General features: G+C 43.1%; 4 protein-coding genes and 1 long non-coding RNA gene across 10 annotated transcripts; 2 read left to right on the forward strand and 3 right to left on the reverse strand.

The window, feature by feature from the left end:
* Positions 1-6,858: 6,858 nt before the first annotated feature.
* On the reverse strand, positions 6,859-17,370 carry ERI1 (exoribonuclease 1). Of its 5 annotated transcripts, none has more exons than XM_072334988.1 (7): positions 17,218-17,370; positions 16,432-16,607; positions 14,701-14,911; positions 14,116-14,199; positions 12,743-12,852; positions 10,883-10,997; positions 6,859-9,468 (listed from the first exon to the last, which is right to left on the reverse strand). In XM_072334988.1, the coding sequence occupies exons 1-7, from the start codon at positions 17,260-17,262 to the stop codon at positions 9,226-9,228; spliced, it is 984 nt and encodes a 327-aa protein (XP_072191089.1). In that variant the 5' UTR covers positions 17,263-17,370; the 3' UTR covers positions 6,859-9,225. The 5 variants fall into 5 exon arrangements, with proteins under 5 accessions (XP_072191089.1, XP_072191090.1, XP_072191093.1 ...); XM_072334989.1 differs by lacking the exon at positions 17,218-17,370 and adding an exon at positions 16,990-17,096 and having other exon boundaries at positions 8,144-9,468; XM_072334992.1 differs by lacking the exon at positions 17,218-17,370 and adding an exon at positions 17,071-17,089 and having other exon boundaries at positions 8,144-9,468.
* A 762-nt stretch (positions 17,371-18,132) lies between these two features.
* On the reverse strand, positions 18,133-41,841 carry MFHAS1 (multifunctional ROCO family signaling regulator 1). 2 transcript variants are annotated; one of them, XM_072335769.1, is made up of 4 exons: positions 38,620-41,840; positions 22,505-22,631; positions 21,062-21,491; positions 18,133-20,255 (listed from the first exon to the last, which is right to left on the reverse strand). In XM_072335769.1, the coding sequence occupies exons 1-3, from the start codon at positions 41,723-41,725 to the stop codon at positions 21,488-21,490; spliced, it is 3,237 nt and encodes a 1,078-aa protein (XP_072191870.1). In that variant the 5' UTR covers positions 41,726-41,840; the 3' UTR covers positions 18,133-20,255; positions 21,062-21,487. The 2 variants fall into 2 exon arrangements, with proteins under 2 accessions (XP_072191870.1, XP_072191871.1); XM_072335770.1 differs by lacking the exons at positions 18,133-20,255; positions 21,062-21,491 and having other exon boundaries at positions 22,501-22,631; positions 38,620-41,841.
* A 2,179-nt stretch (positions 41,842-44,020) lies between these two features.
* On the forward strand, positions 44,021-151,243 carry TNKS (tankyrase). The gene is made up of 27 exons (XM_072334226.1): positions 44,021-44,541; positions 52,586-52,810; positions 68,269-68,364; positions 97,712-97,748; positions 98,615-98,690; positions 116,016-116,110; positions 118,283-118,349; positions 118,731-118,917; positions 120,880-121,001; positions 121,495-121,586; positions 121,664-121,742; positions 126,792-126,963; positions 128,328-128,407; positions 129,364-129,509; positions 130,561-130,726; positions 133,322-133,541; positions 133,787-133,896; positions 136,165-136,353; positions 137,481-137,718; positions 138,387-138,469; positions 141,054-141,174; positions 141,773-141,870; positions 143,261-143,335; positions 144,017-144,122; positions 144,975-145,161; positions 145,871-146,027; positions 146,777-151,243. Exons 1-27 carry the CDS (start codon positions 44,049-44,051, stop codon positions 146,861-146,863), a joined length of 3,804 nt encoding a protein of 1,267 aa, XP_072190327.1. The 5' UTR covers positions 44,021-44,048; the 3' UTR covers positions 146,864-151,243.
* Positions 151,244-151,484: 241 nt separating this feature from the next.
* On the reverse strand, positions 151,485-156,918 carry DUSP4 (dual specificity phosphatase 4). Its single transcript, XM_072334980.1, has 4 exons — positions 156,394-156,918; positions 153,712-153,848; positions 153,384-153,603; positions 151,485-153,071 (listed from the first exon to the last, which is right to left on the reverse strand). Exons 1-4 carry the CDS (start codon positions 156,776-156,778, stop codon positions 152,686-152,688), a joined length of 1,128 nt encoding a protein of 375 aa, XP_072191081.1. The 5' UTR covers positions 156,779-156,918; the 3' UTR covers positions 151,485-152,685.
* A 41,857-nt stretch (positions 156,919-198,775) lies between these two features.
* On the forward strand, positions 198,776-202,013 carry LOC140251914 (uncharacterized). Its single transcript, XR_011903490.1, has 3 exons — positions 198,776-198,849; positions 199,070-200,221; positions 200,729-202,013. It is a non-coding gene; the product is annotated as an uncharacterized lncRNA (long non-coding RNA).
* The last annotated feature ends 23,117 nt before the right edge of the window (positions 202,014-225,130 follow it).

A 225,130-nucleotide genomic window follows, 5' to 3' on the forward strand; every position in this document is an offset into this window, starting at 1 on the left:
ACAGCTAGAAAAAGAACATCTAAAAACATCCTCTCCATGATGGAGGGTCTCATCTTCAGAAAGGTCGTTGCAAAATACAAACAGTAGTGAACAGGGAACGCTCACTTGAGCATGTGGAAATCTATCCTCAGCTGCTTCTTATAAAGTAAATAATCTACAGCACAAAGCCTCTGCAGGACCAGTACATCTCAGGGACTGCAAATACCTGCAAATTGGAATAACATGTTGAGTAAACATGACTTTGACACTTTCTTATATCTTCTCAGCTAGACATCAAGATTTTCTATATATGAATAAATCAAGGAATCACAAGGATTCAGTAGTCACCGGACAGATCAAGAGCCTGTTATACCAAACATCGACAGGTTTAGAATAGAACCTGGGGCTGGGGAGAAAAAACAAACAAACAAACACAAACACACACACACACACAAACCCAAACAGCCCAACCTTGGGAAGAATTCTGGTACTTTTTCTTAGGAGCCTCAGTAATGGCTGAAAGTTAAAACTGGCTTGAGCATCTCAGGTAATGCATCTGGCTATGCATAGCCTCCTGCTTTTTTACAGGGATGGCTTTCAGCAGTGGCCATTACTTGGTAGGTGTTTGTCCCTTTCATCCTTGCCTGCTGGAATGACCTTAGAAATGGCTCCTGGGATCACTTTGAACCCTTAAAAGAGGGCTGGCTATGGGCACTAAGCAAATCTGCTAAGTTCAATGCCTTGCCTTGACCCTTCCCTCAGTAGTTCTTCTCTCTGAGCATGTTCAGACTCTCCCTGCCTGACGTGACATTTTTGCAGGTGTAAAGATCTCAGGAGCACCTTGAGTAACTAATGGGAGCAGCACTATTTCCCCACACCCTGCCTCTCCCCTGCAGTCATGGCTCAAGAGAAAGGCACGTATCCATCCATCACACGTACACCGTGTCTAATAGAAACCAACCCGTCCAAGGGTTATTCCCGCTGTGCTGGAGTGTGGTTTTTTGCCAACTTACTATTTTCTGGGCCTATTTACATGTAATTTCTGCTTGACTCATTCCGTATTTCTTTGTTTGTTTGTATAGAATCATAGAATCACCAAGGTTGGAAAAGACCCACAGGACCTTTTCTGTTTTTTTGACATCTTCTTTCTGATGGCCCACAAAGACAAACTGGAATGAGACCTATGGCTCTGTGAAGAGGGGGTGCCCTGTAGCCATCAGAAAAGGCAGAGAGGGGATGTGTGATGCACAGAAATCTTAGGAGGTTTCATGGTCCAAGAATTGAGCTCTCTGCACCCTGACTGAAAACCACCACCAATAGTAGGATGGTACTGGGGGCAGAGAGAGCTGAAATGCTGGGATTTGGGAAAGAGACTCAGGTGGTTGCATCCCCCCAGCTCTATCTGCAGTCTTTTCTAGAGTAAGGTCGGCTACTTTACAATTTTCCCCAGTTTTGTTCCTCATGTGGCAGGGAGATGAGGGTTGGTGTGCCATGATGCTGTCACACAAGGTCAGAGCCTCCTGTGAAATAGTGCCAGCCCCAGGCCAAACACGGAGACAAAGCCACAATAGCACTAACTGCTAAACCCAGAAAGCCTTTGACTGCTGCTTTATTACCTAAATTTAAGGGTAGCAGGTCTGACTGAATTATTCATTGCAAGCAAACTCTCTGGCAAACCTCCTCCATGCTAGCTGTTAGCAGACTGTGGGCAAACTGCCTTTCTGTTTACAGAGCTGCTCATGCCAAGCACAGCACAGCCCAGAAGCTGTCTGCCTGCCCTTGGCTTCATAAGCCCCACTCGAGCTGTGCTGTGTCCCAAGGCAGCGTGGTACCCACAGAGCAGTGCAACCCAGAGAGGAAGACTCTGCCTGTGAATTGTGTGGGTAGATTCCACTGCCCTTTTTATTGTGGATGCTTATGCATGTCTTTGCTTCAATCCATTTTCCACTCTTCTTTTCCACTGGCAGGTTATCCTCTTTTCCCAATGAGGTTTTTTGCCTGTCTGGGGCAGCAGACTGAGCGCGCTGCGAGATTAGTTCCCCTAACCATTGCCCTTCTAATCACAGTGCTCCATTCCTTTCTGTCTTCAACAGTCTTGCAACCATTTCCAAGTCTCTTGGAAGAACAGTGTATTCTCACAACTTTCCCCCTTCCCTTCTGTTGGCATCTTTCTTTTTGCAGCAAGCAGGCAGGTTTTTCACCGCCCCTTTCACCTACGCTCAGCTATGGCAGTACCCTGCAAGGCCAGGTTCAGTGGCCAGCTGTGAATCTGCTCGAGACTAAGGGTCAAAGGCTAAGCACCCTAATCTGCCACTGAAGACCTTGGTAAGTAAGCGATTGGCCACAAAGATCAGCTCCTCTACCACCCCCAGGCAAACAGGAAACATAGCAGGTGATCCCCTCCTTAACAATGTTATAGCAGCTGTCACTATTCTTTTTCACTTAAGGGCAGAAAAAGAAATCAAATAACGCTGAAGAAACAAACCTACAACTAAAGAGAGGTCCAGCTGTCTTCCTCCCATGCTTTTTGGGAAGGATAGTGAGTGAACAAACCTGAATAACGGCCCCGTGGCCAAAGTCTTTTGTGAGATAATGCCCAGGCTTCAATATTCCATACTCCTCTGGGCTACTTAAAATCCCCATCTCTTTTGCAAAGGGCTTTTGGAAGCTGGCATGCTACACTAGTGAACAGCACAGCCTCTCCCTTGCAGCTAAGCTATATTAAGAGGCAGCAAAGGCCAATGGGAAAAGTGCTTGAGAAGGCACTAGTCTCTGGCACTTAGGCTGTGTGGGCAGCGGGCTTGCTCCAGGGGCATCATTGCAGTGCCCACACACAGCTCTGAGCGCTGGTGCTGCTGGAGATATCTCAGGTCTCCAGTCTGGCCTCCAGCTGTTCCTTCAGAAGGCAGAAGGGCTCCTGCAGGTCCCATGTGGGATGTGCAAGCTTTGTGGAGACAGCTAAGATTCCAGGCACCAGACAGCTATGTTTAGATAACTGCATCTTTCCTATAGCAAGCCCTACAGGTCTAATGCTGAAGATAGGGTGAGTTGTGGTGTTTGTGCCAAGTTCTTGAGGTAGGAAGAAATAGAGTGGAATTGGAAGCAGGACTGGAGCCAAAACAAGCAATCTATGATAAACCCAGAAAGGAGGAACCATTTCTAATCAAGATGCAACTTTGTTTCCTTGAAAAAATTACCTCCTAGTTGTCTTAATTTGCTCATTAAACTCTGCCCCCAAATACACACTTGATCATGCTTCCTTGAGATATTCTGTAGACTATGTCTGGAAAGATTCACAGTCTCCTTTTCCACCCCAAGACCTGCCATTTGAGGTTGCAGCCTGCAAAGTGGATCACCGAGCCTATTCTGTAGTGAGACATTGTAGACGCCCTGCCTAGACTCCTTTGAGCTTGCTCTTGTACTTGTAGAGCCTGGAAGGATGGCTCTAGCACAGCCACATTGCCCTCCATGTCAGCTGGGATCCCAACAGGCTCATAGGTCGCTGTTGCTTTAGCAGTGTGATAAGTGGCCAAAGTAAAACCCAACAGCGTTTATCAGCAGAGAATTCTCATGAATTGCTGAAACCATTGACAACTATCAGCTCCTAGGAGGCATTCAAAGTAAGACTGCTTGTCACAAAAAACCAGAGTAGAGAACAGCATCAGATCTTGCTTTTGAAGTGGCAAAATGAAGACACAACCAAAAGAAGAGACAGCTGGAGATGACTCGCAAAGGTGATATTTCCCTAAAGACATTGAACGAAGGAAGAACACTTTGCACTCCATAACTGCCTATGCACCGATATACCTTTGTAGCAACAACTGCAGCAAAGAACAAGGTAAGACTATAGAAATAAAGTGATTTTATCTAAAACCATACAGACAAACATCTCACATGTTTATACTCACATACCCATAATCATAAGTACTACGACAAGCCTCCACATGGTCAGTCCAGAGGACATGCCCCAGAGGCCCATGCTCTTGCCTGGATTCCTTACTCCCATCATCCTTGACTCTCAGGTATTTAAACTTAGCATGGTTTGGATGTATTTTGTGTAACCATAGGAGCTGGCAATCATTAGGATCTTTTGCCTTTCCATCATGCCTTCTCTTAAAGATATACTCACCATCTTCATTCTTATCTCAGTGACTAATGTCTCCACTTCCATACTTATTCATTCCATTCCCATCTTCAAACAGCTGCCTTTCCATACCACGAGACTTTAATTATATCTTGCTTTAAGACTACCCCTTCTTCATTCTGTGTAGGTACTCTAAGGAGCAAACACAGATGTGCTTTGATTTTGATTACCTGCTAACACACCACCTCCATGTTAAAAGCTGCACTACTGCTGAGTCCTCCACATCTCCTCTGAGCTGCACTCAGATGCTAACTGGTGGTTTTCCTGTACACACAGCTTTCACACCAATGTCTTGCTCCCAGCTCAGCCCATGTTTGCCATATGCTGATGTATTCTGTCAGAAAGAAGAGCACTTGAGTGGGCACCGAACCTGCTCAAGTGTTCCTCTTCCCCTCACTTCACTGTCAAAACATCTTCATCCTTGCCACATTTATTTCCAGCGGTGGCATCAACCCCAGAGATGTGCGTGTGATGGCAATCAAGAATGAAAGCACCATTAAACCACATGAATTTGCAGCAAGTTTTTACCACGACTGTGAAGGAAGATAAGGGATTCTCCATTTGTTTATACTGTCTTTGCCACTGTTGGCATCTGTTGTGCATCTGCAGCCCACGGGAACCGCATCATTGTGCTGGAGAAGGCAACAGCTGCTAATCTGATAAGGTTCTGTAAGACCTGCTGGTAACAGCACAGACAAGAGTCCAGCACACAGTACAGCTGCTTCCAGACGTGGGTCGTTAGAAAATCCATCCAGGCAGGGTCAGGGAAGGGCTTCTCCATGTGAGCAAAACAACCAGGAACAGAGTGAGCCTGTAAATTCCAAAGAAACCGCCCCCAAACTGCACACTGGAAGAGCTGAAGAAGGGTCTGGAGGAGTAACCTGCCAGCGTGGCCCTGCAGATTAACAGGGGAAACAAAGCAACGTGCAGCTGAGAGAAAACACTCCCCAAGGCCTCAGGCTGTGCGGGCACCAAAGGGATGCCCCAGGACACAGCACCAGGCTGCTGGGTTTCTCATTGGGCATTTCCAGACCTCTGTCTGCAGGTCTGGCAGCTGCACTGACCTGCTCTGGGGATTGTTTCAGCAGGGCACGGCCTGGCTTTCCAGTTAGGCACAACTCTATCAATATTGAGCAATGGAGTTCTCTCATGAGAAAAGCCAGCCTGACAGCTTTCTGTGGCCAGAAATACGCGGAAAATTGTTTGTTAACTAAGTTACAGCTGCTATAACACCCTCTTACATATGGCACGAGGCCTGTTCTCAAAGTCCACCAGCTACATTAAATGCTCAGGTGCCAGAGAGAGGAATGGGCACACACCAGGCTCACCCTGCCCAGATCAGCTAGGACGCATCACCGCTCCCTTCTTTTTAGCTCTCTGCCATCTTACTCCACATCTGCATGAATATGAAGGGCTACAAAGATGGTGAAGTGTCTATAGGGAAAGATGTATGAGGAGTGGCAGGTGCTGATCTCTGCTCTCTTACCACCTTAAATAATGAATTATTATAAAATAAAGGGACATTCCACAGCAGGGAGACCTTCAAATCATACTGATTGCAGTCAATTAAAACAAGCAGGGCCCAAGCAGGGCACTCTGCTCAGCACTGAGCTGTAAAGGTGCAAAAATCATTACTACCATTCACTTCGGTTTGCAACAAAAATGATTAGAAAGAACTTAAGAGAGTTTCAAGAACACACAATACACCTGCAAAAGGCATGACAAGATTCACAAGTACCATGTGCAGTCACTGCTATTTTCCTTCACGCTTCAGATTGAGTGAAGTTGGGACATTTGTGAAAGGCTGATGTGAAAGAGCAGAGCCCAGAGCTGTTTGGGAAGGGATGTTCTGCTGCTGCTCAGCAATCCATGCTGATGCTTTCACAGGGAAACGCAGCAGACAAGAGCTTAAGGACAAGCCTGCAGTAAAACACCAGGAGGTCTCTGAGGGAGCAAGAGCAGCGGCTCAAGCTGAGCTGGAGCTTTTATCTGGTTGCACTGCTGGGAGCAGCCCCCTGCTCACTGCTATGTTCATTAGCAACAAGATGTGGAAACACAGCTGGCATCTTCCTGTGCTGTGGACAAGTGGCTGGCTCTGCCATGTCCCTGCAGCCACACTTGGTTGGAAGGTTCACAGGAGGTTACAAATCATGCGGCCTCTTCCTCTACATGCAGCTAGCAATGTTTACCCAGACTGCATTGATTGGACAGAGAGAGGTTATTACTCTTTAACCTTTCTGAGAAATCTTCTTCCCTCTCTAACACAGCCCAACAACACTGGACATCCTGCTCACATTCATATAAACGTGTATTAAGAAATCCACTTGAAAGCGTGCCCATGTTGAAATGTCTGTGGCTGCTGCTGTGTTTAGGGATGTTTGCTGCTCTGTAGTAGCAGCAGAGTTGTTGCTCAAGAGCAGCTCCTGAAATGTGAAATGAAGGAACTTACAAACAAACAAAGAAAAAACGAGGCCTCACGCTACTATCAGCAGGATAACACCTGCACCATTTTCTCCCCCCTCTGCATAAAACTGAGTTTGTTTCTTACATTGTCATCAATGAATTTTGCCAACATTGGAGGACTCCTCTAACAGAAGCATTTGCTACAGCAAAGATATACCCAGCATGGTTCTCCTCTGGACAAACAAATAAAACCTAAAAACTTGAAGTGTTTGTCTGCAACACAAGCATCAGCATTAAAAACCACAGTACCTCTCTCTGTTGTTATGTTTGTTATAATTTACTCAAGCCATAAGATCACAGAATATCCCGTGTTGGAAGGGGCCACAAGGACCATCGAGTCCAACCCGTCTCCACACAGCACCACCCAAAAATCACACCCTATGTCTGAGAGTGTTGTCCTTCACCATCAGCATGGAAACATCCAGGAAAATGCATCCTTCTGCACCAAGCAGTGCAGAATTACAGCAGAGAAGCCTGATGGGGGCTGTACTGAGACACAGGCCCCCACTCTGAGGAAATCACACTTTACAGAATGGATCGCTACATTTTGGTTTTAAAAGATAGCAACTCATTAAAATAACAGTTTCCATTTCAAGTAACGGAAACAAGCATTCTATGATTCTGGGGAAATAATTACAGTTAAAGTCTGATATTAGTTCAATAAAGTGTCTGGAACGACTCTGATTCCTGCAACCTCCTGAATAAAAAGCTACTCCAGCAGCAAACAGACAGCCACCATGAATATTTAAGCCTTATCTCAAACATATCATTCTGAAGTTCTTTTATATAATAAACGACTCCGTACCTGAATGATGTGAAACGACAACAGTTCTTCACTTTTGAAACCTATACCATAATCTGTAAAAATCACCTTTTCTTTGGGCCATGAGCCTGGTTACAGACCTGTAAATAAGATCAGTGACAAAGTCTATGACACCGTCAGTATCCTGAAGGGAAATGTGCTGAGCTGGACTCCGTTTTATCATCAAAACCTTCACCATGGCAATTCAGAGACAAAAGAAGTTACCATAGCGTTCTGTCTTCTGGAATCACATGAAGAACCAGCTGTATGCTGAAAAGCAAACAGAAAATTAACAATTTGGACAAAACACAGGATGACAAGGAAGCGGTACCGTGAGACTAAGCGTATCACAGCTCTACCTTTATGAAGATACATTTATAGTACTGCTGAAAGGGGGAAAAGAATGTACATATTGATAACAGGCTCCGAGTAGAACAAATATTTACTGTCAGAATAAAACAAACATCATCCTAAAGCAGCTGTCCCACGCGGTGCCTGTGTCTGTGGCTGGAAAGAAAACTGCTTTCTTCCTACAAATGAAGCAACGGAGACTTGATCAGCATTTCTCTTTCTTGTCAGAATTTAAAATAAAAGATTGCAGGTGCTGCTGAACCAATTCAGAAGAGAAAGAGGTGCTAAGAGGAGCTTGGTTAGCCTCCTAGTGAATGCTCTTAATAAACTAAGTTCCTTCTGAATTATCAGTCTTGTTTCCCGCATGTCAATGGGTAGAAATAACAAACGGACTCATAATACAGGGATACTAAACTCACTTTTTTCTTTTTATTATTAAGAGCAATCAAAATACACCACTTAGTAAGAGACAAAGTAAATGAACGCTTTGGAAAGCAGAAGTTGTTGTTAGATGTGGCCTTCACTGGTAATGACAACATTCATTGTTCAGATAGAGGCATGGTTTCATTGTAACAGAGGTAGGAGAAGGTACCAAAAATAGTCGAGCAAGTTTCTGAAGTATCTAAAACAAAACAAGCTTCTATTTCTTAACAACACGACATAGAATTTTCAATCTGTTTTGAGCATTTTATTTCACTTTTAAATCAAAATAGCCGACAGATGTTGAAATAGGCCGTCCCACTTGAGCGTAGCAGGCACAGGAGATATGATTCTCAAAGTTCAGTCCCAAAGCATCCCCTCTTTCTAAATACAAGTTTAAAAACTTACTACCAAACTGTATGAACGAGACAGCTCTTTCAATTTGATGGGGATGCAGAAAAGCAGGTCCCTTAAATATGAAATAAAAATAACAGGTGCAGTATTAATTTACTGCTCTTGGACTGATGAACATGTTTCTATTTCTCTCAGACTTGTTAAAAAAAGAAATACATTTGTCAGCAGGAACCCCAATGAGAATGCCTTACCAGGAGAGGCCAGCCCAGACAATCTGCGTTTCAGTTCTTCCAACAACGTCTAAGTTTGTATGCAATGAATAATCAGGTGCTAGATATCACTATAGTATGGTATAATGAATAAATACCACCCACAGGCTGGTGAGGACAGTAGCACCCAGACCCAGCCAACCTGTGCATACGTTTAAATTACTTGTCCTTAAAAATTACCACTTTGCCTGGATTCCATATATCAATCTTACTGCTAGGAAAGGTGCAAACAAGACCATCGGGACATGTTCAAAAGAAAGATGTAAAATGAGGTTTAAAGAGCAAAAACCTTCCACGCTCCTCTATATCTCAGCAGAGACTGTTGGTTAAGGTGCTTTCAGATTCTGCACTGCAGACAGGTTTGCAGAGGTGGCCATTTGATAAGCTGTTCACAGTTCGTAGCGGGTATCAGCAAGGGGTTCCTAGAGCTGAACCCTGAGCTGTTAGTTTCTGTAGCGGGGCATCTGTGGAGCTGGGGCTCCCTCTAAGGGAGCAGCAGAGGAGACTGTCATAAGCTGTCCTGCGTGCATTTTCTCATTCACCCGCAGCTGGCAGCCATCCTGCAGCATCCTTATAGCGATCCTTGCAATGTTTTTAGAGTCATCGAGTCCACTGTGAGGTCTCCCATCATAGCTCATCCCCAGCTTTTCAAGCATGATCATCAGCTTGGTCTGGTTTCTGGGAACCTGACGGAAAAAGTGAACCATATTTAAGAATTAGGTTCTGTAACGCACTGCAAGATAAAAAGACGCAGATTTAAAGTACTACATGCTGCTTTCGTGTTGCCCGTTGTTGGATCATTAATGTTTTAACTTCAAAGCAACTCACTGAGGCAGGCATTCATTTTTTCGAGCTTGTCTAGACTCAGGACCATTCAAGAGCCTCTCACCATCCTCAGCTCAGGAGATGCCAGCACTGGTCATGGTCCAGCTATGCTTAATATCCCCTATAAAAAACGAATGACCAAAGTGGCACAGCAGGGGGAATCAGGCTTTCTTTCTTTCTTTCTTCTTTTTCTTTTCAGTGCTAAGGGTTTAAGAAGTATCAGGATCCTGATTTTTGCTGGCATCAAGTTGATGAATGTCTCCGAATGCCACAGGAAACATTGGCAATGCCGACAGCTGCCCATGTCTGCATAGACAAGGAGGCTTAGCTGACTTAGCCATGCAAAGTGCTACACCAGGAAATGCCCAGCTCCTCATTAGCTATTAAATATGCATTTGTCCTCCAGAAAGGTCAAAGAAAAGAGATATCAAAACTTCAGTTTGCTCTCTTGGTGGTGGCATCTGGAGTGCAGGAGAGGGCTGATGTGTGGAGTCAGGAGTTGGGCTCAATAATCCTTACAGGTCCCTTCCAACCTAGGATTATGACTACATGAGCATGGGACACTAATAGTTTCCAGATCTTGCACAATATTACTACTACATTTAACAGCTAGGCAGAACAGAGACAACACAGTTAACAAAACCCAGCAACACACAACTGCTGTCGTAACACCCACAAACTGGACAGGGGAGACACACCTGTAAATGGTGGGGTACTGCACAGAGTCTTTGGTGTAGTAATAGAGAACTGAATAACCATGTCATATTTACCCAGCACAAAGTAAAGATATTATTAAATGTCAATTTCTCTTCTTTTTTCTTTTTTTTTCAAGTTTACATTTTATACCACAATTGTCAGCCAGGTCCAAATCATATTCAAACCAATGGTTTAGCTACACTAACTAGCAATTCACTAGAATCTGCAATTACTTATTTTACAGCTACTTGACAGTGCAAGAAAGCAGCGATAAGGCCCAGAGCTGAAGAAGGTATTACTTCTCTCTTGAGAATTTGATGCAACTAGATATGTCCTCATCTTTTCCTGTTCCCATCACTGTGGAGATAACTGAGTGCAGTGATGTGTTACTTGAGTACAGGAAGCAATAACTGCAAAATCAATACAGATTATTTCAGCTAAGCTAAGATTTGTTCTAAGAGCACCAACATGATACTTTTAGACAGTAATTTCATATGATGCAGGTAACGATCACAGGTACAAGGAGACAAGTGAGACAAACTGTATCTTCCTGCGAGAGAAACAAGAACCGATCCATACCTTATAGAAGTTGCCGTATGATTTGCGAATATTGATCCACTTTTTGGCAAACGAAGGGTGTTTGATACGGCTGACACGGCACTGGATGTTCAAGAATTTACTCATATCCCATGACCTTCACATGTTATAGAGAAAAGAAAGAACATTAATAATGATGAATTCATATGCTCTCAATTTTAACTGCTGCGCAGCTGAAGCACAAGAAGATGTCTTTCTTTGGTGTCAGTAGGAGCAAATCAGCTCAGATTAGGAAAAGCTGCCTAGGGACACAGAGTTTTTTAGTACTACATTGTTAATGACAGGGAAAATAAATAGAAGAAACATTTTTACTATGATGATTTCAGATCCAGTATAGTTGAAATGAAAAAGTAGCCTGCCAACTTCCCAGCCTACACATCAACCCTAACACAGCCCAAGTCTCATACACCAGAGGCATATACAGCCCTTGCAGAGAAAATGACACCTTAAACATCCCCGATCACTCGGTATGCATATATCTCTCTCCTTAACTAATGTTACTGAAACAAGACTGAGCCTAGTTTTAGGAGAGCCAGACACCACGCACTTCCATCCTTCATGAAGGGATCCACTCCAACAGGTTTGAAAGCTTCAAGCTAAAGTAGAGCCATTTTGCTCCCTCCTGCAGCTGTCTATATGATCTCACTGCACCTATTTTCCTTGAGGAGCATCACTGCAGGGATTTCCCTGGAGAATTCCAGACATATTTTAAGCTCACTAGTACAACTAGTTTTATACCGGCTTTGTCTTAGTACTGTCTTTTTAAAGATCTTTTATTGCTTTCAAAGATACAAACCCAGTCACAGGGAAAAGTCAGTCAAATAGAATCATCTGTCAATTATCCAGGTCATACTAATGCAATTCAATCTTTAATTCACCCCTTAGTTTTAAGGAGTGCACAGAACTCCACTGTAAAAATCAAGTCTCATGTGACAGCTTCCAGACAGCCTCACTGCTCATGCTGGGCACAACCACATTTCAGCAGTAAAGGCTCTTCACCAGAAGAGGTGTGTGATTTATAGACATTGCCCAAACCCTAAAGAATTCTAAGGAAAAAAACAGGCCAGCAGCCAAAGGCATTTTCCCACTGGTAAACTGGATTAACTAGGGGTTTTGTTATGCATTAATTCACCTGCTGTGATACTACTGTGATACTATGCACTGGAACAGGCTGTGGATGCCCCATCCCTGGAGGCACTCAAGGCCAGGCTGATGTGGCTCCAGACAGCCTGGTGTGGTGGTTGGCGACCCTGCACACAACGGGAGGTTGAAACTGGATGATCTTAAAAGTCCTTTTTAAACCAAGCCATTCTATGATACTTTTCAAACTCTCATGCCATGGGCTGGAGCATTAATCTGTGTTTTACCTGAGAATAGCCTTAGGGAACTATAGTAAAACTCCTCCCTGTGCTCTTTTTTTAATAAACTGGTCTTCTTCCAGGGTTTATCCATCTGTAGTTCAGCACAGCATTGTGTTTTACTAACCCAGTCACGTGCTAACGCACACAGGGTGCAACCCAATCACATCACCTCGTTCAGGAGAGCATGGCACCTAGTTAGAACTAAGTGCAGAATGAAAGGCAGATGGAAACAGAGAATTACAAGTCTAAAGGACAAGGAGTCTACTGAACACGATCTAGTTGCATGCAAAAACTTGGAAAGGAAACAGTGCCACCTAATGGACTTGAAGCATCATTTCAAACTGTTCAGCTTTCCTGACCAATTTAAAACTGGAATAAAGGCAAAATAACAGTGTGGTGGTCCATCTTCAACAATTTTGTTACAAAGATCGAACATTATTTTGAAGCTTTAGAGCATGCTGGAAGTTACATAAGGACGTACCCATCCGTCAACATGCAATAGCTATACTTTGTTCCCAGTTCTCGCTGTCTCATCCAGTCTACAACATTCTGCAGAACTTGAGGGAATGTATCAGCTTTATCAACAATGTCCTATGAGAACAAGAAAAGGAAAAGTGAGGAACACTTATTTTCAGGAAAACACAGTGTGAAGGATAAGAACCACTGGGAGGGAGTGTTGATCTACCAGTGGGAAGAAGGATAATACAGAGGGACCTGGATAGACTGGATCAACAGGCCAAGGTTAATGGCATGAGTTTCAATAGGACCAAGTGTCAGGTCCTGCATTTTGGTCACAACAGCCCCAGGCAACCCTACAGGCTTGGGGACATGTGGCTGGAAAGCTGCCTGATGGAAAGGGACCTTGGTGTGCTGATGGACAGTCAGCTGAATATGAGCCAGCAGTGTGTCCAGGTGGCCAAGAAGGCCAGTGGCATCCTAGCTTGTATCAGGGATGGTGTGGTGAGCAGAACTAGGGAAGTCATCCTGCCCCTGTACTTGGCATTGGTGAGGCCTCACCTCGAGTACTGTGTTCAGTTTTGGGCACCTCAGTACAAAAAGGACATGGAGGTACTGGAGCAGGTCCAGAGAAGGGCAACGAGGCTTGTGAAGGGCTTGGAAAATCAGCCCTATGAGGAGAGACTGAATGAGCTAGGGCTGTTTAGTCTGGGGAAAAGGAGGCTGAGGGGAGATCTTACTGCCCTCTTCCAGTACCTGAAAGGTGCTTGCAGTGAGAGTGGGGCAAAACTGGTGACAAGTGACAGGACAAGGGGAAATGGCCTCAAGTTGCGCCAGGGCAAGTTTAGGTTGGATATTAGGAAACGCTTCTTTACACAATAACTAGAAACAGACTACACATAAAAATAAGCAGGAAAGTGGACAGATTATTCTAAACTCAAAAAAAAGCATCACAAAACCACCACTAAAAAGCCACACCCCAAACGGTATCTATAAAAGTAACCACGTTGGTCACCCAGTGAACTCGGATTAAAGTCTTTGAGCTTGTATCTCAGGCTCCTGCTCATGTTACTTGATTGTAAGTTACTGCTATCTTAGGACTCCTTGAACTCTTGCAAGGTCTCAGAAAAGGAACCACTGTGATTCAAAAGATGCGTTCCTACACTAATGCCAACATTTCTACATGTCATTAGGAAAGGAATATTTTTCCCGACAGCTCCTAAATATGCTTGGATGACCAACTTAGTAAATTCACTATCAGTTCTGGGGAAGCAGATGAAAGTAAAACAAGGGCTACAAAAAAATTCTTCCAGAAGACTTGCAAAGCAAGCTGGAAAACATCAACAGCACATCTCATTTTCCTCAGCTTTTCCCCAAAGAAAAATGAGCACAAATTACCTGAGTGATCCCTGTCAGACCAACACAAAATTCAGAAAGCTTGGGATTGATCTCTGGCTTCACGTATTGCTGGAACGTATCCTCCTGCGGTGAGAGAATCAGTCAGAAGCAGCGTGCTATGGAGACTGCAAGGCAACTTCTTCTGCTTGCCCACAGCTCAAAAAATTATTAGTGGCTACAGTTTCATGTAGAATCACAGATTGCTGGAAATTCCCCAGTTAAAACTTCCAGGTACTTAATTATACCATCAGTCAGAGGGATCTGCAATTTCAGTGTCTCATGATTTCAGTTAGATAGCAGGTAAGTTTCTCCTACATGCAAGATGTGCAGGAACACAGCACTTAGGACAGCAAAACCTCTATGAAATAGTTTTAAAACCAGGTTAGACAGCTGTCAGTCTGTAAGGTACACTGGAGAGATGGCCTCATCCACTGAGAAGCAGAGCTTCTCTGAACCCCCCTCCTTCTAGAACCACACTGTATTTTTTAATGAAGTTCAATGCCTATCTAGGAAATAATCTAGACTTTCTGAAGCAAAGAAGTTATAACAAAAAACAACATACTGACTCATTATTAGCTCACTTACTATTTCCAAGGTACGCGTGTTTAATAAGACAACAGGAAACTCAATTATTTCATGTATAAATTCAGGTGGGTTTCCTTCTTCACATGTTGCTTCAAAATCAACAACACAGATGTAGTCATAGTAGCCGTCTCCATTAATAGGTTCCTTCTGCATCAGCTTCTGTTTCTTATAATAGTTCTTCAGTCTCTTCTTCAGCACATCCTTCACTCCTCTAAAGAGATAAGGAAAGTAACTAGGGTTACACTCTCATTTAATCAATTACAGCACTCTTGTACAACCACAGCTACACTCAGCATTCAAATGCTTATCATTTATAACCCTATTCTGAGCATTAGCACTTACGAAGACTGAATTCAATATCATAGCGTTAACACTCAATTCTCTGTGATAATGTAAAGGCTGCAATATCCCAGACAACCGATGTGCCTAGATACTATCAGTATTCTGAGAGAGGCTCAGAAGCACAGTGCAGACACCCAGTATCTTTGCAGAGCCACCTCCACTTCAGCAAACCTCAGCAGTCTCTGCTATTGTGCAGCCCAAGTCTTAATAAATTGCTCATTAGTAACATCTGGCCCAGGAAGCTTCATTACTTCTTCCCACGTCCCCTGCCTGAAGGGCCTTGCATTTCAGGTATTGCAGTACCAGTGGCACAGCTGATTCAGAATCCAGCTGGAATGCCCACGTTATAAATATGCGTCACTTTAAATATTAAAATTGGATCAACTTGATTGAAATACCCTACAAGTCACTTCAGTCGTCAAAAAAACCTTCTGGTTTCAGGTTTGTGACTAACATTCACTCTGACAACTGAATGCAGTGACTGCTTCTTCTTAACACCGGTTCTGTAATACCCGAGTACAGGTGCCAGAATTGCTACATGTGGAACCAGAGCTGAACAGACAAGAGCAAATTATTTCTGGAAGTTATTTCTGAAGCCACATATTGCAAATGAAATTAAATGAAACAGCTACTTGTAGCAAGTGATACTGTCAGAAAAGCAGCCCATTGATTTACAAAGAAAAAATGGAACTGGACTATTAAGCCTGATTTTGAGAACATCGGCCTCTCCTACAAACATTGGTCTGTTCTTCTGGTTTATTTCAATGATAGTAAGAGATGTGACAGAGGGGAAGAATGCTTTTCTTCCCTAGCCAACTTATAAAGGAAGTTGAAAGAGGAGATATTCTGTCATTGAAACAGTCTCAGAGGAAAGGACGGCATGTGGCTATCAGCTCGATTTCCTGCATCACAGATGACGTGCCTTTGCTTACATGCAAGACTTATTCTGATCAACTTAATTAGTTGAATATGACAAATCCACATTAAGTCCACTAAAAGCTGAATAAAACAGAAGATTAATAACCTCGGAGGAAGTCACAAATACATCATTTGCTGTTTGATTTCTGCTTAAATTTAAGGCAGAACAGCTGCTGGATAGCTGTAAAAATCGCGGTTAAACAGGTTGCATTTGCATCAGCTGGGGGTAACTTTCATTTGTTTGCAGCACCCATTGAGCCAGCTCACATTTCTGAAGCTACAACAAAAACTCCAACAAGACTGCACATAAAGCAAACAGCGTGAGATGGCACGCCTCCTTTTCACTCTGTGCTGCGTGTTTAAGCCTTAAAACAACCATCCCTTCTGGCTCTACCATTGTCACGGGTTAACCTACAGAACCATGACAACCATGCTCAAAGACAATTGTGAAGGTCCACAGCTCAGCCAAACCTGGTGTCGAGCTTGAACTCCGCGAGTTTATTTCTAAGCTCATCTCTGGTCATTCTGTTGATGTAGCCGTTGGTCATAGCAATTTCTTTGTAAACGGGATCGCTGAAGTCATTTGGATTGGAAGCTGTGTTTTTCCCATTGGTTTCTTGATCGCTGACCCTGCACTGCAGCTTACCCTGCAAGGAAGAAAAGCTTGAAGGTCAAGACGTTAGCAAGATTGCTAACATTTATGCACAGTTTTGGTGCCCAAACACATTAAAACCTCACACCGTTGTACTTGTGGTCAGACTGTGTGAGTTCCCTTAGGGACGGGAAGTAAACTCAGCATCCAAGCCTGCTTAAAGCAGCACCGGCCTGCACGCTTTCAATGAAAAACAAGGAGCAGAATCCGAAAGGGACGGGAGTACGTGCCCGAAGTTACGTCAAATCTAAGGGACGAAACCAAACAGGCAGCCCGAGTTTAAGAGAAAAACTCGTTTCTCGGCTATGAGCTACCAAAACCTGGATGGAAGCGGGGGAGCCCTCTCATCATCTTCATTAAGCCCTGTCCATACTAACTGCTTTCCCCGCGCAGCCGGATGCGCAACGCGAGGAGAGCATCACGAGATCCCGCGAAGGCCCGGGGCCTCCCCCGCCCACCCCGGCCCGGCGCTGGGGACGCTCCGGAGGTCGGGAGCGTCCGGTCGCTTCGCAGCCGGACGGGCCCGCGCAGCGGGTAAGGGCTCCGGCGGCCCAGGCCGGGGCAGGCCCGGGGCGGGCGCCGCTCGGCGCATGCCCGGCACTCACCGGCGGGCGGGCGGCCTGCGGGCGGTTCTCCTTCTGCTCCTCCATGGCCGCGGCGCGAACGGCGGCCCGCGGGAGGCGGGGAGAGCGAAGGGCCAGCCTCGGGGCCGGGCGGAGCTCAGCGCCTCCTCCCGTCGGGCCGTTGGTGACGGCCGGGGAGGGCCGTGTGCGCCTGCGCGGGCGGGGCCGGAAGGGATGGGCGTGGAACGGTGCCGGCCGTCAGGCTGCTCCGGTCCGGGTACGGACACCTTCGGTACCTCGGCAGCGTCCGTACATCCCTTTGCCATTAGCCCCATTTCAAAGCACACTCGGTAACTCCCAGGGAAACTTAAGCATTGCAGAAGTGAGGCATCAGGCTGGTGGGTGCAGATGTTGGCCAGACTCTGTGCACAGGTCCACCCTATTGGAACCAGGGACTCCGACAGGCACAAAAGACGTCTTCAAAGCCTGGTTAGCTGTCACCTTTCAAGGGGAATCCCAGGGTCATAGGGAGGGCATGCTGGGCGGCATCTTGTCCCCCCACTTCTGACTGAAACCTACAAAAGAACGTGAAATAGGGAGGAAAAGCCACTTCCCCAGCTCTAAGGAAAGCCACCCAGGTAGAAAATCCCACCCAGGAGGTTGCTCTGCATGAGCCACCAGTGCAAGTAGCGACATCATTTCTTGGGAGCTCCAGCCGGGCCCCACCTCAGGCAGGCCTGGGCACATTCACCCAGGAAGCCAATTGCTCCTAAACACTGTTCGCAGCCAGAAGAGAGCACAGCAATAGCTCCTGGGTGCTCCCTCCTCCCTGTAAAAGCCCATGCCAGCACTCTCACCAGCAGCTCCATTTCACCTTCGAAAAAAAAGCAAGGCTGCAATTATTCCCAGAGCGCCCCAGAGGCAGGACCCAAGAACTGGAACACAAACCAAAGAGCTAAGCTGCTCCTTGAGATTCAGAATCGCTTTTATTTTGTTGTTTTGGTGAGGACGTGTCGGTGCGGTGCGTGTACGTCTGGGCATGCGTGTGTGTGTGTGTGCGCGCAGAATCCTGCCCAGGTACGCAGATTAAGTGAATACCTGCAATTACAGTTCATGAGCTGAGCCACGAAGCGCGTGGTGAGTGCTACACTGAGGCCTTGACTCTTCTTGTGCTTACTGCGGTGCAGCATCTCCAACTCCCCACACTGCCTTTCCAAGGATGGCGGCTCAAGATCCCAACCAAAGATTGGAGCTGAGCTCCAGCATCTGGCTCTGTAGGAGCGAGCTGGAGGGTTTCCACATCACTTAGTGAACTCCTAAATAACATCTGCAGTTCCCTTTAACAAAGCCACATCTGCCTTTCACAGCAAGGGACTCCTGCTGCTCTGACAAACTTTAACTAGATCAGAAGACCAAAGGAGAAATGGGAAAGGGACAGGGACCCAACATAAGCTCTAGTGCTACGGCACAGCCGAGCACACCTGAGGATGCTGCAAGGGAGAGAACGCGTACTTCCACAGTCCCCAGTCTCATCCTTTTGATTTCAGAGGCGGCAAGGCAGGATAACCCCCAATCTGATGTCTTTGTCTGTTCCGCATTAAAGTCGAATCTCCCAAACTCAGAGCACAGACAAAATGCAGAAAGGACACTAGTCAAATCCATCTTGGCAGTGTAGCAGGCTGAACCCGTCTTACTTCTATGACCTTGTTGCCTTCAGCAGAGTTAAAACAGAGTGATCCCACCCCTTAGGTTCCCCTGCAGTTGTCAGAAGCCTCCAAGAATTCCTGCAAGCCCTAAGATGAGCTAGATATACCACATTACCCTTTGGGCTCTACCTTAACATATCTGGATGCTGCTTTAGGACATGCAGTTTCTTCAGTGTTACACAGACTCAGCAGAAGGCAAGGTTGCTATTGCAAGAGTTTCATTTGGACGGATGCATGTTTGAAACCCACGTTTTGCTTCCAAGTAACACAAAATACTCCAGTATGAGCTCCAGGTGCTGAAAGCCCTACAGGTCTGCTTCCAAGTCCATGTGCACCAGTTTGAACACAAAATCAACTGGTTAGCAAGCAAGAGGTCTGCAAACCAATGAGCAAAACCAGCACAAGGCCCTCTTGAGTGAAGTGAGGATCAAGTGTCAGGAGATTCCTCTCCTCTTCCAAAGGGGTTACAGTCACCATCAGTTCCACAGGGAGACAACTGATGCCCCAGTCCTATTTGCCCTCTTTCTTCATTGTACGCTTGCTGTAAAGTCTGCAGGGTGCTCTGCAGAGGCCTCGGCCCTTTTCTAACAGTTTGATTACTCTCAAAGCGAGGACAAGAGCAGAGTAGGAATGCATGCTCTGAACTGGATAATCTCTGCTCTTAGAACATCTTCAAGCCTTCTTTCCTTTAGGCTTGACTCAAGAAAAATGAAAGTCCCTTCAAACATACAGGGCACTAATCCCTGGGGCTCAGTGATGCTGCATGGAGTCTAAGAGACAGGAGCTCAGCAAAGGGATGCCGTGTGCAGAGGATTCCAGGATACATCCTTAAAAGAGAGAAGCAGCAAAACCAAAAGGGCTAGAAGCCACTTGGCACGGTTTTTCTGCACAGATCTCTCACTTGGCAGTTGCAAAAGGGAGACATTTCTGAGCTGCATAGAAAATTAAATGGCTTTAGCACATTAAAAAAAACAAAACAAACAAACAAATAAAAACAGATGAAAACAGTTACACCAGTTGCTAAACAGTGGGCGGATGAGTGATCCCAATTTCACATTAAGTAACTCGACTGATCTCCACACTGCCATTCTCCCAGCATTATGGCTTCAGTACATGGAACAGGCTGGGTGCCTGCTGCCTGCAAAGGCCAGGTAACGCTGAGCTCCTGATGAAGTGGCAGCAGGGCTGCAGTCCCATGGAGCAGGCTGTAAGGTGTCTGCTTTGTCCTCTTGCTCCTTTAGCACTCCTGAATCCCACAGCAGCAGCTGGGCGCACAGGGAAGATGACCTCCTGTCTGGAGAAGGATTCCAGTGGGCGATATCTTTGCAATGTGGACTTCACGCAACAGCTCAGCAATAAATCACTATTTTCTTCCTACAGAGGATGGAAAGAGAGGTGAGTAGCAGCCGAGACAGGAAGAGAAACCCTCCCAGCATAGGAGGTGACTGCAGACAATGCTCTAACATAGTTTCTAACTATATTGGACTCTCCACGTTTCACAGGCAGCAAAACTTGGGATGTGGAAGTTTTCTAGAACTATTCTGAGCACCATTTGGAAAGATCTCACCTCCCTCCTGCCACCAGAGGCAATTCCTAGTGAGTTTAGCTGTAGCAGTAAAGAAGCACAACCATTAATGCTTCTTACTGGTATGAGAAATGTTTAAAAGCCCATTGCCAGAGGTTGCAGGTCGACACTTGAAGGCTGAGCCTAGGCTCCCTCCTGGCTGGAATGACACTCCAAAAAGACAGCAAGTTGACTGAGCTTTTATTTGGCTGCTTTCCATGTTGAAGTTAGAAACAATGGTTTTCTTCTTTATACCTGGGCCCCACAATTTCCTACTAGAACAGATTCTGCTCTGCATTCCCCAATGTTAAGCTCCTGACAAAGGGACTATTTACAGCCAGGCTGATATTTTAAGGACCACAATTCAGGAGAATGTCACAGCAGGTCCCAACTTGTCTGCTCCTCCAACACATCCTTACCACTGTGTAGTAGAGCATACGCGACTGCATAAGGCAGGAAACATTTCCTAGGATGCTTTTCCCCCTGCACTGCAGGCCATGACCTGAGCCTGCTGTGTGGGACACAGCCCAGGGTTTTGCATTGAAACAATTTCATAGGCTTCTCAGAACCAACCCCCCTTCCCCACAATGCCTTGGCCAACTGCCACAAAACTCACTTGTCCAGGAACATATCCGGGGAATTCTGCTACAGCTCATGTCAAGAGATTTTCCTCCAAGCAGGTCTGAAGTAAATGGTACCAAGAACAATTTTACATTCATCATGAGATCCCAATGAGTTTCAATACGCAATCAATGGGTCCACAGAATCCTTTCCCTGGTGCTTTTCTTCAGGCCGGCAGCCCTGCCATCTGCAGCAATTGCTTTGCTCCATGTCTCGTTGTCATCCCCAGCTTGCAGGTGACCATGTCCACTCCAGCCATGAAGCCTGAACCTGCGAACTGCCCCTGCCCTGTGGCATCTCAGAGTCCCAAATTACCACCGATCCCTGTCAGCATGCAATTCTACAACTGGAGATGGGAGCACTGTAGAGCATCAGCCACATTCCTCTCCGGTGGAAAACCTTTGGCACCAGTACTGATGATTTATCTGGAGAAGGAAAGGAGAGAGAAATGGTGGTGAAGCAAGAGCAGCAGGGTTCATAATCCTTGTGATTAATAACTTAAGATACAGAATTTTCTCTAGGCTGCTAAATAAGGAGGGAAAGCACTTTTAATAAAAATAAGACCAGCCTTTTTGAGAACGTTTCCTGCCAACAGACTGACTGAAAGTAGGACATGGCTGTTAAGACACTATGGAGGATGGGGGGACAAGTACACAGGCACAAAGGTGACAGCACAGTATAACAAACGCTGTAACCTGGGGTTAGAAAGATGCTGTGCCAAGCACACACACAGGAAGACTAGCAGCAGGAGCTGCTGCAGCCTGTGACTCAGGATCAGAGCAGCTACCTTCTTTCCAGCTTCAAGCGGGCACTGAAGGGTTCCTTAACACCGAGTTCAACAGTCATCTATCACCCAAGCTGCTCTCAAGCTCCTCAGTGCTACCTGCCAAATTCCCTTGCACACAAAGGACAAGTGCATAGTGCTGCACCTAAACAGGCAGCCCCATGCACCACCACAAGCTCGTGGCCACCTAGCTTTGACATGTTCTCCACCAGATTCCAACACAAGCACATCTTCATCATGGTAAGAGGCTAGCTGAAATAGAGGGAACTGATGGGACAGAAGGAATAAACTCTACCCAAAGAGAACAGCACAACACAATCTCACCCATACAAGATCCTGAGCAACATGACCCAGCTGTGAGGGTGGCTCTGCTTGGAGCACAGGGTGGGATAGAGAACTCCATAGATTTCTTTCTACCTAAACTTATGCATGATGATATGATCTCCTTATCTGTCACAACACAGCTCAGGGAACACCTCGACCCACTTTACTTTGACTCTCCTCCTTTGAGCAGTCTGCCTACAACCACACATAATTAGAACCGTCCCTGAGCTGTGGTACTGCTACCTTCCAGAAAACACTTAGCAAGGACATTGTTTTACATAGGCTTTCTGGTGTGTACTGAGAGGAGTGGGGGCTGCTTTCAGGGCTCACTTGGAACAAGGGCTGATCACAGTAGGAGTGGGGGGGTAAACCAAGGCAACATTAACTCGCTCGCTGCCGTTCTTAGGACAGATGATCTCCGTCAGTCCCTCTGGTCTTGGCTGACTCAGCAGTTCTCCTGTGAATAAAGGAAGAGAATAAGAACAAGGCAAGTATTTGCTAGACATCTTTTTAGCATGCCCTTCCCCCCAAGCAAACATCCACAGTCAATGCAAGTAAGCACTATATGAGGGCTCCCTGCTCCTGCAACCCCAGCACGTCTCAAACACGTAACCATGGTGAATGTCCTGATGATTACAGCCTGCAGATATACTGCTCCTCAGAAAAGTAACATCTGCCATGTTTCCCGTGTCTGCTTTAAATCACTACACAGATCTGAGAGCTCCTTGGGGATTCATAGCATCTACATGGGGCCTAATGAGAGGGAGGTTTTTGGGAGTAGGAGTTTTAATTAGGCTTTGGGGGCAGACGGGATCCAGAAGTCTACCTTCAAGCTGCAAGCAAGGGAAGGAGCTGACCTGTAGCATCAGCAGGATAATTAGTAGACAGATGAAGCTACAGATACAAGTCTTATTGTTCATCTCTGCATACTACAACCATCCACACCCACAAAAAAGCATCTGTCCCTCAGTTCAAGCAGAAGGTTGCTACAAGGACCATGCCAAGACCACCTTCTATGGTGCAAGCCAGAAAGCAGATGTCTTGGGAGCACCCACAGACATTGATTTTGCATTGCTTTGGTATTTCACCTCTAATAAATTCTAAGGGGGATCTCAAACCAGCATGCTTGACCTTTTTTTAGACCCTTATATATCTCCTGTTTTAATCCAAAACAACCCTAGACACCGTGACTACCCAATTGTTGGCTCCAGTACTGCGAATTCTGAGCTGTTCCTCTTGGAGCTACCCAGAAGCTGGAGAGATCCTGCTGTCCTGCCATGGTTGAGCAGCCACAGCGTACCTCTGGCAGCTGCCAGAATAATATTTAAAAGCAAAGTCAAAATAGGCAACAGGATTCCCTTCTCCCTGGGAACAGCTGCTGTCGGACTGCTATTGCTTCCTGCCAGGGCTCTGGGCCACCCCATACCCTGCTGAGCATGCAAATCCCAACTCCAAGCTGTCAGCTGCTCCCTCATGGAGACGATACCAGCCCCGCGAGTCAGGAACAGCAGGGGTTCCTTACAGCACGTGTTAATCCTTTGCTGAATGATCTGCATCAGCTCTGCTGTCCTTGTGCCAAGCTGGCACCCTCGCAGCATGTAGTCCAGGGCAGAACACAGATCCTTGGACTTCCCTACTGTAAAATGCATTTTCAACTAATCCTTCTGCTGTTATACAAGGAACAACAGAAAAATGGCTCCAAGTGTCTAGCCTTGCTTGCCTGGCATCTCAAGAAAAACAGAAGAAAAGTCAGGCTCCCAAGAACAACAGCCCAGTCTGTGCAGGGTAGCACACTAGCAATCAGCCCCACTATTCCTGAAGCCCCCCCCAGATGCCACTCTCTCCTTTCCTTCTCACACTGGTTCTCTTCCTGCTTTTGTGAAAAAGCAGATCTGAAAAACTTCATTTTTCCCAGCAGGTTCAGAAGACATTGTCTGGTATCATCAAAACAGCAGGGAGGGTTTGGCAGGGAACAAACACAGCTCCTCCAGAAGGAGAGCCCACCTTTGGGACCAGCAGATCCAGTTTAACCCCCAGTCTGGAAGCTGAAACCACATTTGATTTGACTGCCTACCCTCCTCTCACACCCACACTCAAACCTGAAGTGGCAGAGCAGCTTTTAAGCCACCAAGACAGATGAATCGTGACAGTATTTGCAATTCAAAGTTGAACCTACAAGGCAGCGTCCTCAATTATGTGAGCTGTCACATGTTGAAAGCAGTGATGTGTCTCAGCAAGTATGCACACCACAGGGCTCTGTGTCCCAGTGCCTCCCAGATTTCCAGCCCCAGGTAGACTTTCCAGATGCAATTTTGCTAACAGTACAGAAAACACCAGTTCTAAACATGAGTCATGACATTGGCACACCACTACGTGCTGTAAATGTATGGCTAATATCCTTTAGATCTTAAACCAGAAGAGTGAAATAAGACTGCCTGCTTAGGCCTTTGCTCCCATTTTTGTCTCTCCACTTCAAGAATCCTTAAGGGGAAAATTCTCATGCAGAAGAGGTTGCTTCAGGGTAAAATAGATGCCTGGTTTGCATGCAATCATCTTTCCATAGCTCTTCAAGCAAGTGTCCTCTTCATCACAGCCTCACCTTCCCCTGTAGATTGCCACTGAGGCCACTGTGAACATGAGTGCTCGGCTTCGTGCTCTCACAAACTTCAGCAGTGAGCCTGAGGAGACCCAATGAAGTACCACACTGATACAAAGGAAAAAGCTAAATCCTTGGCATGTGGTGGTGATTATTTGGTTTAAGTTATGTACAACTGTACCTAGAGCAGCCCATGCCTGCAGGCATGCTCTGCCCCTACATGAAGACCAGCCAGTCTGTATTCTGATTGCACACTCCTCCATAAACATGTCACAAAAAAAAACATCAGTTCTGCCTCTCTGCTCTGAAATGCAGTCCTGCAACACCACAGACACAAACTTGTGCTGGATACCTGGGCCAGGCCAATGTCTGCAGAGAGGTGAGGATAACTGCCTGCACCAGAGAGCAGTTGTGTATCGCCACACAAGGAAGATACTCTTATGGCCATATTTCCTTCCTGTGTTCCTGGTGTACAGCTTTTGGTCAGATGCAGATGCAGGTCCATTATTCCTTCTGTTATTGAGTTGTGATTTGGGTTGAGATGACTTCTTCAGAGTCCTTGCCAACAATCAGATCATGCAAGTTTCAAAGCACACTTTGCTGACCTATAGAAAATACCCATGAAATGCCAGATACCCATGACGGATCAGATGGTTCAGAGGAACACTGATAGTAAGAAAGGAAAGCACTTGCAACAGTGTTCAGTTGCTCTGTGCTGGCAGACAGACAAGCCCAGCTGTAAGTCTACTTGGCTTTCTAACAGACAGAAGGGTTTTGCACGAAGAAAGGAAAATCTCACCCAGGCCTTTTGCTTTCTGCTGCATTTTCTACACAGCTTCCACTGCCACAGGTATGCTAGGTGGCACAAGGTTCCCTGTCCATGTGTCAATGATCTACAGCAAGGGCATAGGGCTGAGAGATTTTGCTGCAGCCTGCCAGGCCATCTCCTTTCTCTTGGAGCTGTCAGGAGGATACATTTGCACAGTACCAGCCCAATGGCATTTATATGGTGTCAGTAAGGATCTGGGACAACAAGCAAACAGTGGACAAGCAGGATCTAAGCCCTGGCTGCATGCTGCTGCTCACAGCCTTCTCTCTTGGGATCTTGATATATCAGCCATGCTTCACAACACGAAAACAGAACTTATTCCTACATCCTGCCCTGCCTCATCACTGCCCCCTCACTCCATCCCATACCCCCAAACTTGCTTTTGTAGCTTTACTGCTCTTTTGCTTTCATACCCCAAGTCCCTTCTCTGTGCTGTGTCTCACAACAAGCCTGCTTCTATTCCATGTCATTTAAATCTTATCTTCACCACTCTTGGCTTGGATGAAACAAAAAAGCTGCATCCTGCAAATGCTGCTGTGCAGCACGCATAAACTTAATTCTCAAGGATTGCACTCCAAAAAAGCACTACTCTCTGTTGGTATGAATTTTTAATTGTGTCTTAAAGCACTGTCTACATCTGAAGCACAAAAATAGAAAATTACAACCCTGCACTATCCTTCATTTATTTCCTGAGCAACCTTATTTATCTGTAGGGTTGGCCCTGCTCATAGCAAGGGGGTTGCATAGAGACCTCCGATCGAGGACTTAATTATCTTCTCCCTTGCTTTCCAGCCAGGGCTGCTGGGATGCAGAACCACTGCACACCAGGCCAGAGAACCTCAGGTCAACTGCAGAGGCTGTGCCCTGCTCAGCACAGGCCCCAACAGTGCCCTTGTTGACATCACCCACACTGCCCTTCAACCCAAGGAGCCCTGAGACCATCACCCTAGGGGCAGGTGTTCTGCAAAGCCTCCCTGAAAGCCACCCTGGTGAGATACATGGAGAGATGTCCTCCCTGGATACTGCAGCCTCCAAGTTTGGCCATAAAGTTGATCACACAAATACCAGCTTGGTCACAGGAACACCAAACACCCCCCCTCCTTTCCCAGTTCATGACAGTCAGTTAGCACTTGACCTCTCATTGTCACAGCAGAAGAGAACACTGTCACAACTCAATGGTTGCAAAAGCTCCAGGGAAGCTCCTGCCACTGGACTGAGCGTACCTCTAGGTGAACTTGGGTAGAAGGCATTTCAGATGCTCAGCTCAGCAGCTAAAGGAGGGCAATTATTCAAAATGCAAATCTGCATCTCATTTTACGTCTCAGTGGTTTCTCTGAGCTCACCCCTACTAATGCTAATAACATTTGGAAAACATTATGTTTGTCTCAAAACATCATTTTAAAACATTTTTCTCAGGGCCACATAATTATAGCTGGAACTGAAACTCAATAAAAACAAAAAAAGCAGCATTTCCAAAACCAGACAATATCAATCTTCCCATCTCCATACTCACAAACCAGAACAGAGACAGCAGAAGCAAATAATCAAAATAACTCCATCAAGATGCAGGTCTCAGGAGAAGTCGTGAAGGTTTGAGCCCTTCTATCTTGTTCTGACGATATGAAACAAGCAGCTCAGAAATTCCTAATGCCTAAGCCAGCACAGGTTGCTATCAGTGTGTCTCCATGACACAGCAACACCTCTCTCCTCTTTCTGCAGCTCACAGAGAGGTTTCATGCAGTTGCACTGCCATCTCAGTGACAGATGGGCCAGAAGGAGAGGAGACTGATTTTTGACATGAATGTGATGCCTTTTCTCTGATTTGTCCTCCATCTATTTCAGATAGTATTTCAGCATAAGTAGCCCCTCTTGTCCAGCTTTGCTGTCCCCTGTCCTGTCAGGCACTCGTCCTTTGTGTTTCCTACTGCAGGGGGGCATGTGGAAGCAAACAGCCCCAGCTCGTGAGAGCCGACAATGGAGAAAGGAGGCAGTCACAGGGGACAAGTATATAGGACAGGAAAATGAGAGTGGGTGCCGGGGAAAAGCTGAAACAGAAAATGAGAAATCCTCCAAATCACTGAGTATTTCATCACCCTTCTAATATCTGCCCTAAAAAGCATCCTGGAATCAGCAGGCTGCAACACAGCTCTTTCAGATGACTGCAATACAAAGCCATGAAAAATTGATTTGCTTCATTAACATTTTAGGACCTTATTAGCTGGAACGAAATTGACTGTCAAGGCATTTTAAGGGCGAGTCACAGTATAACAAGCTCAGTGCAAATTATCTTCATCCCAAAATAGAAAGAGGTCTGTTACTGAGTAACCAAGCCCAGAATCTACCTTTTGGTTATTTTTAATTCCACCCCTTTGACCATAGCTGGGCACTTTCTCATCCTGGCAAGGCAGGGACCAGCTGGAAAGAAAGCTGCCAACTGCACTAGTCTGGCTGCTCTCATCCAGTAACAGCAGGGCTGCACACAAGAGCAGCCACCTGCATATCAGACACTGCAGCTTCAGCCAGTACAAACGGATAGTTCCCACCAGCCTACCTTTCAAAAGAAGTAAGCCCAAAGCTATTACACTCAGCACAGAAGAGATGTTGAGCTTTCTCCTCCATCTAGAAAATCAGAATGTGGCAGGTCCCACTGGAGGGAAAAATGGAGTCTAAAAAAAGCTCTCAAAGCCATTACTTTGACGAACAAAGCGAACAGGCAATGTTCTCCCATGTCTGCAGGGAGTGACTAGGACTGGTCAAACTGGCATTTTGCTAGCACCAGCTCCCTGGATTTGGGTTACAACATGTTAAAAGCTGGCAACGCGAAAAGTCAGCTCCTGGAAGGGACCAAAGAGATGAGAAGCTTACCAGATTCTGTCCTATGGACTGTTAGCTAGTCATAAGGCAGGAGCAAGTCTCAGTCTGACCACCTGCTAAACACAGAGGAGAATGAGGCAAGCACATAAGACACTTTCTTTGGGCAGAAGCTAGCCAGGGGTTGGGAGAAATAGAAAAAATCAAATCAAAACACACACAGAAGACGTGTACATACCTGTGCTTCCCAACAGTTTTTCTGGAGATTAAATAAACTTTTCCCAGATAAAAGCAACTTAACTCCATTGGTTGTTCTTCTTACCTTAAAGCCATTCCAACGCTACAGTTTTAACAGTAAAATGAATTGGAGGAGGGAGCTGTTTTTTCACACCTGCATGGCAAGTACTCCCAGATCACTTAAGGTGAGAAGCACACACAAAACTCCAAACCCTCTGCATACCATTCTTCAGAAAAAAACAGGGAGTCAATTATGCAAAAGAGTGAATTCCTTCACCAGCACTCATGTGGTTTAAGGAGCACAGTCTAATCAGCTTAGCTCCCATTTAGGCTTACATCAAAAGGGTATTTTACCTGTTAATTGAACCAACTCATACTCATCCCTTAAAGACCAAAGGGAAGCCCCATTTCAATCTATTAAGAAGCCAGTGTACTTTGGAATTTGATCTGTGCACGTACATCGCAGGATTTATTCTACACGTGTGCTCAATTTGAGCAAAACGTTTTCTTGCTGCTTTTTCTACAGTCACCCAGTTTCTCCTGGTTAATAAATAACACCACACTGCAAACAGAGGGCAGGTATGGCTTCAGCTGAGTAGTTACCATTTGATTTAAAGTACTTCTATTATTAACAAAGTTGCTGGTTTTGAAGTACAAGTAAGCTGCTGGATTTGCACTGCTCAGTGGTCAAGAACAAAGCTCTGTCTGTCCCTTTACTAGTAAGAGCTTTCCAAAACCTTTTCTTCTTGTCCTCTTTTCCAGAAGAGATGAGGATTAATCTTTTAAATCTATTTTTCCTCTTTATTTTTTTTTTTTCAGTGAAACCCTGGTATTTCCAATCATTTGACCACTTTTCTTTGAACCTTCTTGTTCCCTAAGACCCAAATGAGTGACAACTAAGAGTTATAAATCAAGGCAATAACTCACTTTTGCTTGCAAACATATTTTGCCTATGGGAAACTGCTTATTTATGGACAACACTGTAGACTGTTTTACTACCTTTGCTGAAAGCAACTCTTATCCCTTCTATTCTGCCACTGGAACGCTTTCCAAAATGAGAAGTCACGTGAGTTCAGAAACAATAGTTTTGCTGCTTAACTCCTGCAGAGTTCATCACCTGCTAAATGCCATCTGGTCTTGAGTTTTTACTGCCCCCAAATAAAGTGCAGCACCCTTCTCTGCTGCTTAAAAAGCACTTCTCCCATTGCAGCCACATTTGCCACTGAACCAGGAGGGAGCTTTGGGGGCTGTAAGGAACTCATAGGTCTCCCAGGGAAACATTTAATTCCTCCAGCATCTCCACTATCATCCTGCACCTCCCCAGGGGTTGCATGCTCTGCAGTGGGACTTCAGGATAGGGCTTCAGCAAGCTTCAGGGCTGCTCAGAAGCCACGAGTTACCTTAGAGCGCTTTCCACAAAGCAGTAGCACAGCCAAGGATGCAAATCTACCACATACCAACTCACATAACGTACTGTTCTAAGAAAAACAAGGAGCAACTGCTCTTGGCTCAAGCCAAGGGAGAACACAAGCCAGACAACAACCAGCACAATCTTCCCCTCCACTAAGCAAAAAAAGTGTGCTCCGTAAGTTAAAAAAAAAAAAAAAAAAAAAAGCAAACAAAATACAGTCACACTGGATGCTCCTGTTTACATACCTAAAGATTTTTTGAGCTTAGTGCTAAAGGAAACGTGCCCTGTGTTTTTGGGCTTCTCCAGCACGTTTCTGGCAGCCAGAGGTGCCTGTGCTCCTTCTCCATGAACTTCTTGTTCCCGTCCATCTCTCAGTCTCCTGCATTTTGCTTAAACATACAAGAGGAGAACAGCCCTTCGAGCGAGGCAAGGCTTTATTGAAGATGACTGCTGAATAAAAAAATCAGTCTTAAATCCTTTTGTAACGATGACCGGATTAACTGCATCACGCTGTGTTATGCAATGGGGGAATCAAACAGTACATGAGCAAGCAGCAGAAGTGCCGCAGCTCTCACTCAGCTCCCAGCCCAGCACTCACCTGCACTACTTGGATGGCCACAGGAACAGAATCACATGCAAGGCTCACAGTCAAGAGGCTATTTTGTGACACAACTTTCTACTAGAGGTGCTGTTTCAGAGCAGTACTGCAGCTTTTGAATGGGTGCACATCTCAGTATATGCAAGGTGCAGTGCCAAAAATGCCAGCCTTGCACTCACAGCCAGCCCATCATGGTATCCAAAGGTATCAGGGACCTGTTCTCAGTGCACCTGGTTCAGCCCAAAGGTTTTTACTGTTTAAAAATTAGCTCCCTGTGTGAATCACGAACTAGCAGCATTGCCTTGCCTTGTTTGGCAACCTTTTCTTAACGTTGTGTTTAGCTTCACTGCAGGCACTCCAAAACGCGCATGTGTGCATGAACATTATGCGCTAGGCTGTCTTCTTGCTGGAGATGAAAGACGTGATTTATTTAAAAGGAGTAAATGGAACGAGTTAAAAATAACAAGCAGCTTCAAAAGCTTCATAGTAGCTTTCTGCTACAAAAAGAAGCAAGAGAGAACTACTTTCTTCAAAACCCAAAGGAAGGCTCTCACATTCCTTTCATCCAGAAAACGCTTTGGCTATGATTCTGAAGGACTAAGTTCAACCTGGAGAAGAAAAGGTTCCATGAAGGTCTGATGACAGCCTTTAAGCTTCTGTAAGAGGCTATGAAAGAGAGGAACACACTCTTTAGCAGGGTCTGTTGTAATAGGACAAGGGGAAAAGTTTTTGTTGCCCACACAGAGGTGGTGGATTCCCCATCCCTGGAGGCACTCAAGGTCAGGCTAGATGAGGCTCTGAGCAACCTGACGTAGCCTTAGCTGGCCCTGCTCACTGCAGAAGAGTTGGACTAGGTGGCCTTTTAGCGTCCCTTCCAACTCAAATGATTCTTTGATTCTACCATTTATTTCAGCATCTTTTTCTAGGAGGCTCCAAGCTGACCACAGCAGCCATTTGCCTCCACAACTATCAGTGAAAATCTTCCTAAAATCTAATAATGATCACCTCAGAGTCTGAAGGACTCCCTTGGGGTGCATGCACATTCCACTGGGAAATGACAAGCTCCTCACTTACTATAAGCTGGAATAAAAAATGCCATTAATGCAAGATCACAAGCTTCACCAACACAAGTGAGACCCCTTGTCCAATGCTCACAAATTCACGTGCAAAGAACTGACTGGAGCTGCCAATGACGTCAAAGCACACAAGTTTAATCCCCCATGCAATACTCTCACGTGGTCAAAGAATTGGGATGCCTGAAGTACTAGAGGGAGGCTGGTATCAACTCTGTTTACACTCACCGAATATTCTGCACAGCAGGCTACTAGAAGCTTAGAAGAACTACAAAGACTTGACACTGCAGCACACCTGTGTTACTTTACAGGGATGGATTTCTTTTAAGTCACCACCTTTGTGCCCAATCAAAGCAGATGTAAGCAGTTCCACAGTAAAAATAACAGTGACTGAAAAACGTAATGTCAGATCACAAGAAGGGGAAGCTCTTTTTGATCAATTTCCTAAATTTAGCCACTTTGATAATCCCGAGTCATTTGGCCACAAGAGTTTTTCACATCCAGCAGGCACGTCATTATCTGAAACAAGGGTGTCAAAACCTCAAAGAAAATCTATTCAAGAGAAAGGTCCAGAGAAATGCAGAGGGAGCCGAAGCTCTCCTGGTTGTGTAACATGGTGAAGTAGGGCTGGTGCTGGCTGCAGGCTCCCTTTTCTGGAAACATGCCACAAAGCATCCTCTGCTTTGGCACACGCAGCCTTGTCCAGTACAAAATTGCTCTTTAAAGCCAGTTTGAGTCTAGGAACAATTCCCTGTTGAGCAACGGCAGCACACAGCTTTTGCTCAATCTGAAACCAGGTTGTCTGGATGCACAATTCCCCAGGCCTGTTGGCAACTCCTGGGTGAGTCTGCCAACTGCAAGGTACCTTCTACCCCACAGATCCATACCTGTCAACAGCTCTGTAGGCTCCTCAGTATCTCATCTGCACTGGTTCCTCTGGGCCCAGCCACAACTAAAGGCCCCTGCTAAGGGAGGGATTCTGATTGCCACTCTCCACTTCACAGACAGAAAAGAGGATGAGGAATTACCAAAGGAAGGGGACACATCATTATTTTCACTGCCCTAAGTCCCATTCAGACAAACTCCCATCTGCTCAGCCCTTTTTATGTAAAAACAAATGCCTTGGACATCAATACCTCAAATCATTCCCTACTATAGTCTGCAGTAAGTACAGCTACATTTCACCGTTGAGGACATAATCCCGCAATGTTTAGCAGACAGACAGTGAAGCCCTTTTTCCCTGTAATGGAGTAGAGGAGGAAGATGTGCATAGGAACTAGTGAGCTATACACAGCATTTAAAGACATGAGGACAGCGTGGAGGGCAGAAAGACATGAACATCAGGATGGTCAAAATGCGGCGCCTGCTTTACCAAACAAATCACTGTTCCTAGCTAGAGGATCAGCGATAACAAAGCTCCTTCCTGAACCATGCAAGCATCACCACCAAGTCACCAAGTGGAAAAAACAGATGGGTCAGAACAGGGTCCGAAATAAAGTTATGCTTGCTCTGGGGGTTACTTGCCCCTCCAATACCTGTGGGAAGAAACTAGGGAAAAAAATAATCTGCAGTTAGGGTTATGCATTAAACAACATACAGCACAAACAGTTTAGTGCAATCCTGCCTCTATCCACTGGCCACGAGCAAGTTGCCCTTGACCAGGGTGCCTGTGAGCGTGCATCGATGCCACCAGCAGCTTTGGCATGACCAGATCACAGAGGTCTGAGCTGCGGCCAGGAAAATACAAGTACAGCATGACCTCAGCTGGCTGCAGCAGAACCTCAAAGTCACCGCAGCTGAACATCCCAAATTAAATTCAATTGCTGCTGCTGGCTTCTGCAAGCAGGACGCCTGGGTTTCTACTTTTGGTAATTCTGCGCTTGACACTGAGCTTTTCATTAAGTACATTTTCTCTCATGACAAACTGCTTTTAAGAGCCAAACAACTAACATGTGCTACCATTAACTGATCGCTGATTAGTGAGTAGCATGTGAGGCTGCTGCCCACTGCTACTTGCTCAATACTGCAAATACAACAAGTCACAGCACTGTGCAGAATTAACTACCAAACAGATTCTTCCATATTCCACATTTAAACTGATGCTCGTTGTTTGTTTGTTTGTTTTCAGAACGCTATCCCAACAACAAGTAAGGTGCACAACACCAAGCAACAAAGATTCAACACGGCACGGCAGTCTCCCACCACATTCTCCTGGGAGGTGAAATGACCTTGCAACATACTTGCACATTCAAGCTTTCCTCTCAAAGATGCACTGACTTCCTGTAGCTTCTTAAATATGGGAAGCTGACATCAGCAGGAGGATTCCTGTCACAAGACAGAGTATAGCCTTTCATAAACGTATTATGTTCTGCAGCATTTTTCTCACATGTGAAACACACACATGACAGGACATGACCAAATTCCCATGGGACAAGTTCCCACTTCTAAGTGTTTTGTTTCCACCAAAAGTGCATGCAGATAGCAGGAACTAAAGCATGTTTCAGGATGTGTGCATGGAACACAAACCGGTTGACACTGGAAAGGAGAAAACCCGCACTAGTATTTGTTCTGAGCAACCACTAATGCTTGCAAGTCAGTCATTTTCGAGCAGCTCTCTTGCAATGGCACAGAAAATCATTGGGTATTAAGCAGGTCTCTTACAGGTCACTTCCTGCAAAGTGAAATTTGAGCAACTGGGGAAAAAAAAGAAAAAAGAAAAAAAAGTGGAAAAAAAAAAACCAAAACAAACAGTTATGCATTGAAGGCCAAAACATTTGCATTTCTTCACTAACCAAACCAAAGATGCACACACCCAGACCTAGCATTTCCCTGGGTAACCGATGGAAGTCCCAAGTCCAAGTCCAGAGGTGACTCTCCACGTGGAATGAAGTAGGACCAGATGAGCAGCTAAGGAACAAACAGCAAAGCTTCCCCCCAAGCTAAGTGAGACGCCCATTTGAACCACCAACCCATTTCTCCAGGCTTTGAGAGCAGGAGATACAAATTAGATCTGGCCAATACGCACATCATTACTGTAACAACACAACAACCCAACTGTAGCTTGTAAGCTTGTTTCCTTCATTACAGGCCCGTTCTCATCCTGACTCTTGTGTGGCGCTGATCAGCATTCTCCTTCCACCCAGACAACTGGTGCCAAGTACTCACACCATGCTGGGCACTTATAGGGGTTGTAAGAGCCCCAAAATAATGAAGCACCTACGTTGAAAATAAGGGGGGGGGGGGGGGGGGGAGGGAAAGACTCCACCCTCAAACAGGGATGAGAAAACACTGCTACATGCTAACATTATGTAGTGAAGCGGTATTGCTCCACCTGGCAAACAAGCCAACTGCCTACAATTTAATTAAAAGAACAGTGAGACACCTAACGTGAGTCTTTCATTTGGAGGCTGCTCAAACTTGGGAGCAGCTTCTGACCCTTTCTGTGAAAACCAGTCCTACCTGTTCCCTTCCCATTTTACGCAGGACTCTACAGCATGACAAAGTCTCATGACTCCACCTCAGCCACCATGGGAATTCATGCTTCCCTTCAACTCTGAAGCAAAGATGGTGGAATAGAGACTCGTGATCTCCCAGGCCTAGGGACAAGCTGGGAGCATGAGATGGAAGTATCTCTCCAGAAAAGATCCGGGGTTCTGGAAGACACCACCCTGGATGCAAGACAGTAATGTGCCCCATCACTCAGAAGGCTGACAGTGCACTAGGTTGCCCAAGGCAAAGCATTACCAGCAGGACAGGATCCCTCCCCTCTGCTCAGCACTAGTGAGGCCGCACCTGGATTACTGGGTCCAGTCTGGGCACCCAGTACAAGAGAGATGTGGGTGCACTGGAGGGTGTACAACAAAGGCCTACAAACATGATAAGGGGATTGAAGCATCTCTCCTGTTATGACAGGCTGAGAGCATCACACACAGTCTATCTTTCCACTTGTTGGCATTTGTGAAAATGATTCTGTTCTGTTTGAAACAGTATCTTTCTAAAGCAGACACAACTCTTGGCTTTCTTTTACCTACATTCATACAGGCAACTCCACAGACAGGAAAAAAAGCAAGTCACTGAACAAACAGAATTGCATCCCCACCCTAACAAGCCACATAAGGCATAAGGATGACTTGTGTGCTGGGAAGAACCTGAGGTAAGGTCCCACAGTCCATACTTTGTTTCTACCACCACCTACCACCCAAAAGCCCTTTGCTCCAGGAACATCAAATCATGCACAAAATCATAACGTTTCACAGCATCTGTGACAATCCAACCAAGGTCTCACCTTCTTGACATGGCAAGAATTTATTTTCTTCAGCCTGGAAAAGATCCTTTTATTTCCATGTAGTGCAAACATAAAGGGGAAAAAAAGCTACCCAAACATTCAACACAGCACTTACTGGTCGAGCAGATGACTGCAGCCTCCAAGCACACAGATTCCAACTCGGATGCCAATTCGGTTACTGATTCACCCAACTACAAAGCCGTTGCAAACAAGAAAGCTTCCTTAAAAGGATTCCGTTGGGTCCTTTTTAGATGTTTTTTATTCATCGTTTGTTTGCAATGAACGTTTAAGAAGACCAAATCCAGAATCTCAATTCTTATTAACCATTTCTGTGCACACTAGATTGTACTTGGATTTCTGTGTATTAAACAATGAATACATGCACAAGCAGGTCCGGAGCAGAAGCAAGGATTAACCCTCAACTATTGAACAGGCGAATCCACCCCTTGGAAGGGGATTCCAACAAAAATGTTGGATGGTCCAAAAATGTGCCACTGATTTCACAAATGACGACACAGATTGCACAAGCAGACACAGCCAGACTACATTTCCAATTTTGAGCACAAATTTGGCAATGTCTTCTCAGAAATATTTCCCTTATTAAGGTCAACAGACTGCAAAGCAGTTTTTCAGTGAAGCCCTAAAAAGACCACAGCCCTACTTCAGAATTAGCAGCGCTGTAATCGCCAGGATTTCCACTGCAAGAGCTTGGAAAGAAACACAGACATCTCTATTGCTGCATGTTTTATTAACACTGGAACCATCTCCTTCCCACAAGCTGTCACAAGTGACACCAACCATGACACACTCACATGAGAGCACTACCACTTTAAATATTCACACCTCCTGTTCAACAAAACTGGGGGGAAAAAAGCCCCTTTGCTTCATGATTCCCACAGAGATGCTGAGCACTCTCTTATTCACTGAGCACATCTACAGCAAAGATTGTTTTGGATCAAATACAGGCATGCAGGCTATACCCTTCCAAATGGTTGGGGGTTGCACTTTTCACTCAACACAAGTCTTAGCCAGGCTCCATTTAAATGACACCCAAGCAGACGAGCAGGTTTCTCATTTAACCCAGCTCCATGGGGTCAGAAAAGATCAGTGGCGAAACACACACGCATGTAAATGATGCATGACGGCAGGTCTGGTTTCATCAGAAGCTGAATCTTCAATATCCATGCTAATGCCCAAACGCACTGTTTGCTATCTTAGCTATTTTTTTTAATTATTTTTTTTTTTATTATTTTTCTGAAAGCAGGTCACATTGCCCTGAGCATGTCAGCAGCAAGATCATGGGAGTACCACAGCCAGGGTTCCCCTCACACTAAGACCAATGCTCCTTACCAAAGAGAGCACATTTAGGAGACGAAATCAGCTACCAGAACAAATACAAATATCTAAACACACCCTACTATCCCGATGTAGCTCTGGGTGTCCCTGTTCATTATAGGGGAGTTGGACTAGGTGACCTTTAAAGGCCGATTCCAACTCAAATGATTCAGTGACTCTATGATTCACATTGTCTAGGAAGCCATCCAGCTTCACTGCTTGCTTTAACTTAGCACACACCCCAGTTCCTTCACAATTTCAGGTTACCTGTAAATAAAGAATGCTTCAACACACTTCCAGCATGGGGTTGGAGGTGAGGGGGAGGGGGGGCGTATAATGGAGCATTGCTTACAGCTCAGAGTAGATATTCATTTCAAGCAGACATACATATCAGTTAACCCCAAAGCAAAACCAGAGGAGCAGGAGGACGCATGTGAGAAGGCATACACACAAAATAAAACAGATGCAGCTGAGAAACAGTGCTCATAAAATAATGCATTTATAGGCAAAAGATTTAAAAAGAACCATGGATATTCATGTGTCAGAGATTATGATTTTTTCATTAGAAGAAGGGAGAGAGTGGAAGGAAAAAAAAAAAATATATATATATATATATATTTATTAAGGAATATTAGCTCCCAAATGCAGAGTCTGGGAAATGCTGCCAGGTGAGAGACCTAAACAAAGAAGATGGAGCACCTTTCTCTTTGCAGGGAAGAATGCCTCCTGCTAGAGTCAGAGGCTCTCCTAAAAAAAGAGGGCATAACAGGGGGCTACAAAGATCAGTGTAGCCACTGTGTACCAGCAGGAGCTTTCCTGCACTCAGAGGAATGCTTTTGGGTGGGAGTGGGGGACACCAGGGTGATGTCAGGCATCTCTGTGTTTACAAACAGCTCCAAAGAAGGTGAAGCTGCAGGATAAAGGACTTAGGAAAAAATGTCAAGCCGTTCAAGGCAATCGGTATCAGCACAGGATTGGGCCTCCCCAATGATGGATGACCACTGCTTAGGACAAGAACCCAAAAAGCAGAGAAAAATGGCCTGGGCAAAGGGGCACATAACATTCCCCTATCTCAGAATAGTGTTATTTTAAGCCTATCTCCTTGGAGCTACCCTAATATTTTCTTCTATGACTCAAGTCATCAGGAAAGGGAGACAGATGGGGGAGGGTGGGATAAGTAAAGGTCAAGCTCTCATAAACATGGCAGAATCCCCTCAAAGAAGGCACAAAGCCCCAGAAGGGGTGATAGGCAAGTTAGATTGTGCCTTACCTGGAAAACTGTGTGGGTTGGGTGACCCTCTTTTAAGGCATTTTGAACAGAGGACGTGCACAGTGTAGTACAGGCCCGGCCATTCCTGGAGCAGGACATTCAGTTCTTCCACTAAGGGAGTAATAGCTTGCCAAGCTGTCCAGATATTTGGTAGGGATGCGTGGCTAGCAATAGACAACGTGTCTGGCTGCAGGGCTCCCCGGGCAGGCCGATAGCTCACCACCACCGGCACTTTTCCCCGGTAGGCATAGATCTGGTATTTGCCATCCGAGCGCTGAACCACGTGGCTGTTGATCTGGACGCTGTAGCGTGCAAACAAGCCGGGTGGGAAAATGAAGGGAAAGCTGTACTCAACCTGCAACTGCTCCACCACAAACGACTGCCCGCTCAGATTGGCACCATTGATCCACGCCTCTGCATGGGGCACCTCATTCTTCACGTAGCAGGGAAACTTGTACCAAGCGGCTGCCCCATTTAGAGGCTTGGATTTGGGTTTGTTGACACAGTAACAGAGCCCCATCTTCTCCAGCAGCTCCAGGATGAGCTGCAGGTCCTCCCGGCTCTGGATATGGGGCTTGAGGAGGAGATGGATAACATGGGCAGGGAGAAGGCCATGCAGCAAGAAGCCTTCCACATAATGATGGAGCTGAGTGGCCCTCAGCTCATCAACGTGGGTATCACTCAGAAGTTTCTGGAGCAGCACAGTGGCATCCCGCTGGCAGAAGACATTGAGGATGTCGATGAGTTGTGGCAGGTTGTGGAACACATACTCCCGCAGTGTGAGGTGCTCCTCAAAGTAGAGCAGCTTCCCACTCTCGTGCAGGTAAGACAGGGCACTCTGGAGCCTGTCCTCTGTCAGGCCCGCCTGCAAGCCCAGCCGGGCAGAGTCCCACCAGCTCAGCCACAGCTGCTGAGCCTGTGGTTGGAAGTGCAGCTCCTCCAGCACTTGCCAGGATTTGGGCAACACCCGGTGCAGGTTTGGAAAGATATCACGGTGCTCAGCCACCGAGAGGAGTTTGTCCCGCAGGCGACGCACCTGGCAGTGGTCCCAGCAGCTGAAAGGCAGCACAGGAGAGAGGATCTGAGGCCGGTGGTTGAGAAGATACTGAAACTGGGCTTTTTTTCGTCTCAAGTTCTTGTCTGAGACTCCATAAAAGGCAGTGTGAGGGCTGGAGCAGCGCAGGTCAAAGTCCTGTCCCAGAGCCTCGTCTACCTGCTGAACAAGGCTCTGGAGGTCCTCAGCATCCCTCTTTTCCTGCTGGGCAATCTGGTGATGAATGTCCAGGCACTTCTCTTCCAACTCCCGCTCAGCGCAGAGGTCAGCATGGGTTCCCACCATGCACACCACAGCGTGGGGCACCTTGGAACCCAGCCAGTGCAAGAAATAGCCCACAGAGGGGTAGAAATGCTGAGGGACATAGGCACTCAGATTCACCACCAGCACATAGAGCGCCCCGGGAGAAAGAAAGAAGGACTGGACCACATAATAGGTCGGGTCCCCTGCCAGCTCATACACAATGAATGTCAGGCCCCTTTCCACATCTGCAGTCCAGTCCGTCACCTCAATGCCCTTGCTGCCCGAAAGTCGCAGTCTTGATGAAACCTGGAAGGCATCCGGAGGCAGTGAGGGCGCAGGGCACGGCCTTTCTCCTTTCCCTTGGTGGGATGGCACGTGAGAACATTTTTTCTGCTGCTCGGAAGCATCCTCAGGGATGGAGCAGCACCTTGCTGCTCTGCCACTGTCCTGCTGTTGCCCAGGGCACCCTCGGGGCTGGGCATTCCCTGCTTCCAGGCTTCCTGCATCCTCCTTCTGCCCATCCTCCTCCATCAGGCATCGTCTCAGCAAGGTCTTGCCAGCGTCCTTCAAACCCATGAGGACCAGTTTGAGACGGGGTTTGAGGGCAGGCTGGGATTGGGCCAACTCCTGTTGGTAGGCTGCAATGTAGGGGATGCCTTTCATGCAGACCTCGTAGGGGGGCTGGATGAGGGGGTTATCTTTGATCTTCCACAGGGTGACGCGGGAGAGCTGTCCGAAGCCCTCGGGCAGGATGGCGATCTGGTTGCCTTGCAGGACCAACTCCTCCAGGCTGTGTAGGAGCACGATGGAGTCGGGCAGGTAGCGGATGCGGTTGTTGTCCAGCCAGAGGGTGCGCAACTGGCGGAGCTGGCAGAGGCGAGGAGGCAGCACAGCCAGCTGGTTGCGGCTCAGGTAGAGCTCCTCCAGCCCTGGCAGCGCCAGTATGGCGGCAGGGAACTCACTCAGCAGATTGGAGGAGAGGTTCAGCATCTTGAGCCGCTGCAAGCCACTGAAGCCGGTGGGTAGAGTCCGCAGCTGGTTGCCATCCAGCATGAGGCTCTCCAGGGCACCCAGCTGGCAGAGGCCCTCGGGCAGGGCTGTCAGCCCCGTGCCGCTCAGCCAGAGGATCTTGAGGCGGCGCAGGGCAGAGATACCCTCGGGCAGGGCCCCCAGGTGCCGGTTGCCGGAGCAGTCAAGCTCCTCCAGGGCGGCAAGCTCCAGCAGCGGGGCAGGGAAGCAGGGCAGCAGGTTGTGATCGATGTCGAGGGCACGGAGGTGCCGCAGGCAGCCCAGGCCCTCGGGCAGGCGGCGCAGGCGGTTGAAGCTGAGGTCGAGCTCCTCGAGGCAGGCCAGCTCGGCCAGGCGGGGCGGCAGGCCGGGGCTCTCGGCGCCCAGCTCGTTGTGGCTGAGGCTCAGCTTGCGCAGGCCCCGCAGCCCCGCCAGCGCCCTGCCGTCGCCGATGCCCCGCAGCCGGTTGTGGCTGAGGTCCAGCTCCGCCAGGCGGCCCAGGTGCCGCAGGGCGGCGGCGGGCAGGCGGCACAGCCGGTTGCGCCTCAGGCTGAGCACCCGCAGCCCGCTCAGGGCGGCGCCCACCTCCTCGGGCAGCTCCTCCAGCCCCCTCCCGCTCAGGTTCAGCGCCTCCAGCTCTCCCAGCGGCGGGCGGCGGGCCGCGGGCGGCGGCGGCGGGCCCCCCGGAGGCCCCTCGTCCGGCTCCGGCTCGGGCTCGTCGGGGCCGTCCCGCAGCTTCCGAGCGCGCAGGGCGGCGTCGCGCCACAGCCGCGCCGCCTTCGGGGGCTCCGTCAGCGCCATGGCCGGGGAGCGGGCCCCGCGCCGCCCGCCCTACCTGCCGCCGCCGCCGCTGCTGCTCGCCATGGGCGCGGCCGGGGCTCGGGGCGAACCGCGGCTCCGCGCCGACACCGCCAGCCGCGCCGCCCCGCGCACGTAGCCGCCGCCGCCCCGCCGGGGGCGGGACACGGGCACGGCCCGCCTGTAGGGCAGCCCCCGCCGAGAGCGGCGCCGAGGAGGGCCGCGTGTGCCGCCTCCTCCCGGGGGGCGGCGGTAGGGCTGCGCCTTGTGCTGCGCGTCACCCCCGCGGCGAGCACGGGGCGGCCGGAGTGAACCTGCCCTGTCGTTAACGTGCAGCGCTGCGGTTACTCAGAGCGACTCCGCCACCTTCCTGCCGGGCTTTGTTCCTTTCCTCCGCCGCCCGCATCTGGCCAGATCCTCAGCACCGCATTAAATCACCGCGTGCACCCATTGCTAGATCTGCGCATCGCAAAGCTGGGGGCTCGGTGGCCATCTTTCTTTCCCATCAGCGACAAGCTGGAGCAAAGCCCTTTCCTCAGGTGCTCTGAGCCCTAGCAAACCTTCCCCGTGTTTCAGTTCAACGCTGCATGAAGTCATCCCTGAGAAGGGAAAATCGGTGGGGTTGTCTGGCAAAGCCAAACACAGGATACAAGGTGGGAGGAAAGTCCCTGGGGGCACAGGGAGGAAGTGTGGATGCAGGCAGGTAAAACTCAGCACCAGGCTGGGTTCAGGAGCTGCCCAAAGCATCAGAGGCAGTCCTGGGTGCTTTTTGTCTCTGGGACTGCTACTTGCCTCTGGAGCAATAGCTCTGCACGTATACTATGATCTGGGAGGCCCTTCCCGTCCTTCCTGGTTGGCTGGTATCAGATCCTGTTGCTGAGAAACACAGGTACTTTGTGGCCTCTCACTGCATTGTCCCTGTCAGAGCTGTTTTCCAGGCCTGTGCTTGTTTATTTTCAGAGCATCCTTAAATCCCGACAGTGTATTTTTATCTGGGCTAACTCAGATTTTGTCTCTTTGCTTTTTTTTAAGACCACTGAGGGAACACCCCCTGTGCACACCAGGAGCTGCTTCCCACATCAGAAATAGCACATTCAGTTCCTCCTGAAAAGAGAATAATCCATCACCTTGCCCAACTGTTCTTGTGATACCATGCCCGTGACTTTGTTTCCTGCTATCAAAATAACACGTTTCGATTAAGATGATGCTTCTTAGGAAGTGAGATCTCTGCGTGGAAAATCATTGCTGCCATCAAATCTGTATTGTTTCTTTTGTTTTTCATTATGCACCTGAGGACAGAGGAAGTAGCATCATTACTGGGGGCAGCCACCCACACGGGCACTGCAGGTCTGCTCTGAAACCAGGTCAGGCTCCTGTGACCCGCAGCAGGTGTGACCCAGAAGGATGCCTGTCTGCATCCTCTCGCTTCCCCTAAGGACAGCTGGACAGTGCCCTCTGCCAGGAATGCTTCAAGCAGCTGATGGCTCAGCCAGATAGGAAACACCAGGGTGAGAAGCACCTATCTCTTTTTGCCTGCTACTAGAAACATGCCGGAGGTCCATTAAACATAAGCACCAACACGCTAGGTACAGGTTTGGGTGTTGTTTCCTATTCCTTAAAGCTTAAAAACAGTCAGAAAGCATTCCAAGACCCTCTCCTAGCTGTCACCAGCCGGGACTGAGGGGCACGTGGCTGTAAAGTGGCAAGCAGTGCTTTGAAGCATCTTATTAAGCCCAACTCCGGGCTTTGCTGATAAATAAAGGCTATGGGAAGAAGGTGCTCCTCCTGCTGGCGGAGCGATGAGCAGGCCTCGGGCTGAGAAAACGGGAGCTCGGGAGCAATGAGGCCCCGTTCCCTGCTACTGAGCGCTTCTCCCTCAGGGACAGGAGGCAGACCTGGCACCAACCCCAGCACCGCGAGAAGCGATGCACAGAGACCATTTCTGGCGCTGGGGGAGCGCGACAGGCATCAGTCAGCCACCGCTTCGCCGCTACGCCTCCGTCGGGCCCACCCTCCACGGCCGTACCTGCGGCTCCGCTGCCGCTCGCGGAGCCATCCTGCTCTCGGGCGGGCGGTGCTTCCAAAGGGGCGGGGCGGGGCCTCCCAGCGGGCGGGGCCGCACAAGATCCCGCCAGGGGGCAGGAGCGAGCCGCTGCCCGGCGGAGGGCGGGACGCGATGCGGACACGCCCCCTCCGCCTTCCCCGCCCCCCCGCCGCGAGACGTCCGGCCGCCGCGCCCCACTATTGGCCAGAGGCGGGCGGAAGCTGCTGCCGTTGCCGCAGTGACGGGAGCGGAGAGGGAGGCGGGGGAGGGAGGAGGGTGAAGATGGCGGCGCCTCTGCGCCGCTCCCAGCACCACCACCATCATCACGGGCTCCCGCCGCCCCCCGGGCCGGCCTCGCCGCCCGCCGCCGCCTCTCCGCCGCGCAGCCCCAGCCTTGCGCCGGCCGAGCTCGGCCCGGCCGCGCAGCGCCACAGCCTGGCCGGGCCCGAGGGCGAGGCTCCCCCCGACGCCGAGCGGCCTCCGGCCCCGGAGTGCTCGGAGGGCGCCGCGTCGGGCCCGCCGCCGGGCTCGGTCAGCAGCTCCGGCAGCTCTGCCTCTTCCTCCTCCTCCTCCTCCTCGTCCACGTCATCGTCGGTAGCGTCGAGCCCGGCAGCGGAGAGCCCCGAGGCGGCGGGCCCGAGCGGGGCCTTCCGCGAGCTGCTGGAAGCTTGCCGTAATGGAGACGTGACGCGCGTCAAGCGCCTGGTGGACGCTGGCAACGTCAACGCCAAGGATATGGCTGGCCGCAAGTCCACGCCGCTCCACTTCGCTGCTGGTGAGTGCCGGGAGAGGGGCGGGGGCAGCTCCTTATGGAACTTGATGGCCGGGGCTCGGAAGGTGCTGGGGGATGTGAGCTACCTGAGCTCCGTATTTCTCATGCCAAGGCAGCGCATAGCTTTTGTAAGTGACAAAAAGGTACTGACAGATTTCTCTGCGTTCCTCACGTGGCCTTCAAACTTTACCTTGTTTGCTTTGGAAGTGAGAAGGGAATTCGGGATGGAGTTTTGTTGGAGTGAGGGATTTCGCTTCTTTTCTGATAGCTCTTGAAAGCTAAAGACACTTGTAACAAGCCTTGCAACTTTTCTTTTCTAGTTGGTCTTTCCACTCTCACTCAGACCAGGTGCCCAGTGATGAAGTGGAACAATTGAACATGGTTAGAAAGTCCCACGTGCTGAGGAGATCACAGAATCACAGAATCACAGAATTATAGGGGTTGGAAGGGACCTCTAGAGATCATCGAGTCCAACCCCCCTGCCAAAGCAGGCTCCCTACACCACGTCGCACAGGTAGGCGTCCAGGCGAGTCTTGAATATCTCCAGAGAAGGAGACTCCACCACCTCCCTGGGCAGCCTGTTCCAGTGCTCCGTCACCCTCACTGTAAAGAAGTTCTTGCGCACATTCGTGCGGAACTTCCTATGCTGGAGTTTCAGCCCATTGCCCCTAGTCCTGTCCCCACGCACTACTGAAAAGAGACCAGCCTCGCCACTATAGCTCCCACACCTCAGGTATTTATAAACCTGGATCAAGTCCCCTCTCAGCCTTCTTTTCTCAAGGCTAAACAGACCCAGTTCCCTAAGTCTCTCCTCGTAGGGGAGATGGTCCAGGCCCTTCACCATCTTTGTGGCCCTCCGCTGGACTCTTTCCAAGAGATCCCTGTCTTTTTTGTACTGGGGAGCCCAGAACTGGACACAGTATTCCAGATGAGGCCTCACCAGGGCAGAGTAGAGGGGGAGGATCACCTCCCTTGACCTGCTGGCTACGCTCTTTTTAATGCACCCCAGAATGCCATTGGCCTTTTTGGCTACAAGGGCACACTGCTGGCTCATGGCCAACCTGTCGTCCACCAGGACGCCCAGGTCCCTCTCAGCAGAGCTCCTCTCCAGCAGGTCTTCCCCCAACCTGTACTGGTGTATGCAATTATTTCTACCGAGATGCAAGACTCTACACTTGCTTATGTTAAACCTCATTCGGTTTCTTACTGCCCAGCTCTCCAGTCTGTCCAGGTCTCTCTGAATGGCTGCACAGCCTTCAGGCGTGTCAGCCAATCCTCCCAGCTTCGTGTCATCAGCAAACTTGCTGAGGGTGGCCACTATCCCCTCATCAAGGTCGTTGATGAAGATGTTGAACAAGACTGGACCCAGCACAGACCCCTGGGGGACACCACTAGTCACAGGCCTCCAGCCAGACACCGCACCGCCAACGACAACCCTCTGCACTCTGCCAGTCAGCCAATTCTCGATCCACTTCACCGTCCACTCATCTATCCCATACTTCCTCAGCTTTGTTATAAGGATGTCATGGGGGACCGTATCAAAAGCCTTAAATGCTGTGCATCAATGCAGGGAAGAGATAGCACATCAAAATTTATATTGCGAAACAAACTGACAGTGAGATTCAACAGGTGACCTTAACAAGAAGTAACCTCCAGTCCCTGGAGGTGCTGACGGCCAGGCTGCATGGAGCCCCTGGGCAGCCTCCATCTGGTGGGGTAGAACCAGCTTACGACAGGGGTTGGGACTGGGTGGGCTTTAAGATCCCTTCCAACCCAAGCTGTTCTATAATGATTCTATGATTGCCACTTAGCAAGCACAACTGTCATAAGTAAGTGTAGTTTATAATGAGAACAAATGTTACAGGGACTAGCCTTCATGGGAGTGGGGCGCGAGGTGAATTAATTCCATGATAGAAATAAAATGGGAGATACTAGATCTGTGGTTGGACGGAGCTTTCTGATGTGTGCCTTAGTGTTAATACCTTGTCTGCGCTTTAAGTGGTGCTCTATTATGCACAAATAAAGTAATTAACAGGACTGCTGAGTGGTCAGTATTTATGTGGTAGTGTATGGCTTTAAAGCAGCACTTTAAAACTTTTAACAAAAATGAATGTTTTCTTGGCAGTGTTGCTCAGAACTTTGAGATGATGTTCAGCTGTCATTCAGATACTGCTCTGAGCTTATGTAGGTTTATTGTGCTTTCTGAAGTCCTAGTGGTGTTTCCTGATGCCTACTAAGGAATCCTTTGGCCCTGAGCTCTTTCCTTTTCGTTCTGTAGTCCTTGAGGGAAGCATGACTTCATACGAGTTGAATTGTAAAGGGTGAACTCAAGTGTAAAGACAGACTTTTGTGGACGCTGGGATGTAATGCTGACACAACCACACTTGTGCATGTGAGGTGCTTGATGTTTTCAAGACGAATCTTGAGTCTGCACTGCTAATTTTGGATTCAGACTTATAATAAAACCTCGGTATGTCCCTTTAAACTTCAGGATCTCAGGTTGTAACTTCAGGGCTAGTGTAGAGTGTGGTGCTAAAGTTGCAGTGGTAGTTTCTACTTTGATTAGAAAGAAAGCAGGCAAAACTTTAGACAGGCTTTGAAAGGTGATGGTATCCGTGGGGTGTTACTGTAACAGTAATGAAAGATACTTCCTTACAACATGAGGAAAACAGTGAGTCAAGTTCTTATATCTGGCGGACATCTGTTGTCTCTGTCTCTGGATTTGGTGATCGTCTGTGGCTGTGGTACATATTTCCCATCAAATAAATGAGTATATCTGATTCAAAAGGATTTGGCATGTAGGAAGCGTTAGGGAGGTTTCTTAGTATTGATATTTTGAGGTCTCTTGTTTTGGAAAAGTCTGCATGCATGTTGTTAAATGCAGCTTGTCTCGGGCAGTACATATTTGCTCGTGATGCAGTGTTGATTGGATTTCCCATGGCCTTATAAGCACAAGAGTCTGCTGTGTATATTAAGCTACGTTGTGAATAATAGTTCTTGTTTTAGGGGACATATCTAAATAGAAATTACATGGCATTTATAGGGGGATAGGAGTTAAACAGTGCTGTATCCTTCTTCCAAAGCTCTTGAAGCTAAACTCTTAAGACAAAAATAGAGTTTCACTTCTGTTTCTGTGGGTTGTGGCAGAAGAATTATTTTAGTAGCTGGTAAACCTTCATTTTTCCTGTTTGTTGGTGTTGTTGTTTGTGTCTTTTTAGAGCGTCTGGGTTCTTCTTTGTTATTATTATTTATTATTATTTTTTCCTGGGAACTTAACTAGGGGGAAGTCTTGGTTTCTCAGACACCCTTTTTGGCAACAATCAGAGGCAGCTAAGTTGTCTTTTCTGTTAGAGCGTCCTCTGCTACTTTAGTTCTAGTTTAGTGCTGTTTGTTAAGGTTTCCTTAAACTTTCGGAGGGTTCTGTTTTCTGAATCACTCCTATCATCTTTCTCATGGCAGGAGGAAGGTAGAAGGGGTGGTTCTGAGAACATTTAGGGTTCTTAGCACATGCATAATAAACTTAGGAAAAAGTGAGAACTCCAATTTCTGTAGTCACTTACTTTAAAAAATATCAAAACCAGACAAAAAAGCAACTAGGAATAGTCATAAAACTGGTTTGAGAAGTTGGAGCTATCCATCTGTTTTCTATGTATGGATAAAACGTGCATGGTCAAACCAAGTTAAAGAAAATCTGGGTGATGCTACAGCTTCATCTGGGAATGTCTTGATTTGTTAGTTGATCTGAATGCTGGGGAATGAGTTCTTGAACTTAGTGCTGAAACGTTTAGCTTGACAATTAAGGCTGCCTTGCTTTGGACTTAATTTTGAGGCTATATCAAGGTGATTTGAAAAAAAGGTTTTTTTGTTGTGTTTTTTTCCCGTCCTCTGGCTGGAGCACAGCCTGCCTTGAAATTGTGAGCCTCTTTCAGGAGGTGAGCTTAGAGATGAGGGCTGGATAATGAATGAAAAACAAATACTAAAGACTTGCAAATGATTGACTTAAAAATAGAAAAAAGAGGTGAAGTGGAAGTGTAAATTGATTTGTATGTTTCTTTTATTCATTTATTTTCCAATGCAAACTACCAAAAAAACAAGTTAAAAGAAGCAACTGCGCTAAGCCATAACAAAGGTTTGTTTGGCTTAAGGCTCTATCTGTACTGTTGGCTAAAAGCAGATGTCTAGGTGAGAGTTACATGCTTGCCCTGTTAATACCTGTTATTGTCTAAACTGGGTGCCTATTTACACTCAGCTGCAAAGTTGCAGAGTTTGAGACTGTCTTTGTTCAGTGCATCAGGGGAGGGAGGAGGGAGTGGAAAAGGGGGGAGAAAGGGAAAGAGAGATGATGAGAGCAGCATGTTGTTCAATTTACAAGTTAGCAAACTTTATTTGTGCTGTGATTCTGATATGTGCTGTCTTTAGAACTGAAGTATATTGTACATACTGCCGCTCATCCAGAAAAATGAGTTTCACTTGTGTGGGAGCTGACATTCCAGTTATGTAGTTGTAGAATCAGAAGGCAAGGATTCCCATAAACCGTCATCTGGCTGTTTGGGACTTCCTTTCTCAGTATCTAATGGCTTGTTAGGTAAAACTCAGCCATTACCATCTATTTCTCCATGTGGTCTGTTTCTCAGTTTGACAAAGGCCTTGTCTTGTGGAGCAGTAAAATAGCAGATTCAGCTAGCTTTAGGAGTGGTTTTGAGATAACAAAATTCATGGCAAATCTCAGGGTTGGCAAGAATAGTCATGAGTCTTCTTGGTATTGGACTTGCTTCTTCCCACATGGAAAGATATTAGCCTTACAAAAGAAAATGCGTGCATTTGTTTAGGTCTTGTTCTTGGTGGTTTGTCATCAGGAATAGCAGTGCTCTCAGCAGTGACTGGGTGGATGAACCTGATGGAAAGAAGCTGAGTCCTTGCTAGCTTCCACATACAGCCAGTCATAAGCTTGTCCAGATTATTCCTTGATCACTTGATAAGGAGTGACATCAGTGATATTCCTTGTTTTCTTTCAGTTTTGGTCTGTAGTAATGGCAAGAATAGCTTGTGTGAGGAAAGGAGTTTTCCATAAGCATGCTGACTGCTAGTAATAACTGATGGAAGTCCAGTCTTTTTGTGAAGTCTACCAGATGTCACTGTTCTTTGGAAGATTTCCGGAGTGAACAATTAATGCTGAAGGATTTTTTTTGTCAGCTAGCAAGCTGTTAATTGTAAGAGCACAATCTGCTTTGACTGGTGGAAGACAGCTAAGGAATGGAGAAGGCAGATGTAATATAATTAGCTGCTGGGTGTTGCTTGCAAGAGAGAGACAGAAAATGGCAAGAAGCAGTCAGTGATCTGTTACACACCACCACTCTATGCAGAGATACCTGGGTTGATCACTCCACCTGTGGGACAAGGTAAAAGAGGCTACCTTAATTTCCTCTGGAAAGCCTTGCTTTTCTGTGATTTTGGATATCTTCCTAGAATCCTTAGGGTTGGAAGGGACCTTTAAAGGTTATCTAGTCCAACTCCCCTGCAATAAACATGCGTATTCATAAACTACTCTTACGGATTTTGTTGCAGTTGTCAGGGATATCTGTGCCACAGAAGAGATTTCTCTGCCCTTACTCAGACAGGTGTTTGTAAAGCTGAGTCACTGATTAATTCTGTCTTGTGCAATCTAAAGTGTGGCTAATGACTATCAGCAGCTGGATTCATGCAGGTGGTGCTGATCAGTAAAGATTGTGTTGTTAAGAAATCTGGCAGCCTTAAAGGCTCAGGGCCTGCGGAACTAGGACTCTTGCTTGTAAAAGGAAGTGTTCATCAATCACTAGGTGACTGGAACTTTCCTTTATGCTTTTGTTGTATTTGTATTATGTGAAATGTTTGCTTATTGATTTCTAGGAAGTTTCTGTTTGACTTGTAACTTGTTGTAAGGCCTAAAGATCACTAGTGGAAATTCATTGAAGGGATTTACAGGAGAATACAAATACAAAGCCTCATATGTCCAGCAGTACTGAAGCAGGTACCCTTTTCCACAGCTCGAAGGCTCTTCAACTTGCTTAGTTAAATCTGTTTAAATTTGTTCTCCACAGTGAACTGGTAGAAGTGCTCTTGGGTTCCAGAAGAGCTGTACCTTGGAGAAAAATCTGGCCCCAGGATGTGTGGTACTGAAGCAAAGTTGTAGTGGCTTAGCTGGAACTTCTTTATCCACCCTTTGATTATAGTTTAAAATAATTCTCAAAAGGCAGCGTGTCTCTAAGATGTGTGCTTTTCTACTTCAAGGGCTTGTGTTCTAATATGAGCCATGTTTAGTGCTCTAAAAAGTGGAGTCATTTAATGAGAGCTGCTTTGCCTAATGTCACAGTGAGACCCGCAGGTATGCGTTACCTGTTGTCATATTCTTTCTTACACTTGAAATCCTTTTGGAATCTGCATTCTTAAGAGCAAGTGGGTGAAAGGAGGAGGAAAATGCCAGGTGAAAGTGGAAATCTTCCTCGTGATGAATTAAACTCTGTACATAACAGCAGCTTTGCAAAGGATAGAACTAGCATTTGGAGGAGTTGATGCTGTGCTGTGATCGAGTGACATAAATTGGGCAGCAGGTGAAACAGTACACTTGCACTTAGCAGTTCAGGCTGCCTATTTGATGTGTTGTGCTCACCAGGGAAGGCACTGTTCTACTTCTAGTGGGAAATACATATATTTAGTTATTTCTTTCTTACCAAGCATTTTGAAAATGAGTTCTGATGATGGACAGGAGATGAGTCCTTAGTACTTTAGAAGCTGGTAGGTGAATTTCATCAGAGCAGGCTTGTATGCATGGGCCTCCGGAAGAGATTCTCTTCTACAGTCAGCCTTTATTATTGAATGTTTTCTGCACAAACATTTGTTGGATTTCTTTGAAGGCTTCTAATTTAAGGTACTTCTTTGTGAGCTCTTTTCCTTTGTACCTGGAACTTTCACTGGTAACACACAGAAGATTTTTAAAGCTATCTTCAGTGAAATCGCATTGGTTTCTTCAGTTTAAACTGAATTGTGTCAAAGATGATCTAATCTGTCAAAAAATGATATGACAAGCATCTGTCTTTTTTTGTTTTAATTGTAACTTCTGTGTCAGATTTGTGAAGGCTAAAAGTTGATTTGGCTGTTTAGTAGTAGGCATCCCTTTCTAATTCCTATCTTGCCCAATTTTTATCTGCTATGAAGATAAACAATATAAATACGGCAAGCTTGAGGGCTTGTTTCTTGGTATTTATGCTCTCAGGTCTGCTAGTTTTGCTGCGGGACCAGGCACTCTTTATTTGCCACTTTACCTATTTAAGCCGCAGTGAAAACTTGCATGTGGTGTTTCTTAATTGTCTTTTAGATCTGGCCCTTTGTCTTAACCATAGTCCTGGCTAACTCCTAGGAAACTTCTCCAAGGAAGTGTATTGAAGGGCTGCAGTGTGGAGACGGTACAAATCCCTGCAGAGTAGCCAGTCTGCAGCTTGGCTGAAGGCCCAGTGTCATGTCATAGTATTAACCATAAGTGATTAAGCCAGTGAGGATGCAAGCAGCTGTGTCTGGTCCAGACATCTTGCCATATGGACTGGGGCAGGGGTAAAGCATGTTAATTCTGCATTGGTAGTCTGTGCAGTTGTATCTGGTGTCGTGCTGTGGCTAAAAAGGGGCTGAACACATAGAAATGGAACTGCTGCCAGGAGTTACTTCTCTGAGGTAAGGAAAACATCTGAGAAGTCCTCATACGTGAAGTACTGCCTGTCACAGAGGGTGCTGGCTGCTGGAAATCATTTGTCACCACTTTAGCAGCATGACACTGCAGCTGAGTTGTATGTTCATCTCGGAGAGCTGACAGCTTCTTCCTTGCATCCTTTAAGTGTTATATATAAATTTCTCTTCTGGAAAAGGAATAATGTTGTCTTCTGTATTTAGTCTCTGGCCCGTGCATGGAGTTAATAATGTAATTGGTATTTGTGCCCTGGGGTAAGAGTGAACAGCTTGTTTTAAATATTGTCAATTGTCTTTTTTCAAAGCGTTTTAACAGCAGTATGTTCTCTTACAGGGTTTGGAAGGAAAGATGTTGTAGAGCACTTGCTACAGACAGGAGCCAATGTTCATGCTCGTGATGATGGAGGGCTGATACCCCTTCACAACGCCTGCTCCTTTGGTCATGCGGAAGTGGTTAGCCTGTTACTGTGCCAAGGTGCAGACCCTAATGCTAGAGACAATTGGAACTACACTCCTTTGCACGAGGCTGCTATCAAGGGGAAGATAGATGTGTGTATTGGTAAGTCTCTGTCCCTTACTGTAACTTCACCAGACATGTATTTTATGCACTTACAACTGTTAACATGATGAGATGGAAGGTAGTCTTTGTTTTGTTGTTTGGCCTTTTTTTTTAACCATCATGTAGGTATAGTGGCAGTCATTTAGGACTAACTTTTTCATGTTGTGCAGTTCAACCTTTCCTGAACTTGCATCTGGAAAATGAATATAGAGCAGGTTCGTTTTGTTGTTTGGCCTTTTTTTTTAACCATCATGTAGGTATAGTGGCAGTCATTTAGGACTAACTTTTTCATGTTGTGCAGTTCAACCTTTCCTGAACTTGCATCTGGAAAATGAATATAGAGCAGGTTCGTCAAGTCTCCTGCTAAATTAGGGTCTTCAAAACCTGAATGTGGAAGTCTCCCTGCACTCTGGTAAATGTCTTTGCTTTTCAGGCTGCTCTGTATGTTGTCTTAGTGCTTAGAAAGATGGTTAACCTTTTATTCTGTACAATATGGAGTAATGTTTGTCCTTTGCAGCTTTCAAATACAAGTTGCAGGACACCGCTGCTTACAGTGGTTATATATCTTCAGTGAGTGCTGTAGCCTGGAGCAAAAGCAATTTCAAATAAAATTGAACACTTCAATCATTTTAAATATACCTAGACCATATAAGGGACTTTTCAGCAAGATGTAGTTAACTTTTATGGTGTTTTTTCCCCTCAAAGTATTTAGTGTTACTTCCTTTTTTCATAAAATGGCTTAGGTTGAAAAGGAGCTTAAGACCCATACAGTTCTGACCCCCTGCTTTGGATTAGGCTTCCCAGGGCCCTGTTCATCCTGGCCTTGAATGCCACCAAGGATGGGGTTTCACAGTGTCTCTTGGACAGCTAGTGTCTCACCATCCTCAGAATCTGTTTGTTTACATTTTATATTTAGTGGGTCAACTAGTTGGCATGATCCTGTTTCTTCTTAATGGATGGCTTTATATATTATTTTTATATTAAGGTCTTTAGCCTTTATCTCAAAAGACCCTGTGAAGGAACAGAGTGTGCACAAAGATAATGAACAATGATTGCTTAGGGCACAAATACTAGGAATGAATACTTGAATAGCTTTGTGGAATATGTTGTACAGTAATACTGTTTACACCTGAAATGTAGACTGTTGGAATTGATATAAAGGAGGAAATTGGCCTGTTAAAATCACATTCTTAGTGTTCCTTTTTAAAACAAGTGAGGTATGCTTTTTAAAAAGCCTTTAATTGAAGAATAGTCTCTGGAAATCCCAGTGTAATGTGGAATTTATTGCTGAACTTAAGTATCTGCGTGAAAAGCAGTAGACACCATAGGAATTAATTATCTAACCATATCTTTGTCTATCTCTAGGCACCTTCCAAGTGATGCAGTGGGATAATTTGTGCAATTTATTTTCTCACCTTTACTCTTTCTGTGCCACCTTAGTCTGCATCTGTTCTTTATCATTCCCTAGCATAGAATACTGTTCTCTTGGCCGCTTTTACAGGTCAAAAAAAGGGATAAAGTGATAATTGAATAGAGTGCGGAGCTGTGGCACATTCATGAATAGCAATTCTTTGGAGCAAAAACTCAAGGTTCTGAAGCGGTTGAAAGACCAGCAGAGGCTAGATGATGACTGTGGTAGGACTATAGAATTTGCTTTTGACTATCACTAGCCTTGAAAGAGTATGTATGTGTTTGCGCTGAAAGTACTATTAAACTCAGCTTTACAAGCTGAAATCAGACTGTTGCCTGGGAGCTCTGCCACTTGGAAGCTTGTGTGGTAATGGGAAATGTCATAAACTGGTTAAAACTTGAAGTATGTACAGGCTTCTCTGGAATCTAAACTGGAAGAGAGCAAATGACAGTGATATGTGGTTTCTTGTGCTTCTGGTATTGATTTAATATTAGACTCGTAGAATCATTGAGGTTGGAAAAGACTCTTAAGATCACGAAATCCAACTATCAGCCTAACACTGTCAAGTCCACTACTAAACCATGTCCCTACATGCTATATCCATAGCCATAGGATAGTGATTTTGTTCCTCAGTGTCACATTTACTCACAGCATAGCTGACAAATGGAGAACTTTGCAACGTTTCTCCAAACACTTTTTGCAAAGTAAGGTTAATGACTGTCCTATAGGACAGGTAGGGGAGAAAAGATGATGCACTTCTTCATCTAAAAGTCTGTGCTGGGCTCTTAATGAATGTTCATGCGGCTCGCTTTTCTCCAGTGATGTGTAGCAGATGCTCAGGGACTGTAGCTTGAGTGTGCACTCGTTTCTCACAGTGATCAACATTTTAAGAACTTATAATAGCAGGGACTGAATCCAGATGATTTTGCACAGCCATTGATAGGCAATTTTGGAAAGATGGATCTAATAACTACTTAGTACCGCTAAACTCTAGGCTTCAAAGGTGTTCACTGGCAATGTAATGTTACAGTTTAATTGTTACAGCTAAAAAACCAAAATTGCCTGATTGACATTTATGGCAAACCCTTTCAGACTATTGTGAGAAATGGGAACACTCATTTCTACTTGCCCTCCACATATCTTTCTTGATTTGTATGTTTTCTTTCCTCAGATGTTTCTTTATCCAAGCTGAAACATTTAGCCTTTATCCTGTTGAACAGTCTTGCATTTTTATCTTTTTAATTATTTTTTTTTTAAGAATGAGGAGTTGATGGTACTGGGGCAGGGGAGGTCAGACACTAAAAATACTGCAGAGCTGTAAAAGCTTCTTAGTATGACTTCTAGAGTTGTTCAGTTGGAAGGGACCAACAAAGATATAGTTCAACTGCTTGAGAGCTCTTCAGGGCTAACTAAAAACTGCAGCTTATTACTGAGGGTGTTATCTAAATACCTGTTGAGTTTTGAGTCTGTACGAGTGTTTGACCACCCTCATCATTAAAACGTTTTTCCTCATATTCAATCCTTATCTCCTCTTGTATAGCTTTGTGCCAGTCTTGAACTATGAGGAGCCTTGAAACCAATGGATTGTGGGCAGCAAGTTGATAGTGTCCTGCCACTCAAAGAATCATAGAATTACCCAGGTTGGAAAAGACCTTGAAGATCATCAAGTCCAACCACAGCCTAACCATAGTACCCTAACTCTAACAACCCTCTGCTAATCATATCCCTGAGCACCACATCCAAATGGCTCTTAAACACATCCAGGGATGGCAACTCAACCACCTCCCTGGGGAGCCTATTCCGGTGTTTAACTACCTTTTCTGTAAAGAAGTGTTTCCTAACTCTTAACTTATCTGTGGGTTTTAGACTTCCCCAGTTGGTTTTCTCCATTTTCCTAAAATTCAGGCATCAAGAAAAGGAGTCTCTTCCTCATTTTTCTGCTGGGCATGAGACAATCTATGGAGGACAATAAACCGCTTTACTTATTTTGTGGTACTTCTTTACAAACAATATTTACAGGTAATTGAAGTCTGGTTACTTGCATCAAAGAGTACTGTACAGTAATGTCTGAAACTTATTTTGTATTTGTGGGAAGTAAGGTCTTCTAATGTTAACTTATAGCAAACAGAGGGAAGGAAGGTGGAAGAAAGAAGCAGCTTCATAATACAGGGATCGTTTAATGGAGCAGATGCTGCTCTTGCAGGCACTAACTGCTTGCTTTCAGGTGTCTGCTACCAGCTTTCTAAATATTGTGCAGAAATACTTTGTTTTATGGGATTATACTTCAGATTACTGGAGCAGTCTCTGCTTTTAACTTCTCAGAGGAGCCATGCAGTCTTAATGCAGTTCATATGTGGTTTGAAAACAGTCTCCAGGTAAATGTGTAGCTGTTAAGGTGTAGAAGTGTCCGGGTCTAGCAGAGCTCCTGGATCTCTTCCAAATCTAATGGAAAGCATGGATTAAAGTATGACTACAGAATATAAAGGGTTTTGCTTGTAAAATGTGTGGGCAGTTAAATACTTTTCATATAATAAACAATGGCAGCTGCCTCTCTTTAATGATTTGCTTTTTCCCCAGCATAAAGCAAGTTCCCAAAATGTGTTTTGTGTGATTGAAGCCTACTGAAAATACTGAGTGATTGCCTCCTGTTCTTTGCCTTAGTCTTGCATGCAGTTAATGCTCATGATGACTGTAGATTCCTATACTGCAGTAAATTCTTATTTTTCCACGCTTAAACAAACATACCATGTTTCTTACATAATGCTGTTCGTTTCTGGGAAAGACTGAGGTGTCTGATGTGAATCTTGCTGTTTGTGCTGCTGTGTATTCACTACGGTTTGGTATGATACAGTGTCTAAGCAGGTCTTGATTAGGCAGCATGCCCTTGTCTTCACTGTGATCACTGAGTACTGAACTTCCATCCTCATTATTTAAGATGAGGCTAGTCAGTTGTATTACTGATGTCCTTAAAGTGATCACTCACTGACCCTACAGTTCCTGTATTGCTTTTGCTACTACAAATAGCAAAGCTTAAAAGATAAAATTTCAAATGGTGAGAGAGGAAGCCAAGAGGAAGTGGCTGCAAAAATTTATTTTCTTGGTTGGAGTGATGTAAGGATAGAGGAATCCACTCAGACTGATCTAAATGGATGATTCCTTGCAGTGATATCTACAGTGGCTGTGATGTTTAGGTCATAGGCTGAGGGATTTTGACAGTACAGAGTATTTTGGTGTCTAAGTATCATCCCCAAGTGAAATACTGTTGAAAACTTGGGTGATATCTGTAAAGACATTGCGTATTCTTGCCCTGTTCTTAACATACATTTTACTAGGTATCCTCTTCTAGCTGTTGCTAGAGACAGTACTCCTGCTTTAAAATTGACATTTTGGTTCACACAGTGCAGTCTTTTTCAGTTAATTCACATGAAGTTCTTTGTTGCTCAGTGTGCTTGGTACAAGCACAAGACACTTCCAGCACAAAACTATTTCTTTTGAAGAAGGTTGAGATAGAGCGTTGTGGTTATTCATTAAGCTGTTCTGGAAGGTTTCTTACATTATGCTCATCTTCCAGTTCAGTGCTTGGTAGACTCTGAGTGTCAGGTCCTATTGGCATCACCCTTGGTGGGGTCTGTGGAAAAGGAAATACTCTTGAAGTAAGGTAGCTTATTTTTTTTTCCTTGTGGACTTCACCTCAATGAAAGGTAGGTTTTGAGCTACTGCTAGGATTTGTATCTCTTAAATGTTAAAAAGAAGTTGATTTTGTTTGTGCATGTACCCTTTTTGTTTCACATGATTGTAGTCCAACAGGACAGGTTTGAAGACATTTTTAAACCCAGGAAGCAATGAAGAGGCTTTAACACACTGGGAAGTAATGAATTCTGATAGCCACATAGCTAACTCCGCATGTAGTGTATCAGTTCACTTCCAAGTCTTTTTTTCCTCTCAAAACTTCATGTGATAGAAATGGTTAGCATAAGTAGAAGGAGATTGAAATTAGTCTGTCTTCTCTTAACTCTCCTCTGTTCTTTTTCCTCTTGTGATGCTACTTGTTGGCCTGATTTGCCTTGGTGCTCTTGCTTTTCAAGGACACTGAAAGCAGGGTTCCCAATCTGTCAAGTAGGGTATCAGGATTACAGCTGACATTTATTTGACTCAAACTTGAAGCAGAAAGGTGAATTTGTTCAGAGAAGTGAAATTGGGACCGACCAATGAAGGCCTGTCCTTAAAGTGGCTTTCAGCTTGGTATATTTGTGGGAAAACGAGAAGGACTGTACAGGGCAGCAGCTGTGGAGCAAGATAAAAGAGCATGAGAACCAAGGACACCTCTAGAAGAAGAAAGAACAGCTCGCAGCTCTGATTGGATAAGCGCCCACATGAATGGTTGAAGAGTGTTTGTGGAATGTTCTGTTGACATGTGGGGGCGAATGGGAAAGCTGGGAAAATAGAACCTGTGAAGGTATGTAAGTGATGTGAGAACTTGCGATAAATGATTTGGATCGTTCACATCTTGAGTTCGTGCATCAGATGCAGCAGATATAGATGAAAAGAAAATCAGTTACTCAGCCATTAGGGCAGCTGTTAAGGTTTCTAGCTTTTCATTAAGTATTATACTAAAACAAATGCTTAGAAACAACATAGCTGCAGAAGAGTTGTTCACAAGGAAAGGAGCTTGAACTTTTTTGTGACATACTGAGAGTTCAGCCTGTACCATCAAGTAAATGTTCTAAATGTTTTCAAAGACTGATGAAGAAAAACATATTTTTAAAGGTAATTTAGTTAGTTTTCTATGCCATATTACTTGCTTAGTAACATAAGTGTTTCAAAGGAGTGCACCTGAATGTGGCTTCTAAGCACCATTGTGCAGTGGAACAATATGAAACATAGGAGTATTCTCCTGAATGTATGGAAATACTTTCTAAGTCTAAGGGTGGCCAAGCTCTGGCACGGGTTGCCCAGAGAGGTTATAGTATCTCCATCCTTAAGGGTATTCAGAAGATATCTGGCCATGATCTTGTGCACTTTGCTCTGGGTGTCCCTGATGGTGTGGGAGTTGGACTATATTGACCCAGGGGTCCCTACCAATCTCACTGTTCTGATCCTGTGGAAAAGGAGTGCCTATGTGTGGGTGCAAATAAGCTGGATTAAATAAATAAAAATAAATAAAAGACCGTAAGTGTACATTCTCACATTGCTTGGTTAGATTAAAGATGTATTATCTTCAACATGGAATTCTATGTAGGTTCACCATAATAATCCCAAAGCTTCCTTTACACTACCTAACTTGAATGCTTCAGGGAAGATTACTGGCCTGATGGGGCCATCGTACACGATGCAAAAAATCAGAAACTAGAACAACAGTGAAGCTAAGATTGGTGTCACTATTTAGAAGGCTGTATTCTGCTTAATTTGGTTAGCTGAGATGGGAAATTTTAACTTGCAAAGTGTTCAACCCAAAAAAGGAAATGTGAATATTTACTTTGTTAAGTCCAGGCAGGATCAAGGCTTTGAATTGCTGTTCACGTGGGCTAAGCAATCTCCAGCTCTGGCTCATTCTCTGAGGGCAGAAGGATATTATCAGCCTGCTGTGCTGCCTACAGCCCTTAGAACTTTCTGCTTGTTCTCTCTCTCTATGCATATTTAATCACTCGTAGGTAAAACTTGCATTCCAATGAGCAATTTTGTAGTGCTTCCTACGTACAGAAAACTAATCTGTGTTAATACATGCTTACTTACTGGGAGGCTGCTGTGAGTGTTCGCAGAGGAAACCTTATAAAGGCATCTTCTTTTCCTGCTGGGGGAGCTCTAACTTGCAATTATGACTTGTAGAAAATGTTTTTGTTCTGGTTCACATCCCTTTTCTCCTACCTTACTTTGAAGTGCTAAATCAGATCAATCAGTGTATTCTATTAAAAAAAAACCAAAAACATCTTGTCTCTAGGGCAAGGAATTGTAGAACACACTGGAGTATTTTCTGATGCCCTGGGAGGTGAAGTAGGTGAAGTTTATGGTATACATACAGGCTAGGAGTTGAGCAACTGAAATGGCAGCAAGGAGTTTATAAGTAGTACTGGGGCAAAAAACTGAGAAGGTTGGGACAAACTGTCTTTATGGAAAGTTAGAGCTTACATTAAAAATAGGACCATGTCCTTTTCAAGTGATGCTTTTTAATGTTTTCAGTTTTGTCTAGATCCTTTCTCCTCCTCCCCCCCCCAAAAAAATAAAACAAAACAACAACAACAACAAAAAAAAAAAGCAACCAAAAAACTCTACTGTACTTCCTTCATTTGAAAGCTTACTGTCGCTTAAAATCAGTCATGTAAGACTACGTGTCTATGTATTTTAAAGGTGCATTAGCAACCAACTGGCTTGCAGGATTAATTCCTACATTATCCTGCTAGCAGAAGTCTTGTTTCTGTCCATGTGGTTGAAAAGTACTTTCCTGTTTCTGCTTTCAGCTTTTTGTTTTGGTGATGCAGTGCTGGATGTTGCTTTTGTAAGTGTCTGCTCATCTTTGTACTACTACAGCCTGTGTATTTGTATCTTGCTCTCTCTGACCCCAACAAAGAGCAAAGCTAATAAGGTGCTTCATTGGCTATAGAACCACTGTCTGGGGTACTGGGAAAGTGGGATGCCCTGAGCAAGGGCAGTAAGGAAAGTGAACAGCTGAAAGTGCTTGGAGCCAGCATTGACCCACCATGTCCTTCTCTGGTAACACTGGTTATACACTCTGTAGGAATTGTTGCTAACAATGAAATGATTCTTTTCCACTCCTGTCACTGGCTAATGTTCCACTGTCCTTTCTTTTGCCAACCAAAGTATATCATGTAATTGCAAAATGAAATGGACTGGGCAAGAGATCACTTGATTGCTTTCCTAATATTTCTCTTTGCTAGGCCAAACATTTGCAGCCCCTGAAGGGAGTGTGGGCAGCACAGGGCTGAGGGCAATTGCTGCCAACATAGACTGCATGAAACTGTGACCTGTGATAGTACTGTTTTGCAGGAGTCTGCTTTACAATTTTATATTGTAGAGAGGTGCGACAGGAAATGGTGAAGGCTTTTCTGCCCCTCTCCCCCCCACCCCCACCCCCCCTTCCATCTTGGCATGTTGTTTGTTCTTATCCTGCTACAGATGTACCCTTATACCCCTGCAGCTTGGCATGAGCACCCTACTTTTTCCCTCTCGAATTAAGCACTGCTCTGCACAGCCCATTTGTCCCAGGGTGCTGAGACTGGCTGAATGTAATTTCTCAGTTTAGAAGGTCTATGTCTCAGAGCAGCTCTCAGCCTGGAGAAGTGCATTCCAGCTTGCTGTCTGAGCAGTGAAACCCTGCAAAGCAGCTGTGCTAATGCAGATCTTTGAAGTTTTCAGCAGTTAACTGTTTACAAACTCCTATGTTGCTGGAGATCCAGTCTTATGCAGCTCTTTCTTATTGTCTTACCTGTACCTATGATTACTTTTATTGTATTTCTCTGCAAAATCCATTAGAGGTTTAATTGTTCACCATATCTTAATTCTTCCTTTTTTTGCTTATTCTGAGTCCTTTTTTTTTTTTTTTTTTTTTTTTTTGTTTGCCCTTTTCTTCCCTACCAAATGCATTCCTGTTCTGTCCCCGAATAGTTACCTGCTTTGTGTCTTCTCCTAGCAGAAACCCACTAGCATTACTCCTAGGTATGCCCTTTGCTGTACCCTGACATCTGAGTAAATCCTTCAGCACTCTTAGTGCTTTCTGCTCCACAATCCTCTCTTGATTCAACCTTGATGGCTTTTAGTACAGAGGGATGTTCAGGAGCGTAGGACTGCTTTTCTGTTCCCCTTAGATAAGCTGGCAATGGTGTTCTAGGGTTGTGGGAATAGATAGATCAAGTGGACACTTGTAGCGCTTACCTTTCAAGCCGTATGTAGCCTCTGTAGTGACATTACCTGTCATGTTTTCACCTTGTGGTTCTGATGACTAGTGAATAGTTGCATTTTTATCATGCAGATGAGGCTGGAATTGCTCACAGAAGTAGAAGTTGAGCAGTGATGCAGCTGTGAGGGTGAATATTGTAGTAGGATTATCTTTTGTATCCAACTTTATGTAACTAAGGATGGGGTGTTATGGCTTTAGTTTTGTATTAGGTCATTTTGCAAAAACACTCATATATCTACTAACTCAGCTAAACAGGATTATTAGGTCTGAATCACAGAAATGTAATTTCTAGTCAAGAAATTAATGTTCTTGTAATGTGAAGTTTTGATTTATGTATTGAAGTAGCTGGGGGAGATGAGGCATTTAGCCTTGGTTGTAAGTAATTAATAAATAGGATTCCAGTGTTGTTGTCTAGATATTTTTATAACTTGGTTATAGATGAGGACATTACATTTCTTGTTGTGTATAATTTGGAAGTGTGACCTGTATGGGACTAGTCCCATACATCTTGTTCCTGGGACCTAAGATGAATAAAAAGCTGAGCAACTTGGAGGTATCCTTTTTTTTAGGGAGGTAAGCAATTGTGCATATATTGTGAGACTAAAGGAGGGCTTTTTCTTAAGTCATTTATTTTCTCTGTACCAAGATACTTTGGGAGTAAGTAGATAAAGCTACTGTAATTTAGTTTAGAAAGGATCTTTAAAGGTCTTTTTCAGAAAGTGAAGTTGAAAAGGAAGAAGATAAATGTTAGAGCTCAGGTAGCTGGAAGAGACTGTGAGAACAGCAACAACTGTGGGACGAAGTGGTACAGTGGGAGGGAAGAGACAATGTGAGGCAGGACTAAAGTTTTGTTTGGCAGAAGTGTGAGGAGCTGAAGAGACTGGCAATGCAATGAAAAACACTAGGCAGTTTTAAGTGCAGATGCTTCTAGAAGGTCTGCCTATTCTTTTCCTTTTCATTCCAAGCAGTCAAACAGTTTGGATGTGCCTTTTTTTGTACTTACATGCATCTGATTGGAAACAGAAAGGGAACTTTTGGATCAGTGTTCCAGTGGACATACTCAAGGAATTTTGTGGATGTTGGCCCTGGACAACTGCAACAGAAATATTCCCATCTTTGATCATGCCTGCCATTGGATTTTTTTATTCCTATTCTGTTCCTGCTCTATTTGTGTCCTTGCCTTCAATAAGAAATGTTCTCCTTTGGTGCACTTTTAGCTAAGGCAGTATGAAGGAGGAAGGGCTATCTGATTAAGTAATGTCTTGTGTTTAGACTAGCTCCCTTTTTTGTTTTTCCTTCCTCTTATGAGGCTTACTTCTCCCTTGTTGCTGTATAGCTAGCAACAGAAGCTTTTGCTGTACTTTCCTGGTGAAAATGTGAAGGTTGAAATGGCAATGTTTGTTCTTGGTGGACTTATCATTTGAGACCCAAATGAGGTAATGTCAGTTAGCTTCACGGTTCAAAATAGCTGTGCCAGGAGGCTGGGGGCCAAGCGTGTAATTTTAGGATTCATCCTGCTGTAGCAAGTTGGCAGTATCTGAAATAATTTATGGTTGTAGTTCATGATCTGTGCAATACTGAAAGTATTTTCTTTTTCAGATGGGAAGGTTCTGTCCATTGTCTGCAGTACTGATTGGGAATAATAGTGTAATTAAAGCATCTCAGGTGGTACTGGAAATCAGGAAAAGTATTGTAGCAGTTGTACAATCTATTTTTATCCTCATTATGACACCTATGCGCAGAATTATGTCCTACAGTTAGGCTTGCAGAGCTTTGATATCGATGTATGACATGAAGATTCAATAAATTGAGCAGCTTCTTTATACTGTATTATATGGCTTATAGAAAAGGTAATGATAGCCACAGGTACTGTTACTAAAGGCTCTGCATGCAGTGCAGAAAAACAACAAACCCCATTGCCTCCTCTGTCCAAGGGAAATAAAGCAGCATATCGAAATCTGCTCATTAACAAAGTTCCAGGAGTGAATTTGTGTACATGCAATCCAAATGCTTGCCTGTTAACAGCAAGATCTTGATTCAAACTATTTCCACTTTTCCTTTTAACGCTACTCAGAAAACATCCTCTGAAGGCAGTGTGCAGTATTTGAAGTCCAAAATAGCAACAGTTAGCTAGAATGGCTTGTTCTGTTGTGTTTCATTATAAAGGGAATATTTTTCTCAAACAGGAGATCTATCTTGACATTTTTCTATACAGTGCCGGTGCATTAGAAAGGAGATTTAGAAACACACTGTGTCTAGATCTCAAATATTCTGTGGTTAGAAAGGACTTCATTGGGCTAAAGTACTAAAGGTTTTCTGCAAGCAGGAGAACATTCAATTAAAAGCCACCTGTGGTTTGCCAAGTGTACAAGTACATCTGTTACGCCAATAGGCTAAACATCAAATGCTGCATTTCTTTTGTTAATTCATGTTGATGACAATATTGCTCACTTGGGTTCCTTCTTGTGAGATTATGTACTGAGGAAGTGTGGAAAGGATAAAATCAAATAGCCAGTGTAGGAATAATACTACTTTTGATCCACATTTGCTTTTTGTATTCATCTGTATTTCAGTTTGGTCCTTATTTATATAATTGATTATTTTGTGATGCTGTTTCATTCATTATGTAGGTCTGTGTGTTGGACTGAATAAGGAAGATGTTAGTAGGGCCACACCCTTGGCTGATAGGGAGATTAGAAGGGTTATGACCAACAGGAAAACTGGTTGCAGGAACAGAAGGATAAATCTCATGGTTACTGCAAAGGAGTTGTGTCAAGTTCTTTTTCTGAACTCAGCTTGGCCCTTTCAAGTGCTTGTTCCACAGATAGGGGTTCTGTAGGCATCCAGCTTAAGCACCTCTAGTCAATTTTTAATGTGTTTAGATTTAAAAAAAAAATAAAAAAAAAAGCATTATAAACCTGACATGAAAATGATATGCTGTTAAGCCATACCAAAGCTCTCTGGAGTTCATTAGCATGACCAGACTCTTTAAGTATAGTGCATAATTCTTGGCCATTTGGGCCAAGAGAGTAGCTGAAAGGAGCAGCAAGATACCATGTTTTTGTGCCAGGAGAAGTAGCAGGAAGGTGGCTTGCTCAGGACAAAGAAACTGATAGACTTGCCACTCTGCTTGTTTTAGCATCTGGCTTAGGAAATTGTAGATCCCTTTAACCTTGTTACCTCTCTTTTTGAGGTTGTCATTCTTGTACCTTAAGCTGCCTCAGCTTTGCTTTATATGCCAATCTAAACCTCCAAACTCTGATCAAATTTCAGATGTTCCTCTCTGAAAAGCCTGATGTTCCAACCTTGCTGCTGTGGGCAGGGTTGCTTGGGTCCCCATCCAACCTGGCCTTGAACATCTCTGGGGATGGGTCATCCACAACTTCTCTGGCCGGACGGTGCAGTGCCTCACCACCCTCTGAGTAAAGAGTTTACTTCTAATATCTGATCGAAATTGCCCCTGTTAAATTAAAACCGTTCCCACTTGTCTTATCACTGTCTGCCAATGTAAGAGGTCAGTCTCCCCCACGTGTATAAGTTCTCTTGAAGTACTGGAAGGCTGTAGTGGGGTCTCCCTGAAGCTTTCTCTCTTAAACAAGTCCAGCTCCCTCAGCCCACCTTTTTGGGGGAGATACGCCAGCCCTCTGATCATCTTTGTGGCCATCCTCTGGACCCGCTCCAACAACTCCACATCCCTGTCATACTGGGTGTCCCAAATCTGGGCACAGGTTTGGTTACTGTTGGCCTTCTGGGCTGCAAGCACACATAACTGACCAGCTTTTTGTTCACCAGTGTCTCAAAGTATTTCTTCCTACAGCTGCTCTTAATTTACTCATTACACAGCCTGTATCTGGGATTGCCATGACACAGGTGCAGGACCTTGCCCTTGGCCATGGTGAACTTTGAGGTTCTCGCAGGTGCATCTCTTGAACCTGTCCAGGGTCCTTCTGGATGGCATCCCTTTCCCTCCAGTGTGTTGGCTGGTGTCATTCAGAAACTTGCTGAGGATGCTCTGTCCCGGTCACTGACAGAGATGTTAAATAAACCTGGTCCCAATCCAAACCCCTGAAGAACACCACTAATCTCTACCTGGGTGTTGAGCCACTTACCACAACTTTTAAATGCAACCATCTGGCCAATTCCTTATCCACAGAGTGAATCTTCTGTCACATCCATGTCTTTCCATTTTAGAGACAGTGACATTATTTGGGGCAGTGTCAGATGCTTTGCACAAGTCCAGGTAGATGACATCAATTACTTTTCCCTTATCCACCAATGCTGTAACCCTGTCGTGGAAGAGCACCAAATCTGTCAGGCTCTATTTAGCTTTAGTAAAGCCATGTTGGCTGTCACCAGTCACCTCTCAGCTTTCCATGTGCATGATTTCCAGGAGGATCTGCTCCATGACCTTGCTGGTCACAGAAATAAGATTGGTTTGTAGTTCTCTGGGTTTTCTTTCTTTCTTTTTTCCTTTTTCTGTTTATAAGTTGTGATTCCCTTTTTAACGGGAATTTCGCTGTACTGCCACAACTTCTCACATACGATAGAGAGGGGCTCAGCAACATCTTATTCAGTTATTTTTCTCCCACAGCTCTTTGTTCCACACTCCTTTCCATGTGAATCCTCACATCTTCTCATACAGGCATGCTATTTCATCATTTTGGGCCTCATTGTTCCCCTGATATGCTTTGGGACAGATCTTTCTTCACCTCAGGATTCAAGGGAATAGAGACAGATACTTACCTGTACTTACCTTACTTACCTTCTCTGTTGTCTGTATTTAAGAAAGTCTGGAAAAGGTCCTGTTTCCCACCTCTTACTGGAATGCTTGACTGACTTGTGACACTGGCAGGGAGTCGTTTCTGCCTGTAGGATTTTGAAAGGTGAGGCAACATGTGGCACAGATGGCATTTTCAGAGAACACGGGTGCCAGATGTTAACAAGGTTCTTTGGGCACGTGTATGCTGAACTTTTTCATTTGTGTGTCCTCCTCTCCATGTGGCAAATTTGAACCAAAAAAAAAGACAACAATGAACAAACAAAACAAACCCTTCTAGTAGAAGCCCAATCTGCCTATTTTAATCTTCTTTCACAGCCATGGAGGAATCACAGTTTCTTGGCAAAGCATAAAACAAGTCAGTTAACTTCATTAAAGAACCACAAGTTTTGCAGAAATTCAGCCTAAGGCAAAGTATTTAGCATAGGACCCATTAAACTGAAATATCTGGCATTTGGCAGTGCTATAAGCATTTAGAACTGGAATTGTGTAAGAAGAGAGGTTTGAATAAAGACAATATTGCCAGTTTAGATTTTAATTTGAAAATAAGTCTATTTCTGGTTAAAATTGTGCATGCAATATAGTTCTGTTGCTTTTCTGGATTTCTTTGTCACTTTCATTTTTTTTGGATGAGCTTTTGTAGGTGGTTATTCGCTCTGTTAATACCTTTCTAGACACAGTTGCATATTGTGCTCTGAGTTTTTTAATGTAACTGGGTTTTTGTGTGTTGTAGGTTTAGTGTATGCACAGGGGAAACAATGAGAATAATAGCCTCTAAACATATAGGCTTCAGGTACAAAGACGCATCTTACCTTATTTACTGTGCTTCTTGAGGGCAAGCTGCTATGCTGTGGTTAAGATATTGCACTTAAGTGGTGAGCCCCAAAAAGGCTGGAGCATTGCTGCTGTACGGAGACACAGATATTGCCTTTGGATATTGAGCAGAAAAAGGATCAGGAGCCGGTAACAAGCAGCAGCAGCGGTGCTGAAGGCAGGAGCTGTTTCGCAGTTAGCAGATCTACCAGTGTGAGTCAGGGAACGCGCAGCTTCCCAGCTGACAGGAGGGACCCAGACCTGAGCATTGCGAGAGATTCAGGGTTCATGTTTATCAGGAAGAGTCACATGATCTTACTACATCTTAACTTGCCAACTTAGCCTTACTCTGGAGGAGATTCTTTGCTGCAGTGCTTGGGGGGGCGGGGGGGGAAGGGAGAAAGAGGAAAGAAAAAAAAAAAAAAAAAAGGGGAAATAAAATTGTGCAATGTGTGTTTATGCCTACATCATGCCGAGGAGACACTTAACTGTAAATAATCTGTGTATCCCTGAGGTAAGATACTGTTTCTGCTTTCCCTGCACAGTGCTGCTGCAGCACGGAGCTGATCCAAACATTCGGAACACCGATGGGAAATCGGCGCTGGATCTGGCAGACCCCTCAGCAAAAGCTGTGCTCACGGGTAAGATGCTTACATCCATCCTCAGTGGTGTTCCCTTTTGCATGTGCAAGTTCAGCATCTTAAAAAGCTTCTGCCTTTTTGGATGATCTGTTGTGTTAGTTAATTTTGAAACTGTGCCTTTTACCAGATTTCATTTTGTTGTGACTGTCCTTAATCTGCTGTGCTGCTAAAGGTTTGCTTATTCTACTTATGCTTAAACTGTAATAGCTTGTCATAACATCGTTCGTTATTCACTGTGTTTCTGTGTTACTTTTTGAAATTGCTACCCAATGTCAGACTTGAATAGAAGCCCCCAGCCTATAAAAAATAATAATAATCAGGTCAGTTGTTTTAAAGACCTTCAGTGTTGAGCAAGCAAGGACAATTGTATAACTATAAAAGTACCTGTGATCTGAAAGACAACCTGCTACCGACTGCAGAGACTAACAGTTACCTTGTATTTTGCTGCAGATTCACATGCTACCTCATTTTTCTTCCTCTCCATTAGTTGTTTTTTTGATAGAATTGTTACCCATCTATTTCTTCTCTTCTTGGGGACTGCTAGCTGTCAAACAGTGCTTTCCATGAAAATATTAAATAAGTACAACTTTGTACGCAGCTTTTTTTAATAAATGGACTGTTGTGGCATACTAGTAAGCACTGCAGTTTTAATTTAGTAGCCTGTCAAATAAATATCGAGAAATCCATGCTCCTCTGTGCAGATTTTGACATGTGGGGAATAATGTTTAAAACAAAGTAATCCTCAATTTAAAAATGTGTACAATTAGATTTATAGGAAAAGATTTGGCAGCTAAGCTCCACTTAAAGAAATAGCTGTTTTCCTACCTTTATTTCCCCTATCTCTTTGTCTTTTTTTTTCTTTTTGACAGCATAATTTATAGGTTACGTACTATCCAACACCCAAATTCTTTCTTCAGATGATGTTCCTTTCACTTTGTCAGGAACATTTCTTCATCTTCTCTTTCCAGCACACACTGACTGCTATACATAATTATCTAAAGCTCTGCAGTGATTTGAGAGTGCTTTTGGAACAATGCACTTTAAATACATATGCTTTAGTTTAATTACTCCGTGTCAAATTTAAGCACATTCCTACAGTGTTAATTCCTATGTTAGCTGTATTAAGCAGGTTAATGTGATTTTTTGCTGTTAATAGTGCAGCTGTACAGATGTTGAAGATGGAAAGGGCATCTGGGAGTCAAAGTAACTAGAAGGTGTTAATGGCTTTTTAACACCTGGTTTTGAGAGCTTGGTGTATGTACAGTTTGGGGTGTCTTGCCTTTGATCTATCCTCAGACTACTCGGAGAGAACTTGAGGGCGTAGCAAAAGATGCAAGGTCCATGATGATGACTTCATGACTTCTCCTTTGACTTCTCTAGGCATCGGATCAGCACCTTGTGCTTTAGGTATAGTAGAGGGCAAGGTGTCATTGCAGCCCAGTGAGATGAGTTAGAAGCAGCCCTCTATGTGAATGCAGCATCCATATCCCTAACCCTTGTGTATCGGCGCCCACTAATCAAGCTTCTGAAATGAATGGTTGCAGCCAGGTTGTGCATATCAACACATGCACGTAAATCCAATTCTGCTGCTCTTTAGATATTTAGTGTTAATAAGGTGAGGTAAATTTGAGAGCTTTTATTTTTCCAGGTAAGAAAATCAGTTTTTGGTTTTAATAGCTTTGTCCTCAAGGTGGCTCTTGACTATGCTGGGCCCTCTCTGTGTTGTGCACCTTAGCTCTAGTATGTAAATAGTTTGATTCCTGCTTTAGCTGCTGTATATTTCCAGTATGTTGAAGAAACTGATTTTTGGATGCTATTTAAATGGAAACTTTCTATTAAAAGCTTAGTTCTTCTGGATGCTGCCCTGCTTCTTACTATCCCTGTTAGGCTGCTACTTTCTCATTCATTTTCCATATGTTATCATCTTTATGTCTGTCTTCATCTCTCTGGAAGAAGGAGGCTTAAGGGATTTCTTAGGCTGTATCTGGCTTGGGTTAATCTTTAGCTACAGTGATGCTTTGTAATTAGGTGCATCAAGACTTTAAAGGTATTACTGGATTAAGAACCAGGAGGATGTTAACTTAATTTCCAGTATTTAGTGTTGAATGGTGGGATTTTTAGAGCTTTTAAAGCAGAGTGCTTCTGAAAGCGTGATGTGTACTTGTTACTGTGTGTCTTTAAACAGTATGTGTGCCAGGGCTGTTCTTAAGATGTTATTTTTAGTGCCTTTTCTGTCAAGTGTCTGACCTTAATAGACTTTTCCACACTGCTCTCTATTGATTGTGGGGTAGCAGGGTTCCTTTCATCACTTTTTGGATCAAATTCGTGCATTGATGTTAATCACTTTGTGAATGAAGTATGTTAATGGTCTGTGTTTGACTTGCACTTTAGAAATAAAGTGAAAATTTGCAGATAAACTTGATAAAATCTTTTTTTTCCCCCCAGTTTGACAGAGTTCTGCATGTGTTTTAAAAGGGACGCTCCCTGTGCACAAAGAACATTTCTAGGTGTTCTGACACCAGGTGCTGAATCCACAATGGTGCGGTCTTTTTTGTCTCTCGGTCTAGAAGAATGTACAGTATCTTTTTCTCTCGTTTTACAGAAAGGATATATAATGCACTGGTTTCTGGGATGACTTCCAGCCATTTTCTTAGACTTTTCTCTTAAAATGTATTGAAAAGGTTATGCAACACAAAGGGAAGGCTAATGTTTAGATAGAAATTGACTTAAATTTATTTTCCGTCAAATTCATTCTCGTTTACAATAACTGCCTAGTTCCAGCTTCTTAAAAAAAATATATAGAGAGAGATGGTGAACCTGCATTTTAGTACTTAAGCAAGAAAGCAGTCTTTTTTCCCCTTCTGCAGAATAAGCACCATTTGTGTGAGCCAAGCACTTCGTGATTTAGAGGGCGAAGATTTTTCTTCTCTAGATTCCCTTACTGTTCCTGAACTGGGTTATCAGAAAGAGATTGTAAGCATCTTTTTTCTCTTAGGCTAAAATGCTAGTATAGGCTCTAAAAATATCTCATCTGATAAACAGAGCCATTGCTTCAGATTAATATCCTAGTTAATTTTTGTTCATTTGGAATGTCTGGTTTCTGAGCTGGGGACTCAGCTTTGTGGCTGTGCTTGGCACTGTGGGACTCCCATCCAGAAGAGGGCCTTTGGGAGCTATTGCAGTTCAAGTCCTATTAGTCTTCATTATTCTCTTCAGCTGCTTATTGCCTCTTTAAACATTGATATCCTTTTATATCATTCCAGTGCAGTATATGAAGAGCCAGCAATATTATTAATGAGAATGATTTAGTTTGAATGTTCACATATTGATGCTTTTTTTGCCACCTCCCCATATTGTCTGCTGTCTAGAACTGCCTTTTGTATTTGATCAGTTGTTTCTGTACTTGAGCTGTTAGCAGGGCTGAGGATGCTTAGGCTGGATAATATGTTCTTGTCTGTACCACATCGCTGTTTTGCAAGGTTGGCTTTGATTGGCTTAAAGCATTACATTCTTGAAAGAGGTCCAAATGAAGAAAGCTAAACTGCTGCCTTTCCATCTTGAGGAAAGATTTTTTTGGGAAGGGAGGAAATAATGTCTTGTTTGTTAATAGAATCAATTTTTGAAGTCGAACAAGACTGTGATCTTCCTACTTGCTGTGGAAAAGTCTTTTATAAACAAAGTAATTAGGTGCTATTAAGCTTTTCTCACTCAGGTTTTTTGGATGTGAAGGACTGCTTGAGTGAAAGCACAGTCGAGTTAAGGTTATCAGAAGTGTTAATGAGTATTCATATTTCCATCTCTTTGTCGTGTCAGCTTTTTAATTGAAGTGGGGAGCATAGTCCATGTATTGAAATATATTTGCAGATTTTTTTTTTTAAGTGAGCTGCCTGCCAGGAAGGGGAAGATTTGATGTTTCACTGCAAAAAGTTTATGGAACATTACAGAACAGAAAATGGATGTTAGGCACAACTCATTAATTCTAGAATTACCGGGGTGGGAAGAGGATTATAGTTTTTGTGTGAGTGTCTTTTGTTATTTGACAGTCTTAAATCCTCTAATCTTTCCTTCTGATTTGATAATATTTCTTTTCAGGTACATTTAATGATCTAGAAGGTATTCTGTACTAGATAGATACTAGCATTTCCTTTTGATTTCATTAGAACAATCTTTTCACCTGCAAACTTCCTCCCCCTTTCCTTTTACTGATCTAATTCTCATATGTTGCGTCCTCCAGATTCAAATCATTTGGACAACAGGCAGCTTCTGCCTTTAAAAAATCAGCGTCATAAACAGCACTTAGAGGAACATCTGTAGAGGGAAGGAGGACAGATATTGCTTGAATGGTTTGAGCTCTCCAGTTTTCTAAAATCCACATATTTTCTGACAAGTGACCAGGGTCTGCAGCCTTAAAAACAAGTGTGAGAAATCCAGCAGGTGAGGAATATCCTTGCCTTCTGATGAGCTGCTGGCTTACATCTTGAAGCAAGCAGTGTTAAACATGTGCTGGAAAAGGCCTTTGTACTTGAATAAATCTGTAATTATTTGTTTGGCATTCAGGTAGGTTTGCTGTCTTTGTTTTTGCTAGGAAAGAAAGAGGCTATTTGCATAAATTCACTGCTATGGGTATGATATGCTGCCTGTTCATTTGGAGTCCTTGGCAATACTTTGTTTACTTTCTGGAGATTTATTAAAACCATTGACCTGCCTTCAGGAATGCAGGTGCATTGCTCATCCAGTCTTTAGAATGATGTGAGCAAAATATGCTTGTGGCACCTATGTAACCTGAAGTCTATCATAGAAATAACTCTCATCTGTAAGTTATAAGCAAGAGGATGTAGGATGTGTATATTCTTGAATTAATGCAGGAGCCCCTATTTTTAGAGAATATTATAATTGTGGCTATCATGTTGTATTTGAAAGCGTAGGTTTAAAAAAATCTTTTGTTTCAGTTCCCTCTTTCCTCTTTGAAGGGATTACAGAGCTTAGGAGGAAAAAGTTTTCCTGTTGTAATGTCACCATGTTTCAGTTTAATTTCAAGTTTGTTTTCACTTTAGGAAGGGAGGAGTGAACATTTCTTTTTATCTGCTAGTTGGTATTCATTGTACTTGTTTCCTCCACAAGAAGGAGGAAAGTGGCAGTGTTCAAGAGGCATCTGGATGAGGAGCTATGAGATATGGTTTAGTGGCTAGCTGTAGCAACGGTAATGGGAGGATGGTTGGACTAGATGATCTTGTTAAGTCTTTTTCAACCTTGTGATTATATGATTCTATGAAGAGCAGTCCTTATTTTGTACTGTCTACACATTAAGTTTTACTTTAGCAAAAATGAAGTTTAACATGTGTTATTCCTATCAGTGATTCTTTCTCCACTTTCCAGCACTAAGTTTATCTTTCAGGATGATGTATCTAGAATTGAGCATTATGTTCTGGTATGACATCCAGTTGAATTCTGTAGTGATGATTCAATAGCGTTGGTGGCATTTTTTGTTACAGACTTTATTCAGTAGTTAGTTACGGAATCAGAGGTAATAAAAAATGAAGGATTTCATGAAACTTCTGGAATTCGCAATTTCTCTTTAGTTTATGGGTTAGACTCCCCCTGAGTATAACTCCTGATTATATGATGCATGTAGTGTTTATTGTCTTTATTTCCTGATACTCATTTGTTCTGTACTATTGCTCATTCCTTGAATTTGTTCGAAATCTTTCTAATTTCTTTAGTTTTGTTTGTGTAATTCGGTCATTTAAATGTTTCTTTCTATGTTGTAGATTATTTAACACCAGTTCTAATGTTTTTTTTGTCATAGTGCAAACAAGTAACTCCAGCTTTTAATCATGATTTGAGGTATCTAGTCCTTGGAAGTACTTTTCTTCCCATTCCATGACTTTGTAATTTCTCTAATTTTGTACTGAAGGACTTTGTTCAAGGATTTATGTGAGCCATTGTATATCTTCTGATGCCTGGGTTTTCTGTTTCCACACCTTAATAAGATTAGATTTCTTCCTAGTGTAACTGTATCTCTGGATGATATTTTTGTAGAGTTTAGTTTTAGAATGATGACAGCCTCTCCTTTTTTTCTCTTTGTTCCCTATTTTAGAGGTGAGCACTATCATCCTCATTTTGTGTTTCAGTTCAGTTCTGTGTCTGGAAATGACTTCTTTGGAATGAGGCTATCTGCTTGAATCAGGCAACTTGTTCTTTTTCTGTTCTTCATCTAGGTAAGAAGTTGAAAGTCTGTGGAGCCTGTAGGTGGTCAGATCTGAAGCACTGTGTGATTCAGGATTGGTGCTTTGAAAAGTATAGCTTTGATTCACACCATCCTCTTTTCTAGATTTTTTGCAGTCTTTCAGCAGTCTTTCAGCTTGCTTTTTAACTGTGTTGTTCGTGTAGCACCATTTTAATAAGTGGTCTTAGAGTGGAGTTAAACTCTTAACTTGTTCCTTTGGAAAATTAATTCTTTTAAAGCATTCACAAAGCACCTCATACAGTCTTTTAGTGCTCTGATTCTCAACTCTGATCTTTGCATAGGGTTTTGGATGGTCTGAAAGCTTTCAGAAATCTAATGTACACTAATTTACGTAATCTGTAATACCCAGGAAAACTTAATATCAAAATAAACTTTTCTTCCTAAAATCTGTATGAGATGGGCAGAATAACAAATAAGATTCTCTGACTTGTAAATAAGAGCCTCGAATGTATTTTCCTTGCCCCGGGGAAGATGATTGCAGAAATATGTAAGAAGCATTTCTATTTCTGTAGTGCATCAGAGCACTTGTCTTGTTTGTTTCTTTGCCTTGGGCAATGACCAATCTTATCCTTAAAAGAAGAAAAAAGAGTAAATGTTGATTGTATAATTTTATTTGTTCAGTTTAAGTTACTTCTTGTTCATTTTGAGTCTGTTGTTTTTGTTCTGTAGTCAATGCAGTGAATCTCTACTTATTAGTAGCAACTTCTGGCAATCCTGAAGCCACGTGCGGTTTTGGTCTTAACTACATTTTTCCCGCTATCCATGGGTGGCTTTTTCACACTGCATAGTATTCTTCATGGGACAGTACACCAAGATGGAGTGCTACTGGTTGAGCAGGTGAAGGTGGTGGCATGATAAAACTTTTAATTTGTTCAGTTCTGTTCATAAGTAGGATTGCTATACTGCAATTCTAACTATTTTGATGGATTCTCTTTCTGTGCTGCCTTTGACTTTAAGCAAGCATGAAACTTTCCTGATTGTTCTTTAGCTAGCTGGATTATTCCTACAAACAAAAGCTGCTGTTGCTTTCAATTTCTGTGCTGTAACCTCAGCAGCAGTATGGTGTTTGTGCTGTTTTCTTCTAAAGTGAAGCCACGTTAACATTTTGAAAGAACTGAACACTCATAACCAAAACCTTGGGAATCTGTGTCTGTAAAATATATAAGACGTTTGTTCCAAGCTACATGGATGAATCTGAAAGAATATTTATGTTGTGAAAGGAAAATATTCTGACTAGGAAGTGAGAGAGGCATCTGATTTTACCTTTTTATATATTTATTAGGGTACAGACTTTGCTTATAGGACTGCTGACTGTTCCCCACTGCCTCATTCAGCAGAAATGATAAGGATGGCTTTGCTCTGTGGAGGAATCAAACTTGCAGAGTAAAGTAGAATGTTGTCTGGCTCCCGCTTCATTTGCTGCAGAAGTAGAAAGCAACAGGGAATGGTGTAAGATGGGAAGAAAAGGGTTGCACATATGGTTAAAGCAGCTAAATATTTACTTTGGAAATGTACAGGAAGATCCTACATCCTGTTGTGTCAGCATTGCTGACTGGTCCACATGGTTCTTGTTTCTTCCTCCTGACTTCTAGTCCTGGTTGTCATATAAATGCCTTATCCAATGTATGTGATCTCCTCAGCTTCTCTGTCCAGCTTTCATCCCTTTCTCTTCTCTCCCCTCACCTACATATTCCCAGTTCTCAGTGTGATTTGCATTCTTCTGATCTTGAATTGTCAAAATAACACCTTTAAGAGTCTATAATAAATGTGAAGATACTAAAATAATGCTGCGCAGAGACTGCAGAGCTACAACTGAGGTTGGAGAACCACAACTAAGCAATCTCCCTCTTGTATGCCATGAGCTTCTTTAGCTTTCCCAAGAGCTGTTTGAAATTGGAAAACAGTGCAAATTTAGGAATCATTTGAATGGATTTGTTTCTTCTAAGACATCTTACTTAGCAAGTGGCTGTAGCTTGAAAGGTCCGATTGGAATAATCTGCATAAGAAGCATAGTGATCATATACTACCTGCAATGCTGTAGTCAGTGGCAGTCTGCTGATAAGAGGCTTTGTTAAGCTCAAAAATGTCAGTTGACAAGGTGCTCCTGCTCTGCATGGTTGGCCAGGCATTGGGCTTTGCTTAGAGGTATGTTTGGACCTAGCTTGGTCAGAATCATTTTGCTTTTCATTTTACTACATGTGGTAGAAACAAATTCAAGGACAAGAGTTTAAGAAGTAGTTGATAATACTCTTAAATTTAAAGGGATTTGGGCTCCCGAGTTATATTTTTGTTAATTTAAAAGATCAAGTGTTTTTAGGGTGAAGTATCAAAAGGAGAAATAAAATTGCCTTTTAACTTCCTTTGTTTTCTTATGAGGCAATAAATGTCTACAAGAATTTCTTTTCAAACTTATTTTAAAATGTTTTCACCTACCGATTGTGACTTTTTTTTCTTTGAAAACTGTTACAGAAACTCTCAAGTTAATTTAACTGGCTCATATCAGACATTTTATACTTAAGTCTTTGACAGCCTCCTTTGGGTTTATCTGCAGCTCTTTGAACCTTCAAACTCTCAGTGCTCCTGGTTTTATTCTGCCCTTTTGCTGATGCTGTCATTCTCCTTGCAGGGATTGAAATACAGCATATACATCCACCTCTGATACCCTATTTCACTCTAGGATGCTGGGTCGTAAATGGAATGGGATGTGTGCTGTGGCATTTGCTGCTTCTAACAGTTCTTAGATGCCTTTATATTTATGCAGTAAATAAAGCAGGTGTCCAGCAATAAGATTTAGTTTGTTGTGCAGTCCTCATTGATATGCTGAACACTGGCTATCCTTTGCAGAGGGCAAGTCAGGCATCCCATGGGAAGGAAAGTGGTATGGTCATAGCAGAATGCATGTATGTGCAAACAGAATGTGTATGGGAATAGAGGGTAATGGGATTTAATGTAGATACACCCCAACCAGTACAGTCATTCACTTCAGACTTCCTTCAACATTATTCTTTATTCCTGGGTATAATTTGAGTGGCTCTTTTATCCTTTCCCCCCGCCTCCCCCGTCCAGTCTAATCCAAGCAGCAGTTTTCAGAAATATCCATCTTAGGTGAGGTTGGATTTTTCAAGTTGACCATGCTGGGCATTTCTTCTAACTTTGCATGACCCAGGTATTCTGTCATGCTTTGAGTATCAGAAATATCTAGGTGTTAGTTTCTTCCCAAAGAAGCTCAAAGAGGTTTTGCATCTTCTTAAAGCGTAGAGCATGATGTGTGAGTTTTGTGGATAGCACAAACATTCTTTGTCTACAAGACAAAGGTGCTATTCTTCTTGCATAACATTAAAACTTAGATTGAGGTATGCAATTAGAATTTCAGCCTAAAGGAATCAAACTTGGCAGAATTACAATGGAAGTTAAGTTTTGAATTGCCAGTGTTAAATAAGCTAGAGTTTCCTAGCAGCCACCAGAATTTCTACCAGCTCAATGTACAACTAGGATTTTGTAGAGTCATATATCTTGGATGCAGCTTGTTTTGTTTTCGTGTTCCTCCCAGCTTTTAGACCACCTACCTTGATAGGTCTTTTTGAAATGAATTTCAGGGTGTAGGGGATTTTTATAAATTACGAAATGTGTCATGGAAATTGAGTTAATAGGATTTATTTGATGAGGTGATCTGGGAATGAGCAGGTACAGTTGCGGTTTACATTTCATGTGGCCATGGGTGTGTTCTTTGTGCCCTACAGAATGTTCCAGAGATGACTGAGGAGATGTAAGAAGCTTACATTTAACATCACGTAACCTACAGCATCACTTTGAGTGGCTTGGGCTGCCAGACCAGGGGCAATAGGTTTGGGTGGGTCCAGCTAATACCACTGATAGGAGCACATCTTCCACACCACGACCCCAGCCTGTTGTCCAACCCATTTGCTGAGGTGGAATGATTGAGGGAAGGCAACCTGGAGCAACTGATGTGAACTAATCAAGTAGCCTTTTTAGTGGTGACTAATATAATTATATTACTCTGCAATATGTTGCACAAAGCTATCTAAAAAAAGATGGAAAAGGGGTGTAATTGGGTGGCCTGTCATGACACTCAGTTGGAAGTAGTGTGTATTTGTTGAATGCTATGTCATGAGACAAAAGATTTTCTTAAAAAAGATTCAGTAAGGGAAATTCACTTAAGTTATCACGAGTACTATAACTAATGACTACTAAGATTCAGAACTTCCAGGTTTTGGTCTCATGAGCTTATGCTTCTCTCTTTTTTTTTTTTTTTTTTCATCTTTTCCAGGGGAAAAATACAACCATTTAAAGCATGACATAGCTTAGATGTGCTAAAACACAAACAAACCAAATTGCATATCCTCCCAGGAGGCTGAAGTAAGGAAGGAGGAAAAACCACCCATCCAGTTTTTGTCTCAGTTCAGAATTTATTGCTGGAAAGCAAGCAGATCTTCTGAATATTTGATGCACGAACTTGAATTTCATAGAATATGATAAATGGGTAGAACTAGAAAAGTGCTGGGCATTTCGGTTTATTTTTAATTTGTTCTGTGGTTACGGTGATTTGATTTGTGGCTGAAGAATATGGGAAACTGACTAGAAGATGAAAAAAACCTGTCTGAATTTTGATTTCCATCTCATGGTTTTTACTAGCCTGTGGAGACTGCGGACCCACTTGTGCTTCCAGTCTAGATTAGGTTTTGTGCTTGGAAGTTGTTTTTTGGGGAAAGATCGTTCTCACCTTGGTCTGACAGCATCCAGTTTTTCATCAGACACTGATTCCTGTTAATCACTGGGTTGCTCTGGTGATAGAGGAACAATTGCTAAAAATCATTTTCTGTCCTCTCAACCTCCTTTCATACCTCTGTGAAGTTTTATTTAATGTTGATGCAGTCTTGGGGGCTCTAGCAATATCTGATTTGAAGTGTGTGCATCACAAGAGGGATGTGGCAATGAAAGCGGGTATCTCCATTCTGAATATCTTTCTTCTTGCTACCGTGGGTGGGCAGTAAACACAAAAGAACTAACAGAATTTTTTGCAAATATTCTAAGTCGGTTTTGCGGCACGAGTTTGACAGGCCTGGTTAGCTCTTTGTACACTGGGGAGACAAATCTCTTTCTGAGATTCTGATACAAGAAGTCTTTCTTGCATTTGATCTAGCTGGTCTTCCAGAATCACTGGTTTTCTCTGTTCGTATTCTGTGCCATTCTTGAACAGTTAAGGTCTTAGTTCCCAGTGATCTGTTGAGCAGAGGTGCAGGTCTACAATAAAAGCAAGAAGATGTGATTATAATACTTTTTCTTGCCTTCTATATGCAGACATTAACGTTTGAAAACAGGTTTGTGTGGGCAAGACCTTGCTGTGTACCATCTGGCAGTGTAACCAACTAGAGGCATGTAGCTGAAATTGCAAGGATGCTACTGTTGCACTATGATTCCTTTCAAAAAGGTTCTGAAGGTAGGCTGTTTCTCTACACTAACAGAAAGTGTTTTTCCTCATTTTCTGTTAAGCTTTGGTAGCTTAATGGAGTTTTAATCATATATCAGTACTCTGTGACCTCTGATTACAAAGTCTCAAGCTCGATAATCATCTCTGGTTTAAGAGACTAAGGAACTCAAGACTAAACAAAGTGAGAACATCGAGGCTTTGCGCTAAAGTTTTTAAGAGCATAGTGATAACGTGCTTCTGTATGACTGAAATTCATTTACTGATCTGGAAAATTCCAGATTTTTGATTCCAGTTTTGATAGTCATTAGGTTAAGGATTTTAATCTTAACCTGATGATTCTTCTTGATTTATTTATTTTTTCCATTTGATGGTCAACTATTTGAAGGTTTTTATATAGTGATTCATAAGTCTAGCATGGAAATGAAATGAAATTGCTACTGTTTTCAATGGTAATCTTGTTTGGATTAGTAAACCAATGTTTATAGCTTTTCTATTTATTAAGACTATAATTCAGTACTGTTGAGTAGTAGAGTTGTGAATAGTAAGCCATGCAGTAAATGTAACTGTCATTGCACAGGTATTTTTTCATGATGGTAAGGACTGCAGATGACTTGCTTTATGTTTGCATTGGGCTTCTGGGTGCTTTCATGAAAATAGTGGATTTTTTTTCTTTTGAAATAGGTGTCTCCGTTCACCAGTACTTACTTTGCCAACTTGCTATCTTTTTTGTATAGTGATTATAGCTTTTATTGGAGCCCTGAGTTGGGCTTTTCATTACTTAGATAACTTCTGGTGTGAAGAGGCCTCCTTATTATTGCCTTTTCATTATAGCTTTGATTTTTTCTTTTTTTTCACCTTGTCACCTAAAATTAGCTAACGTCTGAATTAATGTGGTCAGCAACTCTTGTGAAAATGTCCAGCAGGAGTTTGTCTTGTAAATGCGTACAATTTATTGAGGTACCATAATTGGACGACATTTAACTTGAAATTTGTTTTAGAACATGTTTTCCAAACATAATTAAAAATAATAAAAAGCTCTGTAGTTGGTATGGTGTATTATTAGTCTGTAGAATAATTTGACATTTTCTCTGAGTACAGAAAGCTTGGTGTGTTTTGATACTGTTCAATGTCCTTGGGTGAGAAAAAAGAAATTTGTAGAATATTTAAAGTTTTAGGAAATTTCAAGACTGGTTACTGGACCAATGCTGCAGCATTTACCATCTTGAGGTAAAGTGGGAGCCATTGAGATGAAGGCCTCACTGGGGCTCTTCTGCTCTGTGGTACTTCTGTGGGCAGTGGCTGTTGTCTGTGTCTTGTCAGCAGACAAAGCCTTTTTAAAAAAGACTAAAAACTACTTGTTTGAAGTATTTTTTTTCTTTTAGTTATTTTAGGAGAAGCATAATATCTGGGGGGGTGGAGGGGGTTCAAAGGAGGCGGGTCAAAGCCGTATTTCTTACCAGGTTAATGAGCAGACATCTATTTTGCGTTTTCTTCTTCTATTGTCTTAGTGGACCAAGGAACACAGGAGGGTTTTTCTGTTCAAAAATTAAAGTCAACATTTCTGAGCAGTATCTATTATGTCTTCAATGAGATCACAGAATTGTAGGGGTTGAAAGGGACCTCCAGAGATCATCGAGTCCAACCCCCCTGCCAAAGCAGGTTCCCTAAACCACGTCGCACAGGTAGGCGTCCAGGCGGGTCTTGAATATCTTCAGGGAAGGAGACTCCACCACCTCCCTGTGCAGCCTGTTCCAGTGCTCCGTCACCCTCACCATAAAGAAGTTCTTGCACACATTTATGCGGAACTTCCTATGCTCCAGTTTCTGTCTGTTTCCCCTTGTCCTGTCTCCACACACTTCTGAAAAGAGCCTGGCCTCACCACTTTGCCCCCCAGATCACTGAGTTTTTCTAACTATGAGAACTGTATCCCTGATGGGTATTTATGGAACTGTTGGGCTCAGATATGTAAATGTTGAACTTACCCTTGAAACCTCCTGAATCTCTGAGTCAGCTCTTCTTGATTTGTCTGTCCAACTTGCTTCCTTGTTCCAAAATGTCAGCATTGATTCTCTGTGCAGAAATGGTGCCTTGCAGTTCTGCAGCTTTTAGTGCAGACACTAGCACCAGGTCTTTCCTCACAGGCTTTCTCCTGTGGCCTCCTGCAGTCACTGATGTTCAGTCTGTCCTTTTGGACATATCATTCTCCATCGTGGCATTGACAGCGACCTCTGATATTTCAAGGGCATGAAAACCAGCCTTAGAATTCATCCTGTTGTGATTTTTTAACTGTTCACAGCTCAAGGGAGATGCAGATCAATATCCTTTTCTTTCCATAGCAATCTCTGTTTGCCTTTTGTAGAAATGAATGTTACCTTTTTTTACTTAGTTTGACGGTTCTGATTTTATGACTGTGGTTTGTTCTTCTAGGTAGTGGACTCTTTCCTTTATTCCCCTCATGCTGTTCATCCAGTGCCAAACTGATAAGGAAGCTTAATCTATCATACAGTCAAAATTAATTTATTTTTAACACTTAAATCTCATAGTTGTTTTACTGACAATTTTAAAAGGTGTGATTCTATTGAAAATGTGTCAGCTGTGGTTTTTCTTCTATTGTTACTACTTTAATGTATGAAAGAGAAGTTCTGCCAAAAAAGATTCATCCATCCTTGCATGTTTCACAGACCTGTTTGTTTCTAATGTGCTTCAGGTGTTGTTTTTTTTGTTTTGTTTTGAAATTAAGGTTTTCTTTGTGATTTGTACCTAATCTTGTAGGATTTAATCACCTTTTGTAGTTCCTCCCTGTAGTGCAATGGGACTGTTCTTAGGCTTAAAAGAACTACATGATTAAATGTTGTACTTCATTGGTGGTGTAGAACAGTTTCTAATTTCAGCATAATAGTTAGTCTGTTGTCAGCCTTACACAAAGGAATAGATTTTGAATTGTTACCATATTATTAATGGAAAGTTTGCTTGTATCTGGCAAGCTGTAACATAAACTAAGCAAAACACTTGGTGCTTTGGAAATGCGTTGGTAAATCATAGTCAATTATGTTGCAATTCTCGAGAGAACCAGAATTAAAAATAACAACAAACCGTAAAGAATGAATGCATGTGTATTATGCTGGTATCTTTCATACCTACTTAACAGGTATCAGAACAATTTTCTACGATGCTATTTCTATTCCTGGCACACAAAGGCAGTTACATCTTTGTTCAAAGTAGAACAATAGCCTTTGATGGTAATTTAGAGACCCTGTAGTTGAGCCTTTTTGTAGAGCTGTGGATGTGTGCATTTATTTTTGTATGGCCAGCTGTTGCAAGCATTCATTTTGCCTTTGTTTAATATGGAATTTGAATAGATAGCTAACTTTTTGGGATACTTACTAATACTGAAGAATTGGATGTGCTCCTTTTTAGGTGGAATACTTAGTTGTTCCAGTGCGCTCAGCTTTCTTTACACGTAAGCCATGGTGTGATGATGTTTGTTTCAGGGTTTCTTGAACACCTGAAAGATTGACCAAGGTTTGTGAGTCAGGTCCTGGGACTTGCAAATCTCAGTCACTTCTTTCGAGGCTGACTGTGTGGTGGGGTTGGCTCCCAGACTCTCGGCAACCGCACTTGGTGCCTGTCCTCAATAGGACAGAAGGAGAACACAATCTATTGTGTGCTATTTCCCTGGCCTGCAATTCCTACCAGACCATCTCCTGGATGGCAGACAGCCTGTTCCACCATGGGCTTCTCCACAGGCTGTGAGGAATATCCTGTATCCAGAACTACTATATTTGCTTCCTCTTTCCTGACCTTAGCGTCCACAAGTTGTTTCAAACTTTTTGCTCACATATGTTTTTTTGGAAGCATTTTTAAAATAAAGATATTGGATTTTCTATTTCACATTGTAATTTGTCATGGAAAATATTTTGTCCGTGCAGAAGTTTGGCATGAAAGATTACCTAAATAATTTATTTGATCTCTGTAAAGAATTGCTGCTGAACGTGAGGAATGGTGGTGTTTTTCAAGTTGTACCCATCCTCTAAAGGAATGTATGCTAATCTAGAAAGTTTCATATTTCCACTGCTGCAGTAACTGATAATGTTTTCCTGAGAGCTTTACGTGCAATTAAAGACAAAGTCAACTCTGTTATAAGTAGTGTGATATTTCATCTCCTTGAAGATGATATAAATTCAAAACATAATAGTAATTTGTTATTGTGCACTAAGAAAAGCTACCGTTTTCAATAAGTTGGCTGGCATGATTTTATTTTATTGCATTTTTCTATACGATGCCAACTAGAGTCAGGTGAGTGTTTTTAAAATGTACTTTTATTTCCCTTGACACAGCAACAATAGTGGCAGCTAATATTTGTCAAAACAAATACCTCTAATGTAATGCTTTCTACCTTAAGGAAAGCATCTACTCTTTCTTATAGAACGAGTATAAATGAAACTGAGGACATTAAGCAACACATATAATGGATAAGGAAAATGTTACGCTGTCAAACTACTTACTAGAGATTTTATTTTCTGGCACACTTCCTACCCCAATAAATCTCTTTAATGTTTTTCAGGGACTTCAGAGCAGAGTTAGTGATTTAGCTAATAATTTCTGGGTCCTTGCATCACAGCCAGTATAATCTTTTAAATGCTCATTGATATGTTTTTAAAATGTTCCTCAACCCCCTCATTCTCCATGGGAGATCACCAGGAGGTGCATAGCTTCCCATCTTTTATTTTGACTTTTCCACGGCTGGCTTGGTCTTTAAGGTTAGTATGGGAAGAATCTTGAAATGTCTCTGTAATAAGGCAGTTCATAATGTGTATACGCTATGATGCAGAAGGCACACAGAGAATGGCCTGTGGCTTTTTCTGGTACATTAAGAGAACTACATTGCTGGAAACAGTGATATTTGCAGTGGACCAAAAACTGTCCTGACCTGAGAAGCAAGTTTTCCTCTGAAGTTCAGGTACAATCAAGATTACTGACTGTTGGAAGATAATTATTTTTTGGACCCAGGGTCTGATCCATGTGGTATCAACGACTCCTCCCAGTTTTCTGTCATCTATTAATTTGCCCTCTTTCACATTGCTTAGGTCATAAATGAAGATACTAAATAGTATCAATTGTAATATTGACTCCTGGTGTAATCCCATAATGACTGGCATACGCTTAGACTTCATGCTGCTGATTACAGCTCTTAGAGCTGAGCAGTTCATCCAATTTTCAGCCCAACACACTATCTCCTTATCTAGCCTGTGCTTAATCAGTTTGTGAGGATGTTCTTGGAGAAGGTGTGAGAAGCCTTACTGAAGTCAGAATTCACTATACCCAATACTTCCCTGTCAGCCAAGAAGCCAATCATTTTATTGTAAAAGCTTATCAGTTGTGTCAGGCATGACTTATTGCTCATAATTCCATGCTGACAACTCCCAGTCTCTTTCTTGTCCTTCACATGTCTAGAAATGACTTCCAGAATTATTTGTTCTGTACCTTTCAACATGATGCGAGTGAGGCTCGCTGATTGATAGTTCATTGAATCTTCTTCCTTCTCTTTTTGAGGAGGGAGTTGATTGTTTTACCTGATTCTCAAGATCTTCTCCAGATTGCCCTGACCTTTGAAATCTAATTGTTTATGTAGAGTTGTGTTCTGCTGGCCATTGGTGCAGTGTCTTTACCTGCAGAGTTTCCTCCTAATGAGAGTTCAAGCACCACTGCAGAGTTTGTACTGCAGAGTTTGTGCTATGTACTTCTGTGTGGCCTTCCAAAGTGTTGCCCAGCGTCTGTGGACACTGTAATTGTACCTCTTGTCTCTTGCTGGGGTAGTCCCATCTTAACCTGTGTAAATAGACAGACATTAATGTTATTCCTGAATGGGTTAATGTTATTCCTAAATGGAGCAGTGAAAAGAAATAAACACTTGGAATAGAGGGAAAGCTTGTACAATACAGTTTCCTTCTGCTAATTGCAAAGTAAGTAACTCTGAAAAACATGAAAAGGCTTAACACAGGACATGTATTTTACATTCTTGAGGATGCAAGGCCTTTCTATAAAGTGATTGAAGTTGAATTAAATATTAACCTTGCAAAGGGAAGATACTCATTTCCTTCCGTGTTTCTCACTCTCCCTAAAGAGCTTTAGCTCTCTCTAAAATTCTCTAATTACATTTGCTATAGGGGGGATTTTTTTCTCACTTTCTTTTTTTCTCAAGTTATGATAGAAAAGACTTGGTGAGAACAGGGTGAGAACAAGCTATTTTCTCAGTGTCTGAAAATTATTGAATCACAGAGTATCCTGAGTCAGAAGGGACCCATAAGATCACAAAGTCCAGCTCCTGGCCCCTCCCAGCACCACCCAAAATCCAATCCCTTTGTCTGAGAGTGTTGTCCGTAACAGCATAATGTGTTACCATGCATGGAAATGGTGGTAAACTGAGGAATCCATGGAAATGTATACCAACAATCTTTAAGTCTATATAGTAAATGCTGAAGTTTTGAATGCAAGTTAAATTTGAATGCTTCATCCTGGTTAAATTTCTATTCAAAATAAGCAGTCATTCCTTGTAAATATGGTGTACAGAACTAAGTAACCTTTAGTGAACTGTTTTGAGCAATAAAACAGTTAACAAGGATGATTTGTGATTAATTGTTATCTGGGGGATATTCAACTGAAATGAAGGAAGCAATTGACTTGAAATTATTGTTTCTTGTTTTGTGTAGACTCAGAGTTTTAGTTGCGTTTACTTTGCATGTCTTTCCTGATATTAGCTGACAGTTTGCCCCTTGAAAGACTGAAATATTCTTGCTGTTTCTTGGTTTCATCAGTCATGAAGAAAAATACCAATTGTTGGAAATGACATTTGGTCAATGGCAGGATTTAGTAGTGCTTATCCTGAACTACTTGTTCCTTCAACTCTGGCAAACACATACTGCTGCAGGGAAAGGACACAATTCAGAATTTGCCTGTAACTTTGGTTTAGTTAAAAGAAAGTCAAAGTCTTAGAGGATCACATAAGGGGATAGGGAGCAAGAAACTTGCACTTTGATGTAAGATACAGCAGGAATAAGAGGCAGAGCAGTCAGCATCAGCTATGTTTTTAAATAACTAACAATCTCAGGCTGTGTCTTCCCTAGTACTCATTGTTGCTTATTGTTCCTACAGAGGGTTAAGTGCATTAGACAGGCTGATACCTTTCTTATTGTTCTACCTCACCGTTATATGTCGAGAAGGAAGATTGGTTGTGATAATGGCAGTGGGTAGAGCAGGGTTTTTTTGCTGCAGAGGTGTGTTATGCTTGGGCTTCATGCTGCTTTGTGCTTGCTGAAGAGATAAAATGGGCATGAGCTGAGCTAGAGTAGCATGAGTAGATTCACAGAGCAGTGTGTGGTGTTGATTTCTGCGTTCAGGAAAAAGTGGCATAGTAATGCAAAGAGAGGTCTAGAGATATTATAGGCAGATGGTAGCCTCTTCCTTGAAAGCAATGATTATCTGACATTTATTTCAATAAGTATATATCTGCAGTGGAGCGTGGCAGCAAGCCAGAATTTATTCTAGTGCAATCTTGAGCCAAAGAGACAGGGGTGTTGTTTTGCAGCAAAGAAATGTGATCATCCTTCTTCATAGCTCCAGTTCAACCAAACCCATTACACATAAGAAATGAAGGTCAGTTGGGATGCTTGCATACATGCCTAAACTTAAGCGTGCTTCAGTATTCTAGCCATACTGTTTCTGGGACTCAGAATAGGTATTTTATAATCTAATCAGATTCTGAGTAATAGACAGATATAAAGAAAGTGGAAAAGGTACAGATGAAAAGGAAAAGAGCTGAGTTAAACTTGAAGGACTGAAGATAAGAGTTTTGAGTAAGTAAAAATAGTGAGTAGCTTTTCATTCACTCATTTAAAGTTTTGTTACCACTTCATTAGCATAAGTGATCATCACATCTGATGTTCAGGATCCCTTTTGTGCTGCCAGAACAGGGTAAACTATTCCTTGTACATTTGAAGATTAGATCTATGAAAACCAAGAAAACAGAGGATGATTCTTTAAATTGAAGTAGAGGAAGCTGAACCCCGTGGAATCTTTTTTATCGTTAAGTATGAGACCTGTATAGTTACTAGTCTGCAACATACAATCTGTTTAATAAATTAACTGTGTAGTAGCATACAGGTACTGAGGACAAAATGTCTGCTGAGAACTCAGCTCAGAAATCCATGCTGTGGTGGCTATGAATCTAATAATTTCTAACCCAAAGGTAATCATAGCCATTTTATAGCTATTAGTCTCAGTGCCAGTAGTGGTATTTGGCTTACAGACTGTCCTCTGTCACTGTACCCTGATTTACAAGGAGACTGAACTGTGAATGTGAAGGGAAGATAAAAAGTCTGGCATCAGAGTAGCACGACATATAAAACACTTTGCCTTGTCATCTAAACTTGAATATTCATCAGAAATCATTACAGCATATTATGAATATTGCACTTCTCTATTAACTCACAGGGTTGATTGCATAGGGCTTTATCAGTGAGCTGAACAGCTGATGATGAAAGTCCAGTAAGGAAGAAGAAGGTGGTTCTTCAATATAAGTATGTAAAGTATGCGAAGACTAATAAGGAAACATGATGTAAGAGGATTCCTGACACACTGCCCTATTAAAATGAGTAATGGAGTAGAGACCTCTACAGTAGAATCCCCTGGCCTGGTGCTGTCCCTCCCACAGGGCAGACAACATGAATGTTGGTCATTCTGGATTTCTTGTCTCCATCATATCACAGTTCTGAGATTCGGGTTCATGATGAATATTTTTCCTTTTGCAGTTTGTAACTCAGGCTAATGGCATCCTTGGTACTGCTGTGGCTCATTTAGTAACAGATCCCTGAAGGAATTGAAGGTATTAGGAATAAATCATTCAAGCCACAGGTAGAGTTGCCTGCCTCCTTTGAGCCTTGTGGTTTACCTTTTTTTTAGGAGAACTTGTTTTATCTTTGCTTCAGGCTCTTTAATGTTCCTAACCTGTAGTAATTGCCAGCTGAACTAATATTTCCCCAGGTGTCCACATGGATAGAGTATCATAAATTGCAACTAGTAGTCTCTATCAATGAAACATCTGTTAGACTTCACATCAGAAAGATGAAGCATCTTTCAAAAGCAGAGTTAAGACTGTTCCAGTCTTGGGCGAGTGAGTGAGCCAAGGGTAACTGGAAAAGGAGGAAACATCCTCCAGAGAGAACAGCATTGTCCTCTGGTGTCCTGGAAAGACAAGCATGGAATTTTACTCTTTACAGAAGTAAAAGCAATGATATGAGGCTTCTTGGATGATGAGAGGGACTCCTAATGACATGTGTAAGGACTGTCTGAAAATATTTACAAATAAAGAATACTCAAAGGAATCTACAGGAGACTGTTATCCATAGATACTGTTCCTTTTTGCCAGATATCTGTTCTTTGAATAGAAGTTGCATAAACTCAGTACTGCACTGCAATGAGATAAGAAGACTAAAGCTACAGCATTTTCAAGCGTACATTTTGAAATGTCATTCCATCATATTATGAAAAAGTCACCTGTTCTTTAGGATGTAGGTTTTTGAATGACACAGTTGCTTTCTGTAGTTCTATATTTTCATTTCTTTGGTTAAAAGTGGGCATTTACTCTTTTCAAGGCATTCATTTCTGTTTTGAAATTAAACCTCTTGTATTTTCTGCTGTTTCAGTGCCATTTACAGCACATAAACTCATTTATTTATTAGCCATAGAGCATAATTGTCCACCTCCTCCTGTGCTTTGCAAATTTGTTTCTGCAGTTCTTTTTTGCTTTCCTTTTAAGTATGATGTTCTTACTTGAATATTTTGGCAGAGATTTAGAATTCAGTTAATTCTTTCGATTTGGGCAGGGAAGCAGCTCTACCCTTACACAAGCAGCAGATTTGGTGTGATGGCATTAGCAGTAACTGTTGCCTGATTGCAGTATTCACCAAAATAATCACCTCTTTCTGTGGCTGAGTTTTATGTATGCCAAGTCAGATGATATCAGTGGCTGATGAGGCTGCCTACTGTTCTGGGAGTGAACGTAGTATGATGTCCATACAGGAGCTTGTCAATATGGCTGTTGTAAAGAGAGAAGAAAAACACTGTGAAGCATATCAGTACTTCTGAATACCTTTTGAGTCCTCATACCTGCCAGTGTCAGCCATAAAACAGCTGCTTCCCATGACAAATGACCAATTCTCTGCCATTTCTATGTAGAGTCTGCTTTTACGTATGTTACAGTAATGTGGAAGAAATAATAAAAACCAAAGATGGAGTGATATCAAATCCAGGGCAATAGGGCTATTTGCTGCTGATTTTTTAATTCTTCTTTCTGTCTGTCTGTCTTTCATAGATTTATGCAGAGAGCTGAACTTGGTCAAATGTGCACTTTGCTGTAGGAGCTCTGTTCAAGCCAGCAGTGGATAAGCTTTGGGACTACTCCACTGAATGGCTGATTCTATCTGAATCTATTACTTTGTAATAAATTCAAGGCTCTGCTCATATTTTTATAAAAGCCATATTTTGATGGTCATATTCTTCTTGCTACTTTATTACAGTAATAACAATTACTACTCTAATAGACTCTGCCTGGAGGATTAAGGGTCATCACTGCTGTAGTTAAATGTTACTTTCTTCTGTAGTTAATGCCATAGACAGAGTTGTATGCAGATTGCCATGTGTTCTGCTCCTCTCAGAACTCCTTTTGCTGATATTAGGCTTTGTAGTACTTTGTCCCAGTTTGACTAGCTCTGTTACACAATGTGGCCAGGAGCAGATCAAGGGTATGATAGTAACTAGAAATTAACAGGGAGATAACAGGAGTCCTGAGATCATGGTGGGAGAGGTACGATATTACTACTTCTTGATGGCGTATGCTCTGCAGAAGGAATAGTGATGCTGAGTTTGCTCATGCTGAAAAAATACACACCTGGGGCACGCGAGAGACAGCCTGTATTAACTCTTACATGGTTCCCTTTCATTTTAGGTCAGAAGGAGGTTTAAAATATCACTTTTTTGGAAGTTGAGTGAAATGTACCTCAGAATGACTTTAAAATAAGGCCATTGGCAAAACAGGCTGCATTAGGAGCTACCAGTAATCTATTATGTAATGAGGGCGGTCTAAATGTATTATCATGGGAGTATTTAATATCATTAATGGTTCCAGTGGATGAGGAATATAGCAGTACTTCTTTTGCCAATTAGGTTTTCAGTTTTTTGAGGTAAGTAGAATCTTTAAATCTTTTGAGAATTTCTGGAAATAACTAAGAGTGGAAAGCAGCATTTATTCCTCCTTCTTGCAAAACATAATTAAAGTAACTCGCACTGCAGGTTTGCTCAGAAGCCTGCAGAGGTATTATGCAGAAGGTACAAGCCATCATATCTCCATTTCCAGCCTGCAGTGAAGAGAAGACATCTGTTTTGAATGGTGCTTGATGCATGAGTCTCCTTATGGCTATGAAGTCCTAGTTTTCTACTGCAGTATATGTACAGTATGTGTGGTTTATCAGCAGCGTCAAGCTGGACATAACCAGTGGCTGGCTCATCTTAAGGTGTCTGTGGAACAGGCAGCCCTGTATTGATTGCATCAGATGAAACTTTTCATGCATAAATGAACAATTGAAGAACAAATGCTCTCCTCTGGAATTGAAACATAATGACAGTAATGACAGCAGTCTGGTGAACTAAAGCTCTTGTCTTTAATTAATGAGTTAGTATCTCCTTCCCCCTACCAGCCGCCTTTTCCTGTGAAGCTATTGTTTCTGCACTTTATAGTGAGCTATACTGCCACTTATGGAAATGAATTGTTTGCTTTTTTAAAGAAATTAATTATATGTGTAGTCGTATTACCTACGAGGTATTTAAAACAATGAGATTGATACAAAGTCCTGAAAATGTAACAAAATTTGATTTGTATGTCGTATTTCATTCTTTCACTGCTGGTTTTAAAAAAAACAAACCCACAAAACAAGTGTAGTCCTCCAAACTAGATCTCCTGAATATTTGTTTACTAATTATTACTGTAATATTCCCACCTTGTGATATATTATTCCAAAATAAGTAGCATCTGGCTATAAATAACAAATATATTTTTCCCAGTTGGTATTTGAATAGTTGTTTCCTTTTTTAGTGAGGACTTAAGAGGTTTTTAAAATCTGTCCTAGTTTTGGGTGGCACATAGTTAATTTTATTAACCAATCAGCTACTAGGAAGATATTTGACTCAGCGTATGGCAGCTGGGTGTTGAGTTTTTGCGTGTGGTTTTTTTTTTGAGAGTGGAGGTGGGTTATGATCTTGCAGTGTGATGTGCTGTGTTCTTTCTCTGCAGCATGCCTTTACCATTCAGGAATAGTCTTCTGTTTAGTTCCTTGTATTTCCTTAGCTCCATCTTCGTATTCTATGATTTAAGAGCAAGGAAATTTGAAACTCTTTTGACAGAGGGAGTTTTTCATCTTCCTGCTGCTGTGGTGTGGAGAATCTGATAGCATTTTTAACAAATAGGACAGCACTTCTGAAAAGAGTTCCTGTGGGAAACAAAAGGCTGTTATGTGTTAGACCTAAACTTGGTATTGCTGTGACTTTAGATGTACCTAAGACCTTTTTTTGATATACCACCTATTTCTTCTTGGAGACCAAACCCCACAATGTTCATGCAGTTTATTCTTAGATAAGACTGCATCTAACAACTGCAGTACCTATTGTATGTATAGGTGATATCCATGCTTTGAATTAATGGCTTAATTGCCAAGAACCTTTTCCATTGCTTAAGACGGCAGTAAAGATTTTACCAACCTGCAGTGTACAGAGCTGCAGAGTTCCTGACAACCTGCTTTCAGCCAGTCCTTAGAAGGCATTGTGTTTCTACAAGGCTATATCAGGAATGCTTTGGTGTTCAGCTTTGTTCACCTGTCTGAAAGCCGTTCTGTGCAGGATGATGCCAGCCAGATGGTTTGGTAGAGTTGTGGCCAAGGCCAAATGATATTTTTGTTCTAATTCCCACTTCCCTTTGAAGTGTGTTGCTAAAAGCTTTCACTGTCAACTGAGGGTTGTCAGTTTTTAAGTTTTTTTGTCACAAAGTGCTATTTTGTAACCATGTCCATGATTCCTTACTGGTCTCCAGCAACAGGCAAAGTTAAGGTCCCATCTTTCCTCCTTGGAAACAATCCTTGTGTCTTCGGTGTGTTTCATATCTGTCAAGCTTAAAGTAAGATTATTGCTGTTCTGTTTGTTAGCCTCTTAGCTTATGAAATCAAACTATTTGCCTGTGAGAAGTAGCTGAGTACAGATATGTAAGAGACATAAAGATACTAACCCTTGACAAGTGAAATGTAAGGGAATGTAATACGAAAATCCAGAATTATTTCATTCATCTTTCTTATGTGTTTCTTGTACTTCATAATTAAAAGTACCTTTTCCCAAGGGATTATATTTCAACGTAGCCCCTTTTTTCCCCCTGCTTGTGATTTTTGGATGGCAAAAATACCTTGCTATGATTTAACTTCACATTTTAGTCTCAATTGTTACTGTGCATATAAGAAAAGTTAACTGTAGAGGGCACTATTGATGAGTATTTTAATGGAGTGATTGGATCCTTCCAAAAGCAGTGACATTGAAAATAATACTGTAATTTCCTAGAAAAGTTAAATTGAAGAAACCAAACAACCAAACAGAAAACTAATGGTTTGTCACAAGCACTGAAAGATTCCTGTTCTGATTATGACAACTATTTGTTTGAATACTTACAATGAAAAGCATAGCTTATGTGGATGTGCTCTTACACTTCAGTTTTAGATTTGAGAAGCCCTTGAGGGTCAGACAAATTGTACACTTTAGTTCATTTCCATGATACTTATTTCTTTACTAAACTCTGTTTGCATTCCAGTCCCTGTGTTCTTTGTAGCAGCCCAAGAGTGGAATCTCCCATTTTCCCTCTGCAGCATGTTGCTCAGGCTTTTCATTCTTGCAGACCAGTCTGTTTGGCCAGAGTGAGCTGGATGAAGTAATGTGTGACATCAATTTTTAGGGAGTTGCCTTCACTTTGGAAAACACACAGTAGCATATGATAGAGAAAACACCGCTTTGTTTAGGCTGTTTCAGATCCAGTTGGTTTCTGAAATGTTGTGGGAGAGGGAGAAATTATTTCTTAGTATAATTACCTTGTAAAAAACACTGTCTGTGCCATTCAGACAGCTTTTTCAGCTTGCAGTAGTCAGATGAAATTTCAGCACTTTGGAGAGAGTGAAATAGGATTACTTGTCTCAGAAGTATGCTCCGGGACCGATTCATTCTGTTTTTCCTGAAACTAGAAAATTTCTGTCTCCAAGACATGCATATATGACTGGTATTTCAGACTCAAAGGGTAAATTTAAAGGGTTCTAGTGAATTAAAGCTGGAAATAGAATTATTCCTTGCAACTGTGTAACAGTGGAGTTGGTTTCTGCTGCACTGAAATGTTCAGTGGGACCCAGCTGTAGGAATACTATCTGATCATGTAGCTCCAATTGGCATAAAAATAGAATAATGGCATCTTTAAGATGAGAAGTAAGAAGAGCAGTTCGATGGCAGAGGAAAGCTCTTGCAGTCTAGCTGCAGAAGGCTGGAGGTGCTCCTTTACTTGCAGCTGCTATCTTGAAGCCAGAAAGCACAAACAAAAGGAATACCTTGGGAGCCCATAAAGCTTTCTGTTGGTGCATGCTTGTCTTCCATTCTCCCATATCCAGTGCTCTTACATATTTGCCTATACATCTGCAGCCCAGCTGAAAATTGGTTGCCCCATTGTATTTGTTGGTTGTGGTTTTGGTCATCTTTTTAGTGGCAAAGGCAAACCAATGTTAACTTTCACATCTTTGGCAGAGAGGCTTTGTGCTGTCCAAAATATCGCTGTTAAAAATCCTCTATATTGATATTGTGATTAGAAGGATGTTTTTTTTCCTCAAAGCTAGCAATTACTAAGAGATTCGAAAAAGTAGCTCAGGCTGCTACCCGCACTTTGTTCTGAAGATGCCCTTTTGCAAATCTATAAATCCTAACCTGCCCAATGGAACTCTTTAAGAGATGTTATTAGTTTGGTTTAAATCAAGCAGTTTGACATTCTTTGAACAGAAGTATTTCTTGAGGTTGGTAGGTGGTATTCTTGTATTTCAGCTTGGACTTTGAAATTTGTCTTTGCCACGAGCACACGTGGTTTGTTTCTAAATGCTTTGCAAAGTAATATTTTATCTGCTAGCTTCTCCCAGATGCCACCAGCATCTTCCTCTGCACCTGTTGTCTGTGAAAGTGGCCTAGGGGCTCCTACATCCAGTTAGATGCCAGGAGCTCCAGAAGAGCAGAGAACCCTGTGTGATACATTTGGATTTTTTATTTTATTTTATTTTATTTTAATTAAATCAGCCAGTGTGGTACATGTGCAGTGTTACATATTGCTTTGCGGAATGGAATGGCTCTTGGAGAGTAACAGCCAATTAAAATATACTGTTTTCTTAATGCATATATCACAATGTAGGAGAGCTGTAACAAATTTCAACAGTAGCTTGCATGAACTTCAGCGTTATCTGTGATATTTTATTTTTGAAGTCCTTCTTAGTAAAAGTAACTGATTTACTTGGGTGTACAGTGGGACATTTTGAAATCCAGCACCACAGCCAGGAAGGGAATGACTGCTTACATGAATTGATACTGATAGGACTTGGGTAATGGTTTTAAACTAAGAAGGGGAAATTTAGGTTAGATTTAGGAGGAAGTTTTTCACACAGAGGGTGGTGACGCACTGGAACAGGCTGCCCAGAGAGGTTGTGGATGCCCATCCCTGGAGGCATTCAAGGCCGGGTTGGATGTGGCTCTGGGCAGCCTGGTCTGGTGGTTGGTGACCCTGCACATGGCAGAGGGGCTGAAACTGGATGAGATGATCTTCAGGGTCCTTTTCAGCCCAGGCCATTCTATGATTTCTTTTGGTCAGTAATGCTTTTGATAATTCATGGTATTTGCAGAACAGGCTTTTGTGCAACGACTTACTGAGCAGGAAGGAAGAATTGTATTACACATGTCTAATGTAGTAGAATTCCACAAGCTGGTTAGGGCTGCTAAATGCGCTGCCAAAACCACTGTAAACAGGTCTTTTAATCCGATTAGGTCTCTGAAGTGTTGATACAATACGGACCAATAACTCCTGCAGGAAATCCAGCTGCTTCAGATTGTTGCACGAGTAATAGTGTCTTTTTTTCCTACTCGCATGCTGGCCAGAGCTTTTCATTCACCACTGTTATGAAACGCTACTGTGCCCAGTATTGCACCTTCATAAACATAAAGAGGAGAAATAAGGATAATGGCTGGGTTGGGCTGTGGTGTGCAGGATCCCAAGAGGGTGCTGGGGAGTGGCAGTGACAAAGGCCTCACATATTTTGGTGGCATTTCACCTTTTGTGAGCCAGTTTTCAATATGAAATGTACCAAAATTTTTCCAAAAGCTAACATTACCTTCAAGGTGTGCTGACAGACAAGCAAAGCTGTGACAGGGCTTTTGCTGAGGAGTCCTGCTCCTGGGATACTTTGCAATATAGCTGGACTCTGGTGTGGGGTTTCCTGTGGCCTGGCTGCCTCCCTTCCCTGCAATGTTTGTTTCACCAGAATCACATTACAAATATACATGTCAGACAGCACAAAGGTTTTCTGTCTTTTTGCAGGATGGCCTCATCTTCCTGCTTTTCTTACAGCACTGTGATCTGAGGCTTTGATTCTCTGGCAGGTGTTATATGGTATATTTTTTGAGCCCTCTGTCTCTTGGCTCTAAGGATACCCTCTGCTCTGTGACTTTATGAAACTTTGTTGTTTTTTTTCTGAATTCTGAACTTTTTGAACTTGTATACACATCATGTTTCGGTAGAATACCCTCTCACTTCCACAGGTGTTATGCTCTCTTTAAAGTGCTTGTATAATTTTTACTGTGTGTTGCAACAAAATTCCCGGCTGTCTGTTTTAATTCAGAATTTCAGATGTAAATGCTGCTTTAATGTTACTAATGGTCGCCTCTAATATCATTATCTCAGAGTCATGTAACAAAATCTCCTACAGAGTTTCATCTGTGCCTTCTATTTTAAATGCGTATTTTCTTGGAAATTGGCAGATGATAGGATGTCTGGGATTTTCTAAATAATGGTTGCTCTTCTGAGGAGCTAGGTGAAGCTGAATATTCCCATTGAAATAGACTGGCGAGAGCTTCAGAACTCGGCAATTTGTACCTTTTAGGAAGCCACACTGCCTTGCTTTTGTCTCAGAATTTATTATGCTTCCCAAGTATAATGTGACACAGTGAATAGGGCAGGGGGTGGGGACATCGTCTTCAGCTGACACACCGCTATCAGCGGGACCGTGTTTCTGGCCGTAAGATTTCACAGTCATTGGTCGTCCGAAGAAAGCCTTTCCATCTGAGGATTGGACAAGACGATGCGTCAGTTTGCTGCCCGTCTCCAAGGTACTGCTGATGCTGCCTCCACAAGCTGGCTAACGTCACAGCTCCATCACCCAGCGGGGTGTGGGCTTTTTTCTCCTCTCCTCTGTTTTAATTCTGTATTTGCTTCCTCCTGCATTTCTTAATCTGTCTTCTGCCAAATGCTAACAGCATGATATTTTGCAATCATTTAGGTGAATACAAGAAGGACGAACTCCTGGAAGCTGCTAGGTGAGTGCTGCTTAGAATATAAAGCATATTTTGGGGGTGGAAGGAGGAGAGGAAAAGAGATTTTCAGAACAGTGATGTTTTATCATTGCTTTTGCATGAAATGATGCAAACAAACCGCTTAATTAGCATAAATCTCTTTGGACTTTCCAGTCTGGTACAAATGGAAAAGCCTGTTTATGTAATTGAAATCCCCCATCGTGGTGGTTATAAGGTTAATATTGAGGTTTTTGCTTTAAGCTGTTTAAATCCTCTTTATCATTTTGTGACTGTTCTTTTCGGGGACAAATTAAATATTAGAAATAATCCTTTGTGTGTGTGTTTTTTGTTGTTTTTTTTTTTTTACTACTACCTTAGGATTTATTTTGAAAATAGGCTTTAGCAGACAGAACATATAGAAGCCTATAGAAAAGGTGTAAAGTTCCGTCTTATATTCCGGAGATGCTTACATCCTTCCTTTTTGTGGCATAAGACCGTATTTATAGGCTGTTTATTCTTCTGAAAAATTTCAGGATATTGGTATGTAGTTATTCCAAACATTGTGGGCCATATGCGAGGTAAAGGTATTTAATTCAGAACAAGCAGTTCAGTAAATGGCTTTCAGAGGATCTGTAAAATTAGATAAAAGAAAATATCGGATGAGGTTAAGGAAAGAAACAAAGTGTGTTTTTGCATCATTTATTATAATGTTATTTCCTGTAATTACACTTGATTTTGAAATGTTCAAAAAATCCTTTGGCCATCTGACATTCTCCCTGGCACAGTACAGATTTCAATATATGATACTTTGACATCCAGCTCCTTAGCAAATCTTTTGCAGAGAGCTGTGGTTTTTTCCCTTTTCCTAATTCCCTCCTCTTGGTTTACAGGAGTGGTAATGAAGAAAAACTGATGGCTTTATTGACTCCTTTAAATGTGAACTGCCATGCAAGCGATGGACGCAAGGTAAGTTGAATACCTGTTTTATACTTCCATTTTTCAAGAAAGTCCAATTTAACTACAGTGCTTAGATGTATAAATCCAGACCATGCATGTGGGTGAAACCTAAATGATGCACCATCAAATTAAATGCTGTCGCACCTGACACTGGCAGTTGTGACAGAGCAGCAGTCAGTAGATGTGGATTTTGCTTGTCTTTTTTCTTTTAAATGTCAGACCCTGGCATATGTGTAAAGTGAGACCCCAGGATCTTTGGTAACAAAACCAAAATTCACTGTTGCACACGGATAACTGGGGGAGGGAAGCTGTTATTGCATGTGAACATTGTCTGAGTGAGGCGATTTGTATTCAGCTTAGCCCCTAATGTGCTGCCACATAGACTGGCAGTGTATCGATGTGATTAACACCTTCTGCATTTTCTTAAAATTTGCCTTATTGTTTTGACTTTCTCTGTCAGAGATGTTTGAACGAGTTAAATTAAGGATTAGACTGAAACTGGAGGAGGGAAGAACACGCAGAGTGAGAAGTAGATAGTACCATTTCTGATGTTTGAGACATCGAGATGCTGGTCTGTCTAGACTGTTGAATTTTCAGACATTGAGGTTTTTATTTATTTATTTTTAAGAGTACCAGAACGTTCCTAATCTGCATCTATTAATCACATCTCTCATGCAACAACGCATCTCACCCCTGGAGAGGAAAGCATGAGTGTGTTTTTTCCTGTATAATGTGTTGGTGCAAAGTGTAGACCTCTGCCTATTTTAGAGTATTTATGAAACTGCATGGTCCCACTGAAATCAGTGGAGATGCACCAGTTTACACTGCCTTTTCATTAAAAAACATTGCTGCTTGTAAGGATATGGTTGTTAAAGTAACTCCAATTTTTAGTATAAATTTTAAGCTCTTTTCTCAGTTGTGATATCTGTAATTCCTGGTATATGTAGGAAAACTCAGTTTTCAGATTGTTTACATTTATGACTGATCAAAGTTTCAAATCTTTTAGGTTTTAAGACTGTTAACTTTATGATCTAGGAACAGCCTAAGAGGGGCTTTATTTAGTTTATCTGTGTTGGAAAGGATGGAGCGCTCCACATATTTTAAGATTAAACATATTGCCCATAGCTCTTAGCTTCTCTTTTTCATTTCTTTAAAGACTTTTCTGTTCAAATGAGACTATGTTTGGATATGAATAGTGCTCTGCACTATAGTAATTAAGTGCAGTGATGTGCAGCAATGCATTACTGAGTAACTGAGTTACCATAATTATTGATTTAAGGCCAAAGGCAGAGTTGTGATTTCTCTCGATAAGGAGAGGTATCAGGCCCTGTAGATATGTCTTCTGCAAGAATTCATGCTAAAATGAAGGAAAAAAGTTCTTATTAATTTAGTAGAATGTCATGTATTATTGCATCCTTTGAAATAGTTTGGGAATTTATGCTCAAAACTCAGCACTCCTATTGCAATTAAGATTATTCAATCTGGACACTTCAGTAATTTGTGTGTTTGGTTGTTAGCAAATGTATTGGTTATTAAAATTCCTTGAGAATTAAGATGGCTTACCATCCATCTTAATAAGCTTTTAAAATGATGTTTACCAGATGTTCTTTTCATCGTATATGTGCAGACTGTTTAAGGTGAAGTAATTCTCCACAGCAGGTGTGCTATTTAACTGTTAAATGTTTTAAGACATGACCTTCAGGTCCTGGGCATTTCATCTCCCAAAGTTCTACTGCAAGTGAAGGCAGCTTCTCAGTCTACAGCATAGCTTTTGAGTAAATCCAAATCTATCATGGTGTTGCTGCCTCCAGTTGACCTGTGGTGATTTCCCCTACTTGCAAATCTCTCCATTTTGGAAGATATGTTTTTCATTCCTTGGTGGATTTCAATCCTTGAAGATTTTCAAGCCTCAGACTTGGCATAGTGTAATGCAACAGACTCAGTAGAGTGTGAGGGCCAACTCTGCAACATGGATATCTATAGAAACTCCTGTACATTTTTCTGCTTTGTGTGTTAATCTGTTTTGCACACTTCGGAAACATCCAGCACTATTTTGCACAGGGAACAATTTAGTTTTATGGATGAGGAAATTAGGGTGAGTCACAGTATTGATTTTTGTTGTTGTTGTTGTTGTTTTTATACTCAAGGCTGTGAATTTCTAGAAGGTGTCACCTAACAGCCATTGCGCTGGAACTGCTGACAGAGTAGCAGAACAGTCACTATTTGGTTGGTCACAGTGCTGCTTTGTTTACTGATTTGTGCAGTTTGTTTTTCTTTTCTGGAGACCTCTTCTGTGTAATCTTTAAATTACCCATGTATGCTGAGAGCTGGAGTTCCTGAGTTTCCTACACACCAGTCTGCTGGGAATGTGTACATCACAACCAGATAAAAGGGATTAGAACATCAGGACAAGTAGCTTCTTGATCTGAAACCAGCTTGGGTTGGAAGTAACAAAGACTTCCTGCATGCTGTGTGCTTGTTGCAACCTTTTGGAAATATATTGATGGGTAGAGTCTGATTGCTAGTGGACGTGCTGCTAGAACAGGTACAGATGGTGTTGGTAACCATTGCTCCATCTGTTTGCTTAGCATAGAGACTGAGATCGAAAGTGGAGTGGAAACCAACATTTCTTCTCTGCCAAGAGTAAAGTGAGATTACTTTGACGCAGTGGAGATGTTCACATTACTGAAGCTCTTGAACTGTCTGAAGAGAAGATTCATTCTGTTGCTAGTCTTACCATTTTTTTCTAGATGGAAAAGGGAAAAAAAGGAAACAGTTCTGTATTAGTTATTAATATACAGATGGCAACAAATGTACAGAAGATATAAGTAAATATAAGTAAAGGAAAACTCACCAATGGTGGTGCCTTGGCTGAAGAAGCTGGGGCAGTCCTCACTGGTGAGCAATCTTGAAGAGATACTGCTTCAGTGGGAGTCAGCCCTTAAATGAGGTCTCAGAGGGGATGGAGTCGAGCTCCACCCCTTCCGGGAGCACAGCTACATCACTCTCACCTGTGCTCCCACAGCTGACCCCATACTTGCCTCAGCTGATTAATCAGAGGTTCAGGCTGTGATTACCTCCCATACAAGTTCTCATACAGTAGCTAAAGTGTTACTGCATACAGTGTAAGTTACAGAGTTTTGTTTTGATGACCAAGAAAAATCAACGGTAATATCCCAGAGAAACAATTACTTAGTCTAAATCGCCCATTACCTATCTTGATTAAATATTGGCCTACACACGTCTGTTGAACAAGGGTACAAACAATACTTCACAAGTATTGAGCTATACAGTGCAGCGTATGTAAATTGAAGTATTATGCAAAGGTAGGGTTTCAAAAGAACTGTTGTTTTGTTGTTTGTGGTTTTTTTTCCAAACAATCTTAATTTGTTTTCTGAAAGCTAGGCTTGAGTTAAAGTAGTCAAGCTTTAGAAAGTCAAGCCACATATCTAAGTGTCTACTACATAAGGTACGTAGGCTTTGGAGATTTGCTTTCAAATCTTCATTACTGTTTCTCAAATAATCTTTTGTTCAGAAGTGTTTTTTCAAGACCCAACTAAGAATGCTGACTATCTAATATTCTGAAACAACAGGATCCTGTGTTCTACTGGAAGCTAAAACTGTATGTATTTTTTTGCATTGAGAGCTATATTTCTGATGTTACAACAGTACAGCTCACCTAAGCAGGTAGTTAGTGTCAAAAGAGAGGCTTAAAATAAAATCTGTCAGAGTTGCAGGTTGAGTTACAGCTCTCTCTTAGCCTGCTTATTTCCTTTGGGAAGCTGTTATGGAAGCTTGAAAGGTGTCTCAGGAAGAAATTGATGTTGCATCTGTTATTATTATTATTTTTTTAAATACAGAACTGCCTGAACTAGTAAAGACACACTGGTTTTAGTAATTCAGATTAAAAATGTTCTCTACAAGGTAGACTTCTTTCTCACATTGTTTCTTGACAGCTTTCCAAAGTGAGCTACATCCAGCTGACATGGTAGCTAATAGCAGTGGATGGATCTTTTTTTTTTAATTGGATTTTTGCTGGATATGATATCCAGCCCCTATTCTCCATTCCGCATGCTCAAGTCATGCTGGCTCTGAGGTATTCTGATGTCAGCCACTAAGTCTTGGTTGTTTTACAAGTATGTCTGCAATTTGGTGGTGTGTTTTTCCTACTCTTTGTGTTCACATTTTGTGTGAACCATGTGGGAAAAAAAAAAAAAAGACAACCATAGTGGCTCACCTGTGAACAACAGCTTGTCTCACATAAAATTATCTGTCACAAGGCAGGGATTATTACCAATAAGTGGTACAGGAAGTCATCCCTCCACAGCTACGTAATTTTTCTTCCTACCCCATCTCTTTGAAACCAGTAACTTATGAATTTCTGCAGTGAGTGGTAAGGAGCCCATGAACTGCCATCCTTAGCCAGTGAATATCTATCCTGTATACATGGCAAAGATCCTCCCCCCCCCCCCCCCCCCCACACACACACACAAAAATAATTAAAAAATAAAAATCTGCATTTATGTAATAGAAGGTCATTGCTAAGCGAGGGCATGTGGTCCTATTTCATTTTATTTTATTGTAGTCTTCTGGCTCCCAGCACCAGTCTCTCATGACTTATTGTGGTGCCTATGCAATGTTTTTTTCCTATGTCTTTAGACAGCCCTGGCTCTGGAATGCCAGTAGCAGACCTTTTCGTGAACCCTTTTGATAAATCAAAACCTTGACTTCTGCATATATTATATAAGAGAACATGTGTTTAGCTCTTTCCTTCTTACCATACAGTCACTCAGCTGTTGTGCACAGTGCACCATTCGAGTTCATGGATGCAGGGTCGCAGATATAAGAAATCCATCTCTGAGAAGATCTGCAATGCAGTGCCTGGATATCAGGTCCTCACAATATCTTGTGTGGTTGCATTTAATGGGGAGAATTGAGCAGAGTGGTACAATGTCCCCCAGTCCTGCAGTAGGACATCTCTTATACAGGCTGCCATTCTGTTGGGTGGTGCACCATATTCCTTCTCTTGCCTCTCTTCTACTTCTTCCTCTGTATGTGTAGCCAGCTCGATCAGCCTGTGAAACAGGAGCTGAGAAACAGAAAATTAATTCTACCAGAACCAGGCAATTTACCTTTCCCCTTACCAAGGAGTCTTCCAGTCTCCTGCTGATAAATGGATTTGCCAAGCCCTGATTAGTATTCTGACCGCTTTCAACTATTTTCATGAAAAATTGTGCAGTTCAAAAGAAAATTGGCTTGCTTTCTAGTTTCTGAATCTGTATGGAGCAATCAATCCATGTTTTCACAAGTGTTTTCTTTGCAGTTGTTAAGCCTAGAAACTTTGACAGTGGTTGAGATTCTCTGGTAATCAACTTGTCTCTAGGAACCGGGGAGATGAATTAAAATCCATGTATTGCAAGGTCTGTGGTCAAACTGTGTTGGTGACACTATAAACCTCTACAATTGAGTATGTTTTTCTTCTGCTGCAGCAGCAAAAATGAAAATGAATACCACATAAATGCATAGGTCTGTTTGTACTATAGATACAATGTATGGGTTTTATTCAGATGAATATTGAATATCTTCTGGAATAATATATTGAAATTTCACATATTTAAACAATACTCTTGGTACTATATTGTGAAAATGACACTTTTATAAAGAGAAAGGATGCATATGTGAGCAAAAGAGTCAGGAGCAGATACCTAACACAAGGCAATTCTGTCATAACCAATAGTAACTATGAATATATGAGAACTCTACATGTACATATATATTTATGTATGTCATGTATAATAAAATATTTGGAGTCACAATTTATGCATATTATTCCCCAAGCTTTTATGAGATTTTTTTTTCTGCTGATATGAATTGTATGTCGTATTTGTAGATATATCAGATGTTGCCAGTCTCAGGGCTTATCTGCAGCACCAAAAACTTGCATGGAAGACGGGAGCAAAGGAATCATACGTAGAAATCAGAGAGCAAAAGTAATAGGATTTTGTTGAAAGCAGACATCCTGACAGTGTATGTATTTACGTGATTCAGAACAGATGCTTTCTTAATTTAATAATAATAGCTTTAAAAAAATCATTTGACTAGAAAATATTTCTTGAAAAAGGCAGCTCCACACAGTGCCTCCAAAACAGGTATTCCAGAATTACTGCAGACAAGCCTTTGCTGCCTCTGCTTATTTGCTACGTTAAACTTCAGTCTGATTTTGATGAGGTACTACAAAACATGTTTGTGGATGTGAAAGGTGTGTGTGTAGGGGGAGGGCTGTATAATATATGTAAATACATACACATTTATCTTCATATGTATTTTAAAATTATATAGGTATATATCTTTATAGACCTTTTCATATACCTAGCTGTGTGTGTGTGTGCATTTAAATACATATGTGTGTGTATCTCAGAGGTACGCCTAGGTAGTGTGTGGTTGCCTAGGGATAAATACGAGCCAGAACACATCTGTTTTTCCAAGCTAATTTTCTGGGCAATGAGGGAGGGAAGAAAGAACATCTGTTTCTGTTGAAAACAAAAATACTATTCTGAAAGCTAATTGTTTTAAAAATGTGTCATTGTCAAAATTCCTTATAGCATTTTTTTTTTTCTTACTTTCAAGATCTAAGAGGTATAGATTGTCTTAAATTGTATTGCTGTACTCAGTGAGGGCTCCATGCCAATCAGCTGTATGTGCTTTTCTTCCATCTCAGATAAAAAGCCTTTCACAGTACCTAGGTAAAGCAAGTCAAAAGAAGGGAGCAGCTTGGGGCTGGGCTACAAGTCATTCTCCAAAGATCTGCTCCAGCCTTAGTTAATCTGTGATCCTTATGTTCTCTGTAGTAATAGATTTGTTAGGGTCTACACTTCCAGCCTGCATGTGGATGAAGGGCTTTTACAGTGTTGAAGTCTAGACCATGAATTTGTTATAATTAAGTGGACTGATGGAGGGAAGATGATGAACTGCAGTCCTTCTAAGCAGCTACTGCTCTCTTACTGAGTACATGCCTCAGTGGCAAAAATAAGCATCACATGTCAGATGCAAACAATTTTGTACTCTTTGGCTACTGCATATTTTTGGAAAACACTTGAAATCAAAGCCTTTCCTCAAAAATAATGGCTACTGCTGGGTTTGGGTAATATGGTTCTATGAAAAAGATGCAATTTCCAATGTAAAAAAAAAAAAGTGAAAAAGCAAATATGGTTATTTATGTTACATGCTTGGAGTGAAAGTGCCAATTAAATGCATACATTAGGAGGAGAAGAGCATTTAAAAGTGCTCCCAGCTGTGCTTTGCTTTTAAAAGACTATTTTGTTTCTGTAGTTCCCGGGGAAGTGGTGGTGTCACCGTCTCTGGAGGTGATCAAGAACTGTGGAGCTGCGGCACTTGAGGGATGGTGGTTAGTGGCACGGTGGGGATGGGCTGACAATTGGGCTTAATAATCTTAGTGGTCTTTTCCAACCGTAATGATTCTGTATCAGGAACAGAGATGTGCTGTTGTACTTTCTTATACCGTGTGATCCCATCTTATTTCATCACTCAAACGTGGCAAAGTAGACAGCATGATTGCCTGTCCCCTGAATATGTAAATGTGTAAATGACTTGGCTTCATTTCTGTCTCTGTTGTCACCTAATAGCCTGCATAGCCCAAGGTGATATATTCTGCATAAGATGTAAAACTGTTCTACCTGCTCAGATTCTGTTACAAGCTCTTAAATTTTGTTCTCAAATATTTCATATATTTCAATAAGTATCACTTCACCTGTTGTTTTCAGGTACTATTAAAAGTGTAGTCCATTATGTCTAGGAACAGAACACGTGTCTTTGAAGACTGGAGGAGATTTACTCTGTAGTCATTCTCTCTGTATTGATTTCTAAAAGTCAGGAAGTCTCATTTGTTAGGTCTTAGTGTGCTTTTCAGAATACCAACACTCCAAACTTATTGGAAGTACTTTTTTCTTTCCATACCTGATCTGTTTTCCCTTGATGACTAGATTCCCACAGGGGACAGCTTCTTGCTTTATGCTATTCATCTTCTGTTGAGAAAACAAGTCAGATTTGAGCGAAGCCATTTAATATTTTATGCACATTAACCTAAATGCTGCGGTCTGCATTTGGCTGTCTGTTCACAGAGCATCGAGAGATTTGAGTAGTGATGTTTTTTCTATTACAATTTTGAGCTGAGTCCTTCCCTTCGAAGAGTTTGTTGAGGTTACGTTTGAGTTGAATGTGGAGGCTCGGTCTGTGGACTACACATTTCATTTCTGCATATGGTTGCCTCCAAGGAGTTCTGTAGATGCCATTTCTGTCCTGTTTGTCACTTCTCTCTCAAAATTCTTGCATGTGAGAGTTACTGAGAAGCCAATTGTTCCATTTTCTTGCCATTTTTTCTCTTTTGAATGTGGTAGCCGAGCGGTCACAATGAATTCTAATGCCTGAATTTTCATCCTAGCATCACCTTGTCCCACCAGGTTGTGGGATTTTCTGATTCTGGTAGATTTGAAGAAGGGTTTGGTGCTGGTTTAAATTCCTTCAGCTACTCAATGCACGAACTATTTTTGCCTGCCTAATTGTATTTTAGTCTGCGAGATTTTGCGATCCTTGTGATTTTCCTTTAGCTTGTAAATTCAGCTGTTTGAATAATTGCTTCTTAAGTGTGGTAATCTCTATTGGTTTGCTGTTTAATCACACACTGAGTTCTTTATGAAACATTTCCTAGCAGAAGGTTCATTAGCACTGTGTTTATATCACGGTCTCCGTTAGTCTTCATGCTGTCTGTTAAAAAATTAAAAATTCTTAGCTACCTCTTTTAGCTCTTTTTCCCAAACATCCTAATTGTTTCATAGCTCTCCTTTCTGGAGATTTGTGTGGCTGTGCTCAATTATTTTATCAGTCTTTCCCCAAACCCTTGTGCTTTTTGCCTTCCCTGCCTCTGTTTTCTCCCAGCGCATCAGTTATCAGTTGCTAACATAACCCCATCATTGACTTCATAGTTTAGGTGGAGAATTTAGTGATCAGTGTAATGCTAAGTGAAAAGAACTGCAAATACTTACATGCAAGGAGAATTATATTTACATAACCATTTTTAAAACTGCGGAATAAGTTGATGGTACAGGGAGGAGATGAGAAGTAAAAAGTGAGGAAAGTGCCAAAATATGGCATTGTACTTAATGCTGAATGTCATTGATGGACAAGAAAATTGAGGTTATTTGATTAGTCTTTTCTAAGTAATATAATACACTTCTGCTTATAAAAGATACTCAATTCTTACAGATGGAATTCTTTAGAATATTCTTTTTCTAATAACCATAACTTTTTAATTTCAAAGCATATTAAAATGAAGTACAAGACATTCTCTATTTTGCAAGGCTGTATTAGTTCTGAAAGGGAACTGTGAAGTCTACTTGACTATATTATAAATGCATTAAACTCTAAAACTTGTTAATTATCACAGTAATGAGAAAATAACTTCTTTTTGTATCTAATTTTGTGAATTATTTTAGACTTCTTGTTTTAATTTGATTCCAAATTATTATAATTTTTTTTCACTCTCAGAAGTGGAGCTGGAATGCAGTTAATTTGCAAATACTGTTCTTAAGAGTACATTCTCACCCCACATTCAATAAAGTGAACAAAAAGTGCTGGCTTGAATGTCCTGTTAGCAGGATGTCCTTTCAAGGCAACAACAAGAGCCATTGTGTTATCTCGGACTTGCCCACTTTTCACTTACCATTTTCAACAGATGCCAAATAATAAAGGAACAAAAATGGCCCTCCTAAATGTAGTGATACTGCAAGTAATTCCCACATAGAGAGTTCTACCTTATCTCTCAGAGTGTTTCCTTTCAGTGTTAAATAACATTCTTTTTGATATTATCAGTGATAATAACATGATCATTCCCTTCAGAAGAAAGTAAGAGAGTGGTTGTTTCATCCTTCTATAGCTCGGCAAGCTGCTGCTTCCTCAGCTGCCAGCATCTGCTGCAGAAGTGTATGCTGCTCTGCTAATCCATTTCAAAGTCCTTTCTCCATGTTTTGCTGTGTGTTTGTCACAGACAGCTGCCAGAGATATATTCTGAGCTTCTGAATCTGGGAAAAACTGCAAATGCTGATTCACTGTGGAAGCTCCCACATTTATTTTTTGGTAATACATTTTTGTTCCCAATTTAAACATCATTTGAACATGAAAATGGGACAGATTCTCCTAAAAAAAACAAAACAAAAAAAACCCCACACAGTTTTCTGAGAATACTGCTGGCTTCTGAACAATGTTGTTTAGCTTTTCTGATTCATCTGTTGAACTGGTCCAGCAAATGTTCAGTGGATTCACTTATTTGCAGTATGTGGCAGTTTCAAGAATTGAGGGCTTTTGCTTTTTAATTCTTAATTTATGATAGTATCAAGGGTCACTAGTGCACCACTTGTGGTGGTGGGATCAGAAGTCAGAGTGGTGGTACCCATACAAAGATTCCAGTGTCTCTCCCAGGCATTTAGCATTACCCTTTTGGTCTCTGCTTCCAAGTCAGGTCTTTGAATATTCACTCTGAAAGTAATGGCAGCAACTTAGTATGGAGGTGTTAGGGAACTGAGGTTCCTCATTAACCTTCAGAAAGCTGAGATGTCTTTTATCTCTTTGCCTTATCTGCTTTTTCTCATGGGTCAGATTGAGCTTAGCTTTTAAAGTTCATTCAGAACATGATTGTTGCCTTCTTCCTCACATTGGCTCATTTTCTCCTGGCCTCTCATTTAGTCCTGATACCTTTCTTGTAGGCAAAGATGATCTTTGAGGTTTGACTTTTTCCTTTTCTCTGAAGTAATCAAAAACTAGAGTTTTCTTTTTTTTGTATAGCTACTGCTTAGAGAGTTGCTTCCAAAGCTATCTACTTGGAGTAAGGATTTGTCAACCTGCTGTCAAGGATAATAATCTCCATGATTTTAAAGTTAAGTGTCAGCGGAGAAACTTGCTGGGCAGGTAGACTGTGCTTCACTTGTGACATTTAGTAGGACTCTCTGCAGATGAAACTTTCTTCTGCTTTGTAGTGCTGCAATGCTGACATGGTTTCTCTCCTCTGGGAAGATGCCCTTGCCCTTTACCCTCTTGTGCTTCTGGGCATATCTTGCTTGCTTTCACTTACTTGCCTCCTCTGTGCTGGTTCTGTTTCTGTGCTAGCAGGTAGTTTTTGAGCAGAGAAGTGAAAGCAGCCATTTCTCATTCCTCCTTCTGTTAACCTCTATGTGGAAGAGGAATGGTTATTCTTCCATGTGTTTTCCCTTGTGCAAGGCAATGCTTGTCATCTTTTCTCCTTTCCTCTATCCCCAGAATCTATGTAATTGAAAAAGCTCTGCTCATAAATCTTCTGCCTCTTATCAATTCTCATCTCATACACATTTTAATACTTCAGAATACATCGGGAAAATATGCCACTCATGATACATGCTTCGTACCACTACCCAGATGGTACAAGACCTGAATACATTTCTGAAGGTATTCAGTGGTAGGGAGAATTTCTTTACATTGGAGATATCTGTTGTTGTTGTTTGTCAGCTCAAAACAGCGGATCACTTTTTTTCAGATACCATTTCCTGTAAAGTCAGAAAGAGTGAATTCTAAATTAAGATACTCTGGGATGTCCAGATTCTGAACTGGCAACCACTCAGTTCCTTTTCTTGGTGCCAGCTGCTGTAAAGCACCATGTGAACTCTTTGACATGGTGTCTGAATTTTGCTATGCTAAATCTCTTCTGTTCAACAATGTACTGTTATCTGTGTTCTGAAGATGAAACAGTTAAAACTACTGCTGGAAACACAGCAGAGTGAAAAATGACTTCCTTATGCATTCCTCTATTTGTTACTGTTAATGTAAGAAAAGTGGTTTAAACTCTTCATCTTTGTGCTTGTTTATCTCTAGAGTTTAAATTCCTGTAGCTAGTTCATCAGCAGTCTGACATACAGCCCTTCCTGTAAGACAAGGTCTACATGTTTGTCCTTGAAGATGCAAAATTAAAGAACATGATTAGGGAAGCTGTACAATTTGGGTGGCTGAAATTTAAAAGCCACGTGAGTGCTGAACTGAAGAACATCTCCTTCTCTGCTCATCAAGAGCGTCGTTCTCTAGCTGAGGTTAAGAACTCTTTTCCTGCTGTATCTCTTGTGCAAGAGCGTTATAGTGTGAATATGAAATAATTATTTTGAGTGATTTGAAATATATGTTTCCAGAAGAGCTTTCTCTTGCATGAGGTAAGTGCAGTCTTAGTGCCATGCAAACAAATGGAGATGAGCTCTTTTTCCAAGAAAGTTTTATAAGCCTAAAAATGAAGGTGTAAAGTGGGCACACTGATAAAATTAAACTGGAAGTCATGCTGTGCAAGGGGATATCTAAGCAGCAAAGGAAAATTGATCATTTGTATTGTAGAAAAGTTCAGGGATGTCTCTTCTAGATTGCACTGTTGCTGGAGCTTGTTTTCTCATCCCATTAATCAGAATGATAAAGTAGCAACTGGGGCTATATATCTGGAATGTGTTCCGAACGCGCACTTGTGACTGATGCAGTTCATTTCTGAGAAGTCTGTAAGACAGCAGGATCAAGGAGATGCACACTGTTTGACTGGAAAGAATGTTTCATAAATTCTAATACATTGCAAGGAGTGCTTGCCTCAAAGGTTTTTCCTTGGCTTACCTGAGTCAGATAGTAATTTTGCCAGGAGTCAGGGCATCTTTCAGTGCAAACTGCAAAACACATACCTCATGTGATTAGAAACTGTTCTGCTCCTCTTTCAATTCAGGGCAGGCCAAGCACTGCTTTGAGGGAGCTTGTAAGACAAACTAGGAAAGCTTAAAATGTTATTTTTTAATTATTATTTATTTATTTATTGCTAATGCTTTCTACAGGCCTTGTGGTTTGACTTGAATAAAGGTTTTGTTTGACAGAAGTTAGATGGGAATTTGCTGCGTTCCTGTTTTCTAACTTAGCAAACATTAAGATAGATAATAGGCAAGGAAAGTAAGTCATATAAAGTTTATGTTAAATATTATTTTAATCTCTCTTCCATTTCCTTTAGTTATATTATTTTTTACATCTTTTGTTAGTAGGGTATTACAGAAGAGCTCAAAATAAACAAGTGTTCTTAGGTATCTTATGCAAAGTCATACTTACTTGTCTGTTTAAGAACAAACCTTACTGGTGCATGTGCATTTAGGGACCTTCTGAGCATGAGTGTAGCCATAATATGTCAATGCCAGAGTTGGCACTGGGGACTTCTGATACTCTGTGCTGCCTCTACCTTGCGAAAAAACCTTTCTCGTAGATGAAATATAAGTGATGATAATTTTAAATCACTGAGTCTTGAAGTTGTAAATTAGATGTAGGGCAAAATGTGTGTGATAAGAAGGTTCTTGTTTGTTGATTTTTGTAGTGTTTGGAATGACAGCTTGTGAATGAGGGAATCACACTCGTTAAGATTGCTATTGGATAGTGTAATATAGGGATTCTGCTGGCAGAGAGCAAGAGCAGGCAAGAACAAGCACAACTAGTTCTTAAAACAGCTCTGTAGCTGTTATTGATCATGTGTGATGTAACATCATTTCATAAGGTCCTTCAGTTTAAAGTTACCAATGAAACAGGATATCCAAAATCACTCTGAACCTGAAAATGCAGCTTTGTTCTGAGGCTGGGGGGCACATTACCATCTGAAAGCTACTGAAAATTCTTGAGCAAGATTGGCAGGAAAGCTGGTGGTGCTTGAAGCCAGCATTACCGCGTTGTGTGCGGACCGTTTGTAGAAACTGATTTTCTGAGTTTAGTGGAGGTAGTAGCTCAGCAGCCTGCTGATGTGGCAATTCCTTGGTGCCTCCTTTGATTTGATACAGGTGGGCAGGGGACTGCAAGACAAAAGGCAGCTGACTTCGAGCAGCCCATCAAACCAGCTGTTGGTAAGAAAGCAGTGTGAAAAGCATTTAAGGCTCAATGGGAATAATATCAGGCTGTTGTACATACATTGTTTAAATCTAAAATGGCTTTTCTCATATTCCCAGGCAATACATTTTCAAAAAGACCACAGGCAGAAAATTGCTTGAGTCTAAATTGCAGGAATGCAAGCTGACAGTGATTGCTATCTTGTGTACCAGGGATCTTACTTGAAATGCACAGTACCTGCTTTGACTCAATTACAGATGCCATAAAACTTTAAAATAATGTGAGTGTATTACATGAGAGTCTACTTTGCTTAATAAAAGTGGAGTTGTACTCTTTTTAATTATGCTAGAATGTAAGAGAATGTGATTGGCTTGGTAATTGTGAATGTGAGTTTTAAAAGGTAAATGCCCTCTGGGGATTCTTATTATTAAGTCTCTTGCCGCCTATTGCAAGACATGAGAGGAAGGGTTAATTGACACCTTTTAGTATTAAATGATTGTGTTGATATAGCTGGCAGGTGCAGTAAGTATATAGCACTGTTGTTTGTGATTATTAGTTTCTACTAGCCAGCAATGTACCCTCACAACACAGAAAAGCAACTGTATCCTGGGCCACTTCAAAAGAACTGTGGCCCTCAAGGCAAGGGTGGTGATCCTGCCCTTTGCTCTGTGCTGGTGATACCTCACCTGGAGCACTGCGTCTTCAGTACAAAAGTGACATAGACCTGATTGAGCATGTCCAGAGGAGGGCCACAAAAACAGTCTCAGGGATGGAACACTTGCCCTGTGAGGACAGGTGGAGAGAGCTGGAGCTGTTCAACATGAAGAAGTGTCTCTGGGGAGACCTGAGAAGTGGGGCTATAAGAAAGAAGGGGTCAGACTCTAGCAGGATCTGTTCTGATAGGACAAGGGGAAATGGTTTCGAACTAAAAGAGAAGAGATTAAGATCTAAGGAAGAAGTTTTTCTGCAGAAGAGTGGTGAAGCTGTGGCACAGGTTGTGGTGGTGGCTGCACAAACTCAAGATCAGGCTGGATGGAGCTCCAAGCACCCTGATGTAGCTGTAGGTGTTCCTGTTCATTGCAGTGGAGTAGGACCAGATGATGTTTAAAGGTCCCTTCTAACCCAAACGTTTCTGTGATTCTACTTTTCTAACACTATAGAAACAGTGCATTGATTTTAAACAACACTATCTTTATTAACATCACTTACTTTTGCGATGGGAGGTAGGGAAGACTAGTGAGCCCAGAATGTTGGCTAGTTTATGTAGCATGATATTGTTTTAGGTACTTCATTCCTGTTATTAGCATGCAGATTTTAGCACTGGGTAGGTACTTTAAACTATTAAATCTATCTATCCTATTAATGAATGTTCTCTCTCAAGAGAAAGAAAAAGATGCCCTTAAAGTATCACTATGGTAGATGCTTTTCTGCTTCCTCCTTCCTGGAGCATACGAAAGTGAATATCAGAGGCTTGTGGACTGGCAAATTTCAGTCCCATCTCCAGAAGAGTGCAGGGAGCAGCAGTTATCTTTGCTTTGTGGGGGTAGCATAGCGCACAAGACAAATATCAGGTAGTTGGCTGCAGCTCAGTAGCTCCTGGTGTGTTGGGGAAGGCGTGGTTTGTTCATGGATCTGTGATGCCTGTATGACCTTACTCAGGAAGAGAAAGAAGTAGCTCACATTCCTGAAAGGTAGGGATGTAAGCGGTCAGAAGATTTGGGATGTCATTGCTTTGCTTCATGTGACAGCCAAGGCAACTGTCAGAATAAACAATGCTTGAAATATTTTGTTATCATTAACCAGTGGCATAACTTTTACCCACACTTTCATTAGTGTTTATGACATACAGGAACCAGCTATTGTATAATGGCAGCAGATGTGAAAGGATTTAAAACCTTCTAGATCCTTCCAGACTGTTAATTCAGTAGTAGAAACATTTCTGGAACAGAGTAACAGACTTGAAAAGCCAAACAGCTGCAGACTCGATTAGTTTTGGTGGTGACTTTTGGTACTGTGGAGACATTTTAAGGATCTCTGGGTCAGGAGTGTTAGAGATGCTTATTTTAAGCATGTGTAGCAAATAGCACAGACAATTCTGAAGGTAAGTGTTATAGAAGTTTGCATAACTGCTTTCTCAGACTGAGTTATCTCTAAGTGTTTCTTAGAGACACCTTGTGATGTCATTGCTGACAGTACAAGCTGTGTCATCACTCTGGCATACAGGACATTTGGTACGTGTCCAACTAGATGCTCTTTCTGGAGCAAACTAGCAAGGTAAAACATTCACACTGCTCCAAAGTATGGTCGTGCAAAATGCATGTTAATTCCTGGAAATCTCTTTCATTTATGATTATATAGTGCTTGCTGCTGCTTCCCACAGATGAGACCATTTGTCTGGATTTGTTTTAATCTCTGTAACAGTGAGAATGTGATATCTCACCTGTAATACTATATAATGATGTTTTAGTACCTACAGTAAATCTATACTTGGCTTAATAATGTAAGATATATCTTTGTGTGTTCAGGCTGATTTAAGCACGGGGTTTTAATCGAATAGGAATGCATTGTTTTATTATGCACTGCAAAATAAATAGTAAGAAAAATCTCTTTAAACTAGACTGCTCCCCAGCCTTGGGAAGGAGCAAACAGCAACAACGTCACCTGGTCATGCAAGTAATTAGTTCCCAGAGTCTGCACACAAAAGTTGTTTAATAATGAAAACTTAAAATAATAGAACTTAATTATTATTATTAAAAAGCTTTCATTTTCAATTATTAGTAATTAGCTACGGTGAAGGATCTTACTATTAGTCTATTATTCTGTTATTATGCTCTAAGATGCATTCAGACTGAAGATATGTATTCTGCAGAAAACTGCAAACTGCATGCAGTTTGCTCTCTTAGCACAGTACACTAGCAAGGTGCTGCAACTTGTTTGGTGCAGAGCTGAATATAAACAGTCCAGCAATGGGATAATTTTGTTCTGCAGTCTGATTCTTATGTGCGTGCTTACTGCAGGAAGACTGTGTACAAGCAGTTTTGGAATCTGTGAATATGCAGTTTGAACTGCATAGGTTTGCTCATGAAGCTTTAAAAAACGCCAACTTAATTATGGCATTTAAAAATAGAACGAAATTCTAGCATTAATAACAAAATAAAAATGCAGCAACGAAGACACTGGACTATTATTTAAAATAAGAGAGATATAGATTCTTCCCCACCTCCAGGAACATGAATTTGCTTTGACGACAGGCAGGGCATGCATGTGTTATGTATTTGTTGACTAGGACAATGACAGAAGGAAAGTGTAACTCAACCTGATCCAATGTGTAAGGGAAATAGAATGTTTAAATATTAGGAAGTAAAGCACAGAAATCTGTGGGTCCCATTCTTCATCTCGTTTTGTCTTATTTTACAGTCCACTCCTTTACACCTAGCAGCAGGCTATAACAGAGTACGAATAGTCCAACTTCTGCTTCAGCATGGTGCAGATGTTCACGCAAAGGACAAAGGGTATGTAAAGTGACTTGATTTATAATCCATTTGCAGCAGTTGTTTGCTTTTAGCCAAGATAAGTTATTTCTCTGCTTAATGTTGCAATGTAATCTCAAATAGTTGCCTTAAAAGTATGTGTTTCATGATAAATAATCTTTTTTTTATGCCCCAATAATAGAATATCTTTGTCTGCCCTTGTTTTAAGTTTCCTATCACACCTTTAATTTTTTCCTGTAATTTTTTCTTGCATCCATGCAAAGACTTTGCTTTGGTAGCATGTACTGACACCATAATTTTGGCAAAGGTAGTAGGGAGGGGATGCATGAGCTCAGTGGAGGGGTTGGGGGTGCGGGGGAAGCATTGAAAATTTCCTCTATAATCTAGTTATTTTGTTGCATTTATATGCGGATGTAATTCCAGATAACACCAGTGATACTCATAGGCTCAGAACTACAGGTCCTTAGAGATCTACCTTGATTAACACTGCAAGCAAAAAGCAAGATGTACTAGAGGCTGAAGTTTCCTTTTTGCAGCAAGGATTCTAATGAAGTAAATTACAAGAAAAAATATGCAGCAGTCAGAAATCTGGAGCTACATATTGTTCATTGTTAGCAGTGTGATTCTGAAATATGAGGTGAATTCTCACAGTGGTCAAATAGGACTGAGAAAGCTTAGTCCTAACAGCAGAAATCAGGCTTCTGGTTAAAGGCATATGTTTCATATTTGAGGTTAGTAGGGGTGTGTTAATGGGTCTTCTCTCCAGCTAACAGCAGGCTTGAGCCAGCCTAGTGTTAAAGAAGATTTTAAATTAACTCCCCAAAGTAGTCTTAAGTATGTTTAAGCTCTTGAAGGTTAATTATTTTCGCACTTTATCTGTGCATTTAGCCTTAGTGGCTTTGATTAAAGTTGAAATGCATCACAACATATTATGTATGCCACAAAAACACAGTAAAGATGCATGTAATACCTATTGGTAGATCCAGAAATTTCTAAGCAAGTTTGAGTATATCCTAACTTTCAGAGATTTGATTGAAACTGTGTAAAACATTCCCACATGTTTTAATGAGGCTGGAATGATCTACTTGGAAATTATCATCATGTGAAAAGTAATTACACTGAGCTTGAGCAGAGAATAAGAAAGGGAAAGAACAGTTGCAGGAACCTTTAAACAAGTCCAGTATACTAAGATATGATTAACAGCCCAATGAGCTGTTTAGTGGCACTGCACGATTACAGTGTTTGGGGAGGAGTTGTTGTTTTGTTTGTTTGTTATTTGTTTGTTTCATAAAGGAAGCAAGCTAGTCTGGTCCTTGCTTTCCCAATGCTCTTTTTGCTAACTTTGCAATTCTGGGAAGCACCCACTATTTTTCATGTATGGTGAAGGTTTAATTGTTGTTTTCAGTGTATTATGCATTCTGGTTTGTTGAGCCATAACAAGCTTAGCTTGCTGGGCTTGAATTAAACTCTTCTGATTCTCTGTAGTAACTGTCCTCTTTGCATCTTCCTTTCAGTGTATGACTTTTTCTTATTACCTATCTTGTGCTTGTAACTAGATCCCTTTCGTTTATTTCACTACTGTTATTTTTAAGTATGGCCTCTGATAGTATAGCTGTACAGAAAACACGTGGACTCTCTCAAAAGTCTCTTGCAGAGCTAAATAGGTAAAACTGTGAAAAATACAGTAAAATGAAATAATTCCACAGTCTGGAGCAGTGATTTCAATCTGCTGCATGTGGATATCTGTACATTGTCATAATATTCCCAGGAGTTACATTAGCATTATCTGATGAGTTCTGCCTTTTAAACAACATTTCATATAAACAGGAATGCATGTTTAGGCAAGAACAGAACATTGACTTCTCCTAAGCATATTTAATGTGGAAGGGGATGTTTCCCCCCTCCCCTTAATGGCCTCACAAAAGATAATTGTGAAGGTAATTAATACTAATCTTATTGGTAGATTAAACATCCGTGGCCTGCAAGTAAAAAGAAAAATAGCTTTAATGTCACTCTTGAATAATGTTTTGTTTGAGAACTTTAGATATTTCTGGTGATCTGTCAACCTTAATTTTTAAATATCTTAATGGTTAAGTTTAATTTAATTTCAGCTCGTCTCTCACTAAGAATGAAATGGTACTTTCTTCAAAACTGCCACTTGAATAAATTTATCATTTGCCTTCTTTCATGCAGTGGTCTTGTGCCTCTTCATAACGCATGTTCATATGGACACTATGAAGTTACGGAGCTGTTACTTAAGGTAAGCAGGAGGACAGAAAGTGATTATTGTGAATTTAGACATGTTTGAACTGCTCATACCATAGTTGAAAAGGAAGATCTTGTCTTTATTGGGTTTCAGGCATCCTGTAGTTCTGAAACCATACAAATTCACATCTATGGTTTTTCCCTATCTGATTTATTTAGAGATTATAGAGTTTAAGTAATATGATTTTTTTTTAAGGAATCTGCAGGTTTTTTTTGAGGATTCATCATGCTTTTACATGCATCGATTTCTATAATTCATTTTTGTGTGTGTGTTCACGTGTGAAAGAATGGAACTAGTTTTTATAATGAAAATATGTGCACTTTTAGTAGTTGAAAATTACTTCCTACTAACAAAAAGCTTTCTTTCCTGTGCTAGCATGGTGCATGCGTTAATGCAATGGACCTCTGGCAATTTACTCCCTTGCACGAGGCTGCTTCCAAGAACCGTGTAGAAGTCTGTTCCCTCTTGCTGAGTCATGGTGCAGATCCCACATTAGTCAACTGCCATGGAAAGAGCGCGGTTGATATGGCTCCAACACCTGAGCTGAGGGAGAGGCTGACCTGTAAGTATGTTCAGATTTGAAACAGCTATTGGTGGGTGTGAAGGGGTGCTTTCCTTTCAAAGCAACTGCCTCATAAATCACTGAGATGCAAAGCAGCAAATAAATGGTAGATGTACTTATTGCTTTGAAGTAGATACCTCTATATGCCATGTTTTTTTTAACGTCTGGTGGGTTTTTTTTCCACACGTAAAATGTTTAAGGCCAGAAGATACTGCTGGATCAGTGTCCATTGGTGATTTTTATGCTTAGAGTCTCATCAAGCCATATAGGGACCTCTATATTGGATCTATGAACACTTGAAGTAACTTACAGAAGGTATATAGCTTTGCAGCGCAGGCTTATGAGGGAGAAATTCCAGCACCTTCTTCTGTAGCCTTTGCGGTTCTCGTGCTGTTTACATAATATGCTTCAGTTTTAATTCGAATTTGTCTACCTTCATTTGCCCTCTTTTGGCGATTTGTCTTCTCGTCATTATAAACTGTGAAACTGAGACAAGTATGGAAACAAGACATGATGAAGTTACAGAAAAGACCTTGAGAAGTACATTCTGAACTCAGTTATGTGTTGCTTCACTTGTAAGCTTTTGATTTACTGGCACCTTTTGAAAATAGCAGAAGACCCCTGATACTCTAAGAATGTGATTGTGCACAACTCAAAGTCACAGCTAGTCAGGTTGCTGTCTGTCACTGTTCTTTGCTTGTGAAGGTGGTAATGCAGAAATGAGATCATGTGCTTTCCTGTAGGAGAAAAGAGGTTAATATCTTTCAGCTACTTCTGACCTCTCTGTTCTGGGCTGGCTTGGGAGGTGATACTTCTGACTTTAAAGCAGGTTGATTTATCAGTTGTTTAAAATAACAAGCAAAAATGTAAATCTGCTTAAACTCTGTTCTGTTTTTGTGCTTATAGATAGCAGAGGGGGCTAGGGAAAGATTTTGTATCCGTCAGTAATTACTGAAATGTGTACAAAAATCTGAACTTTATGGCAAATTTGACATCTTTCTGATGGAATATGCTATCTTTGCATACCCAAATTACATGTTTAGTATATTCTTGAATTCTTTGGCTTCATATTTCATGAATAATATATTCATTATTTCAGGATTTCTTTTTAGTTGTGCTTCGTGTAATGCTGTCTTTAAAAAGAAATTTGAATTCTATTTGAAATGAAAACTTTTTTAACCACAAATGCACTGGATGTCAAGAGGATTGGGAGAAAAAAGCCCAGCCTAGCCTGCTTATGAAAAGAAATATAAAAGCAAAACCAATATTTATACTGAGATGACTAAGCTTTTTGTTTCTCGTTCTTAGGTTCAGACCTTGTTGTTAGCCTGCCTCTTATTTGTATATATTAAGAGAAATGCTTTTCGTCCTTCTCAAAATAATTTTCATCTTAAACAAGCCTAGTTGCTGAGCTGAAAAAGTTGTGACCTAAAAAATAAAACTACCTTTGTGCACTTAAAAAGATATAACTATGCTCAAAATCTTTGGAGCAGACTGGCTTCAAATGCTTAGCTAGTGTAGCTTTCTTTAAGACAAGTAGTTGAAAAGTAATATTTAAGTGATACTTTAAGGCTTTACCTTGAATATTTCTAGCTATAAATACAGTGAAGTTTTGAAAAAGCAGCTACAAGGCTTTCTTTCTGCAGAGCACGTGGGAGCTATGTGCTCACTTGAACACATGACCGCTGAATTATCTATGTATGCCTTTAATATCTAATAGTTGAAGCAAAAGAGGGAGAAAAATTATAAGCATTTTACTCAGGGAATCTCTGCTCTTCTTTAGAATGTCAGCTTGATTTTGGTAAACCACATTCTGTTTCATGTTCTGCATCCCAGGACAGCCACCGTACAAAGATGTACAGAAGTACTCTTGCTGCCTCATAATATGTTCTAGCTGCCTTTTTCTAGTAATGCCTATAAAGATGATGTGCTGAATATTAAATGCATTGCTTTCTCCAACAGATGAATTCAAAGGACATTCTTTACTGCAAGCAGCCAGAGAGGCAGATTTAGCCAAAGTGAAAAAAACACTTGCTCTGGAGATCATCAATTTTAAGCAGCCACAGTCACATGAGACTGCTCTGGTAAGATTACAGGGACGATCCATTTATTTTGTGATAAATGTGGTGGTGGTACTAGTTGAGACATTATTTCTACGTTATGAACATTTATTCATCATCTGAGATTGGGGATTTGCTATCAAAATTTTAAAAATAAATTGCACTTATAGAAATAATCGTATATGATTCTTATCACATTTTTTTTTTTTCCTGTTTGATCGTAGAAACCTTCTGGCCAGTGCTCACTTGTTTTCACTTTCTTCTGCCTTTTTCCCCATTACACTGTTCTGTTGTTGATCAGTTGTGTTTTGCTAGACTTGAAAAGTACCATGTGAAACATGCAGCTTTCTCATAGCAGAAGAAAAAGGCTCAGTATGTTATGTGCTCAGTCAGAGATATCACAAGTTTTGTTTGTAGTCTGATGTTTAGCAGAATAATTAAGACACGAAATCAAGGATCTCAAGTCTTTCTGCCATCTGTGTTGTTGAAATGGTGCTTTATATTTACTTCTTTGTAGCACTGTGCTGTGGCCGCTGTGCATCCCAAGCGGAAGCAAGTTACAGAACTATTGCTCAGGAAAGGAGCCAACGTTAATGAGAAAAACAAAGAGTATGTTTCTGAAATTTTTACTTTTTCAAAAGACTCTGTCATAGGAATGTAAAAATAATACCTCTTTCTTCATCTAGTTTCATGACACCTTTGCATGTTGCGGCTGAGAAAGCTCATAATGATGTCATGGAAGTTCTGCATAAGCATGGAGCAAAGGTAAATGTGTCCAAATATATGTTATGGGAGAAGGCAAGAGGGAGGATTATATCAGTTAAATACAATGTTAGGTTGCCTTTTATTCTGAATGTCTTGTGCTTCTCATATCAGTCTTGAACTGTGTTTATCTTAAATCAGTACAGCATGTTCAGGAATCCCATATGAAAACTAAGTCTTTTCTCCAAATCACCTAATACAGGATTTAGGAGTTTGTCTTAACTCATCTTTAATGAATCTTGTTATTCAGATGTAATAAATGTGCTCATATGATTGACTTTTGTTGCCTTCTCTTGGAACTTGAAAATGCCAAATGCAGGAATTTGCTAATGCTAAATGTGGTAGACCAATGCTAGTCATAGTTAAGCACTTGCTTCCTTCTGCATTTCTTGATTGTTGTGGCATCCCATTTAGCTCAAGTGATGCTTAACAACGTAATTTGTGAGCCTGTGTCAAAGCAAGTTATTAGATAAAGGTAAAGTATTGACTTCTTTATTTAGTTTGTTTTCTAGCATCTTTCAGAAGTATTACAGAATTTTCCTTTGAGTTTTAGTTGATTCACTAGAGGACTGAGTGATCTTGATGAAGTATAGTTATTATCCTTGAAACTAATTCTTTGCTACCATTGTGTTATATGCTTCCTATGTTATACTCAGTAAATCCATTCACATTTGTGATCAGCAAGCACTTAAACACTTAAAAACAGGTGCCTACTCTTAGTCAGAGTTACATGTATATTTCCATGCTGCACTGGAAGAGGTCCCTCCTGTGTCTTAAGTTGCTTAGCTGTAGAATGGTAGATAATGCAGGTCTATGAAGGACTGTGAAGTTCCCAGATGGGTTGTGCTCTCAGCTCTTTCCTCATAAGGGAATTGTTCTTACCCTTATAACTCTTCTCATCACTAGCACCGGAGTGAATCTTGTAGCTCAGGCAACAAAAATTGAATTTGTTTTCCAGCTGCCTTGTATGATGACATTTCCATATCTCTAATGTAAATACCTTAATCAACATATACTGGGATCGTTTGCCTTTTTAATATATATGACACGGTAGCACGGATCCTGCCCATGGTCTTATAATACGCAGGGAATCCTGATATATTGTTATGTTTTTGTATTCATGCTCTACAGCACAGTTCTTCTGTGCCAAGATCATTAATGAAAATACTAAACAAAATCATCCTGCAGCCAGTCACTGAGAAGGCTTTCCTCTTTTAGTACTTACAGTTCTTCAACCAATTTTTATTTTTTCATATCTTCAGAGAAGATTCCCATTTGATCCCTTAACAAATGCTCACTGAAGGGTAGACGGATGAGGCTTTAATTTGAAATCATTTATCCTGTCAAAGGAAGGATACTAGATGAGTTGTCTTAAAAATACTTTTAGAAACAGTACTTGGAGACTAACAGTTTGAAAAAGGTGAATAATTAGAGCAGATATTTTTTTCTTGAAATTCAGCACCAAAAAGTAAATAGAACTGATTCACAGAAAGACATGTGGACTTAGGAGACAAAGTCGTGTAAAGCTTTGTGGGTTGAGAATCCCACAATTCCATGATTAGCTTTCCAGATTTTAGGTAGACACGTGCTTATTACAGGGGATAATAAGCACTGAAAAAATAAATTTGGTTTCAGAAATGCAGTAGGTTTTGGATCATGATAGCTAACAACATGAAAAACTATGTGGTCTATTGTGATTGCGTAGTTTATCTTCTCTCACTTATTAGATAACTTAGCATTAATAAAACTAATATTAAACTTTTATGCAAATGGACATCTGTATAACAGATACCTGGGTCATTCCAGAGCTTTCAGGGTGAAACTAGACCTTTTTCCTTTTTTGTTTTTTCTCCCCTTGACATTGATTCACTCCTATTTATTTTTGATGCTGCACAAAGGAGGGGGGAGGAAGAGATTACAAATTGTCTTTAAATAAAGTGCAGAAGAAGAGCAGTTAGAACTCTTGCATTGCAGGGAAGGGTGCTGTGATACTGGAACAGCTGTCTGAGCATGGTTTCCATCCCAGGTTCTTAGAATGTGTAACTTTTAGAAAGACCTCATAGAATACTGCAGCTTGAAAGCTGTTGCATTTTGTGCTGCTTGTAGTGTCAAGGAGCATGAACGTATTTAGGGCATTTGATACCAACAAAAAACTGATACGCTTATGATGTCTTGCAGAAAAGGTTCCTGAACCTCTGCTGAGCTTCAACAAGTGCTTGACAGCAAAGGGAATATTGTTGTAGCTCTCTGTATGATGCTCTGAGTCACCACAGTTCAGGGAGGAAAAGTCTCTTCAGAATGGTTACCTATCATTAGATACTGATTTATTGAGCTAATATATAACTAGGATGAGGAAAATGAAATAACAGAAAGAATTGTATATGAGATATGCTGTGTGTGATAGTATCTTTCCATGAGAAGCCTTACTTAAAAATGCTTTGCATTTGATAACACCATTCCACTTTTATGTTGCAATTTGAGCATTGGAGTGACCGTGTGCATATTAATGGTGAAGAAGGCAGATACAGAGACAGTATGATGTGAAAATAAAGGTTGTCAAATCAGTCACTTTTACTGACAAATCTGCAAGGAGTTAAAGTAATTAAGAACTACTACCTTCTCATTCCAGCCTACTAAAAACAGGAGCAGTTGAATGCTTCTAATTTGTGTAGTGCAGCTAGAACTGTTTATCTTCTTGGCGCACAAATAAGACAGTACAGCTTAAATATTTTACATTTTGTCAGATGGAGTTTAAACTTCAGGTTTGAATTTGATAGGGTATATTGAATATTGAAGATTAACTAACCCAGATATCTATTTTACTCTGTTTGATTTTTGAGAGATTAACCTCTATTTGTATTTCTTTCAGGAAGTAGAGATTTACAGTGGCATCTCTTGACTGTCAGATTGTTTTAAATGCTCTTTTTGGTCTTCATTTTGAAATAAGTCCTGTTGCCTTCAACCTTAGTGGAATACATTCTTGATTTTCTTTTGGGTTTGTTTTAGACAAGTGCTGGATGATTGGTGAGAGCAGCTCTGTTTCACAGTGAACATAATCCCCATGAAACTGCCCTGCAAAGTCTAATTCTCTTTTCTGAAAGAATAGTTTCATTTGGTATATGCATTCCTGTTGGTCAACTGCAGCCATCCCTGCCCCAGAAGTGAGCATGTGTGTCTTCAGATGGCTGCAGTTCTTCTGCCACAAGAGTTGATTGCTGACAAAGATAGTTATTTGAAGGTGAAAGGAGACCTGTATACGACACATGATATGGTGGATCTGATGACTTTGCCAGTGTTCCCTTCAAGTGAATATTAGCATTTTTTCCAGGTCACAGTTGCTATCAGTTTGTGCAGTGTGGATGCCTTCCACAATTTGTTCTGCACAGGAATATTGAATACAGGAATCCGGTGTTACAGAAAACGTTAACTATGGTTGTCTTCCCTGGATAGCACAGTGCTACCATCCACTTCTAGAATCCACAAGCCTCACTTAATTCTGTCTTTGCTACTAACTGTACATAGCTTGAGGCTTGTGCTCCTGTCTGTGGCCTTATCTGTAGTGAAACGTATCTGATGTCGTGAAACAGATGAGGGTCATCACCTGAACGATATTATGGATTTGGGACATTCAGCATCTAGTTAATATTTATGAAGGCAGTAAAATTTTATTTGAAACAAAACTTTTAGGATAATCCCATGAGACAGTCATCAGCTGAGCATGGTTAGAAGAAAGCAGAACTGTTCTCCTGTACGTCTTTCTGGGAGAGAGGTTTGTGATCTGAGAAATTCCTGTTTTACCAGCCTGTAGAATTGTTAGGAGATGTAAAAGGCTTTCAAACAATGTCCAAAAAACTGTCTTATGTTGTTCTTTCTGTTGTGTTGGTGTAGATGTCTTGCAGATACTTGTATATTTTTTAACCCTCTCAATTAATAGATATTTGCTATGTAGTTACTTCACTCCAAATCAAATTTTAGTCTTAACCAAAGTATTTTTTCACTGGTTTTCATGGAAAGAAAGGTGGTAGGATTTGAAGGATGTGTTTTTGGTGGGACAACCTGGCAAAACCTTTGCTGCCACCACAAAGATTTTAGTAAAGTAAAAAGGCTGGTTTTTACAGTAACAGAATATTATCCATGCAGTTCACAACCTACAATCCGTAGTCTTTGAAATAGATAACAGGTTCTGAGTTAGTTGTAGAGAATACAGAGTAGTTATATATTTCATAGTGGTTTAAAAAAATGAAAAAAGCTGTTGGACATCTGCATTCAAGTTTGTCATGAATGGTTGCTAGGTACAAAGTATCTCCTTGAAAGCTTATTTTCTGTAGTTTTTTTCCCCTCTTTTAGAGCTCTTTATTATTCTCTTCCTTTCTCTGATAGTGAGCCCACAGCAATGCTTCCAGTGATTCAGATTCTCTGTTAGATCTTCGCAGACAGATAGGTTTCCATTATATCACACTCTTTGAAAGCAATACCTTTTTATCATTTTGCTTGATTTTTGCGTACTTACGTAGTCTTGTGTTGAATAGATTTATATCCACTTTAAGTTCTTATTTCTGTTAAATTACATGAAACGAGGACTTTGTATCCGGCTTCTTCCCTTCCTTCTCCTCCCATAGAGTTCTTAATGTGACATCTTTGCTTTAATTCTTGATTGTGAGTCATGTTAATTCCTCTTCAGAAGATGACATATGGTAATTTATTTGAAACGTTTAATTATTTACTTCTTTCTTTTCCTGTATGAGAGTTTGGCTTTTTTAAACTTGATCATTATTTCAAGTATGGTTTTGGGGATCTCTGTTTTATGATTACCATACATACAAATTACCTACCTTTTTTAAAAGGCAAGTAAGCATTTGCAGTAAATGATCTTTACACTGGAATGTTTACGTATTTTATCATTTGGTTTTGTTTAGTTGCAGCATAGAGGGACTGATAGATAAACTTGTATGCCAGGAGATTCTTGATATTGCTCTTCCTATTAAGGGCAGGGACAGGTGCAGGCTTTTAATTCTAAGAATGTTATGTATTCCATTGCTGCTGATTTTTCAGATGAACGCACTGGACACACTTGGTCAAACAGCATTGCACAGGGCTGCTTTAGCAGGTCACTTGCAAACCTGCCGACTGCTGCTGAATTATGGCTCTGATCCCTCCATCATCTCTTTACAAGGATTCACAGCGGCACAGATAGGAAATGAAGCAGTGCAGCAGATTCTGAGTGGTAGGTAAAAATAAAAACTTGTATCAGTAGCTACTAAAGAGCAATTACCTTTCAGTGGGATATGCATTCAGCCTAAGGAAGGCAGGTTGATGAGTAAACCTGCTGTACCTAGGAACTTCACTTCCTTCATCACTTTAAAGCGTACCCACCTACTCTTAAGATGTAGTTTATTTGGATAGTGTTACCTGTTTAAAATGTGCATGAGTGTGTGTATGTACAGAGAAAGAAGAACGATAGGGATTAATAAAAAAAAAATAAACACATCTTGTGATGATATTTTAATTGTAAACTTGAAGGTATTCAGGAAATCATCACTTCAGTTTGAATTATAAACTCATTTTCACAATGTCTACTCTATGAAACCTCATTTCAGATGTTATATTGTACATCTTTTCATTGGAAAGATTGCAGCCTTTCTTTTACAAACATAAAGCTGTTCAAGACTGAAGTATTCAAAAGCTTAAAGAAGCATATTAGAAGTTTTTGGCACCAGTAATGTAGTGTTGTTGATATTTTCTATGTTATTCAAAGCTAGAAAGCAAACGCTTAAATTATTTATAAAAAATTACAATGTATTCATTCTTGTAAGATTGAGTTAGAGCTGTAAGAAAGCTCATCAAGAGACCTTTTTCCAAGTGATTATTAGAAAATTCTACTTGTTTTGCTTCTTACAATGAGTGAGATTTGTTTCTTTGCTCCATGCAGTCCTTTGGTACACTACTGGAATTCAGATTTCTCTTTCCTCCAGTAATTAGATTGTTTCTGATCTTGACTGTCTTGTGAAGACAAGGATAGGAGTTCAGAAGGAAGATTAAAGTGTTGCTAAGGAGTGAAGCTTTGGATCCAGTGTAGTATTTAGTTTCATTTATCTCAACTCAGCTTCAGGATGCTGAGGTGGCAGTGCTGTTGGGGAAGTAGGTTAAAATAAATAACTTTAAGGTGAGAGCTGAAACCTCGCACAACCTTAGGTTGTAACTTGTACCAAAATGAGCACATTTAACTCCTTAAGCGTGCACTTGGGCCTCATTCTGTTTGTTTGCTTTTGAACTTCAGCACAAGTTAGAATCCAGCTCGGTGAACACACAAATCTCTTGAATATAGAAATGTCATTCCTACCTTATGCAGAATTAGCAAAGCCTTGAAATGTCAGAAATGGAAGAGTGATGTCTGCTCTAGAGACCAAATCTGATTGATTCACTCTGAAACTGAGCTTCCTTACTCAGACATTTGGGCTCTTTGTATTTGCACATCACAACTCCAGTGGCATTTTTACAAACGCTAGCAGACATATTTTCCCAGTTTGAAAACTGTTGAACACTAGATAATATATTTAATAATCCTAAAACATCTTTTTCTGCATGTAGAAAGTACACCTGTGCGTACATCTGATGTGGATTACCGGTTATTAGAAGCATCCAAAGCTGGAGACTTGGAAACTGTGAAGGTAACTTTGAGCATATCATGTTAATTTTTCACTTTATTACTGTGCAATCCTCATGGAAGTTATTACACATAAGGTTTGTGGAAGTAGTGCCCAGTGGATGGTAAGTCATAAAAAACATGAAGGAGAATTTCTTAATATTTTTTCTAGAAAGCTGGACACTGGGATGTGCTGCGGTGTTTCTCTGAGTTTGTGGTTGTTCATTCTCTGAGTCCTTCACACAGCCATGTCTTTGTTGGAATCAGATGTGTTGTTTCATATACAGCCATAATTCTTTAACGAGTCATAATTCAATCAGCAGACAAGCAAACAAACGTTTGAAGGTGAGATGTAGCATTTTAATTCTTTCCCAAAGATGAACAGTTATACCATGAAACGCTGGCATCACAGGAAGGTTTGAGCTTAGCTTTCATGCAGCCATGCAACATTTCAGGCAAAACAGGCTGCAGGTAGGCCATCCTGCATGGTCACAGCTTGAGCTTAAATACGTTAACATTAATATATATTAACACTCAGCATAGTTTTGTGTGTCAGCAACTCCTATGACTGTTGAGCTCAGTATTTCTAAATTTGTGAAGACAGCATGTGCTGGAAATGGTAGCTTGTCTGCAGAAGCTTACATGGACTTGAACCTGGCACTTGATGACTTAGAGGCTTGCCCTTTTAATGTATCAGGATTGCCTTCATACTGCTTCCATCTTTTAAGTCCTATTTGTTAAGAAAGTACTTTCAGACATAAATTTAGACAAGTTATACTTTTGATTTTGATTATGTGGAAAATTTCCTGAAATCTAACTTCAAAAAATTGGTATATAATAATAAATCAACCAAATTTTGTATTGTGGTGTTTGATGGGGACTAGGGTTTTTTGTTTGCTTTGTGTATTTTCTTGTTTGGGGCAGGTTTGATTTTTTTTTTTTTTTCCCAGTCTTTTAATAGGTGTTGATTTCCTTTCACAGCAACTTTGCAGCCCTCAGAATGTGAACTGTAGAGATTTGGAAGGCCGTCATTCAACACCACTGCACTTTGCTGCAGGATATAACCGCGTATCAGTGGTGGAGTATCTGTTGCACCATGGGGCAGACGTGCATGCCAAAGATAAAGGGTATGTTTTCATCCTGTGATATGCTCTTATTTTGTTTTCTATTAGTGTGAGATTTCAGCCTCCTCTCCATTTTGGTTTGAATTTCAGCAACTGTCATTTTTTACTGGTTTTCTCTCTTCTTGGAAAGAAGGTAGCGTTTAGGGACATGGTTCAGTGGGCAGTAGTGGTGAATGGCTGGACTGGATGATCTTAGAGGTCTTTTCCAATCTTAAATGATCCTGTGGTTCTTCTGCATTGTTTCTGACATTAATTGTGTGGAGACAGTGAGCTATTAAGTTAAATTCTGGTAAAGCCACAGTCCGTCATGCATCTGGCAATGTAATCCATGATGCTTCTCTTCCCCCTTTTGTCTGTTTCAGAGATTTTGCAGCATTTAAAAGCAGCCTCTCAGTTATTTCAGGTGATCTAAAATTAGTTTGGAATTACATGAGGTAAAATACCAGGGTTGTCTCTGACCATTTCTCTGATTCAGTTAGATTTTATTATTAACTTATTTATTCAATTAGATAAATCCTTTACAAGTCTTTTTATTATTTGATTTCTTGCAAAATGACAGAGTGGAACAGTATGATTGTTTGATCTTTCATTCTAACATATTGGACTTCAGGGTGAGGGGTAATTCATTTCCAGCACTGAATTATCAATTTCTCAGTTGAAGGAAACGTTTGGACATCTTTCTATGGGTGTGTAATGGTTAATAACTGTACTTCAAACCCATTGCTTAGTTTCTTACCTTTTCTGAAATTTTCATTCAACTATACATAGTCAGATTGTAGTGATTATTGCAGCTGTTTTTTGCTGCTGCTAACAGCATTAAAGCCACTTGCATCTAGCAAAAGCAACACTGATGTTTGTTAAGCATTTAGAAGCTTTGCATATGGGATCTGAAGGACAAGGATGTTTGTTTCATTTGATAATAGCAAGGAAATAAAGCCATAGAAGTCTGAAAAACGTGGACTGCTGCCCAGTGTATGTTTTATCTGTTGGAATTTTGTGTGTTTGCATATTGGATTGTATTTTCTCTAGCTATTAAAACTTTATCTTTGATTAGCGGCCTAGTTCCCTTGCACAACGCCTGTTCTTACGGACACTATGAAGTAGCTGAACTCTTAGTGAGGCATGGCGCTTCTGTCAATGTAGCAGATCTGTGGAAATTCACTCCTCTTCACGAAGCGGCAGCAAAAGGAAAATATGAAATCTGCAAACTGCTATTGAAAGTACGTGATCTGGAATTTTTAAATGTGTTTTTGAATTTGTGTTTTGTTTTTGTTGAAGATGGCATTCAAACTTACTTGCGTTGTGAATTTTTAATGGTGTCTTTCGATCTGTTTTCATTTTGCAGTTGTCAATTTATTGTGTAGTGTCTGCTCACTTACAGAGAATCATCAGAATAGTTACTTTATCCAGTAGGTTTATTAGATTGGTCCAACATGGCCAGTTGATACTATTAACCAAGTAGGACAGGACTCTCAATATGGAGGAAGAAAAAAACAAACACCACAACAACCAAATAAACAAAAAACACCAGTAATTCTTCCCTATTCATCCCCTTCTGGAACAGTTTATGAAGTAAATCTTTGTAAAAACACACAAGAGTGTGTTATAGAGCAATAATCTCAGGTGGGGACTGACTTGGTGTCTGACACGTAAAAAATGTAAAGCTGTTAAGTCAGTGTATAATCTATTAACATCATGGAGGAAATGTGTATTAATAGCCTAGAAAGAGTCCAGCAGAGGGCTGCAAAGATGATAAAGGGCCTGGAGCACCTCCTGTAAGAGGAAAGGCTGAGTAACCTGGGTCTGTGCAGCCTGGGGAGAAGACCGAGGAGGGAGCTGATTAACGTTTGTAGATATCTAAAGGGAGGTGGAGGGCTGATGGATGGGGCCAGGCTCTTCTCAGTGGTGCGTAGTGATCGGACAAAAGGCAGCGGCCTAAAACTTGCATATAGGAAGTTCCATACAAGCATGCGAAAGAACTTCTTTACAGTAAGGGTGACGGAGCACAGGAACAGGTTGCCCAGATGGTTGTGGAGACTCCTCTTATGAAGATACTACAGGTCCCACCTGGATGCCAATGTGTGTGACCCATTGTAGGGAACCTGCTTTAGCAGAGGGTTGGTCTTGATGATCTCTTGAGGTTCCTTCCAACCCCTGCAATTATTTGATTCTGTGATATTTCTCACCTATCTCATGAATTATTTCATTTGATTACCAAATAAATATTCAGATTCATAGAGAGCACATCTTTTAAAAACTCAGCAGCAGCAAAACCAGAAGGCGTGCAGACGTGGCCAGTGTGGAGTAGACACAACGATGGCCATGTTAGTACCACCTGAATGCAGGAGTTATTTCAAGCTTTAGGAGCACTCATAATTGCTCAAGCACAGCATTACTTCACTGGCACTGGAGATCTCTGGAATTTTCTGATCATTTAAGTGGGAGTGAAGCCATCTTTCGTGTTCTGCTTCAAAGGGTCATGAATGAATGTACCACAGGAAATACAGAAATGCTGAAATCTTTTTCTATAACTCTCTTGCACAAGAGCTGAATGTGTCCTTAAGATGGCATGGTTTTGTAAAGATTTTTGGGTGTCCATGGATACATGCTCATGCTGCAGTTTACTCAGGGCTTCTCCTGCTATGTGCCTCATGCCAAATGGCAGTGCTGTCAGTTCTGCTGAGCTGTGAATGTTGAGTTTCATTTCTCCTGACTTGTGCTCTTTTTTTTTTTTACCCTGTTCTGCGTAAAGAATAAAACAAAAACACACAGACCTTTTGGAGAGACTTTCAAAGCCTTTCTTTAAAATGGCTCCTTTGTTTGCTTCTGGGATTTTGAAGGAGTCTGAGAAGTTGCTACCTCTTTGCTTAGATATTTCTTTGTGACAATGTTTGAATAGTTTGAGTTTAAAATTAAGGGATCTAAGATTGTATCTGGGATAGTTATTCTTGGTTTTGAACAGCTTTTTGCCAAACAAACAAATAAAAAAACCCTCTTTTCTCAAGAGTGCTACAGATGCTGATCTGGTTCTGTGTAATCAGTGCTCTGTCTCCTTCTGTCCCTTTCTGCTTACCCTTTTCACCTTGAACATTCCTGTAACGCTTCTGAGTATGAGACAGTCCATTCATTCTCCTCTTCCCATCCCCATCTCATTCTCTGTGGCTCACAGTAGCACAGCATGTAGCCAGCATCACTGGTGAGAAATGCCAAGGTAGACTTGCTGGCAGGGGTTAGATCACTGATCGTTCTGAAGGAGCCAACCAAAGAACTAAAACGCCTACAGCTGCCTGTTACTTATGTGTGTTTGATCTTCCTATGACTGTTAGCAGTAAAAAGCGAAGGAGCTGTCCTCCCACAATGTTGCTCACGGACACAATTCATGCTGTAGATGTTTGTTCCCCTCTTTATCTCATGCTCCAGTAGTTTGTTCTTTTCTATGATTGATTTGTATGTTTTATGAGCACAGGTATATTCCAGCAGTCTTTTATATCCACTTTTCTACTGCCCCACCAAATGTTTTCTTTATTGCTTGGCAGGACCTGTAAACAATTTAAGATCATGCTGTTATCTAATAGAAAGTGTAGAAATGAATGTTTTTATAGATCATATCTCCAAGAAATGTCTTTCAACAGCACGGTGATATTCAGTGAACTTGAGATCCTGGCTTCATTAGCCAAGATTGGCATACTGTCCTTCTGGATTTATTTATTGTATGCAACTGCATTGGCAAAATCCTTTGCCTCACCTGTGCTTCAAAACAGTGGCATGTTTGTGTGCATGGTTGTGACAGCAGCATTGCACTTTGCTCTTTGCAGCATGGAGCTGATCCAACAAAGAAGAATCGAGATGGAAACACTCCTCTGGATTTGGTGAAAGAAGGAGACACAGATATCCAGGACTTACTGCGAGGAGATGCTGCTTTGCTAGATGCTGCCAAGAAAGGATGCCTGGCTCGAGTGCAGAAGCTGTGTACTCAAGAAAATATCAATTGCAGAGACACCCAGGGAAGAAATTCAACACCACTACATCTTGCAGGTGAGTGACTTACCATGTTTCACAGAACGACTGAGGTTGAAAGGAACCTTTGGAAGTAATCAAGTTCAAGGATGACTTTACCATACTGTGTTGTTAACTGGCACCTGTATTTCAGGAGTTAATATGATTACTAGGAGAAAAGTGGCTTAGCAGTTGAAAAAATGCTTTAGCTTCACTGTCTAACAATTTTTATTTGCTGAACCTCTCCTAATACTCAATTTCTTTTTCCCGTTTCATTTCTATAGCTGGTTACAACAATTTGGAAGTAGCTGAATACCTTCTTGAGCATGGTGCTGATGTTAATGCCCAGGACAAAGGTGGATTAATACCTCTGCATAATGCAGCATCGTATGGGGTAGGTACAGGCACTTTTGCTTGTGGGCATACCTAAAGGGAGCTCCTAAAAGTCATATCCAAAGCTGGTTATTTTGCTGTTGTCTTGCAGTGGCTTCTGATAGCATGAAATATTTGTTGAGCTTAGTTGCCAATGTGCATCCTGGTTTTAGTCCCATTGATGTGGCTTAGTGAGGCGTATTTGGGTGTAGCCGTTTGGAAATATCACTTGAAGGTAGCCTTTGTGCAAGCAAGCAGATGCAAAGCTTCGAATGGCTTTAAATTGTGGGTGAGTGCTGAAATAGGAAAGAACTCGAGTTGGTACTGAAAGACTTGTGTGGAAGCAAGAGGGGATCATGTCTGTTGCAGTGGGGCTTCAATAGTTGATTGAAACTATTTTGGATGAGGCAGGTCCTCTTTCCTCCATCTGTCTGTGTACCACTTGCACAGATGTCTCAGAAGCAGCTGCTACTTGCAGATGAGGTGAAGTTTTTGCAAGCAATTGTACAGTGATGGTGCTTGCGAAGATCCTAGCAGCATGCTTAAGGTCAGGCAGAGGACATAAGCTCAAAAACTGGTGAATTTGATGATCTAATGATATGCCTTGTTACTGCAGGGCCTTAGCACAAGAAGAGCAATCTAGGAGAGGCATTCATAAGAGATCCACATGGTTTGCTTTCTTTTGAGATCTGAATGAAGAAGATAGGGGAATAGTGCAGTGTTCACCTTCTTTCTACTGAGTGTATCACTGAAACGCAGCCTGCATCATTTGCATTGGTTCTCTGTCAGTCTGGGCTTTCGGTGCCCTAGAACACAAAAAGCTCTGAATGCTGCTCAAGGTTTAGAAGTGCAGCACCATGATTCTTCACTGCTGGTCCTAATACCGAGCAATATCATTCATCAGCCCTAATCATAAATACTAAGTGCCCAGCACATTGCTAGAGATATATTCTGATTAAAAAAAATTGTGCTCAGTCTTTCAAAGCACAGCAAACAAAAGCATGCATCTTGTATACCAATAAAACATTCTTTATTGTCACATGGCAACATAAGAGGTTGGTTCAAGTTGATAATCACTTCAAAAATCATAGTGCCAATCTAATTTGGTTATCTTGCTCTCTCTAGGAAAAGTTAATGAGGCTGTGTTTCATTGCTTTTCCTGTAGTTCCCCGTACTTCTGAGCTGTCATCAGCTCATTCAGATCTTCGTAATGGGTGGCAGACAGATGAGTACTGCTTTCAGATGTTCGTGGCTGGCAGGTTTCACAGACATAACCTTTTCCTCATGAAGTATCTTCAGTTCTCCCAGCCAACGCTTCAATTTGTGTGCCTCTCAGTAGGGTTTTATGTTGTAGCAGAGAAGCTGCAGGAAATGCAATTGCTTTAAAAGTTTTGAAGAGAGGAAAAATAAGGTCAGCAGTAATTTCAAACCATTCAGAGCAGGCTTTTTCTGGAGTTGTTAAGAGTCACTTAATTGCTGTTGAAAGAAAAAGTGAAATCCATTAGCAGAAGTCTTTGTTCTTCTGCTTACTATTTCTGTGTCTCATTCTCTTGCCTACTTTTTTATCTCTAAGCTGTATTCCTCAAGTAATTTTACTGGTCGAAGAGAGAGAGAGTTTTTATTCACTGATTTTCTGTTTTCTTATTTTAATTCGGGAGACTTCCAAGATAGAATGTTGATGGAAGCATGGAGGTATAAGTACTTTTATAGCCATTGTAAAACAACTGTTCCTTATGAGACTCTTAATAAGTCTTACCAATTATGTATCTCAAAATATGACTGGGGTGAGAATAAATTTGTGTTGTCTTGGGCGGGCTCTGTGACAAAGCTCTGTAGGCAGACATCTAAGTGGTGTCTAAGTAGTGTAACATTGGAGTCTAGATTTGCTAGTGGCATATCACAAATGTCAGCACCATAAATTTGTGTTTCCAGTTCAAATATCTACAAATGTTTTCACAGCTAAGCCTATTTGTTTTATGCTGGAGGATATATCAGTCCTGATCCTATAGCTAGCGCAGACTACTTATCATGTACTTCAGGTGATCTGACAGAAATGTAATTCTGTGCTTGATCATACATAGACTGGTAGGGCTGATCCAGATTTAGGGACTGTGGAACTGTAGGATGGAGCCACATCTGATGAGTGTACTGCTGCATAACAAGGCAGATAAGTGGGTGAAAGAAAGAAAAGAGAAATGATGAATTTCTCTATGCACCATTATCCTCACCACAAAATAGGAAGTATGTTTTATTATCAGTTCTTGTTGATTAAAATGTTTTTGTTTTCTAGCATGTGGATATTGCAGCATTGCTGATCAAATACAATACATGTGTAAATGCAACAGATAAGTGGGCATTCACACCATTGCATGAAGCAGCACAAAAAGGAAGGACGCAGCTCTGTGCTCTGCTGTTAGCTCATGGAGCAGATCCAACCATGAAGAATCAAGAGGGTCAGACACCACTAGACCTGGCAACAGTAAGTTCTTGCTGGAGTGCCAGCCACAGAGTGCTCTGGAAGGTTTGCTCTGCATATAAATGACTTTCTGCACATTCATGGCCTCAGCAGGTTTCAGCTTTCTCTGTGTCAGAGTAGAGGGAAATGAATGTGTCCAGGGTGCATTTGCAATTTCTTTTACCCATGGATATCCTCTGGCTGAGACTTTAACATGGTTTATGATATAAGGATCTCCTCTGCTAAAGGATTCACTCCTGGATTCAGTCTTCTCATTGCCAGAAGCTAACCTACCCGAAAATGCCCCCAGTCTGTAGTCAAGTCTGTGTGTACTGTCAGTAATGATTTCATTGAATCTGGAAAGAAAATGAGATGAGGTTTTATTGGAATGGAGTCACTTAGTAGGTGATTATGGTTGGTGCCTGTGTATTACCTCAGTTCTTTCTTGACCAGCTTCAAAACAACATCCAAAGATTTGTGAGTTGCTGTCAAACCTCTTTTAAAAATGGCACTGTACACTTTTTGTTAGTGGTGATGGTAGCAGCTGGTTAAAGAACCTAAGAAGGTTGTGTGAACATGCATGTCTCAGCTTAACCGTTCTTGTTAGAATAGATAACTGCAACCAGATTGGATACCATGTCCATTTCTGGTGCGAAAATCACAAAAGGACAAGTCAAGAGGAAATTCTTGAAGACGGGTTCTTCTCAGTTTACTCTATAAAGGCATTTTGCAGTCCAGTTGTTAGCTAAGTTTGTATTCCTCCTGAAGTTCCCGTTGTTTTTTTGCTTTAAACGCTAAGAGATTATTGTGGCAAAGGGAAGGGTGGAATTTTTCCACTGAAACTTTGATCCAGTGCAAAATGCTTGACCAGAAGTTGACTGACACAAATTGAGATGGTGTTGTGCCTAAGTTGCCAAGGATAATGTTTTTGTGTTGCTATTCCTGCCTTAAATACCCGTGAAGTCTTTGTGCAATACGTTGGAATATTCTTGCAACCATGAATTCCCATGGTACAAAAAGGGGTGATTTTCCTTTTAACTGGGAGAACAGGGTGGTTAATGAAAGAAAGAATTCTAAGAAAAAACTCTTCGCAGAGATCAGTGACTTGCGATATAACTGAGTCTCAAGATGAATGTTTTTGTGTTTTTCAGGCTGACGATATCAGAGCTTTGCTGATAGATGCGATGCCTCCAGAAGCTTTACCTACATGCTTTAAGCCTCAAGCAACTGTTGTTAGTGCCTCCCTGATCTCGCCAGCATCTACGCCATCCTGCCTTTCTGCTGCCAGCAGTATAGATAACCTCACCGGGCCACTGGCAGAGCTAGCGGTTGGAGGGGCATCAAATACTGGTGATGGAGCAGCGGGAACTGAAAGGAAGGAGGGAGAAGGTGCATTTACTGTTGGACAAGTTTGCATTGCCAGAAGTACAGTAGTTTAGATTCACAGCAGTTCTTACTTTATCTGAAAAGCATTTCTGACCAGGCAGAAATTACTGCACATTCTGAACTGTTGTCCACATCATGAAGTGTCTGATGTTTGCTCTGTTCTCGTGTGCCCTGCAGGAACATTGCTGCCTGTTCATTTGTTTGCTTTTCAGTTAGTTCTGATTACAAAAGCATATCTGATTAGGTGCCCAGATGTTTGTTGATTTTATCCAGAAGATCCAATGAGAATTAATTTGATAGAGTTATGATCGCAACGGCTGAGGGATTTCAATAAGGCTTTGGATCTTTTGATTCATATCTAGAATATGTGCTTTGTATCAGCATCTGGGCGATTATATACCAAAAATACACCCAGCCTTCATTTCCTTCTCCTTGCAATATTAGCTTCTGCCACAGGCTGATTGTGCTTTTCATTATTTGATACTGGAGAGGGGAACAGTGATGATATTCGCACTGAGGTTTCACGCAATGGAAGTGGATTGTTTTCTATAAGGCAGATTAATGGTACGAAGAAGAGTGACTGGGATCTTAAGAGAAGTGGTATTTGTTGGTTTATTTACTTATTTGAATTGCGTGCCTGTGATTAAATGATTTTTTTTTTCTTATTACAGTTTCTGGTCTAGACATGAACATTACCCAGTTCCTGAAAAGCCTTGGTCTTGAACACCTTCGGGACATCTTTGAGACAGAACAGGTAAGTGTCAAGTGTTTTCTGTGTGTCTTGAAGGTAGACTTCAATTCCCTGATTTTTAAAAGAGAGCAAAAAGATGATTTCACATCTACAGAAAAAAATAAACATCCAAGAAAAGTGCAGTTATGAATGAGTTGGCAAATGCTGCTCAATGAAGTAGAAACAAAAATATCTGCCTGTTTGAGTTAGATATCCGTGGTTTTCACTTTCTTAAGAAATGATGCTTGCTAATTTGGCTTGTATTCTGTGAACTGCATGTGAACTTTGAATTAACTTTCGAACATAAGTGTGTTCCCCGGTGGCGCAGCGGTAGAATTCCCGTTTGCAACACCAGGGGGCCCGGGTTTGAATCCCCCCTGTGGAGCAGGGGGTAGAAGTGCCGCTCTGCTACACAGAGGGCTCGAATCCCGGGAGTTGGACTCAATGATCTCTAAGGTCCCTTCCAACTCGCACAATACTATGATACTATGATATGATATGATGATAAGTGACTATTGTAAAATTTAGGAAGTGCAGGACATTACCTGCACTTCTCCTGTAGCAATCTTGATGTTTAAAGAAACTTTTCACCATCTGTGCTGCTACGTGTAACACTTAAGTTAGACATAGGAATTCCTAAAGTTTGACCACTAAGCTGAACTAGAAATCTAGTTGAGTATTGTGTAGTCAGTCCAGAGAATGCAGAAGTGTGGTTTCTTGATGAGTTAGGACTGTAGCATTTATTGAATTTGCAGAGCTAAGAAGTTGTAAATATAGTTGAGAAATGGAGGAAACTGCAAAGTTATCAACAATTTGCAGTGTGTAGAAAGAATACAACTTGTTACAGTTCCAGAAGCTAACATTTCTGTAAGGTTTGTGGCTTATTATTATGTACTGTTTTTTAGATTTAATGCATTGACAATTAAAAAGATTACTTGTGCGAATAAGATGTACACTGGTGGATGTAAAAAGTACAGGGCGGCTGGATTTGATGATGTTTTTTTTCTCATACTTTTGCTGTTAATCTTTTGTGATGGATCAGGAAGTAAATATTTTAAATGTAATTTGTTACTTACAGAAAAGCCTCCAAATTCTTCCACGAAACATTACAGAGGTATCTCCCTCCCCAAAGTTACCATGCTATATAATATTTTTTCCCTTCTTACACATAAGCATAGGCTTATTTCTTTAACTTGGAACTACTTCTAGTAAGAAGCAAACCAACCCCCAATGAATTTGTATTCTACTCAGTTTTTGTTCTTATATATTATTTTTCCTCAGCTTCCTCTTGTTGTGCTGCTTTTGTCCAGTTTTTACTTCCTCAACTTCTAACCTGTATTTAAGATCTTTCCCTGCTACTAAGATTAAACAATTTAAATCAGATTTATCATTTCCAAAACTGCTAAGCTGCTCTTGTAGGTTTGTCTTTCTTGTAAAAATAAGTTCATTATCTCACTGCTTTCATGTTCTTTCTTTTCTACTTGGCTCTAATCTCATATTGATATTGGGTCTGTGCTGGTGCTGTCTATTATCTATGTTTCCTGTTATCCTGTGCACACAATGAATGCCTTCAGTGGCTTTTCCACAGCAATCTCATTAGGGCTGTTTCTGCTCAATTGCACAGTTGCTCAGGGTATCTATAATTCCTTGCTTGAATTGCTTTCCTTTGGATTTGTGGTACTCAATTTGTAGTTGACAGTGTTGATATCTGCAAGTCCAGTTGTGCTAACAGTCTACCTGGTTTTTAAGCAAGTTGTGTGGGTTCCTATCATTCGCTGAGCTTCCAGTACCAATTTAATGTAAAATTGGAAGTAGGCTTTATGCAGTTACTTCCATCACGTTAAATCTTTGTACTTCACATAAACGCCTTAGTACAGAATTGCTTTACAGCAATGAAAAATATGTATTTCATTTAGCAACTATATTTCCTCTTTTTTAACTTTGAAAATAGTTTGTCCATTTGTTTTATTATTTTCTATTTCTACCAACAATCTGTGTGACCTTGATGTCTAAAATCACGTCAGGTGATGGTGGATGTATTTGTATATTACAATAACATAACTAGTTATGCCTGTCCTTACAATGCTAATTATTTCCCAAAGTTTGAGCGTGGGAAATAGTTGGGATAGTTGAGCTTGACTTAACCTAGCCATCTCACTGGCTTCATCTCTGTGCAAGCACACGTGTGGATATGCACACACCATTATATACCAGTGTGAAACACCTTTTTGGTAGCACAGTGAGAATTCTGAATCACACTAGAAGGTGAGACCCTGATCGCTTCAGAAATATTTCCATGCTTTGACTCGTCCCAGCTTTTCCGTGCATCCTCTTCCTACATAAGTAAAAATGATTGTAACAAGAATGAGCTCTTGTTAATTGCTGTGAGAGAAGTCCTACACAAACCAAGTTGTAGCAGCTGGGCATGGTCTTGTGTGAGGGAGGTGCATGCCAGCAGGTGGCAGTAGTTAAGAATATGGTAAAATATAAAATACGCGTTCTCTTGGTTGTAGCATGAATACAGTCCATTTTCTGAACTGATGTATCTTTGACCTTGGGAATTGGGCCAAACTTGTCCGGTGATTGTTGTGGTTTTTCACCTTTCCAGATAACCCTGGATGTGTTGGCAGACATGGGACATGAGGAGCTTAAAGAAATAGGGATTAACGCCTATGGCCACCGGCACAAATTGATAAAAGGTGTGGAGAGACTTCTAGGAGGACAGCAAGGTAAATATGATGTTTTTACTTGTTAGCCTGAGTAACACAGAACAGGCTGTAAATGTAGGCATTGATACCAGCAATTGAAAGAGTGTGATTGTTTGGAAAACATGCTTGCTGATGGTTTGGTGGCTTGTGATAGGTAAGGAGTATATTGGGTTGATACAGGACTGAGTGACTGCTCATCTTTCTAGAGAATGGATAACCCTGTGGAAGCTGTGCCCATTTGCAGGGGGGGTTCTGTTTGACCAGGGAAGGGGGAGCTTTTGGGTTGATTTGCCCTACATATAGGCTAGCTGTATCCTGAAGCGTGAAGGCCTGATGGAGCTCTATGCTGTCCCATGCCACTTGCATCCTTCTACTAAAGCACAAACCATAAAATGTAGTTGTCACACCTGTGTTTTTCTTCTCTCTCTGAGGACCCTGCTGCCAAAGAAAGTACGTCATCTTTTTAAGGTTATTTTTAAGCCTTGTGGTTTTTTTTGTGTTTCCTGCTGGTGTTATATAAGCAGAAAAATTGCAGTGTTTAATAAAAACAAGGCTGGCTTTATTTTCTCCAGTTGATTTTATTATTTTTTTTAACTTCTTTATTTCCTTCCCTTTGTAGGTACCAATCCTTATTTAACTTTCCACTGCGTGAGTCAGGGGACTATTCTGCTTGACCTTGCACCTGACGATAAGGAGTATCAGTCCGTTGAAGAAGAGGTATTGCGATTAGCTTGTTTGATGGTGGTGCATTTCCTTCATCACCTAATCCTTAGAGCTAAATCTTGCAACACTTGCTGAAAGTGATAAAACATGCGTTGGTGAATTAGAAAGATCTGATGTCGAGTTTAGGGCATTTGTTTGTTTCAGTTTATACTGAAGATTATATATATATATAATATACATATATATTATATTATATTATATTTTTATACATATTATATTATATTTTTTATTTTATTTGCTGTTTCCTGACAGTTTTTTTCTTTAAATACATGATTTTGTTTCTCACTCCCTGCTAACCTAATTTTGCCTTGCTGGCATTGTGTTCTGGAGGTTGTCTCATAGCTAGGGCTTACAGAGCTTATCAGAGAAAGGCACACCTGTGAAAGGCAAAGGCTGTGTGTGGAGACTGGGAGATCAAGGCTGTACAAGTCTGTAGGCATTCTCTTTGCTCAGGCTGTTTCTGCATGTGAACCAGCTTGTTTTCTCTTGTCTCCGTGGCTTAGTTAATCTGTAACCTAGATAAAACAGCTCTTGGATAAGCAGAGATGACTGTAATTTTACCTCCCACACACACATGCTCTTTTATTTGAGTCAACTACAAGCAGTTACCATTTTGAAAGGAAAAGCTTAAGAGGAAAGAGACTTTCTGAAGAGTTATGTTTGAAATAAAGACTTCATTGTTTGTTCAGTTGCTTGTGTAGTGATGTTGCTTTGTAGCACAGAGAGTCCTGGTACTCAGGATTGCTGCCAGTATCCTGGAATATCTTTTATTAGTAACTCTACAAACTGGAGTTTGTGCAGATTTTTTGTGCAACCATGTCTGAAAGAAAGAGTCACTTGTTTACTAAATTGGGATGTTTATTTGAGTTGTTACTAAATGTTGGTGCTGTGGTTATAAATACCGCTGGAAGAAAACGGGTTAAATTGTTGAAATTCTTAGAAGCTTTTAATGCCATAAGAAAACTTAATATAAGTATTTTCATGTCACTAAGAAATACGGCCTGTAGTCATTAGAAATGCATTTGTTATTACTTCAAAATGATCTTTTTGTTTGAGTTACTTTTTAATTTTTTTCTAATCTAAAGCGGGTCTTCCAGTAGTCTCATTTTGATACCAAGTGCCAATCTGTAGGTTTTTATTATAAGATTGAGGAATTGCAACATTCAGCTTCTCAGACAGCATTGTAGAGCTGATAGTGTGTTGGGTGCCTGAATAAAAAGTATGTATCTCCATTTAAAACTGAGGTTTTTTGGCACCTTTTAGTTAATTTTCATCCCAGATTCTACTGCTGTCTGTGATGTATTAAGATAGATACTGCATGATTACTTTTCCTTGCTAACAAGTTTTATGTGCTGAGCATTCAGTTGTGTTCATTTATGTGTAGATGCAAAGTACAATCCGGGAGCATAGAGATGGTGGAAATGCTGGTGGGATCTTCAACAGGTACAATGTCATCAGGGTAAGTTTCAAAGCATTGTAGTTCTTTGTAGTACAATAAGCTGGTACTTATGAAAGCACACAAAATTGATTTTAATAGATCAACCTTTTAAACTTAAAGTTTTTTGTTGGTATGATAATCAATTGCAGAGTTAAAGCAAGCACTGAGTACTAAAATTAAACTGATTGTGTGCTTGGCATATGGAGTGAGGAAGAAGTGTCCACTTGTGCTATTAGAGTCTAAAGAAGTCATGGAGTGGTTTGGGTTGGGAAGGACTTTAAAGCCCACCCAGTTCCAACTCCTTGCCATGGGCAGAATTGCCACCAACCACATAGTGAACATTAAACCTAAGCCTTCAGAAAGCTAGGCCTGCTCAAGAGCAGCCAAAGCAAGGGTGGGAAGGAGTTTCAGACAGTCTGTGGTTCTTGATGGTATTACCTACTCTGAGGAATGAAGCCTGAAAGCCTGCCTTAAACCCAAGAACTTAAGCTGTAATTCACAATAAATGTGAATGTCTTGAAGCATATGTTGCTGACTTGGTGTAACGGTATGTTCAGGAGGGGCGTGATTTTTAGTTTGAGGTTGTTTTTCATACCATTTGTTTGTCTTGCTGTGCTTCTCTGTAGAATTTCTGCAAACTTTTTTGAAACCATATTTCACTTATTTTGAGTTGCATACTTAAAGCTTGTTGTTCCATTGCAGATTCAAAAGGTTGTGAATAAGAAGTTGCGGGAGAGATTCTGTCACAGACAGAAGGAGGTCTCGGAAGAGAATCATAACCATCACAATGAGCGCATGTTATTTCATGGTAATAAAGTGATAACTATTTGTATGTACTGGTATTAAAAAAGAAAACAGAAAAGGAAACCAGAAGCAAATAGGAACCCACAGGCAATGTTAGTGTGGCTGTTTTCACCATCCTGTACAGTAATTGTTTTTCTGTGCTAAAAATGCATGGGTGTGGGGTTGGTGAAGGTATTCTATGCAATCCATAAAGCTCCACTAGGTACAAAATATGTTTATAAAATGCTGTATCTCAGTCGTTGCCCTTAAAACTGATGCTAACTGTTGGGAGAGCTATACACTGCTGTGAGAAATACAAGTTATCTTCTGAAAGAGGGGAGCAGCACATAGTAAAAGCATTTTTCCATGGCACTTCATGTAACAATGAGGGAAAGGAACCAAAACTCACCATGAGTTTAAGCAGGATGTTCTTCAGAAGCATCCAGAAGTGCCTGCAAAGGACAACTGTCCCAATGCAAATTAATCCTTCCCTAGCACCTTCTCTGATCCTGTGAAGGAAATGGTTTTAGGGTATGATTGTCCTGATAAATTTGCCCTTTGTTGGAGAGTACCGACTACTGAAGAAAGTGTGCACTGACAAAATAAATTGTGCTGAAATGTGAGGAGGGGGTGGGAAGGCCACTTAATGAGATCTGTAACTGAGTAAGATCTGAGTCACACGTGGGATCTTGGTATAGAATGATAAATCCCACACATCACTGCATCCTGCTGGGTATCGCCCCCTTCCAGCTGACTGAGCACACTTTGTGGCATTTAATGATCTGTCTGAGGCAGAAAAAGCTCCTCTTGACATAAAGTCCAGAATTGCTACAGGTCTTAACAACTGTGTGATAACACAACCTTTTGTCTTTTCTAGGGTCTCCTTTTATTAATGCTATCATTCACAAAGGATTTGATGAAAGACATGCATACATTGGAGGAATGTTTGGAGCTGGAATTTACTTTGCAGAGAACTCTTCGAAGAGCAACCAATATGTGTATGGGATAGGAGGAGGAACAGGCTGTCCCACACATAAAGACAGGTCCTGTTACATCTGCCACAGGTATGTCTCCACCAGAGATCCCTGTAGGTAACTCCAGCTGTCCTGGTTTTTATGACCCTGGCACAGGATGAACTGTGGGGAAAGAACAGCCATTTAAGTTTGGTCATGGTGGGGAAAATGCACTTTTCCATTTGCCGGGGCTGAACAGAAGCAGACATAAATGTGAGTCCCACAGAAAGGTCAAAGTGAGTATAAATCAAAGTAAGTGGTGACTCAGGAAAGAGACTTGAAATGGCAAGTATGAAAATGGAGAGTAAGGCAAAAAAAAGCAATTAAACTCCAGGTAATCTTAGAATGAAACTGCACTGCGAAGTGGTGATCAGCAGTACAGTCTGATTCTACAGGCCACATAATTTTGGAGGTAGTGAGCAAGACCTAATCACAGCTTTGTTTTGTACTGAAGTAGATCAGTGTGCATTTCATGCTTTGACACTCACCCTGCTGGTTGGAACACAAAGAGTGTTCATATGGCTTCATACATCAGCTTTATAGAAAATGAACAAGAGCCAGCCTCCATGCAACAGCTAAACAAATCATGTGTTTTCCTTTCTGAATGTCAAGCAAGAATTTTTAGACACAGCCTTAGACCTGGTTTCTATAACTGTTTCACCAAAGACCTGTGAGAAATTAATTGTAAGAAACAGAAGTCTGAAGTCATTCTGGAGGCTTATGTCTCTCAGATATGTTAACTCGGTGTTTCTCTTTTCAGACAAATGCTTTTCTGTAGAGTGACCCTTGGAAAATCCTTTCTTCAGTTTAGTACCATGAAGATGGCACATGCCCCTCCAGGACACCATTCAGTTATTGGCAGGCCAAGTGTGAATGGACTTGCATATGCTGAATATGTTATCTATAGAGGAGAACAGGTAGGTGGCTAGTGATGACCAACAGAGCTTGGAGTTTCAGAAGGGATATAAATGATTTCCATTCCAGGTGTGCTGTCTTAGCTATTTTTCACTTAAATGTAAAAGTAAGCTGTAAACTGTATTGAGGCAGGAATTGCTGCTCCTTTCCACTGATCTTCTCTGATCTACGTTGCGGAAAATGGCCTCATTCTTCTTCTGCAGCACTGAGAAGAGCCTTTTAAGAGATGTAGTTTTCATGAGTATGTGCTGTTTTCTCCCACTGCATTTAACTGCAGTAACAAGAACGCGTACATTTCTGGGACTCTATAGATTGTGAGTATTCTGAGCTTTTTACCTGTGGATTCCCAGCTGTGGCTATGTCCCTGTCTCCCCTTATGGCAGCAGAAGTAGCACAGCAGTCTTCAAGAGCTGATTTTTATTCTGAGTAACTCAGTGGAGGCTTTTAGCTTAGAAGAGTGGCTTGCTCGCTGCCCTGGATGATTCAAAGATTACAAAATAAATTCAAGTTGGAAAGAATCTTGGGCAGTCATTTAAAACAACCTCTCATTCACCCTTGCTTGCACACCAGATTGCTGAGGGCTCTGACCAGGTAGGACTTGAAAGAGATTGATGTTTCAGAGTCTCTCTTGGTAGCTTTGAACACAGAGCTGATTCTTGCACTGTCCTTCCTGGTCGTCGTTTGAAATCCAAAATGTGAAGTTACTGAGTGTACCCCTTCTGTAAAACGATTTCTTTTTCTTGACTTTTAGGCATATCCAGAATATCTTATTACGTACCAGATTGTGAAACCAGAAGCTCCCTCGCAGACAGGAACAGCAGCAGAGCAAAAGACCTAGTAGCTACAGAGCAGCGAAGAAGGATGTGACTTCAATCTTGGACTGGGTGGAAATGTGTTCAGGATATCAGTATCATATAAAATTCTTAATCTGGAAATATGCTGTATGTCTTTTATAGAGCATTTCTGTCTTGATGAATACGATATGAGTAACTCTTGCATACTCGACTGCTATCGTTCCTTTTGAGGAAGGTTTACAAGAGACTGCCTTTTAATAATGCATCTCAGGCTCCTAGTCTCTACCATTACCATGTGCAAAATAATGTTGTTTTGATCTAGACTTTGGGAACATTGTGCAAACAGAAATCTTTATCAAGGCCATCTCATGCGTTAAAATTTCAGACACTACTGTTCTGCTTACTTTATTTGCAGATAAACTGCATTAAGTCCATAATTTTCCTTCCAGCATGCAGCATTCAATTTATCTTTTCAGAAAGTCTCAGACAACTATTTATTTTCCTTTCGTATTCTGGAGTTGAGCCAGAACCTACTTAAAGGTATTTTGCACAAAGTCAAGTTGACTAAAACCATTAACAATGCAATATGAGATTCATCTGAGAAGGGGCTACGTCCAGTTCTTCAAGATAGGGGGTTTCTTTGCACACCTCTGAGCAAACGATACTAATCTGTGAGTGTTTCTTGAGAGTGGAAACAAATCCCATTTCAGTTTGCTGCGTTGTCAGTGTGAGTTTTCTGGGGAAACCCAGCAGAAGTGTCAAACCGACTCTTGTGCTGGATACAGCAGGTCAGTGCCCTCTACTGATATCTCTAAAAGAACATTTTACAAGGCTGCTATCAAGCGCGTGCAGCTTGTGAAACGTTCTCCCCTTACAGTGGCATACGGTTTTGCTGGGAGACAGCTGACGAGTCAGAAGACCACACGTGCAAGGATGTATCTGGGTCGCATCCCTCTGTGTTATGAGACACAGAAGATGGTTTTCAGACTGGTAAGGGAGAACGTGTTACAGCAGTTTCGTGTCACATCTGTTTGACATCATGGTTGTCCAACAGCTTTAAGTGGTTTACAAAAATAATTTTTTAAAATATGGGTTTTACATCTTTCTGAGGAAAACTTTCTTTAAAAAGATCAGTTGGGAAGTGGATTTGTTGGCAGATATACCAGAGGACAAAGCTGGGATGTACTCACCTCAGTCCCCTTCCATGCAAGTTCCCGGATCTATTTTGCTGGGTAGGAAGAAGTTATATTTCAGCGTTGCATAGCACAGCATCAGACTAATTCTGAAGTCTCCTTCATGAACATTAGAGATTTAACGAGAGTAGGAATTAATTTCTTTTTCTGGGGGGAGGTGGTTGTTTTTACAACTTCTGGTTTTGTTTTTAAACCATCAGTGTGAGATGTTTTCCAGCACCGAGCATATAATGGCCGGAGGTAAAATGTTCCTTTGAACAGGCTGTCCATCTCCCTATCGACCGGCGCTGCTGAATAACTGATGATCCAGTTCATGCATTCCAGCTTTAACACCCTTTAAGCAAGGGAATGGCAGAATAGCATGCTTTAAGTTTATAAAAACGTGCTCCCTGCCAGTGTGGTTTGCTCGGGGTGTTTGGACTAAACAGAGTCTTCACTTTCAGCTTTAAGACACGGAAAGCTCATTTTTAGCATTAAGGCTTTAGTGTTGAAGCAGGTTATCCTCCTGGAGGAATCGCGCCCACTGTAAAGTCAGTCATCTGATGCGGTCTGGCTGCCTGCACATCCACTCTTTGTAATATCTATAAAGAAAACCTTAGAAATAGCAATACTGCAGCAGATCTTGAGCTTTGGGTTTTATTTCTCTCGAGCTGGCACTGGATCTATGGTTTTCACTTCATTTTGTGACTTGATGAAATAATCAGCTTCGCAGTCCAGACTCTGGCCTAGTTGTCCTTTTAATCAGACGTCACTGACACAGTCGGATGCTTGTATTTTGGCTACTTGTTTAGTAGTGTTAGGATTGCAGAGATCACCACTAGGCTTTGAAGTTTTGTATTCATCATTTAAGTTTGAGGTTTGGTTTTAATTTAGATAAGAATGGAGTGGGGGATGCGCCTATCTACACTAGGGTTTCAGATAGCGATGAGAATGAGTGTGGCTCACCATCCCCATTAGACATAGATTTCAGTGATTAAAAGAAATGAATTGTGCTGCGTAGATGAGCAAATTGGTTGATGTGGGTGTGGAAGTTTGAAAGCTTTACATCTTTGAAAAACAAGAACAAACCTAAAAACAAAACCCCACCAAGGGCCCGCACCAGATTTTGTTCTCGCTTGTTGTTTCCTGTGTGCTAATGGAACAAAATCTGGAGCTGTGAAGTTCTGGAGTACAAAAAAATACACTGTTTGGTATCTTGGAACTGCCCATGTTACATATCTGATGTTCTGTGCAGAGTAAAGGTGCTGTGTGAAGAAATCATTTTGCAGTGGCTTTTGTCTTGTAATGGTCCCATGCCCATTCGTGGCCAGCACAGAGGGACACCCTGGCCTGGTGGGCTGTGCAGACCAGCGTGTGCCTCTGCTGGCTGATGTCGTTTGTGTGTGTGGCTCCTCCTGTGGCTGAAAACAAGGTGAGGATCTGCCCATCGGTGTCTGTAACCTATGGAAAAGCTGATGGTGGTTGAGCTGCTACCGGCACTGTTTTGTTTGCAGCAGGGTTGCTTCTGCTTTAGCTGAGGGAGTTGATGTAAGAGCTCCTAGTTCCACGGAATAGATGTGGCAGGGTGCCTCATCCTGAGCAGGGCTGTCCCCTGGTGATGGGACGTTTATCTGCAGCACTGTGTCACCTAGGTATGATAAAAGTGAGGATGCGGGAAGGTGCTGTGCTCAGCCAGGTTTGGAAGAAGCCTGGCACCTCCCAGTGGCTCCAGGCAGAGCCATTCCCTATGGGATTAATGCGGTGCCTGCAGGAGTGGGGGTGGCAGGTGGTCCTGACCCCGGTGCCTTTTACCCTTAGAGGAGTGCAGCTTTAAAACAGCTGTGATGGGGCCTCAGTGGGCGGACAGAGCAGCGCTTCACCAGGTCTGAACCCTGCGGGAGGTTCTGGCTCTCCAGAGCTGAGGTTGTTTCCGTGGCACAGGGTGGCATTGCAACCTGAACACTGTCGGAGTGCAGCACCTCAGCATGGTACATCTTACTTTCCCATCTTCACTCCTCTCTACCAATCTTCGATCCCAGCTCCATGAAAACTGCTGCAGACTGTTGTACTGGTTTGGCAGTTATCCAGCCACTGCTGTTCTGTAGTCCAAGGAATGAGGTTTGCTTTTGCTAACACCTGTTTTGAACCTTTGCAAGCGCTGCTATCAAATCCCACCATGTTGTGCAGCGGGAATTTCCTTACCTGCAAACTCTTCTACCAGTTGTTTTTTTTCCCCATGGATGGGGAAAGAGAATGAGTCCCAAGCCCAAAGTAGGCGGGTGAGTTTGAACGTCGTGATAGTTCTCAGAAGCAGGAAGTCAGGAAGCATGTGAATTTGTTCTTAATGGAATTTCACCATTCCCATGCTTCCTGACCCTAGAAAATGCAACTGATATCAAAAAGAATACGTGCCTGGTGTGTGTTTCAGTCATTTCAAGCTAAGCTGCCGCCCCTCCTGGGTAGGACAGGGTGGAAGTACAGATTCAGTTTAGCCCTAGGTACCAACTGATGTGGGAACCTACAGGCTGGAAACCTGCTGATGGTCAGAGGTGCCTTGGGTACAGGTGAGAGCTCATTGCCTGCAATCTTTAGGGGGTCGGGGCAGTGCTTGTGAGCGCTGCTGAAGGAAGGTGAGTGAGTCAGCAGGGAGCAAGAGGAGCCCATGCGTTGCGGTGAAATGAACACATGTGCCCATCAGGCTGTATTAGACCGGTTTTGTTCTATCTAGTTCTGTCATACTGAGCCTCTTGGAGGCGATTTTTAGCGTCGGTTCCGTCGTGCTGATGACTAATGTAGTTTGATTAAAGTAACTGTATTACAAAGGTAATTTTGGCACTGTTTCTTCTTAACATCTGCGGAACTTGCTTCAGCTTTGGAAATTGAAGTGGGGATTTCTCTGTGCCACAGTCCTGTGAGCTTGTGCACCTCCATTTCTGATTGCTTGCTCTGCCACCCCACATGGCGATGTACCTGGGGTTGAGTTTTTAGACTTTTATATAACTTGTCTTCGCAGCTAGTCCTTTGTTCCTCTCTTGGTGGCTGACCACCTGGAGCTGGGATAGCATTTATTTATTTCCTCCTTTACCCTCTCTCTAAAAGAAGACGATGGGCAGGTTCTCAGCCTATCTACATGGTGGACTTTAGGTAACGTTGTTGTAACAACCAAGTTTGATCTATAAATGTGCTTGGCTAAATGTCTGATCTGCAATACTTGTAATAGTTTAAAATTCAATAAAAACATTTTTAACAGTTGCTCTGTAAAAGCTGAGTGTTTGCAACACCTGTTGTTGGGGGGAGAGGCTGTGGGGATGGCCCCCATCCCTGGAGGTGCTCCAGGCCAGGGTTGGATGGGGCCCGGGCAGCCTGATGTGATGGGGGGCAACCAGCCTGTGGCAGAAGGTTGGAACTGGGGAGGGCTTTGAGGTTCCTTCCAACCCAAGTTGCTGTTCTGTGATTCTCTGAGCCCCAAGACAAACCTGATCTCAGCCACAACTGTTGAAAAGTGTTTTATTATTATTTTCTCCAAACAATTTTTCTCCCTCGGGCAATAAATAAAAAGTTGATTTCTAAAAAATAAAAATAAAAGGAACAAAACCATACATATGTACATCAGCCACACAGGCATTTTGTATTGGTGCGGGCTGGGAAGATGGAGAGAGGTTAAAGCTACGTGGGGATTGGAGATGAGGCATTTTCTGGGCTTCAGCCTAAGGCTGCAGTGCAGGTGCCTGGGTATGTGGAACCTTGCAGCCCAGCGCTGGTGGGTGAATACTCTGCAGAGCCCAGGTAGTGACAGGCACTGGTCCTGGAGTGCAGAAAGCGAGATGGAGAACACCTCTGCACCTCTTCTTCCCCCGCTGCTCCTCTCCACATCACAGTCCAGCCCTGTCCTACCCCGCTTCTTTGGGAAGAGCAGCTATAGGATGGTGGGGAGGGAACAGGCCAAGAGTAATCAGCAGCCTGTATCGCTGCCCTTATCCCTTCTTTCTCTTCTTTAAACTACAGGAGGTTTGGCACAAGTTTTATGGGAACTAAGGAGACTTAGAGACACAGTGACATATACACACACGCACACACACACACACGAGCATCACTTAGGATTGCATCTCTCCACCCATGCTGCTTCCCAGCCAGAGGCTGCCGTCCCCCCAGGAGCCAGCACAGCGGGTGACCTGGAGCTCCCTGCAATCACCTCAAAACCCTGCTGCAGCATTGCTGGTCGCTGCGACTGGCTCAGGTACGCACACACCAGTGTCCCTCTGTGCGAAGGGGGAAAGTGCCGTGCAACAGAAATAAGCTTATGCTCCCTTTTCAACCCAAGTCAACACCCAAAAGAACTAGGGGCAGAAACAGGATGGAAGGGGAGATGTTGGGTTGTTTTGTGTTTTTGTTTTTTTTTTTTTCCCTAAAAAACAAGATGATAAAGTAGAGGTGGGAAGAGATGCGGACCAGGCACTTCAGGAAACCCAGTACACTATTTTTTCCTCCCCCAAAACAGAGCCTGGACAACATCAAGGTTTGTGGCTTTCACAACATAAAAAGCAAAAAAAAAAAGAAGTACGGGATGAGGTAAGAAATTGCTCTACGAAAAAGACATCAAGTCCAGGGTCAATGGCAGTGTCCGGCACTATTGCTTAACATCCCGGGGCTCTGTGCCCCTCTGTGCTACCTGCCTGGTTGGCCTTAGCCCCAAGCTAACAGCTGGGTGACGTGGTGATGGGGCTGTGCAGGTATGGGAGGCTGCTGGGGGTGGCATGGACACCAACAGAGACGGGGAAGCTGAAGACAAACTGGGAGGTAGGGGTAGAGGTGGCCTTGCCCCGCTCCCGCAGTGTCCCTGAGGGGCTGGCAGCTTCCACTGCACATGAGGTGGCCAAGACCTGCGATTCAAACTGCAGCAGCTGCCCCATGAAGCTGAAGTTAGGAGAGATGATGCTCCGGCGCTGCTTGACAAACTCGAAGGCCTCTTCCAACTTGACGCGCTTCTTCATCATCAGGTAGGCCAGGCAGATGGTGGCCGAGCGGGAGATGCCGGCCTGGCAGTGGACAAGGACTCTGCCGCAGCACTCTTTCACCGAGTCTAGAGGGCAACAGAGAGCGACACGTGAGACCTGCACCCTTCCAACAAGGCCCAGCCCCTGGCTGACTCGCCAGATGATGGCCGACATCACACTCATGCACGACCTGGGTTGGAGGGGACCTCAGAGTCCACCTGTGCCCAACTCCCTGCCACGGGCTAGATGCCACCCACATCAGGCAGCCCAAAGCTTATTCACCCTGGCCTCGAGCACCCCTACAGATGGAGCTTAAAGCTCCAAGCCTTGGAGCCTACCTCACGGCCTCCTCCAGCTGGGTGCAAACTACAGCCTAGCTTCTCCAAATGGGCACTCACCGATGTACTCAATTGCTTCCATGAACCAGGAGCTTATGTCGGCTTTGTGGTTGTCTTCCACAGGGATGCACTTGTACTGGTAGTGCCCCTCAAAGTGGTTGGGGCAGTCAGATGAGACGTTCAGCAGGGCTGTGATGCCCAATGCATCCAGCATGTCCCGCCGGGCCGCGTGGTAGGCGCTGCCAAGGTAGAGGAACGGAAGGATTTCCACAGGGCCACCCTATGATGGAGAAAAAAACAGTTACGAGCACAGGACTGGATGAGTTTATAGGCCTGAGTGAGTCTCAGGGAGGGGCAGCAGGAAGGCTACGTTGTAAGGTGGACCTACCTGGTCATGAAGGGGGGTCCCACACGAACTGAAGCCCAAATCCAGGGACTCAGCGCTGCTGGGGGGCGAAACACTGCTCAGGGTCTTGGTTTTAGCACAGAATTCAGGATACTCTGAGGCAAAACGCTCATAACCTCCTGTAAGAAGAGAGGAGCATTACAGCCATGCTCACAGTGCTGCGGGACAGCTGCAGCCAAGGTATTCTGACATGCCCTTGGCCACTAGATGATGCTACAGGGATGGAGAGCAGCCCGCTGCCCTGGGGTGAGCAACCAGGCTCCTGGCAGCAAGTGGGGAGCCCCTGGGCTGAGCGATTCCCATGGGCCACAGCTCTCCGATGCTTCTAGCTACCCAAATGCTCTGACAGTCAAAACCTAAGGCTGAGGCCAAGGTTGTAGTCTAAGGCAATGGAGAGAGGGTTTGTTGCCAGTGACCTGAAACTCCAATGCCCTCCTGCACCACAGACTGTTCAGTTCTCTACTTTCTCAGACACAAAATGCAGAGAGGTTCCCTCAATCCCAGTGCCCGCAGACCAACAGACAGGAGGCCCTGGAAGTTAACCCATAACAGAGCCACTCTGCAGAGAGCTGTCCCTGCCTCCCAAGGACACAGGGTGGACTGGACAGAGGTGAGTGCCTATAGAAGAGCTGCTCACTGCAGCTGCCAAGAGCAGCTGCCAAGGAGATATCAGAGGTGACCTTGTGCCTCCTCATGAGGAAGATCCAACAGAGCTGCCACCTGTTTGCTTCCCAGGGCAGCAGATAAGCACCTCTGGGCAAATTTCCTGTCCTCACTCAAATCAAATCAGCAAGGCTGACATCCTTGTCAGCTGATGTAGAGCCTTAAAGCCAACAGAAGTCAGGGATTTCACTACTGCCATGAATCTAGCCAGATGGAGCCCTGTCTCCCAGGAGAGCTGCTGAAGATTCATTCCAAGTGCAGGACTGGTGCTCACTGCCCAGGCCTGGCAGAGCACATGCAGCAGGACACATTCCTTACACCAGCTTTAGCTCTAAGTAGACACTGAACAAGGTTGGATGTTCTCAAGAGCAATGGAAATGAGAACTCTGGCTCTCAGGTGGATGCAAGCTTATCTGACAAGGCAGCCCAGGAGCCCCTCGGCAGCTGGAGACCAATTCAGCATCTCAACATCCTTTATGGTTTTCTTCCCTTCCACAAGGAAGAATTCCAGCCCCTTACAGCAGGAAAATGTACACACCAGTAAATGTGCACCACCTTTCTCACATGAGAAGATCAGTTTGCAGAGGCTGCATTTCCAGAACCTGAAAGCCCTTTTCAGTCTTGCTGGCTGAATTTGGAGGAACACCCAGAACACAGATGTGCTGGGTAAGCATTCCCATCACCCTGATCCCGCTTTCATGGTCATCACACCACCACAAACTGTGGATGCCCCATCCCTAGAGGTGCTTAGGGCCAGGCTGGATGGGGTCCTGGGCAGCCTAAGCTGGTGGGGGGCAACCAGCCTACAGCAGCGGGTTGGAAGCCTTAAGGTCCCCTTCAACCTAAGCCGTTCTGTGGTTCTATAAGATGGAAAAGCTGCCCAGGGTCATGTGGAAAAATGAACTTCCTCCTGGGAAAGGCAAAGCGACTCTTCAAACAGGGCAGATTTCTCTTCAATGTTCCTCATCGAATTGAAGGGTTGTTTAGCAAAGTGCTACCCAGTAAATATGCCTTTGGATGCACACAGTGCCAGGTTTGTTTGACTCTTACAAAAATGGAGTGAGGAGGAACTTTTAAGCATTTCTATGGTAAGCAAGCAGGAGGCTTCTAAGGGCTGAGACTCTAAGAGCCCATGCCTCAAAATAACTGAGATTTCACTCTTAGAAATAAGGGATTGCTAACCCCGGACAGTCCTGCTTGAGAACCATACGGGCATCACAGAACCACAGAACGGCTTAGGTTGCAATGGACCTCAGAACCCATCCAGTTCCAATGCCCTGCCATGGGCTTACTGCCACTCACAGGGTCAGGCTGCCCAGGTCCCTCCCAAGCACTCAGCTCCCAACCAAGTGACAGCTCATGGCTGAGCACCCGAAGCAGGTTCCCAATGAGCCCTCAGCTGCGCTCCTGCTCCGTCTGTGAAAGCCTCCTAATGATTTGCTGCTCTGCGCACATGCGTTCTCACCACTGCTGTGAGTAAACCATGGAACAGATTCACTCTCAGGGGGTCAGAACCAAACCAGCGACAAACCTTTCTTCTACAGAACCTCGCAGAGGTCCTCCAGCCCAGCAGCCCTGGTTGCTCACAACCTCCCACGCAAAGAGCACGAAAGCACAGAATCGTTAAGGTTAGAAAGATACCTAAGACCGTCCAGTCCAACCCGCTGCCCATCCCCACCACGCTCATTGACCGTGTTCCTCAGTGCCACATCTCCACGTTTCTTGAACACCTCCAAGGTCGGTGACCGCACCACCTCCCCGGGCAGCCCGTGCCGATGCGTCACCGCTCTTCGGGAGAAGGAATTGCTCCTAACAACCCCCACCCCGACCCTCAGCACCGACTCCCGCAGCAGAATCACAGGGGCCTCCCGGGTCCCCCCCCCACGGCAAAGGGCCCGATCGGCCCCGGGGACGGAGCCGCACGCGGGGGGCGGCCCTCCCTCCTTCCCCGGGGATCTCCGCGCCCGCTCCCAACGACCCCCTCGTTCCTCCCCCGTTTACCTGCCAGCAGCCGGATGTCGGCGCGCGCCATGTCGCGCCGGAGCGCGCGCAGCACGAGGGCCACGGTGCTGTCGTCCCGCAGGGCCTCCGCGCGGGGGCTGCGCTCGTCGTACAGCACCACGGCGGTGTAGAGCCCGGCGCGCAGCCGCGCCCGCACCTCGCCCTCGGCCGGCAGGATCTGCTCCAGGCTGACGGCTCCCTTGGCCCGCCGCCTCACGATGGTGTTGCAGCGCACGTTGAGAGCCCCGCGGATGTGGCCGGCGCTGTGCGCCAGGAAGGGCCGGCAGTCCAGCAGCAGGCAGCGCCCGCCGCTCGCCTCCTCCCGTCCCACCAGGCGCCGCAGCGCGCTGCCCTCCATCTCCCGCAGCCCCTCCGGGGCCACCATGGCGGGGCCGCCTTTCCCCGCTCCGCGCTCCGGCCGCCGCTCGGCAGCCCCGCGCCGCCCCAACCTTTACTACCCCGCCGCGCCGCCCCGCCCCTCCGGCTCGAGCCGCGGGTATGAATGGAGGGAAGGCGGCGCGCGGGCGCGGCCGACGTCACCGCCTCCATTCACAAAAAAAGGCTCGCCGCCGGCCCGCCATCTTCGCCGCGTTTTTGTGAATGGGGAAAGGCGGCGGGAGGGCGGGCGGTGCGGGGAGCCGCGCTGCGAGCGGGAGGAGGCCCCGCTCCGCGAGGGGCTCGCCTCCTGCCCCCGTCCCCGCACCTCGGTGGGTCGCCCCCACGTGGCACGCGCACACGCACGCGTACACGTGCGAGCGACCTCGGGACGCGCGCTGATGCTCGTGCCCCTTCTCCCTTTGTCCTTCAGCGCGTGTTGCTCTCGGGCACGTTGCCCTCTAAAGGCTCCCCCCGAGCGCACCTCTGCCACCGGCACGCTTCCACCCACCCCCCTTCCTGACGGTGAAACGGCAGCCGTCCAGGAAGCACGCCCGGGACCCTGAGGGGACCTCCCAAGCACCACGCGGCCATTTTGCTTACAGGCCCTATCTGAGGCTGCTCACCCCCCAAAGCAATGCTGCAAAACCCAATTTCAGTCCGTGGCTGGGACGCTTCCTGAAAGGAGACTCTACCAGGCCACGGCTGTCTGCTCCAGGGGACATCTGAAGATGCCCGTGCGCTGTTCTACAGCCTTAGAGATGGAGTGAACCATGTGAAGGGCCTGCAGTTTCTCCAAGCCCATCTGCCCAGTCCGTAGAGGGCAGCGCCCAGACAGACAGACAGACAGCCCCTCCCCTGCATGCCAGTGACTGTTTATTTGGGCAGGGAAGATGACACCGTGCAGTGCATCCCTGCCTGGGATGAACCCAGCCTACTGCACGTGTTGGAAGCCTCAAACTGATACTATCCCCATGGCCTGGTGCTGCCTCTTATTTCCAGTGTGTTCTCTGCCAGGTTTACCACTCTGTGTGTGCCCACTCATGGCTCTCATGTGCTGTGACAGCCCGTTTCCAGCAAGCCGCCCCAACCCAGCTACGGGCAGGCATAGCTGCTGGTTGCTGCACCCCATGCCACAAACATATTGGAGCCTGCTAACTGAGCAGGGATGGGAGCTCAGTTTGCTCCTGTCCCAACCTGCATTAGAAACATGGAAGGAAGAAATATCTTCCTACTGAGCAGAGCCAGACCTCAGCAGACGTTCTTCCTTGTACCGACATCGCCTAACCAAGGGCACGGTGCAGATGTCCTTGGAGCCAGAACACAACATCCTGGTTTTTCCCATGCAGCTGAACCCAGCTCCGAGATGGGAGAGAAAGGGATCATTGGTACAGGAGGAGGGAACTGGGGCTGCCCATCTCTGAATGTTCGCATGAGCATCGATGGAAGATACTATTTCAGGACAGAGCAGTGATATATGTGCACGTGCATGGGTGTCTGATGGAGATCCGCCATCACAGGAATCTCCCTTGCCGCAATTAGCTTGAGAGGAAATCTAGTTAATTAACTTTGTGGAGGCACCGCAGTGGGACAAGCAAGAACCATCAGAAAAGCTTGCGAGACAGAAATCACAGTGAAAGAGAAGGAATGTAATTACCTGAGGGGGGGTAGGGGGGGGCTGGGGAAAGGGGGAGGGAGGGAGGGAGGGAGGGAGGAGAAAAGTCTGCACAGCTTTATTTCCTGACTTTGCAACCTTGGCGGAGTGTGAAAGCTCGTATTCCTAGCAAAGGACATCCATATGGTGCAAACTGAAACATATCCTGCTGGAAAACAAACAGTGAGGGAGGGGGGAAGAGGGGAGAGAGAAAAGGGAGAGGGAGGAGGGAGAAAAGAGAAGGGAGAGGGAAAGGGGGACGGAGGATCCCTTTATTTCCTTCCCAGCAGATCCAAAGAATCACCTTTTGCAGTGCCCCAGCCAGAAGAAGCGATTGTGGAAGGAGGCTCTAGGGAAATGAATTGTCAAAGAGGCGTATATTTGGATGATTAAATGTCAATATGTACCTCGAATTAAGGAAGAATTTACACCTTGTCTCACCATGCTGGCAAAAAACAAATTAGAGGCAGGCTGTAAATTTGCCAGCCAATTGATACTGATTTGTTTGGCTTTCTCAGTGCTTTTCCTGCTCAGAGAGATGCTGAGATGTGATTCCCCAGGTGGCCCCAGGCTCCACGGCTCTCCCCAGGCTCCTGGTCCTGGTGACATATGGGGTCCCGGGCTGCTGCTTCATGCTGCGTCTCAGCTCCCTCTGGTCCTCGTACAGCTCTGTGCTCATCTCTTTCCAGGGCATCTCTCATTCCTGCAGCTTTTTCAGGTGGGAAATCTTCCTCCTATCAGCAAAGGGCAGTGCAGCAGCGGAAGGGTTAATGGAGTCATGTTCATAAATCCACGCACTCTTTTTCTTTAGGGCATATTTGCATATTAATGGAGGGGAATTGTAATGAACCCGTCTAGGGAGGCTAAAGGGAAAATGATGCAAGGTTGGACAAGGAGGTGGAGGAGGGGATAATTCTCATTTCCAGTGCTTTCCTCTCTCTCAGCTGCCATAGCACCGAGCTGCCTGAGCTTTGCTGCCTGTGGGATAACCTGGGGCTGAGGGAACACCTGAGCACAGGTCACCATTCAACCTCACCTGCACCCCTCTGTGCTGGCTTCACGTGGGCCTGCCCAGCCCAGGTTGTGCCTGCTGCACGGCCCTGCTTTTATTGAAACACGGGGCTGCAGATGTCAGCAAGCACGTCACAAATCACCCCCCTCCTCCTATCCCTTCTCCTCCAAACCGGGCTGCAAAGAGCTGCTTCAAGTTCTATGACCTTTGTTGCTTCATCCCCCAAACAACAGCCCTAAAACCACTGACAGCACATGGAGAACACAGGTCTGCTTTCTCTGCTCTCTGTCAATACTGATGTTTTTAATCCCAACTCCAGCAAACTACCCTACAAACACTACCTCGGAAAGGACAAGCACCCCTCACATTTGCCCTGCAATAGCTGATGGAGGGTTTATATTCACAAAGAAATCAGCTGTAAATCAAGCAGGGAAGAGATGAATTAGTGTGCTCCTGATCTGCTATAGATGAGGAGATCTTTTTCGCAGTAGCTATGGCTGACAACAAAGGAACCGTTCTTACAGCAGTGGAGTTTGCAGCTGGTTTGTGCCCATGCAAATCTGATCAGGGCAGGACACACTCAAATGAGCTGGATGCAAAGTGGCCCAGGCCATTTTCTGCTTCAGGTTTGGTTTCCTCTCTCCCTGCTGCCTTTTGTTGCTGCCTCCTCCCTTCCTGCCAAAGTCCACACAGCTCAAAGCTATGAGAATATGCGAGCTGAAAGCCGGGAGGGTCTGTGAAGGGGAGCAGGGTGTGAAGAGGATATAGCTTCTTCTGGGTGATTAGCTCGGGTTGTTAATTAGGGCTGTGTGGGAGAGGGTTTGCCTCCCCAAGCTCCCGTTCTATTTCTTCGGTGGAGAGTTGCTGGGGGACCCAGCTGCAGCGCTGAGAGGTTATCATGGGTTATAAAACAGATGTATGAATGAGGTGGAGAGAACAAGCACAAGGGATCTTAATCCCAAAATTCCAAGTGCTTGCTGTGGGGATTAAACTCATATTTTTGGCTGCTGAATTCAGCAGCGCAGCAGAGCTAGGGGAGCGAATGCCTGGAAGCAGGTTGATGCCCTCCTCCTCAGTGTAAGGGATCGGCATTGGGAGCTATTCAGGTGGAAGTCAGGAAGGCACGTGGTGTTTTAACCCAACCTGTGGTATTTTGCCTTTAGCAAACACTGCATCCCACGTGGTGGGGAAGCCAGGGGCTGCTGCAGAAAGCTCCCTGGCCCCGGTGCAGGGTTTCATCGCAGGCGAGCAGATCCCTGCGGATGCCTCCTTTGGGGACAGTGCTGTTTGCAAACTGAGAAAGAAACGCCTCGCTGGAACCTCTCGGTGTTTCGTTAAGCATCCTGACTCTGTGATGGGATTGAAGCTGGGCTTTGAATGATGCTTTTTGCTGAGAAGAAAGCAGTAGGGAAGAGACATTTTTCCCGTGGGCTTAAGATCATGAATAAGACAGTGTTATATAAGTGTGACTATAACCTATTTATACATCGTGTCAGGCGCACAGGCAGACTATGAATGACAAATCCTCCCCTAATTTCTATGAATATAACAGCAGTCTGTGGCTGAGCTGTGGAACAGCAGTGACCACGCATGTCATTCCGTGCCATTGAGAACTGGGTCTGCCCCCTATGCTGTCCTGAGGGGCAGCAGGTTTGGTGTCTGGCAGTGTCACACAGATACGTGGGGTGCACCCACCCCTGGTTCTGGGGCCCAGATGGCAGGCAAAAGGCCAACAGAATTATTAAGCAAGAGGCAAGAGAGGCCCTGGGATACTGGTGGTCCTCTGTGCCTCACTCCTTCCCCACATCACAAGTGCTCTCAGCTCCTTCAGATCCATAGGAGATTCACAGCCCTGGTCTGTCACACCTCACTGTCCCAGCATGATGCCTTTAGTAGGTATCCCAGCCAGCTGAACAGCGCTGGGAGCCCTAAAGGGGCACTTGAAATCCAGTCATGTTACAGGGCTGCCAGAAGCCCACCCTAACTGATTGCCTGTGAGTGCAACCAGCAGCAGGCACCATGGGTGAATCTACCGGCCTTGTGCCATTTGTGCCTGAGGGCTTCCTGAGCCAGCTTTGGGATCTTAGTCTCTAATAGCCTGTAAGAGATTTTTCCTCCATGAATAGGCTTGGCTGCTTTTTGAACTCATGCAAATGTTCAGCTTCCCCAGCATCCTACAGCAAGGAGTCCCAATGCTTCGTTGGGCAAGAGCCATTTCCTTGGGTTCACTTTGAACTTGCCACTTCCTTGCTTTGCTGCTCCTCCTTGTTTCTGTCCTGGAAGTGACAAATCACTTCAAACTCCTGTCCCTCCAGCTATTGGAGAGGAGAGGAGAGGAGAAGAGAGAAGAGGAGAGGAGAGGAGAGGAGAGGAGAGGAGAGGAGAGGAGAGGAGAGGAGAGGAGAGGAGAGGAGAGGAGAGGAGAGGAGAGGAGAGGAGAGGAGAGGAGAGGAGAGGAGAGGAGAGGAGGAAAAAAAAGAAAGGAAATGAAAGGAAAAGAGAAACACAAAAAAAAGAAGGAAAAAAATGAAACCTCGCTGCTCTGTTTGGGACACTGACAATATTGATCTAGACTAAGTGATAAGAGCAAAGTTTAATGCTGCCCAACTGATCTAGGGAAGTACTGTGTTTTCTTGAACCCTTTGGTTTTATCCCACAAAGGATGCATGGATGGGTTTGTATTCAGCATTCATAGGCTGCTGTTTGCTCACCAGTAGCTGATAGTAAAGAGAGAAGAGGGAAAATGATCACCTCCAGATGGAAAGAGGAAGGAACAGACAGACTCTAGCAACATTTCCATCTAATTTCAAGCTTTCTAGCTATATAAGGCAACATATATGTGTGGGATAACTTAAGTACACACACAGACACGTACGTGCTGCAAATACCAGTCCAGGAGGGGGTTCTCACCTATTTTCAGCATCACCACCATATGTCCCCAATGCACAGCTCCAGTGACACAGCCCCAGCCATCTGTTTTGCCATGACAGCTGGCAGATAGAGGCCACCACAAATACTCTGCCTGCTTTGGACCCAATGTACTGCCAGACTCGCTCAGAATGGTGATTCGAGCCGTACTAGATGAAAGTCACCTGCAGCCTTGGTTAGATGCTCCATGGCGCCAGGCTCCCCCAGCCTCGTACCAAACCTCTCCATGCAAGGCAACATGGTGTAGGGCAGGAAAAATCCCCACACATCCCCTCCCACCCACATTTCTTAGGAGGGAGAATCTACTGTAGAGCTGCTCTCCCCAGGTTGAATTTTGTTCTCATCTTACTTTGAAAAAAGAAGGATTCCTTCTACCTCTTTCAGCATCTTTGGTGTGACTATTACTCAGTGTCTGAGGGAGGGTGCAGTGAGCAGTGATGTTGAGCACAAGGAAACACCGTGACATCGGAAAATGCAACATGGAGGGGGAAGGATGCAGACAGCGAGGCCCCAAAGGGCAGGGCAATGGTGACAAAGTGCAGGGAAGAGGAAGTAAAACAAAAAGAGGAACAACCAGCCTTCCACTGAGGGTCCTCTGGGCAAGGTGTGCAAGAGCACGTCTCCCAAGCGTGTTGCTTTGGAATGGTGCCTGAAAACCATGGTCCAACACTTTCTTAGAGGTGACTTTGAGACTATCGCAGCAGAAATAAGAGCTCACAGGGGCCCATCTCCCAGCATCATGATGACCCCAGGGGATTTTATTTGAAGAAGAGAAATCTGGAGATGATTTACCCAGCAGCAAGGGCCTCAGCTAAGTTATCAGCACATTAAGGGAGCCTCGTTAATTGGGATGAGTGCCTGGGATCCCCACAAACATCAAAGCCAGAGAGAGAACTCCAATCCACAGCAGTCCCTGCATGGTACACTGGTTTCAATTCCACTCAAAACTCCTCCTGGGATTAAAGACTGAAGAGGGAAGGGAAATTTCAAACACAATGTTTGTTGTGTTCATTTGGCCTTGCAAAATTGGAGGGCCATACCATTAACTCCTGCAGACCTACTGGGCTGAGGGAAGACGTGCCTGCCTTTCCCTCCCTATATTTGAAGAGCAAATAGTTGACAAGGATGGGCTTTTGCTTCCTTACATGGCTGCAGGCTTCCCTGCCTCTATGCATTTGTGAAAATCCACAAAGGTCTCAGCAAGAAGCAGAGCTTTCCAATTCATGTCAAACCTGTTGTGATCATTGCTTACCTTTCCCTCCCTGTGTCATATGTGCTCCCCTACAGGCTTTGCTGATGATTGGCTGAGGGAACCCCACTTTACAGCACAGAATCATCCTATCCTGTCTCATCCTATCCTGTCCTGTCCATCATATACATGCAGTAAGGAAAGAGTCCACTTGCACCATGCTCTTTTTTGTCTGCACTTCCTAGTAGAGAGAGCCTGTTGGAACAAAACAAATCATGAAGGATAGTGAGGAGCTTGGAAACACTGAAAGAGTCAGGGCAAAGCATCTTTCCTCTCCAGGGAAATGCAGCCAGGACACACATCAAACCCTGATGTGCATGTGCCCATGGCTGGGGCTTATGGGATTAGGGACTGGGGCTGATAGTTAGTTATACACACGAACTTGTGGTACACATCATTTTTTGTGACAGTCCTGCTGATTCATGCTCAGAGTATTTTTGGGCGCACACACGTCTCAGTGCTGCTGGTGGCTGTTGCATGGTGAGCAAAGGCACACTTAGCCGTCACGGCTTGCCTTTGTATTAGCCCATTTCCTCTTCACCGACTCAAGAGATATTTGTCTTGCATTCGTGCAGTTTCCTACCCACTTGGAAAGGAAGAAGTGGGTGGTGGCCACATCCCCTTCTCTGAAAGCTGCCCCATAAGTAAAGGGGCCCTAGGGCCAGTGCGGGGGAAGAGGAGGAGGCCACTTCACCACAGCATCCGTTCGAAGCATGTCAGGCTCGGCCCTTAACCTGCCATCCCAACGCCCAGGGTCAGCGCTGCGTGCAGCTCAGTCTCATCTCACAACCACAATCAGATGGCATCCATCCTCCTGCTTCCTCACTGCCCAGCAGTGCTGCTTCCCTCTGGGAAGCAAACCTCTCTCTGGGAGGCAAACCTCTCCTTGTCCCTTTTTTGATTGCATCACACATTGCTCAGCAGGAGCTTTCTGCCATGTTCTCAGGTGCCAGAGGGGAGGCAGTTGCTGTGGCTGGAAGAAACAAAGCCCCAGCAGGGAAGGCTGGCCAAGTTCATGAATGCTGCTGCTTGCTCTGCGCAATGAGCAAATATCATTAATGAGCTGCTGTGATCTCCTGGCTCTGCGCCCTCCCCCTTTCCATTCACTGTGGCAGATGGAGTGCCCTCTCCTCAGCCCCACAGCCTCCAGGCCAAACCACTGTTGCCTCTCCAGCACAGTGATGATGTAAATGTGTATGTGCTGAAGCCCAGCCACGCACCCGTCCTCCAGTTCCAACAGATATTGAGCTTTGCCGGTATATTTGGGCCCTTCAGTGCTCTATCTGGTTGCTGCAGCTATTTAGCATTAAAGACGAGTCTCTAGATTTATAATTGAGTTGGTGGATGAGATGTTAGGACAAGGGTCAGAGGAAAGAAAGGGCTGGAAATGTTCTCCGTTTCCTAGAGGCGGACACATTTCCTACAGGCAGAAAAATATCTTTCCCCCCAACATTGCCCAGTCAACCAAACGATGAGTCACTGGTCTCCTGCATTTCCACCTGACCCACTTTTGGCTCATCAGGGCTGACTGCAGAGCTTTTGTTTCTAGGATGCACAGGCGCACAGCCATGGAACTGCAATGCTTTGGGCTTCTCCTGTGTGAAATAAGCCAGAAAGTGGGGAGCAGCTTTTCAGCCCTGGGCTTCCCTTGAAGGCAGAAAGTAATGACCAGCTCCAGGCCACATCCATACCATCCCTCTCCAGGCCGCATTGGGAAGGTTCCAGGGGTTGCCTGGGCTCTGTGCAGCTGTGCAGATGAGGAGGTTTGCAATCGGCAGCCCTGAGACGAGCCCTGGGTCCAGGGCTATAAAGCTGTTACCCCACAGTTAGGTGTCCCCCTGGGGAAGTCAAAAGGAACAAACAGCAGATGGGACTTCTTGTTCTGCGCTCCTGCTAATGGGTTTCAGCAGGCTGCTCCTAATTTGTACTGCTCCTGCTTTTGGAAAGGTACTGTCACGAGTCAGGGTGTTTGTGCAGCCCAAAGGAGAAACGTCGCTCAAAGATGTTCAGATGGCTGTGCCCACCAGCTGGCTGTTCACCTCCTCTCTGCCATGTCCGGTGTGAGCCTCTCATTTTTCAAACCCAGGAGCAGCACTGCTTTGAACTATCGTTAAAATGGGAGCACAGATTAGTGGCAGAAAGAATAAATGGCATCCTAGACACAGGAACAGCCCTGGGCAGCAGTATAAATAGACTCATGCTTGCTCTGCTTTTGCGTGGTGGTGGCATGAGTTTTTTTCCATCGCCTAAGGAAAATTCCCAGCAGTTAACTGCCCATCCAAGTTCTGTTTTCCATGTTCAAGGGATTGCACTTCCTATTTTCCCAGCCACTGCATCTCAGAAGATGTCACAAGGGACTTGTCTTGCTGCCAGATCTCACCTTTCCGTCACCTCTCTTTGCTAGACAGTAAGATAGGGACTGTTCCTATGTCTCCAGCTATCATCAGGCCCCATGGGACTTGTTATCTGCTTTGCAGCTCCTTCTCAGGCTGTCTCTGCCACAAAGTAAGCCCAGGGACCTGCTGCACTCCAAGTTGGGCTCAACTATGGCAGCCCCCAGCTTTGCTCTGAAGGCCTCTCCCACGGCATCTTTCTCTGGGAACAGTAAGCTCAGCTTATTTGGCTGCTAAAGGTGCCAGCCCTAACTAGGAGTCAGAACCCGTCCCACACAGGGCAACGTTCTGCTCACCCCAAGGCCAACTTCCAGCTTCACTTGTGCTGAATGGAAACAATTTGGTGTTATCCTTAAAAACCTCCCCTAGCTGTGTGCTGCTGGCTGCAGAACTCCAAAACACAACTAGCTGTGTGCCCTAAATGTGCTCCCAGGCCCCCGCAGCCTTAAAGCCCCACTGCCCTTCAGCTTTCTATAGTTCCTGACAAACACTGGGAGCAATCTACACCCTCAGACGAGCAATACGGTTCATGCCCGTGATCTGAAAAACATGGCAGAAGGAGGGCACATGTCTTAGCAAACGTCTTCCAGGGCATTTGATCATGGTAGGGCTCGGGCTGGGTGCTGATGAAATGGCTTGTTTATGTACTCAGTGCACATGGCCCTAATTACCGGCGCCTGAGCACTAATCCATGCTCTGCGGGCAAGACAGGGGGTGAGGCTGGGCGCAGCTGCTCAGCCCAGTGCTGGCAGGGTCTGGCTGGATGTCAAGGTGCCCGTATCCCACGTGTGACAGTCACTGGAGCAGTCCTACCCCACAAGAAGCAGGAACCTTCACAAGGATCATGCCCACCCCCATCTCCTGGATTTGGGATGTGTTTAGAGTGCAGGGGCTTTACTTGGGATGGACACATGCTGTGGATGAACCCTCCCAGCTGCCACTGTGCCAGAATCAGCCGCACCCTGTCTCCCATTCAATGAGGTGGATCCCCTGGCCAAGGTGCACTCCTCCACAAATGCTTACAATATTTGGCATTCTCTAGGTCCCTCCTGCTCAACATCAAGATTTTGAGTATGAAAGCCATTATTTCCACCACAGATAGTGGGAGACTACAGTCATTCAGAAATTGAGGGCTTGTTTATTCAACTCTTCCCATGATATTCTCTGACAAATTAGCAAAGCTGTTTCCCCCCCACACACACACACTTTTTGTTTTTCGTTTTAATAGGAACTGCAGCTTCTAACTTGATCTTTCTCACATCTACCATAATTTGCTCATATGAATCTGTAACCATAATACTTCTAACAAACTGCTGCTGTTTGTAGCCTAGTCTTTTCTCTGAGCTGGGATCAATCTGTGGCACTCTGGCCACATTCATCCTATTGGTCTCTCTGCCAGCTGCAGGCCAACAGTGTGGCCTGTTGCTGATATTTACACCAGGAAAACAAGTCTGCTCCTTGGGCAACCTGCAAAGAGAAAACCCATTCCTCATTTCAGACCCTGAAATACATAGCAAAGTATTTGCAGGAGGGTGTAGGCACATCCACAGTCACTGACATACAAGATGCTCTGTTCAGCCAGGTCTGAGAGCAGTAATAGAGCTGGCCTGAAGAAGAAGAATGAAGTCAAGGGAATCCTACATAGATGTAATGGGTGTCAAAGAAAGGTGGTTGTTTGCAGTGGTGAGGAACAAAAATTTCTACTAACAGTCAATTAAGTGAGCAAGGAGTATGCTTTTCCCTGGTATTCAATTAAGGAAGCCCATCAATCCCTTAAATCTCCCTTTGCAGATGACTTTTAGCTTCACTGTTAAATATCACTGCTGGAACTGCAATGAGAGGAAATCAGTGGTATTCAATGATATATGGACCTGCCAGGAGAGAATAGGGTTCATCTGAAAATATGATCATAATTCTTCTCTTCGCCCATTTCCCTGCTTCTCCGCATCTGGCTTTGTACATCAGTAGCTCAGGTTGAAACCTCTAGCTCAGCATGTCCTGGACGGCAGTAGGAGTGGGGTGACAAGCCAAAAGGAGACCAAAGAGTGACAGAACAAAACTTGGGTTGAAGCTTCCAGAGAGACTGTTGGTCACCACAACAGCCTCTCCAGCAGCCCCAGGCACCGCAGCCTGCTGCCATCCATCACCCACAGCCTGGGCAAGTCACTGTCTTGCAGGTGCTCCAGAAACATTAAGATTGTTGTGCTAAGGGATGCAGTTTAGTGAGGAAATGATGGTGGTAGACGGATGGTTAGACTGGATGATCTTGGAGGACTTTTCCAACCTGGGTGATTCTATGATTCTATGGTCTCCCATGGCCTGGTCCATCACCCACTGCCTGGGTTGTTCTGAGTGCCTGGGCCAGAAGCTGGACCAGCTCCCGCTCAGCTGGGTGCCACTGAGCCTAGCCTGGGTGTGAGTTGGCGGTGCTGGGAGACTGCCGAGGCCACCGCCTCGAAAGACTCCTACAGATGCATGACCTCATGGTGAAATACAGCGAGCAGGGCTGCCTGCAGGGATAACAGCTTCAGCTGGCAGGCCAGATGGCCCCTCTGCCAAGCTTGTGCACACTGAGTCCCCTGACTTCCCAAACGGATGTCCATCAGTGCCCCTGCAGAGAGAATCTTCAGCCTGAACGGTGCCCTCTGAACAAACCTAACTTCTGGGGGGCCAGGAGCCCAGGATTAGAGAGCAAAGGGAGAAGAAATTCCGGACAGTCTAGGTTCGTGGATGTCTAAAACACATTGCTTGAAATGAAACGTTCCCCCTCTTTGTGGATAACCTGTTGGTGTTGAAATTAATTTCTGTTAGCTATTTTAAGTGCCAGCCTCTTTCTCCAAAAAGCCCTTAGGCTGGAAAGCTTCTTGGGTTACCTCATGTGCTGCTCCTGTCTGGCTTATGCCAATTCCTAACGCTTTCTGCCTCTCCAGTAAAACAAACAGGTTTTGCCTGCAAATCCCAACTTATCTGTTGCATGCCATAACAAGGTTTGCATACATGTTGGATGTGGGATTGGCTCTGCTTCAGCCATAGATAGCAAGGCGGTGAGCTCCAAGATTTATTCGCTTGGGCCTCGTAATTAATCAGTTAGTGAGGCCAGTGGTTAAATGGCTCTCAGTGCCATACACAGGCACATAATGGCACAATTAAATCTCCCGAATAGACACTGAATGACTTCCTTAAGGTGGCTGCTAGGGCTCATACAGTTCAGAGAGTTTTTAATACTAGATGTTAATGGGCAATGCAGAAATGTAAGCCCGGGTTAATTAAATCATGCCACATCAACCAAGCTAGAACACAGCCTAATTGGCATTTTCAGTTTATTGCTAATATGTAACCCCCACTAGACCCAAAATTAATCAGTGTAACTGATGTTTCTGCCCTTACTTATAACACTGGTGTTCATCCAGCCCTCTGTGGTCAGGCACAGCCCTCCAAACAGACAGCTTAGCCAGGGCATGCAGTTTGAGAGAGAAAAGCAGGCTGTGTGATTGAGGTGACTGAGGCCCTGCAGGGCTCGTTCTTAGCCCAGTCAAAGCCATGTAAGAAAAACCTGGAGCATTCTCCAGAGATAGACAGTTCTGCAGCAGGAAGGTCCTGAAGGGAGCCTATCTGACATAGAGACAGAATGTGATCCAGGGAACATAGAAAGGACAGACAAACCCTGTGTTCTGTAAGAGGCTTTGAAGCCACGTGTCATTAGGTCTTTCTACACGTTTGTTTCCCCATCCATAATAAAATAAGTAAAATACCACCCGGTTGTCTCATAGGGTGTGTGAGGTGTACTTAATTGATATATGCAAACAACTTATAGGTTCAGGGAAGAGGGAAGAATAGAGAAGACCTAAATGGCACTCATATTCCTGCATTGTGCTGTGTCCTTGTGCACTGCACTCTTCCAAGGAAGTATATCATGTCACACCTTTAAAACTAAACCCCACTTCGATGTCAGGCAGAGCCTGAGGTCTTTTCAAATCTTGATGTACAAGGTGTCTCTGTAATCATAATCCCTCAATATGCAAGGATCCATTCTGACCCAAGGAGACAGATAAACCTTTTGCATGCAGAAAAGCAATGCAAATTAGATTATTCTTCCAAAGGATCCACCTCAAGTCAAAGATGAATTCAGAGACAGTTGGAGAGAACCTGGGTTTGCAGAATGTTGCAGCACTCTACTCCACACTACTGTCAAGAGATTATACAAACACAGTGCCAGCCCTTGGATGTGGCTTCTAGTTTTCTTTGTGCTGATTTGCTGGTAATGTTATTCAAAAATCACTTAAGATGTGAAATAGGTATTCCTTTCTGAGTGCCTTAGTGTTTGGCTTGTTTTCTCTTGTAGTAGCAGCCTGGACTGCAGTCCAAAGTGCAACGTGACACTCGCTTTTTCCATGTGTTCCTTCTCCTACTGCTGATCCTCTATATGATATCAAAGCTTAATTTTCCTTTGGCTTTGAGTGCTTATGGCTTTCAACAAGCACCAAACACCTCAGTCATCCTGAGATACTGCAGCACACATGCCTGCTGGTATGTATTCACAGCTCACTTGCATTTGCCATCACCAGACCTACATGCAGAAAACTAGGCTCTGGTGTACCTGTAAGCACAGAATGTGTGTACAGAGAGGAAACAAAGCTTTCAGAGATCTTTGCTGCCAGATCTCTTCCTGCTCAATGGGAAATAATTGAAGGGTAATGACAGATATATTTGATATGTCACTTGTTGGAATTTTGATTCATCAAGATGATGGGGCTGCTTCTCTGTAAGAGAGCTGATAAAAAAACCATAAAAGAACCCCAGGATAAAATAACAGGGCAAGTTAAACAGGATTGCATCTGCCAGCTCTTCACGTAGTACAGAGCCACAAAATGATGAATGGCCCTTCACAGAGGAGCTGTGAAGCTAGGAAGATGGAAGAGGAGGAAAGAAAGAAGTGATGGAGAAAAACAAAATGAGCTGATTCAGACTACAGCCACTCACAGCCTGGCATAGTGTTGCTTCAAAGCTGGACGAGTGAAGGGACAGGGTGAAGAGCTGACTGGCAGTGGTCAGAGGGATGTGATTAGTGGTGCAGAATCTAGTTGGAGACCTGTAGCTAGTGATGTTCTCCAGGACTGGCAATGAGTCCACTCTTGTTGATCTTCATTAGTGGCCTGAATGAATGGAGTGCACCCTCATCTAGTTTGCTGATGATACAAAGCTGGAAGGAGTGGCTGACATGCCAGAAGGCTGTGATAGCATTCAGCAAGACCTGGACAGGCTGAGAGTTGGGTGGAGAGGAACCTGATGAGTTTCAGCAAGGGCAAGAGTAGAGTTCCACACCTGGGGATGAATAATCACAGTACAGGCTAGGGGATGACCTGCTGGAAATGAGATCTGCAGAGAATGACCTGGGTGTCCTGATGGATAGCAGGTTGGCTGTGAGCCAGTAGTGTGCCCTTGTGGTTAAGAAGGGCAGTGGGATCTTTGGGTGTATTAAAAAAAGCATGGCCAGCAGATGGAGGGAGGTGATCCTTCTCTATTCTGCCCTGCTGAGGCTACGTCTGGAGCACTGTGTCCTGTCAGAACTGGCTCCCTAGTTCAAGAAAGATAGGGATTTCCTAGAGAGAGTCCAGAAGAGGACCACAAAGATGAGTGGGGGCCTGGAGCGTCTCCTGCATGAGGAAAGGCTGAGAGACCTGAGAGACAAATATCTAAAGGGCAGCTGTCGAGTGGATGGGGCCAGGCCCTTTTGTGGTGGTGCCCAGTAACAGAACAACAATGGGCAGTGGGCACAAACACAGGAAGTTCCCAAAATCCATGCGGAAGAACTTCTTTACTTTGAGGGTGACAGAACACTGGGACAGGCTGCCCAGAGAGGTTGTGGAATCTCCTTCTCTGGAGATATTCAAGACCTGTCTGGATGTCTTCCTGTGCAACCTGCTGCAGGGATGGTTGGACTTGATCATATCTAGAGGTCCCTTCCAACCCATATGGTTCTGTGATTCTGAGATAGAACTTCTTCCAATAATCTCTTGCATCCAGCCACTCATCAGAATCAGGCAGGACACTCTTTTTACACACATGCTGGTAATTGATTCAGACATCTGGGAAAAAAGTCACTAGAAATGTGTCACCCACTTAATTGAAGAAAATAAAATTGAAAGGACCACTATAACCTCATAGGACCTCAGTTCCTCTCTTTCTAAGCAAGCAGTGGCTCAGCATCAATATGAAACGTTAACTGTTGCTAGACAATACCCACTGCTGGCAAATAACCAGTACTTTGAGAAGTATATCCTTCACTCCAGGCTCTCAGGACCTCTTCTTTGCTCAACAAGGGCAGAAAAGTCACTGGCATGTGATGGAGAGTCAACCAGCTCTGTCTAGAGATGTTGAGGCTCTTGCCATTTCTGCAAGATAGAGAGCCCACTCCAAATCATGAAGTGTGGGGATCACACCTTCATCTCTCATTTTATCCTGCTTCCACTCCAAACATGGGCACATGCTATCCTGTATCCTAAGGTGGAAAACTCAGCACTGGCAGAGATCTCTTCAAGGCAGTACCCAGAAATAAGTCATCACTGCCAGACAGCAATTCCTCCTTTCTAAGACAGTTCAGATGAATCATCATCATCCCATCTGATGGAGATATCTGCTCCTCTGCGTCAGACACAGCAGGAGCTCAGTTGTCCTTCTTTGAGACACTGAATTTTTGGTATTACTCATCTGATGTGAGACCTTTAGCAAGAGCAGCTCTAGATTTTCTAATCATTCATGGAGCTACAGGAACTTGATATTCCAAAGAGGACTTAACCTGGAAAAATGATTTCTGGGAGCAAAGCAGCTTTTCTGGAGAATGACCTTTAGCATCTCACAGTTAAGCATCACCACAATACAGTCAGAAGCACAAGAGTGACACCCAGGCTGGAAATGTTACTCAAGTGACAAACTATGATGACCTGCCAGTGAAGATAGGCCAAGAAGAAATGGCTAATTTATCATTCTTTGGACAAACAGAAAACACCCACTTAACCAATACTTTACTTTCCACTCCAGTTTTCATCGAAGTGTCTTTATTAATGCAATTAAACTGGCTTCACTGACAGTAGGTGGGTTATCTCTACCACCTGTGTTGTTTTGGCTCAGTTACCAATTTAAATGACCACAGCTGGCAAAAGTGAGAAGTTGACTGAGGACAGCTGTCTGGCTTGTTGGGTGATTTCAGGTAAGTGCATCTCTTCAACAAGGGCTCTGACTTCAGGCAGCACAGAGGCTAAGGGTTGCTCTTGTGAGGATTATCATTTGCTCTGTGCTGAGTGAGAGCACTTCTTACTCTGATGATAAAGTTCTACTGAATTGTGTAAAGGGATTAGAGGTTGATTTCTGAAAAGCCATGCAACAGCTTAGGAGGTACTGAAAGGATGGGAAAGCCAGCTGGTGAGACAGCCAGGGACATGGAGGGCATCAGTATACTTAATGAAGTCTACCTGTGATCATAACCAGAAAAGCAAACAAAACCTAAGCCAAATGAAAAATCTGCCAAGTTGATTATTTTAATTATGTCAGAAAACCACCTTTCCAATCTGTACAGAGATATGGTCTTATTAACAAACCTTATAATGCACGTCTTGTCCTTTGCTTGATACTACTCTTAATTGAGTAGTACTCTTAACTGAGTAGGACTGAGTATTGCAGCAATTCAGCCTTACGCTTAGCATATTGCTACCACACAATGCATTGTGGTTACTGTCCAGGGATGGTTTGTAGCTGATGGCACTGATAAGGAGTGAGAGCCTTATCTCTTGCCATCAAGCCTCCGCTCTTGAGGATTAAGCCACAGTCCTTGCCACTGATTTCAGTGCACCTACCATTCATCTTTTCAATCTACTGTCACAAACATATTGTACATAAGGGCTCCGACTGATGTTATGGTTATAGCAAGAGAGGTTGCAAATGCAGTGACCTAAGAAGACCCTCTGTATGGGTCCAGCCCTCAGGCTTCCTTTTGAAGGCATAGCTCTTGATAAAATGTTTCATTGCAATTTGATTGCCTTCAGGGCTCAAAGGCTGTCTTGTCTTCTATCTGTAAGAATTCTGGTAATCTGGTCCTAGATACAGTCATTTGACAAGCTGATTGCTGCTCCTGAAGCTGCCTTAGACAGTAGGATCACAAAAGGAAACATTTCAGAATCAGAGCTATGCTCATTTGTAGTATTTGGATAAATAAAACCCACAGTAATGGTCCAAAGTGGCAAAACTAATCAATTGTCTTAACAATATGTTTGTCTTCCTTGACATGTAGAGTTAAGACTGGATCCAAAAGAGCCTCAAAGTGTGTGCCTATGGCTAGTTTCTTAAAGAGAGTAGGTAGAAGGAGAATCAAAGAGATGAGCGTACCTGGCTCCTTGCCTTGTGTTGGTGTGCCAGGATACTACAGGGACTGAGAGCAGCAGATGAAGTGAGGTAACAACTTTCAGAAAGGGGCATCTTTGCATAGTGCATAGAAAAAGCATGGACATGCAGAACCATGGGTTGTTGTGCATGTTACAAGCTCAAATAGGTTCAAAGAGTTATTAGACAAATTCATGACAGAAAAATCTGTCAACGGCCATTAATTGCAAAGACAGCATCTGTGCTTTGATAATTCCCTCAGTGCCATGCACCTGGGGGCCAGAACAGTAGTCTGTGATATTATCAGAACATTCTAGCCCCGTGCTTTAACTTCATCCTAGGCTTTTCTCTCCTTACTAAAGATAAGATGGATAGGCTGACCAATGTTGGTCTCCCATCAACCTGTGGCCATGGGATGTTGATCTGGGAACACCACAGACCTACAGAGGATATTCTAGATATAAAGAAAGTTCTCCAAGTGGCAGCGTTGCCAGACTGCCCTCTCTTCCCCAAGTGCCATACATCCTCCAAAAAGAACCCTTTATTTTTATCTTAGCGAACATCTGTGATCCTGTGGAAAAGTCCTCAGCAGCAAGATTAATTTCTAATGCAAGGAGGTAAAGAAGAGCTCTATACCATCTTGCTAGAACTGTCCCTTTGATTTGAAGGCACCATCCCTCCCTCCTGTTGATATATATATATATATATATATTTCTCTCCCCAGAGGCTAAAATGCAAATGAATCACTAACAATCTCATAGAGCCATACATGTTATCATGGTGGTGTAATTAATCCTGAGACAGTGTGATTTGGGGGAATTAATCAAGCTGCTGTTGCTGGGGTGGAAATTCCTGTTACCTGCAGCAGGGCTGGGTTTGCTGCTCCTCTGCAGCTGCACGTTGGCAGACACTTGTGATCACAGCAGCAGGATTTATATATAGGGTATATAAATACGAGGCTAATATACATAGAACAGGAGATAAAGAAAATAATGCGTCAGGATCCAAAGTTTTAGTGTCTCTTCTTTTCAAAACAGGCAGCTTATTGTGGCTCCACATAAGACCTCAGGTATGGCGTGACAGAATTTTGGGTCCATGTGTTGCTTTTATGTCCTGGGAAGACAACTTGATGCTTTTAGTCTTTCTACCTGCTCAAGGAGCCCTAAGGTCTCAGTGAAGTGCTGAGGATCCAGGCTGGGAATATTCAGTCCAAAAGGAAATTTCTCTCCCCATTTGTCTCATGCTCAGGTTACTTGTCCACTGTTTTTATTGGGTCTGTTTGTTCTTTTTCCAAACACCTGTTCCACACAGCCTACAAGTGTGTCTGACATCAGTGTGGCTACTGTCCACTCCTCCAGGGAATCTCCCTGTGAGCTAAGCCCATCTAACCACTGCTCTGTGCTTGGCTGAACAGCAGTTCTGGGATCCATGACACATTCAGACATGCCCCAAGTGCAACATGAGCAGTGCATGTCCATTTCCGATGGCAAAACAGCTTTTCTGCATAAAGAGGACATGGTGTTTTCAGTGGGTGAGTAAGAAAGTAGTCATATTAAAATAGTGGTAGCATTCACTCAGCTTCCTTTCCTGACATGGTTTTTGCGGTCTCCTCAGTCATCATTTCCTCTAGAGCAACTGCCAGATATGTTGTGGTCAGTGGAGCAGATAGACCTGAACGTACAAAACTGTAGGTGGCTTGCTCATTGTTTGTTTGTTTGCTTGTTTTAATACTATTTGGTCTCTTTTATAGCTGAAAGTGAAATCTGGTCTTGATATATGGGGGGGGGTTGGGGGGGGGAGGGGAGAAGAAAAGAACAAAAAGCTGTGGTGGTAGTGGAGAGCTAGCAAAAATGTGGAGTGATGAATTTTCTATCAACACTTGTTCTGTTAAGTGATAGAAACAATCCCACACAGTACCTGCCCTGAGCAGGCTTCTGCTCACCAGCAAAAGAGGGAGAAATGTGATTTGTGGTAAAAATAGAAATGGAATCCGAGGCTGTGTTTAGCATTTCAATTAAATGACCTCATTTTTAACAAGCATACCTAGATGATTCACGTATTAGAAAAAACAGGCTACATACAGAACTGTCCAAATGGGAAAATGCAGCATGCCTGGATACAAGTAGAAGATTTAATGCATCTGGTGTTCACCTCTTCCCACCAATGATCAGATTTCAGCGGTGGTCTCTTTGCTGTTGCTTACTTCTCCTTTATCTGACAAAAGCTGAGTGCAGTTGACTTTGTGCTAGGATAATCCCACAGCTCATCTCCCCAATGGCAGGAGAAAGCCCAGCCAGAGCTGTTCCATCTAGACAAGGATGGAACAGCCTTTTGAGATGCCTATTGAGAACTGGGCAGAGATGGGAAGGAAGGCACAGACAGCACAGGGGAAACAAAGCTGCCTCAGGAGAGTTGAGCAGCCCTGGATCAGAATCCATTGGAGGCATGTCTGTCCTTCGAGAATGCCAGCCTTCACCTGGATGTGAAACTGACCTAGCTGGGAGGATGGCCCCATAAAGAGTGGGGCAGTGTTGGAGGAACAGAGATGCTGAGACCTCCCCTCCCACCTGTACCCTTCTATAATTTTGCAAACCTGTGAGCAGCCCACATCTTCCCCGAAGGACGGAGAAGCTTCCACTTGAATGGGCCAGAAAATGAAATCTAAGCAGTAAATCTCAGGCCCTAAAATTATCAAGGAAATGAGCAGTGGGAACAAAATGATTGCGTTAACAGACTGGTTTAAGCACTAAAATAAAAGTGTAATTTTTGTCAGAAAGGACAAATCTTTCCTGCGGAGTTAATAGGGCTATATGAAGTTGCTCTTAATAGTTGTTTATTTTATTTTACAGTGTTCAAATAAGCCTCTGTGAATCTGAAATCATCTCTGTCTAATGAATACTTTCTGAATACCAACGCATAATCTGTGTGCATGGGTGTGTTTCTCTGTGCTGATGACACTTCAAGTATACATAGAAGACTGCTTGGTTTCTTTGGAAAAACGTCTATTCACTGAGAAACATGAAATACTTTTAGTTCACTGAAGTGAACAAGGATGAACGAGTCACACCAACAAGCAGCACAGCATGGCTGGTATGACACCTTACTATGCTGTACTTTGTGAGAAGCCTATTGAGTCAGTTAAGCATGATTTCCCTTTCACAAGTCCATGGTGACTATTCATGATCATCCTCCTGTCCTTCATGTTTCTGGAAATGATTTCCTAGTTGAGGTGAGGCTGCCCACCACCTTGTCATTCTTCGTATCTTCCTTTTTCATTCCCAAAGACAGAAGTGGCACTTGTTGTCTTCCAGCCTTCAGGAACTATTCACAGTTGCCGTGATAGCAGAAGTACTGAAGATGAGGAGCTACAAAATTCCAATGAATCAGAAAGCACTGAGAAGGCAAAGGCTCTGAACCTCATGTCTGAGCACTCCTCAGCTCTTCACTGATATGTTAAACTTAAGCCAAAAAGAAATAACGGCTCTGCTGAAGTCTTTCAATTTTGTGTTGTGATGATGGAGGTTTTCTCAAGTTCTCTGCCTCTTTCTCTGGAAAGTGTGAAATGCCAGTCCAAGAGCCATATCTCACAGCACGTTACGGCACTGGTTTATCTTGATCCAGATGCTTACACTTAAGCTCACATTTCAGCACAAAGCTGGATTGGGGTCTAAATTTCTGAGGGAGAGATCTGCTCTGTGGACCCCTGTAGCTTTTCCTGGCCTGTTCTATGAGCTGTGTTTCTATCGGTACTCCTGGCTTCCTCTGTATGCACGTGACCCCCTCTGCAGAGAGCAGACCAGCACTTTAAACATTTAAGGTAATTATTAGATTAGCTTCAAAACCACATACATCCTGCCTAAAAGAAGACTTTGGGGTTCACACCCAAAATAAGAGGAAGCTTCAGAGGGGCCTCCAGGAGAACAAATGGCCTTGAGTGAAGTTGTAGGGACATCTCTTTAAAAGCCTCAGGTTTTATAAAGAGAAATAAACAACAGAAGCCATCTGCCTGGGATTCATTCTGGGTTTTCTCTGTGTCTTATGGAGCCGACTTGTCCCTGAGGCTAGAGCAAAGGCTGACACATCTTGGGGGGATGCTGTAATAACAGTGCCATTAGCTCTGTCCATAATCACAAAGCTCTGGGCACGGGTAAACAATCAGGGGCAGGTGGAGGTGGGAAAAAACTTCAAAGAATTGAGCCAAAAGTCCCCGTTCTATTTTGCACTCTCCATCAATTACAAAGCTTTTGGTATTTTATTTTATTTTAAATAGCCTCTTGATTGCATTATGGGGATTTGTGGAGTTCCAATTGACCATACAATTTTAACTCCTCCTTTTCAAGCCATATCAAAGCCCAAGTCCCTATCCTTCCCCAGTAACGTCTGGATTGGAAAGATATGTTGGCATCTGAATCTATTTGAAATATATATGTAATTGCATTGTGTTTGCAGCATTTTGCAGCATCCTGTGCACAAGATGCCCATAATGGGCTTTTTGCAAGGGTCACTAGAGGGAGGATAGCCAGATGAATCACGCTGGACATGCGTGTGCCTGCGTATGCATATGAACGCAGGAGGGAGAAAGAAAGTGCAGCAAGTACATGACAATCAGCAAGTTACAGCAAGAGAAAAGGAAGGAAATACTTCATGTTTGGGTAAATCCAGAGACTGGTGGTCTTTCTGGCAGGGAGCTGGGGAAGGGAAGAGACCTGGAGAGACAAGAAGCAACTCTAGAAGAATTGGCTGGTGCTACTTTGGCCACAGAGCCTGGTATGCCTTGGCAGCCTCCTCAGCACACAGAACAACACGTGAGGAACCACAGGGCTCCGATGGGGCTGGGCAGAAGGGAGGACATGTGGCAGAAAGACATAGTCTCCGTGACCCATGTGGGTGGCTTTTGGCTCCCTTCTTTGGAAACACTGTCAGTGGTGGCAGACACTCCCTCTGAGTGCTGCAGCCACCCTCACATAATCAACGCAGCTCCCTGTTACCTTCTGCAAACCAGAGGCTCCCATGTAGGGGATTCATAGCCCTAGGGTTATGAAGGTGGCGAGTGGTCCAGAAGGCAAAATGTAGAAGGTGCAGCTGAGGTCCCTTGGTTTGCTCCCAGATGTAGGGTTAGAATTTTAGATGGTGCTGTGTGGAGCCAGGAGTTGGACTCCGTGATGCTTGTAGGCCCCTTCCAACTAAAGACATCATCTGATTCGCCAGATACAGGGGGAGACAGGAAGAAGAGGTGTCCATAGTGTCTTCAAGAAGAGCATTGATTCTAGTTTAACTTACAGAGCCATGGAGAAAGGAATGTTTAGAACTACTTTTTGCTCCAGTCCCCACTGGATTGCAGAAGGACTTTGCACCCAGAGGCATGTGAGAAGTACCAACAAACTGGAAAGTCTCTGCAAAGTACTCCCGCTCTCCTAGCTGCACGAGCAGTACTCACATACACAATGTTCAGAACAGCATCTGCCAGGATAAATGATCCTAAGCCCCCTAAGTTGGAAGGTATCATCACCCTGGTGATAGAGCTGCCAATGAATGTGCCGAATAACCCCACAAATACCACCTGTGGGAGACAGCAGCAATCACCTGGGATAAGTGAATACATCCATGTGTATTTGCTTTCTTTCTTTCTGAAACTAATCATTAGCAAGGGTGTCACCTGCTTTCAACTGACAGCAAGCAAGGCGTTGCTACAGGAGTCTTCTTTGCATGTCAGAACTTTCTCACGGTCAGAAGTGCTCCTGGGCATGGGAAGGGTAGAGAAAGGAGTGGTGTCGCCCTCTGAGTGGATGTCTCATACATTGAGGAAACACTCGCACAAGCCAGAAGGAACAGGAACTGTGCCAAGTTGATTGCATCAGGTCCTTTGCATCAGTATCTTGCCATCCGAGACATTTCAGTATATAGTTCTCTACTCTGACTTGCTCCTCTTAAAATCAGGAGGGTTTCCCTTTGCATTTCTTTAGCCCTTCTTCTAGCTCGTGGGGCGCCTTGTGCTCTGACTTCACATAACCTTTCAGGCAATGGCTTGCCATGGGATCTGGCCTGCCTCTAGGTGCCTCTGGCTGCTTCAGAAGGTTGGTAGCACGTCACATCTCAACTGGAGTGGGCAACACAGAGGGTTAAGTTACTGTACTGTTTGGAGCCTCCACAGCATGCAGCCATTCCAGTTAGGGTTACCCACAGCCTCCCATTCTCCTCTAGTAGCTCTTTTTGTTCCTTTGTTCTCAATCTTGTGAAGCTGTCCCGCTTTGGAGTCACCTCATCTTTCCAAATCCTCCCATGCTGCTTCCAGGCCCTCCTCCCACACCTCTTCTGCACAGTACACCTTTCTGGCCAGGATGATCATTAGAAGGTTTGTTGATTTCCAGAATAACACCTGCACATTCTTCAACGAGAGCTGATTTTAGTTCATGGCTGTTTTGCCCTATGTGTACTTACACTGAGTCATACTGCTTGCTGACTCACAGAAAACATTCTGGTGAAAAGTGGGAAGAACAGTAAGACGCACTCTGGATAGCCTGTCTCCCAATGGGAGGTGGAGGAAGCTCATCTGATTAACTTATAAAGAGACCTCGTTCCTCTACAAACATCCATACAGAGGCAAGGTTTCTGGCAGTAGAGTTTTCTAATCTATAGGCAAACACAAAAAGGGATCTAGAGGTTGGCCACAGACACTTTTTCTAAAGAAGGCAGTGAAGTATCTAGGGAGTATGGGGAGCCCTCCATCACTTAACATCTCAAGCAATTGTCAAAAAAAAAGACAAGTAATATAAGAAATCTTCTAAGAATCACCCCTGCCACGTTCTTCCAATCCAATCTCAATTTTTTCTTATGTTCAGGTGAAACATCCCTATATTGTGCTGATGAGTACCAGAGAGATGGCAGCTTTGTTCTGAGCCACTACCAGAAAGGTAGAGCTCTTGTGGGCTTCAGTTCCACCTCAGTAAAAGCATCACAAATCTAGAAGGAGCTAAGAAAAACACTTCCATCCATTCATATGTACAGAACACACTGACAGACTTTCCGTGGGATATGTTCAGGGCACCTAAACCATCAATGGTCGGTCCAGTTCTGCTTTCCCCAGAGTAGTTGGACTGGGACTCTCACGCTGTCCTGGGTTTTGCCAAGACTGGACAGGCTCCATCAGAATCACAGCTGTGGACAAGACCAGATAAAGCGTATGGAGTGATTTATTTTGCTGGAATAGCTATTTCATGTTTTCTAGCTCAGCTCTTTCGCATAGCTTGCAGATATTCCCCCAGTAAATCTCTCTGAGTGCATATTTGAAAGTCCCCTGTGCCTGCAGAATATCTGAGCAGCATTAAGTAGACCCTTAATCAAAATGTCAGAAGCAAAGCAGATGCAATTTCTCTAGCTAACTGTGTTGGACCCTGAGGCCTCTGGAAAATTGTACCAAGGTCCTTACAGCTTCCAGAATGAATGAAAGCCATATTAGTAGAGGCAATGAAGGGATGACAGCCAGCTGTGAGCTTTGCTGCCTGCACGTGTGTTTACCTCATTCATTCACATCTCACATGTAGGGAGCTATGGATTCAATTAGAAAATAATACCCATTTGCAGCTGATTGGCTTAGACATCAGCTTTAATAGCAGCTGGAGAGAGTTAGATGCTTGAATTGGTTCCGAGCTGCACTTCCTAGTTATTAAGCTTCTAATTATGGCAAACCTGCTATTTGTCAACAATGTTTTATCAAAGGTGGGGAGACATGGCACTCATCTTTTAGGAGGTGGCTCAGACTTTCTATTAGGTATTACACAAAATGAAGTCTGCCGTATACTTGCTTGCCTTTCAAAGAAGTGTCTGCATTTATTCTGTGGCAAAGAGGACTTGTAGAGAACCTGGGAAAAGTTGGTTAGGGAGCTTGGTGGCATACCTGCTTCTGGTAAGTGAAATTCCCATATGTGCCTAGAAAATAGACCACACTTGTACTATTATCCCGACCCTGCTTTTGCTAGCTAATTTAACCTGAAATTTCTTCCTGGCTCCAGATGTGATGATATACTTCTGGGCAGGACACACCAGTTAGGCACTTGGAAAGCTTTCAAGCACCTATAGATGCAGCATCATCCTACACCTGATCTAGTAAATGTGGAAGTTTGGTGGCCCTGCCAGGCAGGGGGGTTGGAGTTCGAGGTCCCTTCCAACCCAGGTCATTCTGTGATCCTCAATACTTAGTAGTGGTCAGTCTGAGAGTCAAACAAGGTTCTTCACATGTTTCTTTCAAGCAGTAGTACTGCTTACCTATTTCATATGGAAATCTTAATCATGGCCACTGCCCCAGAGGCTGATAAAGACATGCAAAAATGATTCCTTTTGGATGTCCTTTGCAACATATCCCTCACTGGCTTCATGATGAACCAACCTCTTGCTCTTGCAGAGAGATACAATGAAGTCAATTTGGAGTATCAGCCTTCTTTCAGGACAAAAAGAAACCAAAGATCCCAGAAAACCGAGGCTTCGAAACAGCAGCACTGGCTCTTCCCAGGGAGCTCTTCTGTCCTGTGTTACAGACTGTCCTGTGAAATTACAGGAACCAGTTTTGGGCAGGGCAGCGTCACAGGAAACAACTTTCCCACGACCCTACTGTACATCACTGTAGCCCATGTGCAATATATTACAGATCTACAGAGAATCCACGAAGAACAGGTGACTTCAAAGATAGCAAGCACCAAAATGTATGTAGTTAAATCATAAGCCTAAGTGTTAACATGCAGTGATATCTATGGTATTTGCTGTAACCTCTGAAACATTGAGGTCCCAGAATCCTGCTTTTCTGAGATCATTGGCATTTTATTTAAAATGTATCCAGAAGATGGAGTTTTCTCTTCTGCTTTGTGGACAAAGCTGGCTTTCTTCTGAAGACATCTATTGCCTCTTCTGGGTTTACTGAGGGCTAGCAGTATGTAAGTCATCCTTGCCAATATCATGGATTGCACCAAACTGGAGGAAGCAGCTGATACAGTGGTGGGCAGGGTTGTCCCTTGGAGGGACTGCAGTGGGCTGGATTACTGTGCCAGCAGGAGTCTTAAGAAGCTTAACCATTGAATTGCAGACTCCTTGTATCTGGGATGAAACAGCCCCATACATTGGGGCAAACTGGAGTCTGGCTGACTAGGAAAAGATCCTGATGGGCCTGGTAAACAAAATATTAAATGGTTCTCAGCAGTATGCCTTCAAGACAATAAAACCCAACCACATCCTAGACTGGATTAAGACAAGCACAGCCAGCAGAATGAGAAAAAAGATAGCTCCTCTCTTTTTCACACTGATGAGGCTGCATCTGGAGGGCTGTGTTGAGTTCTGAGGTCCTCCAGTGAAAAGAATTATCAGTAAGCTGGAACAAGTCCACCATATCAGGGCTGGAGCACATGGAGTATGAGGAGGTATGCTGAAGGATCTAGGCTTGTTCATTGTGGAGAAAAGTCAGATTCTATCTTCCTTGTAATAATTCCATTTGGTAGAGGCAGACAGTGGCTAGGTTCCCTCCGTATATACACACCTTTCTCTTCACAAGGCTGGGCATACCCAGCTCCCACAGAATCTCCTGGTACATCAAGTGCTTCTCCTCACATCTCAGCTGACTATGTGTGTCATTCTTGTGAGATCTGCCAGCCTGCTGTTGTGTATGTCTCCACAAAGCAAAGAGCAGAGACCTGGGAAAAGAGGGAAGGGGAACAAATTAAACCATCAGTAGAACACTGACAACATTCTTCGCATTGGTATCTCTTTGCTTTGCAGAAGTTGAGGGTTATGACTGCATGAGGCAAAGAATCCACACTGTCACCCCCCACCCCACCAATGACGTGCATCCATAAGAACTATCACTCAGAAAGAGGGTGAGGTGTTTTTACCTGTACTTTGGGTACACTGTGAGCTATGAGCAATCATTTGGTCTAGATGGCTGTTCTGCAATCCACTGCCTACTCTGGGGGATTAGCGTATCTAATGAGTCTCCTGCCTCTTCTAATTGTCACCCCTGTACAATTACTGAAAAACCTGCCTCAACATGACCCAATATTCTCTCCCTACATTTGCTAATTGCCACAGGTCCTACCCTCATGCACGTGGCTGTATCTGCTGGGAAACGTTCTCTTGCTCAGATAAAAATTGTAGCACAGGCATTTAAACTGGGTGGCTTTGTTTATTCATTGAGCCAGAAAAAAATATCTGGAGAAGAGCCAGCTAAGCTTAGAGAATGAGAGGAGGAGGTGAGACAGTAAATTTGCTTCAGGCCTATGCCATGCAGTAGAATCCAGAAGACATATTCCCAGTGAGGGTGGAAAAAAAGGATGCATTCTCATATCTGGTCTAAGAAATGTCCCATCTGGGATTTCTAAGCAGGCATCAGAGACAGCAACAAAGTCTGTAGATATTCAGCTACTTTGCATGAACCTGGGAGATGGCTAAGGGTGTCTTTGTGGCTGACAGCATTGACATGACTGAGGGAAGCTGGAACAAGTCCTTGATATACAGTACAAACATCTCAGCCATAGGTACTTATATCAGGAAGTGTTGGCCACAACCCATTTGCATTATCTTTTGTCTGCTGGTGTCCCTGTCCAAATTTCTTATCTCCTTTATCTCTTCTTCTGTCCAGTTTCTCTTCAACAGTGCTGAATGGGAAATCACCTGACAGTCTCCCTTTTTCATATCTCTTCAGCCAGAATCCTCAGAAATGGCTTCACACTTAGTTCTGAGTTAGGGGACTGAAAAAGGGGGTGGGGATCCTTGGTTTATTATCTTTAATTTTACCAAAGACAGTGATGAGAAAGGACAAGGTCTATAGAGATCCTCTGCTTTGACAGTAGGTTTGCTGTTGTGGTGAGGCATGCCTCCAAAGAGAGGGAAGACAGCACTTCCTATAATGCTCCCTTCTTACCATTAGTTATGTTGGCATCAAAATATAACCTTACATTGTAGACATCCTTAAGCCAGATGGAATGAACCCCCCCCCCCTCCCCCCCCCCCAGATCTGAACCATTGGGTTAATTCAGGCTTTCAAAGCACAACAACAACAGAAAACCCAAACAATGAAAGAATGGACTATGGATTCAGGTATACCATCAGCTGTCAGATGTATTGTAGTACACTTTCCCAGAATCTTGATCAAATTCATTTGAAAATTTCCTTCTGCTCTCTTAGCAATTTGGTTATCAGTCAGCTTTAGCAGTACAAATGTGTGCAGATGCACATATGGTTCAGATCCAAAAAGGAAACAACCTGTGAGAGGAATCAGCATCTCTCCTTTGCACACGTACCTTAGTCTGCCTTTTTTCTACATCAAAGAATTGGCACTTTCAATACAACATCCGTTTCCACAGGCCAGGAGCTCACAAAGGACTGCTCCTTGAATGAGAGGATGAAGAGTTTCAATAAGCAAAGAGGATCGTATAGGAAGCATGAATGCAAGCTGACCACCCATGCATCTCAGCAATGACTTCAAATTACGCCTTGAAGAGAAAGTAGAGCCATGGAATATGACTCTTACAATGAACAGGCTTCATCTAAATATAGTAATTAAGGTATTGTGCAACCATTCTTCTACTTAAGTATCTGTAATAATTATGCCCCAGGAAAAGTAAGCACAACACATGTTCACAACCTGGGTTGTTTACAGGTTCAAGTTCCAATTCATTATTCTTGGCAGCTTAGGAAAAGCATCTAAAATACAGGGCCTCATTGCTGAAATGTACCTGGGACTATGCCATTTAATTCAAAGGCTTTTGAAAATCCTTGAAAGGAAATTTGGTGGCAAGTTCAAGGTTCAGATATAAGCTTCTCTAGTTGTACAGTCAAATAACAGCCACCACCCCATGTGCACCAGTGTCAGCAGCCCTTGCTGTTCCAGTCCAAGTCTTACACTCATGTTTCCTCACTGACTGTCAGGTTTGCATTCTCTACCTAAAAGTCCCCAAAATCTTTCTTACAGGTTCCAGAATCACACCATGAGTCAAGTCTGGGAAAGACAGAGAAGTTCTACCTTCCCATGAGAAAGATCAGGCATAGAGAAAGGGCAAAGAGACCTGGGTTTATACTGGAGCCCTTGCTGTGTGCCTGCAGTTGTACAAGCAGTACAGCTGCAATTGGCTCAGATCAGGTGTGAGAGTGAACTGAAGTCTACTCAAAATAGCTAATCATGGTTTAGCTGCATCTATGTGACTCTCATAGCCTGGAAACTGACAGATAGTGTAAATAAGCTCAATTTCGTTCTTGTTTTAAGCCTGTGATTATTAAGGTCTTCCCATTATCAGCTCTTTTCAGCTCTCTTCCTTGTCTGTGATTTTGAAAACCAAGATTCACAACTGTAATATAAGAACATATCCAAAAGGCTCACAGATTATAAATGATAAAAATTGTAGCACAGAACACTGAAAAAATAGAAGCCTCCAAATTACAACTGCACCAGAAATCTTAATTCTGATCCTTAATCATGCTTCATTCATTCATAGGTGGACTGTTTCATTTGGATTTCTTATGAACCTTTTCCCTTTCTTTTATAAGGCTTTTTAACATAGCTTGATTTATTCAGTGGTAAAAGCACAAAAGAAGGGAATCACTGGAAACAAATTGTAGCATTTAAGTAGTCAGGGAGACAAGGAATGGGGTTTGTGGCATAATTGTTTCTGGCATAATTTCACCAATTTACTGTCTTCAAGTCACTGATAAACTTTTTTGTCTGGCTTCTCTGAATGTCCAACTTGATCTGAATGTCAGTGGATTTGTTATTTAGGCTGTATGACTGGTCACTGAAGTCACCTATCATTTCTTCCAGCTCACTGCATAATAACAAACCACAAATAAGACCAGTTCCTGTTGAAATTACCTGTGCTTGCCCACAGACCCGAGGCTCTCCAAACAAGACAACCTGTACCCAGTGGATATTTGATGAGTTATGAACAAACCTTTGCAAGCCAAACAATTACTGTTTTGAGTTTCCACAACAGTAAAGCAATGAACCGGAACTGGAATCATAAATAGAAGCAGGAAGAAATCCTTCCTGGAGAAGTGGACGCTGACCAGATGATAAAATGATGAACTCCAAAATGCTCAGTTCATTTGGAAATACATAGCCTTTTCTGAGGTTAAAGTATTGTATAAAATCATAGAATATTCTGAGTTGGAAGGGAGTGATAGGGACCATCCAGTCTAACTCTTGGCTGTACACAGATCCACCCAAAAATCAGGCCCTATGTCTGAGAGTGCTGTCCAAATGCTCCTTGAATTCTGGCAGCTTGAGACCATGACCACTGCCCTCCACAGCCTGTTCCATGCTCACTGCCCTCTGGTGAAGAACCTTTTCCTAACATCTAGCTGACCCCACCCTGCCCAAAAGAAAGACTTGGCAATCTTGCATCTATTTGGTGAATATGGAAACAACTCAGTGTCCCTGGGGCTCCATTATGCCTGTCATCACTATTGTCTTTTGCTGTGCACCCCATGCCATGCACTGCCTTGAAAGCAAGATGGACTGGACATACAGAGAGCATGCAAAATGTCCCAGACAAACCCTACTCAACTGCTGAATTTGGGAATGCCTCATGGAGCCCAGCCCAAATACCAGGCCTTGCTAAGGTACACTCTTCTTGACTCATAGAACAACGTTGACAAACTACCCACAGATTTTTGAATGCTCTCTGTAATTAATTAGCCACAGGAAAACCTCTGAGGAGTGAAAAGGGAGCAATTTAACACAGCTCTCAGAGTGACACAGGATGCCAAAATGTTGAAGAGTTAAACCTTCACCAACCTGCCCCTTAACGAGGCATCCTGGAGGCCACCTCTCTGAAGAGGAAGGTCCCAGCAGCAGGACAGATGGTGATTTTGGGGTTAGCTTTCTGAGTCATGAGTCTGGTTCCCTTCCACCTTGCAGGTTTTAATCAATAGGCAACAAAAACAAGCAGGGTTACCCAATGGAAAGTTTCCCATCAACTTCCGTGGCAACTAAAACAGACCTCATTCTGTTGCTGATCTTCCTAAGATATTACTCCCTGCTGAGACACAGTCCGTCCCTCCACTTCTCCAAATAACCCCTGATGTCTTTGATAGTTCTCTAGACTTGTTCCTTCATTTCTCTTGCCACCTTCCCGTGGCTTTACTAAAGATATGACATAGAATCATAGAATCATTAATGTTGGAAAAGACCTCTAAGATCATCTTATCTGACCATCCACCTACCACGAATATTACCCACAAAATCACATCCCTAAGAACCATATCTCCATGGTTCTATGACAAGAAAGCTTTTCTTATGCAGCTCTGCATCTTTGGTCACATCACCCTGTTTGACTGATTTTTCTCCCAAAAGCATCTATAAATAATTTGAGAATAATTTGAGTCTGTAGGAACTTCCACTATGAGAGGAATTTCTCCTCTTTCCTGAAGCCAACATCAGCAGTGAGTACACCTCACTCTAGGCTTGCATTTGTAGCCATCTGTGTTTTCACTCTGGATTGTCTCTGCTAGGTTTTCTGTGCAAAGATCGTGCTTGCAGGTACAAACATCACTTTTGACCTCCGTATCTCACATAAACCACTTCAATTCTACAGTCTTGAAAACTAGCGTGAGTGTAGATACAATAGCACGTTTAAAAATAGTGGACTATTCCATACCCTTTGTAATGTATTTTCTGGGCTCACCTAGCCTCAGCTGCTATTCTGCAGGCTTTGATACAACTCAAAGCTCTATCTTGAAGATCCAAGTATGGCGGGTTCTCTGCTTGTTGAGGGCTGTTAGACTGCTCTCCCAGAGCCCTCTGGTGGCAATGTGGAAGGGCCACGTGAAGGCTCTTGCCTTCCTGAAAGAGAAGTGAATGCTGAGAGGTGCCCTAGATGGGACTTGCCACACTACAATTGCACACCAAGGTCTGAACTCAGAACTGACCTCAGCAAATGTATCTCTGTTTGGCCAGAGTATAAGTGTCTATGCCACAGATTGCCTGATGCAAGACTCAAAACAGTTTATTGTTTGTAGGACCATAGAACGTCTGAAGTTGGAAGGGTCCAATAAGGGTCATGGAGTCCAACTCCAGGTTCCACACAGGATCACCCAAAAATCAGACCCTATGTCTGAGTGCATTGTCCAGATGCTTCTTCAACTGCAGTGGCTTGGGACCATGAGCCTGTTCCATGCCTACCATCCACTGGTGAAAAACCTTTTCCTGATATCCTACCTGACCCTCCCCTGAAACAGCTTCATATCATTCCCTTGCGTCCATGTTGAAGGACTGAGACAGAACAGATGCAAACTGGCCTTAGCTGTGGCCAGTTCACAAGATACACAACCATCCTTTTCATCCCAACCATTAGATCTAGGCAACCTGTTACCTGTTTGGAGTTGCTCAATATGAGCCTGAACACTGTCTGGTCCACTGGAAGGATTTCTTGCTTTGATCTGTTTTGTATTGTTCACAGTAGACAAATGCTAGAGCTTTTTCTAATGTCATTTCAAATTACTGCAGAGATTTCCAGATAGTGCTTGTCTCCAAAGGAAGGAGTGCCTACAAATTGATCCCTTGTCTTTGGCTCCCTTGCATTCTATCTGTCCAGAACACTGAAACTCTCAGCACAGCAGATACTTGCATTAAAGTTTCAGGTTTGCATTTATTTTTTATTATATACATTATACTATATTACGTCACTTTACATTAATCATTTCATATATCACAACATATAATATACATTAGTTGTGTTTATTTAAGTAATAAAAATGTAGATTTAATTCATAGGATTTTATATGATTTTATTTCACAGGAATGGAGGTATCTGATGACATTCTTACATTATTGAGTCCTTTCATTACCTCGTCCAGCCTCTGTTAGCCAAAGAAATTCTGTCAGCATCTCATCTTGGGAGGGGAGAAATTTAATATTTAATGGAGACAAGAGGATAGATTCTCCACACAGCATATTACATTCTTCCTCTTGAATCACAGTTTCTTTTTCTCTCGCATTTCTCCAGGAATGCTGGGTATAAGATAGACAACAACACTGCCAGTGCATTTCAAAGCCCTGCCGTGATTTTTATAACATCACACTGACAGCTCACATTTGGTCTGAGTTCCTCCGCAACTCCCACAGTACTTTTCTGCAGTACTGCTCAGACAATTATTTTCCATTCATAAAAAAATCATAGACTTCATTCTCACAAGATCTTTAATTCCATCCATCTAGCTTGGCAAGGGGAATTTGACTTCTCTAATGAAAAGTGCTACACCGGTCTTTTATCATATTTCATCCTTGTTGATTTCCGACCTTCTCTCCAGATTGACAGATCACGCTGAACTTTTAATCCTTCCTGTCAAAGCACTTGTGATCTGCCTCTGCAAATTATGAGGCTGCTTCTAAAGTAATTCCTATGTGGGAGGCAGTTTCTTGTTCTGTGCTAGTGAAAGTGCACAGCTATGGTAGTGACTGTGTTGGAAAATAGTGTTTTGTAGCAAAGAATTTGCTCTATCAAATAGTGTTATTGTGCTCTTTGTAGCTGTTGGGGTTTCCAGGGAAATAAACATGAGATATCTGTGTCCTAAACAGCAAACTCCTTGTGTCCTTTGTCCAAATAATTACTAGAAATTTCAAATTGGGATGAACACCTTGGAGATGTATCTGTATAGCCCTTACATTTTGTCAGTCTGACAGCAAACTACTGAGAACTATTCTCTTTTTTTCCTTTTTAAAGGACATTTTAGGAAGATCCTAGCCTGTGCTATGATTCCTGACTATGATTTTGAGACTATCACCTGGGACAACCTTGAAATATCTTCTGCCAAGGTGTATCACAATTACGACTCTGCCCTGATCCCAAGGCCAGCTGCCATGCCACAGCAGAATGTTGAATTGGATTGAGATAACATCCTTTTGATAAACCCACACCAGCCTTAAATAAACTGAATAATTGCAGCGCTGAAATGTTCCAGTCAGTGCTGGCTTCATCCAGCATCCACTGTTGATGGCTCTTATTCAGCAGACTGTTTTTTCAGAAACTGTTTTGGTGGAAATACAACTTTTATTTTTGACCACATCCAGTTTATACATGAATTATATGGTAGGCCAAAAGGAGAGAACAACTGATCTATTGGTCACTCATATTATATCCATTTCTTGCTCCCCATCTCAGAGGCCACCAATGAGAATATCCCTGCAGAAAATCGTACTTTTCACATCAGAATCCACAACAAAAAATACAAAATACACCTGAAATAAAGAAAGCTTGGGTATTTCATCCTGCTGCAACCTTCAAAGGCTAGATTATTATTATGTTTTTTTCATGATAAAGGGAAATAATTCCCATCTTTCCATCTGTTAGTGAGTGATAGTGTCCTAATAAAGCACAAAACCATGCCAAGGCAGATGGACCCGCTGCACTGAAAAGCACTTTTCAGAAAATAGAAATTAAAAAGTTCTTTCAATTATCATGGTATTAACTAAAGAATGAGGGAACTGCATTCTAGTTCTGTTCTGTGAACTAGTCTTCTCCTTTTTCTGCTAAATTAAGGGAGCTGTGCAAAGCTGTTGTATGCTGATAATTAAAACAAAAGTAATTTCAACTAGATTGGACGTGACACCCAAGTCTCAGAAAGAATGAAGAAACTGTAATGCCCTCCTGTTCTGTTGTTTAGAGATCTGCTAGACTTCGGATAGGCATTTTGTTTGCTGGGTACCTATCTGGGAGAAATGTTGGGAAATTTTCATGAAAAATGTCCAACTGTTTGCAAGAACAAAGCCAAGGACTGATCAAGCCACTGGCCAACATTCTAGCCCACGAGGTTACACTTTGATCCATCACTAATATTTCCCTTCCTCTACATGCTGCCACAGCCCTCATGAGGAAAATACAGGGAGAGTGGCAGGAATTTTCTGCAACAGTTGGGACTGCATCCTCACTGCCAAGCTAGGATCACCTCCAAACCATCACGTATTTGAAGTGACAGCTCTACATCTCTGCCTCCATGGGCAAGATGGGAATTATAAAAAGATCTAAAGCATAGGCTGAAAAGGAAGGTGCTTGTGCTTCCCAAAGATGTTCACAAGCAAGTTTTACACAGAGATCTAGCCACAAAGGCAGTGAACAATTGGACCTTTGCTACAGAGGGCTGCAGATCTGGAAGGAGGGTCTGAGTCCACAGTTTCTGAATTCAGAATGAGCCCCATGACTCAAAAGGTCACTGATGCTGCTCCCTAAAAGTCCACTATGCTGGTGTCAGGGTGCAGTGACAAACGGTGTTTGTCACTGAACTCTCTCCTATGTACAGGCACAAGGAGGAATTTCCCTGTTTACTTTGTATAAACTGTGGACACGTTCTGATCCACTTTACCTGGGACATAGTTGCTGGAAGTGTATCTTACATGTCTGTCAGCAGGTAGCATGCACTGCCCAGTGTCCCATCTGCTCATGGAACTCATTCTGACTTCAGATGCACTGCTTTCTTCATCACCTGCTCTTTCATCATTGCCTTTGACATCAGCAATGTGTGGCCTGCCTGTGGGAGCTATTGGGTCTGTTCACCATCTGTCCTTCCCCTGAGGACACTAGGACATTGTTTCATTTATTAAATAAAATGGGGATTTCTTAACATCTTTCAATAGTAAATTGCTCTTGATATCTTAGAGATGTTTTGGTCTCTTTCAGAGATCTCTTAATCTTTCACTGTGTGTTATTCACCTGTCTTCTTTCTATTTCATCAGTCCACACCTGATGACAGAACAACCCCTGAGTCACAGTGACATTACTTTTCTGAAGAGTGCTTACTATTTATTGGCACTGGAGCAGGCTCCCCACAGCAGCAGTCACGACACTGAACTGCTGGAGTTCAAGGAGCAGTTAGACAATGCTCTCAGGCATAGGATTTGAATTTTGTGTAGTTGTGTAGTAGAAATGCTAAGTCACTGCTTGAACCAGTGACTGAGCACTTGGTGGGAAGGCAGAGCCACCCCAGGGGATCCCAGGTGCATGCAATGAACCTGAGTGACCAAAAGGGGTGGATCCAGGATCCACCCTTTCCCAGACCTCATTTAAGGGTTGGCAATGGAGGCAATAATATTTCTCTGGATATTCCTGCTTATCTGAGGCCTTCCCAAGGTAAGCAGTTTTTCTTCCTTTGTTTCTGTGTCGGCAGCTGCTGCGTTTGGGCTTGTTCTCATTTGCTGCAGCCTAGTATTGTGCCACCCCACTACTGTTGTTGTGTTTTCCATTGCATTACAAATCCCATGTGGAGGCAGGGGTTGGAGTTGTTGGACTTGATGATCTTTGTGGGTCACTTCCAACTCTGGCTATGCTATAAGTCTATAATTCCATCTAGGTTTTAAAAAATAATAATAAATTAAAAAAAAAAAAAACAACAACCAAACAAACAAAAAAAAATGACAAACTTATATTTAAGATGATGCACAGAGAAGGAGAGAAGAATAACAAATGAAAACAAATCTGGAAGTGTTTTCACTTATCCAATTTCTACAGACGTAACTAAAGCAAAATTAAGTTCTTCTAATCTGATAAAAACAGGGATTTGGGAAAATGTATCACTTGATCTATAACAGAATTTTGTCTCCTGTCTTTTCCCTGTTGGGAATGATAGATTTTCTTGAAATTCTCAAATCTCTTCTGAGATTCCCAGATTCATCCTGGCCCCCTGAAAAAATCTTCTCCTTCTGTATATGTATACTTATTTATTCGGAGATCTGCTCTTTACTTTGTAGTTCTCCCACCAGCAAACCCAAAATGATTGCCTCAGCTGTTGCCCTTCAGTAGGGAGTCACATGTTGTATGGGAAACTGGTAATCACAGCCTGAACCTCTGAGTAACCAGTTGAGGCAAGTGTCAGGACAGCTGTGGGAGCACAGGTGAAGGTAATTCAGCTGCACTACCGGAAGGAGTGGAGCTTGGCTCCACCTCTCCTAGACTTCATTTAAGGGCTGATCACCACAACAGCAGCATCTCTGTTGGAGATCGCTCCTTTGTGGAGATTGGGTGACCAGCCTCAGCATTTTCCAGCTAGACTGAAGGCATCAGCATTGGTGAGTTTTTCCTATAGATAACCCTTGGCTATCCACTATTTTCCCACCTCAAGATGTTCTTGTTATTCTCCTGGAACTTTCCCCTTGTGGGTGAGGAGGGGGAAGAAAACTGAAGAAGGGAGGCTTTATTTTTTAATTAAAATAAATAAATCCCATCATTTTGCCCTTCTGGGGCAATCCAAAATATCTTGCAGAGGAAGAACTTGGAGTTATTGTGCTTGATCTGGTGCACTATCAGCTCTCATATACAAGAGTAAAGTTGTATGGTTTACCTTTAAGTGGTCACGTTTGAATTGCAGGGTTTGTCCTGGAACAATGCATTTTTCTCTCTTTCTAGGAAACTTCTACACAATAAAGGCCACAGCAATGTGATGACATCACTATGAAACTTGGAATGCCTCATATAGCCATTTGTTGGGTCCTCTCTATATTCACCAGTAGCTGTACAGAGAAATGCTAAAGTCAAATGCTAGGGACTCTACCATAGCAACATATTCACCTTCGTGTTACAGAGGCCCTTGATCAGGCAGACCTATGTGGTAACAGTATTCTGCTTTGTTTCCTTTTTTTGTTATATTACTTAAATCCTATTGTCCCCTCTTCCACAACAAAGTGTTCCTTCAGACAAATTTCATCTGATGGGATCATGTCAAAAGTGATACCTGCTCTTGATTCATGGACTTTGGAGAATCTAACGAACAATCTGTTCCAGAATTTAACTTCCTTTCCAGGTAATAAAGCAAGATATCTCCTATATTTTCTTAACTTGTCTCACATCCAGTTCCAGCCATTGTATTTGCCTCCAACTCCTGGATCAAACAGGGCCAGGAAAGATAAGTGGGTTCCCAGTGCTTGGAGATCATGGCTGAGCTACCTCTCTGCTAGAATGTTTGAGCACTGAGTCTGCTGGGAAGCTTAAAGGAAAGTCAGTTTTATGCCACAGTGTCTCTCTGCAGGTCCAAATGGGCCTCATGCCAGGTGGATGAGTGGGTGTGGACAACACTGCAGTGGTGACAACAACATTGCAGTGCCTGAGCTGGTTATTCCCTTCAGTGATTCATTGTTTTCACTCTTATCTCTCTCCCTAACCAATTTTGCTGACAAAATTAGCAGCTACCTGCTGTATGCTTAGTGCTACCGAGCACAGCACAGAAGATAATATCAATTCCTAATAAATTGGAGCAAACAGACCCCACATTAAGCAGGAAGTGGCTTATACTTGCTCTATTGCATCAAAGTAAATGGTATGCTTTGACTCATCTAATAGAGGCCATCACAGAGTCTAGCCTGTTGGCTAGAATAGATGAAGTTCATGTCTGGATAAGAAAACACCTAGTGACATCAGGAGCCATCTCAAAAGCTGTGTGAGTATCAACCACAGCAGTTGTCTTCTTTCAAATCCCTTTGCACATCATATAGCTATATGGGCTGAAGTACCATCTGATTCACCCAAGCAACAGAAAGGGATATACGGGCTGTCCTAGCTTTCTCCTTTAGTACAATCACCTCCAGCCCCCAGCTTGCTCAGCAGTTATACTCTGAAACATGAAACAGTGGAGAGCAGAAGTATGCAGCTGAGGGGGACCATGGATTCACATGTGACTTGTGAAACTGGACAATCTAACTGATGTCAGGATCCATTGGTTTTGTCTTCGTACTTTGTAATCTACTCAGATAGCATCTACTGGTAGATAGAATCTGATCCTTTCGATTCATGGAAGGGCACTAAAATGAGCTCTATCTACCAGCAGTGAAATGGAGGCTGGCCAGTTGAGACTATTTGATGTTCATAGGCAGAACATCTGTATCAGTGAGCAAGGCCTCAGCTGGATCCTTTCCAGCTGTCTTTAAGTCGTACTTCAGAGTATATAAGAATTCACAGAAATGGTCTTCCTTAGGGGCAGTTAATAGAGGGGTGAAACAATTATCCCAACTCTAAAACACTGCTTCTACTTGACTTTCTTCCCCTAAATCATGGTCCTCCTGATTATCATCTAAACAGAAGCACATTTCAGTCCATGGAGAGGCTCCAGACACAATGCCTTTACCTTCTTGTCCATTCAAGGTCAGCTCCAGCCCTATGACATCAGTTTATTTTTTTTTTTTTTTGTAACAAAGCATTACAAAATCCTGGTAATGGGCTTGACCTCTGCCTGCAAGCTGCTAATGAATTCCTGGGTGAGTACCCAGGGAATGTGTCTACTCTGGTCTGCGTGCCACTGGGAGAATTCATTTGCTGAAAGGGTATTACTCAGCTGACTTCCAGCACTTTCACAGAAAAAGGGGGCTAAGCAATGGCTGGGTGAAACCCACAGCTTGCCAGGGGGTCTGGCTGTTGTCAGATGCGATTAAATCTCACAACGCTACAGAGCTGTTGTATGTCCCTGGCAGATAGGGTGTTTTCCTTCAACAGTTATTTGGGAGCAAAGTGCATTGAGTACCTTAGGCAAGTATTATTATTAACTTGAATTATTCACCACTGGTTTTGCTATTACTCTATACCTATGAGGGGGCACTGTGACTCAGAAGGCTGGTTACAGAATGCACAGACCACAGCATAAACAGACATAAGCTCATATCTCAAGTGGGTGCAACAAGACAGGTGTAGTCCAAAGACGTTGCGTGTTCTGGAGTCCAGGGCAGGTTACAAAGCCCTCCTAGGTTATATGGCAGGCATACAAGAAGAGGCTGCATCCCTCATTTCAATTGATGCCAATCAACAACAACAACAAAGGAAGAAAGAGGCTTTCCTGAGAGCATCCCTCACAAATGAGATTGAACTAGACTTGTGTATTAAACTGCATTGTGAACAAGGCCTGGCAACAGAATTGGCTCTTCAGAGGAGTAAATAACCCCAAAGTATGCTGATAACAGGTCTGTTGCTGGACTCAGCTCCTTTTTCAGCTGACTGGAACAGCCATCTCAAAAGTCAGAATGGGAACAAGTCTTCAGAGGATGGAAGAGAAGAGGTTCTTAACCTCAAGTTGCCCTAGATCAACCTGTTATGGTAGCTCTGCTTGGCAGGGGTTTTGGAGAGAGATCTCCAGAGGGTTTTCCTCACCTGAATCTCTGTATGATGTTATGATCATTTCTGCTGAAAATCATATGAAGGGAAAAGCTAAATATATCAGTCTTTTTACAAGTCTCTGTAGCCTCTAACAGCCAGCGTACGTCTCTGCATACGCACTCTCCAGACTTGTGCAAGCACACATAAATGAGATTTAATCGGATATTGCATTCCAATAAATGTGAGAATTCAGCACAACTGATTTTCAAATTGACTGGTTTATTAACTCAACAATACAGTCCAGTTGCCCAGGACCAGTATTGCAGTACAAGACAAGCCTGAATCAACAGAAAAATGAAGCAGGTGCGTGGTTGTCTTCCCTCTCATGGCTGTCTTCAGTATTATGTATTTAGTATTATGTTGGTTCTTGTTCAGGATCTGTCTCGGGCTTCATATATGTTGTTCACATAGAGCAGGAAACGGATTCATCAAATCTTGCCTCCTCAGCAGAGGGGAAAAGTCAGCACCATCAGAGTTGTGGTGGGCTCTGCAAGCTGCACACTTAATACCTGCAGCCTGTTAGGAGCTGGAAGGTCTTTCATTGGAATTACACAAGGTGGGCACAGGCCAAAGCAGTACTTTGATGTCACTGTCTGCCTGTATTGGTTGCTTGAAGATGTACAGGGAATTATTTGCATTATGCAGGTTCATACCAAATGCATGGCTTTCTCATAAGAAATAAAGATCTGCTTTAAAAAATATTTAAGATAGAATCATAGAACGGCTTAGGCTGGAAGGCACCTTAAAGATCTTCTAGTTCCAACCCCCTACCGTGGGCAGGATTTCCACCAACTAGTTCGGACCTTGCTTCTAATACTGCTTCAGCTCTCAGCTTACCAGAGAATCCCCTTCTCCCATGAAAAGGTGATGTTGCTCTGCCATTTGTGTTTTGAGGAGAATTTTCCCAGTGAAAGCTGACTTCTGCCTGAGCTAAGAGCTCCCTTCATTTCCCCCCCACCAATGAAATTACAGCCAATGGAGTTCCCAAAAACAAAAAGAGAGCAGGAAAACCAGAGCCTAGGCTGCTGTGCCAGTGTGGCAACTATTATTCTATCACACTAGATTTACTCACAAACCCTTTACCTCATGTCTGATGGATCGTCTGACATATATGCATCCAAACTCAATGAGTTGGTGTGGCTCTTTGCAGATGGGATTAATCTTATTTCAGGATGAAAGTATAAGCTGGGGAGATGATTCATTCTCTGTAAGGTATCAGTCTTTACGACCTTCACAGCTGTGCCATATCTTTCACAAATGGTGCTTCATTGTTACTCAGCACCTGCTTCATATAAGCAACTATGAAAACAGTAATGTCTTATTGCAACAAATCTCATAAAATTTGGAACTGAGCATCTAGCAACAGAGAGATACAGGTATGTTACACCACATTCCTTCTGCCACTCGAAAAGCAGATGAATAAATGGAAGTTTAATGCTAGTTTAAATGTGGAACAACTGTCTATAGATGGATAGGGTTAATTTGCAGTGGAATAACTCAAAAAGGAAGAGTAGGGTAGCTTTCTAAGGGTTATTTCTTTCATCTTCTTTCCCCAGAACCATCCCTGAGTGGTAATCTCTTGTTCTTCCTTCCCAGAGAATTCTTGTCCAAGGAAATAGAAGGCACCTTCAAAAGCAAAGAACTACCTTAAATTGCTTGGGCAGTCAGATTGATTGGCTCAACTAATCACCTTAAATTTGCAGAAACAGCTGGTATACAGTTTACATCCTGAAGAAGCAAACTTCCATTAGGAACTGAGCAGAGAAGATGACTAAATCTGCATGGACTTATCAACAAACTTCTGCAAGTGTGAGCTCTTTAGCCTAGCCTTGTGAAACCACCCCCCCAAAACACATCTCCACACACAGTGAGAATTTCAGAGTAACAAAGCTTGCAGGTGTTTACAGGAGCTTTGATCCTAAAATGACAGCAAATGGGCATGATGAAAAGAATCTAATTATCATTATTATGGATGGAATGAGATTGTCTGACACTAGAAGATGTTCCTGAACTTGAGTCAGTTGTGTGCCATTAAGAATATAAGGATCGGAGACAAATGTGTTGCAAAATGAACTGCAGGCTGGAGCTTTCATCCAAAATCCATATCCATGTCAGCTCATTCAGAACCATTATAAGCATGGCACAGAGGGCTTTGCAGGGATTATTGCACAGGCTCCAAGCATCTGAAGGAGGCAGAAGAAAATGAAGAAACGACTATAAAAGACAATGAGGAAACAGAACCAAAACCATGGATAAATTGTAGCAAGAACCGTGGAAAAAGAGTAAATTGAAATTTATTTGGTTGTGTACTGATTAAAAGCAGTTTCAGCCATTTCCAGGCTTTTCCAGGATACAGGATGCTATGTCTTCCTCAGAAAAAAATATAAACAAAACAAAATATTGCTCCTCATTAAAATGAAAGGGTTGATTTGCAAAATGTGATGTTGCTTCCTAAATCTGGCTTTGCATGCACCAGGTGCTCCAAAATGCAACGTAACTGGCAGGTGAAGGCCTTGGTCTCTCAGACTGAGAAATTCTGATAAAGAAGATGGATGGCTCAGACTCTCTTTCCTGACCCTCAGCACCTGAGCTAGCCTTGTTTTTCCTTTAAGCCAGCTGTGAAACAAACATTGTCTTCCCTGAGGCTCCACCTTCCAACATGGAAGGACCTGGGTGGAATGAGAAATCCTTCCCGTATTCATGAAACACAAAGCAAAGGAGAGGGAGTGGATCTCAAAAGATAATCTTGTGAGTAATTTAACAGTGGAGGAACAAATTCCTTCTGTTTGGTGGTTTGTTTTGTTTTTGTTTTTTTTCTCACTACATCTGGCTTTGCTATTATTTTGAGCAGCCCACCAGCACTGAGCAAGCAGAGTGTAGAGTGGGTGGTTTGGTGGTGGCTCATCTCATGCATCATCTGCAGCTAACTGTTGGGACTGCATGGAGCTCACAGGCTGCAGGAGATTTAATCAGAAAGAGAATATTTTGCTCTGGGGACAGGGATTTTACTTTGAAACGCTGCATTTCTATTGCATGTCTTTGACAATAAACATAACTGGGGATTTCCTTCCTCCAAAGGGCCAGTTTTTGGTTTTCTGGATAGAATGTCCAGCGTACAGCTGGAATCATATATAGAACTATAGAACTGATACCAAGCACAGTACTGGGGAATGCTAGCAGATCTCAGTCAGAGGTTTGCCTCTCAGAAGGCTGGTTCTTTTCTCCTTTTCACTGATGACATATTATTTTCCTCAGAACTAAAGACAGATCGCTTCATTTTTAAATGATGGATCACTTCAGTGGCTCACACTTTTGAACTCCCAGAGGAGCAGAGTGGAAGAGTCAATGACTGCTACATTGAAGGCTGCATTAGTCACAGCATTCAGGTACATCTGTCTCAGGAGAAATCTTTCATTCCCCAGCTAGGCGAAGATCTTTCAGTGCTTGACTGCAGCTGGTCTCTACCACGCTTAGAGAGGTCTCAGAACCCTTGGTCTCATCATGCCTCTTGCATCCAGTGGTCATCATCTTCCTGACTTGCTGTATCTTCTTATTTTCATGAAACAGCTACCTGGAGAGTATCAACAGCATCTGCATCCAGTAGAGCCCAAGACAAAAACCTGAGATGGGTGCTGAGACCTCTGACAGTTTCTCCTCAGTTGGTCCTGTGCTAGAGACCCTGGAGAGGCTGTAGCCTGCTCCCAAAAAGTCTGTATCCCAGATAAGTAGGCTCTGGTACTATCTCAGGCACCTTGTCTCCACTGACACAGCACCGGTGATGGCATTCTCAACTGCAACCCAACCCTCTGGGCACAGTGAACCCAAGAGTACTTCTGCTTCAGTCCAACTGCCAGCAATGTATACAAAAGTGTCATCGTGTACAGGTCAATGGGACTAATCTCTTCACAGGAAGCATTCTGGTATGTACCTCTCAGTGCCAGCTATGACCTCTTTAAGGCATACCCATCAACTCACTCTTTCTAAAGCACAGACCAGAAATAGACTGTGGCAGTGACTCAGAAAGGGAGAGAAGAGTCATTCTGACTCAAACACCAAAGTGAACCTCTAGAGGATAGCACATGGGACTCTTCTCACTACCTCTCACAACTCTTCATGTCTTAGCTGCCAGAGATCCATCACAAAAACCTGCAGTGTACTCAAATGTTGCTTCTGCTCTCTTGATAGAGAAGGTGATGCTATGCTGACTCTGCAGTGTGATTCAAAGGCATGTAATGTAGTAGTCCCAGTAGCTGAATAACGTGGGCAAAGACTCACTTTCTTGCCCACTGGGCAAGAAGATAGCAGATCTTAATTAGCAAAACCTAAGTGCCAGATAACAGGCATGTCCCTTTTCTGTCCTCTGAGAATAATCTCTATTTTTCTCATGTACTATACATTTTCCTCTTTGTTAGGCAATACAGTTTGGATACTAGGATCATACAGAATCTCTGAATCTAGATGTATACATTAAATTACTGGATGAAATAGGGATGAGGAAGCCAAACTTCTACCCAGCTCATTAGCACCGTGCAAAACTACAGCAAAGTCTTTCCCAGATGGCAGTCCACCTCTATGTGCTCAAAGCACAGCCTCTGTAATTGCTCTCTCAGGCAGTTTCTCTTACTGACTGTTCAGAAAGAAGTACCATCTAGCAAGCCTCAGGGACAAGGAACATATGATTTAAAAAATAAAAATTAAAAAAAAAAATAGGACAATACCACTGATCTTTATTTTAAAAAGCCATTTCATGTCTGATATGGCAAATGAAGGCGTATTTTTAAGGTCCACTGAGTAACAGTTAGAGGGGGAAAAAATCAAAATAGGGACACATCAGTTTTCTTGGGAGATCAGAGTGATTCTTGAGGCTTATTTAACTCGGCAGTTTGAGAGCCTCCTGGCAGCATTCCTGGTCATACAAGTAGAAGGTATGTGTGTACACAGATCCCCTGATCTACTTCTGACCTTAATTACTCTAGGGTTAACCCAAGCAAGTCCATTGCTCCAGATTTATGCTGTGATGGCTGGCATTTCTTCTGAGAATCTAATCATTGTGTAAGCAGCAGAGAGCACACTAAATTTCTGCAACATCCCTCCCATCACCCCTTCTCATGACACTCCAGTTTCCAGCATGAGACAGCAGAACCATCACCAGGAACGTGTAACTGACTCTGCAGTTCACTGAGATGAGCACATCATTTCCTTTGTTATTGCCATCTGTGAGCTAATCCCAGCTGACCCTTAGCACTTTTCCCCCTGCACAATGGAACTTCAGCTTCTTCAGTTTGAAATGATGTCTCAAATTTTTGTTGCTAAGTGCAAACTAAGCTAACCACGAGGCTTTCAGTCCCAGAGAGAGCACATCTCCTCCTCCTTCCTCTCCCACTGAGGTAGTTTATAATTAGCACTGCCCAGCCTGTTTCAGTCACTGTTCCGGAAGCTATTTACAGGCAGGAGTGAACATGTTTTGTGTAAACTCACATCATGTTCTGGTAGGCTACCCCCAGGATATTATTGCCTGGAGCTGCAGTTCACTGGCGGCCCTGATGGCTTTCTCTCTCTGTCATGGACCTGATCCACCTGCATAGCTCAGCTACTGTGGACAACCATTCTGATCTAATAGATGGAGGAAGATGCACATCCTTAGTTATCCTTGAAACCTGAAAAAAACATTAAATCTACTGAGCAAACTCATGTTAAAAAATGCATCTGGTGGGACCAAAGTATCTTACTTGCTTTGGAAAGGCTGTTGAATCCAGTTTGTTTGGTGAAAAAGAACATTTCCCCCTTTTTTCCAAAGGAGATGCCTTATCTGATAGAAACCTGAGGCTGAAATATAATTCAGGTACTCATAATGCAAGCTGGAAGGTGTACCCAATGGGTATTGAATGTATCAGGAAAGGAGAAGCCAGCAAATCCATCCTAGTAAAGACAACAGACGTAATCTGGACCTGACATTTCTGATTAGCTTTTCTCCTTATGAACACTTTGACTGTTTGAACCTTCCTCTTTTACTTACAGATTCCTTATGCAATTAACACTCATCTCAACATTGCCATTGAGAGCATCTTTTCATTTACTTTTGCAAACAGAAGCCTGAGGTCTGCTCTAATCAAAAGATGCTCTCCAGGCATGTGAAATACATTACCACAATGTGCATTACAAAGAGCAACTGATAAATTACATCAGCCAGTCATTCCCAGGAAGGATTTATTATCAAGGTAGAAGGAACAAATTGTTACAGCAAGAAATGGTTTGTTTTTTTTTTTTCTTGCTGATTTATACAAAAGCACCGTTGCAAGCACTGACTTAAATAGAAGTGTCAAGGGAAAAATACATTGTGATATGTGTGCATACAGAGAAAAGTAGATCGAAAAAGGAATTCTCACAATGCAGTCTTCATTACTGGGTCCAGTTAGTTGCTCCCACCAGAGATAAAAGATGAATTACTAAATGTGAAGGGGGATGGAAGGAATAACAATTTATGAAGAAAAATCCCATGAAGAAAAAATCCAAAGTATATTAAAAAAACAAAACAAAAAAAAAAAAAAAGGTTTAAAATTAAAAGAAAAATGAATGGATTAAGAGTTACTGAAAGAAACTTTTATCAAAGCAAGAGAGTTTTCACTTCATTCTCTCAGTAGAGTTTTCAAGACTCATTTTCATTCTGACTGAATTGCAAGAGAACATCAGTACCTGGAGAATCTCTGCCTGATTTCCTCCTCTTGCTGTTTCACATGGGGAGATCTAAATTGGACATCAGGAAGAATTTCTTCACAGGGAGGTTGGTCAAGCATTGGAACAGGCTGCTAGGGAAGTGGTGGAGTTCATGAGGATATTTAAAAGACATGTGGACATGGCACTAAGGGACATGGTTTAGTAATGGGGCTCAGAAGGTCAGGTTGATGATTGGACCTAGTGATCGCGATTGTCTTTTCCAATTTAAATGATTCTATTATTCTCAGCAAGGCTTGAATTGGAGCACTAATAAATCCCATTAGGTTCCATATAGCCTTTTATTTCACAATGGATGTCCAGAAGAAACCACATCTACACCTAACTTCAGCAGAATAGCATCAGAAATCTATTTTCATTGGGTTCCATAGTAGAAATGTCACATGTGGTAGGGAAAACCAGCACGTAACTCCTGTTCCACCTCTCTTGAGTCTTTCAGTGACCTCATGAGTCAAGCTGGTTTTACTTTTGCAGCGTGCCTTGTGGTTTTCCAAATGCTGGACCAGCCACTCACCTAGGAAGCCGTTCCTGGCTCCCTGCCATCATTCTGCAGGAACCAGCACTCACACAGGAAATCAGTTCAGCCTGAGGCAGAGACCCCTCCCTGGCATAAATTCTCCCTGTCTCTTAGATGGCATCAATCATTCATAGTCCTGTCCTGAAACGAGCATCTGCTTCCCATTCTCTTCCTTCATTTCTTCCTGACTAATTGATGAAATTGTTGAGTGTAGTTGCCTGGGAAACAGCCATTTCCTTAAGCATTTTTGGCCCCCTTAACAGGAATAAGCAGGAAATCTTCACAGGAACCCTGAAGGGACAGCAAGGTCTAACAGCACTCAATCTTCATCAGGACAACAGAGGCTGAGACACCAAAACAGAGCCAGACTGTTTCTGAGTTGCCACAATGTCTAAGGGTAGAGGAGAGTGCAAGGAAAAGTCAGAGCCCAGTTCCTGTCATATTCAGCATTCACAAATACACTGCTCTCCATGAAGTTTTTCTTCAGGCAATGTCTATAATCGTCCTCAAATTTGTACCTGTGGTATCTTACCAGTAGAAAGAACTCTTTTGAAAGTCAAAAGCAAGGAACTTTGCAGTAGCAAGGAACCTGTCCTCTTCTACTGCTGCTGTTAGGTGCCTGAACTCCCTGGATGCATGGTTGTGACACTCCTGGACACCTTGCATGTGATGTGACCAGCACCTCAGCCATCAAGAGACACCACCGAGAGAGCATGAGCTTCAGCCCTGTGCTGTTTTTCTCCCTCTCCAATGCCTACACACTTATGTGGAAGGCCCAGGCTACACAAACAAGACTTTGCAGTATGTGTGTCAAATCCTGCCTCCCAGAGCAATCTTTTTGGCTTTGTCTCTCCAGAGCGTTTGGATCAAATTTACCATTTCCCTAAGGATGACAAGACTTCAGAGTTAGTCACATCAGTAAAAGAAGAAAGAAGGAACCATCCCATCGCTATTCCCTTGGTCCAAGACTCTGCATCTTGGGTCATCTCTGCTTTCCCATTTAGAGCCCATATTCCCCTATTTCACCAGACATGTCACTACTCCTGTTTCACCTATAAACACATAAATGTGAGACTTCTCTCCCTTCTCACTGCTAAACTTCTCATCTAATGTCAAGAGGCAGAAGTCAGTAAAGAGTTTATTAAGCAGACTTCTCTGTAGGGTCAGTTTTGCAGTTATGCATAATACAAATTCACTTATTTTATTTTTCCTTAAGTAAAAAGATGGGAAAGGGAGTTATTTTAAATTTATGAGCTGATGAGACAGTGAGTAATGGTGAATCACTGTTTAATATTTTAGGCAACCATCTGCAAGGTGAGCTGTACTCCCATCTCATATTGCTAGAACAAAGAAGTCACCTCAAGTTTCACAAACAGAATCAGTCTTGCATCAAGCCCAAAAGACTGTATTCAGCACCAAAAACAAGCATCCTCCACCTGGGCATCTTACTCAAACAGTCTTAAAACAAAGGAGGAAAAGAAGCAAAACTATGATCTGGGGGAGATTCAGGATGGGTATTAAGAAGTATCTCAGAAAGAGTGGTGATGCAGCTGCACAGGCTGCCCACAGAGGTGGTGCAGTCACCATCCCTGGGGGTGTTCAGGAAACACAGAGATGTGGCACTGGGGGATGTGGTCAGTGGGCATTGTGGGGGTGGGCTGATGATTGGACTAGATAATCTGAGAGATCTTTTCCAACCTTAGTGATTCTATGGTTCTATATTCTGCTTCTTCCACAAAGCACAATCCAAATGCTCTGAAATCCCACATAGCTCAGAAGAGTTTCTGTTATATCTTCTGTTCCCCTATTTCCCCCCCTCCTTCTCCCAGTGCTGGTATGCACATCAGCCTCCTGGTCTCATTTGTTTTCATGACAGCATTGTCTCTCCAGAGCGACCACCTAACCCACCCCAGACTCTCCTGCTACCATGTGGCAAGGCCATCTCTACCATGTGCTAGCAGCAAAATGCAGGCACAGCCTCTGGGCACAGCCTGGAAGCCTGTCTTTCTACAAGGGCATTTTCAAGTTTCCTTCCTTGATTAATGCATGTTAAGGCTGACTAATTTCATAACTTCCATCCCTGTAGCTGTTTTATAGCAGGGGAAAATGCAATTTCCTCTTGGTTGGCGAGTGTCACAACAGCTTTGTGAACCATGACAGTGTACACTGCTTACTGTTGAAGTGCCCACAAAATCTAATGAGATATGAATAACAGTTCTGCAGTAAATGTGAGTTATTAAATTACTATGGAGAGTCAGGGTGCGGTGTGCCTCTGTGACTCAGCAGAAATACGGCTCTACGTGCAACATGTGCAGATCACAGCCGCTCCAAAGGAAATGGCATCAGTTGTTCTGGGACTCATTCCAATGAAAAGAGGAAGAGTTTCACACCTTTGTCTGTACCTTTTACGTCTGGAGGAAGGTCATTCATGTCCATTGTCTTTGCAAATGACAGAAGAACTTACTCTGATGCATCCAGTTCCTTCACAACTCTTCCTTTATGTACATATAAACAATTAAGTCTCCACATTGGTTGCAGACCTGTTACACTTCTTCCACAGCAAGTGCTTCATCACTGTTCAGTGAAATCTGATGTCGCATAATGTCCATTGACATTCAAACTTAATTTCCCACCACTCATTTTCAGCTTATTTACTTATTTATTTAATTGAGAATGTCTCCATCAGCTGAAGGAAGCTTCTGGCATGCGGTGCCTTATCCCAGACAACACATGGAGACAACCATGTTTAGGTCAGTTTCTGGATGTCTCACTCAACTGGGCTGATTTGGCACTGATTTATTGCTAAAGAAGTTTCTCCTATCATCCAGAATTCTCACTTCAGAGATAAGATCTGGCACACAGAAAGCATAGATATGTTTTCTAAATGCTCTGTTTCCTCCATGAAACTTCAAAATGCTTGTTCACAAGCTTGAAGGAGGTATTTTGAAGGACAGTAAGAGAAACAAAAACAAACATTCAGAGCACTTCTTTTTGTCTGTTACATGTCTCCAAGTAATTAAAGAACTGTAGAGCTTTACACCCTCTCAGTTTTTCAGAGTTACAAATCCAATCAAACACTTGGTGACGTGTTGACACAGGCTGCCCAGGGAGCTGGTGCAGTCACCAACCCTGGAGGTGTTCAAGAAACATGAAGATGTGGCACTGAGGGACGTGCCTAGTGGGCATGGAGGGGGTGGACTGGTGGTTGGACTGGATGATCTTAGAAGTCTTTTCCAACTTCAATGATTCTGTGATTCCACGTTTCCCTGAATTTTGAAGTGAGAGAAACAAAGAGTTGGTAGAGAAAAAGAGAGGATCATCCCCATCTCCTTAAGATCCAAACAAGGAAAATTATACGTTTTTTATTTTTTTATTAATATGAAATGATGATATATTGAGCAGTTTCCCAAGCTGTATATGCCTTGATGTACTCTGAAACTTCTCCCACTTTGGGAGCACAGCCTGGCTGAGGGAACACTTGGCTGCACAAGGACCTCTGTCTTCATGCCACACCAAACCCCTTTCCTCACTAAATCTACCACAAGACAGGACAAAAAAGAAAGGAAGAAATCACTGTGATAACACTCTGATATTACAAGGAGAGTCCAGCGTAAGCATGGAAAAGGACACTCTTCTACCAACACGTAAGGTCACTGTGCTTTCCTGCATTTATCTGAATCTCTTATTGTTCCCATTTCTCCACTCGCTCATCATACTACACAGAGCTGTGATTTGAAAGACTCGTATATTCCTCGGTGCTTCAGTGCAGATGATTCACCTTCCCCTCTTTATAATTTTATCTCACATCAACTGAGAAGTCAAAGTATGCATAATTCACCGCTGCTGTTTTCAAGAGAAGTCTTGTTGCTGTGATATGAATGATACCAGGAAAAAGTATGGTTTGAATTGAAACAGAGTAAATAGGTAGCATCCAACAGCTCCAAAATTAGCAGATTAAAAATAACAACAACAAAATTTTGTCTTTTAACAACCAGGAGGAAAATAATAATAACAAATAGAATAGCCTTCACTGCAGCAATACATAGGAAGGTGAAGGTTAGAGGGTGTATTTTCTACTCTGGGTAGTAAGTACATAGTGCTGCTGGTTCTACATCATTTACAGCCAATTCTATTGACATACAAGTTCTCTTTTCTGCCCTATTCCTATTCTGAACCTGGGAGAGCTGTTCTGCCCAATGATAGAGGAGCTCTGGGAGGACATCTGCCATACAGGCAAACAGCTTGACACACAAATATTGAGGAAAACTGCAGCAGAGTGTATGTCTGAGTCAGATCTAACTCAGTGTCTCCCACGGGTTGTTAATCCCTGAAGAATATTGGGTAACCTTACCCAGCTTTCCTACTTTCTGCACTTCATGCAGAAGAATGGATTAGTCCCTGACACAGGCAAATCTGAAATGACTTTGGGTGCCACACCGGGGGCTTGAGGGCAAGGGGCAGCTTGAGTCAGTTGTCACAGCCACCACCTTACAGCTCCTTGGAATTCAGCCATGCTCTCCCAGGTGTCATTGTGCTTTTCATTTATATCAGTCCATCTCTTCTGACTTTTCAAGCTGGATATTAGGAAAAACTTCTCAGAAGGAGTGGTTGCACAGTGGCACAGGCTGCCCAGTGTGAGGGTTGGAATCACTGTCCCTGGAGGTGTTCAAGAATCATGTGGCACTGAGAGACACGGTCAGTGGGCATGGTGAGGATGAGTTGGTGGCAGGACCCGATTATCTTAGTGGTCTTTTCCAACCTTAATGATTCTGATTCTATGAAACCGGTGCCTCTCACCAGCTGCTGGGCTACAGCACCCTGAGCCGAGAGAACATTCAACCTCTTGAGTGTTAGGATTATGAAATGCACATTTGTATCCCTTGGTGGTGGTGGTGTCACCCTTTGGGCTAACTGAATTGCAGGGGCAGAGGCCTGAACACGGATGCAACCTGCTTTCTTCACTGCAATCATAGAATTGAATTATCTATCATAAAGTACATGCCTTATTTTTCTAAATTGTCACTGGATTTTACACAGAAACTGGGCCAGATGAAAGTACACAGCCTCCCCAGCACTGCTGTATGACTGCCAGTGGGGTGGATTCCCATACTCAGGAGCCATATGATGGATGGCATGTCTCTGTGGGAGCCATCCTGCAGAACACAAAACAAGGAATGCCCTCAACCTCCTCTGAATTGCAAGTAAGATTGATTCTTATTTAAGGTGGAGCTTATTTATTCTTTATTCTTGCACAAGCAGCATTCACCCACTGTGCTCGTGCTGCTGATGGCAGATCTGCAGAAGACATGCCAGAACTTCGCAGGGCTCACTACAGCCACCTCTTTATGTGATACCACATACTGATGTAGAGCAGCTGCTGTCCTTGGCTAAGCACCATGTTACAATCCTTTAGAGTTTCCACTAGTCACTGAATACTGCAACCATACTCCTCTTTTTCACTATTATCCTTAATTTCTGGGGCAAGGGTAAACCTCCATCCACTCTAACCCATCTCATCTAACATTCAGGGATTTATGGCCTGTCTCAGCTCATGGCTTTCTTAGCAATTGTGGCCATTGCTGTGAGACCTAATCCTGACCACCACTTTCATTGCTTCTACTCTGATTATTTGAAATGATGTGAAATCATGCAATAAGCAGGATCAGTGAAGTGATAGGGAAAAAAAGAAAAAAGAAAGAAGTGTGGGAAAAAAAATCAACAACTTTATTTCAAGTGGAATAATGTTTCCAGACTACAATGATGGAGGGAAGATGAAGAGCAGTAGAAGGACATTCTCGGGGGAGAAGGAAGTCTGTAACACTTCTGGTGGCAATATCTGTCATGTTGTTCCCTGAGTTTGTGGCCCCTCAGCTCCACCTGCAGTTAATGGAGAAGAAAAGGCCATGTAATTGCTCCCAGGCTAGGTTTCAGCTCCAACCACTCTTCCTGGTGGCAGCACGTGACATGCATTTCAAAAGACAAAGGTGTCATTAATATCCTCCTACACTGGCAAGAAATCCTGTTGTATTACCATCACTACAGCTATTAATCAATTCCAGCATGTTTGAGCCCTCAGTGACATAAACTCCTCAGCAGTTCCTCTGGGCAGCCATATCACATAACTGTCGCTGTTTCTTGGCATGAAAGAGGCAGTAACCTGAAAAGCAGTGACTGTCATAACCACCTGGCATGCTTCGAAAAAGCAAGCTTTGCAATAGAAATTGGCTGAGAAACAAACATCCCACATCAAAGAATTGGCATGCGCTTACTTCAAGCAATCAGAATAATATAGCAATGTGTTATTCCTCTGAGCACAGCTCAGACCCCGTCCCTCGAGTTATTCAGCAAAACAAGCCCTAAAAGCAGTGTTGCTGATATAACTACAGCCACAGTGTAACCTTCAACACAGACTTCTGGCCTCCTGCATCCATTAGGATCACATATTACAAACTGATCAACACAGGAATGCAGTCAGCCATGTGCCACGTAGACCTGGCCAAGCGAAATCAAACATTACAGACCTCAGTCTCATGAAAAGTACTTATCATGCTTGTCCATGTGGGCATCACAGACAGAACTCACAGGACAAGAACACTGAAGAAAGATGTTCTGTCCAATGTCTATGTAGGCTGGTAATGCACTACTGAAAAAGAGAAGAAAAAAAAGCACTGAAATTTACTGATGTATGAATTACTGCATTTATTGGGTTTATGGCTTCTGCTGACCAGGTCTTCCAGCTACACATCCACCAGAGACTTCAGTGAAGCCTCTGGGTGTACAAGGAGAAATACTCTCATACAGCTGAAGACACACAAAGTCCACCAGGCTTGGACACATGGCAAGGTCCCATTAAGACCCTATAGGTGGGGTTTACCTTGCATCAGGCATTCCTTTCACATATACTCGCTCATTAGTCAGTGGGGAAGAAGAGGTGGTAGGTGACAGCTCCTCAAGAGGTAGACCTCTAGAAAAGACCATGTGTAGATCCATCCACTGTTGTTTGTTCTTAGAAAAAGATGTCACACCCAAGGAAGTACAGCTGCTCATACTACCTAATAAGGACCATCATGCAGGGCTCTTCAACTGAAACCAGAGGTACACCACAGTGTTCATTAAACTCTTTCTATTTATCTGTTTTTTTCTTTAAAAGGATTGCTGCCTTTGCTTTTCAATCAGCAGCAGAGTTTATCTCTGTCCTTGGTTGGTAGAGACAGTATATCGGTTAGAATATACAATAGCTAAAAGCCACTTCATCACCAGGTCAGTGTCTCACAACACTTGCATTCAAACAAAAGAGTTCATCATTGCCCAGAATATTTCCTGATGTTTCCCTCTATTCTGGGAAAAGGCTCTGTAGCATGTAGGGATCTTCCACTATGGACTGATCTGATTTTTTCAAGTGGCTGAAAGATATCCTGGGCACCAAAAGCAACAGTTCACCTGCAGAAGAGTCTCCACAGACAGCTTCTTTTGGAAAGAGCCTGCTTGAGAAAGGTAAATGGGTTAATTTTACTTGAGAAGAACCCACCAGTAGTTGAGGTGGTTTCCTGTCTACTACTTCACTGCAAATCCACAGGAAGCTCAGCTAAAAGAGACCAAACTGTGTAACAAAGACATTGTAAATACAGAGCTGGTCTGAAAACACAAGGATTTTGCAGTTACTGAGTGAGGAGGTCAAGGCAGACCCCATCTGTGCCCTATTTTCTACAGAGAATCATGCATACTGCCAGAACTCCACCTTAAACCTGCTCCATCTGCTGCCTGTGCTGGTTGCATGGACCATAATGAGCACGCTGCCACTTCCAGCACCCAGCAGTGATTGATGCTCTGTTAAGAGGATACCAGTGGTTCCGGTCTATTTACATTTCCAAGGAGCTTGGCTGCGTTTTGTGCTGTCATTTTCTGCTGGTATACCAGCTGTGGGAGACCAAAGGGTACAAAAATTATTGCAGTGCTCCAGCAAGAAAATGCTACTGTTGAGAAAACATCCTATTGATGCCACATTTTTAAAAGGAGCTCCTCTTTAAGCATTTTAAAGAGCTGCCACCAGCAACAAGCAAAGCTGCTAATTTGGCCTGGCAAGTGGGGTTTGCTAAACACCATTTCAGATTTTAATTCATCACATGCATATTTGGAATTGGAATTCTACTAGCAAAACTATTATCAGCGTGTTTTGCAGTCCCAGCTCCCTTTCTTCCCACAGTAAGCCTGTCTCTCCCTCTCCCACTCTGCCTTCTACAGCTGTCAGCTGTCATCAGCCAGAAGCACAGATGAGCCAGTGCCAGCCCTGCAGATCTGACCCAATCTCCTGTCAAACAGATGCACAGGCCCCGGCTCCTTGTTTGTCTGCAGAAGATGCATGCAAAGGGAGAAACCAAATGTTTCATGGGAAGAAAAAGCAGAACGAGAAAGCTCTTCTGTTTCATGTTTCTGATATTTTGTTATCTGTCTGTTTACTATTTTACACAGCTCACTACTGTAGGTGAAGATCCCATTGTAATGTCTTCCAAACATCAGATCCCAGCTTTTTTAGGAACTGAGATTCTCAGATTTAATTAGAGACAAAGGAGCTGGTGATGCTCTTTCCAAGAGATCTGAGCTGGCTGCCAGGAAGAGGGCAGGTTTACTGCCCTGCCTTTGCTGAGCAGGGGAGGTGGGCTGAAATTCCCAGTGAAAGGAGCTGTCTGGATCCAAGTGAAGGAGTCGTGTTTTGAAAACTGCTTTCTGAATGAGTCAGTGGAGCTATCTCCCAAGGCGCTGAAGCCTGCCAGAGGGAAGAGCAGATAGTTTTGTTATTTCTTTTCCCCTTCTGCTGTTGAGATCGATTATTCACCATCTTGAAGTACGTCACGAGCCTTGGGAAGCTGTTTTTTGACTAGAATACTACTTGACTTTTCTATTTCTGAGGAAGTTTTCCAGCCTGACTTGCTGCTGCTTTGTCAAAGCCATTCTGTGACAGTAGAGTTTGGAGGGAAAAATGAGTAGGACAACAGACGATGCCTTCAGGCCTGGCCTACTGATGCTTTTTCATTTGAGGCAGGGAAAGCTGCAGCCACTAAAGCAGTCTTCATCGGAAGGACATGTTGAAATCTTCCTCCCTTCAGAAACATATTCCACCCGTTCTTCCATCCTCTATTTCACAGGCATCAGATCCTTTTCTTTCTAGGACAACCTCACTGATATTCCTGTAATTAAATATTGACAAGTCATTCTCAACTTGGCTTTTACTTTGCTTTAAAGGATTTACTTCAAAGTCTGCTGCTTCTATTTCAGTCCTGAAAGGAAAGGAAGGGCTAAAAACATGTCCTTTATCCAGGAACAGCCATTCTCTAAGAAAGATGTGCTCTCTTTTGCCTTCAGTTTTTCCACTCAAGGTCACTGACGTAGTAAAATGCCTTTCAAGAGACACAGTAAATGCCTCAGCTCTTCAAGTTAAGACTCATTCAATACAATCCCCATTTCTGGAAGAGATGTTTGAGCCAGAACAGGCTCTTATGCATGGCAAAGTGTAAGCTCTTTACGAGCCCAAAATCTAAAAATCATACCTCTCCTCAGATATCTAAAGCCACAGGCTCAATCAGAGATTTTTATTTTAATCTTTGCCTCCACTTCTTCCTCTCTCAGCCCAAACTAAGCTCTCAGTTTTCCACCCACACTAATTACAAGTCATCCTTCTTACCAAAAAGGCTAGCTATTTCTTCATCTCTGCAAGTCACTCTCTGTTATCTTTCTAATTGCTTGCTTGATTAGCATAATTAAGTTGAACCCAGAGTAATTGTTCCTGACCTGGGGATGGACTTCTGTGCTAACAAGCAAATCTGTGCCATCACTTCAGTCAGGCTAGTGAAATACTTGAACTCTTTTTACAGGCTTCATTGCAATGCCTCTTAAGGCAGAATGCTGTGTTGCATTTTGTAAGCCCTTTGCCATGAATGAATGTACGTCACTAACAGCTTGACAGTAAAACAGTCAGAATGGCAGTATGTGAAAACTGGTGGCTGGCCACACTTGGGTAGGATTAGTTCCATCAGATGAGACACAATGAATACTAATTTGGCCTCTGACAGCAGGGCAAGTCTGAGTCTACCTCATAAGGCTAAATGTGTACAGATCTATGGGGCTGGATGGCATGCATCCCAGGGTTCTGAAGGAATTAGATGATGTGGTTGCTGAGCCACTCAGCATCATACTTGAAGCTGTGGCTGCCAGGTGAATTCCCTGGTGACTGGAAAAAGGGAAACAACATTCCCATTTTTAAGAAAGCAAGAAAAAGAAGATCTGGGGAACTATAGGACAGTGCGCCTCACTTCTGTGCCTGGAAGATCATGGAACAGATCCTTCTAGAAAACATGTTAAGGCACAAGCTGGGCTTGTTCAGCTTGGAGAAGACATGGCTGTGGGTAAACTTCATTGTGTACTTCCAGTATTTCAAAGGAGCTTTTAAACAGGAGGAAAACAGACTTTTTACACGGTCTGATAGACAGGACAAGGGGGAATGATTTTAAACTAAATGAGCTGGGATGTAGATTAGCTATTAGGAAAAAATTTTGATACTCAGAGGGTAGTGAGGCCCTGGGATAGGCTGCCCAGAGAAGCTGTGGATGCCCCATCCCTGGGACACACTCAAGGCCAAACTGGATGGGGCCCTGGAAAGCCTGAGCTGGTTGTGGAGAGGGGGGGGAACAGCCCACAGCTTGGGGATGAAACTGGCTGGGCTTTAAGGTCCCTTCCAATTCAAGCTATTCTATGATATGATTCTAACTTGTTACTGCTACATCCAGCTTTCCCTCTTCTAACATCCTATGGGAGCAGGGATTACTACTGAACTAACAGGATCATCTAAAAACAGTTGTGGTCTGCTCCAAGCACAAGTTCTACACCCAGTACAGTCACTGCAATCCCTTCTTCTCGTTGGTATAGCACAAGACTAGGTAATTTTGGCCTGCAACTTCTGTACTGCATTCATTTACAGTCACTGCTATTTGGAAAGCCATTAGCACAAAGTTAACCCCTGCAAATGGCTCTTTCTTTACACAGAACAATTACTTGGGTTTCAGATACTCTGTGCTGCCACACTCAGTGGCTTATAAGTCTGTACAGTTGCCATTGCCTTTTGTCCACAACTACTGATTTCCTGGCCTCATGACACATTGCAGTGATTAGGTGCAACAGAAGCTAACTAGATGGTAGAAATATATCCAAATACCATTCAAACAGAAAACTCCTGCCCACTAAGTTACAGTGAAAGAGACAATGTCTTTAAAACCTCCAGCTAATGCATTGTGCTGGCAGCAGAAGATGGTTCAGGGTCCACTGTTATATCCCAGAGGATTTTTGTATTGTTTTCTGTGTTGCTTTTTTGTTGTTGTTGTTAAGTTTCTCCTTCCTGCGATAACCTTTAACCCCAGACTTTGTGCTCTCTGTGTGTTTATCAGCAAAGCACATCCATATGCCCTTCAAGGGAAGAAATGACTCATACCTGACTCACAATCGCTCAAGCAAAGCTGCAACCTTTCATTCATTTCCTGGGAGAAGCATCTGTTAGATTCATCTTGGAAGATTAAGCATTTCTCACCATCATTTTACAGATGAAGGCGTTTGTGACTGGCTAAGGAAGGGTCAACAGATTCCCTGCACTGGATGGAAAACAAACTTGTCTGGGCAGTTAAAGCTGCACAGTGGTGACAGTGAAGATGCTCTTCACACGCCCTGCACATTATTCCTGCCCTGTCACTGTTTCTCCCTGACTGATTAGCAGTCACTCAGGAAATTGCTCGCGTGTCTTCTTTCCCCGACTGCAGAACTGCAGCCTCTACATTGCCTATCGAGCAATAAATAACAAATGTACCACGAGGCTGCTTTAGAAACCACCTTGTTTCACTGAGCTGGCAGCTTCTCACTTCCACAGCCTTCCCAGCTGCTTCTGCACCTCAAGATCCCTTCCTAGAATGTCTCTTCATTCCCAGAGACCCAGAGACAAAAAGGAATAAAACTTCAGGTTCCTAAAGATACTTGTTCTTTATAGGAACAGAAACACCCAGCAACATTACTGCCCTGATCCACTTGATACCCATCCCTTCATCATATTGATGTTTATATACAGACATCCCAACAAGCCTATCATTGCTACAGTACAGAGCTTTGCTTTCTTCTTTATGCTACCTAACAGTAACAAACAGCTAATAATGATACGTAGCCTTCGGTGTGCACATTCCTCTACTCACCACTTTCTCCCTTATTGGTTGAATAATCACAGATAATTCACTTGTCTGGATGTGACTCACAGCTACTTTATTTCACACAAAGCATTTTCTAATTGCACGTTGTATGCCTCTGTTATGAAACCTAATACTAACTATTATTACAAAATTAGAGCAGAAAACTCACGGGGAAAGAAAACCACAGTGAGAAGCCAAGGAGAAGCCCACAAAGAGGCATGCCAAAACCATACCAGGTTTCCCACTTCTAGTACAGGCTGCTTTTCCACACAAAGCCAAGCACTTCTTGGTCACTTATGTAGTAATTCAGAGGCAATGAGGCAACTGGCACACTTCTTCCTTTGTCCTTGAAATTATTTGTATTGAAATTATTTTGGCAACAGAATGTAAAGGGCAGTTGGTCTCTCTCTGCTTGTCCTTGCATTCATTATACTTTACAGCAATACCAGTGCTCCCGTGCATGCCTTCAGAAGGCCACTGCCAGACACTTTGGACAAAGTTGAATGAAATCTGCTAGCAGATTGACAAGGGATAATCCATCCCATGGGATACATTTCATCCCCAATTTTGATGCAAGGTCATGTTTGACTCATTGACTATACGTGACTCATGGACCACATCCTTATGCCTGCAGTGTGCCCAGGTGGCCAAGAAGGCCAATGGCATCCTAGCTTGTATGAGGAATGGTGTGGTGAGAAGAACTAGAAAAGTAATCCTCCCCCTGTACTCAGCATTGGTGGGGCCTCACCTCAAGTACTGTGTTCAGTTTTGAGCACCTCAGTACCAAAAGGACATTGAGGTGCTGAAGAAGGGCAACAAGGCTTGTGAAGGTGAATATGCCCTCCAAGTAGCGACTGAAAGAAATGGGGCTGTTTAGTCTGGGGAAAAGGAGGCTGAAGGGAGACCTTATTGCTCTCCTTCAATATCTGAAAGATGCTTACAATGAGAGCAGCGTTGTCCTCTTCTCACTGGTGACAGGATGAGGGGAAATGGCCTCCAGTTGTGCCAGGATAAGTTTAGGTTGGATATCAGGAAAAACATCTTTACAGAAAGGGTTGTTAAGCACTGGAATAGGCTCCCCAGGGAGGTGGCTGAGTCACCGTCTCTGGATGCATTTAGAAACTGTTTGGATGTGGTGCTCAGGGACATGATTTAGCAGAGGGTTGTTAGGGTAGTATGGTTATGTTGTGGTTGGACTTGATGATCTTTAAGGTCTTTTCCAACCAAGCAATCCTATGATTCTATGACACTGTCTTGTACTTCCTCACACACATACAGGCCACACACACTCAATTTTGTGCTACGAAAACATTGATTTTGGATGTTGGAACACAGACCTTCCATAACTTCAAATGATTTGAACTAGAAAAACACCCTAAGTGAACACAGCCACATCTTGCTATGGTGGCATTTCTTATGCATATATGTACAACCACACATAGCCAGAACAGTGGGCTTAGAGTAAATAATTAACCATCCACCCGTATCCACAGGGACATGATAGGATCTCATCTCCAAAGGCGGGGGTTGCTGGCTGTTCTGAGAAATCACCCACAGGCAAAGACCACAAAAGAGAGACGTGGTGTCAAACAAGGCTCACCATGTAGGGCAGGAGAGGCTGATTCTTAGCAGCAAGGGATGCTTAAACACCTGGACAGACTGCCATGGGCACAGTGTTCTCCTTCATTATTGATATTTATACAAAGATGAGGCATCTTCTGACAAGGAAATCACTTCTCGGCTAGGAGCTTTTAGTCACACAGTTGAAAGCATGGGGATGGGGAGAGATCTGCTGTGTACTGCGCAGGTGGCCAGCCTGGGAATGTTAATGGTCCTTTCTGGCTTCAGAGACAGAGTAAATATTGTGATTTAATCAAGCAGAGAAAACCCACATGGGCAAAGGCTCACCTCTTGAAAACTGCCAAGACTCTCCTACCAACAAAGTACCCAGTCCCTTACTTGCACCACTGACAATACAGCAGCTAGTTCCAAGACTACAAATTGGTCTCAGGATAATCAGGATCTGAGCTGTAAACAACCAAAGCAAACAGACAGGATGTATATGAGGCAGACTTCATATTTCATATAATCACAGGATGGTGTAGGTTGGAAGAGACCTTTCAGAACATCTAGTTCCAGCTTTCCTGCCATAGGAAGGAACACCTCCCTCTAGACCAGGTTGCAAAAAGCCCCATCCAGCCTGGCCTTGAATGCTTCCAGGGCAGGGTCATCCACAATCCCACTGGGCAACCTGTTCCAGTGTTCTGTTCCTAATACCTAGTTTAAATCTACCTTATTCCAGTTTAAAACCATTTTCCCTTGTCCTGTCACTACCTGCCTTTATAAAAAAGTCCCTCCCTGGCTTTCCTGTAGGCCCCCTTCAGGAACTGGAGGGCCACTATAAGTTCCCCCCAGAGCCCTTTCTTCTCTAGGCTGAACAGCTCCAGCTCTTTCAGCCTTCCTTGTAGGGAAGGTCCTCCAGCCCTCTGATAATCTTCATGGCCCTCCTCCGGACCCACTCCAACAGTTCCATGTCCTTCTGCTGGGGAGCCCAGATCTGAACACAGTACTTCAGGTAGGATCTCATGAGAGTAGAGGGACAGAATCACCTCCCTCGACCTGCCTATTACACTTATAGAATCATAGAACCCTTAGAGATGGAAGGGACCTCTGAAGGCCATCTAGTCCAACTCCCCCACAATGAACAGGGACACTGTTCCAGTGCCCCGTCACTCTCACTGTAAAAGATTTTTTCCTTATATCTAACCTAAATTCACTCTCTTTGAGCCATTTCCCTTGTTCTGTCACCACAGAATCTGCTGAAGAGTCTGTACTCTCCTGTAGCTCCCCTTTAGATACTGAAAGGCCACTATTAGGTCAGTGCTTCTCTTGATGCAACCCAGGATACAGCTGGCCTTCTGAGCTGCAAGATCACATTGCTGGCTCATGTTGATCTTTCATCAGATGACTATTCCAAGTCCTTCTCTTCAGAGATGCTCTCAAGCCATTCTCTGTCCAACCTGTATCTGTGCTTGGGATTACCCCACCCAGATGCAAGACTTTGCACTTGGCATTGTTGAAGTTCATGAGGTTGGCATGGGTCCACTTCTCAAGCCTGTCCAGGTCCCTCTGGATCACATCTCTTTATTCTAGCATGTCTACTGTACAACTCATCCTGGTGTCATCTGCAGACTTGCTGAGGGTGCACTTGATCTTACTGTCCATTTCACCTACAAAGAGTGCTGATCCCTGAGGAACACCACTCATCACCAGTCTCTATTTGCACATAGAGCCACTGACCACAGCTCTCTGAGTGCAGCCTTCCAACCAATTCCTTATCCAACGAGTATCCATTTTTCTCTAATTTAGAAAGCAAAACATGAGAAGAGAGCTGGGTGATTATTCAGGCCCACAATGGGATAGTCACAGTGGGGAAAAAGGGCATGATATTTCCTCAGGAACCTCTTCTGCTAGCTCTCTGGCTTCACTCATGTAAAGCACAAGATTATGAATGAGAAACCTTGTAAAGTGGTGAGGAGGATGGGGTAGGAGAAGAGAAAGGATTTCATGCTACCAGGGCAACCATCTCCATGGCAACTATTTAATTAATGAGCTGCTTATGAACCCTACCAACAGAGTCCTAGTGAATTCATGTTGTAGTAATTACCAGAGTTTCATTCATCCTGCTTTGGCAGGGGCTGCCTCAAGAAGCCTGCGAGCTCTGACAGCAGACGGGAGAGAACAGCTTGCTGAATCAATGGGAGGAGGGCGCGTGCCTTGGAGCGTGCTCCACTGCCTCTGAGCCAGCTCCCTGGGCACTCGAGCGTGGCGAACGCATACCATCCCATCCATCCTACAGTCCCACACCGCCAAAGGGCAACCCAGCTGGCCCCATGCCACCAACACAGGCTGCATGCACAAGCAGGCGGCGGAGCTGGTTGTCTTCCTCCCTGCTGTGTCCTCAGCCTCCAGAAGCTGATACGGGAAATAAGCATCTGAGCAGGGGGTATGCTGGAGGATTTCTCATTTCACACTAGCAGTCAGCAGCATAGCAGCTGCATGGGCATTGCAAGGTGAAAGAGAGATTCTGATAAGCACAGTGAGTTCTCAGATGCAGGTATGCACAAGGCACCCCGAGGAGATGCGGGCTGTTCCATAAAGAGAGAAGATAAATAAAAGATACCCTAGATGAGACAAATGAAGTAAAAATGCTTCTAGAGGTGAGCATCAGATCACTTGATTTACCTGTTCTGTTAAGGCAAGAAGATGCCCTGTGATACTGCTGAAAACACATCACACTACTAGTCTGCACTCTTACCTGCTCTTAACCCCTGAAGGGAGGCAGATATGATGCACACTCATCACTAGGATGCCTTACAGTCATATCAGATAAACAAAAATGTGGAAATGCACCGACCCATTTGTTGCAGGACGTATTCATTTTTAGCGCTACTTGTCTACAAGCCCACTTCTCCCACGAGAAAGAGAACGCAAATAGACTGCCAAATGTTTTCACGGCAACTGAGAGAAATCACAAGGATAGGCATTCCACTCACCTAAATCTCAGCCCACAGAGCTGAGAGCACCTTCAAGCACAGGCAGAAATAAGCACGTCTTGTTAGTGGCTTCAGATATCTATCCAAGGTCTAGAAGCACCCAGGACTCCTTGCTAAGGACAAAGCGTGTACCAAATCAGTGAGACTGGATGGAAACATGAGGACCTCTGTGCCTGTAGGGACTCATTCTGGTGCAACATGCTCCTTTGCCCAGTTAAGCACTAAACCAGCTGGACAGAACAAGGCAGATACATTTTCCACACTACAAGCAGCTCCCATTCAGGTCACCACAGTTCATTCAGATCCATGCCGCTAGATAACCCTGACAATGTCTTGCACCAGCTGCTGAGGGGCACCAGTTCTACATTCTCATGCTGTCAAACACCTTCCAAAGACTGGTTTTTAAGGCCACACTTTTCAGCAGGGTCATAAACAGGGTCAGGTATTGTGGGTAAATTGATGCTGATAAGACAGGAGAATATGCGACACTGCTAATCTTAGCAGCAAAGTACTGCCTTCCTCCACTGGCTACTGAGATGTGGTGCCCTGCTGTTTTGGACTGCAAATGAAGCAGTGAGAAGAGCTAACCTCATCAAGGCAGCTGTGAAATCTGATAAGAAGCAAATAACAGTTCTTTGCTGAGTAAGTGCTCTTAATTTCCTTGGTCAAGCCAACTGGGGACAGGTTTAGCAGTAGTGCTACATGTCCCAACAAAACCACCACTTTTTCTGCAACCCTCAGCTCTCAGGGTCTGTTTTAGATGGGTATTCTTAAAAATGAGCAGAAGCTTGAAGACAATCTTTATCCAGTTTGTGAGTACACAACAATTACCCATTGGCTGATACACTCACACAAGATGGCTGAGACTATCGCACAAAATGGCGGTGCTAACATGCTCCCCAGCTCAGAGCAGGCTGCCCAAACAATGGACTCTCCTGCTCCTAGGCCAGGCATTCATCTGACTGTGTTGTCATCTTTCAACTCTCTGCTTCTCTCCCTCTTGCTTTTTCACATCAATATTTTTCTCTTGAGCTATTACTTTCTCAAGAACATCACTCTTATCCACATTCCTGTGCTCTTTCTCATGGTGTTAGGCAACATGCTCTCTCACAATTTAACCCTTTATTTTCTTTCTCTATAAAGCAAAGTTCACAACACTGTACTGCACTAAAATGGATCACCATCAGCCAAATGCCTGGTCTATCAATTGTATATTCCTGCCTCATCCTTCTGAGCTGACTGAATTGAGGTCAAAATTGAAATGGGATGGTAGACAGTGAAACAACCATTCATTCCTGAGTCACAGAAAGGCTAACTATCTGTGATGAGCAGGCAGAATAATCACATTTATTTGTCAAGAAGAAATCAAATCTGCCCAAACGTCCTACATGGCTGAGTCTTAAGTGCACTCTGCGCACCAACTGACTTTGCATTGTGTGCACTTTCTGATTTCCCCAGTCAGCGCACAGTTTTAGGGGTCTCATTGCTCCCAGAACTCAGCCAGAACCTCTGGTACGTCAGCTTCCATACATTTCCATCTCCACTCATTTCCAGAAAATATTACAGCTGTATGTAGTAGTACAGATAGAGCTGTGTAAAGTAACACATATTTGGGAATTCCTTAGTAATCTTGCTGAGATTTTGCTCTTCTTTGCTTACGTCTTAATTTTACTAAGATCAACCAACAGAGAAACTGTTTTTTTTAATATCTTGAAAGAAGTTTTCTTTCATTTTTTTCTGTGCTTAGTGTTTCCTCTGACTATTCAAAACCCAAATGTGCACTTTTTTTCCCTTTCATTGCAAGCAGAGAGCCTGGCATAATCATGCAACTGCTGGAACTGAGGTTTTAAGAGCAACTGTAAATTGTGGAGCCTGCTGAACAATTTTTCCCATGTTTCTCTTAAATGCAGTGGCTTGGTCTCATTTTATACCCAAAGTAGTGCCCAAGGTCCCTTAACAGGAAGTCTATTTTGACAACCAGACAAAAAAAATAAAAAATAAAAAAAATAAATAAAAAAAATAAATAAATAAAAAAATCAAGCAAGCATTTTTTGCAGCCTGTAGATTGAGGAGACCACTGGAATAAAGTCACCATCCCTCTTACACTGCGCTGTAGTGGAAATACTGAGTCACAGCCTGGACCAGTGATTGAACACCTGGTGGGAAGGCAGGGCCATCCCAGGGGAGCTCAGGTGCATGCAATGAACCTGAGTGATCACAAGGGGTGCAGCCAGGATACACCCCTTCCCAGACCTTATTTAAGGGTTGGCAGTGGTGGTGAGAGTATCTTGCTGGAGATCTCTGTCTACTTGAAGCCCTCCAAAGATAAGCAGCTTTTTTTTTTTTCTTTTGTTTTTATGCCTATAGCTGTTGCATTTGGGCTTGTCCTCTTTTGCTGTAGCTGAAGACTTTGCTACCCTGATATTATTGCAGTACTTTCCACCATTTTATAGTGTTGCAGTGTACCCGTGTCTTTGGCTGCATTGTCTTAATTCTCCTGCTGTCCCCATAATCCCATAGGTAAGAGAGATACCACAGTCCTATTCTTCATGAGAAGCATGATTTATATGGGTGAGAAACTGACAGCCTTTTCTTTAGAAGGAAAGATCCTCAGCCTGTGTGTAGAACTAAATAAAGAGAGTTTGACCTGGGGATTAGTGAAAACCTAGACATAAGAGTAGATCTGATGCTTTAATGTGATACTTTCCTGTAGTTCGTTCCCTGCCTTTTATTTCTGTCTTTCTTTGTGCACTTGCCTGCAGAGGAAGTATAATCAGGAACAGATAATTGTCTGATTATTTCTTAGAATCACAGTCTCATTAAGGTTGGAAAAGACCACTAAGATCATCTAGTCCAGCAGCCAACCCATAATTACTAAACCGTATCACTTGTATTCTTCTTTTGGGCATTATTCAGAAATTTCCCTCTTTCTAATAATGCACGTAAATGAAAAATATTGCTATTTCTTCATGTGTATGATCTCATCTGCAATTAGAGCAATCTTCTGTAACTCTGTGAAATCAAAGGATTTACTTTCAATTTATGGGCTGGAGCTGATATCAGCATCCACTTAATACAATACCCGTTACAGATTCCACTACTCCTTGACAGTTTTGCTGACACTTGCAATTTCACCCAAGAGTGCCTTATTTTTTCTTAAAGCACCAGATCTCATAACCTTCTTTTGTTGTGGTTCGTTTCAGTCTCTCGGAGTTACAAGTAAGTCTGAGATCTGCCAAGGCTAAGACACAATTATCTGCAAATGTTTTAGAGAGCTTTGCTTTTTCCCTGTCGAGTTCACATCTCTGGAGCTGTGTTTGGGTGTGGAATTTAGCAGTATTAGAGTAATTCTGTGTGAAAGCTGATATAGTCACCACTGACCACTTCAGAGCAGTGGTTTTAGAAGCAGTGGCATCAACACTGGGCAGCTCAGTAATTTAACAGGGCTGACATTTGTGCTGCAAGCTTCTTTTCCAACACAGTAGGTCCAAAAAAATGCTAAGGCCGCTCTGTTTCTCCCCAGATCTTGCCTTGTAAATATGTTTATTTTAAACTCCCCTTATCCGTGAGAGACCAGGGCTCCATTGAAAGCCACGCACTAGCACAGATGTGAAGCATTATTTTTGGTAACCTT

This window comes from Excalfactoria chinensis, chromosome 4 (genome assembly GCF_039878825.1).
Source record: "Excalfactoria chinensis isolate bCotChi1 chromosome 4, bCotChi1.hap2, whole genome shotgun sequence".
NCBI classification, from domain to species: Eukaryota; Metazoa; Chordata; class Aves; order Galliformes; family Phasianidae; genus Excalfactoria; species Excalfactoria chinensis.

Excerpts from the sequence above, each read along its gene's own strand:
- ERI1 (XM_072334988.1), bottom strand. The coding sequence starts at position 17,262 with ATGGAGGAGCAGAAGGAGAACCGCCCGCAGGCCGCCCGCCCGCCG. Across the intron at positions 16,608-17,217 it reads CGCAGGCCGCCCGCCCGCCG|GGTAAGCTGCAGTGCAGGGT; the intron begins GTGAGTGCCGGG and ends TCTTCCTTGCAG. Across the intron at positions 9,469-10,882 it reads CATACGGCAACTTCTATAAG|GTTCCCAGAAACCAGACCAA; the intron begins GTATGGATCGGT and ends TTTTTCCGTCAG.
- MFHAS1 (XM_072335769.1), bottom strand. The coding sequence starts at position 41,725 with ATGGCGCTGACGGAGCCCCCGAAGGCGGCGCGGCTGTGGCGCGACGCC. Across the intron at positions 22,632-38,619 it reads CAACCCACACAGTTTTCCAG|GAGAACTGCTGAGTCAGCCA; the intron begins GTAAGGCACAAT and ends CTTTATTCACAG.
- TNKS (XM_072334226.1), top strand. The coding sequence starts at position 44,049 with ATGGCGGCGCCTCTGCGCCGCTCCCAGCACCACCACCATCATCACGGG. Across the intron at positions 116,111-118,282 it reads GTTCACGCAAAGGACAAAGG|TGGTCTTGTGCCTCTTCATA; the intron begins GTATGTAAAGTG and ends TCTTTCATGCAG. Across the intron at positions 130,727-133,321 it reads TCTGCAAACTGCTATTGAAA|CATGGAGCTGATCCAACAAA; the intron begins GTACGTGATCTG and ends TGCTCTTTGCAG.
- DUSP4 (XM_072334980.1), bottom strand. The coding sequence starts at position 156,778 with ATGGTGGCCCCGGAGGGGCTGCGGGAGATGGAGGGCAGCGCGCTGCGG. Across the intron at positions 153,849-156,393 it reads CGACATCCGGCTGCTGGCAG|GAGGTTATGAGCGTTTTGCC; the intron begins GTAAACGGGGGA and ends CTCTTCTTACAG. Across the intron at positions 153,604-153,711 it reads GGACCCCCCTTCATGACCAG|GGTGGCCCTGTGGAAATCCT; the intron begins GTAGGTCCACCT and ends TCTCCATCATAG.